The sequence below is a fragment of the Dromaius novaehollandiae genome, chromosome Z, assembly GCF_036370855.1.
Source record: "Dromaius novaehollandiae isolate bDroNov1 chromosome Z, bDroNov1.hap1, whole genome shotgun sequence".
Lineage (NCBI taxonomy): Eukaryota > Metazoa > Chordata > Aves > Casuariiformes > Dromaiidae > Dromaius > Dromaius novaehollandiae.
The window spans coordinates 73125025-73364910 of record NC_088132.1 but is presented as its reverse complement, the minus strand read 5'-3'; the positions used below and the strand labels follow the sequence as shown (position 1 = coordinate 73364910).

Genomic DNA, 239886 nt, shown 5'->3' with positions numbered 1-239886 from the left:
GAGGGAGGACAGTGCTGTGGTAACCACACCGGCTTGGGACTCACCTCTGAAACCAGCTGCTGACATGCAGATTTCCTGCCTGCTCCTCGTCCTTTTGCTGACTTTGCACTTCAGTTCCCCTGTAGGTACAAAGAAACCCAGGACGTTTCCTTTACATGACCTTTAGTGGTATCATTACCACAATGCCCACAAGCAGCTTTCACAGCCCAGAGCCCCTCTTTCCACTTGCTGCAATGCACATCAAACACCTTCACTTCAGGGCAAGAGCCAGCCAGCAGAGCAGCCGTGAAGCGGGGGAGACCCAGCCAGTAGCCACTAGTACAGTAGCCACTGGTCTCTGCACATCAGCATCTGTGAGGGGTCCTTCAATGACAGTGCAGGGGATGTTTAAGGGAGGGTTTGAAAGCCTCCAGATATTACTGGAGGGCATCTTGCACTGGTGTAGTGTGCATGGGAGCAAGCACAGACTTCCAGCTGAGGGCAGGATGGGGCAAGAGCCCAGTTTGCAGGGAGGAGAGGGCCCATGGGGAGCGACCGTGATTCCTGCACTCAGGAGTGGGGATGTTTGGCTGACAGCAAGCTGTAGCTTTCATCTCACAGCTCAGTCCGGGAGTCATTTGCTTCAGCTGCACATGGCCAGTATCCCAGTCCGCCCCTTTGGGAGCAAGCAGGGTGGTGGTGGTGCACAGTGCTGGTGGTTCAGGGATGTCCAAGGCAACAGGCTCTCCTGGGAACAGGCTGGCTGGCTGACAGGGACACAGGCAGGGTTTCTGATGACAGCTTCAGGGAGAGCATGGAGCAGCCCTAACACTGTGGAGGAAAGAGGTGGTGAGACCTTCTGGGATTTTGCAAATTGCCCTTTCTCCCAGGTGTGGCCTAAGACGAGCCCATCGACAAGACCTCCACTTTAAAAAAGGGATGCAGACCCCTCTGTACCACAGATACACTTTGGGAGATGGGGATCCCAACCAACATGAAGAGGCAGGCTGTAGCACTACTGGTGTTAGTCTTCAAGTAGCCAGATGGCTGGTTTGTAACGCCAGACAGAGGCAAGGTGTCGACGTGTGACTCTTCCACATGTACCAGAAGTTCAGGGAGGAAGATGGGGAATGGAGCATCATGCAGGACTCGGCTGGGCATGTTCTCACCAGAAAACTATCCACTGATGGCAGCCACAATGTACTTCATTTCAATGGCTCTGGGCAAGCAGCAAAGATTGAAAAGTCCAGTGCAGCCTTGTTGATCTTCAGAAAGAGGAAATGCATGAAAAGAGGAAATTTGGATTAAAAAAAAGCCAAAAGAAGCGACAAGGTCATATGGTGTCCAGCAAATCTGCAAAGATTTAAGGCAGCCTTTCAGGGCTCCTACTGCAGCCTGGTATCAAATGGCAAAGGGGAGCCTGCAGGGCTGACTGTCAGGACCAAAGATTAGTAGAAGTAGAAGGGTCCCCTTCAAAGAGCTGAAGCCATGTCCAGATGAGGGGAAAAAATATATATATATATATATATATATATATATATATATATATATATATCAAGCTGGATGTAAAAGCTTAGTAAGACAAAAAAAAGTAAGGAAAAAAGAGAGAGGGAAGAACAGCCTGCAAAAGCAGCAAGCAGTCCTTTGTGCAAACACTTCAAGAGCTGCAAATCTGCCAGAGTGTCTATAGGGCAAATATATTTTCAGGGCACGAAAGAATTTAGAGAAGACAACTCCATAGTGAAAAGCTAAGCGAGTCCTTGTTTTCATCTCACTACAGGAGAGCTCTGGGTGGCTCCAGCAGTGGAGCCTTCTTTCTCAGTGGCTCATCAGCAGACATGACGCAAAGACGTCCAGAGAAAAGATCTCCAAACAGCCGGACAGCATGAGTGGGATCACTCTGCCCTCGGCAGAGAGTTACCCTGGTCCCTGCCAAAGAGTGCCAGGCTGAGAGCGCTGAGCTCAAAGTGAGGGCTGGAGGTGCTTTCTGCTGCCCCTGCACTCTACCACGTGCTGCTTCCAGTGCCAGGCTCTGGAGGGGTCACAGTGGTGCCCACTAGACTTAAACCCCATGAACCTGTGCTCATGCAGTGCCTGTCCCCACAGTGGAGGAGTAACAGCCCACGGAGTGACAACAGCTCTGTGAAATGTGGCTCAAATGCCAATGCACTGGCTAGGGAGGCGGTGAGTCAGCTGTGCTGGAGGGGCGGCCACAGGCTGCAGCGAACGAAGCCGTGCTGCAAGGCTTATGGCAAAACGGGGCGCGTGCATGGCAGCATGCCTGGACCCTGGCACCACAGGAGCACTGCAGTGCATGGTGCACAGAGGTGCTGTTTGCTGCCCACTGACCTGGCTGAGCTCCATGTGCTCCCAGTGCAAATACTGGAGCAGGCCCTAGGTCATGTCTCTGGGGCAGCAGGACATGGCTCCTAAGGGGGAGAGAGAAGGGTGGCCCCTGCCAGCGGGGCCTCTGAGACAGTCTCTCTCAAGCTTGCTGGGCTCCTGGAGCTGCTTGCCATCTTATTTTTGGAAAAGCTGCTGGAGAGCCCTAACCAGCTCTGCCCAACTCCAGCTGTCCCGCTCCGGGGCCCGCATTGCACAGCTGCTTTTCACGGTGTTGGGGGGTGGCTGCTCTCCCCTCTTCCTGGGAAGCCCCAGCTGCTCCTCTCTGCAGGTCCTTGCACTGCAGCATGCCCCAAATTCATTTTAGGGCATGCCTGGGCCCATGGTGCTGTCTTGCAACACCTCCTGTCCTTGTGCAGAGCCTGGGTTATGGTCAAGACTGGATTTTCTGATGTGGTGCAAGGGGAAGTGTGAAGAGAAAGAGTGAGTGAGTGCACCGGGCTTCCTGACAGCTGCTTGAGCCACACTTCCGTTATGGCATTTGAGGTTTCAGATGGGGTAATGAAGGGCTTTTGGGGATGTCATACTGTTAGCACAGGTCTGACCTGACAATCATTGCACTAGGAGTGGTGCACAGAGACACTGGGGCTGTAGTTTTTCAGCCTTGTTTGATTTATGGAATTCCTCTAGCCATTTTTCAAAGACCCCCAAATGGGGAAGCTCTTCTTACTGATGTGGTTTGCTTTCGTAGCACCTTCTTGCCCCCCACCCCCCCACCCCAATGCTGAAAATCCCAGGCATAGACTTAAGCACTGGCAGACAGGGAGAGGCAGCATTTGAGCCCCCGTGTGTGCTGGAGGCAGAGGAGCAGATGCTTTCCCCACAGAAACCTGACACCTGAGGCAGAGCAGGGCAGAGGGATGCTGTGCTGCAAGGGGGTCCGGGCTGCACCCTGGGGTCCCCAGGCACTTTTGCCAGAGCAAATACATGCTCAGGTAAGGGAAATCCTGCGTGGGTTAGCTCTGTGTCTGAGCAAAGGAAATAGAAAGGCAGTTCTCTGCCGTGGGTAGCAGCTCTACTGCAGGAAGAGATGAAACACTGATGGAGAGGAAAGGAGGCTGAGGTTGCATTTCTGAGTATGTGAGGGCAGGAAAGAGGTGTCCAGGCAGACTCCAGCTCCGTCCCTGAGAGGTGCTTGGCTTCTGGAGCCCCCGCCCCTAGCAGCATTAATGGGGAAATGCCAAAACTAGACTTCTACAAAGTTTTGCTCAGGGTCAGATTTTTGGGACTGCTGGGGAGAGAGTATTTTTGGAGGGGGCCTCCCTGCTGTGGTGCACCCTGCCTAGGCCAGCAAGGCAGGGAACGCATCCTGTTGCAGGGCTTGTGGACCAAGTGAAGGCTGTGTATCAGCACAAAGCCGAGTCCAGCTCAAGGCTTGGGAGTCCCAGAGACTCCTGGAGAGCACAGAAAAGAAGTCATCTGTCACAAGGGGCTGCTGGCCCTTTTGGGAAGGTGCAGACAGGATTTCAGGAATTGGTTTCTCCCTGGTTGTGTGCTTCAGCTGGGGCATGGACTGAGCACCTCCAGCAAGAGCTGCTGGGCAGGCTGGAGCACAAATTCAGCAACTGCTGCTCTAGGCCATCTCTGATGGTCAGGTTTGCTGCTGTGGCCAGTTCCACCAGTCTCCAGCCGCAGGTACAGCCTCACTGGCAGCCCCTTTCCACCTCACTGCCAGCGCCTCTCTGGGCTGTGCCTGCTGCTGCCTTCCCAGCTCTTCTCGCCTGTTCCCCCTCCAAGGACGTCCCTGTGGCACAACCAGCCAGAGCACTTGTGCTCCCAGGCCCCAGAACAGTTTGTTCCTGAGCATCTGCCCTCAGCCCAATCTCAAGCACCCAGCCATTTCTGCCAAAACCTCAGCCTAAAATGTGCACTTCGGGGTAAATAAGACCTCCCGTGCACTTTAGGTGCCCTTGCTTCACAATCCCTCCTAAATTCTTAGGCAGTAACAAAGAGAATGGTTGTCCTGACAGCCTGATGTGGTCTCTGCATGACTTTTCCACATGAGTGTGGAAGTTGCATGTTCCTGAAAAAAACCCAGGTCTGGAGAACTATGAATTAGCAATGTTCACATGTCCTTCTCGGACTTCTGAGATCTGCGCAGAGAGCAATCATGCCAGGTGTTGTGGCTAGCGACTGCTCCTGTCAGAAAGGCTGAAAACTAGGTGGTTCTCAGGAGATGTGAGCTCAAAGAGCCGTGAGATTGCAAAAGGGGTGTGAAGCTGCCTGTTGCCCCGGTGCACAAAAGAGAAGAATGAAAGCAGCACTGACACTGGTGGAGGTTCCCTCTCCAATGAGGAAGCCTCTTGCACCACATGCAATTTCTGTGTGGCTGCTTCCTTTCCGTGCTTGCACCTCTTGCAATTGGACGGGTGAACTAAGAGGCAGCGAGCGGGCCTGAGACCTGAATTGTGCCCTGGAACTTTATGCTAACATGGCCTTGAGATGGGCCTTTCTCCTCGTTTTTGCACCTCTGCTGGCTGCGTGGAGACAGGAAGACCCTGATCCTAAAGTCCTAGAAGAAGCCAAGGAAATAGGTAGGACTTGACTTGTTCTTTGCTTTTGTGTCTGCAAGAAGAGGTTTTACTGCTCCTCTTTCTGTTAGTTTGCAATGAGTCTTTACTCCATTTGGCTCAGAGCAGCTGTGCTGGAGAAGGATGGACGTGACGACTACATCAATCCCAAGACAGTCGGGCATCAGTTGGGTAGCTGTGTAGCCAGGGTGAAGCTGTGTTTGGGGGGTGAAGCACAGCGAGCCTCGGGGTCCTGGGAAAGCCTCCGAGAGTGCGGGGGCCATAATGTTCCTTTGGGGAGTGGATAGTGTCCCTAGAAGCAGGAGTGCTTGGCTTTCCCAGGGCCATCAGAGCAATGTCCCCATTGCAGGGGTGATGGGTGATAGTCCTCAGCAAAGACCTCCGGAGCTGTGAGCTGAGCCTCTGTGTTGGCGGGGAAGTCTGCTCTCCCCAGAGATCCTGGGAGGTAGGATCAGCAGTTCAGTGGGATTGCTCTTTAAAGGGCTTCTGCAGACCCAGGAGGGCCAGGGGCACTTCCCAGGGCTCTGCCCACCCTTCCTATGGAGACTGCATCCTGTCCCCTGTGCTGTGCCCCAGGGCTGCCAGTGTCTGTAGTGCACCCTGCACCAGCAGCTGGTGTGCCAGAGGAGTGAGTCACTGTCTCTGCAGGGAAACCTGTGAGCAGTGACTTGCCATGACAATGAGCACATGAGTCATGTTACCCATTGCTGGTGGCTGGAGGGATGCTGCCCTCCCAGTAACGGGCAGCCCTCAGCTTCCCCTGATCAGCTCAGAGCAGATGGAGACCTGGGGTAGGGACAGACATGCACAGTGAACGTAGAGCACGTGCCTCCCCAGCCTCAGGCAGAGGTGCTTTGCAGCACGGCTTGCTTTCTAAGAGTGGATTATGGTTGTTTTGCTATTTCTAGCATCTGTCAGCAAAACTGAGTAAGGAGGCTGACATTTGCATCTAAGCAGAGTCACTTAATGTGTCTCTGCAGGGTCAAACATTGTATGACCTACCAGGAGGCTGGTGAATCAGTCCAGCTTGGCATGGTGTGAGAGTTGGGTTCGGCTCCAGGGGCTGTGATCCTGTGTTGCTCTGCATCTGTCTGAAGCTGAGTCTTTCTCTAAAATAATCTTGCTTAGGCTAGGTGACAAAAATCATTAAATTGGCAACTGCTCACATTGTCCTGACCTGCTGTGGGGATGTCTCTGGACTGACTCAAGTTAAAAAAAGGAGCTGACTAAAGACCCTGGCTGTCACAGAGACCTGGGAACAGGATGGGGATCTTTGCGTGACAATTTGAATTTGGGCCTGGCGAAGCAACAGCAGTGTCTGTGCTGCGTGACACGGACCGTGAGAGCCTATTCCCGGGGGGAGGCGTCCCTGTGGTTGCAGTGACTGTGAGCACAGCACTCCATCACTCAAAAACCGAGGGCTAGCCCGCAATGGAGGATATCCTCCTGCCCGCGGTGGCTTCCCCTCACCCGGATCCCGTGCAGGACCAGCATGTGCATTGCACGGCTCTGCAACCCACAAGCACGGCGCATGTGGGCACGCTAAGGCCAGGACCTGGCTGCACCGCGCGCGCAGAGACGCAGCGGGGAGCCGGCAGCCTCTCAGTGTGCTCTGCACGATGCTGTTGCCTGGCTGTCCCAGGAGGGGCCTGGGGCCACCTGCAGCAGAGATGGTGCTGCTGAGTTTGCACCTCAGTGTCCAAGAAAAGAGGAACCGAAACGAAAACATGTGGCAGCCGCACCCAGTGGTGCAGGCAGCCCTGCCTGTGTCCTCAGCATGTGGGCTTATCCCATCCCAGGGACCGGGCTCAGGGGCCTCATCTCGCTGATGCCAGGACATCAGGGATGGCCAGGAGGGGATCAGGGTCCCATAAACCTCCCACATCCCTGGGGCAGCAGAGGCCTCCATGGGGCAGTGCGGCAGGGTCAGGCAAGGGAGATGGGGGGCACAGGGCAGGACACAGCCTAAGGCCCCCTTTCCAGGTGTCCCTGAGCATCTCCTATGACCCTGCCAGATGGGAGGGATGCTTGGGCGGGGGGAGGGGGGGGGCATCCCTGTATGGATGAGCTTCTCCTGCTGCATGATGCTGCCCCGCAGCAGGGCTCCTACATGCCGAGTGCACCCATCCCCCACGTCACCCCATCCCCTTGCTCTGAGCATTGGCAGTGCCAGTTCCCGAAAAGCGGCAGGCATCACGATAGTTTCAAGGATGAGGATGAGGGGACCAGGGATTTGCGGCAGTACCGTGGGCTGTGGGGGCCCTGGACTCTCTGAGGAAGTGAGGCTGGGTGGCACAACAGCGTGCCAGGGCATGCGCAATGCCAGCGCTGCAAGGAGCGGGCAGGAAAGAGGCGAGCAGCTGCAGCAGAGGATGTGGTTGGCGTGCGGTGTGCAGTGCGAGCCGGGGCAGCGCCTCCCTGTTCGCACTGTCACCCCAGCAGCTGTGCCACGATGGGCGCTTTGAACAAGGCACATTGTTCTATTGTCCCCTATTGTCTTGCTGCATTGTTCTCACCGGGTTTTTCCTCCCCTGGGTTATCCCACCTGTACAAGAGCCTCATCCCTTTACAGACCAGTGAGACTTGGAGGGAAGTGGGAAAGCTTCTGGGGGGTTTTCTCTGCAGAGGAAGGGTCTGTCATCCAGGCTGCCCTAGCACCTTTCTCATCAGCCTTGCTTAACATTTTGCAGTGATTTATTAGCAGCTAGCAAGGAGTCCTAACTAGGATCATGGATGCAATGACTGGCGGGTCAGTGGGTGTTAGTTAAAATAAGGTCACACTCACACTGGAAGATTTTGTGTTACACCCTGGCTGTGAACTGTGTGCTCCACCATGCTTTTGCTGTCTGTAACCAGAGTACAGATTCAGGAAACGATTATTTCACCACCTATTTTTAAGACTGTCAAATGTCCTTTTGTGTGGCAGCGCAGCAAAGGTTGAAGTGCTGCTGCTTCCCCTGCTCTTCTGCAATGCCTAGTTCAATACTCTGCCTCATCACCTCCTCTCCTTGGTGCCTTTTACATGTAGAGCAGCCCTGAGGTCTAGCACACTGCCGATTGCTCTTGAAGACTCATGCAGTGGCTTTGGCTGCCAGCGGTGAGCATGGCGATGCTTTAAGCACCAATGTGTGTGTTCTCAGTTGCTTACAATACCTCTCTCCGCTAGTGAAAACAGTGGTGGCTTTCTTGGCTCGTGCCAATAAACATGGGGTATTAAATGCAGGGTAGACGCCAGTGCCAGCAATACGCTTTGCTTTCACATATATTAGCTGGTGAACAGCTGGACTGCCGTAGAAACAGGGTTTACCTTCACCTGCTGCTCCTTGAATTTCACAGTGCCATTTATTCTCCATGTACTGGATAACACTGTGTAAGAACATGTATCTTCTCCTGGCAAGCAAAGGTCCGACCCCAGGAATCTGACCCGAATAACCAGAATAGCTATTTCTTCTTTCTTCTGATCCTCTCCAACATCCTGTTCTAGGGCACGTTAGGGCTTTGCTTTGCCTGCCAGACTCACTCACTAACGCCTTTGCAGCAAGACATTCTGGATGTTTTCTGTGAAATACTTAGTGTATTCATGGGTATTAAACAATAATAATAAGGCCTATATTCATTTAATAATATCAAATGAAGAAAAATGTAACAGTTATCTTTGACTATATGAGGCAAATGCATTAACCTTTTATTACCACTCCAAGGAGTCTAGCATTTTCCGGTCTGCAATGAGCACATATCACACGTTATGAGAGGTGTGTGTTTTGTCACATCTACACCATATTTTCCATGCTGAAATTTCACTTGTCTCAGCCTCTTTCCTCTACTTGGGGGCGGAGGGGCCTGTGGGTGGTTGTTTGTGTACTACGGTGCAGGTGTTTAAAAAGAAAAAAAGCATTGGGTGACTGTTTCTTTGCTCCCTGGGATGATGTTAGTCCCTACAATGCTAGAAGCTCTGCTGAGTGTTTCTTTCCTCTTCCTCTCTGAGCACCATCCCTTCCGCAGCAGTGCCCAGTCTGCTGGGCGAAGGCAACACGTGTCTGTCCTCTTTGCACAACTGGTGAAACCGGGGCAGATCTGATATGCTCTGACTCACTTACCCCCATGCAACTTCCCATGGCCGATGGCACTGCAAAAGCACACAAACACCCGCCCTGGGACAGAGTGAAGGTTCCTCTGCTCCAAGGATCTCGTTGCCCTCGGCAAGTGCTACCGAGTGGCTGGGGAAGGAGTGCAAGAAAGAGGACGATTATAGCTGAGTCCCCCGCAACCTGTGCATCCCCACCGCCTCCAGCAGTCATGGATTGACTCAGACCAGTGAGTCTCAAGTAATAATTACATTCCTTGGCTTGAGCTTACTGGAGAAGGGAGGTTGAGCTGGGTTATGCTTGCAGATATTCTTGAGGCAAAAGCAGGCACAGATTGAGGGTGTCTTCTCTTCCCCCTTCCATGAGGAAGCAAAGACTTCCAGGCTTTGCCCTCAGATGGTCATCAGAAATGACAGCGGAAAGGGATCTGAGCAGCTACAGATGTCTTAATGCAGACAGCATCGATGCTGTGACACCCTGGACGCCTTCAGCTGCTCGGCAGCACCAGGGTCCTGTGGAAGGCAAGTCCTGGAGGTGCTCTGCAGGCACGGATGCTGCTAGCAGGGTGCTCTGCCTGTGGGAGGTAAATGGGCATTGGCAGCCTCCCAGGCTGTCTCGCTTGTGTACACTGTCCCTTTCCAAGGCAAGAGAGCTTTTTTTTTTAATATCTGTCCCTCTGTCAGATAGCATTAATTCCCCAACTAGTTTCTGAGGCTGGTGCATTCCTCCATAGCAGTGCTTTTCAGGCTCTAGCTCCTCCAAGGACTGGGATTAGCTGTGGCCTCTGCCTGTCTCTTCTGATCTCTCTGCACCCAGCCCTCAGACCGCCGTTGCGTGGCTCTGCCCCACATGGTATCTGCCCAGCCTGGGTCTGGTCGCTGTGTCGACCAGTGCCTGTCCCATGTGTGAGCACAGCAGGGCCACATCCTTCAGGCCGATGTGTGCAGAGGGGCTGGCATGGAGGGAAAATGAGCTTAATGCCCACCCACACAACTCAGGGGACCCGGCAAGGGAAGGGCGAGTTGCAGAGGATGGATCCAAGGAGAAACAAGAGGACTTGCCTACGGGACTGCTCGCCAGTGTAGCCTGTGGGCCCAAAATGTGAGATGTGGCTGCTGACCACGAGCTGTAGCTCGTGGCTACACTCTGTCATTACAGAGCCACATTTCAGCTGTGCACCTCTGCCGTGTGCCACACTGGAAACTGCATTTGGTTGCAGCAGCATCCCGCCACCCTCAGAAACCACCCCACCTAGCAGACACCAATGGGAGGTCTAAACCAACCCGGGGTGAAACTGTACCTCTGCCAGGTCCTTCCCATGTGAACAAGGGCAAGGGAAAAGATGCTGATGTCTCTGGTAAAAGGTTAAGGATGTTAAAGGCCCAGGGTTAAGAGAAGTGATTCACTGGAGTCCAGGCAAAGGGAGCCAGGCTAGTCAAAAATGTGTGACTCCTTATGCCAGCCCAGCCCAAGGGGTCCCTTCGAACTCCTCCCCAAGCCAAGGAGACTTACACAGCAACTATTTACTCTTATTTAACTGAATTGCCCCATAACTAAGGGCTGAATCAATCCATTGCCTTTTTGGCTTATCAGCACTAAGCAGCATAATGTTGACTACAACTATTTTTGGCCTGCGGAAGCTTTGCCTTTTAATAAAAAGGAATCACAAACTTCAAACAAAGCATACTTCTCCTTTGTGCTATAATAAATCTGCACTGTTACACCCCTGAAATAACAATTGCAAGAAGCAGCCTTTTAAAAAGTAGTTTAAAATGTAGCACCACATTAAGGGCACTAAATCTTTTGTTGCAAAGGCTTGGGGAGGCAAGGCAGAGCTCTGACATGCAGTTGCAAACATCCCCCCCCCCTCCCCAGCTGGCAGGGCATTGATGTTGGTAGGAAGACCAGATATCTCTCAAAACCTGCTCTTTGTCAGCAGGTTTCATGTGAAGGAGAATTTCCCTTTCCCTCCTCATTTCCTGCCCAGCAGGTTGCCATGTCCTGTGCTGCTGGCAGTTTTCATGTCACTGAGGACGCTGTAAAAGCTCCTGGCATCTGTGGCAGCCCTTACAAAAAAAACCAAAAAACAAAAAACAAAAAAAAAACAAAGAAAAGGGATCCTTTTGAGCTAAAGATCAGGGCTGGGGGCAGCCCAGGAGACACCAGCTGTGCTGTGAGCTCTTGTGCCCACCTGGGCTCCAGCGGCTCAATAGAAGATGTTTCCACTGGCAGTGTTTCATTTCCTCAAATTGCCGGTTGCCTGAGGCCAGTTGCTGTGGATCTCTTTTCAAGCAAGGATTGTTCATGTTTATGCAGTGACACAAAGCTGAAAGGATCCCTGTGACTGCACAAATGTCATGCAGAAGCGATCCCAGCCACTGAAATGCAAAATGAAACTTTGGAAATACCTTTGCAGATAGTTTTCATCTGGCTGAAAGCACTGTTGCTTGATTTACCAATATGTTGGGATTTCATCCCATTTATTTGTCAGGGTTTTTATCCTGGCTGAGGTGATGCAGCTGTTGTGGTCTGCTGGCCTGCTGCACGAGGAGTGCAGAGCAATCATGGTTTCATGGTGAGTCCTAATGCTATTCACGTGTGTTACAAGGCAGTGCAAACTCTCTCTCTGTGCCTGGCAGGACCCCAGTAACTCTGGAAAACCTTTGCCTAGTTACAACCAGATTTGCTGGACAAAGAGTGCTCTTAGGTGATTTTCTTATTTTCACATGAAAATTGATATCTGGTCAGTGGAGAGAGATTCTAATTAGTGTCATGAAGAGATAGCACCATTTCTGCATAGAAACTAATGGAAAATGAGTATGGAAGCTTACTTCCATCAGCTGCATAATCCATATGCTGCAGAATGCAGCTAAACATGCAGATAGTTAAATATCATTTCAAACTGAGGTTTGTAATGGAAAGTTACCAGTAGTTTTTCCCCATCTGCTAACAGCTTTAAGGATTCTATAATTTCTGTCTTGAATACATGAAAATTTTGAGACATCTCCATAATATAACCATTTTGATAATCTGCACTTGAAAGAATCTTTAAATGTCTCCATTTAAGAGAAGTTACTTTGTTTCTTGGGTTGAGAATTGCCTACTAAAATTTCTAAAAGGCTTATGGAAATAGGCATGATGGAGAGACTTTTTCTATGACTGAAAACTGTGACTCACTTTTCTTTCATTATGCTCTTAAAAACAATGATACCATCTTAAAAGTGAGCAGCCTATGTTGAAATGTGATATAATGCGATAACAAGTAAATTACAACAAATTTATAGTCATGCATGAAATTTTTATCTAAAAACTACAAGCAGAAAAATCTGGGGAGAGATTTAATTTAATGCTGTACATTTTGTCTGCATCACCTGACTCCATATGCTGATTTCAGTGAATGGAATTAAATAAATTCAGTCCAGTCACTTAGTAAGATCACAGGGGTGCTGCTGAGTCCAAATGTGAGGCCAGGTATGAGTTGCTTATATGAGGAATAGTGTGCACTGAGTGATTTACTAAGTGGTCTGTGCCTGGGTGCAAAATTGTTTGAAGTTTTATTCTCACATTCCAGTTTTTTTGATTGCCTAGAACCTGTGGGTTTTCTTATGTCCACTCCTATCCTGCATGCATCGAAGAAGAGAATTTTTCTTGGTGTAAACAGACATACAGACTCACTAAATACAGATTCTGCTGTACTTCAGCTTCTTGATTCACTCTAATTTCAATTGCACACCTGGGCCCAATTAACTCCTCAGAACCTGAATTGCTGCTTCAGTCACATGTGAAATGTTCACAGGACAAAGCAGTGAACGACTCCCATCTGTGCAGCACAGGCCACTGAGGGAAGTGGAAGCAATAAGTATCAGCGCGATGGGCACCCGAAGAGCTGCTGTGTATTAATATCAGAATAGCAGCGTGCAAGCTGTTATGCCAGATGGCAGATCCTATGCAGGGGTGGGGAGTGGAAAGCTAAGCTACTTGCCTGGTGTAACCAGCATAACTGAGGAGAGGGCAAAGGAGGGGTTACGGCAGCTCCTTAATTCAGCCTTGAAGGGGAGACATCCTACCGGAGTGTGGGGAGACGTCTGGCCTCATGTGCTACCTGCATACACGTGTGTCCTGGGCTGACCTTGCATCCTGCCTCTGAAAAGCTGTTCCTGTTGGATGCTGTCACCTCTGATAGCAAGAAAGGGACACGGGGCCAGGATGTGCACCTGAGACGGAGACTCCATAAGGAGCTGCAGGAGGCACCCCTGCCCGCTGGTGCTGCGTCACCAGTCCGTGTGGCGGTTCCCGAAGGGGCAGTGTCTGTATCTCGCCCTGGGCACCTCCTTGTGCCTGCTCTACACTCGTAGGGCAGGTCCAGTTGCAGGCAGGTACAAGTGTGCCGTCTCAGCCTGTTCTTCTCTCCCCACATAGCGACATGCAAAATGGATAGCTTGCCTTGGGCAGTGAGCTTTTCTCCCAACAAGGAGGAGTTCCAGGTGAATGAAACAGTGTTAATGACCTGCCATGGGGACTCCGAAGATGAAGATGAGCAATTAACTGCCACCTGCATGGAGGTGGAAGACAACAGGGCAGACTGGGATATCTCCTGCCTCAGTGAGTATGCTGGGTGTGTGGTAGTCCTCATGTCCCAGGCCCTGGGGAGTAGCACCAGAACCTGTAGCCCCTATGGAGTCCTTTCAGGCAGCCCACATGTGCAGATGTTGCCCTTCCCAAGCAGGGGATGGCAGGGGAGGTGGGCAGGTGATACCCAGTCCTGGGAACCCATGGGTGGTTTGGGCAAAGGACAGAGAGGAGAAAATCTCCAACATGACCTGCAGAGCAAAAGCAAAAGGGCACCTTGAGTGTTTTTTTTCTTTTCAGGAAAGAAGTGTGCTTATGGGCATGCGTAGGTAGTGCTAGGAGCTGCGCAGCAGCGTGACATGAATGCTGGTGTGTGGTGGCAACTGGGGTTGGTGCCTTCCCACAGCCCCACCTCTGGGGCAGATCCACCAGGCTGCTGGATCCCATGGATGGCACCCCTCGGCAGAGGCGCGGGACAGTGCAGGGTGGGCAGGCGCGCCTGCAGGAACCGTCCTGTGCTGCCCCTGCCATGACTGGGGTAAAAGCACTGGGGGTCAGTCCAGGGGCCTGATCCTGGTAGGAGCTCATCCCTGCAACCCCTCTGAAGTGAGGGGCCTGGCACCCCTCTGGATGAGCTCCCATCACCCCACAGATGCTGCCAGAGCCTGGTGAACCCCAGGCCTCTCCCTCATTTCCTTTGCACACAGGAAGTTGCAAAGCCCCCTCCAGCTGGGACCCCAAGCTGCAGTTTACCCCCAACAAGACCAGCTATGCCTTGAATGACTTGGTGCAGCTGAGTTGTGCTGGGGGCTACCAGCCATCAGTCCCTGTGGTCAGATGCATTTCCAACAGGAGCCAGAGCTCGTGGAACGAGACCGCCACCTGCGAGGGTAAGCACAGCCCCACGTCACCGTGTCCCAGGGTGCTGGGCTGGCACCAGACCTTCTGTGCTGGCTGTCCCAGAAAACTCCTTCCACCTCCCATATACTACCTTCTTGTGCTGCAGCTCAGCCCCCTGCTCAGCCAGGCCGGTCCCCTGTTACGTCTGCTCGTTTCCCTGAGTATGGGGATGGACCGATCTTGTGTTTGGGGGCGGCTGTCCTGACAGACCTGCCAGCTTTCCTGACCTCCTTTGCCTCCCGTGGGAACCCCCGACCAGGCCCAGAGTAAGAAGACGTCTGCTCTCCTGAGGGCTGGGCTGTGTGCTCTGCTATGTGCCCTCCTTGCAGCCTTTGGGCTCTCAGACAACCCTCTTTCCTGGTCGCTGCAGCCAAGGCTGCCACTGAGGATTATCACATCCCCAGCCAGCTCTTTCTGCATCATGAATAGCATGTTCCAGAAGGCCTCTGCCCTGGCTGGCCCATGCAGTGGCTGTGCTAAGAGGTTATCCCCAAGTCCCTGCAGAAATCTCCGGGATTGTTGCCCCCCCACGGTGTTGCGCTCCCAGCAGATCTTGGGCAGGTTGAAGCCTTCCATGTCTGCTTATCTGGAGACTTCCTCAAGTTGCTCTAAGCAAGGCTTTGTCCATGTGTTCACCTAAGGAGGTGGTGGGGACACACTCCCACCATGATGACACGCTTACTGGCCTCTCCCTGGTCATGGCCCACAGGCATCAACCAGTCTGTCAGCTGTTGCCCATTTCATAGGAGCTGTAGACCCACAGCAAGCCCCTTCCTGGCCCACTGGCTCCCACCTCTTCTCTATGCAGCGAGATGCCAGCAGCCCCAGGGAGACCCAAGGCTCCACTTTGCCCTGGAGCAGAGACTTTATGGGCTGAATGAAGAGCTGCCACTGAGCTGTCCTCCCTTCCCCACACTGAGCATCCCCCAGGCCCAATAAAGGGGCTGATGCTTTCTCTCTTGCAGGAAAGTGCCCCAAACCCCGGTGGGGCCTACGCCTCTGGTTTTCTCCAAAGAAAAGCCATTATGAACTGAACGAAGAAGTGACGCTGACCTGCCCTGGAGACCTGGAGCCATCCTTCACCCGGGTCAAATGTACAAGGGAATTTGTGCGACTGAGTGCTGGAAAGCCAATATATAAAGATGCTTGGTGGGGGAGGAACAGCACAGGCGGCTGGATCCACACTGGGAGGACCGTGGTGTGTACCAGTAAGTGATGCAGCAGCAGCAGCTCTTCCAAGTCCCCTCTCAGCCTTGACCCATGGTGGCCAGTCATGATGCTGCCTGGCTGAGTTCCAGGCATGCCACAGTCCCCCCTTGCTGCTGTGTTTCCTGTGCATGCTGGTGGAAGAGGCCGCCAGGGTACAGGAGATGACTTCCCCACAGGCGGGCAAGCTGGCATCACCCGTGGTCGTTCCTGGGGAGGCCAAGCGTGGGCCCCCGCAGATGTAGCACCAGGGCTTGGGGCAAGATTGGAGGCTCTCACTGAGGTGCTGGCTGAGGTGCCCTGTTCCCCAGTGCACCTCCTGGTGCCACCCTGGAAGGTGCAGGTCTGCCTGCTCCCGTGTTGCCTGCCTGCCCGTGTAGCAGAGGGATGACTCCTGGGGCAGGAGAGCGATGGCCTCCCTCAGGCGCTGGTGGGTGTGGAGCTGCCCTGGCACGGCAGAGCTCGACCACGTGTGGGGACGGCTGTGCGTGGCAGTCCAGAGCACAGGGGAGGTGGGATGGGGAGCCACCCCACATGTTACATGAGCCCGTGGCTCCCCGGGCCTGCTCCCTGCATCTTGGGGCAGGCAGGGCAAGGGCAGGAGGATGCACAGAGGCTGACCCCACCTTGGTGCAAGGAGTGCGAAAGACAACAGGGCTCTTCAGCTGGGCAAGGCTGTGGAGGGGGTGTGCTAGAGCCTGGGATGGGTTGGGCTGCTGCTTCATGGTCTTCTTCCTAGCAAGGTACTAAGGAGTGGGGAAGGTGGCAGGACCAAAGGAGTCAAAGGAGGTGTGTCCTTACACGGTGCAAATGGCCCCAGAAAACTCTTTGGTGTGGGATGCAGAGAGGGTAAGGCGTGTCCATGGCTGTGAGTGCAGAGCAGGGAAGCAGGTTGCTCTTTGAGTGCAGAAGGTGAGGCTGGATGCACGTGTCGGCTTCCCTTCTCCCTTTAGGGGCTGGAATCCGTTGCTGACACTCCCGTCATCTACCGTGCTGCACCTGGTCAGCTCCCCACTCTGACTGCCATTTGCCCGCTTCTCCCTTCTGTTGCTCCTGCAGAAAGATGCCAAAGGCCCCAGTGGGTCTTGAGTTGCTTTCTCACTGTGGCATTGAGGGAGCAGGAATGTGGAGGAGCAGAGACCTCTCCCATCACACCAGGAGCCTCCTCCCGCAGGAAGTGATTGTGCCAGGAAACTCCCTGCTGCAGGATGTGGTAGAGGGCTAAGAGTGTCCACGGACACAAGGGCAGAGCAGAGAAGTGGTCAGTCCCACTTCACGTGCACGAGGAGAGCCATTTCCCACCAGGCTGGGCTGAGTGGTCATGTCGGGACCAAGGGGTGTGTCACTTTCCCCTCTCCTTTTGGGAGCTGGACTCCATCACCGGTGACTCCTGACACCCCCATCATCTCCCCACTACCCTGACCAGCCCACATCCTCTTTTGCCTCTGCCAGAAATGTGCCAAAGGCCCCGGTGGGATCAAAGACTCCAGCTGGCACCAGACCACACAACCTACAAAAAGAATGAAGAAGTCATGCTGAGCTGCCCTGAGGGTCTCCATCCATCCTTCTCCCAAGTCAAATGTGCAAGTGAAGTCCAGTCTATCAGTCATGGGAAACCTGTATACAGAGAAGTTTGGATGGGGAGCAATGGCACAGGTGGCTGGATCCGCATTCGATCTAACGTGGAGTGCGTTGGTAAGGGAGGCTTCAGGAGCATTCCTGACTGCCCTGCTCTGCCCTCCCTGAACAGGAAAATGCAGGCTGTGTGTGCACACAAAATTTCAGGCTCTCTTCCAGGCCACGGTATCAGTAGGTGTTGCTGAAGGCAGTCCTGATGGAGCCCTTAAGCCTACCCTGTCCTCGTCCAGTGTTCCCAGGCACACCTCAGAGTGGAAAGTGGCAGGTGCCAGCATTTGTCCCTGAAGGTCCTGTCATGAAGGGGCTTATGCTGCCTGGCCCACAACAGGCCAGGGCAGGGTTCTGGGCATGCAGGACTCCAGCCTTCAGCTTTTGTGTGTGCAGGAGGCTTGTGGTGATGGTGTGTAGGTGACATGGGGCTCCTTGAGGGCTTTTGGCCCTGACAGCCCAAGAGTATTTGCTGGAGGGAGAGAGGATAAAGCATTGGGCATGGAACAAGTGTGTGTGGTGCAGGCTGTGGGCTGCACTGAATCACAACTGTGGTGGGCTCTGCTGCCTATGTCCCATGCAGCTGTGATAGTGCCGCAACCTGCCCCCCACTTACTGGTCGTGGGCCCTGCTCCATGCTGGGCTCAGGTTCAGTGCCATGTAGTCACAGCTTGGGGCACGGATATCCCTGCCAAGGGAGGGTAGGGTGAACTTGTGCTGTTTGAGAATCCCAGTTAGATGTCCCCAAAGTTTTGGTGACAATTAGTCCTCTGCTGCTGCCCAACTTGCTGAGTGCCCTCTGACTGGGCCAAAGCGAGAGGGCTCAGGGCCAGTTCCCTGCTAGCAGCTCTGAGCAAGGGGAGCATGGGAATGTGGGCTGGAGAGGAAGGGGATGATGCTCCTCTGACAGTCTGTGATCCATGAGCAGGGGCCATGGGGTGAATCTCCATGCCTGGCCCAAGTTTTGAGGCTGTCCTGTCTTGTCCCTTTGACTCTGTCTTGGCCTGTCCTGTAGCACATGCCCAGACTAGGCAGTGAGAGCTTTGAGGCCCCTGAACCAAATGCCGGTTGGACAGTGCCCTCCCTGGTGCCCAGAGTCCCTGGAGCTCCCTACTCTTCCTGGCTTTTCCCAGGAGGCCTAGGGGAAGCAGTGTGGGGTCTTTCTTCCCCTCATCCCCTCCCTAGAAATGCTGTGGGGAGAGCTCCTCATACTGTGTCTTAGAGCTCCATCCCTCCTCATACTGTGCCAGGGCACAGGATACCCCCCTTCTCTTGGGTCTTGTTAACAGCATGGAAAGGCTAGTTCTCCAACAGCCAAATATGCTTGGCTGTGGAACTGCTTGGACCCACAAACACTGAGTAGGGACAGGTGCTTTCAGCAATGTGCACATGCCCGTTAAGCCATGCCTGGCTTCTTAGCATACCGTGATCCCAAACTGCTCCTGCTCCCCAACTCAGAGACATGAAGGGACTGCATGTCAGTCAGCCTCATGCTTCCTCTTCCTCCCTGCTGGGTGGGCAGCAGGGCTCTCTGACTGCAGCATCCTTGCAGAGGCAGGAGGGGAAGGGAAGGAAATGATGCGCTTGCAATGTTTCCTTCACAGAACTTCTCCAGGTTGTCCCTGGTACCTCGGAGGTTTCTGCCACCAGCATCAAACTGAACTGGACCTGCAGGTTCCCTGACACCTGCCAGCACATGCGGGCCATGTGCCGTCTGGCTGAGCCTTCCTCCCCTCCCTGTGAGGCCAAGGAGGTCACGGGAGAGGAGATGCTACAGGGCCAGAAGGGAACATTCACCTGCCCCCCTCTGCAGCCCTTCACTGTCTACAGCGTCACCATCTCCTTGCCCCCCAGCACAGTCCTGTTCACGTGGCAATTCCAGACAGAGGAAACAGGTATGTGTCCATGGGCAAGTGCAGCAAGGCCAGGCCAGTCCTGGGCTGTGCCGCAGGTGGGGGAGGCTGGTAAATGCACCTTTCCCTCTGCAGCTCAACCCAGGCATCTACTCCCTGTGGTGATGGTCCTGAGATTGGGGCCTGCAGGGATTTGGGGCAGGGGCTGTGCAGGGCCCTAGAGCAGAGCACATGCCCTCCTCACCCTCCCCAATGCAACAGCTGCAGCAGTATGTCTGCCCTTTTGGGGTGCAAAGCCTGCTTGGGGGGTCAGGTGGCAGACCGTCTCCTGGGCCAGGAGCTGCCTGCACCCTGCTCTGGCCTCAGCCCCATTGCCCGGCCCAGTGCATGACTCTGTCCTCCTGTGCTTCTAGTGCCGGACAAACCAGAGAATCTGTCACTGGATCCCAGCACCGGGTTGCTCAGGTGGAAGGCGCTGCCCTCCTGCAAAGGGCAGATCCTTGGATACCAGGTACCAGAGTAGCCCGGATTCACAGGGCTACTCCCTCAGCTTGCCAGGGGCATCCCTGCTGGGGCTGCTCTGGGCATGCAGGCGGGGAGAGCAGGAAAGGTAAAGCTGTGACGAGCCACAGTTCCCCCACCTCCGGTCCTGTGGAGGTGAATTTCATGCTCTAACAAGTGTGAGCGTTTTCTGCTCACAGTCTGTGTTCCTCCTGCTCCGGTGCTGTCTGGAGAAGTGCTGAGTGCTCCCTGTCCCGTGGGCTTCCTCTCGGCTGTGCGGAGCCCGCTGTTTGGATGGCTTTGCACACCGGTGTGCAGTACTTCATGACATGTTCATTGGCTTACAGGAAGCCACAGGGGCAGCCAGCTCATAGCCACCTGGAGATAAGAGATGTTTCCTGCCTTACCGGCATTTCTTGGAAATCTTTGTCCCGTTCTGAGAGTAAAGGACTGCTCTGAGCGACTCCTCCTCCTCCTGGTTGCTGCTCTGCTGCTGTACCTCTGGTGCAGCAGATTCCTCTCAGCTGAGGAGTGCTCCTCTGAAATGCCCCGTTTCTCTGGGAGAGGTCCGTAGTTCCTTTGACTTGCCCTCCGTGTGTGGCAAGAAGTGCCTCGTCTTTGTGACAAGTCAGGGCTCTTGGCACAGTGTAGTCCTGCTTCCTAGTATTTGGTGCCTGAGACTCTTACCAGCATGCTGTATGGCCTCTCTGAGGACAGACCAGTCCGTAGGGTGAAAGGGGGCCTCAACATGCTGCTGCTTCTACTGCTGTGAGCTCTTTCCTGAAGGAGCCACGGGAGTGGGGCCATGGCTGCATTGCAAAGACCAGGCCACAGGAGCTTTGGGAGTCCGTGCCAGCTGGCTTTCTGCTCCCAGACACCGGGGCTTGTGACAAGAACCGTTTCTGTGGCTTTGAATCAACACTCTCTTGGGCAAAAAGAGGAAAGGAAAGGAAAGGAAAAAGAAAAGTAAATAGAAAGTCAGGGCTGAGCTTCTGGGGGGGAGTGTCACCACATTACCCATGGTGTTGCAGTTATGCACCAGCGACCTGGCCTGGGGCTCGTTAAATGCATATACATCTCTCTCAATGAACCACCTCCATGTTGCCATGCTCCCACAAGCCTGATGCTTCCAGCATGGGGCCCAGACAACCTATGGGGGGCCCAAACAACCCTACGTGGGGCCCTTCTCAGGGTCACTGCACCCCGCGAGCTTTCCCTGCCTTTGCAGGGGATGCGGTGCCCTGGTGCGCCAGGGGCAGGGGCCCCACGAGCATGAGCATGTTGCTGCCGGGCTGCCTTGCCCCCAAGCAAGAGCTCAGCACTGCTCCCCTCCAGCTCTCTGTCCTCCTCCAGCTGAGCATCACGGCCAGGAGTGCGCACGAGGCCGGCTTCCTGGAGATTGAGCGGCTGAGGGTGAACAGCTCTGTCACCGAGTACACGCTGCCGGACCACCGACCCGGGCGCACGTACGTGGTGACGGTGCAGGGCCTCACGGCTGCCGGTGCCGGGGCTGTGTCACGCCAGGAATTTCTCAGCAGCGGCTTGGGTAAGGGGTCCACACGGGGTGCCTCTGCGGTGGCCGTGGAGTGTGGCAGGCTGCCATGCAGAGGGGCGGTGGGGCCTGCCTCTCCCTGCTGAGCCCCAGGCTGCACCAGCAGCTCTGCCAGGGCAGATGCAGGGGCAGTCAGGCCCCAGCGCCGCCCCCGTCCCGCAGAATGGCTGCGTGGCCTCAGCTGCACCAGCCGGGGCAGCTCTGCAGCCTGCGCTGCCCGTGGGCTGCTGCCTGCCCCGCGCAGGGCCCCTCTGTGCTCTGCTGCCTGCTGAGCCTTGGCCCTCCGGTTCCTCTTCAGAGACCTCCGCCCCTCTCAACGTCAGCTCCTGCGGCGCTCGTGACATCTCCCCATCCCAAGGGACGGTCGTGCTTCCCCTGCGCCCCATCACCCAGCCCCACGGGGCAGTGAGGTGAGTGCAGCCTCTGGGGAGCTCAGCTGCTCTCTGTCCCGGGGAGCCTTTGCCCAGGGGCAGCACTTCCCCGCAGCTCCCTCCACTCTGCTCTCCCGCTGCCTGTGTCCCCAGCCCCTCTGACAGCCCTGCCTTGCAGGGAGCACCAGCTCATTGTCGCTGTGACCCAGGACACCGCTACGGTGGCAGGCGTGTGCTCAGGGGAGCTGCAGCCCTTCGACGCCAGCCTGCAGCACCGTGCCTACGTGGCCGCGGTGCTCAACCTCACGGCCCCCACCGACTTTGTGCTGGGTGACGGGACTCGCCAGCACGGTTACTACAATGCTCCCCTCCAGCCGGACGGGAACTACACGGTCCTTCTCCGCCTCGTTCACCGCCAGCAGCAGGTAGCCTCTCGCAGGGTTCAGGGTAGGGCAGACCTTCTTCCTCCTCCCCATCCCCAGCAGAGCAGAGAGTGGGGGCTGCTCCTGCCCCATGCACTGAAAGCTGGGGCACCTTGGCAGCCTGGTCCTGCTGGGGAGCTTCATCCACAGCTGGGACGTTTTGTGGCCATGGGATGGAGGTCTTTGCTCCTGGGAGCGGGCAGCTGGGCAGCAGTGGCCTGAGCTCTCCCTCCTGTCTTCCCCAACAGGCAGAGAAGTTCACCTGTGTTTGCTACAGCTTCTCTGGTAAGTGGGCTCCTCTCCTCCAGGCCAGGCTCAGCCCTACACCCTGTGCCCAAGGCACCCTCCCGCATCCTGCCTTTTCCCAGGCTGGCCACTTCCCTTGGAGAAGGTTTGGCCTAGCCCAAGGGCAGTGGGGTCTTGGTGTGGAGGGCAGAGGAAACCTTTTATTTCTCTTACACATGCATGCTACCATAACCAGCTTTCACTTCCATGATCTTGCAAATGCCTATGATCTTGAGACTCTGGTGGATGGGCCTAGGGCAATCTTTGGCTGCTTGCACAGATGTTTGCTGGCCTCCCTCCAGGCCTCTGTTTCCATGGTATTTACTGCTTATTTCCATCACGATGTCAGAGCTGGGTGGTCTTTAGGACTGGCTGGGCACCCCTGGTCTTGTCCTGGTGCTGAGACCCGTGCTGTGGGTGATATTGAAGCATGGGGTGCACTGCTAGGAAAAAAATCCCCCTTCTCCTAATTGCCTCTCAGGCCCACTGACTCTTGCTCACCTTCACCTGCCCCAGCACCATGCTGGGACACTGCTAGGACAAGGAGGCTTCTGGCTGGCCAGGAGTATGCCCAGCTCATCTCTGACAGCTCTTCCAGATGCTGAAAGCAGCATGCCTTCCCTGGGAAAGGATCCTGAAGAGGGTTGGGTGGAGCAGCTGACACACATCATTGGTCTGGCAATGCAGGGTGGCCTGGAGGGGGTGGCACGGCTGGCAGCCTTGGGTATTGTGCATCTATGCCATCATCTCATATTGCATATTAGTCTTACTGCTCACTGGTACATGTGCAGCCCCACTAACACAAACACATCACCAGGCTTTAGCTATGCCTGGGGACAGTCAGAGAGACAGTGCTCATGCTGAAGAGTATTGTGCCAGGCAAGCATCTACTCTTCCTGCTCTGGCTTAGCTGTTCTCCAGCACAAAGCCTGTGGTGGGAGGTGAGAAAAGCTGCTTTCCTCCCACTCCCCCAGTGGGATGTCCCACTGTCTGGTTCGGGCTGTGCAGAAACCTGAGTCTGAGCTGTGCTGGTTGCAGGGCAGGAGCCGATTCCTCAGCTAGGCAGGATGGTGGTGGTTATGGCAGTAGCACTGGTCGTGGCACTCCTGGCACTGGGGATTTTGCTGCTCTTCCTACTCTTCAGGTCAGTATGTGCCTCACCTCTCCTGCTCTTTGTGCTGCCATGGGACATCCAGCTCCCTGCACTGCCAGGCAATGTGCAAAGTGGACTGTGAGACGAAGCAAAGTGGGAGGCAGGGCTGTTGCATGGACAATGCCCTCTCCTCTGTGTCTCTCACTTCTGCTGGTCTGACTTGCTGTTTTGCAGGAGGAAGCGCAACAGTTCAAAAACCTATGAGAGCAACAGCACTATCCCCCTGAGAAGATGTCGAGGAGGTGCAGTATGAGCAGAGACCCTGATAGCCCTGTCTGGACAGGCTCTCTGTTAAAAGCACAGGCAGGGGGGTTCTGAGGTCCTTATGGGAGCAAGGCAGGGAGAGCTGGCTGGCATGGGGAAGGGGCACCTCCTAGGGGAGAGGGACCTGTGTGTGGATGGCTTTGGTAGAGTCCTGCCCGCCACAATGCCAGTCCAGTCCCAACCTCAAACGTCCCCCTCCCAAGGCCAGGCATCAGGTACACGCTAAATTGCTGGCCTTATGATCCCCATAGGTGTGAACAAGATGAATACACGGATCCCGGTGGAGGAACTGCTGGAGGCTCTGAAAAGGTTCAAGAGGGAAGAAGTAGAGGCAGAGCAGACAGAAGATGAATCAGTCATCGACAGACACGGTGCTGGGCGTCTGGGAGAGTATCAGGTCTGGTTTAGCTTTGCTTGACCGTTTGGCTGCATTGTCCATCCAGACTCAACCTCTCCTTGGATGTGTGATACAGTCGGCCTTGGCCAGCCCCAGAACACGTGCTAATCCAGAGTGGGCTCATTTTCTTCCCCTTCAGAAACTGGTCTCCACTTTGTTGCATCCCTGCGATGCCGGGAAGGAACTATGTAATCAGGGCAAGAACCGCTACAAGAGCATCGTCCCATGTAAGCAGAGCCTCCCAGGACATTGCCACAGGGATTTGGAGGGGGGCTAGGCAATACAGGCACTGGGTGGGTGTAAGTGCCCCTCTAGCTATTCAACAACACTGAGCTCCTCCTCTCATTTCAGTGACCCTGCAGTCACTGAAACCCACAGGGTTTTCCCCAAATGATCGTGTTGGCCCTACGATTCTATAAGCAGCTGGAGAATCCTCTTCTGCTCCTTAAGTCTCCCTGCAAACTTAATTATGCATGCACTTGTATATCTGTTCCTGCTGTCAGACATTGCTGAACGCTGCTGTGTCCCATCCAGAGGTGGCTACTGTGGGAAAGTGGAGGGGGTGATCCAATTTCAATCAGAGCTTAAAGCTGTTCTGCGCCCCACTTGCTGTGGATATTGGCCTTTGCATTAACAGTCTCCCCATGCATTGCATTTCCTCCTGTGCTCTGTCACCTTTCATTTCATTAACTATTCTTTCAAATGTGTCCTGAGGCCTGGAGTACTGCTGAGGAGGGAGCAGCAGTCCTAGGGTTTCCTAAATCACATCCCTCTCCTTGAATAGTCACTTCTGCTGCTGCCCCGGAGGGGGAGTCCACCAGCTCCTGTCTCCCTTCTCTTTCAGATGATCACTGCCGTGTGGTGCTGCAGTCCTCTGACACTGGCAATGACTACATCAATGCCAGCTACGTGGAGGTAGGTAGGGAGGAACTGCTGCCCTGCAGGGGCAGGAGACATACCTGCTATCTTACTGCACTGGGCGGGGACAGTCCTTCTCACATTGGTGGCCTGAGGACTGGCACTTGCTCTGGGTCCTGGGTGGTGTCCTATCCACCACCATTGCTGCCCTCAGGTGTTGGCAGATCCTGGGCTGTCACTCTCCCTGCATCCTCCCTGAGCTGTCTGGAGTACTCTGCACTGTTTTGTGTGCAGTTCTCATCCTTAACAAAAAGGGACCACGCTCACAGCGAGGGGACAGGAATGGAGATGTCATCCTTGGATACTGGCTGTCCACGCTAACCAAGAGTAGCGTTGTTGGACATGCCGTGCCCAGCGCTCTTGGCTCTCCTGTCTGTGGGCAGGGATTGTTTATTTCACTCTTTGTTCAATGTTTATTGCGTGTGATCAGAGCTCTTTGAACTTCCTTCCTGCAGAGCTACCGGAGTCCACGCTTCTTCATTGCAGCTCAAGGTGGGTGCTTACAGTCCTGGGAATTGCCCAGCACTGGCACATGGCACCGCAAGTGTGTGGGAGAAGCCTGTCCCGGCTCTGAACCCTTTGGGGTGTGCAGAATTGGGACAGCAGCAGAGGAACTGTTAATAGCTCAGTTTGGGGACCTGTATCTCCCGGGTCTCTGTCTCAGCTCGTGGCCACTGCTGCTGAGCATGGAAGGACTCAGTGGCACTTCAGCAGTGGCCGGACTACAGAAGAAGGCTGTGATCTGGTCTCTGGACTGCCCAAGCTAAGGACCTGGTTGGAGCATGTCGCAGCTCCTCCCACCTGTGAAGCTGCCCTGTCTCCTCTGGAGACTGGTGTGACAGCTCTGGCCTTCGTATGGGGCAACCTGCAAATGCCTGACACTCCTGCACTGTCAGTGCACCTGGAGACCTGGTGCCTCTGACGGCACAGAACCAGGATGGATTAGTCTGCTCTGGGCAGCATGCAGTGAGGTGTCTCAAAGGCTCCATGCAAGCTGCTGAGATGTTCCTCAGGAAATAAGACCCTAAATGTGGGAGCAGCTCATGGTCACCTTAGGGGTCTGGCTGAGAAAGGCTGCATGTTGCACTGCTGCAATACTCTGCCCAGCCCTCTGGCCGCTGGACCCCAATAGGCCACCAGGAAGCCCCTGCAGCAGCAGTCAGTCCCCAGCATACCCTGGGCTCACCTGCCCTCTCTCTTCCCTGTCCCCCTCTCTAATACGGGTGCTGGAGCCAAGGTACCCAGCAATCCCTGCTAGGTGCTGCTGTCCCCAGGCTGTGCAGTGTTTCTGCCTGGGCAGAGGAAAAGCCAGGACTGCTCTGTAGCCTGGGAACATCTGCCCTACCCTGGGCATTTGCACCCAAAGTCTGTGCTAGTGGCTGGGAGCAGCTACACTTCCACGGCCCGGACAGGGACACGGTGCTCTCCTCTTCCTCCCCAAGGCCCCTTGCCTGGAACGGTGGTGGATTTCTGGCAGATGATCTGGCAGGAGAAGACTTCAGTCATTGTGATGCTGACAGGCTTAGTGGAGCAGAACAAGGTAGAGAAACCATTTCAGTCTCCTCTCACCCTGGGACTTGCCAGGGTCCAGGCTTTCTTGCCTGCTTTGCTTTGCTTTGATGCAGGCATCAATAAGAGCAGAGAGAGCAGCTCCACACCAGACCCCTTCCCTGCTCCAGAGCCGCCTGTTCCCCGTGGGAGCTCACCACCCTTGGCCTGGTATAGGGGATGGACCCTTGAGAGCATGAGAGAGGGAAAGGGCCTGCCATCAAAGCACATGTGCCCAGGGAGCAGGCTGCTGCCCCAGGAAGCACGTAGCAGCACCCTGGATGTGTGCAGCATCAGAAAAGTCTCCAATGCTGGGGGAACATGTCAGCCCTGGTCAAGACCTGAGGTTGTACCTTAGCTATGGATCAGTTAGTGCACTATCTGTTGCCTGCACAAGCAGAGCAGTGGTACAGAGGATGCAGTGTACAGCTGCTGGCTTGCAGCACTCCCCTAATGAGTTTGCTAGTGCTTAGGGGTCTTAATTCTCTTGACAGACCAAGTGTGAGCAGTACTGGCCAGAACAGGAGCAGGTCTATGGGGACTTCACAGTTACTGTCAACAACACAAGGACCACCACAGGCCTTGTGACACGCATATTCCGCCTGCAGAAGGTAAGACTGGCATATAGCTATTGGGGATGCAGTGTGTTTCTGGGGGTTCAGCAGCTGGTAGGAGCTGTTGGCTGGGAGACCCTGTAATCAGCCTTGCCAGGTCTCCAGCACAGACAGGTCAGCAACTGCTCCAAGTTAACTGTTCTCAGTGTGGGGAAGCAGAGAATAAAGTGAATTCTGTGGCTGTGTGCTTGGTGAATTTGCTCAGAGTCCTCATCTTTGTTGTGCCCACTGCTGTCTGAGCTATGGTGGATCAGTCAGTGTGCTGGGGGTGCTGGTGCATCCCTGCCATGGCTTTCTCCACTGCTCCTTACATATTGGCCTGCAATTATTTGCACAGCTTTCTGGGATGGTTCCTGCTCTCAGCCATGTCCCCCCCTTCTCCCTCTTTGCAGACAGGCTGTGCTCTCCCAAGACTGGTGGAGCAGTTTCACTACCTGCTGTGGCCAGACCATGGGGTCCCCAGAAACCCTACCCAGCTCCTGTGCTTAGTGGAGAAGGTGAACAAGAGGGTGTCAGAAGACCCTACCGGCCCCGTGCTGGTGCACTGCAGGTACTAGGCCGGGAGCACTCGGGTGCTGGGACAAGAGTGGCCAGGGCAGTGCTGATTCCCCTTTTCTGTGTTCTCAGTGCGGGGGTTGGGCGGACGGGTACTTTCATCGCCCTGGACTTCCTCCTGAAGATGGCAAAGGCCGAGGGCAAGGTGGATGTGTTCCAGTGTGTGCAGAGGCTGCGGGAGCAGCGAGTCAGCATGGTGCAGACCAAGGTGCGGAGTTACTTGCTCCCTGCATGCTGCAGGCTGCGGATGGCAGCTTCTAGTTCCCACCCTTTCCGGGGATGTGGCCACGCAAAGACTCACAGGCTTTGTGGTACATGGTCTGGCCACAGAGACTGGGGCTGTCAGATGGCTGAAGCTGCAGGCTCTTATTTTCAAAGTGGTGTCCAAATCTAGGCAGCATCCATGCTCTCTTAAGACGCTCTGAAGTGGCAGCAGCCTTTGTATGCGCCAGTCATCCTGATATGGAAGGGCTGTGTTGAAGGCAAGGCGGGTGTGTGAGAGTCCACATGTCCTTCAGGCTTGCAGGAAATCTGCCCTCGTGGCATCCTCTGGGCAGCAGTGTCCTGGCTGAGGGACTTTCTTCCCATGGCCTGCTCAGTGCTAGGACCCCATGAAGGGCATCTATAGAGTGCGCAGAGTTTCTCGGCCCCTTGAAGAGGAGGAGCTGTTCACTGTTTTTCTGAGTTTCCTTCCTCAGAGCAGGGGTCTGGACTGAGAGAGAACATTGAACCACAGGAAGATGGCCTTGTCTGGGTCATTTTATTTGCTGGCTGGCCCTCAGCAACACCTGAGAGGCTTTTGGCCTCAGGGACCCACAGCAAGGGGGGGTGAAAGGCCATGTACATGGAGTTCTCTCCAGTCAGATGGCTGGTGGCCCAGATTCCCAGAGCATCCTCTGTTGTGACCCTGGGTACAAACAGGTGGAGCTGGGCTGGGCTGTGCAGCTGACCCATGTCCCCATGCAGGAGCAGTACGTCTTCTTGTACGAGGTGTTGCTCGAAGGCCTGCTCTGCGGCAGTACTGGGGTCCCACTGGAGAGCGTCGTCAGCCATGTCAGCTCCCTACGAGAAGCTGAGACCCAGAGGCAGAACAACGTCCTTGAGAAGGAGTTCAAGGTACCACAGGATCTCATTCTGGGGCAAGCTGTAGGGATCACAGATGTTATTTTGGCTGGCTGTAAGGCAAGTCTGAGCTTCATTAGGGGGGATCACACCATTGGGCTCTCCTGCCACAGCTTGCTGACTGCTGGGCAGAGCCTCTCCCTCTGTGTGTCTTGGTGCCCGGAGGTGGGGTCAGTGAGCTGCCAGGCTCATGTCTTTGAGGCTGTGCCACGGGTGTCTGCATATGCAGCTCCCTATGTTCTTGCTTCCTTTATTGCAAAGGGTCTGGTGCTGACATGGCTGGTCTCTGGTATCTCCACACACCTTGCTGCTCCCCTTAGCAGTGGGAGGGAGATGGGGGGAGTGTTTCTTTGGGGACACAGAAGGGGCGAGGGGGGACTGCTGAATGGCTCAGCTGAATCATCCCTTCAGGCCCTGCAGAAGTTTTCTGAGTTGTTCCAGCTTCTGCCATGCAGAGAAGCGGAGAAACCCAGCAACCAGCCCAAGAACCGCAAGCCAGGGATCCTGCCAGGTATTGCTGGCATGGCTGGGCTGTCCTTGCCCCATGATCCAGCAACTGAGAGCAATATGGGGGAGGGAGAGGGGGTGATGCTGCCCTCAGCCCTGCTGCTTGCCTCCCCAGCACCACACTGCTACCAGGCTCTGCCCAGGGGGCCAAGTGCCACTTTCTGGTTGACAACACTCAGCATTAGACTAGACCAGTCTGTCCGTATGAGCAAGGCTCCATCCAGGCCTCCCTGCTTTCTTCTGTGCCTGCCGGACTGGTGGGTTCACGGGCTGCCCCTGGGATAAACACATCCCTGGGTCAATTCTGCTCAAAAGAGCAATGCTGCTGTTTCTTAGTGCCTCCATCCATGTGGGCTCAGGACATCCCATGCAGGCACCCTGAGCGCTCCTGGCTCATGCCTGCTCACCCAGCCCATGCTGCAGGGAGTCATGCTGCCCCCCACCACCACCACTACCACTTGCAAGGAAAGCCCCAGGGTCTCAGTGCAGGGAGAGGATGGCTTACCTGCTTACCCTTTCTCTCTCTGTCCCTTGCCTCCACAGCGGATTCCTGCCGGCCCATCCTCATGTCCTCACTGAACACAGATGGCTCACCAGGTTATATCAATGCAGTGTTTGCTGATGTAAGGCTCCAGCCTCAGCAGGGGTTTGGCGCTGCTGGGAGCAGCAAAGGTTTGCAGGGCCCCACAGGCACCACCCTTTGAGGCAGGGCTAGGCTGTGGCTCCAGCTCCCTGGTCTGAAGTGTCCCAGCACTGGGGCTTCCTCTCAGTGACTGTTTCCCAGTGCCTGGGCCCTGCTGCCAGGAGATGGCCTCAGTGATCAGCCTAAACCCTGCCTGTGCTGGCTCCCTCCTGGCACACACTTCAGCAGGCTGCTGTACAGCCTCCGGCCTTTGCCTGCTGTGAAAAGGGCCCAGGTGTGATGAGCTGAGAGGCCAGAGCAATGCAAACCTGCTCTGAGCAGGGCTGCGCTGGCCTGCATGTCCCTGGGCTCTGTTCCTGGGACTGCAGAGCTGCCTAGTTTGGCATTCACAGGTACCTATTGCTCAGGTACCTGGCTAATGTGGTTACTACAAGGACTGGGGATACTGGTAATAACCCCAGGTCCCGGTGGGATGGATCCATGGGGACTGACTGTTTCCCTCAGCTCCATGAGGACCCACAGGAGGAAGCAGGCTGCTGCCCTCCCCATCTCCTAGCGTCATGCCACGCACCTGCAGACTTGCCCCTCAGGGACCCAGCATCTGCCATTCCCAGTGCTCAGCATCAACTGGGGGAGGGGAGTATATGTGGAAATTTCCCAGCAGGAAATCCCTGTCCCTTGCACTCCTGGGGAGGGCCAGTGTTACCCCTGCCCACATGCACAGCGGCTAGGAACCACTGCTACAGGTATCCACCCCTGCAGTAAAGCTGTCCTTATGCAGGGCTGGAAACAGCAGCCCAGCTGGGAGGAGGCAGGGACCTTTTCCTGTGATTAGAGGGGCTCTAAGGGGATGGATTATGTGACCTCCCTCCCCGGTGTGTTTTGCAGACATACACTGAGGAAGACAGACTCATCATCACCCAGCTGCCATTTCTGGCCACGCTGGTGGATTTCTGGGCTCTGATCTGGGATTACACCTGCACATCGGTGGTTGTGCTAAACCAACTCCAGGAGCTGGACCAGGTCAGCAGCCCACAAGCCTCCCTTCCCTCCCCAGGCTCACCATGGGACCAGGCAGTGTGCTTTCTGCCCTGAGCCCACTGCAGCTCTTCTCATGAGGCACTACAGTGATGGGGTCTCCCCACTGTCATGACGTGGGCTATAGCAAGGGAAGAAGGGGCATCCCTCAGGTTTTGCTTACGCCTGCCCAGGTGTCCTGTCTGTGGGGGGGGGTGTTATTTTTTTTCTGACTGCTGCACTGTGGCTTGGTTTGTCCCAAGTGCACGGCCAGCAGAACAGCCTTGTGCTCCCCATGATTTGTGGGTGAAGGGCTGGGCTGAGTGTACTCATGAGAGCACTGCTGAGCTTTGCTATGCATGCAGGTTGGGGCACTGTGTGGTAACGTGTGTGTCACCCCCCTCAGACATACGTGGAGTTCTGGCCCACCCAGGGGGAAGCTATTTATGGCTGTTTCCATGTCCAGCTGATCTCAGAGGAGCCCGGAGCTGGCTTCACAGTCTGGACACTCGCTCTGACCAACAAGCAGCAGGTGGGCTCTTTGTACAGGGATGGTGAAGTGAGACCAGCTTTTGCAAGAGCTGGGAGTACTGGCAGGGCTCCAGCATCAGCAGGTTTTGCTCTGGGATTGAGGTCACAACTCTCAAAGGCAGAGGTGACAAGGGTCAGGGAGACCTGAGGAGGTCCTTGGAGGACACTGAATGGTGTAGGGCCTTTCACCCTGGGGGAGAGATTAGTCCAGAGAGACTCCTGCTGCAGGTGGAGATACAAGGCAGACCACTGGTATGTTTGTGTTGCCCTTTCTAACTCTGACAGTGGCCATGGAGAAAGTCTGTGCATCTTGGTGGTGGCTCTTGGATGGGAAGAGTTATTACAGGTAGTTGGGCCCTGAACTGACATCAATCTGAGCTGCACCTGATAGCTCTTATCTCAGGCTCTGCCCATCTGTGGATCTCAGAGCACTGAATGGAGACGGACAAAGTCACTCTTTGGGACTGGGCCATCCCATTGTGGAGCTGCTCCCTTGTCCTAGTGTGCACAGCGGAGCCAAGACCAGCACACACTGTCCCTCCCTTCCCTCCATGAAGTCGGTGGATTTCTTCTAGGCTCAGCTCACTGTCTTCCTTCCCTGCTAGCCAAAGAAATCTGCACTGAAAGTCCAGTTCTGTCAGCTGGAGGACTGGCCCATGCAGCAGCGCCTTCCCTCGTGCCCTGCCACCATCATCAGCCTGCTGGGGAAGGTGGAGACACACCAGCGACAGAGCCAAGATGCACACATACTCGTCACTTGCTGGTGAGTGAGGTCTCTAGCAGGGGCAGTTAGGCACAGTCCAGGCTGCATCATCAAATTTGGATCACAGTTCCAGTCTCAGTCCAGGGGAAAAGTGGACTTGTGGACATAGGTTCAGCTGTGTTCATGGGAGGAAGGCTTCCCCTTGGAGGCTGGCTTCATGCAGGATCTGTATATGAAACCATGCTGAGAGCCCCAGGCCTGTGTGGCTAGCAGGACACCCCCCTCCAAGGCTCAGTACTACCAGGTGATCCCAGGCCAAGTGATTCTCCAGTGGCATTTCTCTGCAGGGACGGTGCCAGTCGGAGTGGGATCTTCTGTGCTGCCGGTTTCCTCTGTGAGCAGATCCAAAGTGAGGGGCTGGTGGATGTGTCCCAGGCTGTGAGGATGTTGAAGAGACGGCGGAGACAGCTGGTTAAGGATGTGGTAGGTACTGACTCTAAACCCAGCTGGGGATGGCAACACCAGAGCAGGGGCCATAGGTTCTGGGGTAGCTGCCAGGACTGTTCAGGCTGTGTGTTCAGATCCTTCTGGGGAAGATGAGACCTCTGGAAACCTTACTTTTTCCTTGCTGGAACATACCCAGCCCCCTCAGCGGCAGGCTCTGCAGGACCAGGTGGATGCTGGAGCATCCCACAGGCTGAGCTGCCCCTTGCTGGTCTATAGGCCCTGTTCAGCTGAGGGCTGAACCGGTTGGTGCTTACGTGCCTGCACAGCACCTACCTCCCAGCTAGGTGCTAGAAGTCATGCTGCATGGGTGTGAGCAGCAGACACTTTGTGCTGTGTATGCTGGTTTTCCTCCTGAGACCAGCGAGCTGCAGCCCCTGAACTCACTGGAGCATACACCGGTGATTTCTCAGTGGGGGAAGGGGGGGGGGGGCTGCAAATGGGAGGTGAGTAAGCTGTACCTGTGCGAGACTCGCTCAGAAAGCTGTCAGCAGCCAGGCTTGCCTTCCATGACAAAGGTTCTTGCACCGTGTACTCATGTGTGTCCTGTCCACAGGAGCAATATCAGCTCTGCTATGAACTAGCCCTCATTTACTTGAATTCATTTGAAACCTATGGAAACTTCAAGTAGAAGCCAGCACCTCTGGCCAGGACTTCCAGCTCTCTTGACAGATCTCTGCCAGTGACCTTGGAAACCAGAGGAGATGAGATGTGTGTACACAGCCTCAAGATGCTTTACTGCTCTATCCTCTGCAGCTGGACAGGACACTCTGGACTGTCTCCAAATTGTGTTGTCACTGACAAGACTTTGAAGCAGGAACCCTGCCCTTTGCCCAGAGTTGGGCAGGAACTTACCTGGCATCTCAGCCTGAGTGTGCAGGCCACAGAGGAGGTATCAAGACTTAACCTGTTCATGCCCAGGATGGAGAGAACAAGCTGCCTTCTCTGGGCTCCCATGTCCCCTCAGGCAGCTGCGTAGGAAAAGAGGTAGCTCCATCAACACAGGACTGTTTCACCAGGGGATCATCAAACTTCTATCAGATCCACAAGGCTCAGGAGCCTAGTCTCACTGTCCTGCCCTGGGAGAAGCACAAAGCCCAAGGTCGAGATGAGCTAGGAAAAGCCACAGTGCTGTAGGACTATCCTGGTCCAAAACCTCTTCCTCAAGAGCTGTCTTGTTGACATTGATTGTCCTAGGTGCTATAGCTTTGTCATCTCTGGGGAGGCTCCCTCAACAGCCTATCTGTCTCCACCGCAGCAGTCCGAGGTTGCAGCATCTAAACTTGAGTACCCTTGATGCTATATGTGCAGTTTACCTCCCAGGAGGGGCTGCTGCACCTTGGAGACTGGCTCGGCCAGAACTGCTCAAAGGGGAAGGGGCCTCAGAGCCAGAGCTGAACCCCGACTCTATTCTGTGTCTTACCAGTAAAGGCTCTGTGCTGGCCATGGTGGTGTCAAGCTCTGACTTTTGCTGTTCTTCCAGAGATGATCAGGTGGTGGTGGGGGGGGGGGGAACAGCAGAGGAGCAAAGAGCATGCAGGTCCCCCAACTCTGCTCACAGCACAGGCATGGGCCACAGTCTTGCCCAGGGTGTGCACAGGAGAGCACCGCCTTTCCTGATTCCTATCATGTACCCCATACAAACACATGCGAGAGCTACTTAGCACAGCTGTGGGGGATCAGGCATGCTGCCAGACTCAGGTCCAGGCCAGGACCTGGCTCCTGGCCTCCCTTCCCCAAGATGCAGTTAGCTCAGCTTCCCACGGAAGATGTTACCCCCATAAGGGCAATGAAAGGACCAGACAGGAGCTGTAGCAGGGCAAGAGGGCAGCCCCCTCCAAACCACAAGCCTTTATTGGTTTTCTGGACACAGCAGGCAGAATGATGAGGGCCAAATTTGAGCAGAGCCAGGGGTGTGGCTGGATATCAGCATATGGAGCAGGGAGAGGGGTTGGGAGCCCAGCTGGAGGCAGCAGCACAAGCCAAACTTCAGCCTGAGCCCATACAATTCAATGGCTAGGAAGCCTTGTTTCCAGTTCCTGCTTCCAGGAAAGCAAAAAAGAAAGCAAAGTCTCAAAAAAAGGAACTATAAGAAGTCTCATCAAAGTACGCCAGGCATCACAACATCAGTAAGTGAAGGACGGGGCAAGGTAGAGGGTTCAGGGAACAGAAAGCTCACAGCCTTTCCTTGGCCTCCTGTTTTCCTCTTGCTCTGCTGAACCAGATGAAGGCTCCCAGGCTGATCACAGTCATAGGAGCGCCTGGGGAGCCGGCTGCCATCAGCATCAAGCCAGAGATGTCCTGCTCTTCTTCTCCACTCCCTCACTGCTCTGCCTGTCTCCTGCCATCCTGGGCAGAGATGGGGTGTTGGCTCCCAGGGCAGAGGCTGCCGGGGGCTCTTGGCAGCGCAGGGAAGTCCTGCCAGCACAGCTGCCTGCACAGGTGAGTGTCTGAGACAAGCTGGAGTGCTGGGCAGTGCATGGTCCCAATCCTTTCACCCAGCTGTGCCCACCCACAGGTCCCTAGGGGTATCCACAGTGTCCCAGACATGCACATGTAAGAGCAGCCAGTCCCTGGGGCCTGTCCCTCCTGCAATCCCTCCCATCAAAGCTTTTCCCATAACAGGGGAGGGTAAGCCCTCTTCGGGCCCTGCCAACAGCCCTAGGTCCCTCCAAAGAGCAAGAGACAAGTCTCCGCTTTGGGTGCTTCTCTTTGCTTGTCCCTGCTGCTGTGCCAGGCTGGGGAGACATGCTTGGAGCCTCGCTTGGCTGCAGCCTAGGGCCCAGCGCAGAGAGTCATCTTGACTGTCCAGGGGACCAGTTTGCTGGAGCAAATGTGGGGCATGTCATCCCAGGATGGGAGAGGATGAGCAGATGTTTCTGCCAAGGGTCAGGCCCTCCTGGAGGAGACCTGCTGCCCACCTCAGCCCTGCAGACATCTCTGTGATGGTGGCCCCAGGAAGATGCATTTTTCCTACCTTTTTAATTGTTCTCCTTGCGTTGGCTGATCAAGGCCTTCTTTTTCCTGGGAAGACAAAGGGCAATTCTGAGAGGGGCAAGGCTGACATGGCCCAGGGCCCTGCCAACTCCAGCAGCAGAGGGATGGAGGGCTTCGCACCCCTCTGCTCTTGGCCTCCCACGAGCTGGCAGAAGAGTCGCTCACCAGCACCTCGAGGGATGGCAGCAGTGGCAGGAAGAGCCACAGGGAACGGGGTCTCTCAGTGCCTCTGGCCCCTGCCCCAGCCCCAAGGAAGACACTCATGAGCCCCAGGCAGCAGCCCTACAGACAAGCCAGGGTAGGACTAGCTGGTTGCATCCATGCCACCCAGAGGGTGGAAGCAGCAGAGGAGAGGACCCTCTCCAGCCCCAGCTGCCCCCCAGCACACAAAGGCCTGCAGCAGAGCAGTGATCCAGGCCCCCAGCCACTCACCTGGACAGCACAAACCACAGGATCCCTGCAAACAGGAAGGCCAACACCAAGAGCACAAGAACCACTGTGACCGCAGTCCAGGGCCATGGGGCCGGGGCTTGCCCTGCAAATAACAGAGCCGGGAGTGGGTGTCACAGCCTGGGGCATGGGTCCCTGAGGGCCCCCACCCTTGGCACTGGGTGTGAGCACGTGTGTGCACACGTGTCTGGGCTCTGCCACCCTGGCTGCTGCAAGGGATAGGCAGCAAGGCCCAGTCATGCCCTGCCTTGCAGAGAGCTAGCAAACAATTCAGCTCTGCATCTCTTTCCACCTTTTCTGCTGGCACTGCCCCATCTCCGGCTCTTTGCTCCAGGTCTTTGAAAGGGCAGGAAGGCACAACCCCCAGTCAACAAGGCCACCGGATCCAAGGGGCTTACCCCATGAAGGGACTATGATCTTGCCATGAAGACCCTCAGCTGGGCACTTTCCTAGGACCCTTCCCCACACACAACTCTGTGGACCAGGAATTTTCTGAGATGGAGGAATACCCACATGTAAGAGAAATAAAAGGTTTCCTCTGCCCTCCACACCAAGACCCCACTGCCCTTGGGCTAGGCCAAACCTTCTCCAAGGGAAGTGGCCAGCCTGGGAAAAGGCAGGATGCGGGAGGGTGCCTTGGGCACAGGGTGTAGGGCTGAGCCTGGCCTGGAGGAGAGGAGCCCACTTACCAGAGAAGCTGTAGCAAACACAGGTGAACTTCTCTGCCTGTTGGGGAAGACAGGAGGGAGAGCTCAGGCCACTGCTGCCCAGCTGCCCACTCCCAGGAGCAAAGACCTCCATCCCATGGCCACAAAACGTCCCAGCTGTGCATGAAGCTCCCAAGCAGGACCAGGCTGCCAAGGTGCCCCAGCTTTCAGTGCATGGGGCAGGAGCAGCCCCCACTCTCTGCTCTGCTGGGGATGGGGAGGAGGAAGAAGGTCTGCCCTACCCTGAACCCTGCGAGAGGCTACCTGCTGCTGGCGGTGAACGAGGCGGAGAAGGACCGTGTAGTTCCCGTCCGGCTGGAGGGGAGCGTTGTAGTAACCGTGCTGGCGAGTCCCGTCACCCAGCACAAAGTCGGTGGGGGCCGTGAGGTTGAGCACCGCGGCCACGTAGGCACGGTGCTGCAGGCTGGCGTCGAAGGGCTGCAGCTCCCCTGAGCACACGCCTGCCACCGTAGCGGTGTCCTGGGTCACAGCGACAATGAGCTGGTGCTCCCTGCAAGGCAGGGCTGTCAGAGGGGCTGGGGACACGGGCAGCGGGAGAGCAGAGTGGAGGGAGCTGCGGGGAAGTGCTGCCCCTGGGCAAAGGCTCCCCGGGACAGAGAGCAGCTGAGCTCCCCAGAGGCTGCACTCACCTCACTGCCCCGTGGGGCTGGGTGATGGGGCGCAGGGGAAGCACGACCGTCCCTTGGGATGGGGAGATGTCACGAGCGCCGCAGGAGCTGACGTTGAGAGGGGCGGAGGTCTCTGAAGAGGAACCGGAGGGCCAAGGCTCAGCAGGCAGCAGAGCACAGAGGGGCCCTGCGCGGGGCAGGCAGCAGCCCACGGGCAGCGCAGGCTGCAGAGCTGCCCCGGCTGGTGCAGCTGAGGCCACGCAGCCATTCTGCGGGACGGGGGCGGCGCTGGGGCCTGACTGCCCCTGCATCTGCCCTGGCAGAGCTGCTGGTGCAGCCTGGGGCTCAGCAGGGAGAGGCAGGCCCCACCGCCCCTCTGCATGGCAGCCTGCCACGCTCCACGGCCACCACAGAGGCACCCCGTGTGGACCCCTTACCCAAGCCGCTGCTGAGAAATTCCTGGCGTGACACAGCCCCGGCACCGGCAGCCGTGAGGCCCTGCACCGTCACCACGTACGTGCGCCCGGGTCGGTGGTCCGGCAGCGTGTACTCGGTGACAGAGCTGTTCACCCTCAGCCGCTCAATCTCCAGGAAGCCGGCCTCGTGCGCACTCCTGGCCGTGATGCTCAGCTGGAGGAGGACAGAGAGCTGGAGGGGAGCAGTGCTGAGCTCTTGCTTGGGGGCAAGGCAGCCCGGCAGCAACATGCTCATGCTCGTGGGGCCCCTGCCCCTGGCGCACCAGGGCACCGCATCCCCTGCAAAGGCAGGGAAAGCTCGCGGGGTGCAGTGACCCTGAGAAGGGCCCCACGTAGGGTTGTTTGGGCCCCCCATAGGTTGTCTGGGCCCCATGCTGGAAGCATCAGGCTTGTGGGAGCATGGCAACATGGAGGTGGTTCATTGAGAGAGATGTATATGCATTTAACGAGCCCCAGGCCAGGTCGCTGGTGCATAACTGCAACACCATGGGTAATGTGGTGACACTCCCCCCCAGAAGCTCAGCCCTGACTTTCTATTTACTTTTCTTTTTCCTTTCCTTTCCTTTCCTCTTTTTGCCCAAGAGAGTGTTGATTCAAAGCCACAGAAACGGTTCTTGTCACAAGCCCCGGTGTCTGGGAGCAGAAAGCCAGCTGGCACGGACTCCCAAAGCTCCTGTGGCCTGGTCTTTGCAATGCAGCCATGGCCCCACTCCCGTGGCTCCTTCAGGAAAGAGCTCACAGCAGTAGAAGCAGCAGCATGTTGAGGCCCCCTTTCACCCTACGGACTGGTCTGTCCTCAGAGAGGCCATACAGCATGCTGGTAAGAGTCTCAGGCACCAAATACTAGGAAGCAGGACTACACTGTGCCAAGAGCCCTGACTTGTCACAAAGACGAGGCACTTCTTGCCACACACGGAGGGCAAGTCAAAGGAACTACGGACCTCTCCCAGAGAAACGGGGCATTTCAGAGGAGCACTCCTCAGCTGAGAGGAATCTGCTGCACCAGAGGTACAGCAGCAGAGCAGCAACCAGGAGGAGGAGGAGTCGCTCAGAGCAGTCCTTTACTCTCAGAACAGGACAAAGATTTCCAAGAAATGCCGGTAAGGCAGGAAACATCTCTTATCTCCAGGTGGCTATGAGCTGGCTGCCCCTGTGGCTTCCTGTAAGCCAATGAACGTGTCATGAAGTACTGCACACTGGTGTGCAAAGCCATCCAAACAGCGGGCTCCGCACAGCCGAGAGGAAGCCCACGGGACAGGGAGCACTCAGCACTTCTCCAGACAGCACCGGAGCAGGAGGAACACAGACTGTGAGCAGAAAACGCTCACACTTGTTAGAGCATGAAATTCACCTCCACAGGACCGGAGGTGGGGGAACTGTGGCTCGTCACAGCTTTACCTTTCCTGCTCTCCCCGCCTGCATGCCCAGAGCAGCCCCAGCAGGGATGCCCCTGGCAAGCTGAGGGAGTAGCCCTGTGAATCCGGGCTACTCTGGTACCTGGTATCCAAGGATCTGCCCTTTGCAGGAGGGCAGCGCCTTCCACCTGAGCAACCCGGTGCTGGGATCCAGTGACAGATTCTCTGGTTTGTCCGGCACTAGAAGCACAGGAGGACAGAGTCATGCACTGGGCCGGGCAATGGGGCTGAGGCCAGAGCAGGGTGCAGGCAGCTCCTGGCCCAGGAGACGGTCTGCCACCTGACCCCCCAAGCAGGCTTTGCACCCCAAAAGGGCAGACATACTGCTGCAGCTGTTGCATTGGGGAGGGTGAGGAGGGCATGTGCTCTGCTCTAGGGCCCTGCACAGCCCCTGCCCCAAATTCCTGCAGGCCCCAATCTCAGGACCATCACCACAGGGAGTAGATGCCTGGGTTGAGCTGCAGAGGGAAAGGTGCATTTACCAGCCTCCCCCACCTGCGGCACAGCCCAGGACTGGCCTGGCCTTGCTGCACTTGCCCATGGACACATACCTGTTTCCTCTGTCTGGAATTGCCACGTGAACAGGACCGTGCTGGGGGGCAAGGAGATGGTGACGCTGTAGACAGTGAAGGGCTGCAGAGGGGGGCAGGTGAATGTTCCCTTCTGGCCCTGTAGCATCTCCTCTCCCGTGACCTCCTTGGCCTCACAGGGAGGGGAGGAAGGCCCAGCCAGACGGCACATGGCCCGCATGTGCTGGCAGGCGTCAGGGAACCTGCAGGTCCAGTTCAGTTTGATGCTGGTGGCAGAAACCTCCGAGGTACCAGGGACAACCTGGAGAAGTTCTGTGAAGGAAACATTGCAAGCGCATCATTTCCTTCCCTTCCCCTCCTGCCTCTGCAAGGATGCTGCAGTCAGAGAGCCCTGCTGCCCACCCAGCAGGGAGGAAGAGGAAGCATGAGGCTGACTGACATGCAGTCCCTTCATGTCTCTGAGTTGGGGAGCAGGAGCAGTTTGGGATCACGGTATGCTAAGAAGCCAGGCATGGCTTAACGGGCATGTGCACATTGCTGAAAGCACCTGTCCCTACTCAGTGTTTGTGGGTCCAAGCAGTTCCACAGCCAAGCATATTTGGCTGTTGGAGAACTAGCCTTTCCATGCTGTTAACAAGACCCAAGAGAAGGGGGGTATCCTGTGCCCTGGCACAGTATGAGGAGGGATGGAGCTCTAAGACACAGTATGAGGAGCTCTCCCCACAGCATTTCTAGGGAGGGGATGAGGGGAAGAAAGACCCCACACTGCTTCCCCTAGGCCTCCTGGGAAAAGCCAGGAAGAGTAGGGAGCTCCAGGGACTCTGGGCACCAGGGAGGGCACTGTCCAACCGGCATTTGGTTCAGGGGCCTCAAAGCTCTCACTGCCTAGTCTGGGCATGTGCTACAGGACAGGCCAAGACAGAGTCAAAGGGACAAGACAGGACAGCCTCAAAACTTGGGCCAGGCATGGAGATTCACCCCATGGCCCCTGCTCATGGATCACAGACTGTCAGAGGAGCATCATCCCCTTCCTCTCCAGCCCACATTCCCACGCTCCCCTTGCTCAGAGCTGCTAGCAGGGAACTGGCCCTGAGCCCTCTCGCTTTGGCCCAGTCAGAGGGCACTCAGCAAGTTGGGCAGCAGCAGAGGACTAATTGTCACCAAAACTTTGGGGACATCTAACTGGGATTCTCAAACAGCACAAGTTCACCCTACCCTCCCTTGGCAGGGATATCCGTGCCCCAAGCTGTGACTACATGGCACTGAACCTGAGCCCAGCATGGAGCAGGGCCCACGACCAGTAAGTGGGGGGCAGGTTGCGGCACTATCACAACTGCATGGGACATAGGCAGCAGAGCCCACCACAGTTGTGATTCAGTGCAGCCCACAGCCTGCACCACACACACTTGTTCCATGCCCAATGCTTTATCCTCTCTCCCTCCAGCAAATACTCTTGGGCTGTCAGGGCCAAAAGCCCTCAAGGAGCCCCATGTCACCTACACACCATCACCACAAGCCTCCTGCACACACAAAAGCTGAAGGCTGGAGTCCTGCATGCCCAGAACCCTGCCCTGGCCTGTTGTGGGCCAGGCAGCATAAGCCCCTTCATGACAGGACCTTCAGGGACAAATGCTGGCACCTGCCACTTTCCACTCTGAGGTGTGCCTGGGAACACTGGACGAGGACAGGGTAGGCTTAAGGGCTCCATCAGGACTGCCTTCAGCAACACCTACTGATACCGTGGCCTGGAAGAGAGCCTGAAATTTTGTGTGCACACACAGCCTGCATTTTCCTGTTCAGGGAGGGCAGAGCAGGGCAGTCAGGAATGCTCCTGAAGCCTCCCTTACCAACGCACTCCACGTTAGATCGAATGCGGATCCAGCCACCTGTGCCATTGCTCCCCATCCAAACTTCTCTGTATACAGGTTTCCCATGACTGATAGACTGGACTTCACTTGCACATTTGACTTGGGAGAAGGATGGATGGAGACCCTCAGGGCAGCTCAGCATGACTTCTTCATTCTTTTTGTAGGTTGGGTGGTCTGGTGCCAGCTGGAGTCTTTGATCCCACCGGGGCCTTTGGCACATTTCTGGCAGAGGCAAAAGGGGGTGCATGTTAGTCAGGGTTGCAGGATGACCAGGTGGGGCAGGGGAGATGACGGGGGTGTCAGGAGTCACCAGTGATGGAGTCCAGCCCCCAAAAGGGAGAGGGGAAGGTGACACACCCCTTGGTCAGGACAAGACACCTCAGCCAGCCCAGGACTGACCACTCATCCATGGACTTCTCTGCTCTGCCCTTGTGTCCGTGGACACTCTTAGCCCTCCACCATGTCCCGCAGCAAAGAGATTCCTGAAAGAATCACCCCTGCAAGAGCAGACCCCCTCTTTCCCCTCATTTTGACCTGCCACCCACACAGTGCAGGCTGCTGTCCCCCAGCCCCCAGGTCAGCCTGCCCCTCACACTCCCAGTGCACGGCACTCCTGCTGGGCTGCACCTCTCTCCAGCCATGGCTCTTCCTCCCTCCCAGAGGCGTGGGAGATGCCCCCTCTCCCCCCACCCCCATGCCTGGTCACTCGCTTCCACAGCAGTAACACAACTCTTCTGCTGTCCCTGTGCTGGCTGACTCTGTCCCTCTGCTTCTCCCTTCCTGCCCAAGCCCCCATGCACGTGGGACATGGGGCCTTCTCCGTTCAGGTCCTCTGCTTTACCCCAGCCCCAGCCCCTGCCCCTTTCCCCTGCCACAAGCCCTGCCCCTTGTCCCCTGTCCTCCTCCTGGCTCCATCCATCCTTGCTCCACTCTCCTTCCTCGTGGGCTGAGGAGGGCACAGGTAGAAAGCAGGCCCATAGCCTGTCCCAGCAGTGTGCTGAGTGCTGCAAGGTCGGGTTTTGTCGTAAGGATTCCTGCAGGCAGTACCTTACAGGTACGAACCTGCAAAGGGAGCACTTCCCATGCCAGCCTCCACAAGGGTCTATGCAAGTTCTTAGAGTGCCTATAATACGAATTTTCCTATCCTAATGGGACATTGAATGTATCTGACAAGTTTCATTTCATCTCCTGAACAGCCACAGAGGTATAATCTTGGCTGTGAAGCCAAAGCTGATTAAGAGAAGGTTTTTCTTTCAAACAACCCTGGTTACAGAAGACAAGTGATGCCCAGCTGAGTGCTGCAAATAGCAGACATGCCCTACCAACACGTCACTGCCTGTGCACTTCCTCTGGTCTAGAGGCACACAGTCCCACCCCGTGCACATCTAGCTCAGCAAAGTGACAGGCAGTTCCTTTTTGCTCTCCTCTCAGCAGGGACAGTGTCCCGGGGGCATATCTGCCATCTGCCAAGGCTTAAGGTTGGGTCTGTCCCAGTATCCTTCTAGTCTGTGCATAGCAATGAGCACAGTTGTTACCTTCTCTGGGATGGATTTTCAGCACAGGGTGTGACTAGTCCCTGACTGTCCAGCCTCATCCCATCTTTCTCACACTACCTGCAACACATTCACATGGCACCCTAGCTCCTGTCCCCATGGGTCTTCCAGAAAGAGCAGGCATCCCAGATGACACAGGAGCTCAGGCATCCAACTGGACTCCATCTCACAGGTCTCAAGGTCTTTGCTGAGCACCAGCAACCAGGTGTCCTGTAATGGGGACATTGCTCTGATGGCCCCACACTCAGGCTTCACCTACCCACTATGAAAAGAGAGCCTGACACCTCCTGCTCCCAGAGGCACTGCCCCTTCCCAGAGGAATGCTGCAGCCCCGTGCTCTTGGAGGTTTTCCCAGCACACCAAGGCTTGTGGCCCTCCATCCCCAAATGCAGCTTCATGTCACCACAGTCTGGCTGAGGTGTTGGTGTCTTGGGCCCTGGTATGGACACCAGCTCTAGTCCTCTCAGATACAGCTACTGCATGCTGAACCTGGTAAAGATGCACAGCAAACGTACAGGAAGGGGAGCAGCCAAACCTCCTGCTGCAGAGTGAGAAGCTCTTACCTGTTTCCTGGGGTACTCCTTCGGCTTTAGGACTAGACTCTTCCTCTCCCTGTGCAGCCCTCAGAGGTGCAAGGACCAGAAGAAAGGCCAGAGCCAGCCCTCGCAAGACCATGTTAGCATAAAGTCCCAGGGCAGGACTGAAATCTCAGCACCACTCGCTGCCTTTCAGCTCATGCGTCTGTAACTGAATGCAAGAGAGTACAAGCACAGGAAGGAAGGAACCATGCGGGGAAATCGCATGTGTTGCAAGAGTCTTCCTCTTTGGAGAGGGAACCTCCCACTGGTGTCAGAGCTGCTGTCTCTTGTTGTTCGTGTGCCATGGGGCATCTAGGCGCAGGCTGTCACCAGGAGGACCCCTGTCACTAAGATCCCAGGGCTGCTCCCCAAACACGCCTTGTAACTAGAGTGCACTCAAGAAACACTGCCCTCATTTCTCACACTGTATCTGCATGCTTCCTAAAGCCGCTTCTTGCAGTCATGGGCTTTTAGAGCTCTAACGAATTACTGCACTTTTCCCCTCAATGATAACAGCAGTTTAAGGTCCTCTGAGAGGGTATGAAAAGAGCTGTGAAGAGTCAGTGACAGGAAGACAAATGAACTGCAAAGACGAGCTCAAGGCAGGAAATGGTCCTTGGCCCTTCTGAAAAACACATTCAAACCACACCAAGCCACTTTACAGAATCACAGATAGGTTGAGGTTGGAAGGGACCTTTAGAGATCATCTAATCCAAGCCCTCTGCTCAGACAGGGTCACCTGGAGCAGGTTGTCCAGGACCCTGTCCAGACAGCTTTTTAATATCGCCAAGGTTGGAGATTGCATAACCTCTCTGGGCAACCCATTCCAGTGACCAATCAGCCTCACAGGAAAGAAGTTTTTCCTTATGTTCAGATGGAACTGCCTGTGTTTCAGTTTGTGCTTGTTGCCTCCTGACGTGCCACTGGCCACTACTGGAAAGAGTCTGGCCCCATCCTCTTTACACCCTCCCTTCAGATACTTATACACATTGATAAAATCCCTTCCTAAGTCTTCTCTTGTCCAGGCTGAACAGTCTCAGCTCCCTCAGCCTTTCCTCACATGAGAGATGCTCCAGCACCTTAATCCCCTTAGTAGCCCTTCACTGGACTCGCTCCAGTAGCTCCATGTCTCTCTTGTACTGCAGAACCCAGAAGTGGACACGGTACTCCAGACATGGCCTCACCAGAGTCGATCACATCCCTTGATCTGCTGGCAATGCTGTTCCTAATGCAACCCATGATACCATTGGCCTTCTTGGCCACCAGGGCACATTGCTGGCTCATGGTCAACTTGCTGTCCACCAGGATCCCCCCTCTCTGCAAAGCTGCTTTCCAGTAGGTCAGCCCCCAATCTGTACTGGTGCATGGGGTTATTCCTCCCGGGGTGCAGGACTCGGCACTTCACTTTATTGAACTTCATGAGGTTCCTCTCTGCCCATCTCCCCAGCCTGTCAAGGTCCCTCTGAATGGCAGCACAGCCCTCTGGTGTCTCAGCCACTCCTCCCAGTTTTGTATCATCAGCAGACTTGCTCAGGGTGCACTCTGTCCCTTCATCCATGTCACTGATGAATAAGTTGAATAATGTTGGACCCAGTATTGATCCCTGGGGGACACCGCTAGCTGCAGGCCTCCAACTAGACTTTCTGCCACTGATCACAACCCTCTGAGCTCTGCCATTCAGTCAGTTCTCTGTCCACGTCACTGTCCACTCATCTAGCCTATACTTCATCAGCCTTACCTATGACAATGTCTGAGAGAGTGCAACGTGTGAAGTCAGGATAGAGAACATCCACTGCTCTCCCTTCATGTACCCAGCTAGTCATTCCACCATAGAAGGCTATCAGATTTGTTAACCTGAGGTCCAGCAGAGCATCTCTCCTTGTTGCCTCCCCTGTCACCTGTATCTGGAAGTTGTCATCAATGCTCTCCAGGAACCTCCTGGATTGCCTGTGCCCTGCTCTGTTGCCCCTCCAGAAGATATTGGCATGGTTAAAGTCTCCCAGGAGGACCAGGGCCTGCAAACATGAGGTCACTTCCAGCTCTCTGCAGAAGCCCTCGTCTACTTCTTCTTCCTAATCAGGTGGCCGCAGCACACACCCGCGACAGTATCACCCATGCTAGTCTGTCCCTTAATCCTGACCCATAAGCTCTCTGTCAGCCCATCACCCACCCCCACGCACAGCTCCATCCACTCCAGCTGTTCTCTCATGTAAAGGGCAACTCCTCCTTGCCTTCCTGGCCTGCGCTTCCTACAGAGCCTGAAACCATCCATTGCAGCATTCCAGTCCTGAGAGCTATCCCACCATGCCTCCGTGACCTCAGTGAGATCATAGCCCTGCAACTGCACAGAGATCTCTAATTCCTCCTGTTTATTCTCCATGCTACATGCATTTGTGCTCTTTCTTTCCCACAGCTCCATCCCCTGCTGCCTCCTTCCCCTTGGCCTGGGAACACTCTTCTCTGGCCCCAGATGAACTCATCATCCAACCTTCTAGTGCCTGCTAGGCACCTGAAGTAACCCTCACAGCTACCAAACCACCCCCCTCTCCCCTTCCCCTTGCTTCTTGAGAGCCACTACTTTTCTCTGCCACCAACACCTCCCACGGCCTCATGTGGCAGACAAGATCTTTGGACGTGGTAGGGATTTCTCTGGGTGCTCCCAGGTTTGGGCCAGAACCCCAGTGCTGCCTCGCTCGTGCTGCTCAAGTGTCCCACCCTTGAATACCAGAGTCACCATGCTCTGCTCATTGCCACTTTCCAGCTCACTCACTGTCGCTTGGTCTCACACTTCCATGAGTCCCAGCTCCTAGTGCTCTTGCAGCTCTAAGCAACATACACTCTGCCCTGGCCCCAGCTGGCTGTTCTTCACAGGCTGCCAGAGATGAGCCATATCCACTGCAAAAACCACAAACACAAGGCACTAATCAGGAAAGCTATACAGCTACAGACATTCCCACCTCTACTCTGTCCAGATGAGGCTGAGGCAGGGTCTCCCTGGTGGCTCATGAGCCCCCTTCCTTCTCCCCTGACAGGGCCAGATGCCCAGGGAATGATCTGCCTCCCCACAGATGGTCCTTGGGCTAACTTTGAGGAAGAGCTGCCGGGCTTTGAGGTTGGCTCTGAAACCCGCAACATGTTGCAAGCTGTAGGTTGTGCTCTTTCTTGTGCAAAATTATTACGTGAAGATGCTGTGCTGAAATCTCCAGGGCTTCCTGACTGCAGCGTGCCGAAGTCACCTTGCTGCCTGCCAATCCTTTACCAATCAGGGATGTCCCTATTGCTGCAAGTCTTCTCTTTTAAATGCCAGTGTCCCCAAACCCTCGCAGCAGAAAGACTGAATCTTCCCCACAAAACTGCTTTTTTCTTCCCTTTGCTATGCTTTATTCTCAGACCCCTGCAACTAGAGAACATTTCAGAACAAAAAAGAGTCACTTACCTGTAGAGATTGCAGTTACTGTGGAAGGTAAAGGACAGCGGTAGAATTTAACAGGAGAAGAATAACCAGTGAGAGACCACACACACGTCTGTGTAATTGCATGCAAGAGGTGCATGCACAGAAATCAAACAGCCATGGGATCTGGCTCTGGAAGCAGGAACCTCCATTTGCCTCAGAGCTGCCTCCTTCCCTCCTTGGAGGGCATGGAGGCATCACGTGCAAGGTCCCAGGCTTTTGAGATCGCCTGGGTCGCCTGTTCCAGCCCAGCCTGATCCGCAGCTGGCTCAGGCTGCTGTCACTTAATCCTGCTCAGAGGAATCCCAGACCTTTCTCAAACCTCCCCTGGTCAGTTGTCTGCCAGTGGCAGGCTGTTCCTGAGCCTCCCTGCTCTCCTCTTTGGAAACATTTTCCTACCACCCCCAGAAAAGTTATTCCAACCCGACTGTCCTCTGTTCTCAACGCAGGTCAGCCTCGCATGTGCAGAGAGGCCATGTCCATCAGCTCCCAAAACTGTGACCCCAGAATCGATTTGACAGTGCAGTGCAGAAGCAGCTGCAGACAGCATCTGGTACAGGACTGGTGCACGAGGGCACCAAAATCCTGGGGGATACACTGATATTTGCTAACACAAAAGTTGAGTCATACGGATCAAACGCGAAAGAAAGCAGCAGAACAGGAGTGAAAGGAGTAGCCTTCAGAGATTGCTACGGAGCACTGTTTGAGGGGTTTCAGACAGACAACCAGCCAGCCAGAAGACAAAACAAATTGCAGCCATACAGAGAAGGTGAAGAACAGGACGGGAGCCACAAAATACCCAGAAAAAGAAAACAGAGGCAGTAAAAGGTCAGATATTAGTCTAAAAGCTCACCAAGAGAGAGATGATACTGATGCACCTGCACACACCACCGGGGAAGGGCGCAGGGAGAGGGAAGAGGGAGATCAGACTTGGGGCAGCAGAGGAGCTAAGAAAAGCCAGGTCCCCCAGCTCTGCCCACAGCACAGGCACAGGCCACCGACCTGCCCAGGATGTGTGTGGGGAAGCACTATCCATCCCCGATTCCCACCACATACCCCATACAAACACACGTGAGAGCTGCTTAGCAGAGCTGTAGGGGATCAGGCATGCTGCCAGACTCAGGTCCAGGCCGGGGGGTCATGGCTGCCCTGCTTCTGGCCTCCCCTCCCCAAGAAGCAATTAGCTCAGCTTCCCACAGGAGATGTGACCCACTGAGGGGCCCAGGCAGGAGCTGTAGTAGGGCAGGCAGCCCCCTCCAAACCACAAGCCTTTATTGATTGTAAGGACACAGCAGGCAGAGCCACAAGGGCAGCACAGTGAGGCCAAACTCAAGCAAAGCTGTGGGTTTGGCTGGACAGCAGCATATGGGGCAGGGAGAGGGGCTGGGAGCCCTGCCCAGCTGGAGGCAGCAGCATAAGCCAACCCTCAGTTTTCCCATTATCCCAACCCTGTTCATTCCCCCCTCATCAATCACCAGCAGCCACGCTGGGCTCAGCTTCTTCCTTCCCTCTCTGCCCCACATCCATCCAGAGCAGCTCCACTGAAGCAGGCAGGTTACAGCAACAAGAACCCATGGGAAGCAGCTGCTTTGGTCCCAAAGGCCAGTTGTGGGCACAAGGGTCGGGGTTAGATGGCTTAATCACAGCAGTGAAGGATTTTTAGCACATGTCTGTGCTGATACAAGCAGTTCGTCCCAGGCCTTGGGCTGTTCTTGCTCTGCGAGAGAGCATGCTGGAGCTTGGTAAGAGCTCTAAAGAAGCCACTCTGTGCCCTGAAAGAAACAGCTCAGGCCTCTCCTGGATGAGGCTCCCAGTGATGATCGCAGTCACTGGAGGGCATGGGGAGATGGCTGCTGTCAGCACCGAGCTCATCTTTTCTGATCTTTCACTGCTCTTCCTGTCTTCTGTGGTCCAGGGCAGAGACGGGAGTGACAGTTCTTCAGCCTGGCCACCTTTACCTGTGGAGACCAACAGCACCAGGGCAGAGGCTGCCAGGTGCCCTTGGCACACGACAGCAGCCAGTCCCTGGGGCCTGTCCCTCCTGCAATCCCTCCCAGCAGAGCTTTCCCTACCACATGGGTGGGTGAGCCCCCCGCACCCTGCCCACAGCCTTGGGTCCCCCCAAAGGGCAAGAGGCAAGTCTCCCCTTTGGGCACTCCTCTTTGCTTGTCCCCGCCACTGTGCAGGGCTGTGGAGACGTGCCTGGAGCCTCGCTCAGCTCCCAGCAGGCACAGTCATCTTGACTGTCCAGGGGACCAGAGAGATGGAGCAAACATGGGGCATGTCAAGGCAGGATCCCTCTCCACCTTCTCCTGGAGGTGTGTGGGGACACAGGCAGGGCACTCTGGGTCCTACCTGCAACATCATCTGCCAGAGGATGGCCCTTGATCACACAGTAAGAGTCCAAGTTTTCACAGGACTGGAGCTCTGTTGGAGGGGACATAAACAGCTTGAGGGATGGGAGGAGAAGGAACAGGGCAGACCCAGGCAGGGAGCAGCCCTGGCAGCTGACACAGCTCCTGGCACAGGCACCTGCAGGGCAGCAGGGCTGCGCAGAGGCACTGCTTCCCCAGGACAGGACAAACATGGCCAGGAGCTCTCCCTGGCACTACTGAGGAACCCAGCAAGGAGATGGTGGAAGAGGCCTCCTGGACAGGAGTTCTTTGCTGGGAGGGGAAAGTCACTGAGCAGATATGTGGCATGCTGCTCTGGTAGGTCAGCCAGTACCAGCTGGGCTCCTTGCAGCTACCCTGGGGTGGGAGAGGATGGGCGGATGTTTCTGCCAAGGGTCAGGCCCTCCTGGAGGAGACCTGCTGCCCACCTCAGCCCTGCAGACATCTCTGTGATGGTGGCCCCAGGCTCCTACCTGTGTAATGCTCCTCCTCAGCTTTGTTCGGCAAGGCCTTCTTTTTCCTGGGAAGACAAAGGGCAATTCTGAGAGGGGCAAGGCTGACATGGCCCAGGGCCCTGCCGACTCCAGCAGCAGAGGGATGGAGGGCTTCGCACCCCTCTGCTCTTGGCCTCCCACGAGCTGGCAGAAGAGTGGCCCACCAGCACCTCGAGGGATGGCAGCAGTGGCAGGAAGAGCCACAGGGAACGGGGTCTCTCAGTGCCTCTGGCCCCTGCCCCAGCCCCAAGGAAGACACTCATGAGCCCCAGGCAGCAGCCCTACAGACAAGCCAGGGTAGGACTAGCTGGTTGCATCCATGCCACCCAGAGGGTGGAAGCAGCAGAGGAGAGGACCCTCTCCAGCCCCAGCTGCCCCCCAGCACACAAAGGCCTGCGACAGAGCAGTGATCCAGGCCCCCAGCCACTCACCTGGACAGCACAAACCACAGGATCCCTGCAGACAGGAAGACCAACACTGAGAGCGCAGCAACCACTGTGACCGCAGTCCAGGGCCATGGGGCCGGGGCTTGCCCTGCAACTAACACAGAGCCAGGAGCAGGTGTCACAGCCTGGGGCATGGGTCCATGAAGGCCCTCACCCTTGGCATTAGGTGTGAGCACGTGTGTGCACACGTGTCTGGGCTCTGCCATCCTGGCTGCTGCAAGGGACAGGCAGTGAGGCAGAGCCATGCCCTGCCTTCAGGTCTTCTAGGCAAGGCAGAGCAAAGGAGCCTCCAGAGCAGGAGGACTTGACCCGCCTCCCATAGAAGAGCGCAGGGGCTGGAAGCCCTTTCAACCCAGGATCCAGCCAGGGCACACAGCCCTTCTGGCTCAGCAGCCTTAGCACCGTCTAGCCCCAAGCCACCAGCATACGTTGATGCAGGGACTAGTGTTTTCTATGGTGGGATTGTGTTATTCAGGGGCCATAAGGTAAGAAACACCATTCATTCCTGTGGGAGCTACATGCTGGACCTAGGAAAAAGCCTTGTAGGCATGACTTCCCAGCTCTGAGGCTGTAGCTCCCGGCTCATATGAAAGGATGCTAAACTGTCCCTTCTGTCTGTCTGCTGTGGCCTGGGATTCCCAGACACTTCCCATATGCTCTCAGTTGTTGCCTGGATTAGGTGGAGGAGTTGGGCCAGCTCTGCTGTCACAAACAGGAGATGATGCAATGCACTGGCTCTGGGGGCCAGGATATGCTTTCAATGGAAGCAGGACTGTAGCCCTTGGTTGAGTAGGGCCCTTGTGTACCCACACTCTTTCTCTCCATATTGTTGGGCACAGAGTTAGCTTGTAGAGAGCTATGGAAGATGCTCCAGCCTCAGCATTCGCACTGTGGCCACTTGAGGGAGACCCAGTGCAGAGAGACGGTTACCTGAGATGTACGTTAGGAATTCCAGGGTTGATGCATCTCCAGCACCAGCTGCTGTCAGGCCCTGGATTGTCACCACGTATTTGCTGCCAGGTCTCTGACGAGGTGGCATGTATTGAGTGACAGATGCATTCACTATCAGCTGCTTGAATTCAAGGAAACTGCCATCATGTGCTCTCCTGGCGGTGATGTTCAGCTAGAGGAAGGACAGAGAGCTGGTGGGGAGCAGCACTGACCTCTCACTCCGGGGAAGGGCAGCTCTGTGGAGCAGGGTTGCTACTGCTGGTCAGCGACAAGAGGGAACCTGTCCCCATCGCAAGAGGGCAGAGTGGGGAACATCATCAGCACAAGGGATTGTGCTGCCTCTGTCTGTGTTGGCAGCTCTCCAAGGGCACCTGAAGGGGCACAGATCTGCAGAGAGTTCCTGGCACCAGCTCCTCTGCATGGAGCTGTTGGGCAGTCATCTGCAGGTGGCGAGATTCCCTGAGAGCACCCTACTCTCCCATCAGGGTCCAAAATCTTCCCAATCTACAGTTGAAAACTGATGTATGTGCTTCTGCTGCTGTGGGAGAGCTGAGAAAGAACAAAGCATCCAAGAGAGTCTTTCCTGCATGAAGCAAGAGCAGGGAGAATGTGAGGCATTGGCCTGCAGTACTGGGGGTGGGGGTGAGTGGGCTTTACACTATATGGAGCCAGAAAGGACGAAGGCTGCAGGAGCAGCCTCCTGCCCCAGAGAGCCAGGGCTTGACATTGCAGAATGGCCAGCAGGATAGAGCTGAGCAGATCCAACGGATGTGGGCTTACACTGCTCCCCAGTGTGTTTGTCCAAGGTAGCCCAGGTGGGACATACCTGGTAACGTGAGGGAGTTCCCCCTTGAGTATGAAGTACCCTCATACCTGGTATCCAAGGACCTCCCCTTTGCAGGAGGGCAGAGCGTTCCACATGAGGAACCCCGTGCTGGGATCCAGAGACAATTTCCCCAGTTTGTCCGGCACTGGAAACACAGGAGGACAGAGTCACGCACTGGACCGGGCAATGTGTCTGAGGTCAGAGCAGGATGCAGGCAGCTCCTGGCCCAGGGGACAGGCTGCAAACTGACCCCCCAAGTAGGCTTTACAACCCCAAGAGGGTACTGTGGCATCAGGAACAGCAGTGGTGTGGTGGAGAGGATGACAGTGAGGAGGGCATGTGCTCTGTTCTAGGGCCATGCACAGCTCCTGCCCCAAATCTCCACAGGCTCTGAGTGCCTCTCATCCAAGGACCATCACTGCAGAGGGCAGATGCTCGGGCTGAGCTGCAGAGGGAAGAGCATGTTTACACTACATTTACACAGGCACATACCTGTTTCCTCTGTCTTGACCAGCCGTGTGTACAGGACCGTGCTGGGGGGCAAGGAGATGGTGACACTGTAGACAGTGAAGGGCTGCAGAGGGGGGCAGGTAAATGTTCCCTTCTGGCCCTGTAGCATCTCCTCTCCCGTGACCTCCTTGGCCTCACAGGGAGGGGAGGAAGGCCAGGCCAAACGGCACATGGCCCGCATGTGCTGGCAGGCGTCAGGGAACCTGCAGGTCCAGTTCAGTTTGATGCTGGTGGCAGAAACCTCCAGAGTCCCAGGGACAACCTGGAGAAGTTCTGTGAAGGAAACATTGCAAGCACATCATTTCCTTCCCTTCCCCTCCTGCCTCTGCAAGGATGCTGCAGTCAGAGAGCCCTGCTGCCCACCCAGCAGGGAGGAAGAGGAAGCATGAGGCTGACTGACATGCAGTCCCTTCATGTCTCTGAGTTGGGGAGCAGGAGCAGTTTGGGATCACGGTGTGCTAAGAAGCCAGGCATGACTTTCTGGCTGATTCCTGCTGCTTGAGGGGCCTGTCCCCACTCATTCAAACTTCAGGTTCAAAGCCATTGCATGATCTGACAGGACATGGCTATGAGGAGATACAGCTGCTGATGTAGACATGGGGCCCACCACTGCCCAGGCTTTGCCACAGCCTACCAAATCACGGCTCTAGCCTCAGCTGGAGCTCCCACCATGGCTTTTGCTTTCCTTTCTATCATGTTCCCTCTGGAGCTGTGAGCTAGCGACAGTCAACCTGTTGATGCCTCTTCCAATGCTGCTGTTGGCACCACCCTACCATCATTTCTTGGCTCCAGCTCTCAGGGGTGGAGGGCAGAGGAAATCAAAGGCCAGCATGTCCCAGCTGGGCACCGTCACAGCTCACAAGCAGCAACAAAGGGAGCCCTTCTCACCTCACACCTGTGGAGCTGGGAGGTTGGAGTGATCCTTCAGAGGCAGGGTAGAGCACAAGGGGCCACACTTCCTCCTGGGCTTGTGGGCACTGCTCCTACAGCTGCCGAACCTCCGGGCACTGGCCCCTGGGAAAAATTATGGCCTTCCCATGCTGACTCTCACCTGGACACGCTGCCAGGCTCTGCCCCAGCACAGCACCATCCTGCAGGCAGGCTTTACGCTGGTGAGGTGAGTGAAAGCCCAGGCACCAGAGCAAGTGGGAGCTGGGTGGGGCACTGGCTCCTGCTGCCAGCACAGGCACTCTGCTGGAACAGCTCCGGTTCTCCCTGCAGCGAATGCCCAGGCATGGGCTACTCCCTGGGCACAGGGCCCTACTGCTGTAGGCCACAGACCACGCTGCTCTCCCTGCCCGGGAAGGACAAGAGTGCGAGAGTAACCGAAGGAGCTGCTCCCTCACTTACCCACACAGGTCATATTCCCCTCAATACGGTGCAGGTTGCCTGTGCCATTCCTCATGTGCCAGGCAGGAGGAACTGGGTATTCCCAGCTTGGATTTAGCTTGACACAAGTGATCTCCATGGGGGGAGGCCCGTGCCCCTCAGGGCAGCTCATCACCACCACTTCGTTGTGCTGGTAGAACAACTTGTTTGGAGAGAACAGGAGCCTGGGGTCCCACTGGGGCTTCTGGCATTCCTCTGCACCGACAAGATGTGTAGGCATTAGCAGGGCAGAAGGCTGGCCTAGCCGGGAATGCCAAGGGAAGGAGGGGGCGACACCCTTCCCTGGCACAGTATGAGGAGGGAGAGGGAGGGAGCTCTGGACACAATGTGGGGGAGGAGCCCTCCCACACCAGATCCCCAGGCAGGAGCTGAGGCAGAGAAGGGGCCTGCACTGCTCCCCTCTGGCCTCCCAGGAAAGGCCAGAGGGAGCTGGCAGCATGTGGGTCTCTGGGCACCAGGGAGGGAACCGTGCAATGCACAAAGCTTGCCCAGAGAAGCTCAGAGAGGGAGGAAGGGGGCACGAGTTGAGCACAGGGCTGCAGAGGAGGCACCTCCTGATGACCCACTTACCGATGCACACCACGGGCCCGTGAATGCGGATCCAGCCACCAGTGCCAGTTCTCCCCCACCACACATCTCGGTTAATGGATTCAGGATAACTCATGGACTGGACAGTCTCTGAACATTTGACTTGGGAGAAGGATGGATGGAGACCCTCAGGGCAGCTCAGCATGACTTCTTCATTCTTTTTGTAGGTTGCCTGGTTTGGTGCCAGCTGGAGTCTTCGATCCCACCAGGGTCTTTGGCATGTTTCTGGCAGAGGCAAAAGAGGATGTGGGCTGGTCAGGGTAGTGGGGAGATGATGGGGGTATCAGGAGTCACCGGTGATGGAGTCCAGCTCCCAAAAGGAGAGGGGAAAGTGACACACCCCTTGGTCCCGACATGACCACTCAGCCCAGCCTGGTGGGAAATGGCTCTCCTCGTGCACGTGAAGTGGGACTGACCACTTCTCTGCTCTGCCCTTGTGTCCGTGGACACTCTTAGCCCTCTACCACATCCTGCAGCAGGGAGTTTCCTGGCACAATCACTTCCTGCGGGAGGAGGCTCCTGGTGTGATGGGAGAGGTCTCTGCTCCTCCACATTCCTGCTCCCTCAATGCCACAGTGAGAAAGCAACTCAAGACCCACTGGGGCCTTTGGCATCTTTCTGCAGGAGCAACAGAAGGGAGAAGCGGGCAAATGGCAGTCAGAGTGGGGAGCTGACCAGGTGCAGCACGGTAGATGACGGGAGTGTCAGCAACGGATTCCAGCCCCTAAAGGGAGAAGGGAAGCCGACACGTGCATCCAGCCTCACCTTCTGCACTCAAAGAGCAACTGATCCCTGCTTCCCTGCTCTGCACTCACAGCCATGGACACGCCTTACCCTCTCTGCATCCCACACCAAAGAGTTTTCTGGGGCCATTTGCACCGTGTAAGGACACACCTCCTTTGACTCCTTTGGTCCTGCCACCTTCCCCACTCCTTAGTACCTTGCTAGGAAGAAGACCCTGAAGCAGCAGCCCAACCCGCCCCAGGCTCTAGCACACCCCCTCCACAGCCTTGCCCAGCTGAAGAGCCCTGTTGTCTTTCGCACTCCTTGCACAGAGGCTGACCCCACCTTGGTGCATCCTCCTGCCCTTGCCCTGCCTGCCCCAAGATGCAGGGAGCAGGCCCGGGGAGCCACGGGCTCATGTAACATGTGGGGTGGCTCCCCATCCCACCTCCCCTGTGCTCTGGACTGCCACGCACAGCCGTCCCCACACGTGGTCGAGCTCTGCCGTGCCAGGGCAGCTCCACACCCACCAGCGCCTGAGGGAGGCCATCGCTCTCCTGCCCCAGGAGTCATCCCTCTGCTACACGGGCAGGCAGGCAACACGGGAGCAGGCAGACCTGCACCTTCCGGGGTGGCACCAGGAGGTGCACTGGGGAACAGGGCACCTCAGCCAGCACCTCAGTGAGAGCCTCCAATCTTGCCCCAAGCCCTGGTGCTACATCTGCGGGGGCCCACGCTTGGCCTCCCCAGGAACGACCACGGGTGATGCCAGCTTGCCCGCCTGTGGGGAAGTCATCTCCTGTACCCTGGCGGCCTCTTCCACCAGCATGCACAGGAAACACAGCAGCAAGGGGGGACTGTGGCATGCCTGGAACTCAGCCAGGCAGCATCATGACTGGCCACCATGGGTCAAGGCTGAGAGGGGACTTGGAAGAGCTGCTGCTGCTGCATCACTTACTGGTACACACCACGGTCCTCCCAGTGTGGATCCAGCCGCCTGTGCTGTTCCTCCCCCACCAAGCATCTTTATATATTGGCTTTCCAGCACTCAGTCGCACAAATTCCCTTGTACATTTGACCTGGGTGAAGGATGGCTCCAGGTCTCCAGGGCAGGTCAGCATCACTTCTTCATTCAGTTCATAATGGCTTTTCTTTGGAGAAAACCAGAGGCGTTCATCCCACTGGGGTTTGGGGCACTTTCCTGCAAGAGAGAAAGCATCAGCCCCTTTATTGGGCCTGGGGGATGCTCAGTGTGGGGAAGGGAGGACAGCTCAGTGGCAGCTCTTCATTCAGCCCATAAAATCTCTGCTCCAGGGCAAAGTGGAGCCTTGGGTCTCCCTGGGGCTGCTGGCATCTCGCTGCATAGAGAAGAGGTGGGAGCCAGTGGGCCAGGAAGGGGCTTGCTGTGGGTCTACAGCTCCTATGAAATGGGCAACAGCTGACAGACTGGTTGATGCCTGTGGGCCATGACCAGGGAGAGGCCAGTAAGCGTGTCATCATGGTGGGAGTGTGTCCCCACCACCTCCTTAGGTGAACACATGGACAAAGCCTTGCTTAGAGCAACTTGAGGAAGTCTCCAGATAAGCAGACATGGAAGGCTTCAACCTGCCCAAGATCTGCTGGGAGAGCAACACTGTGGGGGGGCAGCAATCCCAGAGATTTCTGCAGGGACTTGGGGATAACCTCTTAGCACAGCCACTGCATGGGCCAGCCAGGGCAGAGGCCTTCTGGAACATGCTATTCATGATGCAGAAAGAGCTGGCTGGGGATGTGATAATCCTCAGTGGCAGCCTTGGCTGCAGCGACCAGGAAAGAGGGTTGTCTGAGAGCCCAAAGGCTGCAAGGAGGGCACATAGCAGAGCACACAGCCCAGCCCTCAGGAGAGCAGACGTCTTCTTACTCTGGGCCTGGTCGGGGGTTCCCACGGGAGGCAAAGGAGGTCAGGAAAGCTGGCAGGTCTGTCAGGACAGCCGCCCCCAAACACAAGATCGGTCCATCCCCATACTCAGGGAAACGAGCAGACGTAACAGGGGACCGGCTTGGCTGAGCAGGGGGCTGAGCTGCAGCACAAGAAGGTAGTATATGGGAGGTGGAAGGAGTTTTCTGGGACAGCCAGCACAGAGGGTCTGGTGCCAGCCCAGCACCCTGGGACACGGTGACGTGGGGCTGTGCTTACCCTCGCAGGTGGCGGTCTCGTTCCACGAGCTCTGGCTCCTGTTGGAAATGCATCTGACCACAGGGACTGATGGCTGGTAGCCCCCAGCACAACTCAGCTGCACCAAGTCATTCAAGGCATAGCTGGTCTTGTTGGGGGTAAACTGCAGCTTGGGGTCCCAGCTGGAGGGGGCTTTGCAACTTCCTGTGTGCAAAGGAAATGAGGGAGAGGCCTGGGGTTCACCAGGCTCTGGCAGCATCTGTGGGGTGATGGGAGCTCATCCAGAGGGGTGCCAGGCCCCTCACTTCAGAGGGGTTGCAGGGATGAGCTCCTACCAGGATCAGGCCCCTGGACTGACCCCCAGTGCTTTTACCCCAGTCATGGCAGGGGCAGCACAGGACGGTTCCTGCAGGCGCGCCTGCCCACCCTGCACTGTCACATGCCTCTGCGTGGACACTTCTTCCCCCTCAACCGGATGACTCCTAGCACCCTCAGACCACAGACTTCACTGTGACAGCCAAAAGCCTTGACAGACGATCAGCCCTTGACTCAGTGTGTGTTTAGTTAGATATCTCCAGTATGAACATTTCCTCTCTCCCATGATTAAAGGGGAGGGGAGGCAGGGAGCCTTCCCTACAGTAGAGGGTGGGCTACCTCCCCACGGCCAACCATTTGACCAGGGATATCAGCCACCATGGAGTAAGTCCCTCTGCAAGCAAAACGAAACACACTTCAAGAAGCAGACTTTCACACATGGTGAGGACTCATTTCCTGTTGCTAATTGTCAGGAAAGAGGTTGAGAAGGCTGCCTGTCCCTGTGATAAAGTATGATATGAAAGGCTCTGCAGAAACACCCTTAGACACAAGGAGGACAGGGTTTGCAGTGAGAGCACAGCCTGGCTCAGTCATGAGGCTGATGATGACCTGAAATACAATAGTACACAGTAAAAAATAGTCTGAGCTACAAAGGAAGTAGAAAACAACAGGAGGAGCCTGTAGGGAAGCAGCTGGGAAGGCCAAGGGACAAGAGGGGACAAAGTAAGCGAGAGCAACGGGAGCATGAAATTGTCTTATGTAGAGCTCACTGAGGAGAGGAAGGTCAGCAACACTAGGCCATAGGCACTGTCAGCAAGTAACGTCACCAAAGCAGAGCTTTTCATGCTTTTGTTGTTTAGATCTGGTCCAGAAAACGCATGTGGATCATTTGGCTTTTCATAGCTATCATGAAACAGCAAGAACACAGGATTTGCAGAGAAAGTGGGAAATGCATACATCTATGGTAGACATGTGGAAGGTGGATTAATTCCCTGATGATACTTGAAGAGCACAAACTGCAGCAAAAGCCCTTTTGTAGGCTTGGCCTGGCACCAGGGCTTTCCTCTTCATGTAAATGAAGGCAAGCTCTGCCTTTGCCTAGAGCTCTCCTAGGCTACCCATAATCCACAAACTCTTCTGGCCCCCTTCTGTGCTGCAGGCGCCAGCTGCACAGTACAGAGGGCAACAGGGAGAACCACAATTCGGTGCTCCACACCTCCTCTACTGCTGCAGAGCCAAGAAACCTCCCCCAGTGATTCAGAGCCAATGCCACTACCAAACACATCACAGTCTCCTCCATTCCCCAGGCATCAGAAGGAGAGAGCTGTGAGTACTGAAAGGGCTCATGAGGGATGAGATGTGGGGAATGGGAGCAAGTGGCAGGAATTGCTGGTGAGACCTGGAAAATCAACTTCACACTGCCCTTTTTACAGATAGCTGTGAGCTGCCTGTTCCCAGAAGGGCAGCATCCCTCCAGCCACTAGAGATGGCTAACATGACTCATGTGCCATAGGATGACTTTCCAAGCCACTTCTGCTCACATTTCCCCCTAGAGACAATGACTCACCCCCTTGGCACCCCAGCTGCTGGTGCTGAGAGAAACTGTTACTTCTCTGCCACTTGAGGACCTCGAAAGGTACTGGCTGGCCCAGGGCACAGCACAGGGGAAAGCACACAGTCTCCATTGGAAGAATGAGGCAGAGCCCTGGGATGTGCCCCTGACCCTCCCAGCACTGGTGGGGAGCAGAATAAGACTATTAAAGAACAATCCCACCAAACCATAGTTCCCACCACTGGAACTAGGCATCCCCACTGACATAGTGGCTCAGCTTACAGCTCCTGAGGTCTTTGCTGAGGACTAGCACCCATCACCCCTGTAATGGGGACTTTGCTCCAATGGCCCCAGGAAGGCCACACACTCCTACTCCTGGGAAAACCAGCCGCTCCTCAGAGGCATATTATGGCCCCAACACTCTCAGAGGCTTTCCCAGTACCCTAAGGCTTGCTGCCCTCCACCTGCAAACACAGCTTCACCCCACTACTATCTGACTGATGCCCAACTGTCTTGGGACTTACGTGGGCACCAGTTTCAGCCCTCCCCAGCACAGCTGCTGTGGGCCAAATAGTGTAAAGTTGCATAGCAGACTTGTAGGGAGGGAAGCAGCAAAACCTTCTCTTGCAGAGAGAGGAGAAACCATCTCTTACCTACTTCCTTAGCTGCTCCCTGAGTTTTTCGACCAGGATCCTTCTGTCCCTGTGCAGGCAGCAGAGGTGCAAGGACCAGGAGAAAGGCCAGAGCCAGCCCTCGCAGGGCCATGCTAGTATGCAGCCCCAGGGTAGGACTGAGGTCTCCGTCCCACTCGCTGCCCCTCAGGAAAGGTATCTGGGTAACCGAGTACAACCAAGGTGCAGACACAGAAATGAAACAGCCTTGTAGGGAAACTGCATGTGGTGGAAGAAGCTTCCTCTTTGGTCAGAAAGCCTCCCATTGGCATCAAAGCAACTTTCTTTCCTTGCCTGTGTGCATAGAGGCATCGTGTTCAAAGTACAGGGCTTGTTTGATCTCCCTGGTCACCCAGTCCAGCCTTTTCCCAAGCTATCTCAGGCAGCCATCATATAATCCTGGTCCCACAAAAATCTCCAAAACCTTCTCAAACCTACTACACTCATCTCTCCCTAGAAATCAAGTTGTGGATGTCAAGGGCCAGGGGAGGGGGGATCCTCTTTCACCTGCCTGTGACCCACCCTCAGGGAATATATCACATCTGTGAATGAGCCCCCCAGATATCCCATAAGACCTTGCTGTGGTAAGGAGGGAAATTGCTGCTAGCCATTCAGCATACACAGTGAAATTACATGGGAAGCATAACTTGAAATTCAACAGTGGAAAGAGTTCTTATACACTGCTTCATGCCTGATGCAAAGCCGGTCATCCCATCTGTATTAGTGTCTCACGAGAATTAGCATCTCACAGCACAACTGCTCAGGCTCATGGACCTCACACAGGCCATTTACAGAACGTAATAGTTTCTAGCCAAGGTCCCCAGTTTCTTCACTGAAATGACATGGCTGAAACCAGCCAATGCCCCTGTATCACACTCTACTCCCCCATTCCTCCCAGTTCCTCTCAATACTTTATGTAAAGACATTCAACAGACAGCAATACCTTCTGACTTGTGTTTGACCTAGACTTCACTGCTTCTTGGTAGAGCTGGTAACAAGACACTGCAGGTGAAAATGTATGCACTTTTTTTTTTTTTAGCTAAGTCAGCTGATCTTATACTGTATCACCTGTGCCCCCAAATCTCCCTACTTGTTACCTTAAACCACCACAGCTGCAGGAATCCTCCTGTTGAGCCCCACCTGCAGCAAATCTGACCTTTCCTGTCTCCTTCCAGGCCTGAAAAAGCTCTTGAATGAGCCAGATGTGGTTTGTTTGCCCTCTCCTCCAAACCTTCCCTGCCATCCAGCTGTGATGGTGCTCTCCATCATCCAGCTGGGGCTTCAGCGCTGGTCCTTTCCAAGGAACCACCATCCTCAGCACCACAGGACATCTTGGTGCATCTGCCCACACTGCCTCAGCACAGCAGAGACCTTGAGGGGTTTCTGGAAGCTGGGTCTTTCCTATTATCCGCTCAGAAACATCAGTACATCAAGTCCAGCCTTCTCCCATACAGTGTTTGTGAGATGAATGGGGTAAAGCCTCCTAGCAAACTTGCAGAGAGAGGAGCAGCAAAACAAAATCAGGCCCTCTCTGTTTTGTTGGATGGTCCCTGGCCTTTGAGATTGTGCATGCAGCCAGAAGAGGTGCAAGGACCAGGAGTATGGCCACAGTGAGAACTTACTGGGTAACGGCATCATAAAATCCCAGAGTAAAATGTAGACCCACTCACTGCTTCTTTTTGCTGCAAGAAAGAAGCAAAATCAGTGAAGGAAAATGACCAAACTTAGGAAATGCATTTGATGCAAGAGGCTTCCTCTTGCAGTTGAGATCCATATTCCTTTTCTTTTTCCCTGTCCTTAAATGCATTGGGGCCTAGAAATCTGTGTTTGGCCTCCTCCTTCACAGAAATTTACCATTTTTAAAGATTCATTCTCTTAGCATATAACATGCACTAGCACAGTGCTGAGGATGTACTGAAAGCCACACTGCTCATTCATATGCCTAGCTCCTTCACAGTCTACTGTTAGAGCTGCTAGTTAATTGATGGTGACTTATTTCAATGGGATCCACGTAGCAGAGTTCAAATAGGATGAGGTTTCCAAGGGCTGCCAGGTCACAGAGCAACTCAAGAATCCAAACTCTGCAGGGCATGATTTAGGGGAGCTGATGAGCTCTAGTTCCATGAGACCACTTGCTGGGCTTCCAAGAGCATGTCAGGTGAGGGCTGTGGTCACTCCACATATGCTGCTTTAGTCCTTGCAGCAAGACTGACTCCCATAAAGTCATCCCAAAACAATGTTTCAGATACCTTCTAATATGGATTTCCTGCTACACATACAGAGGATATGTACATTTTTGCTAGCCACCCACATACTTTCCTCTCAAAAGGGTTGATGTTGATTTGATCATCATAAACATAATTGGAGGGCTGTTTCCTGAAGGTCCAATTCGATCACCAGTGAACTAATGGGACTCAGACCTTTGGATGGAAGACAGAATAAGAAGACAAACCTACCTGCAATATAGCATCAATTCTACTCTTGATAGGGAAGGATTTTCAGGCCTGAAAACCATTCCCAAACCCACAAGGAAAGGAGAAGTAGCTGTGGCTTTTGAGGACTTTGGACTTTGTGGAGAGTGCTTCTTACATGTCCACCACGTTCCCCTACAGAAAACTTGATTACTGTATCCTTCCTCACAAATATCAGACATATTTGGGGCCCATCCTCTACCCTGCCCTGAAGGGAGCCCAGCATGAGACTTGTCTGGAGATCATCAAGCACCTCTACGGGGGTGGGGATGAGTCAAGCCAGGACAGGACAGGTGGCTGGCCCATGGGTTGAGGCTGGTATCAGCAGGGCCCATGGCTGGGCAGGGGCAGGCTTGCGGCAATGCTCGAGACCGGTACCATTACAGCGTCACTGGGGCAGGGACCGATGGCTCTTCTGGCAGGGCACCAGCTTGAAAATACCTGCAGGATCTCAGACAGAGCTCAGCTCTGAGCCCTGCCATGAGGCCTTCCTCACCCCAAATCAGCACACGATACCCAGCCTTTGGCCATGCTGTCTCATTGGGCCCTTTAGCTGCCTCATCCTCTGAGATCTAGCCCTGCCCCAGGGTCTGCAATGGTCCTGCCTCCCGCAATGCCTGTCAGCCCTGTGCCTTACCCCAAGCAGCGGTCCTACATTGTCATGCTCCTCTAGCCAGGCAGTGCTTGCAGAGAGCCCAGTTCAGCCCCACGGGCTGCTACACTGTGCCACCCTGTGCTCCGGAAAGCCAAAGCAGGGGAGCAGTCACGGTTTCTTTCAGGTGTCCAGAGCTGTGAACTTAGGAGCCTTCCAGGCCCTTCCCAGATGATAAAACCCAGGCATCCTGGTCCCTCCAGCAGGTCTCCCCCGGAGCTGGGGGAAGAACCCCAAATCTATAGGCAGAAGGAGGTTAAGTGGAGCCCCAATAAGTTTGGGGTGCAGAGGGATCCCTCCAGAGTGACAGCTTGGTCATGATGGGCTATCGCAGTCTGTCCTGGGCCCAGAAAACAATCTAGGAGGTCTGCAGGAAGCTGTGCTGGCCTGGGAGAGGGACAGCACTAGGGCATCTTTGTTGTCACCCAGCCAGCAGAGCAGCCCGGGCAGGGACTCCCTCTTGTGGCACTAGCTGCTCGTGGCTGTCATCTCTGGCTTGCTGGCAAGGTGGCTTACAAAGCCACCAGCTCTGTCCTTGTCCTGGGCTCTCACAGATCAGATGGGTGGGCTGAGAGCGGAGGTGTGACAGGGGGACACCTAGCAGGGTGCATGGGTCCCAGTAGGGTTCTCCTGGGTGCAGAGCAGACATGCGGCAGGCCCCAGGGACTGGGTAACCACCCTGCCTTCCCCTCTGCTCTGCCTTGGGCTGCTACAAGCTCCTTCCAGAGGAGGGAGCAGGACCTGCTGTCTGTCCTATGTCATGAGCATCTCCCCACCTTCCTGAGTCCATATATGCTTGCCTCCCCCCACCATGTCCCTCTCCCCAGGTGCATGGACCCAATGCAAGCAAGCAACTCTGCCTTGGCACTGCAGCCTTGGCACATTGTCCTTTGCAGTGCCAGCCAGCCCACAGCCCCCAACCCGCGTGGCTCATGCCAGTCTGGCCTTGTGCTGCAGCCTACTTCTCCCCTGAATACAATCTCACTCCCCTGTGTGACCCTTCGATCTCATGCTGCAACACCCTCCCATCTGCTGACCACCCAGAAAAATATTTTTAGCACACAAAATTGAACATAAGCAGTTTGCAGCTGCAAGCAGGGTGGAGTAAGCCCGGAGGAACGTGGAATGCTGCGTTTGGTCTGGTTTGATAAAGGTGTGTTCAGAAATGGGTTTTCCAGCTCTGACCTCTGAGCAATTCCACATCTGATCCAGCTGTTCCTGTCCCCAGAGCCATCTTCTGCACATTCCATCCTGGTTCTCAGACAGGGAGCCTCGCTAAGCCCAGGAGGCAGGAACTGAGAGATTTGAAGCAATGTCTCAGAACAGACTAGCTCATCGTGACCTCTCCCTGCACAGCCTCACAGTCCTGGACAGGACATGCTAGCTTGGCTCCTCTGCCTGACAGCAGGGCTGGGACAACCGCTCATGGTGCTGGCGAGGGTCTCCCCCCAGGAACACACTAGAGGACAACGGCCTCTGTCTTTGGATGAGGCTGCCCAGGCTCTTGGGATGAGCAGAGTGAGGCTCACAGACTACCCTCTGCCAAAGGCTAGATCTGCTCCAGACTCCTGCCCTAGAGGCTGCCCTTTCCACCCACACATTTCACACCACAGCACCCTGTCTGCCCTGTGGCAGGGGTGGCATGTTGTGGCTGCAGTCTTTCTCACTGCCTGAGTGGAGCAGCTCGCTGTCTCCTAAGCAAATCCTTCACCGTGCACCTCCTTCACTGCGCTGGCCTCTATATTACTTCCCCCCAAATGCTCCACCCAACCCTATAGGCTGGCCCCAAACATCACAGCTCTTTTTCATAGGCTCTCACTAACAGCTGATGGAGTGCATGGGTTTGGTGGAGTCCTGAGTCTCTTCATACGTGGGTCTTAAATAAAGGTCTTGGTATTTCCCCTTTTCTCTTCTCAGCTTCTACAGCTTCCAGAGGAAAGCAAGTCCTGAGAAACCGCCTATGCCACCCAGGGTAACTGGGAACAGAGAAGTGCCCAAAATATCCTGAGTCCGGAAGGAACCAGACTGAACAGGGAAGAAAAAGCCAAGCAGCTGTTTCCCCAGTGAACTGGAGCCAGTGGCCTAGAGAGGGAATGTGGCACAGCTAGTGGTGCAAAGCTGTTCCTCTGAGGGCTGCACATCCCCATCATCTCTGTCTGGCATCACAGTGATAAGGCCTTGGAGGTGGTGGTCACTTCACATTGCCCCCAGTGGGACCCAGAGCTGGCAGAGCTCCTGCTTGACCCGTCCTGGGAAGGCTCTCAGCATCCTGGCCATGGAGCTGCCATCAGCAAAGCACTGGGCCTCATCAAAGCCAAGGTCTGGGTGGTAACACAGACATTAATTACCTTCACCTTCAGGAATGCTCCCAGGCCTCCTGGTGCATCCCACAGCCCCAAAGGCCCTGCACTTCGTCATACGGGATGGCATTTGAGGGCATGAGGGCAGGCAGCAGCTGCCTGGTTTGCAAGATTGTTTGACAGGGGACAGCCAGGACTTGCTTCCTACAGCAAAGGCCAAAGGCACTGCTTGCAGAGATTTCCCGTGGGGGATTGGTCCTCTGCTTACCCCTTTTCCTCAACGCATGGCTCTGCAGAACATGCTGGGAGCACACTGGTTTCCCCCAACCTTCAGGATGTTCGAACTCTTGGCATAGGTTTGTCTTAGTGAGACCTTAGTCCCCACAAAGGCTGAGCAGGTGGAGGAAAAGGAGAGGGGAGGACATCACATCCTGGGTGAGATAATGTGAGTGGTGAGGATGGCATGGTGCCCAGAGCACAGGGAGCAGCTGGCCTTTGTTGTACAAATACATGCATAAAATCATTTCCATTTCCAGCCCAGATTCAAGCCAAGGGGAAGGTCCTGAGCAGATCTAGGGCAGGGCCATGGCTGATCTGGGAGCAAAAGAAAGGTCCCATCTCATGCAACAGCTCCCACAGAGGATCTATCCCCTTTGGTCCAATTCCCACTCTGCCAGCAGAAATCCTGCAGAGCCCAGGGCCTGATTTGTCTGCCATGAGACGAGCTGGCTGGAGAGGCAGGTTCCCAAGTGGGAGGTGGTGGGGAGGGAGGGTGGATGCTGCTTTGCCCGGAGTCATGGGGGAAAGTTAAGTCTCCAACTGGGATAGGAGGAGGATGTCAGGGCTTCCCCAGGGAGCTTGGTGAGGTGGTGCCTGTGCTGGCTTTTCTTCATGAGAGCCCAGGCTACAGGGTATCCACATGGATGCTCCTGAATGTCCCATAAACAAGGACTCCAGATGTGTCATGGTGTGGCTTGCATCTCAGGTGCTGGACTGGTGGTGACACTCTTGGCTCACCCTCAGCCTGCAGCACTGGGTCTATTCCTGGCTGCAACTACCCGAGGAGACAAGTTTGTCCAGAGCTGGCGCAATCCAGGCACTGCACAACGAGGGCGCAGCAGGGTGGGGTGGCCAGCCACCTGTGACACAGGTGGACAGAAACTAGGCCACGGCAATCGCAGTCATTAATATGTTACAATAGCATATATAGGTGCTGCCTGAGAACAGCGCTCCAGTGTGCAGGGTGCTGCACAAGCCCAGCAAGACCTAGACCCTGCCTCATTCATCGCAGCTCCATGTTTTGCTGAGGCCTGCAGAGACCCCAATTTTAGGTGGCACTGCCTCCAGTTGCTCTGGTTGAAGTATCACTTGCTTCTGCTGCTGGCCTGGGATCCTTGACCTCACCTCACATGTGCCCCAGTAACACAGCAGAGGCGGAGCCACTTTCCCTCCTGATTTTTCACCCATTGTGGGGTAGAGGGCTGCTGCATGTGGAGAGCCCTTTTTCCTTGCCCTGTTGTGTTGTAGTGGTGGCCCCAGAAACACACCGCTTTTCCTTTCCCTCACACCATGTCTCTTCGTGGCAGACCCTGGCACACCTTCCCAGGTCTGTGCTGGACCCATCCATGTACTCAAGGGTGTGGGAAGTTTTTTCAGCCCAGGTCTTCTGAAGTGTGCTGATTCACCTCCGTGGAGTTTGGGGTGCCTTGTCTCATGGGAGAGGGCAGGAGATGAGAAATGCTGCCAGCGCTGCACATGGAGCTTGATGAGATTTTCAGCAGCCAAGAGAAGCAATAAAGAGCTGTGACTGAATTGGCTGCAAGCAGCGGCACAACAGAGGCTTCCACGCTGAACGCAATGCAGCCACCTTCCCTCCTGACGCTGGGCTGTGCTCCAGCCTGTGCTGCCCCAGCCTGCCCTTCCTGGCCAGGGATCTGGACAGGTCATGGAGAAAAGGGAAGGGGGTAGAAAGTGCCCCCCAGTCACAGGGTTGTCCTGGTCTTGCTGGTGCAGAGCTGATGCTCTGCTTTCTGGCCTCTCCAACACCCCATGCACATGGACAGAGCACCTTGCCCACTTGGCCCTGGCTCTGGCAACCTATAGGAGAAAGGCTCCTGTGACCGCACAAATCCCAGCACCCTCACCCTGCTCCTCTGCACCCCAGCATGCAGCTGGGGAGAAGCTGAATGGGAAGGCGGCAGTCGCATGAGGCCAAGCACGTGGCTGAACTCTCCTCTCTCCCCAAAGATGGCAGTGTCCATGCTTCCTATGGGGACTTATCCTGGCCCATGACTTTCCCTAAAAAGAGCCCTGTCCTATTTGGCACAGTCCAAAACTATGCCAGAGAGTATGCTGGCAGCTAAACGGTGTAGCTGTTGACAGGACCGTGCTCAGGCCTGTGCCTGGTTAGGTGAGTTACTCAGAGAGGTGTAGCCTGAGTGACTGCTGGCTTGGTAGTGGGGGAGCCTCTTGCAGCACCTAGCCCTTGCTCAGGCATCTGGGAAAATAAGCAGGGCTGCATGGACTCATGTCTCTCATTCATGTAGCTGTGGCCAGGATGGGGTGCACCCTTCCTGACCAGTCTTTGCTCAGAGCCCGCAGGCAAAGTTTCCCAGCCTGATGCATTGCTTTCTTCCAGGGAGGTGTCCTTTTCTCCGATCTAGGATGAGTAAGGAAGCCAGATCAAGGCTGAGGATGTTGGCTGTTAATGTAGGGTCTCTGGGGTGGGCTGTGCATGCTGGTTTGTTACTGTAGGGTCCCTGGCAGTCACTGTGCTGAGCTATGAACACTCTCACTGGCCTTTCCCTGTACATCACTGTGAGGCTTTGGAGTTCCTCCCTGAAGGAATGGCAAGTCATGCAGATCAAAGCACAGCGATGAACCACAGGTGAAAGCTGTTTCTCAACACCATTGGCCAAGTCCTGCTGAGCACACAAGGCCTCGCTGCCTGCCCTGCTCTCCTGCAGCTGGCAGTGTGTGGGTCACAGGGCTGCTCCCCAGCTCACCAAAGCCTGCCCTGTGCAGGCCTCTGATGTGGTCCTCTTCTGCTCACCGCCGCAGCCAGACCAGCTTCTTGGCATCTCTGTTCCTGGCTTACGTCTGGCAGAACCACAAGCAATTCAGGGATGCTGCACTGTGGCTGGGGAGTATTACTAATAGGCTGGAAAGGGGAAGCGAATGGAGCAAGACTGGCACAGCCTCCCAGGATGAGTGTGGAGCTGCTGAGAGCCCGGCTGCCCAGGTCCAGGTCAGGAGGGCAAGGAAGAGCTCTGTTACCAGCTGGGCAGCCTTGGAGGAGGATGGGAGCATGGCACATACTGGGAGATAAACAAGACAAGCTGGATCAGGACCAGGGTGGGAGATGCTGCAGACTACAGAATTAAAGATTTCCCCTACCTGGTTGGCATGAGGCCATGTTTCTGGCCTGGGCAGCTGGTGACCAGTGACGCTCTGCACAGCGCTGGTTCACTGCAAGTACTTAGACGTGCTCACATGGCTGTGTGCTGTGTCACCATGGTCACAGATGGTGCAGGCATGACCAGGGCTGCCTAACCCTTTTTTTTCAGTGTTTTTTCAATGTTTTCAGTGTTTTCAAATGCACAGCCCCCAGGGCTTCCAGCAGGCACCTGCTCAGCTGGGCTCAAGCATCGGCTGCTCATTTCTCAGCCGTCTCATTGTGCTTCCTGGCAGGGGCACTGGGGCATGTCTGGGGACAGGCAAAGCAGGGAGCCGAAATCACTAACCACTTGCAAGACATGGGGGTAGGATGCAGGTGTTGCCTCTGCAGATGTCAGTGTGCCGGCACCCAAGTGTGAGAAGCATCAACAGCAGATAATAGGAGTCAGCGAGCAAACGCTGCCTTGCCGGGTATTGGGCCGACTTTGCTCATAGAAAATGAGTGACAAAACAAATATTTGCAGCCCTCCCACTGTGGATGGTCCCCCATTGGCCTTGCAGCTGGAGTGCTAGGGAGGGAACAGAGAGGCAGCAGCGTGCCTGCACAGCAGGGACCATACCAACCCCTGCTCGCAGCTGCATGTGGGCTGCTGCAGCTTGCAGCCCTGGTGCAGGGTGCAGAGCATGCACCTCCCTGCACTTGCTGAAGTAGGCAGCGCAGGTCATGCTGGGAAATGTAGTCCTGCTGCTTCACCTGCACTGTGTGCTGTTGGGCAGAGCCGGGCTGCACCTGAACCACTGAGGTTGGGACCTTCTCTCACCTACTCCGGGATGCTTGCACTGCCCAGACCTTCTAACAGGTTGCAACAGACCCTACTGTGCCCTCCTTTCCCATTTCCCACACAGCCCTTTCCCAACAATATGGGACAAGAGAGGGAGATGTTTGTCTGTCCCTCTCATAAGCAGGGGGCTGGGGAACATGCAGGACAGGGGCAGGTCCTGAGATCTTCTGGGTGGGGTCCTCCTTTGACAGCCTCATCTCTTTTGCCACATTGCCACACACACAATTGCACCAGCCGTTGATTTTCTTGTGTTTGCTGAGGAAGAGCCTCAGGTACGGCTGGGCTCCCTGCACATGAATGCAGAGGAGCGGGCGGTTCCAGATCTGGGTCCTGTACACCAGGTGCGGAATGCTTTTGGCTCAGGCTGGGTTGTCACTGGTCTGGCCCCAAGGACCCAGTGCAGCAGGTGCTGGTGTGGAGTAGAGATGGGGTGCAGTGAGCACCAGGCTCTTTGCATGGACCCCCCCACACCCCGCACCCCTTGCTGCCCGGCACGCAGCCTTGCCACACCACAGCAATGGAGTGCCCTGCTCTTGACAAGACATCCCTGCATCTCTCCGAGCACTGATCTCCCTGGGCTGTTTAACGCTCTTGCCCCTGCTGCCCCACAACAGCCTCACAGCTGGGTGATGCACCAGCCCCGCCATGCATGCAGGCAGAACGGAGGTGTTGTTTGTTCAGCACGGAGCCTCCTCCTCACGAGAGGGGGATGGTGCGAAGCCCAGACAGAGAAGGGCAAAGAGGACACAGCTCCCCTCCTCTCCCCCTGTGGCTCCACAGGAGCAAAGCACAGCCAGGGAGACCTGCTTCCTCCTTTCCCTCTCCAGGGCTCGAGGAGCTCAGTTCGTGGTTTGCTGCAGGCTCAGCCTTGCTTTGCACCCAGCTGCTCAGACCATACCTGCCTGCACCATGGGAGGGCTTTGTGGCAGTGGGGACCTTCAGCCATGTCTCAGCCCAACACTGCTGTGTCAGGCAGGAACAGAATAACAGAGGCAGAAATAGCACAGTAGAGTTACTGGTGCTGATGAGGGAAGGGACTGTAAATCCTGCAGCAGCAATTTCCACAGTCGGGGTTGTCTCCAGGGCTTTAATTTATCCGTTACAGCTTAATTGGATGTAAACCCAGTCACTTGTAAGCAGCAGGAGCCCTAAACAGGCAGTGCCTCTGAGCTCCTCTCTGCAAGATGCCTCTGCGAGAGGACTCTGTATCTCTGCTGAGTTGCCTTGTCCCTTGCAGGGCCACTGCTCATGTGCAATCGAGGGAGAAGGAGAAGGTGCATGCAAAGACCATGGTGCCAAGCCTTCTAGGGCAGCGTTGTCCTGCCTGGGTGGACAGATGGGAGTGCTTATCCCCGGACTGTGGCAATGTTTGCTTGCATCCCTGCCCCTGTGTTGCCTTGGCCCTGACTGAGCTGCCTTTGCTCCTCTGTACTGCTCCTTACGCCACAGAGGAGCTGGAGGTCACCAGGCTCTGGGTACAGCCGGATGCTCAGGCCTCTCCAGCACCAGGGCTGAGCCAGGGCAGGAAGGGAAGGAGCTGGCTGCCTTTAGAGCAGATGCAGCTGGCTCTTGTGCTGGAAGGGCAGAGCTTGCAGCACACCATACCTCCCCCGTCCCCTCACGCAAAGACTGGTCTCTTCTCTCTGTGCCCTTCCTGTGCAGCCATAGCACAAGACCTGTAAAGCTGCTCCTGTCATTCTGTACGACTGTTGTCAGCAGGACAGGTGTGTGAAGCCCAGCAAGCCCAGGAACACAGCTTGTTGCACAGCCTGGTTAGGCAGTAGCAGCCTCCCCCACTCCCTTGGCACATGCCATCAATCACCCTTGCAGGCAGAGGCATCAGGCTGGAGCTGTAGGAGGAAAGGGATGGTGCAGACCCTGCGAGATAAGGGCTGGCAGAGCTCTGCCCCAGCTCCATCTCCCCACGCCCAGGAAACTTGCCCTGCACAGACACACTGCCTTCTACAGAGCTGGAATAAGGGGAACACCATGCATTCCTGGCGGGGCGGAGGCAGCTCTCAGCTCCCCTGCTCTAACCTGCCTGGGGCGAGGAGAGGCCAGGGCTCCTAGCTCCTGGTTCCTGGTGCCTATGCTGTGTTTTGTGGTACCTGGGAGCTGAGCTCTGCCCAAAAATGCCATGCTAGGAGACATTCCCTGTGCCAGAAAGGCATTTCCACCTCCACCGGGCAGGATTAACCCTCATCCCCTGCAGTCACCCTGCTGGAGGTTGGAGCAAGGCCCCTATCTGTGGTCACCTTGGGGACATGGCCATGGGGCTTCCTGTAAATGCCCAGAGGCTGCAGACCAGCCTGGAAAGCAGCTAGAGCCAGGCAGGGTGTGGGGAGACAGCTGTGCTGTGGTCAGGGAAACAGCTGGAGCAAAACAGCTGTGGGGAGCCGCGGAAGGGCAGCGTGTGAGGGTTGCTGCAGTGCTTGGGCAGGCAGCTGGGGCAGGGCTGTACCGGCACAGGCAGGTGGATGCCAAGGAGAGCAGCAGAGAGATGCGTGGGACGGAGCAAGGGTGGATCCAGCTGCAGGGAGTCCCTGTGCAGGAAGGGCAGGACAGATCAGCTGGGGAGCAGGGAAAAGGCCTGGGGTAGAACAAGAAGCAGAGGGAAGACGGGGAGATGTGAGAGAGCAGAGGAAAGGAAGAAATGAGAGGCAAAAGAAGCACTGGACAAGGTAGACCCCACTGTGTGTTGGTATACCCTGAGGCACCCTTAGCACCAGCTGCAGTTTCCCAGCTCCTGTCTCCTTTCAGTGCTGCCTGTCTCCCACCTAGGACTCAAGCCTGATGCCCACTGGATCTGAACTGCCCCAAAGAGCCACCTGTCCCTGGATGCCAGAGGTCCTGCAGTGGAGGAGACGGGGGGAGGCCAGAGTAGCTGATGGTGGGTACAAGCAGAGCTGTGGACAGCTGGGTTGTGGGGAACACGCCACCACGAAAAGGCTGCGCTTCCCTTCTGCTCTGGGCACCTGCTGGTGAGGGTGGGCTGGGGTAAGGGAGGGCAGACCCTTCGGGGGCACCCTCCACACAGGGGTGGGTGTGCGGGGAGAAGCACTCCCGCATACACGGGGTCAGTCCCGGTGACGAGCGTGCGGCCATACCAGAGCCTGCATCAACGGGGCCCTCCCGCGCAGGGGCCGGTGCGTGTGCAGCGGGACCCCCGCGGCCCGCCGGAGTGGGGGCTCGGCGGGGCCGGCGGGGGGGCGTGTGCCGGGCGGCGGCGCCGGCGGCGGTGCCCAAGGAGTTAAGGGCTGTCCCCGCCCCGGCTCCGCCCCGGCGGTGCCTGCGCTCGGGGCGGCGGAGGCGCAGCGCCGGGCCGCGGCGGGGGTCGGGGCGCCGCCGCCCGGGCATGAGCGCCGTGCGCCCCGCTGCGCCGCCGGTCCCGCGCCGCCGCTAGCGGCGCCGAGCCGAGCCGAGCCGAGCCGAACCGGGGCGGCGGCTGCTGCTGCTGCTGCTGCGGCCGGGCCGCGCCGCGCCGCGGGGGCTGCCCGGGCCGCGCCGCGCCGCCGGGCGATGTGAATGGCGCTGGGGGTGCGCGGCGGGGCCGACATGGAGTGGGAGAAGCTGGCGCGGCGGCCCGGGCTGGCGCTGCGCGGGGAGCGGCCCGAGGAGGGCGAGGGGGAGGCGGCGGGGCCGTGGCCGGGCTGCGGGCGGCTGCGGCCCTCCTCCTACCGGGCGCTGCGCAGCGCCGTCTCCACCCTGGCGCGCATCGACGACTTCTACTGCGAGAAGATCGGCGCCGGCTTCTTCTCCGAGGTCTTCAAGGTGTGCGCGGGGGGCGCGGGGTCTTCTCCGTGCTCCCGGGGCCTCCCGCCGCCCTGCCTCTCTCGGGGCGGCCGGGGTCGGGGTGGCGACCCGCTCGCGGGACTGGGCGCCGGGAGGGCGGCTGCCCCGCCGCCGAGGGTGAGGGTTTGGGCAGCCCTGGGGGCCCCTCGCGAGCCTCCTCCTCCTCCCCGCCTCATCCGTGGCAAGGCCTTGGTGGGACCCAGACGAGGGGTCTGCCCCCCATGCCGCTGGCCACCCTTGGGTGGGAGGGGAGCTCCGCTACGTGGGGAGGCCCACGCCGTGCCGGTTGCACCTTGCTGGCAGGTGGGGGGCTGCTCTTGCCTGTGCATGGGGGCAAGGTGGTGCCTGGGCAGGGGTGCGGGGCTGAAGCTGCTTGGCAGGAACTTAGGGGCTGGGAGAGCGGGTCGCCCTGGGATGCTGGGGAGCTCTGTCCCTGCTGATGTTGTTGTTCCTCCCTCCCTCCCTCCGTGCAGGGGGAGGGGAGCACCAGGGCTGTTTACAGCCAGGGAAGGCAGCGCACCGGGAAGCGCTGCAGCTGGGGTCGCAGCGGGGCTGCCTGGGGGTCCCAGGCATGTGGGGGGCAGCAGGCAGGCTTGGCCAGGGGACCTCTGTCTTGAGCCCGTAACTCGCGGCCTGCTAGGCCCAGCACGGGGCTGGGCTGTGCCCGTGATAAGAGATGCCGGCAGTGTTTGCTGCGAGTCCAAGGTGATTTCCAGTGTTGCCAGTCCTGGGGCTGGGCCTGCTCCAGCCTGTGCTGAGCAGAGATGAGCGGGGCGCCCCGCTGGAGCCGGCTGAAGGTGACCGGGCCTGGGAGAACAGTTTGATGCTGTAGTGCAGCGCAGGAGCTGGGTCAGGTCAGGCTACCCACAGTTGCCCCCCCCAGCTGTGGCCCTAGAGCTGCCTTTGTCCCCTGCAGGAGCTCTCTGTGGCTCGGGGGGGGGGGGGGGGTGCAAGCTGCTGGAGCAGGGACACTTGTGGCCTGCACCCCGATTCGGGGTGCGTGGGTGCTGGTGTGGAGCTTAGGGTCCCCAGCGTGGGGCAATAGTGTTGCAGAGGTGCGGGGTGATGGTACCTTGCCAGCCCACGTGCTGCTGGTGAGGCGTGAGGGGAGCTGGGTGGCAGACGCGGGGCTGTGCTGTGCTCCGCTGCCACAGCTGCCTCTCCCTCTCAAAGAGGAGGTGTGTGCACATGTTGTTTTTGTCTGTAGGGTCGCTCAAGGTGCCACAAGCCCTCGGGCAAGTATTACCTCTAAGCCATGCTTCTTGTGGCTTCACCCCCCTCAAAGAGCGTCTTTGGGCTGCACAGGGCTCCCCTGCGGTCTCCAAGATCCTGGCAGCGCTGTGCTGTGCCCCTGAGCAGGGCCACGCTCCCAGCTTGGCTCCCACGTGCAGGGTGCTGGCCAGATAGCTGTGCCCCAGCACGGCTGCCCGGCAGGCTCAGCCCTGGGGAGCCAGTAAATCCCAAGATACAGTTCCTTCCAGCCACGGGAGACCTGCAAGGGGCTGTGGCAAACGTGCAGAGAGGTCCAGGCTGTGGCAGATGTGCAGAGGGGTCCCTTTTCCTTGTGATCCCTCTGGTTCCTTCGGCCTGTGGCCTTTCCGTTGGCCAGGTTCCTGCTATTGATCTCGGGCTTGGAGCGTGCGGCTGGTGTGTTAGCGTCTTGGAGCAGAGGGAGGCATTTAATAATGTCAGGCGTGGATATAGCTCTTTAATAATGGATGCTGCCGTGTCTCTGCCAGGCCACGGTCTCTCTCGGCCTCACTGTTTCTGCTTCTCCAGGTCTTGCAGGAGCTCACAAAATGATCTTTCTCCCCCTAAGTTGTTCTTATCCTTGCAGGGCCATATGTTCGTAGGATTTGGGGGAGCTGTGGAGGTTGAGGTGGGAGCTGGTTCAGGCAGCAGGAGCCGAAGTGCGTGTGCAGGGAAGGAGGCAGTGGCAGGAGGGGGCCAGATGGGGCTTCGTGCGCGTGCAGTGTGCAGTGAGCTGAGTCCAAGATCTCAGCAGGATTGCGAGGCAGGCCTGAGATCTGCGCTGGGGTTCGGCTGTGTGACACATCCCTGAGGAGGATACAGGTTATAGCAAGGAAGGTACAGCTTTGCAGGGCAGGGCAGGACCCCGCTTCCTCCCATCTCCCTTGCTTCTGTCGTGTTTTCCAGGGCTGTGGGTACTTGCAGCTCCCTCCTTGCGGCTTCTGGGTCCTGCCTCGTTCCAGCTTTGCAGTACCCCCCGATCCCACGAAAAGCCTGGGCACCATGCCAGTCCCGTCCTCCACTCATGGCTCCCCAGCTGGGCCTGGGCTGCCTCTGTGCACTGCCAGCATCTGTGAGCTGTTCGCGAGTGGCTGTGGGAGACTGGGAAGGGACCCGGGCACCTGTGGCCCTTTTGAGGTAGCTCATCCCTGTTTCGAGCAGGGCCAGGTATGGAGCTGAGCCTGGGCCAGGCAGGCTAATGGGGTTATTGTCATGGGGGTCTGACTGCGTTCCCAGACCAGAAGCCAGAAGGACCCGTTAGCTTACTGTGTGTGAGCCCCGGATACCCCAAACTCACCCCTGGGTTGAGCCTTAGCTTGTTCCAGCTAAGTGCAGCTCTTGGGCTGTCCGGAGCTGCCGGCGACAGAGGCTGCCCTTTTCCCAGGGGGCTGGTCCCTGACTAATGCCCTGCTCAGTCATGGTGCTGGGCCTGTTACTCCCTGGAACAGCCGGTTTCCCTTGCCTTTCTCGGCACCATTTAAGAGGTGCCAGGCCCACCGGTTTTCTCGAGTACACGGACATTGCAGCGAGCCGCCTCTGTCTCTTTGCTAGACTGAGCATATTGAGCCTGGTGGGTTTCTGCCAGACATTTTCTCTAGCCGTTAAACTATTGTTGCGTCTTTCCCAAATCTCTCTCCAACTTTTCCATGTCCAGTCTAAAGTAGGCACTAGGGCTACAGGTCGTATCCTGGCTTCGTTCTCTAGGGGCTGTATCCAGAGGTCTCTGCTCCATCCAGCTGTTTGCCCCTCATGCCTCAGCGTCGCACAGCGGCCCCCCCCATCCTGCAGAGACGCCACTTCCCAGGGCTCAGCCCTTTGGTGTGCTCAGCTGAGTGAGCACCCCAAACCCGCCGTGCCGGGGGCGTTTGGCTGCAACTAAAGCCTTCCCACGTGGACAGACCTCGAGCGATCGCTGCAGCCCTGCTGTCGCCTGCCCCGTCTCTGTTCCCTTCTCCACCAACCTTTGAGATTTCGTATTTACTCCCAAATTGGCAGCGCAACTAATGACACAGCTCCCTTGGTCTTATCTAGTGCCCTTCATAAATGGACCTTGCCTTGTTTTACGAAGGAGGGTGGAGCGGCGTGACACAGACAGCACGGATGGGGAAACTAAGGCAGGCAAGGAGGAAGCGAATTTGCCACAGTCAGCCAGCCACAGCAAAGCCGGGAGCAGCCCCAGCCTCGCTGTCTCCAGCCAGGAGCCCTGGAAACGCTTTGTGCTGACTAGCCCGGGCCTTGCACCCACGGGAAGTTTTCCTGCTCTGTCACGGGGCACTTGGGGAGCGCACGTGCCGTGCCAGTGCAGTCAGGGCTGGCGGCGCCCGGGCCGCCTGCACGATGGCCGCACTGCCCCGCACGTGGTCTCCCCATGCTGCGGCTCCCGAGAGCACCGGAGGGGAAAGCTGCCATGTGAAAACATTCTTTGAGTTAGGCGTTTCATGTCCTGCCTGGGTGCTGGCAGACCTTGCGCAGCGCAGCCGGCTCCTTTCGCTTCCCCAGGGGCAAGGTGTGAAAGCGGGAACTGGGGGCTGGCTGCGCCGCGGGGCCCCGGGGAGCCCTGAGTCTAGACGGGCGCGCAGGCTGCGGGGAGGGACCGCCGTCTGCTCAAGCTGATTAGCATGCCCTTTAAATAAGACTCTAATTTCCACTGTTAAAAGAGTGCAGCTCCCTTGTGCCCGGGCTGGGGCTGCAGCCAGCCCCGTCCCATCCCCCAGCTGTGCGGGCGGGCGGCGTGCTGGCAGCAGATGGGACGGGGAGCGCGCCCATTGCCTTACCCTGCGTCGTGGCGCCGAGGCACCCGGCGGAGGGGTGTCGCAGAGAGCATCATGCGAACAGTGAGAGGGCTGGAGAGGGCTTGCCTGGCCCTTGCGTGGGGGCAGGCGGCCGGCCCGGCGCTGCCCGGCTGAGCTCAGCTCTAGGGAATGCGCTGGGATGCCTGGGCGCTGTGCCAGCGCGTGGAGAGGCGAGGGGGGACGTGTATGGCCCGGGGAATCACCGCTGCCCGCTCCCTGCCCCTGCTTGGGCTTCGTGAGGGGAGGAGGAAACCCCCTTACGGCCGGCCTGGATGCAGGCATCCAGCTGCCCCGCGCACCTGCAGCATGTCTGGAGCTGAGCCTGGCCAGGGCAGGGTGTCAGCCCATCCTCCCGGCCACGGGACCCTGTTGCAGCTGCTCTCAGCAGGATGTGGCGGTGGTTGGTCCGCGGGGCAAGGAGGGCTGGCGTCCGGCTTTCCTTGCCGGACCCCTTGCTGTCTCCCTCTGGGGGGGGCTCCACACATCCCCCCGGGTGTTAGGGTGGCGTTGCTGGGGGTCCCCCAGACTCCCCCTTGGCTCTACCCCATGGAGGAGTGCGCTGGGGAGACCTGCAGCCCTGCTGCTGGAGAGACGGGGTCCCGGGGGGGCTTCACCAGACCTCCCTTCCCCCCAGCAGCTCTCCCACGTCATTCCCTTCCTCCGGGATTAAAGGCATTAGACACTCTGTGGCTGCACTCGGCCTCTGACCCAGCCAATTGCAAGGGAAGGAGGCTTATTAGCAAGGAATTAGGCCATGGGTGCAACCCCGGGCACGTGGGGCCGAGGCAGCACCCGGCGGGGGCTGCTGCCTGGCACAGGGATGCTGCTCCTGGCCCGGACACGGCCAGTCGCAGGGCGGGCAGCTGCTGAGTGCCAAGCGTGGCCCGCACCGGCAGGCATGCCCGTCGTGGGCGCACGGCTCGCGGGCCCCCGGCGCTGAGTCTGCCGCCGAGCCGGGCGCTGGCGCCTGGCAGCTCCCAGTGCCAGCCAAACCGCCTGATCCGGTCCTGCCAGCCCCGCTCGGCGTGGGAAGGCGGCGTTGCCATCAGGCGGGCCGGGTCGGGAGCACTGGGCCCGCACCCGGCGCCAGGGAGTCGGCCAGGCTGGGGGACCCTCGGCTCCTATCGGCCACGGGCTGGGGGGATGGCAGCAGCCGGGTGCTCCCAGGCAGGTCCTGGCGCTCTGCGGGGTGCTGGCGCTCCGCGCAGCCTCTCCAGCTGCCCCTCTCCATCAGCTGGGCCCGATGCTTTGCCCAGCGCTCTGGCGAGGCGGGCCCCCTCCTCAAAGCACGTGCAGTCCCTGGGACCGGGCTGGGAGCCTCGTTTTTGGGACGTGGCATCCGGCAGCCCTGCACGCCGGGTGGGGCGGAGGGAAAGCTGCCACCACGGTGGGGATGGGGACGGGGTGGCCGTCGGGCACGCGGCTCCCAGCTGGGCTGAGCCATGTTAATGCAAAGTCTTGCTTGTGAGCACAGCTGCCCAGCTGCCCTGCCTGCATGTGTGGGGAGCCCCAGGGACGTGGGGACGGCGGGAGCCGGCTGGCACAGAGTGGGCGGGTGCCCCGCCTGGGAGGTGCCCCACTGCCCGCCAGCCCAGCGTGCCCTCCGCTGTACCGGCTGATCTGCTCAGGGTCTGATACCACCTCAGCAGGGGATGGACGTGGGGCAGGATGCCCTCGGAGCCATCCCCTGGAGCTCCCGACTGCTCTTCGGGGTGCTACCGGATGGGGGGACCTGTCTTCCCTCCCCTGCCCCACATGTGGTGGGGACAGACGGTGGCAGGCGTTGGTGGGACCCCATCCTCACGTGCCCCAGGCCCATCCTCATCTCTGCCCCTCCACATGGCCCATGCCCTCCAGGAGGGGTCCTGGCAGGCCGGCTGGGGCTGGCTGGGGAGGTGACGCAGGTGTAACCTGAGTGCGGTGCCCGCGGGCAGGCAGCTGCTGAATTATTCAGGGCCTTGCAGCAGACTTGATGAGCTGGTGGTGGCAGAGCAGGCTTGGGCTGGGCCATCGCCTCTGACATTGACCCTGCCTGGGGCTGGTTGGCCTTGGTGCATGGTTGGCCTTGGTGCACCAGGACGTGATGAGGGATCTTTATAAAGGCCTCATTCCCCCCCAGACCATTTGGTTAGGGGGGGTTGGGCTGCTGCCCATCCCCCAGGTTTTGGGTGCTGCATGGGTCCCCATCTCAGTTTGTGCCCCAGGGCAAATGTTCCCAAACCAACGCCTGCCTGGGCCACTGAGGACCCACAGCAACAACCTCCCTCTGCACGTGATGGGGACAGGGGGTAGGGGACAGGCATGTCCCATTCTGGGCACACTCGTCACCGCCATGCCTCCCCCTGCAGTGGGCATGTGGGGAGCCCCTGCCTCCCCCAGCCGATGTGCAGCCGCTCCGGGGTGGCCTGCAGCAATCCCGTGCTGAGCTGCGGGCAGGACAGGGGCATGGGGAGCCCTGTCCTGAGAACAGACCCACTTGGGGCTAGTCCTGCTGGCCGTGGGGTCTCAGCCACGGCGATGGGCGGAGGAAGGGGCCCAGGAGCTCTGCTCCCCAACCCTGCCTCCAGCTGGCCGCTCCGACCCATGGCCTCTAGCCAGCCCCCTGTGTTTTGTCCAGGCAGGCGATCCCTGGGTAGGGGTATGTGGGGCGGGCCAGGGGCTGGCACCGGCACAGCAGCTTCCAACAGCATCGACTAAAAAGGGCAAGAGCAGGGAGCTGACGGCAGCGCCGAGGAATGCCTGCGTCTCCGTGCGCGGCTCGGTGTGTGCTGGGGGGCCGCTGGGACCGGCCAGGGTGCTCCCCGCCGGCAGCTGCTCCAAGGGAGCTCCCATCCCTCCCCGATTGCCCGCTCCAGACAAGACCCCCGGTGCCGGCTCAGCCCCCCGGCCCGGTGCCGGGGATCCCGTCCTTTGCTCCGTGTGCACCGGGGGCTCCGGGCGGACGGGGCGGGTGTCCATGCTTGGCCACGTTCCCAGCTGCTGTTCCTGGCGGGGGCCAGCCCCCCAGCTCACATGACAGCGTCAGGCTGGGGCAAGCTAAATATACAGCTTTGCCCAAGCACTGTGCCCCGCGGGGCTGGGTTTGGGGCTGGGGTCGCGTGCTGGGGTGACATCGGCTGTCGCCAGGGCCCGTTTGGGCCCGCTGTGCCTCCTCCGTCCTCGTCCCCATGCTGGTGGGATCTGGCTGGGCTCATGGTGCTGGTCCGGAAAAGCCAGCTGGTTTCCTCCTCCGCAGTGCACCCCAATCCTGCACCCAGCCTGTCCTTGCAGCAGGGTCAGCATCACGGCTTGCAGGAGCTGCCGTTGCCTCTCCAGCAGCGCTGGGCAGTGCAGCCTAGTGGGGACAAGCCAGGTGGCCCTGGGAGGGTGGCATTGTGTGTTATCTTTGGGGTCTTTGAGGGTGTTGCTGTGCTTTGAGTTGCCCCTGTTCCTGGGAGGTCCCACACGCTGGGCAAGCAAGGTGCTGGGCTCCAGCCCCCATGGCTGGAGATGGATCTGGGGCCTTCAGGATGGGCACTGGGTGCCCATGCCCCGGCCATGGGGCTGGCAGAGGGGCAGCATGCAGTGGCTGTGGTGATCCACGGGGCTCAGCTTCCCCCTCTGCCTCCCTCCCAGGTGCGGCACCGCCAGTCGGGGCAGATCATGGTGCTGAAGATGAACAAGCTGACCAGCAACCGGGGCAACATGCTGCGAGAGGTGCAGCTGATGAACCGTCTCTCACACCCCAACATCCTTAGGTAGGATTTATTCCTGGGCTCCCGTCATCTGTGCCCCTGAGGCCTTGCTGCTGCCCCTTTTCTGGGGCATGATCTGGCCAGCACGTGGGCAGAGGATGCCCCTTTCCTAAGACGTGTCCTCAGCTCTTGCCTAGAGGAGTTAGAGCTGCTGCTGGGGCTGGGCTATCCCATGGGGATGGTCGCTGCAGTGTCCACCCTCAGGGCCCTCTCTGTCTCCCAGGTTCATGGGGGTCTGTGTGCACCAGGGACAGCTGCACGCGCTGACGGAGGTGAGAGCACGACAACGGCCGTGAGTCTGGGGCTTTCCCGCGGGCAGGGCCAGGCTGGCCTGGGAAGGGGCTGGGGATCGCTGTGGGGGCATTTTCTTCCCCTATGGCACATATCTGCTGCGGGGCTGTGCCGTGGGTAGTCGCTGGATGCTGTGTGCAGGGGGAGGAAGGCAGGTAATTAGAGACGTGGGGATCCAGCTTTATTAGGAGGGGATGCAGCAGCATGATGGCCTGGTTCTTCTCATCAGTACATCAATGGTGGGAACCTGGAGCAGCTGCTGGACAGCCCTGTGCCCCTCTCCTGGTCCATGCGTGTCAAACTGGCCCTCGACATTGCCCGTGGCCTGCGCTACCTGCACTCCAAGGGCATCTTCCACCGCGACCTCACCTCCAAGGTACAGAGCATCCCACTGCCCTCGTTTTCCAGCTCCCATCCTGACACTCACCTGCCCAGGCACAGCCAGCCGGCAGGAACCCTGCCCCAGGTGGGTGCCCACGTGCCGGGGAACAAGGGGCTGCGCTGTGCTGCTGGCGAGCGCTCTCCTGGAGGGAGCAATGCGGCCCCAGGGCACTGGGCAGCAGTGTCCGGTGAGGTGGGGGTGGCTGTGGGGCAGCCATGGGACAGTGTAACGGGGCTCCGCCTCTGCCCCCAGAACTGCCTGGTGCGCTGTGAGGCGAACGGCTACACGGCCGTGGTGGGCGACTTTGGCTTGGCGGAGAAGATTCCCACCTACAGGTGCGTGGGGAGCGTCCTCCTGTCCCATCCCTGTCCTCAGAGCAGGGGGCCTCCAGCCAGCTTGGAGCAGGAGTGGGGGCTCCCAGGGGAGGGATGGATGATTGGGATGCAGCTAGAAAGGGAGGGATGGAGGGAGGTGTGGATCGTCCCCAATGGCAGGGACACGCGAAGTGGATGGACATGTTTGGGGGCTAGCGAGGAGGGGAAGGAGAAGAGAATGGCATGGGTGCTCCCAGTGGTAGGGAGACATGGGTTTGTGGGGTGGATGGGGGTGCATGGAGGAGAAGGGTTGGCCCAGAAAGGGAGAGGGAGATGGGGATTTGGGCCGTTCCAGTTGGAGGGCGGGACGTGGGACCAGGGCAGGGGGCTGTGGGTGGCGCATAACATCGCTGCTGTGCCCCACAGCGAGGGCAGTGAGAAGGAGCCACTGGCCGTCGTGGGCTCCCCGTACTGGATGGCGCCTGAGGTGCTGCGAGGGGAGATCTACAATGAGAAGGTGATGCCCTGAGGCTGCCACGTGCGGTGCTTTATCCAGGCTTGTGCTGCGGCGGGCGATTTGCTGGGCAGGTTCCTGGTGGACCTGTGAGTGCCCACGGGCTGGGACAGCTGGAGATGTGAAGGGGCACGAAAGGCACCAAGGGAATTGGGCTCTCTGCTCTCCGCAGCCCACAGCTCAGGGGTGCTGCAAAGCAGGGACCACCCGTGCTGCTCCCTGGGGTGGAGGGGAGCTGTGCGTTCAGCAGGAGGGTGGCCACATCCTCTCAAGGCTGCAAGACCCACCCTGTGGCTCTCTGCTCTCTGCAGGCCGACGTGTTCGCTTACGGCATCATCCTGTGCGAGACCATCGCTCGCGTCCCCGCTGACCCTGACTACTTGCCCCGCACTGAGGTGACTCACTGGGATGGGGCAGGAGGGCAGCATGCACGGCACTGGGGCTGGGGCTGGTTCGCTGAACAAGGGGGACCAGCACCCTGTGCTGAGCAGAGGCACGTTGCCCTGCATCTTGGGGTGAAGGTGCCATGTTCATAACATCTCCTAGCAGATGGTGCTGCTGCCTGGGGCGAGAAGCTGTCTAATAGCCTGCAGTAGGCACGCTCAGAGCCCAAAGTTGTCTGAGGTGGGTTAGGGGGGTGCTTGCATTCAGGCAGAGAGCAGGAGGGGTCTGTGTCCTGGCATCCTCCCACTTCCCTTGGGGTGCTGGGACTTTGTGCCACGGTGCTGCCAGGTCCTTGCTGCCCTTGGTGGCACACAGTCCATGCAGCGTGGGGTGGGCCAGGCAGTGCTGGGTCCCCCAGGGCAGTGCGGTACACCCGTTGGACCCAGCCTCACGATTCCTCGTTTCCCCGGCACAGGACTTCGGTCTGGACGTCACCACTTTCCGCAACATGGTGGGAATCGACTGCCCGGCGGCCTTCCTCCAGCTCGCTTTCCACTGCTGCAGTGTGAGCCTCTGCCGCGGGCTAGCCCGGGCTGGTGGGGGGAAGCTCCCCGCTCCCAGCGGGGGATCCCTCCTGCCCCTTTCCCGCTGCCTGGGCAGCCTGGCACCCCGCACTCTGCCTGGGATGTGCCGATGGGCAGTGCCATGGCTGCGGAGAGAGGCCGGGAGCTGCCTTTGCTGAGCGTGGGCAGCCTTGCACATCCCCCGGGGTGGAGGGGTTGGGGAGATGATGGGGGGCTGAGAGGGGCAGTCGGGGAGCTGACCAGGGACCCCTCCTGCTCTCAGATGGAGCCGACGTCCCGGCCCTCGTTCCTGGAGATCACGCAGTGCCTGGAGGGCATCCTGCAGCACCAGCTGGTGGCCGAGGGCCATAGGGCCGCTCTCTTCATCGACGGGGAGAGCTTGCCCGCTCCGGGGACGGCGTCCGCACTGAACGGTACATGGGTGCCCCTGGCCCAGCGCGCGGCCCTGGCTGTGGGACACCCCCAGGAGAGGCCGTGGATGGGTGCAAAGAGCAGGGACTGTCACGTCCTCCCCCGGCATCCGAGCTGGCCGGCTGTGCCCCGGGGAAGGAGATGAGTTGTGCAGCGTGGAGCCCTATTTCTCACCCTGCTGAGGCACAAATGGGTAGAGCCCAGGCCGTGGGGGCTGGTGGAGAAGGGTGGTGTTGCCCAGGAGTAGGGTGGCTGTGCAGGGTGGGTGCCCCCCTAGCTCATAGGGTGCCCCAAATCCCGGCCACGTAGCGGGAGCTGCTAGCAAGGAGCCAACCCCGCTGAAGCCCTGGGGCATCAGTGACCCGCTGCTGTGCCTCTGCCCAGGGGTAGCCGGGAGGGCATCAGGCCGCGCCGAGCAGTCACCGCTGCGTGAGTTGGGGACACAGCACCTGCAGCCGGACCAGCGCCTGTCCCGCAGCCAGTCCGACATGTTCCCCCCCAAATCGCCCGCCTTGCTGCGGCCGCCCGAGCCCTATGGTGGGGCCAGGACCAAGGAGACGCCGCCGCGCGTCAACCCCTTCTCCCAGCGCGAGGACCTGAAGGGTGGGAAGATCAAGCTCTTCGACACGCCAAGCAAGTCCGTCATCTCGCTCACCTTCGAGCTGCCACCCCCGGCCTCGCTGCAGCTCAGCACCCCCGTGACGCCTGAGCCCGCCGTGGAGGTGCAGTGTGACTTCTCGGCCCCCACCGCAGCCCCGCGCAAGTGCCACTCGCTGCCCGCCTCCCCGGAGCTGCCGCGCCGCGGTGGCTTGGCGCTGGGCATGGGGCCCCCGCGCAATGCCCCCGCTGAGCCCCGGCCTCGCAGCCCCCTACCCGCGCCAGCCCGCACCAGGGGGCCGGAGGTGGTGGGGCGAGCCTCCCCGCCGGGCCCCGCTGCGGAGGAGCGGATGGACTGCGGCCCCGACAGCCCTGAGCCCCCCACGCTGCCCAACAGCAACTTCATCAGCACGGCGGCCTCAGGCGCCCAGCCCTGGCCGCCAGAGCCGCGGCCCCCCAACGGGCTCCTCTTCAACAACAACCACGTGGTGGTGAGCAAGCCGCTCGCCTGGGGTGCCGGGCTGGAGCACGGCTTCTCCGAGCTGAGCATCCCCTGCGCGGCGGCGCTGGAGCGGACGGAGCGCACGGCCATGCTGCCCGGGCACAGCCCCAGTGCCGTGCTGGAGCAGGATGAGGTGCTGGCCTGCCCCGGCTGCTGCCTGGGGCCCTTCAGCTTCAGCTTCGCCTCCGTCTGCCACCGGCCCACCCCCAGCCCACCACGCTACCAGAACCTCAACTGCGAGGCCAAGAGCCTCCTCTACCACCAGAAACCCCCGGCGCCAACCCTGGCGGAGCCCAGCCTCAAGCTGCCAGAAGCACAATCCTAGTGCTGGGGACACACGGGGCTGGGGATGCATCCGGGCGCCCCTTGGACCCCGCCTTGACCTCAGCGTGGGGCCGCTCCGGGAGCCCTGAGGGTCCTCACGGCCTGTCGTGGCTCGCTTACCTGGAGCCCAGCCGCTGCTGGTGGCCGTGACGTCTGGGTGCCGCTGCTGCCCCGGCGGGTGCTGCGGTGGCGACGCCAACGGGCACTGCTGAGGAGCTCGAGCTCGCGTCCTGGCAGGGTTCATCCTCTGGAGCCTGCGGGGAGCCGCTGGGGAGGGCAGAAGCTCCCCCCTGCCCTGCCTGTGCCCGGCCCCGGGGGTCCCCGCTGGGGGTCCCGGGGCTGCACCGGGGCGTTGCTGGGGCTGAAGTGCAATAACACCGCCATTTCGGGCACGCGCCAGCGCCGCCCCGGGCGGCAGGGCTGGTTCCCCCGCAGTGCCACTGTCCCCACTTGAGCCACGGGTGCGGGAGCCCCATGCCCAGGGCTTGCCCCCTCCGCAGGCTCTTGCAGGGGGTTGTGCAGTGGCCCCGCTCCGGCGCTGCCCCCCGCCCGGAGCAACATCCTCCTGTAACATGCTGCTCTCCTCCCCGTGGCCTCTTGGGTCTGCATGCCCAGCCAGGGGGCTGAGCAGGGCCCGGTGGGGTACAGAGTGGTTGGTGTGTGTATGTGCGTGTGTTGGGGGGCCCCGTCGGGCTGGGGGGGGGGGGGGGCGTCCCGGCTGCCGCTCCACCAGTGTGGAGAGCATGCCTGGTCTCGGATGTGGGGGGGAGGCGGCGTGGCGAGCGGTGGGGCAGGGGAGAGGGGCGATGCCCGTCGGGGCAGTGCATGGGGAAGATGTGCAGGGCTGGGGTTTCTCGGTGCCGTATAGCGCCCCGCGCCAGCACGCTTCCCGCGGCCCACGGGGTCGAGAGCAGGGCGGTGGCAGGGAGGCCAGGGTGCTGTCCTGCCCCGGCGCCGTGCCTGGGAGGTGACACCGCTGTGCTCCCGAGCTGGGGCGTCCCCAGGGCCAGCCAGCGCCTCCCGGCCAGCCGTGGAGCAGCCTGGGGAGAAGGAGCCTGTGTGCAGCACGGCCGAGCTGCCCAGCCCCTAGCAAGGGTGGGAGCCGGCTTTCCTCCCTCCCACACAATGCACTGGTGAATGCAAAACTCTTGTGTTTTTTATTATTATTATTATTATTAATAATTGCTAGTAATATATACCCAGCTTATTTAAAGTGTTCAATAAAACTGAATGTCCTAGCGCCCTGGGCTGCTGCTTCTGTCTCTCAGATGCACTTGGAGCAGGGAAGGAAGCCTAGCCCCAGAGGCTGGCATTAGCCTGCCCATGCTTTCTGGGGCTGCAGCTGGACCTCTTGATCCAGCTGTGTCCCTCAGGGACCACCACTCACACCTGGCTCAGCCCCAGGTTTTAGGTGCCCCCAGAGTGGCCATCTTGATTGAAACCATTTCAGTGAAATTCCCGTTTATTATTCAGGATTGTTACATTCATGCCCTTGAGTTCTTGTTCTTGGTGGCACACAAAAGAGCAAACAAAATCGAAGCTGTGTCTCTTTATTGCTGCCAAGTGAGTTCAGCCAGCAGACGAGACAGAGGAATGACATGTGTCACCTCCGAAAAGCCGGCCTTTAACACCCTTTTGCTCTTCAAGCAAACTAATTTATATACTAATTGATCATCTATATATGGTACACACAACCCCATAATAAGCTGAGAGCGTCTTCGCCTGGTTGAACATGACTTCCTTTGCACTCGCCTCACTGCTGTGTTACATTGCAGTGCTATCTTGCTTCATCTTAACATGTGCACGTGTGCCGCAATTATTTAAGGGCCTGATGACTTGTCTCAGAAAGCATCTGACCACTGCAAGTGCTCGAGTTGCTTTTGCTTTGCAACTCTTTGTCACAACGTATAATCCTAAAATCAGTGCTCTGCTCCCTAACCAGCAAGAAAACTCAATTCGCAAGTGCAGGCGACAGTCCATTCACACCCAGGTTCCTCCTCGGCCTCCAAGGTAGAGCTAAGGTGTTTTTTCCAGTACGTTGCCTGAAAGTGGAGGCTGAGCTGCTCCCGAGCTGGGTCCGATGGGACCCGGGCTGCCCTGCAGGGCTGTGAGGGACTGGTGGGGGTGGCAAACCTAAAAGTCTGTGCCACGGGGAGGGGATCCGCGGTGGGGCAGGCTGTGGGGCTGCACCGTCTCCTGCTCCTGCTTCCCTGCCTCAGCACCGCAGCTCGTGCCTGTAGCAGAGCCCACTGGGCTGGTGCCTCGTGCAGCTGCTCTCCACACTCCTGGCACTGAGCGTCAGCCTCGCGGCTCGCTCCCCTGCAGCCAGGCCTGTGTTCCCCGCCTCGCTCCAGCAGCACGGCAATGCTGCAGGGCAGCGTGTCCTGCAGCCCGGGCAGGGCTGGATGCACCAGCCGTCACGCTGGAAAAGGCCATGGGAAGCCCCAGTGAAGAGGATGAGACCTCCTGGCCCCCAACTCCTTTCCCTGCACACTGTGCCCCCCATGCAGGTGTGGGGCTGGGCTGCAGAGCCTTCACCGCTCTGGTGAACCGTGTCGGCCGGTGGGGGGGACGGTGACTTCCCCTGCAAATCAGCACCCCTGCGGGCTTGGGATGAGCGAGTGCAGGGTGCAGGGGGGGGCTCGAGAGAGGCTTGCGGGGGTGACACTGCCAGCGTTGGCAGGCAGTGCCAGCTGCATGGCTTCGGCGGCAGGAGGCTCCCAAGCCCGGTCTGCAGGCTGGAGCCGTCAGAGGGCTGCGGCAGAGAGCAACGGGGCGACCTCCCAGCCCCTGTCACTCTGGTGCCCCTGATCAGAAGCACAAGCGGGGCCAGCAGGGAGGGACCCAGGCGTCCGGGCAGCCCCTGTGGACTGTGAAGTTGGGGGGGGGGGGTTGCTCATGCCAGCAAGGGCAGGCTGGATGGGGCAGGCTCTGGTGACGCGTCCGGGCGGCACGCAGGGGTGCAGCAGTGCTGAAGCAGAGCAGGCGCTTGGCATGGGCGCTGCAAGGGAAGGTAAAGGGTGATGAGAGCCCCACGGCGACTTGCTACCCCAGCACTCCCCTCCCACAGGGGTGCAGGGATGCCTCCTGGGGAAGGCAGCATGCTCAGGGGTTTCCCCTACTTTGCCCCTTTCCTGCCCCACAGCTGAGTGTCACTTAAGTCTCCCCATCCCCAGCTCCCACAAGGCAGGGACTCCCAGTGCAGTGGAGGGCTGGAGCAGGCTTCGTCCAGCCCTGGGGATGCGTCTGCATCCCTCTGCCCTTCCTGCCCGCTCCTTGGACCAGCCCAGCCTGGCTCAGCTCCTCACTTCCCTCCTCGCGCACCCCAGGGCCCAGCACACCCTGCTTCCCCAGGGCTGCCCGCGGCTCGGCGGAGCCAGGCGCAGGCGAGGGCTCACACACTCACTGCAGCGGTGGCGGGGCCGGCGGCTGTCCTCAGAAGAACGGGACGCTCGGGCCTGGCGCCTTCTCGCAGATCCAGAGGTGCAAGTCGTCTGCACTGGCGCACTGGGTGGGTTTGATGTTCCCATGGCTTATTATCGCGCAGGTCCCATTAGGCTTCCACTGCCAGGGCCTGGCGAGGAAATGGCGTGTCAGGGAGATGTTGCAGCCCGTCCCGCCAGGCCCTGCTGAGCGCTGCAGGCAGCCGAGACCGACAGCGGGGTCCCCCTCGCACGCTTGTTCGGGGAGACTTTCAATGATGCAGCCAAAGGGGGGGATCCCCCAGTCCCCCCTCACTAACCTCACAGGCCGAAATTTCAGCCAGTGCAACCCTGCCCTCTCTTGGGGTGCCGGGCTGAGAAATCCCTCTGCCGGGAGATCTGCATTGCTTGTGACTCCCCATTGGATTTCAGCTGCCTACCCTTGTTGCTGGGGAACATTTCCGCTCTGGAGACCACAGTCATCCTTGAGGAGGCTTGGACCACCCGAGACGCTGCCTTGCTGGCGGGTGCTGCGGCGCTGCCCTGCCCAGCACCATGCTGGTGCTGCCGGAGACATGGCAGGGGCCGGGCACCCAGCACCCGGCGAGACAGACCTGTTCCACCCCACTGCCTTCAGACACCGCAAGAGGAAGCAGTGGCGAGAAGGGGAGGTCACGCACGTGGCGGGGAGGAGCCCTGGCCTCTCCGCGGGCGGGAAGACCTGATTTCCCCTCGAGGAGGAGACAAATGTGGTGCTCAAGTGCTTTGTCTAGACCCCAAATAAAACCTGCGGTTTCTTTTGTCCCCTATCGCTGGCTCCTGCTCGCGCAGGCCCTGCACGTGCCCTCTGAGGCTTTGCATGGCCTCTGAGCTCCTCAGCGTACAGCTGCTCCCACCTCCTCTCAGTCCCACCTTGTTTTATGCCCTAGCAGCTGTGCCAGGGGCAGGGACTGGATATTGGTGGGATTTTAAATCCCCTTAAAGCCTTGCTGGAAGAGAGGGGCTTTATCGTAGGGGGTGTTACCCTGTCTGCTCCTCTCCAGCAAGAGGATGCACAGAAATCAGCCTCTGGGTACCTTTCATAAAGAGAGCCATCGATCCAGACCCAGGCACTGGTCCCACCCTCGTCGTCCGGATCTTCTTCCTCCAGCCACCCGTACTCGTACCAGGGGAAGCTGCTCTGGTACAGCCCAATCCAGTACGGCGTGTCCGAGTTCTTCAGGAAGTTCTGGAAAAGGAAAAAGGGGCCTTACGTGGCCTTCCCTGACCCCAAGTAGCTCCCTCCTCCCCCAGTATCAGGGAAGGACAAGTCTCCAGAGGCCGCAGGGGTACACGTGTGCCTGGCCCAGAGCAGAGGGATCGTGTATCCAGTCTGAGGAGGAGTGCAGTGAGTCCCTGCAGCGAGCATTTCTCCCGTGCCAGTGGCCAGCCCAGTGTAGGAAAGAGCGTGAGACTCACCCAGTCGCTCCATTGGCTGCTAACACAGACCTGCCACCCCAGCTAAGGCATCTCCTGAGGGGTGCAATCTCCCCACGCAGCCCTTTGGGGCTGGGGCTCCTTGTGGCAGGACATCCGAGCAGCCCAGGTGCCCTGCTCCGGCCTGTGCATTGCCAGAGGTGGGGGGGCAGAGCCCATCTTCCCTGCATCCAGCACTGGCCACACGCTGCCACGCTGTGTCCAGGGATCAGCCCTGCACCCTCCGAGCCCACTGCAGGACTCATCCCCCTGGCACAGTGCTGAAGTGCCCAGGCGCCCCCCAGGCATGACACCCCCAGCCCCTGCCCTTGACTCCCTCTGCACAGTACCGGCACGGTCCAGCGAGTCCAGGATTTGGTGATCAGGAGCTGAGAAATTTTCTTACTGCACTCATCTCTGCTGTCCTCCCAGGTCTTCTTCTCCGCCGAGATGAAGAGGCACTTGCCTCTGTACAGCACCCAGCCCGAGGGGCAGCAATCTGGGGGCACGGGCAGTGCTCAGGGATGCTCCCAGCCTTGCCCGGGAATTTCCCCCAGCATTTCCCCAGCAGACATCACAGGCTGAGCAGCTTCTGCCTCTGGTCCAGGCATAGTATCACCCTTGGGCCACCCCATCTCCATCCTGTGCCAAAAAGCCAGTGCCCCTGCCAAGGGCTGCCTGTCCCCTGTGGCACCCCGTCCCTGCTCCACCATGGCCTTACCGATATTTGAGCAGGAGCGCAGGCTGCTCACGGTGGTCTCACTGGCATTGAGCTTCCCCTGCACGTCCTGCAGCTCCCTCTCCATCTTTCGCAGGGCCCCCATGACACTCTCCAACTCGGCGTCCAAGCTCCCCACCTCCTTCTGGCTGCTGTTGCCCTCCAGCCACGCGCGCTGCAGCTCCGCTTTGGCCTGCGCCAGCTCCAGCCGCGTCTGCTGCAGGCTCTGCTCCTGCAGGCTCACCTGCTGCGAGAGGCGGCCGTGCTCGGCCGCGTGCGCGCGGGAGGTGTCCTGCAGCTTGCGGGTGACCTGCCAGTCTGGGGACAGGCGGGGGGAGCCATGGGACAGGGGTCGGCATGGTGTGGGCAGGGTGTCCGGTCAGAGGGTGGGCAGGGGAAAGCAGGACAAGATGGGATGGAGCAGGAGAAGATAGCTCAGGGGAGGACCAGGGCAGGGAGGATGCAGCAGTGCAAGGCTGGGCAAGGTGGGGATGGAGAAAGGCAAGGCTGGAAGACAGACAAGGCAGAGCAAGGCAAGACAGGGTTTGGCATGAGAGGGAAAGGAATGAGCAAAAAGGAGGAAGGTGGGGAAGATGTGCAATGGGAGGCAAGGGAGGTACCTATGAGGGACGGGAGATACAGGCCAGCTTGGGGCAGACTGCGCACTAGCACTAGCCCTGAGCAGCATGAATGGGGGACTGTCTGCCCCAGCTATCCACCCATGGGACCCATCCCCTGTAAAGCTCCCTCCCTCTCTCCACGCTGCCCAGCCACCCTGCATCGCCAGGCAGTGCCCAGAGCAGCCACTACTCACAGCAACCCCCCAGGGCAATGGCAGTGGCCAGAAGCAGCAGGCAGGCTGCCAGCAGCCCCACAGGGATGGACCACAGCCGGTGCCAGGGCCCTGCAAGACAAAACCAGATGCCATTGACACCTGCTGCCTCCTCCGCTGACCCCACAGAAAGCCACAAGCCTGGAAACCCCATGCAGCCACCAGCCCTCCTGCCCCAGAGCCAGTGCAGGCAGCAGGGCAGCAGAGTGGCAGCGTGAAGGCACACATGAAAGGTGTGGGCACTTCCTCTCTTCAAGGACAGGGGCAAGAGCTCCCTGATACACCCCCGTTACCCATGCCTGGGCCTCTCCGGGGTGCCCCAGGCTCCGGGTGGGCACTCACCTGGGCTGGGCTGGGACCCCTGCCTGTCCTGCCCCGCTGGTGCCTGCCCTGGCTCCACGTTCTCGTAGGGGCTCTCTGCCTCATCCATGCCAAGGGCTGTTGGAGGAAGGCAGGGGAGAGCGGGTGAGTCCGCAAGGCCTGGGCCCAGGGTGGGAAGCACTGGGACTCCCAGGGGCTCTCACCTGCCTCCAGTGCCTGGCAGGGCGTGCTGCGTCCCACGGGCACCTTGGCAAACCTCAGGTCAGCGTAAACCACACTCTGGGCCATGAGGACAGGAGCTGGCTGTGCCCTGGGCCCCGCTGGCTCCAACCTTGCTTTGCTGGGTCTTGCTCCCCTGCAGTTGCACCGTCTCTCTGGGGTGTAAAGAGAAGTGAGGCTGGTTTCTGCAGAAGGAGAAGTTTGCTCAGAGCTGCACCAGATGGGACCAGTGAGGCACAGCCATGGTTATCAATGCCCTCCCATTGGCCCCAGCACCACCAGCTCGTCCCCTCCCACAGCCCCAAAAGTGGTCACAGTCCCCTGGGCCCATGGCAGGGTTGCAGTCACGCAACCCAGAGTCGGGGAGCTGTCTCTGTAGTATCCTCACTGGCAGACTGGGAAGATCTGGCCAAGAGGAGGGGACAACAAGGTGGGTGGAAACATAGTTGGTCAGGAGGACTGCAGGGATTGTTGTCAGTGGCACCCAATCCATCTGGTGACAAGTCACTGGTGACATCCCTCTGGAGTTGATCCCAAGGCCAATACTCCTTAAACCTTCATTGGTGCCCTGGATGCAGGATGGGGAAGGCCCTCAGCAAGCTGATGGGTGACACCAAGCTGGGGGAATGGTGGGTATGCTGAAGGGCAGGGCTGCCATTCAATGGGGCCTGGAGAAATGGGGTGACGGGAATCTGTTCAACCAAGGGAAAGGCTGAGTCCTGCATCTGGGAATGAGATAACACCAGGACAGGCTGGGGCTGACGGACTGGCAAGGAAGCAGCTGTAGGGGTGGCAGGAACCCCTGGAGATCCTCTGGTCCAATCCCCCTGCTCAAGCGGGGTCACCCAGAGCAAGTTGCCCAAGACCTTGTCCGAACGGCTCTTGAATATCTCCAGGGATGGAGACACCACAACATCTCTGGGCAACCTGTTCCAGTGTTTAATCACCCTCACAGTAAAGATGTGTTTTCTTATCTTCAGGTAGAATTTCCTGTATTTCAGTGTTGCAATGTTTTCCCACAATGGCAGTGCTCAAATCCTGGAGCAAGGCCCAGAGAGGGGGCCATCTCCATCCTTCGTGTGACCAGCCCCAGAGCAACACACTCCTGCATTGCAGTTGACCCTGCTCTACCCCTGACCAAGGTATTTGGGCTCTCCTTGCCCCATTGGGCCCTGCAGCTCTGCCCAGGGCTCAATGCCCTGGCCTCAGGCCATGCCCTGCTGTTGTCCCAGGGGACTGTGACCAGTTTTGGGGATGTGGGAGGAGATAAGCTGGTGGTGCTGGGGCCAATGGGAGGGTGCTGATGCCCATGGCTGTGCCTCACTGGTCCCATGTGGCGCAGCTCTGAGCAAACTTCTGCTTCTACAGAAACCAGCCTCACTTCTCCTTTACACCCCAGAGAAACAGTGCGGCAACAGCAGAGCACAGAGCAGTAGGGACAGACAAGGTGGGAGCCAGTGGGGCCCAGAGCACAGCCATCTGCATGGCCCAAAGTGAGGTTTATGTTGACCTGAGGTTTGCCAAGGTGCCCGCGGGATGCAGCACGCCCTGCCAAGCGCTGGAGGCAGGTGAGATTCCCCGGGAGCCCCAAAGCTGCCGCCCCAGGCTCGGGCCCCACAGACTCACCCACTCTACCCCGCCTGACCACAGCCCTGTGCGAGGACGAGGCGGAGAGCCCCTACGAGAACGTGGAGCCAGCGCAGGCACCCGTGGGTCAGGACAGGCAGGGGTCCCAGCCCAGCCCAGGTGAGTGCCCACCCGGGGCCCAGGACACCCTGCAGAGACCCAGCATGGGGTGAGGGGGGTGATGGGTGCTCCTGCTCCCACCCCGCAGGGATGAAGGGCAGGAGGCTGGGAGGCTGGTGGTGGAGAGGGCCGTGGGAACTGTGCTTGGCGGTGGCAGCACGTGGAGCTGGGGTCCCAGCACGCCAGGTCATGCTTCTCGGCAGCGGTGCGGTTGGGGCTGCACCAGCTGGGCCAGCGGGACGGCAGGGCTCAGGCAGCAGCACGTCGTGTTCACGGATGGGAGCACTTCCCACTGCGTCAGCACATGCTTTTGACCCCACAACCCTGGGGAGCCGAGGCACCGAGGCCCACATCCCATCTGGTCCCCACGTGGGCTCCCACCGTGTCCCCACAGCTCCCCAGCAGCTGCCAGCCCTGGCTCCAGGCAGCAGGGCTGGGGGCCGCGTGGGGTTTCCAGGCTCACGGCTCTCTGCGGGGACGCCGGAGGTGGCAGCGGGGCCGGCAGGGGTGGCTGATCCGGCGGCCGGTCATGTGTTGCAGGGCGCTGGCGCCGGCTGCGGTCCGTCCCCGTGGGGCTGCTGGCAGCCTGCCTGCTGCTGCTGGCCGTTGCCATCGCCCTGGGGCTGTGCTGTGAGTAGGGGCTGCTCCGGGCACTGCCAGGACCAAGGGGCGGCTGGGCAGCGTGGGGCAGGGGGCAGCGGGGCACGGGGCGGCGGGTGAGTGGCAGGAAGGAGGGATGGAGAGCAGGGCCATGAGCCGGGGGGAAGGAGCCGTGTGGCTGGGGCACGCGCTCTGTGGTCGCGGGCAGCTCAGGGCAGTGCCCGGGGGACTCCCCTCTGCCGTGCCCACACTGTCCCCCGCGTGGGGCCGGTGCCATCATGTCCTGCCCGGACGTCCCGGCCCCGTCCCACGTCTCCCCCCACCTGTCCCCAGACTGGCAGGTCACCCGCAAGCTGCAGGACACCTCCCGCGCGCACGCGGCCGAGCACGGCCGCCTCTCGCAGCAGGTGAGCCTGCAGGAGCAGAGCCTGCAGCAGACACGGCTGGAGCTGGCGCAGGCCAAAGCGGAGCTGCAGCGCGCGTGGCTGGAGGGCAACAGCAGCGGGCAGGAGCTGGAGCGCTGCAACACGGAGCTGGAGCATGTCCTGGGGACCCTGAGGTGGACGGAGAGGGAGCTGCAGGATGTGCAGGGGAAGCTCAGTGCCAGTGAGAGCACCGTGAGCAGCCTGCGCGCCTGTGTGAATACAGGTAGGGCTGTGGTGGGCCAGGACGGGGAGCGGCATCTTTTGAGGAGATGCTGGGGACGTTCCCGGGCCAGGCTGGGAGCTCCCAGGCCCCCGTGGCCAGGAGCGCCCCTGAGTGCTGCCCGTGCCCCCAGACTGCTGCCCCTCGGGCTGGATGCTGTACAAGGGCAAGTGCCTCTTCATCTCGGTGGAGAAGAAGACCTGGTGGGACAGCAAAAGAGACTGTGAAAGTAAAACCTCTCTGCTCCTGGTGCAGGACCCCTGGGAGTCGTGGACACTGCCGGTATGGAGAGAGGGGGGCTGTGGCTGCCCCGGTGGGTGGTGGCGGATGCCGGGGCTTTGCAGAGCCCTGGGGGGTGGGAGGCAGTGGCAGGCGCTGGGTGGGCGCAGGCCCCCAGGGCTGCGAGAGGCTGCTGGGGCAGCCCCACTGCCTGCTGCCATGAGCTCTGGCTCCCCATCCTGGCTGGTGGCAGGGCAGGAGCAGGGCTTGGCCCTGCTGCTCCTGGGCTGCCGCTAGGCAATGGGGCAGGTGGTCAGCAGCTTCTCTCCCCTCAGGATTTTGTGGCAGCGCCAGGTGCCCAGTACTGGGTTGGTGTGAAAATTCATCGTTTCAGGAAGCAATCAGTGTGGCTGAATGAAATGTACTTTGACATGTAAGTGTAGCAGTACCATCCACGGGAGCTATGTCCAGTTCACCAGACCCAGAGGGGTTGGTGGAAAGGTCCCTGTTGGGTCTCTAGTTCCTCCTCCCATTCATAAGTGGACTATCACCAGCACTAGACTAGGGAGAACCTTGAAAACCTCCATGGCAAGAAGTGTCCCCATCAACCATGCCCATGAACCATCCCCATCGACCCCACTCCTGCCTCACTCTAGGATGCTCCCTGAGCTGTACTGGGGAAGGAGCACCCTTGGCTCTCCTTTCCCAAGCAAATGGACACACATGGGAAAGGGCACAGGGAGCAGAGGGCAGGCCTGAACTGGGAGGCATGGGAGCTGGGCACCCTGAGCTGAGTACCCCTGGGAGCAGTGAGCCAGCCTAGCAGAGACTCAAGAGGAGCTGCAAGTGGGTCTGCCCCTCTGGACTGGCTCTCCACCACGAAGGGTTTAATGGCAGAGAGTAGTGCCTGCGGAAGGGGGCAGCCAGGCACACTTGGCCTCCAGGTGTCACAGTCCCAGCACGCAGCACGGTGCCCCTCATGCACAGCACGGAGAGAGATGCTGGCGGTGGAATGGGAGGAACATGACTCTTCCTCAGACTGGTCCCAGTATCATGTGCCCCGGACTGCCCCAGCAGCACTGAGGCCTGTGGGAATAGGCAGCCGCAGCAGTGACACTGTCCCTGCTCTTCTGAAATGTGCCCTCCCTTCCAGAAATCCGAAAAGGTTAGATTGTGGACTATCAAGCGCTGGGAAAATAGAGCGTTCAAAATGCTCAGAGAAACTCCCGTGGATCTGCGAGCAGGCCCCAGAGATGAGCAGCGCATCCGACACCCTGTTTCCTCTCCTGGCCAAGGGGTGATTGCAACTCCCCAGCCCCTCATTGCAGGACCTGGGAACAGGATCTCTGGCTGCACTGAGGAGACACCCTCACCCGTGCTGCAATGCAAGCATCCATGCTGCACCTTGCCTCAACCATGCTGCAAAGCTCTGAGGAGACAGTTTGGGAAAGTCTGTATTTTAAAGCAACACTTTTGGAAAACAATTGGCATTTCCCTCTCTCACACTCATGCCAGCACTTATACCCCCTAACACCTGCCCTCCAGCGCCCAGACGTGTGTGCCCACGTGCCCTGGCCAGCACGGCTCACAGCACCCAGGGGCAGGGGACACCAGTAGTGAGCCCTGCTCATGTTTGCTGCATTTGTCTGAGACTGTCGACTGTGTGCTGGTTGAGATGTGCCTTTTGCACCTTTTTAGAGTTGAGGATGATGGTGCCATTTGTGTCCCCAACCTGTCCCCCTCTGGGAGTGCTCTGGACTGCCTGGGTGCCCCTCGCCTCCTGTGCTGGCTGTCAGCAGTTCCTGTCCTGTCCTTTCTCCTCCCACTGTCACCTCCCCATGGCTGCAGCCTGTCCCTTGGTTGAGCCCTGTCCTTGACTGGTGACATGTCACTGGTGACATCTTGTCACTGGTGTCGACCTTCTGGGGTCAAGCCCAGGGCCAGTACTCCTTAAAGTCTTCGTCAGTGCCCTGGATGCAGGATGGGGAAGGCCCTCAGCAAGTTCATGAGTGACACCAAGTTGGGGGAGTGGTGGGTATGCTGGAGGGCAGGGCTGCCATTCAGCAGGGCCTGGAGAAATGAGGTGGCAGGAACCTGCTGACGTTCATCCAAGGGAAAGGCTGAGTCCTGCATCTGGGAATGAGACACCCGCTCCACCAGGATGGGCTGGGGCCAATGGACTGGCAAGGAAGCAGCTGTGCCACAAGGGACCTGGGGGACCTGGGGACAAGAGGCTGGATAGGACCCAGCAGTGTATCCTTGCAGTGACGATGCCCAGTGGTATCACAGTCTGTGCTGGCCAGAGTGCAGGCAGTGGGACCAGGCAAGGGACTGAGCCCCTCTGCTGGTGCTGGAGAGACAATGTCTGGGCTCCCCCAGGCAAGGTAGACTCGCCCAGACAGGAGTGAGTCATGGATTCAAGGATACCTGAAATTGGAGGGGGATCTTGGAGGTCATCTATTCCAACCTCCCAGCCTTGCAGCACCATGGCCCTGCCCCATCAGCGTCCTTCCACACTGCCTCTCCTCTCCCAGAAACTGCGGGTGTTCAGTTTGCTAGGTGATCCCCACCTTGGCATCCCTCTCTGAAAAGCGCCTTTCTCTGCAAACACTGTGGGAAACAGGGAGCACTGCACCTCCCTTTCGCCCCATGCTCTCAGGGTCCCCCAGTGCTCTCCCACCTGACCAGGAGAAGTAGAGGGTTGCTGCTCCCCCTTTCTTCTGCCCCAGCCCTGCTTTCATGCGCCAGGACCCTGGGCACACACAGCCAACCCAGCACCACCATCCTCGGTCAGGACTGGCCCTGAACTCCCTCACCCCACCAGGGCCAGGCCTGGGACAGGGCCCCCTCATCTGCCCCACTGTGGTCTCAGAGATCCCCAGTCCCACCCTGGTCTTAGGGATCTTTCCCCCATGGTCCCAGGGTTCCCCCATCTACCCCATCTTTCCCATGATCTCAGGCTTCCCCGTCATACCACTTCTGCCTATGGTCTCAAGGCTCTGAAATGCACCCCCACTTCCCCCCATGGTCTCAGGGCTCTGCACTGCACTCCCATTTCCCCCGTGATCTCAGGGCTCTGCACTGCACCCCATTTCCCCCATGATCTCAAGGCTCTGCACTGCATCCCCACCTCCCCTGTGGTCTCAGGGCTCCCACTGCACCTCCCTTTTGCCCCATGCTCTCGGGGTCCCCCAGTGCTCTCCCACCTGACCAGGAGAAGCAGAGGGTTGCTGCTCCCCCTTTCTTCTGCCCCAGTCCTGCTTTCATGCGCCATGACCCCGGGCACACACAGCCAACCCAGCACCACCATCCTCGCATCTCAAAAGCCCCCTGCTCCATCCCTGTGCTCATGGCTGGGCCCCGAGCACCTCTTAAGCTGCCACATAGCTCCAGTCTGCATCTCTGGACTGGGGGCTGCCTTTGGACCACAGCCAGGGCTGGGCCCCGCTGACTCTGCCGTGCAACCACATCAGCCCTGTCGGGCTGTGCACCCAGCCTTGGGCTGTTCCCAGGCCACAGCGGAGACAGCAATGCTGTGAGGAGCTCAGGCAAGGCTGTCAGGCAAAGCTTCCCAAGGTGGGAAAGTGGGGAGCGGTGGAGATGGCACAAGAAAAAACAGTGCCACGTGCTTATGGCACTGCTACCTGCACCTTCTTCAAGCACACTGACTGGGAGAGCAAGGCCCAGCCTCTACCAAGGGACAGGCTGCAGCCATGGGGAGGTGACAGTGGGAGGAGAAAGGACAGGACAGGAACTGCTGACAGCCAGCACAGGAGGCGAGGGGCACCCAGGCAGTCCAGAGCACTCCCAGAGGGGGACAGGTTGGGGACACAAATGGCACCATCATCCTCAACTCTAAAAAGGTGCAAAAGGCACATCTCAACCAGCACACAGTCGACAGTCTCAGACAAATGCAGCAAACATGAGCAGGGCTCACTACTGGTGTCCCCTGCCCCTGGGTGTTGTGAGCCGTGCTGGCCAGGGCACGTGGGCACACACGTCTGGGCGCTGGAGGGCAGGTGTTAGGGGGTATAAGTGCTGGCATGAGTGTGAGAGAGGGAAATGCCAATTGTTTTCCAAAAGTCTTGCTTTAAAATACAGACTTTTTCCCAAACTGTCTCCTCAGAGCTTTGCAACATGGTTGAGGCAAGGTGCAGCATGGATGCTTGCATTGCAGCACGGGTGAGGGTGTCTCCTCAGTGCAGCCAGAGATCCTGTTCCCAGGTCCTGCAATGAGGGGCTGGGGAGTTGCAATCACCCCTTGGCCAGGAGAGGAAACAGGGTGTCGGATGCGCTGCTCATCTCTGGGGCCTGCTCGCAGATCCACGGGAGTTTCTCTGAGCAGAAGTAACTCTGTATTTTCCCGGAGTGTGCTTTTCCACAGACAAAGTAATAGGGCATCCTAGAAGGGAAGGGGCATATCAAAGGTGCAGGGACAGTGTCCCATGCTCCCACCCTGCTCCCAGCCTTGCTGTGCTGCCCATGCAGCTGAAGCCCGAGGCCACCGCAGCCTGGACGGAAAGTCCAATGTAGTGCCAATGCCCAAGCGTTGGCCCCATTGCCAGAAGCAGCGACTGGCACTTCTTCCTCATGGTGGAGGAAGGTAGAAGAGCTCTAGGGCAGGTCCAAGCAGCCAGGACTGCTATGCTTACGTTTTAGATGTCTTCTTGTCCACCCACACAAATGGCCTTTTCCACTCTGGATATATCGCGCCTACCCAGTACTGGGCACCTGGCGCTGCCACAAAATCCTGAGGGGAGAGAAGCTGCTGACCACCTGCCCCATTGCCCAGCAGCAGCCTGGGCGCCCGGGAGCAGCAGGGCCAAGCCCTACTCTTGCCCTGCCACCAGCCAGGATGGGGAGCCAGAGCTCATGGCAGCAGGCAGTGGGGCTGCCCCAGCAGCCTCTCGCAGCCCTGGGGGCCTGCGCCCACCCAGCGCCTGCCACTGCCTCCCACCCCCCAGGGCTCTGCAAAGCCCCGGCATTCGCCACCACCCACCGGGGCAGCCACAGCCCCCCTCTCTCCATACCGGCAGTGTCCACGACTCCCAGGGGTCCTGCACCAGGAGCAGAGAGGTTTTACTTTCACAGTCGCTTTTGCTGTCCCACCAGGTCTTCTTCTCCACCGAGATGAAGAGGCACTTGCCCTTGTACAGCATCCAGCCCGAGGGGCAGCAGTCTGGGGGCACGGGCAGCACTCAGGGGCGCTCCTGGCCACGGGGGCCTGGGAGCTCCCAGCCTGGCCCGGGAACGTCCCCAGCATCTCCCCAAAAGATGCCGCTCCCCGTCCTGGCCCACCACAGCCCTACCTGTATTCACACAGGCGCGCAGGCTGCTCACGGTGCTCTCACTGGCACTGAGCTTCCCCTGCACATCCTGCAGCTCCCTCTCCGTCCACCTCAGGGTCCCCAGGACATGCTCCAGCTCCGTGTTGCAGCGCTCCAGCTCCTGCCCGCTGCTGTTGCCCTCCAGCCACGCGCGCTGCAGCTCCGCTTTGGCCTGCGCCAGCTCCAGCCGTGTCTGCTGCAGGCTCTGCTCCTGCAGGCTCACCTGCTGCGAGAGGCGGCCGTGCTCGGCCGCGTGCGCGCGGGAGGTGTCCTGCAGCTTGCGGGTGACCTGCCAGTCTGGGGACAGGTGGGGGGAGACGTGGGACGGGGCCGGGACGTCCGGGCAGGACATGATGGCACCGGCCCCACGCGGGGGACAGTGTGGGCACGGCAGAGGGGAGTCCCCCGGGCACTGCCCTGAGCTGCCCGCGACCACAGAGCGCGTGCCCCAGCCACACGGCTCCTTCCCCCCGGCTCATGGCCCTGCTCTCCATCCCTCCTTCCTGCCACTCACCCGCCGCCCCGTGCCCCGCTGCCCCCTGCCCCACGCTGCCCAGCCGCCCCTTGGTCCTGGCAGTGCCCGGAGCAGCCCCTACTCACAGCACAGCCCCAGGGCGATGGCAACGGCCAGCAGCAGCAGGCAGGCTGCCAGCAGCCCCACGGGGACGGACCGCAGCCGGCGCCAGCGCCCTGCAACACATGACCGGCCGCCGGATCAGCCACCCCTGCCGGCCCCGCTGCCACCTCCGGCGTCCCCGCAGAGAGCCGTGAGCCTGGAAACCCCACGCGGCCCCCAGCCCTGCTGCCTGGAGCCAGGGCTGGCAGCTGCTGGGGAGCTGTGGGGACACGGTGGGAGCCCACGTGGGGACCAGATGGGATGTGGGCCTCGGTGCCTCGGCTCCCCAGGGTTGTGGGGCCAAAAGCATGTGCTGACGCAGTGGGACGTGCTCCCATCCGTGAACACGACGTGCTGCTGCCTGAGCCCTGCCGTCCCGCTGGCCCAGCTGGTGCAGCCCCAACCGCACCGCTGCCGAGAAGCATGACCTGGCGTGCTGGGACCCCAGCTCCACGTGCTGCCACCGCCAAGCACAGTTCCCACGGCCCTCTCCACCACCAGCCTCCCAGCCTCCTGCCCTTCATCCCTGCGGGGTGGGAGCAGGAGCACCCATCACCCCCCTCACCCCATGCTGGGTCTCTGCAGGGTGTCCTGGGCCCCGGGTGGGCACTCACCTGGGCTGGGCTGGGACCCCTGCCTGTCCTGACCCACGGGTGCCTGCGCTGGCTCCACGTTCTCGTAGGGGCTCTCCGCCTCGTCCTCGCACAGGGCTGTGGTCAGGCGGGGTAGAGTGGGTGAGTCTGTGGGGCCCGAGCCTGGGGCGGCAGCTTTGGGGCTCCCGGGGAATCTCACCTGCCTCCAGCGCTTGGCAGGGCGTGCTGCGTCCCGCGGGCACCTTGGCAAACCTCAGGTCAGCGTAAACCACACTCTGGGCCATGTGGACAGCTGGCTGTGTCCCGAGCAGCTCCATATCAGGGACTTTCTACTTCTCTGCTCTGCTGAGATCTGGTGGCAGATTTGTGGCTGCGACAATTGGGGTGGAGCAACTTCTTGCTTTGCAGGAAAGCAGAAGTGCTCATGTTATCTGCGAAATATAGATTACTTTGGGGCAGCTGTTGCTGTAGGAGGAGCTAACTGTCCTCCATCCTACAGGGTCCCAGCCCTACAGTGCAGTGAAGAAGGATGGTCATCTGCTTTCCCAGTCCATGAGGACACCCCAGCCCCAGTGCTTACTGGCCACAGTGGATCCATTCTGTACAGTGTCACGAGCCTGCAGGCAAGAGCAGGCCTCAGGGACAGCACAGGGCACTATACATCCTATCACAGCAGGATGTATCAGCTGGCAATCTCCTGGAGTGTCTGCAGCCCCACACTGCAGAGCTAGGTGACAATAGTAATAAGGAAGGAAATGGCACTACAAAACCCCTCAAAGCTGGTAGAACCCTGTGACAGTAGTGAGAAAAGTGAGAAACAGGAATACAGCAAGGAAACGATGAGACACGATCAAGTGAAAGATCCTTAGGCTTGTGATTGGTTTAAGCTACTGTCACTGGGGAAGAACAGTGAGCAGACTATAGAAGATCAACACCAGCTTGTGCGAGGCTGGACCGTGCTCTGGGTCCCGACCACAGGATCACCACCAGGTGTGAAGGGACACCTGCAGCACTATTCCTCTGTGACAGATAGGGCATCAAGGATTGAATTTCCTAAGACAGCAACTTGACTGCAAACCCGAAGCACACGTAGTATAATACGTAGTATAGTATTTAGTGCCTGGCTATAGAGAATTAGGCTGAGATTAACCTATGAGTGAGTAAAAAGTACAAGTTGCTTGTGGTCGTGCTGCACCTTGAGTCCGTGCTTTTTTATAGTCCCCCACAAGTTAGTGACCATTGGAAAGAATCCTTGGCCACAAGACCACCGTGCAGCAGCCGTTCTTGGAGGGAGCAGAGCAGTGGGGTCTCTGGCTCATCACATCTTGGGTGACACAAAGGGGGCACCCACAAAGGGACTGACCAGCAGGTTTGGTGAGAAGCAGTGCAGGGTTTGATCTATGGGGCCAGAGGGGGCTGAAGAGAGGACGACTCGGCAGTGTTCATGTGAGCACGCGTGAGCAGGAGTGCGAGGCAAAGGCGGTGCGTGGGGTGGCTCTGCAGGAAAGGCAGCTGTCCCCAACTGGCCTGGGCCCTGCGTCCTCCCTCCACCCATGCACCTGCCTGCTGCAGGAACCAGGCTTCCTCTGCTCTTCACCGTCCCTGTCCTACTGCCCACCAGGGCAAGAGCCAGGCTGTGATCCTCCGCATACGGCAGGAGGAGCACCAAGGGATGGCCGTGCAAGAGCTGCATGCTGCTGGCACGACTCAGGTGGCCAATATCAAACCAATGATAGCCCCTGGCACTGAGCAGGGCTTTTAGGCTCTCACACAGCACTGTGGCAGACAGATGAGTTATCTTTTGCCTTAAACATTTCTCAGTACATAAGATGTAAGCCTTGCTGTGCACGTTGCAGACTTTGAAGGAAACCATAACCCTGCGCAAACCATCTGTTCCCAGTGGAAACAAGACTGAGCTGCTGCGACCCCAAAATGGTCTCTCTGCAGCCACCTGGAGCCTGCGCTGAAGCAGACCACGATCGGGCAGAGACTTTGCGACTTGGACTGTAAATTCTTGCCATTTAGCGCAACTCCTATAAAACTTGCTTAGCATGAGCAGCTAAATTTGCTGAAGCCTTAGGCTGTACACCTAGTTCAGTGAGAAAGGGCCCCGGAGCTGGTGTAGGCTGGAAGGATAAGGGAGTTACAAGCAGTTTGCGTTCCTGTGCCTCACACTCCGACAGGGAGGATGTCAAGGCTTTGAAATAAGGCCTGCTTGGGTGCCAGGACCCTGGGAAACAAAGCTCCCTCTCACTGCTGCGACAGTGTTAATTACGGGGGTCTGGACTATCTCCCCTCGTCAGGACCTTGGGACATAACACCTCTTTTCACTGCTGCGGCAGTGTTAATTGCTGGAATTACCACCTCCTCATCAGGACCTTGAGAGACAACGGTAGGACCCAAGGAACAAAGACACATCTGTCAGCAGAAACTGCAACAATAAAGATAAACAGCCTGCCTAGGGACAGCGATGAGACCCAACCAGGAGCAGGAGACCCCAGATCTGAATATTACTATTGGTCCGAACTACTGCGTGAGGGGTGGAGAGAAAGTTATAATTGCCCAGGGATTTCTTTGTTCGGGGTCCCTCTTAGGAGGCACCCAGCTCGAGCTGTCATTACCGCATGCACATCATTACAACTTATTTATTTAATTTGCCTTGATTTGGCTCCGAACTTTTCCAAGACATCCAGGGTGAAGAGGACCAACGGGATGCCACTGGATCCACGGGTGGTGATATTTCTTTCTCTCCCTCCCCCTTCTTGATGAATGTTTATAAGATCCGTTCAAAACGTGCAGCACGGGACTCATTTATCTAGTTGAAGTAATCGCCATTAAGTTATCGTTCCTAGCCACGTGCCTTGTCTTTTGCGTCAATAAATCATAAAACTGGTTGGCTGGTGTTGTTTCACCTTAATTCAGTCCAAGAGCATCACGAACTTGGTCGTTGGTCCCAAGGGGAGGGAGGTCGTCCTAAACGACTCCTTTCGGGTCGCGACAAGCACCCAGTCCTGCAGTGAAGTGAGTGCATTCACTGCCACCTCCACAGACTGTGCAGGCACCAGGACACAAGCTGCAGCGCAGCCCAAACCCTCTGCTGGGACTGGGGAGGCAAAGGACCTGCAGAGAGGCACCTCTTGGCTGCTTTCCCTGGTGACATATCAACCCCCAGCAGCAGGTGCCATGGCTCTGCGATGACAGCACCTCCCCGCCGCCCTGATGCCCTCCCTCAAAGACAGCTACAGCATCCACATGCCAGAGTTTATTGCCACAGTGCACAGATCTGGGCTGTGGGGGAAGAAGAGCTCTGCTTTAGGAGACTGCGATCCGGGATGCCAGCGGATGGGAGGTCGAGTCAGACAGGGTGCGACAGCAGCGGCGGTGTCCCTGCACTGGCAGGGTGGCCAAGGTGGAGGTCCCTGCAGGACCTGGGCCCGGGTCACCAGGGCCTCGCGCAGGTGTAGGTGGTGTTCCCCCAGAGGAAGGTGGGGGGTGTGGAGTGGACCCACTGCAGGGTGGCAGCGGTCTTCTCACAGATCCAGCTGTGGGCTTCCCCACACAGGCCTCCAGACAGCCCTGAGCCAGACACCCTCCCGCAGGCCAGGAAAGAGCTGGTGAAACGCTGGATTGGGAAGAGCCTGCGTGGAGAGAGTGGGGTGAGATGGGGTGGGGCGAGACATGGTGGGGCGAGATGGGATGGGGCGAGACGGGATGGAGCGAGACGGGATGGAGCGAGACGGGGTGGGGACGAGACAGGATGGGAGGAGATGGGTTTGGGTGAGACAGGATGGGGCAAGATGGGATGGGACAAGAGAGATTGGGGGTGAGAGGGGTGGGGGCGAGACAGATTGGGGTGAGATGGGATGGGGTGAGATGGGATAGGGCAGGCTGATCAGCTCCTCCTCTGCCAAGGGAATGGAGACTGCGCAGAGATGCCATGGGGGCAAAGCCAACCCTCACCATGGAGCAGTGCCCCTCTGCCATCGTTCCCCAGTCAGGGTACCCATCCCCATCTGTTCTCAACCTGTCCCTGCCCATCCTGCATGCAGCACCCTGGGCCCCTACTGACAGGGCTCAGCACCAGCTGCACCTAGGAGAGCCCCCAGGGCCTCATGCTGGAAATCTGCTCTTGGGGGATGCCCCAGCCTCTCATCCAGAACTTGCTTGTCCCCAAGGTGTGAATACTGGATGGGATGGGACGTTCAGCAGCCCTGGCTGGGGGGCAAGCTGAAAGCCTCACCCCTTCAGCGCGGTGCCATCCAGCCACTTCCAGTCAGCCCGGGAGCTGTCGCGCTTCAGCCCCACGTGGAACACATCCATGTCGGACATGCGTGCCAGGAACGCCTGGCACACGAGGAGACAAGCGTGAGCTCCCCGAAGGGCCAACAGGCCAGCGCAGGCACATGCACATCACACGCAGACAGTCTGACGGACAGACATGACCACGTACCCCCCACACCAGCAGGAGTTCACACAACTGCATGCCTGCACCTGTGAACAAACGCATGTGCCCTCTTGGAGGGGCGGTCATGCTGCACACGGGAACGCGCAGCAGCCGGGCAGGAGGGCTGGAGCAGCATGGAGCTGGGCACAGCTCTCTTTCATGAGTGAGCACGGCTGGGGGCAGGCTGCATGGCAGAGCCTGCTGCTGTAGGGCTCATGTGTGCCAGGCCAGGAGAAATGAGAGGTCGGCGCATCGGAGGACACCCTGCCTGACCCTTCAGACACAGCTCCAGCTGCGTGATATGCAATGAGAGCTATACAGTGTGGGCAGAGCATCACCAGCTCTCCGGCTGAACGCTGGGCTGTGGTCTTGGCACATAGGCCAGAGCAGTGGAGATTGGACACCATCGCTGCAGTAAAGCCAAGCCGAGGCATTGCTTGGCCCTTGCTGTCCTGCCTTCCCAAGAAGGTGAGGACAACTAGGCAGAATGCACAATTTGGTAGAGGTGGTCGTCAGCACAGCCTGATGCCCATGGGCAGGTTAGACAAGCCAGGCTGGGTGTGCACTCACCAGGGTGGCGTTGGCTCGGATGGTGACCAGCTGTGCCTCTCTGGAGCAGCAGTCCTCTTTGCTTTGCTCCCAGGTCTTTTTGGCAGAAGAGAAGTAGTAGCAGTGCCCTGCGTCCCAGAGCCAGCCGGCTGGGCAGAACTGGCATCGCCCTGCACACCAGAAAAGCATCCTGCCTACAGCTCCAGAAGCAGCAGGGATGGAGGAGCTGCCAGGAGCTCCCACCAGCTCCCAGGCTGGGCTCAGTGCTACTGCAGCAGGGTGCAAAAAGGGCAGCCAGGGAGCCACAGCACTGGGTTGTACAACCAACCTAGCACTCTCCTGCAACTGCCCCGTGGAGAGGACCCCTACACTTGTGTCTTCCTCCTGAGGCCCAGGTCCTATATCCCATCTCCAGCCCCATGGGACTCTGGCGGGAGCCCCAGGGGAGGTGGGTCGGTTATATGAAGAGGCTGGCACAAGGGAGGTGGGTAAGGGAAAGGAGGTCCAGGTTCAGTGGAACGATACAAGGATCCCCTACATTTGCAAAGTGCTGGGAACACAACCAGGATTTCAGTTTTACTGGAGGCCAGTCTAAAGAGAGCATCTGACGCCGTCTGGCTCACAGACACTCATAGCAGCAATAACCCTGCAGCTTGCCCAGTGCTGGTGCTGGGTTGAGGCAAGGCTGAGCTGCCCTGGGGTTCTCTCTCCCAAACAGGTCCCGGCAATGCAGCACATTCAGCAACACCGGGGCAGCTCTGCAGGCCATGAGCCAGAAGCCAAGCAGCAAGGATGGAGTGAGCCTGGGATGGGGCATTGTCTGGAGGGAGCCATCTCTTCAGCAGGGAGTAGGGTCACATCCTGCCCCTTGTAAGGGCTTGCCAGATCCTCTCCAAACCTTGCCCAGAAGCCCACCACGCTCTCCTACCTTGCACAGTCCCTTGCCCATAGCTGACGGTCTCCTCTGTGCTCCAGGGATCATGGATGCAGCCTGCCAGTTGCCCTAAAACTACAGACCAAGAGCACAGGACTGTCCCTGCCAGCCAGCCTGCAGGCTGCAGTCCTGGGCTTTTGCTCCCAGCAGCACCCAGTGCACACTCCCATGACTGGGAACCCCACAAGAGCCATGGCCAGCCTGCAGTGGAAAGCTCCCCCGCTTTAAGCCAGACAAGCTGGCTGATGCCCTTGTAGCTTTTTCAGTGCTTCTGAGCCCATCACATGACAGAGTTTTGTGGAAAGTGCTTCTTTCTCTCAGTTTCAGTCTCGCTGCTCTCGGTCCTGTCTTCATCTCATTGCCAGGTGATGGAGCGGGATGCCCCAGGGCCCTTCCTGAGCCCACGCTTTCCTCCCTCCCTGCCTTTCACTCGTCCCTGCTGCAGGTGCTCCAGACAGGCAGGCCTGGGACCTGCTCCTCGCCTTACCAATTTTGCTTCTTGCCCCTGAGCCCAGAAGCATGCAACACCCTCAGCTCCTAACAGGAAGGCCCAGCTCCCCACACAGTACCCAGAGGGGCAGGTTCAGGCTCTGCTTGCGCCTGGAGTGGGGTCAGGGCAGCTGCCCCCTCGGCAGCCCAGCAGCTCTGTCCCTGTCTGGCACACATACAGCACAGATTGCCCTGTGCCAAGGCCGACCCCAAGCCCTCAGCGCCGGCTGCGGTGAGCCCTAGCACCACGTGAGCAGCTGGCGTGGCACTGGCGGTGCCTGGACGTAAGCAGGTACTCACAGTGGATGCTCAAGCCAATGAGGACAATTTGTGCCAGCACAAGCAGTAGGCAAAGGAGAGCCAGGCTGAGGGCTGCACAGCGCCAGGGCAGCTGCTTCGTCTGCTGAGGAGCTGAGAGAGAGAGATAAGCTGGGTCCTGAGGGCTCTGCGGGAGAGCAGCAGGGACCCCTCAGGCCAGGGAAGGTCTGTGCACCCTGGGCAGCTCTCAGGAGGGCATCTGGGGAGCCTCCAGCTACACAGACATCGGTCTCCTCCAGATGACGTCCCCCAGGAAAACTGCGGCAGTGGCGTGGGCTGGAGGGAAAGCCCAGTTGCAGCACCCAAACCCTGCTAGAAGGTGTCCCTCTGCAGATGGCACTTGGCATGGGGGAGCAGGAGTGCCTGTGCCACGCATCTGGTGTGCGGTGAGTGTCCCCTGCCCTTGACCCCCTCCTGCCCATCGCCCCCAGAGCACACAGTCTGCCAGGTGGCTGGAGAGAAGCTGTTTGGCAGGAGGGGATATTTGGAAAGGGTGAGTGGGGTGGGAGTGCTGCTGGGGGAAAATGACCCTGCAGAGAAGAGCAAGCTGCAGGAGGGCAAGGGGAAGCAGTGGGGAGATATGCGGGTGCTACGAGGGCGAGCGGGGCAGGGGGTCACCAGCATGCCATTACCTGGCGTGGGGGGGAAGCGCAGATCAGCGTAGGTGACCCTGTCTTCCATTCCTCGGTCTCTCGCCGTGCACTCCATCAGCGAAGCAGCAACCCCCTCCCTGCCCCCTTCGGCAGCTGGGTGTTACACGAAATGGAAAGTGTCACTTCCTGGCAGCGTCCCCAGAGACACCGGCCAGGCCACAGCCCTCAGGGAGCTGCCAGCTCCCCTGCGAGGGGGAGCCCCGGGCAAGGCCAGCACCCAGGAGATCCCAGCACGAGGGAACCCAGCAGTCCTGCTTGCGCAGCCCACACCACCCTGCTGCTGCGGCATGCTGGGCATCGCACATCATCCCATCACCAGCCCGTTCCCAGGTTCATGGGGCAGGAGACAGCGTGGCTCTGCTCCTCCCCGCCCGGTTGCTGGCCCACGGCAGGTCGGAGGCCTTGGGGTGCCATGTCCTGGCTCTTCGTGTGCTCAGCAGATCTGCCGCGGGAACGGGGGGATCTGCACTACCCAGAGGAGCAGGGCATGGGCCCTGTCCTCGTCCCCAAACTCTGCGTGCTCAGGGGCAGCAAAGCGGCAGTGAGGCGCTTGCTCAAATGTGGTTTCTGCTGCCTTTTTTGCATTGGGCTGCAGCTGTGTGAGCCCTGGAAAGCCCGCGGCTGCCTGTTCCTTCCCTTCCCCGAAGGGCCTGCGGGCTGCTCCGCGCTCACCCCCCTGCACCCCGCTTGTGCCTGCAGGGACTGGGGGGGGGGGGGCCCGAGACCCCAACCCCCCCCCCGGGGGCGGGCTCTGCCCCGGGGCTCCGCGCCCGGGGCCGAGGGGCGGGAGCCGGCAGCCGGCGCGGGGCAGGGGGCTGCCGCGGCCGGGACTACGTTTCCCAGCGGCTCCTTCCCGGCGCTGCGAGTCGCACATGCTCGGTGCGGCGCCCGGCGCGGTGCGGTGCGGTGCGGTGCAGCGCGGCGCGGCGCGGCGCGGCTCGGGGCGCTCCCGGCGCGGCTCCCGCTGCAGCTCCCGGCGCGGCGCGGCGCGGCGCGGCGGCTCCCGGCGCCGCTCCCGGTGCGCCCCGGGCAGCGCACGCCGCGGCCGCGGGGCTGCGCCCGGCCCGGCCCTGCCGCGCCGCCCGCCCGCGGCCGAGCTGCCGCCGGCGGCCGCCCGCGCCGCGCCGCGCTGCCGTGCCCGCCGGGGCGCCGGCGGCCCCATGCCCCGAGGGCGCGCCTGGACGCAGGCGGAGATCCGCTGCCTGCTGGCGCTGGTGGGCGGCTGCGGCGAGGTGGCCCTGCTCATGGCCTCCACGTCGCGGCCCAACGAGGCGCTGTGGCGGGACATCTCCCGGGGGCTGGCGGCGGCCGGCTACAGCCGCAGCGTGACCCAGTGCCGCTCCAAGTGGAAGGCGCTCAAGCAGGCCTTCTACTCGGAGCGGGAGACGCGCCGGCAGGCCGGCCGCCACTCACCACGCGTGCCCCCGCACTACCGCGCCATGAAGACCATCTGGAAGGCGGCCGGGCGGCCCGTTTTCGGCGAGAGGCGGCTGCCAGGTGGGTCACAGCCCTCCGAACGGGGCGGCGAGCCTTCGGGGGCGGAAGGAGAGCACGCGGCTGGGCTCGTGGGGCCGCTCGGCACGGGCTCTGCACCCCCAGTCCTCGCCTTGCCAGTGTGCCGGGCTGGAGTAGAGCTGCTGCTCACTAAGAGCTTGCTCCGCACTGCCGGCTCGGTGCCCGTTCCTGCTCCTTGCCTGATCCCCTTCTCTCTTCCTAGACCGGGTGAAGTTGCCTCCCAGGAAGCGTGGGCCACCCCTCGAGGACTGCTCTCCATCCTCACCCGAGCTGCAAGGTACCCATGGGCTAGGGTGGCTGAAGTGGGGTCTGTCCTGGCTGTGGCGCGATGTTTACATTTCAGAGGGGCTAACGTGATTTTGGGGGCCTGGAGGGGAGGGTGCAGACAGCTATGCCCCTCCCTGGGTTGTTCCTCTTTGCCTCTTGTTGACCGCCGGCTTGCAGTGCTGCGCTGGGCAGCAACTTGTTGTGCTCCCTGGTTCGGGCCCGGGACCTGTCCCTGTGGCGCTTTGTCCGGGGCAGTCTGGCTCTTGTACCCCAGGGTGGCTGGGACCCCTCATCTTTGCTCCTGAAGGTCTTTTCTTCCTGTGGCACCTCCCTTGCTGTCTCTTCTGCAGAGCATGTCACCTGTGCAGATGCCCTGGGCACACCGCTGTCCCCGCCGCCGCAGTGCGCGAAGGACGAGCCTGCGAGCCGTAAGTACTGGTCTGCCCTGCCGCGCCGGGCTGCATGGCCACGACTCCAGCCCAAGCCCGCTCTGGCATGATGGGAACGTGACAAGCTTAAGGAGTGAGGGGCCATTCTCCCAGGAGGGACCAGCTACAGCGTGGTCCCTAGGCAGGGATGCTCCTGGACACAGAACGGGGATGTTGGGACTTCTCCCTCCAGAGGCTTTGACTCCAAACCAGCCCCAGGGTGTGAAGGGATGGGGAAGAGTGGGATGGGGAAGGAGGGGTCTGCAGCTCTGACCCAGCCTCGGGCACAGGGAAAATTGCTGGCTGATCGGGGGCAGGTGATGGGGCTCAAGGTCTCTAGGGGACAGCAGCCCTGATCCAGTCCAGGGGGCTCTTCTGGCTGTGCAGCAATGCAGGCATGTGACTCCTCTTCACTTTAGCAGGTCCTGGCTCCCTCCCCCTCCTCAGCAACACCATAAAACTTAGTTTGGAGAGAGTATGAGGGCCAGAGCGCAGAGTGCATGTGCCCCGGAGCTCCCCTGCCCTGCAGCATACCCAGGCACAGATCCTGCGCCTCCCTCGCTGCCCACACACCCAGACGAGTGCTTGGGAGGTTTGCCACCAACGTGATCCAGGGTACATCCCTGGGTCTGATCTGTCTAGGCAGGTGAAAGAAGCGGATGCCGTTCCCCCGAGCCTGCTTGCTAGCTGGCAAGGATTAGGCCTCCAGGGCAGAAACTGGTTAAACATCTCCCTGCAAGCACGAGCAAACAAGATCAGAAGGGTTATATCTCCGGTTGGCCCTGATCCCAGGGCACGGCACCACAGGAGTCTTTGGGAAAGCCCTGGCTGCTTCACGTCCCTCTGCCTCCCCCCTCGCTAACGCCAGGGAGTGAACCCCGGCGTCATGGCCAGCTTCCGTACTGGATAATTACATTCTGTCTCCATAAATTCCCCCTGCAGTTTCAAGTGGATGTGGGATTCTCCTTCACTCCTGTCCTAATCTGTTGTGTAGCGTTGCTGTGCGCTGCTAAACAGCTGCTGCCTTCCACCCCAGAGGTGGCTGCATTGCAGTGGTGGGTGAGTGACTCCTGCTTTTGTATCTAGCTTGTAAAACGCTTTGAGGGCCGTCAGGGCGCTGTGGAGCTGTGGCTAGGGCATGTCGGGCTGCGGGGCTGGCCGTGGCAGGCGAGGCAGACCCTGGGCTGGCTGGGCTCCCTCACAGCTCCCGTCAGACCGCACATCTCTCCCCTCTGCTCTCTCCCAGCAGCTCGTCTGGACCAAGTAGCTGGAGTGTCCCCCACTCCCTCTCCCGTACCACGTAAGGCTTTTTTTGCCCTGCTTGGCCCAGTAAGCTCCCTCAGCCCCGTGAGCAGAGGGCTGTGATGCCTGCGGTTCTGATACGGTTCTCGTTGCAGACGCTGGCCACCCGTTCGCTCCCCTTCCCCTCCTCGGTGAGTACCGCGCCTGCACCGTGCTCGCGCGCCCGGGATGGGAGATGGTCGTGCCCGCTCATATGCTGCGTTTGCCCTCGTTGCAGACTTCCACGCCACCTTCCCGCCCCTGAAGCAGGAAATCGCTGAACAAAAGGCTGGTAAGAGTCCGCAGTGGCTTCTCGCACAGTGCCGCAGGCTCGGCTTGCGGCTCGCGGGGGGATTCGGACGAGGCCCCCTGCCCGGGGGGCAGCTCTGTGCTCCCTGCCCATGGGGACGCACCTCCCGGAGGCAACGCTGGCGCTGCAGCGGGGAGGCCAGCACAGGCACAGGGTGCGGGCGGCTCTGCGACCCTTGTGCTCTCTCCATGCCAAACTGCCTTGGCAGGTTCCCCCGGCGAAACGTCCCTGGTGATGGGAGCAGGAAGCCAAGCGCTGCTGGTGGCTGCCAGGGACTCGGGCTCCCCTGGCAGGGCTGCTGCGAGTGAGCAGACAGCGGCAGGTGAAGAGGCGTCAGGCGTGAGCCTGCAAGGTGCGTCCTCGTCCCCTGCGTCCAGACAGCCACACTGTGTGCGGGGCAAAGCCTGGCGCCTTGTCGCCTCGGTGGCCGGCTCAGGGCTCGCTCCCGCTGACCCTGCGCCCCGTCTCGCTGCAGGCGCCGGCGTCGCAGGCTTGCTCCAGAGCGTGCAGCAGCTCCTGGTGCAGATCCTGCAGACGTCGCAGCAGCAGCAGGTGCTGCTGGAGAGCCTGGCCAGTGACACCGTCTCCCACCTCCACGTCATCTCCGACAACCTGGTGCAGGTGGGCGAGACGCTGCACGAACTGCTACTGCAGGCGCACGCCCACGCCGGCACCCTCCCCAGCCCGCTCGACCGCTACATCGGCCGCACGCCCCTTTTTGAGGGCGGCCCCCGGCCCCCGCTGCTCCCTGGGGTGCCCTGCTCCCCTGGCGCTCCCCAAGCCTCCCCCTGCCACAAAGAGGAGCCTCTGGGGTCCCCTGCCACCAGCTTCACCCCCCCGTGAGCACTGCTGTCCCCTGGGTGCCCGCGGTGGCCGCCCACATCCCCGGGGGGACGGCCGCCCTACGCAGTCGTTGTGCCGGTCTTTATAGCAGAGTCCCTGGATATTTGGGGCATTTGTAAAAGAGACAGATTTTAATAAAATTAAAAATAGCTTTTGTAACAGCAGCAACACTCACACAACTCTTCCCCCCCCCCGCCAGGGGGACATTCCCCTTCTCACTTTTGAGATGAGCAGAAGGGGAACTTGGCTATTTACAGCCTCCGAGAAACTCCTAGGCTGCAAACCACAGGGCAGATGTGCCTCCTCTGACCTTGCTCGCGCTCACCCACTGCCTTCCAGCTCGGCCAGGGGCCGCAGGGCTCCCTGCATCGAGGATGGGTCGTGCGGCTGTTGTGGCGTGTGGAGGCGGTAGCGGGCAGGCACAGGGCTGTGCATCACCCAAGGGAGGGGAAAGCGCTGGCAAGGAGTCAAGACCTTGGGCCACCCTGGCCTCCGTGGGTCCACATGGGGCTGGGTGGTCTGGGGAGGACTGAGGACCCTGCCCCAGAGAAGTGCCAGCCCACGGCGGGGGGTGATGCTCTGTGCTGTCCTGCGGCGCGTAGCCCTGCAGCATCCTTGGCCAGACCCATAGCCCTCTGGGGCTGTGGGAGTACTGCGCAGATGGGGACAGACCCACAACAGGGCCCATCTAGGGTCTGCCCCCTTTCTGCCGCATCCCACACTCCGGCCGCTTGCCCCGATCGAGCTGGGGGAGGAGAGGGACTGTCTGGGGAAAACTGGACGTGTGGAAGCCCTTAAGGGACTGGTGGGGCACTGCACCCATCTTGGCAGGGACGGGCTGTCCAGGTGCACGCTGCGCCCTGGCAGGGTGGGTGATGCTGTGCGCGCCTTGCAAGGCTGATGAGGTTGTGCCTGCTGTGGCCGCACGTGGCCCCAGGGCCCACCAGGACCCATGGCCAGCCCCTGGGTGATGCACCCAACAACGATCCTCCACGTGGCACCATCATGGCCGGACTCGGGCACCAGCAGGTCACTTCCACCGGCTGACCTCGAGGCTGTCGCGGCAGGCGCTGTGGGCCTGCAGCATGCTCCTCCAGGCCGCCTCCTGCTCCCGCGGGCTCAGGTGGTGGATCACCATCAGGTACCGGTAGTTGCAGACGCGCCACCGCACATTGTGCTTGGCAAAGCGGGCGCTGGCTTTCGCCCGCACTCCTGCCTCCTCCGCCAAGATGCCCACGTAGGCGTCTTCAACGGGGATGGGGCGGACACGCCGCGCCGCCTCCAGGATCTTCTCAGCCACGTCCAGGGAGAGGACGTAGCCGATGCCGCTGGCGTAGGGCGGGTACTCATCCGGGTGGTAGTCCTGCCGCGACACATACCACTTGCTGGAGGGCTCGCGGATGACCTGCCGCTTCTCCTGGGAGAACAGGGAGCCCACGTAGAGGCCGGTCCTCACCGTGTTGACCTCAGCCAGGAAGGCGGGCAGGCGATCCGTGTTCACGAAGCAGTCGTCGTCCGTCTTGAGGATGTAGCGGGGCCGGCACTTTTTGGACGCCCACTTCAAACCGTGCATGACCTTCAGGGTGAGGTTGCGGTACGTGTCCTTGTAGTTCCCCACCAGGATGTCCCCAAACTCCTGCTGTTCCCTCTGGACACCCCGGGCCACCTCTGCCTCAGCCGCCTGCCCCACCAGGAACACCGTCTGCCACCGGTTGGGGGGCTGTCCCTCCTGGGCAGCCCAGGTCCTCCTGATGACGTGCCGGGCCTCCACGTTGCCCGGTGCGGATGTCACCAGGATGAGCAGCACTTGCCCCCAGTCGCAGCGTGGGCTGGCGTGGGATCCTGCAAACAGCGAGGCGAAGTCGACACCCTGCACAGCTCCGAGACCGGGCCGCGCCAGCAGCTGCCCCCGCGGTGCCAGGCGGAAGCGTCCAGCCACTGGCCACTTCTTCTGCACGTCCCTGGCGAGGAGCAGCAGGCACCAGAGGAGGAGCAAGAGGAGGAGGCTGGCGCAGAGCAGCCTCTTCCAGCACCACCAGCGCATCTGGGCCATGAAGGGAGGCCAAGGGCATGGTCAACCGGGCCGGGGCTGAGGGAAGGGGCCACACACACCTGCCCTGTCCCAGCTCCCCGGTGCCAAGGACGGCCCTGAGCTACTGCAGCGACGCTGGAGCCCGGCTGCTCACAGGGTGGCAGGTGGAGGCGCGCCAGGTGAAACAGGGTGCCCAGCAGGGCCAGGAAAACCCGTTACCTAGCACAGTGCCACATCTCCTTCCACACCAGCTGCGCTCCCTGAGATGGAGAGAAGGGTCAGACGTCAGAGCAGGTGTCTGCTGGTCCCACGATGCAATCAGGCAGGGAAACGGGGCGTGTGATCCCCAGCCCCCGAGGCTGCAAGGGCTCTGCGCGCTCGCAGGAGCCGCGTAAATCCTGGCAGGGGAAATCAAGGCACGGAGCAGGGCCTGCACTCCCACGGCGGCAGACAAACCCTCCTCTGTGCTTCCCCCAGCAGTGCTTAGAAAGCAGCTGGCCGCTGGCCAAGGGCTCTGGCCCCGAGCCTCGGTGCTTGGGGGCCCATCGTGTGCAAAGAGCGTCGGGTTTAGCCGCCCTCGCAGGGCGATGGTTCAGCGTGAGCAAAGGCCAGCGGAGGGAGGAAGGTGGGATTCCTCTGGAAACAGCCCCGAGCCGTAAGCCGAGGGGAGGCTGCAGCGCTGCGAGCTCCCCTGCTGCACCACCGTGCTCCCCGCTCCGCCACGATGCCCATGGTAGGCGGGCTGCGAGCCGGGGGTGCCCAGCGCTCACGCCGCGCCTGGCAGCAGGGTGCTGAGCCTTCATTTCTGCTACCGGAGGGGCCCCACGTGGCTCCAGGCTGTCGCTGGGATGTGCTGGACACCAGCCTCTGGGGGAGGGCCCTGGCAGCACTGCCTTGCGTTGGAAGAGGTCCCCAGTGCCAAGCTGGCCCCAGGCAGCTGCAGAGGCATCCCAAGGCTGCAGCCTCCCTCCTCCAGCCCTGGGGCACCCAGTCCCCCGGCACAGAGGACCCCGGGCTCTGGCAGGCTCAGGGGGTCACTGGGGCAGCTGAGCAGGCTCTTCCCCTGCATGGAGAGGGGGCAGCTCCCCGGCAGGAGGAGTCTCAGCTGCCTCAGTCCTGGGGCAGCATATCTCCAGCGGGGACCCTGCAGGGTCCCCAGAGATCCTGCCCAGGGCACAGGCCGAGGACCCCTGTCAGCACCCCGCAGGTAGCGGCAGCACCACAGCTGCCCCAGCGGCTCCAGGACTGCTCAGCGCAGCCCGAGGGCAGCACACACCAGTGGGCCAGACCAGTCCACATACCCCATGCAAGGGGCATAAGCCAGCAGGACTGCACTGGGGCTGTGCCTCTGGGGCTGCCCCCTCGCTTGGGCACAGGGAGTGGGGTGCGGGGGTGGTCGCAGGGAGGGGGAAGCAGAGGGAAGGGAATGAGAGGAGGTGCAGTGCCGAGCGTGCAAGGAGCAGAGGGGCACGGCTGGTGCAGGCGGAAGGAAGCGGCAGGGAGGGGGAGAGGAGAGCAGTGGGAGCCGGGTGCAAGGGGCAGAGGCAGTGAGGAGGAGCGTGGGGAGGGGGCGCCATGGAGGGAGGGTCAGAGGGGGCTGGGTGCCGTGCGGAGGGGTGAGTGGGGGCTGGCAGTGGGGGCTGCATGCGAGTGAGCCGACAGTGGAGGTGAGCAGTTTGGGGGGTGCAATGGGGGGGTCAAGCGCAGCGGGAGGGTGCATCGGGTTTGGGGTGCAGCAGGAGGCTGGGTGCAGAGGAGGGTGCAGCGGGGCGCAGGGGTGGCAGCGGGGTTGGAGATTGGGGGTGCAGCGGGCAGACAGCGAGCTGCAGCGCTGCCCCCGCCCGGGCCGGAGTGACAGCTCGGCAGCCAATGGGAGGGATGCGGGGGAGGGGCGAGGAGGAGGCGTGGCCAGAGCGAGGTCGGCCCCGCGGGAGGGGGCGTGGCTGCTGGACGCTCTCACCCAATGGGAGGGAGCAAAGCGGAGGCGGTGCGGCGCAACCAATCAGACAGCGGGGCGGTGGGAGGGCAGGGTGCTCCCGGTGACGTCAGGGGAGGGGGATGCCCCGGGGCGCAGCGCTCCCCCCAGCGCGGGAGGCCGGTACCGGGCACCGGGCAGAGCTGCCCGGCCCTGCAGCCCCCGGGGCCGTGCGGGGACAGAGCCCCCTCCCCACTGCTGCCCTGCAGCCCCCCTGCCCTGGCTTGTGCACAGAGGGGCAGCGGGTGCCGGGCTGGGCTCCTGCCCCTTTTCTCTGCTGCTGCTGCCAGCACCTGCGTGCAGGCGCCCCATGAGCATCCCACCCGCGGAGTGCTCTCAGCTCACAGCCCGGAGGAGCAGCTGCAAGGGGAAGCGGGGCCCGCGCCGAGGCGTAACCGCGGAGGAGTGCTGCTCGGGGGGGACTCGAGATAGCCGCGGGAGTGTGTGCTCCTGGGGGGTCACCCTGAAACCACCCCTGTGCCTGCCAAAGTCCCCCAGGCTCTAGCAGCCGGCAGTTAGTCTAGGCTGGCATTGACCATCAGGAGAGCAATGCACTAGCCTAGAGGGAAGCCAGATTCATTTTAGGGCACAAGGAGGCCTTCTCCAGGCTGGAAATGGAGGCGAAAGCCCCAGCAAACCTCAGCAGGATTTCAGTGCTGCCGTCTAGTGGTTTAGGGACCACTCCTGATCCACGGCCATGCACTGAAGATGGTGTACAGCTCTTTTCCCTTGATTCTGGGCAATACGTGCGATAAGGGAGCCAAGGCACGGCAAGTGCCCTCTCCATGGCCTTCCTGCACCAAAACAGCTGCATGACCCCCCGTGAGGCCGGTGCAGTCCCCTGGGGGGAGGACGCCTCAGAGAGGATTTCTCCCCAGCTTTATCCTGCTGTGAAACAGGTCAAATCTGTACCACTTCCCAGTCGTCTCCTTCCCGCACAGCCCATCCCAGCCCAGGGTCAGGGTGAAACCCTGTGTTTAGTGGCAAGAGAAGCTGAAATGATAAAATGTTCTTACCTGCCAGCATAGGAAGCAGGAAGCCTTCTTGCTCTGCCCCCTGCCTCCAGCAGCTGCAGGCGTGCCGTGCCCTAGAGATGGTGCCGGGTGCCTGCAGGAGCGTGGTCCCAGCCCCAGACAGAAGCAGCACCAGTGGCGTGACCCAAGCAACAGCCCGGAGAGATGCTTTGGGCTGCGTGCTTTGGCTGCTCGCTTCTGCCGCTCAGTCCTGCAGCTTCCCCACTGCACCAGCAGTTCCCCTTTCCCTTCCGGCCTCGAAGAGTGCCCCACATCCCTGGGCATGCAGATGAAGCGCACGCGTACCCCTGGCTGTAGCTCAGCCCTGGCAGTACAGGTGAGCGAACCCCCGTCCATGCCCCGGCATTGCTTCACCGCCCTTCACCCCCCCCCCCCCGCCCCCCCCAGGACAGCTACGTTGAAAGCTCTGGGTGCTGCTATTAGGAGCCTGTCACACTTCTCCCAGTGCTAGTGGTTGATATTTGCACCGTGGTGCTTTCTCCCAGGCCTTCATAAGCATGTGTCCCTCTGGTCTTCTGTCAGAAGTGCTTTTGCAGAGTTTCTTAACTCTTTATAGCTGGGCTTGAAAGCAAAGCCGTGCCGAGCCCCAGCTCGGAAGGGAGTATTTGGCTTAGTGTTAGTGCACTGCAGAACAGCACTCAGCAGCTCCACATCCAGCCATCCAGGTTGAACGAAGCCACACGGTGCATACAGATGTATAACTAGCTAACATAGCAAGCAGTGTGGGAGAGGGGATCTCCGTACAAGGAGAGAAAGTTGCTTTGAACTGTATCAAGAAGTTTATTTTGATGTCAAAAAAAGTGCCCCCTAATTCACTTTTTAATCAAACAGTTCCTCCCTTTGAAGCAGATCCTCTTTGCGCTGTGGCTGACAGGCGTTCATAGAAGGCTCCGCAGAGACACAAACCTTCCCCTTGCCAGTCTCAGTAATTCTTCTCTTGCAATTGGTCTCAACAGTCCAGACCACAGCAGACAGGATGAGACGAGGAGATAAAATTCAGGGGTGGATTTCATTAGGGCCATAGAGCAGGCATGGCAAAAACCAGGCAGAGCAAAGAGATGCGAGATAGCAGGGATCCACAGTCAGAGGGACCAGCGGGGCCATGGTGCGGCTCAAGAGATTTGCAAGCTCGGTTCATCTTGAATGACTTTCTCTTCTTCTAAAAGAGAGACCGTACTTGTGGCTGGAGACTGCTTTATCTCAGAGGAGAGGAAACAGATCAGTCCGTCTGCCTCTCATGCACAGCCACGAGCTCTGGGGCTGAGCTCTGCAACCAGCATTTCCCCGGGGACTGAGAGATGCTCCCAGGCTGCCACTGGCTCCTTGGCACAAACCCGGCTTGTTCTCTGGGCCTCTCGCTTCGAGCTGCCCTGGTACGGCACAGCACAGAGGTCGCACACAGGTCCAGGCTCCAGCTCCCCCAAATCCTCCCCAGCGCGATGCCTCCTCGTGCAGCAGCGCTCGGCACAGAGCGACCGAGCTGCCTTTGAACCATGGGGCCCAGGGCATGGTCCGGGGTGGTTTTTTTGAAACAAGCCCTGTGCTTGGGCACACCTGGGATTTTCTGATTGAGTTTCGTTTGAACACCAGGCACAGGCCGACTCTTGGTGTCCGGTGTCTCTCTGGCTCTGGGAGCAGCCCAGACACATGCTCCTGGGGGTCCTCGTGAGGGGCTGGGGGTGCCCCAGCCCTCCCCGGATACGGAGGAAGCCTCCAGCTCGGATTATTCATCTTTCCCAGAGGAGACAGCTTCATTAGTTAATTAGTACAACTGTTCTCCTGGGCTTGTCTGGGATTTGCCTGTGTGCTGGCAGGAGTTTTGCTGATTCTAGGCGGGCCCTGGAGCAAAGCACCAGGAGAGGACCTGGCTCCGGTTATAAATTTTTGTGCCCAGGACACAGCCGTCTCCCTGGCTGAGCTCCGGAGCAGCCTCTGCACCTTTCCCCCGCACGGGTGACAGCACAGTCCCTTTTTTGACAGAGCCCAGGTCTCATCATACCCTTTCAGCTTGTAATGTCGCTGCCCCCGCATCTCCTAAGGCCTTTCCTGCTGAGGCAGCTGCGCTTATTATGTAACAGTGGCGATTTGCAGCGATTAGCCAAGATGCTGCTTGCTGCGAATTTGAGACAAGGGAGCAGCTTTCCAGAGCTGGCCAGTGTATGGTCCAGTATGTTTCTGCTAAATCGGAAATCTCTAGATTGCATTTGCTTGGAGTCGATGTAATTTTAGCCAAAATGGTCTTCCTAGAAATCTAGAGCCCTGGTTTTGAGTGCTTGGAGGCGGTGAAATGTCCTTATATAAAGTAAGAATAAACTGCAATATTCCCTTTGGTGTAGGCACCACTTACATTCAAAAAGAAAGATTCAACGTGATTTCTTTAATACAGCTTCCACTGAGAGCAGTGTTCATACATAACTTATTGCCTCGCACTTGGTTTTCTCAAGGGAAATTTTAGAGGTGATATTTGAGTGGGGAAATGTTTTTTATGAGAAAACTTTAATCTGCAATCCATAAAGGGAACTGTGGCTTTGAATCCCATGGAAAATGTTCTCAGCCTCCACTAACATGGTTTTATCTTCCTCTGCAGGCTTGCTTCTTAAGATAAATTTATCCAGGATCGCATTTTGTGTAACAGTTTGATTTTTGTTGGTGTGAGGTTGATTTCTCATGGGAGTAACTGCCTTAATTTCCTACCACTTGACAACGAGCGCAGCTGCACTTTGTGCTTGTAGACTTTGTTCTCGCAACCACAACCCGCACGAGCTCCTCTGCCAGCTCTCCAGCAGGGAAGTGCTGAGGCTGCCCCTTAGCCCTGGCGGCCCCCTCGGTCAACGTACAGGCCGTGGCCATCCTGGCTGTGACCACACCATCCCCCCCCCTACAATCTGGGGCATCCCTGGAGCCCCCCAGCCCCATTGGGGTGCGACCGTCAGTGTCCTACTGGGTGAAATCTGGCCCCTTCTGTGCTGGCTTTGCTGCTGCAATTTTACGCTGTTGCCAAGACCTTCCTCAAAGTCTTTTTTGGTTTGCTTTGCTGTGGTTTCACATGTAGCTCGCTGGAGTTCATCCTCTTTCCCTTGTTCTTCATTTTGACACAGCATCCCCTCCTTGAGGAATGCCCTTTCACGTCTAATCGCCTGCTCCACTCTGCTCTTTGGCCACGCTGGCTGGGTGCTGACCATGGAAATCTTGTTAAAGGATGTGTTCATTTACTGGAAGTCTCCAGCATGCTGTTCTGCGCAGTTCTCATGCTGTCCGCAAGCAGTCTGCCCTCCTGGCTAGTCTGTTAATTTCTTTTAGCAAGCTCCCTGATTTTTATGCAGTTCCCTTGATGAAGCTAAGCACGACTCGAGTGGCTTTTCCGCTCGGCAGAGCAGCTCTTCAACAGCCCTCGTCCAAATTGCCGGGGATAAAGTCCCAAGTTCTGCTCCCGCTGCGGGTTCCCCAATCAGCTGCTCCAAGAAGTGCGATTACCAAATGCTGAAAATCACAGTGCTTTGCACCTCAATGACATTTGCCCAGTCTGCCAGGGGACAGCAAGACCTCCCCATTGCCGTAGCTTCCCTCTGCCCAGCCGCTCAGGTCCCCCCAGCAGGTGATCACAGCAGCTTCTGTTAGTCACCGGGGCCATGATGCAGCCCCCCTGCTCCTGTTTCAGGGCCGGCGGCTGCCTTTGCAGCACTCCAGTCCCTGTGGACATGGATAATCTGGATGACCCATCCTGCTCAGCTCTGTCCCAGTTGCACCACACACGGATCCTGGCATGGTGCTGCCCAATGTGTGGGAACCAGGAGAGACACCCCACGGTGGCAGCAATGTAGGAACATGTGCTGAGGCTGGGCTTGCTGCATCTTTAGCTGTCCCCCACCCCTGTGCCTGGAGCTGCCTGGCTCTCGGCAAGGTCCTGTTTGCCCTGGCTCTGCACTCACTCCAGGGTGCTTGAGGGGCACAGCTGTACCCTCACGTGCTGACCCCTCACATCATGCCTGTGCCACATCTCCCCTGCACCCACCGACTGCTGCTGCACTACCTCACCTCCCCAGCTCCACTCCGGTCTGCTTCTGCACCTGATTTGCTGCCTTTTCCATTCCCATGCCCAGCTCACCTCCTCATTCCCCAGCCAAGCCCCCATGCCAGTATGCCCTTGCCCAGCATCCTGCACACTGGGGCTGAAGCTTTGAGGTGTCCCTGAAATGGGACATGGGCTGGGGATGGCGGTGGGAGGGTGAGATGTGGGACTAGGTAGTGGGGGAGAAGGAGGGGTGGGAAAGCAGGGTCTGGTTGGTTGCACTGGGGGAAACTGGGACTCTCTGCAAGCTCAGAGCTGCTCCCCCAGGACTGGTGGCAGTGGGGTCACTGTCTGTGCGGCTGAGGGATGGCCAGGGGCAGAGCAGGGCAGGCAGCTCCCAAGCCTGTGGTCTACGTGGCAGTGCCAAACGTAGGTGATGGATGGGTCCGAGCAGGCAGGGAGGTCGGGGCTTGCTACTGTGATGAGAAAATCATCGAGTGGCTGCAGGGTGTGCTGGGCAAATTGCAAAAGAATAGAGCAGCCAGGCCATTCTCCGAGCCTTTTATCATTCTCCGAGCGAGCCGAGACAGCCGTGCCTGGGCAGGGAGCAAGCTCCAGCTGCCCACCGAAACTTAGGTTGACTAGATGGCCCAAGGCAGTGGAAAGACCTGGACTTGCTGGGATCCCAGCAACGGAGCGAATACTAGGGGAGGTGAGGACCTTCTGGGGCAGCAGTGGGATCTCTGCTGCCCCGTGCTCCTTGCCAGAGGGGTCTGTGAGGAACTGGAAAGCAAACACTGAGGCAGGGGCAGAGAGGGGTGGCACATCCCAGCCTACAGGCCTGCCCCTGCGCCTGTGCAGAGGTAACCGTGCTCCTCAGGGTCCCGCCAGCGCAGTGCCCGGGCAGGGACACCCAGCCCCCAGGTAACCAAGTCTCCGGCAGCACCAATGGCCATGCTGTTACCACAGCCCTCGGGGTTAGCAAGGGGCACAGCACCCTCCAGCACCTGGAGGGACCCAAAACGCTGTCTCCCAAAGCTGTCTGGCTGCCAGGAGAGAGGCAGTAGCTCTGGGGAACACCACGTACCCCAGGTATGTCCTGAGAGAGGGGATGAGGGGACTTCTCACAGGTCCTGATGTCTCCCTGCTCCTTCCACAAGGCCTGAAGCACTTCTGTGTACCAGGGATGTCTCAGCAGGGTCCTTTTCAGGTGCTGCACGAGTCCTGGGTACTCCAGGGCAGGGATACCTCTTGCTGCTTCCAACCCTGTGCAGGACTGCCTTGCACTCGAGGATGCCTTGGAAGATCTGATTTGGGGATCAGCACCCAGCAGGACCTGGGGACAGGGCTTCCCTGCTCCCTACAGTCACACTGAGCCACTTCTTGCCCTGTAGCTCCATCACTGCTTCCTACTGGCTTAGATGTCACCTGGGACCTCTTGCCAGCCTCTGCCAGCTGCTGTCCCCATGGGCACCTGTGGGCAGGGCAAGGAGGAGGGACAGGTCCTGCCTCTGTGCACACAGCCTGCTGCAGGGCTCAATAATTCAGGCCAGGCACATTAAAGTTGCATGGTGTGCAATTGCCGTCTGCAACGACAGACTGCGTCAGTCCCACTGTCTGGCAATCCTGGCCCAGCAGACAGGGACAGGCAGCGGTGGCAGGGCCCAGGGGAGGCCCTGCAGAGAGGGCAGGATGGGGGCAATCAGCCAGAGCATCCCTGCAGCGGAGCAGGCTATTTGGAGGCAGGGCGGTGAGGGCGAGAAGGGGTTTTGGGGGAAGCCTAGACCCTGCCTGCAGCACACCTGAGGGAGCGTTGCCATGGGTGGTGCCTCCATGCCCTGCTCTTGCCTGGGCTCCCATTGCAGCCAGACGCTGAGGTCCTTCCTGGCCAGCTCTCTCCCCACCTCCCTGCAGCCCCTGGCCCCTATGGGTCTCAGACCCTCCATCCCTTGCCAGTGAGGGAAGAGGCAAAGCTCCTCAATGGTGAACTTTGGGGACTGGCTGTTTTGGGGAGCAGGTTGCCATGGGGACGTCAGATGTACCTGGTTGTTATAGGGACACCGTTGCCATGGTTACAAGGTTGCTATGCCTGGGAGAGGCAGGGATGGAGTATCAGGAAAGCTGTTTGCTGTGGCGGGGGGGGGTAGGAGTCACGGGGACCCAACTGGCTGAGAGCCCAGCCTTTGCCCGGAGTCACCTGGGAGAGCACCCTCGCAGAGACAAGATGCTGCGGCAGGGCTGGAGACCAGGGGAGATGTGCTGATGAGGCTCACGCATTCCTCTGGGATGGATGAGCCATTGCTCCTGGGCAAGGCAGAGGGGAGCCGTGGAAGAGGGCTACAGACTGCCTCAAGGAGGAAGACAGGGCCCTGGGGCGCATTCCTACCAGGGCTAGGTAGGAGACATGGTGCCATGTACCCTAGGCTGGGCTTCCTGCGGAAGAGGGTGCTCTGGCCTTCTACCCTCGCCCTCGGGACATGCACTGAATATGGTGACGTGCCCGATGTCAGGGGCCATGCTGCAAGGCCAGTTTGGGCACATCCTGCTCCTGAAACCCTGCAAAGCGTGTCCCTGCAGGGTTGCTGCCTGCAAGATGTCTCTGGTTCTGCAAAGCTGTGTTTGTGCCCCGCTGGGTCCAGCAGGGAAGTGGGAATGGGTGATTCCTGGCTTCCAGTGGGGCAGCACTGTGCTGCCCGGGGAAGGGGACAGGCTGCTGCAGGGGCCAGGGTCCTGGGCTGGGCTCGCACAGAGCACTTGGATCTTCCCCGTGCTCCCTGGACAAGCTCCCTCCCTCGGAGCCCGCTCAGCCGCTAAGCCCATCCTTGAGATGAAAAATGGAATTGCAGGTTTAATTAAAACGAGAGCAAGCACCAAGCCGCCTTAGCAGCCTGGAGAAGCAAGCCAAGCAAAGCCTGTGCATGGCTCCTTGAAGCTCCACCGGGCTCCTCCGCCAGAGCCCAGCTCCCCAGTGGGATGCCTGATGCAGGGAAGCCCACATGTGCTGAGAGCCCCAGCGTGGTGCCTGGAGGACCTGGGAGAGCTGACCCTGCTGTTGTTCAGGGTACTCTGCTCCCTACGGCTCTGTGCCAGGCCCTAGGAGCTGTCCTGACCCCCAGACTGTGCAGCATGTGTCCCTATCTGTGCCCAAACCACTCTCTTTCAGCTCCTAAGAGCAGCCCAGTGCTGGGCACTTGCAGCATGTTTGGACCTCGGGAGGTGCTGTGTGCTCCCAGCAGAGCATCCTCTAGCCTGGTACTTCACGTGATCATGAGATAACTCATGGACATCGTGTCCCAGATTGGCTGCCCGGCTGCTGGAACAGCAGCAGGGCATGCTTATGCCACCCCACACCTGCCGTGGGGCAGGCCTTGGGCTTCACAGCTGGCTGCAATGGGAAAACGCTACCACAGCCACGCTTCTTGCCTGATGCTCTCTAGGCTCTGCTATTGTAGGGTCTGCACTAACATGCCAGCCGAGGTTTTGTGCTTCACAGCCAGAGTGGTGGGCTGCGGGGGGTGGAAGGGGTAAGGCTGCTGTGTGGAGCACTGACCTCGCCACAAAAACAGGGTGCTTGAGTGCGGGACCACGAGCTGGGCTGGTGAGCCAGGCTGGGGTGGCCAGGCCCCATGCTTGGAGTGCACCGCACTTGAGTGTGTTGTTCACGTAGAAGCTGTTTTGAAAGCTGAGTTCCTCATCCTCTGGGGGCTGCTACTGCCAAGGAGATGCAATTGGACTTGGTGAAGTGAGCAATGTTTTTAATTAAAAATTAATCCTTAATCGGTGGCCTGGCTGGACCAGACACCGCATTTTGCATGGCAGAGGAAGGGCTGGAGGGTGATCTCACTGTGAGGGGGAGGCGGTGGGTGCAGACAACCTGTCTGTCCCCAGGCTCCCTGTGCGCAGTGACAAGAGGCAAGAACAGACCCTGCTGCTGTCCTGGCCGTGCAGAGCTGCCCAGCAAAACTCCGTGTCGGGGCTCATTCCCCATAGCCACCTCACACCAGGCAGTTGCTGCTTCAAACTGAAGCTGCCCAAACTGCAGGGCTTCGTGGTGCTGGGGAGCCTGGGCCCGACCTGCTCGAGCCATGTGTGGGGATGCCCCGAGTAAAGGCTTGAGCCTGCTGTAGCTGCTGCGGGCACAGAGCTGTGGGCTCCCAAGCCCTGGGCACGGGCTGAAGGGCAGGATCGCAGCTGGTGGCCACAGAGAAGGGACACAGGCAGGGACACCCCCTTGCAAGCCTGGGGGTGGGCAGTACAAGCCAGACCCCTGTCATCAGAGAGCCGGGCAGAGGACAAGGCACAGTAGGGACCGAGGGAAGGAGGTGCCAGCCTGAGACAGATGCTTGCAGGAGGCTGTGGTCCTCACCAGGTCAGCCCCCGTGCTGTTCCAGCCGTCCCCATACTCGCTGTCCCCACCACCTGCCCCCCAGTTCCCTGAGCCAGCTCCGGTCTGGCCAGCTGGGGCCCAGCTCCTAAGCAGCAGGTTTAATTAGATTGCAATCCTATTACGGAGCTGCCTGCCCGCCTGCGGTTGCTAATCCTGTTAGGCATCCGGTAAATCTCCTTGCTCTGGGCTCTGTCCCTGGAGGGGCGGGGAGGGGGCAGCTGGCAGGTGGCCCTGCTGAGTCAGGAGGGGAGCGCCAGGGCGCAGAGCCTTGCTGGGGGGGCACAGGAACAGGACTGGCCCCAGAAGGTCCCTGTGCGGTTGGGAAGAGCCCAGGGGTTTGCAGTGATCCCGGAGGGAACCAGGCTGGTGGGGAGTCTGTGTGTTTGTGTGCAGGGGCCCTTCCCGGCTGGGGTAGGGGGTAGACCTGCCCTCTGCAGCACGCGTGCTCCCTCATGGGCTGGTGCCCCCGGTGCTGGGCCCTGCAGAGTACGGGCCTCTTGGGCACATCCGTCTCTGCAGTGCTTTCTGCCTCCCCAGCCATGCTGCCTGGCCCCAAGCACTGGCCCCATTCCTGCCTTCAGGGCCTGTGTGCGGGCCAGGGTGCAGCAGCACAAATAGGAGACCTGCATTTGCAGCTGCTTGGCCCTGCTGGTGCTGGCCATGGCCCTGCACCAGGTGATGTCCGGGACCTCTGCACAGCCCCTGGTGCCCAGGCACATGAGGCCAGTGGTGGTGAGCGAGCGGAGGCGCAGGAGCAGGGTGGAGATGCCCCATCCGTGAGCCACATGCAGAGCCCAGGTGTTCACCAACGTGTCATGGTCTTCACCAGCTCTGGCCAGTGCTGTGCTCATGGGCCTGACCACGAGGGGGGCAAGGAGCAGGGGCTGAGATGGGGTTGCCGCTAACTGACAGGGGTCCACTCTTGTACCTAGGGGCTTGGTGACCATGGGGAGGAGGGAGAGACAGTGAGCTAGGAGGCCAGAGCACCTGGTCACCCATGTCTTGCCAGCCACCTTGCTCAGTGCCGAAGCCTTGTCGGACAATACCTTGCGCCAGGCCTTAGCCCCAGACCAGGAGAACAGGTGCTCTTCCACCCAGCTCTGCAGGATGCACATCCAGACCTGCAGAGCCCCCGGACTGCACAGATGAGAACAGCCAGTGGTACGGCCCACCACCTCTCAGAAAGGCTCCTTCAGCTCCAGGCTCCCGGCACTGGCAAGGAGCACTGTGCTGCATGACATGATGGTGCCTCTAGGACTGGCTGCTGTCCTGGGTCCGCCCTGGGGCACTGAGCCTGGGGGCAGAGGGCCGATGGTGGGGCTGATGTGGCCAAAGGCAGCATCATGGCCCTGGCTCTGTCTCTGGCAGTCATTAAGGAGGTGTTTCTAGCACAGCTACGGCCAGAGGCACGGGGGAGGCCGTTGATACGGCTCCGTGCACCCCAGGTTGCCAGTCCAGGGGGACCTCGGGTCTGGCAGGCAAGGAAGGAAGGTGGGGGCCCTGCCTGCCAGCCCAGAGATGCTGGTAGCACCACAGGGCCAAGATGCATGGGCAACAGCCGTACCAGCTGCCGGCCGGCCAGGCTGGGAGCTGTGCTGGGCCCCTGCACCCTTGCGCCCTGGCAAGGCGCCAAACCAGAGCCAAAGCCCACGTCCGCTCTCCACCGCCACGGGCATCTCGGTGCCTTCCTGGCAGAAGGCCACTATGGCATGGCTGTGCCACGTCCCTGGGCTGCGAGGGCCACCCCGTAGCAGCGCAGAGGGATGATTCCCCAGTCTGGCCTGCGAACAACTGTCACTGCTGCAAGCCCCAGAGACACAGCCCAGAGAGCCCCAACCTGAGCCCTGGCGCCAAGGGACCAGAGCAGATCCCACAGCCCATGAATCACCTTCTTCTGTCCCTGCCAGGCCAGGTCCTCAGGGCCCACAGGGCTCTGCCAGCCTCAGCAGCCCAGAGAAGTGAGCATGGCCATGCAGGCACACGAGCCAGCCTGGCCTGGGCTGCTCCAGCAGTCTCCAGCCCCAGCTCAGCCTCAGGCCCCCCCACCCCAGACCTGCACCGGACTGAGCCGCAGCAACTCCCGGAAACAAGTTCAACCAGGCTGTAATTGCAATAACACGTTGGCACTGGCAGCTCTGCGCCCACCCGGGGGAGTCCTGGCGCTCCCAGAATGGGCACCGTGGCTGCGCCCGGCCGAGGTGCAGGTGGCACTCATCCTGCCTGGCGTCAGGAGCACCGGGCAAAGCCCATGTGGGAAGCAAGCAGCTGCCTGGCCCCACAGGGCTGCTGTCTGTGGCTCTGGCCAGAGGGGCCTGGCACTGCTCACCAGCCAGAGGAGTCCGGGGTGCCGGTGGCATCAGCTGGTGCAAATGCTGTTGATGGAGGCCACGGCAGGGTCGACCAGGCCCAGCTCCTCCTGTTCATTGACACAGAGCTGGTAGCCGCAGCCCTTGCGTCGGGGCAGCGGCCCCAGGCGCCGGCTGGGCTTGGAGCGGGGCGGCAGCAGGAAGCCCACGCTGCCGGCGATGAGCAGGTGCCAGATGCTGTGGATGTAGAAGTAGTTCTCCTCCGTCTCCACGAAGGTGTAGAGCAGCACGGCGGCGGCGGCGATGAGCGCCCCGGGGCACAGGTAGAAAGCCCAGCGCTTCCAGGTCGGCGGGTAGCAGTGGCGGCGCCGGATGGTGCGAGCCGTCTGCGGTGGGGGGAGAGCGGGGCCGTGAGCGCCGGGGAGCAGGGTGCACCGGCATGGCCCCTTCGCGACTGTGTGTGTCCCGTGGGGACGAGATGGGGAGGGTTGTTCCCCAGGGCAAGGATGAAGGCAGCCCAGGGCAGCGGAGGTGAGTGGGTGCACACGGAGCTGGCTGGTTGGGCAGCAATGGGGACGCAGAGGAACGGGGCAGGGGGCAGCCTGGCCCCGAGAGGGCACAGGGCTCCTTACCCAGGCGATGGCCATGATCCCTAAGGCGAAGAGGCTGGGCCCGAGGAGGTTCCAGAGCCCGTGGCGGTCCATCTGCAGAGCCATGGAGAGCAGCATGGCGCCCAGCAGGTACAGCACCTGCGACGGCAGCGGGGCGCCCATGAGGCTGGGCGTGCTGCCCAGCACCAGGGCCCCCCTCCCAGGTGCGCACAGCCGCCCTGCGCCCAGGCGGCCTGCTCCCCACACTCGCCTGCTTGACCACGGGCTGGAGCCGGGCCATGGCAATGACGGTGACCCAGACGGACATGAGGGAGCCCAGGAAGTCGCAGAACTGCAGCACGTCGTACTCCATGATGCAGAAGACCACGATGCCCGGCTGGTCACAGGCGTGGTAGAACTAGGTGGGGGGAAGAAGGGGTGAGAGCTGCCCTGTGTCACCCCAGCCCCTCACATGCCCCAGGGCTGCCCCCACCCCACACTCACGGTGGAGAAGAACATAGTGAAGATGTACACGGCGGCTTCCAGGAGGTAGTGGCTGCGAACGGCGATGGCCACGGGAGGCACGAACATGACGTTGCTGAGGCACAGCAGCAGCGTGGAGAGGAGCTGGAAGCCGTAGGAGAAGGCCTCAGCATTGTCTGTGCAACCCCAGCCATTCCAGCCTGTGGGCAGGGGAGAGTCACCGTCACCCTTGCAGCACCCCAGCAGGGCCCACAGACACTGGTGAGGGAGCAGAGAAGCCCCTTTCCAGCACCCTACAGAGGCCGTGTCTCTCCTGGGCCAGCAGCAATAGCAAGGACAGGAAGGGAGGACACCAGGGATGTCCTCTGGGTGCAGGGGGCACTGTGGGCACCCGGGCAGCTCTCACCTGCTTTGCACTCGCAGGCAGCGTACAGGTAATTGTTGGTGCGCAGCAGCTTGCACTGGCCGTAGATGCCGCAGTCATTGATGCAGGGCGAGAGGTAGGCGCGCAGGTACACCTCAGCCGTCACGTTGGTGCAGGGCTCGAACCTGCCGCACAGGAGCACAGGGTCAGCACTCAGCCCATCTGCACTTCAGGTGAAACAGCCTGCCCTGTGCACTTCAAACCCCTCAAGCAGCTCCCACCAAAGGCACCCGCAGCCCTGCAGCACTCAGCACAGCACCCAGGCTTTGCTGGCAGGGGGAGACACAGGGCTCAGTGGGTGCAGAAATGAGCTGGTTTGGTGCTTAATAGGGCACCTCGGAGCTGGTCCTCAAGGGTCTTTGCAATGTAATTGCCTGTGCCTGACGGGACAAGCAGATGGGAACATGGCTGCGGTTAGACCCACTTTGCCTTTAGCAACACACTCAGCTGGCTCCGATTTTGTCTGGATTTTGCTGTGCAAACACAATGCCCTGCAAAGCCTCTCTTTGACTGCATCAGGGAAGGACTGAGTGCAACTGGCAACCTGAAGTGAACTAGAAACATAGCGGAAGAGCTGGAGTGTGCTCACCACCCCCGCCACCACTCACCTCCCACGCACACAGCTCCATGCACGCACCCCCGCTGCCCCCACACGCACACCCAGCACATGTGCAGCCTCCCGCGAGCAGGAACACAGGCATGCGCGTGTCTCTGCAGCCCATGCCTAGCGCTGTCTGTATGCACGCATGAACCCAAACATGCACAAACACGTACATAGTGCTGTCTGCACACATACACACGGCACCATCTGCACACGTGCCTGTTGTTCATGTATGTGCTCACACAAATTTGCACACACATGCATGAAGAACACACACAGCCCCGTTTACGTGCACATACCCAAACATGCAGACAGAACCATCTACATGCATGATGCAAATACACACACAGCCCTGTCTACATGCACGCACCCGAACACGCACACTGCACCATCTGCATGGTGCGCAGCCTCACATGGACACTCGCATGCACAGACACATGCACACAAGAGCCTCTCTCCTCCCCAGGGCTCTCAGCCAGACACACAGGCCAGAAACAGAGCTGCAGACACTGGACCAGTCCCTGGAGATGCCGAGCAGAGCAGAGGTACAGCAGCCTGGCCAGGGCTCCCTCTCATCCCATCAGACATGCAGCCAGGCCCCGTCCTTGCAGCAACAGCCCAGTCCCCCCCCAGGCACAGGGATGGGTATGGATGGGTACAGTTGGGCACTGCCGCAGAGACAGGCAGGCACCAACAGATGCACAGTGCTCGCATGCTGACAGGCGCTTCCTAGCAGAGACACACAGGCTACAGCCGCGGGGCCCCACAGATGGTCAGGCCAGCGCTAGCTAGAGCTGTATATGCCCACGCAGACACTCGCATGCAGACACACCGCCCACAAAGCCATGTGCGCAGTGACGCACAGTCGCAGAGCCATGCAGGGGCCAGACACACACAGGCTGGCAGCGCACACAGACACATGCCGTGGTGGGGACATCCCCTCCGGGCACGCAGGGCTGGGGCAACCGGGGGCTCTTACCCATGTTCTGTGGCACAGAGCGAGCGCAGGCTCAGGTACCAGCTGCCCGTCTGGGGGTAGGGGATCCGCAGGCGGCTGAGGCTGGCCGTGGCATTGACGGAGAGCAGGAACCCCGCCAGGGACTCTGCAGCCGAGGAAAGATCTGGGTGAGGAGGGCAGGGGCAGCTCCATCCCCTTGGTAGAGCTCTGCCAGAGCAGGGTGCCCTGTGCCGGGGTGCTGTGTGGCTCTGCGGTGTCTCTGGCTCTGGGACCAGATGCTCCTGCAGTCTCTGCCTCCTCCCACCTGCTGCGCCCAGAGGCCAGGTGCCTCTCACCGAATGCATTGGGGTGTGAACCCCATGAGCCTGCAGCAGCACCAGCCCCACGCACACAGGGCAGGACAGGCATGCGCCACACTGCCCTCCTTACCCGTCGCACAGGTGACCGATGCGTTGTCACCAGACGTCAGTGGGACCTCATGGTTGAGACACCCAAACACTGTCACGTTCTCGCCGCACAGGGAGCTCTGCAGGCAGAGAAAAAAAACAGTCCTAAAATAGTGCTGGGGATGCCGCCTGCTCAGACAGTGCCTGGCTCATATCACACCACCTAGCAGCACCCCACACCACTGCCCATCACCCAAAACCACCCCAAATCCAGCTCATTATCCTGCCCTTGGAGCATCCCAGCCCCCATATCCATTACCCAAGCGTACCTCAAATCTTGTCCGTGGTCATTCCCCACCAGTACCTCAGCCCCCCTCCCATCACCCAAGAGCACCTCAAGTCCAGTCCACTGCCCTGTCACAGCCCCAGCAAGCCCCTATCTCTCATCCCATCCCCCACTGGCTGCCCTGCCTGGCTGGCCGCGCTCTAGGTGCAGCACGGCTGCCTCACCACGTTGAGCCGCAGCTCCAGGTTGAGCACCCCACCACTGTCCAGCACCGGTAGGAGGTTGATGACGAAGACAGCGGGGCGATCAGGCGGCACTGACACATTGGGCCCGAAGAAGATGTAGAAGTGGACGGAAAAGGTGTCCAGCTCATTGCGCAGCGTGGGGCGGACTGGCCAGCACCGTTCACTGGCAGGCAACGCGGTGGAGATGGCACTCAGGTGCTTCGTGCTGTTGGGGCCCATGGGTGGAGGGCTGTCCCCCAGTGCCAAGCCCCCCGCAGAGCCGAAGGAGTGGGGCATGTTCATGGAGGCACTGGGGGGCAGGAAGGGCGGCCGGGCCAGGCTGGGTCTGGAGCAGTCTGGGGGGCAGAACTGTCACCCCAGGCACCGCACAGCCCCTCCAGCCCCCTGCACCCTCCACCGCCTCCCTCTTCTCTTAGCTCCTGTCTCCTCTCCCGACCCCCTGCTTGCCTACATGTGTATCCCAGCACTGACACCTCTCTGCACCTCCTAGTGTCCCCATCCCTGCAGAGCGGGGAGGAACCCTGTGCCCAGCTGGGACCAGATCCTGTGGGCATCCCTTGCATCCCCACCAGTCCCCCAAGCAGGGTCAAGATAGTGCCCTTCTCCCACCTCACGCTGCACTCCCTTACCTGTGAGCTGCACAGTGACCTGGAAGGAGATGGTGCCTGGCACCCCAGGGTGCTTCTCCACCAGCACGTAGTACCAGTGCTGCCAGAAGGGCAGGTCCAGTGCCAGCTGGCAGGGTGTGTGCTCCCGGCAGTCCAGCGCCGTGGAGTTGTGCAGCGGAGGGGCCTTGGCCCGCACACGCAGCCAGAGCGGGCAGCCCTCGGCCCCACGGCACCGCAGCACCTCCACCAGCACGCGTGACGTGTAGCTGGGCACGAACACCCTGTGGGATGGCGGCGTCAGGCCCTACCTCTCCGTGTGGACCACCAGGGCTGGGGTAGCAAGCCTTGGCAGGGGAGGATCCAGAGGGATAGGGCATCCTAAGCTCACCTGTTAATGGGATGCACACACAACTCCCTCCCCACCCTGGGGACCCCCGCAAAGCTTCTCCCTCTTTAGGACACCTTCTTGCACTCACTTGTAGAGGCAGGAGCGGTTGTGGGGGGCCATGCTCTGCTCGGTGACGTACCCGGGGTACAGCACGGCAATGTTCACCAGGCGCTGTACGATGAGCTGTGGCTGGAAGAGATACTGGCACTCCTCGTAGAGCCCCTGCACCAGCAGGGCAGTCAGCATGGGGCAGGTGGGGCCATACCCCATGATCCCATACCGCAGCAAGGAGGTGGGGTGCAGTGCGCCCTGGTCCCTTCCCCTTGGAGGCACCCAGGATCCCCACTGGGAGAGATGGTAGTCCTCCTACCCCCCATAAGGCCCCACTTGGGGCACCTGACCCACCTGCTCCTGGGTGCCACTAGCCTAGAAGGACAGCCTGACCCAAGCAGGGTCCCACAGTGAGCCCCCATCCCCACCCCACATTCCCCCTCAGCCCTTCACCTTGACGGAGATCTTGCCCTCATCTTTGGGCAGGTGGGCAGCCAAGAACCAGTCCCCAGGCAGCGGGCTGGTGACATTGAACACCCCTGTCGTCCGGTTTGGCAGGGTCCAGGTGAGTGTCAGTGCAAAGGAGCCAGGGACAGCTGTGTCCCTGGGGAAGTGCGTGTGCAGTGGGTTAATGACAGAGGGAGCCCCTGAGCGGAAATACCTATGGGAGAGAGAGCAGTTAGCAGGGCCCAGGCTGGGCACTGTGGTGGGAGCAGCCCGCCTTACACGTGGTTCTGTCCTCCACACAATGGGCACACTATTAGCAAATTAAAAGAAACCATGGCAAAGCCTTCTGTAAGCTGGGAACTTGCTGGAGACTGTAAGCTTACTTAGATGTACGTTCAAGTAAAACTGCTCATGCATGAGATGCGCAAAAGAGTGGAGTCTGCAGTGGTCCTGGAAAGATGAACTAGGGGGAGTGTGCACATAAGTGTGAGTGTGCCTGTTTGAATGTGTGTATGTACATATGTGCAAACCTGCATGTGTGTGCATGTATGTGCGCACATGTGTATGTACATGGATGTGTGTGTGCATGCCTATGCATTTGTGTGCATGCGTATGTATGCCCATACGGGTGTGCATGTACGTGCATGAGGGTTCCTCTGCACTTGTGTGTGTGTGCATGCAGCTAAATGTGTGTATGTGTGACCATTCATGTGCAAGCAAGAAGCAGACAGGCTCCAGGGTAAATCTGGGCAGGGGGCAGGCAGGGGCAGGCAGTGAACAGGCAGAGAACAGACAGAGGAAGGCTGCTTACTCACACGGTGATGCTGCGGTCTGGGCATTGGTCCCCGAAGGTGCCACCCTGCTCCTTGAAGGTGATGAGGTTCCAGACGGCGATGACTGTGTCCTCAGGGATGTGGAAGTGGAAGAGCTCGATGCTGGCAAAGGAGCGGAAGGGGCTGAGCTTGCGTGGTGTGCGGGTGAAGTAGTCGGTCACGAAGAGCCCATCTGCAGAGGACACCCAAGGGGCTCTCAGCAGGGGTGGATGTGGCACCCCTCCAGACCTAGTCCAGCCCCATCAGGCTCTGAACATGGCCCAGACTCTGCAGCCTGGAGGCAGGAGAGGCTAGGGCCATGCCAGTTCAGTGTGTCCCCAGGGCTGATGTCAGCTGTGCCTAGCTGCGCCTCACAGCTCTGGCACAGTTTGCATCGTGGTTCAGTGTAGCGTCAAGCCAGTGCATGGAGCTGAACTGGGCAGTCGTCCTCAGGAGCTCTAGGGAGCCCTAGGCCCTGGCTGCACTGGGCTCTGCTCAGGCACATCCTACCTCTCTTTCAACTCGTCATTCTCCCCAGTGAGGACCTGTTCCCTATCCTTTACATGTGATAAAGGGCGATTCCTGATAGCGCCACCTCTGCTCCATCAGGTCAGCTCCCACTGACTGTGGGACACACAGACCTCCCCTTCCCTGCCTGCTAAGGGGTCTCAGCACAGAGCCCACCATAAACTGCACACAGAGTCCCATCCTAGAGCCAGAACAACAAGGAGAGATCACGGCATTTCCTGCACAGCCCCACACCTCTCCTGTGGTGTGTGGAGGAGGGATGGTGCACATATGTGTGCACATATGCACACGTGGGTGCTGTCTGCATGCATGGCAAGGTGAAGGTGTGTACACCCACATGCACGGGCATGCGTGGTTGTGCACAGCACCGTTGTGTGCAAGACACTGCCTGCAAGCCTACTGCACTCACTCATGCCACGTCTCCCTGCCCCACTGTCCAACAGCTTTGGGATTCCCAGGAGCCCCAGTAGCAGAGGGGCAGCCACTTTCTTGGCAGGTGGAGACAAGGGAGCCCGGATCTCCAGGCGGGATCTGTAAGTTTACCCTGCCATTGTACATGCACACAGTGCCAGCTTGGGAAGACCCATGCATTCCCCAGAGATGCACTGAGGAAGGGATGTATCTCCCACAACCTGCTGGCAAAGGGGAGGCCAGCAGAGGTGGGCTGGAAGGAGAGATATGCGCAGGAGGGCTGTTCTGATGGGGAGTGGGACAGCTGAAAAGGACGCGGTGTGCTTTGCACAGTGTTTGCCTGACTGGGAATGCGCACATGTGCTTGTGTGCACGTGTGTTTGTGCTGTGTGTGCGCAGCCCCAGCCGGCTGTACCCTGACATGCATCTGCTCCCTTGCCTGGAACAAAGGCAGCTCCCCCTCCCCTTCACTGCCAGACAACACAAGCCGGCTATGAAATACCAGTCTCAGTGCAAGGAGTACCTAATCCCAATTTGTCTCCACCATGCCCTCGGGTACTCCATAGCTCTCCTCCCCAGGGACTACGGATCCCCTGCCAGAGGGGCACCATAACCTGGCAGAGGACCCCAGTGAGAAGGTGTTGTTGAACGGGCCTCCAGGAGGTGGCACGGGGGGAGCACTCAGAGCCTCCTGGTCCCAGCACTGTTCCCCATCCCCACTCGCCCCGAGCGAGGCGAGAGGAGCAGTGTGCGGGGACAGGGGCAGGCTGGAGCCCCGCGGCCAGAGCAGAAGCGGGGGACCTGGAGGACGGAGCGGGATTTCCTATCCTTGGAGCGGGAGGAAGAGGAAAGCAAGCGCCCCTCTGCCCCGGGCCCCGGGAGCGCAGCCCCGGGCCGGGCCCGGCTGGGCGCCGGCGGTCAGCACCGCGGACAGCTCCGGCGGGCGCCGCCATCACCGCGGACAGCTCCGGCGGCCCACGGGGGCCGCCCCACGGCCCGGCCCCGCTCCCCGCCCCACGGCCCCCCGCGGCAGAGGGGCCCCACCGCCCCCGCTCCCTAGGGCTGCAGTCCCCTGGGCCCCCCGCGCCCCCCACCTGCACAGCACCTCCCCGGGCCCCATAACTAACCCAGCTCCCGCGCCCCACAGCACGCTCATTGCCTCACGTAGTCCCGCCGCTGTCCCCCCCACGCATTAGTCCCTGCCCGCTGCCTCGCTGCACGCACATCCCCCTCGCTGCACGCTCTCCATCCCCACTGCCCCACTGCATGCACACAGCCCTCTCGCCTGGGGTCCCACTGCACCTGGATCCTCCCTGGGGACCCACCACACGGGCACCCTTCCCCCGTGGGTGTCCCACTGCATGTGCACCCACCAGCACACACACCTCTGTGCCCCACTGCACACTTATCTCCGTGATCCACTGCTTGGACACCTCATGTCCCACGGCAAACACATCCCTGGGCCCCACTGCACACGCACCCCACACCCACAGCACATATATCTCCATGCCCCACTGCATACACCTCTCCATGTCCTATTGCACCCACACCTAACATCCCATCGCACGAGCACCCCGCATCCCACTGCACATGCACCTCTGTGCCCCATTGAAAGTGTACCCCAAGCCCCACTGCACACACGCCCCATGCCTCATCGCACAAACTCACCATGCCTCACTGCATGTTCATTCTGCCTCCCACAGCACGCAAACACTGTGCCCCACCGCACCTCCATTCATATCCATCCCGTGTCCCATTGCATGCACACACCATGCTCCATTGCACATGTATGTCATTCCCATTGCATGCACATGCCCATGCCCCACTACACAAGCACGCTGTGCCCCATTGCACGCACACTCCAAGTCCCACAGCATGCACACATCATACCCATTGCACATGTACATCATGCCCCATTGCACGAACACCTCACATGCTGTGTCTCATTGCATGTGTACCTCATAGCCATTGCACACGCATGTCTCTGCCCCGTTGCATGCATAACCCTGTGCCCCACTGCACATGCACCTCGTACCTGCTGCATGCGCACCCTGTGCCCCATTGCACGTGTACCTCATACCCATTGCACACACAGACACCGTGCCCCATTGCACGTATGCCTCGTACCCATTGCACACACACCTTATGCCCCACTGCACATGTACCTCATACCCATTGCACGCACACCCCGTGCCCCATTGCACGTGTACCTCATACCCGTTGCATGCACACCCCGCGCCCCACTGCACGTGTACCTCATACACGTTGCACACGCACCCCGTGCCCCATCGCACATGTGCCTCATACCGTTGCACACGCACCCCGTGCCCCACTGCCCGCGCACCCCGGGCACTCACCGGCGGGCGGTGCGAGGTGGAGGAGCGGCAGGAGGAGCAGGGGGAGGCGGAGGAGGGGGGCGAGGGGCCGCCGCTGCCCGCCGCCCCCGCCGCCCCGCCGGCCCATGCCGCCGCGCCGGGTGCCGTGGGGCGCGCGCCGCCAGCCGCCCCGCCGCGCACCGGCGCCCATGACGTCACCCGCCCCGCCCCCGCCCCCGCCCCCGCGCGCCCATTGGCCCCGCCGCGCGTCACTCGGCGCCGCCGGCAGCGCCCCCGCCTGCCCCTGCGCGCGCCTCCCCCGGGGCCCGGGCGCGGGGGGCGAGGGGCCGCGCGGGGGGGGCACCGCGTGGGGGACACGGAGCTGGGGGGCAAGGAGCCGCGGGGCTGGGGCGGGGGGGACAAAGGCTTGGGGCAGAGGGCCGTGGGGCTGGTGTGCAGGGGGATGTGGGGCTGGTGTGCAGGGGGATGTGGGGCTGGGGTGCAGGGGGGAAGGGCTGGGCTGCAGGGGGATGTGGGGCTGGGCTGCAGGGGGGCAAGGGCTGGGGGCAGGGGGGCCATGGGGCTGGAGTGCAAGGGGACAAAGGCTTGGGGCAGAGGGCCATGGGGCTGGGGTGTAGGGGGACGTGGGGCTGGGATACAGGGAGGCAAGGGCTTGGGGCTGGGGGGCCATGGGGCTGGGATGAAAGGGGACAAAGGCTTGGAGCAGAGGGCCGTGGGGCTGGGGTGCAGGGGGACGTGGGGCTGGGATACAGGGGGACAAAGGCTTGGGGCAGAAGGCTGTGGGGCTGGGGTGCAGGGGGACATGGGGCTGGGACACAGGGGGCAAGGGCTGGGGTGCAGGGAGATGTGGGGCTCAGGTACAAGCGACCAAAAGAGGTGAGATGTGGGGGACCTGGGGCTGGGGTGCAAGGGGATGTGGGTCTGGGATACACGGAGGCAAGAGCTGGGATACAGGGGGACATGGGAATGGTGTGCAGGGGCCATGGGTACTGGGATGCAAGGGGACACGGGACTGGGAGGCACTGGGATGTGGGGGAAACGGCAGTGGGGGTATGGGAGCTGGAGTGCAGGGAGAAAACAGGAGCTGGGCTGCAGGGGACATGTGGGGCTACAGTGCAGAGCAGACATGGCTCTTGCTGTGCAGAGGGGACAGGAGCCTTTAGCAGTGTGGGGCCTTGCATGCAGAGAGAATGGGGGGAGCTGGGGAGCTGGGGCGGAGACATAGAAGGGCTATAGGAAGGGGTGCCAAGGGGAGAGGGCATAAACAAGCTGTGCTATAGGGGCTGTGGTGCAGTGGAGAGGGCTGTGTCTGAGGGCTGGTTAAGCAGGTTAGGGGAAGGTGAGTTGGAGACAAGCTCCCTGGCCCATTTTGCCTGTGCTGTGCCTCTCCAAAAGTGTCCCAGTGCTACAGACCTACTAGGTCTGGACACCAGACTGTGCAATGATGCTGGGAGGGAAAAAGTCCCATGGTCCCGGGCACCGACTTGCTCTTTGCTCAGCACAATCCCTTCAGCAGGCTGAAAACTGGAGTGGGACTTGGCTGGGCAGCAGGAAGCCCTCAGGACTGGGGGGAAAGCTTGAGCTGGGGAGAGCAGAAGGTTGGAGGGCACTAAGGGGTTGGGGTCTGTCAGCAGTGCTGTGGGCCCTGTTGGTGCAGGGAAGGCATCCTGACCTTGGGGCATATTTCCCCCCAGCAGCCCACGCTCCAGCCACCCTTGTCCCATCTTTCTTGCAGGCAGAGCGCCCTGTGCCCTGCATGCCGAGCTCTCCAGGAAAGGGGAGTCTGGGTATGATGTGCACGGATGAGGGCAGCCCAACTGGAAGTGAGCTCATCACATTTCCCCAAACTGCCCTGACATCATTCGTTCTCCTTGGCCGCAGCTGAAGCACACGGGGTGACTCGTGGGCATGGTCCTGCGGGAGCACTGGGGCTGGGGATGAGCTCAGCCCCATCTGCAGCACAGACTGGTGCCTGGGGCCCTCCAAGCACTGCAGTGCTCAGAGCTGGGCCCTGCACTGCAGACCAGACCGTAGCCTCATTCGAGTCAGCCCTGCTGAGTCCATGGACCTCAAACGGTCTCAGGTCCCAATGCCCCCATGTACCTTTCCCCTCTGGCTCTGCTGCAAGGAGGAACATCAGCCGTGGTGATGTGGGCCCATCTCCACCAACCTGCCTCTCTCCAGAGGGCACTATACCCCCTCGGATGGCTGGAGTCCAAAGTCTAGACCCCATCTAGGCTGCTAAGTTGCAATTGGGAGAGGTTATCATTGGCAGAGGGCAAACCAGGCACCCAGGGTGCAGGGGCAGCATCCCCCGGGACAGCGAGTCCCTGAACTTGGTCAGTGCGGCCATGTTTGCCCTGTCCCACACTTGCCCAGGGCTTGTGCTGCTGTCCTCAAGGCAAAGACTATTCAGAGTTGAATCAGCCTCTCAGAGACGAAAATATCACTTGAATAAGTGATTTCACCTCAAGCTGGCACCTCACCAATGACACATTAGGGAAGAGCCAGGAGGAGGCAGAGGCCAGGCCAGGCTGAGAGGTGTCATAGCACAGATGTTTGGGCTGTCTGTGCCTCCTCCCAGAGCCATCTCCCACCTGCCTCCTCTCAAATGCAAGCTCTGCTGAGGCCCCTGGAGAGCTGCTCTGAGACCAGCGTGGCTGCAGGCAGTTTCCGCACAGAGCCTGGCTCTGGGGCAGGGATCTCCGCCTCGTGCAGGGTCTGCAGTGAGGCCCATGATCTGTCCAGCAGCAAAGTGGTCCATGTCTCTGTTAGAAGAGGACAGGAGAGTCCACCTAGGGCACAGATGGGCAGATGCTGTGATCCTCTTCAAGATACTCCCCAAAGGCGCTAGTCCTGGCTCCAGGGTCATATAAGAGCTCTGAGAGGCAAAAATCCGTCCCTGTGAGAGACATCTGTCAGCTCTGGGAACTCTGACAGGATGGCTGGACCAAGGGGGCCCTCAGGGTTAGCCTGCTTTGACATATGGGGAAGAAGAGGGACAAGAGACAGAGGCAGGAGGGACAACCCACGTGCCAAGCAGGCATGGGGTCACACGTGAAAGGCAGGGCACAGATAATTTGAGGACACCGGGCATCTCTGGACCTCATGGGTCTCTTTCACAGATGGCCAGATCTCAAGCCAGGAGAGATCCATCAGTGGGAACAGCCTTGTGCACAGCAGTGGCCAGGGCTTTCTGGCAAACTCAAGCCCAGAGGCTGCCAGGAGCCCAGGAGCTGCAAAAGCTGGCTGGAGACGCAGGGCTGAGGGAGGACCCGCTGGCCTGCCAGCGGCAGCTAGCACAGCCCCAGCCTGCCCTTGCAGAGGGCTGTCTGAGCCCTCCGGCTTCATGAACGGACAGGGACAAAGTGCATGGCAAAGTGTTACGTTCCTTCAGCTCCCGGCTCCTCAATTCCATGGAGCGGCAGCTCACATCACCTGTCTCTCTGCCCAGCACCGCTGCAGGATCTGCCCTTAGACCCAGGTTGGGATGCACAAGTCAGGAGTGATTTCTGTAGGGATGTCCCCCAGTGTTGGTGTCCTTGAGCCATGCACGGGGTATAGCCAGACAGGCAGGGGACACACCAGTCCCCGAGCCAGCAGGCAGGGCCAGGTGCTGAGGTCCCAGCCTGGTGAGGGGGACTCACGTGCACCATCGACCTGCCTGGGGCTGAGCTCTGCCGACCACCCTGTGCCCCCCATTCTGGGGGAGAGAGGGGATATGTGGTGGGAGCAGGGCCAGAGGGGGAGGCAAGAGCAGCGTGAGCAGAAGGAGGATGGGGCAGCAAGCAGGGAAGGGTCCCCCCACTGCCGGGAGCTGCCCCAAGGCCCCACATCCTCCAGCTATTCAGCTGCCCCACAGCCCCCAGGCACCCTCCTTCCATCCCAGCACAGTGGGGCCTTGTGTCACAAGTCACCACGGCCACCACGGTTCCCTGGCAACCCCGAGCATCCTGGCCAGGGTGGCTCTGGCCATGCAGCACAGGGGCCAGGTCAGCTATGGAGGCTGAGGCACCCCAGGCGGAGGGTCCCGCCGAGGGGCCCCTGGCCCCGGCTGACGAGGGCCAGGCAGAGCCCCCCCTGCCAGTTGGGCCCCCCACACAGCCAGCCCGGGCAGCATCTCCCACAGTGATTGAGGGTGCCCGGGGGGGGGCCCACTGGGAGGGCAAAGATCTGTGGGGCATGTACCCCCCTCTGGCTGTCCTGGAGGGCGAGGAGGTGGGAACGAGCTCCCAGCAGAGGCAGGTGAAGCCCAGGCAGCCCAGGGGCCAGAAGAAGGCGGCAGCTGCCGAGACAGGGGTGACAGGTACGTGGCTCTGCCCCCAGGCACCCCAGGCCAGCTCTGGGGTGGTCTGGAGATGAAGTCCCCCTCAGGGGAGCAGGACCCTGCGGTGGGAGGGTGGCAGCGCGGTAGCCCGGAGCCCCTCTCCCCTTCCTGCCGCTTGGGCAGAGCCCCCCCGTCCCAGCCCATCTCTCCCCTCAGCCACATCCCCTCCATCTGCCCGGTGGCCCTCTGGCATGGCAGCCCCTCTGCAGCTCCCCCCACATACGAGCAGACCCCATGGCCACAGGTCTGCCAGGTGGAAATGGGGGCAGACCCCATGGCCACAGGTCTGCCGGGTGGAAATGGGGGCCCCGCACTGCGGGAGGGCATGGGCCCGCTGCTCTCCCAGAGCCGACCCCAGGGAGCCGTCCCGGGCCGTGTCACAGCCACAGTGGCCCCACACATCCCTGCTCGCGCTCTCTTCGGCAGATGGCATGGCGCAGGCCGTGGTCCCGGCTGAGGAGGCCGAGCTCATGTCGGTGGCTAAGGCCACATGCTGCGACCAGTTTGGCAGGCAGGTCGAGGAGCTCTTCTACCTGGAGAAGGAGGCGGCCCTCAAGGCCCTGCGGACAGGCAAGCCAGTAGTGGGCACGGGGGAGGCACACGCTGTGGAGCAGCTGGGCTGCCCCATGGCCAGGCACCTCTCCCCAGCACGGGAGGCCATGGGGCACCGTGGGGAGAGCTGCTGGGCTCAGTGGTGCCCTTGGCCGCAGGCCTGTATGTGGGCTGGCGCTGCCCCGAATACCTGTGGGACTGCTTCCGCGTGGGCGACCGCTCCAAGTGCTTCTGCGGGCACCTGCTGAGTGAGCACCAGCCTTACGTAGGTGCGTGCGGGTGCCACCGCGGTGGGGCACCCCCCTCTCGCCGTGAGCACCCTGGGCTCCTTTCCCAGCTGGCCAGACCCCTCTGGGGCTGACGGGTATGTGCCGCACCACAGAGACGCAGGGAGCGGTGCCCTGCGCCGTGGAACGCTGTGAGTGCCAGAGCTTCACCTTCATCCCCTCGCGGGCCGAGGATGTGGGTGAGTTCTGGCTGCGGCGGCGGGTGCCTGCGGAGCTCTTCGCCTGGTGCGCCAGCTGCCGCTGCAAGCACAGCCACGAGAAGCACGTGCCCAGCGCCGGGCGCCCCTGCCGCGCCGCAGGTGAGGCCGCAGCCCCCGGGGGGGGCCGGATCCAGAGGGGCTGGCTATGACCACGTCCGCCTCCGCCCCCTCCCCAGGCTGCTGGTGCAAGAGCTTCGAGTCCACCTTCTCATGCGCGGTGTGCGACCGGCGCTGGGAGGAGCACGAGACTTTCTTCGAGACCACGGAGGCGCGGAAGCAGGGCGGCCGGCCCTACAGTACGCGGGGAGGAGGAGGAGGAGGAGCGGGGCTGCAGCCCCCCACACCATGCCCCCAGCTCTGCACCCTGCCTCCCACCCTGCCTCTCCTTGCCCCAGGAGAAAAATACCTGGTGTTTGCGGAGGTGCCTGAGATGAGGAACGCCGTGCTGGCAGGGAAGCCCAGCGATGATTCAGTGTACCAGGCCCTGCTGGCGGAGCTGCCCACCTGTCCAGCTCACGCACCGCTGCTGCCCTCCCCGGAGCCCCAGGGCCCCCTCGAGGAGGCACCCAGGGGCTCCGAGCCCCACGACACCCAGCAATAAAAGGATGCTGCAACACACGTGGGTCGCGCCAGCAGGATGGGCGAGTGGGGCGGCAAGGCTGCTGGGACCAGTCCCGACACGGGGATGCATCCTGGGGCCTCCATCCAGACCGGCGGGTCGCTGGTGGTGGGGACCTGTGGCTGGTGCTGCCCTGTCCCCCCACCTGCTCCACAGCCCTGCGGTGCCCGTCGCAGGCAGGACCTGGGATGCCCGGTGCCGCGTGGGTGCACTGAGTCCGGCTCGGCAGGCAACTTCTTCGCCCCAGGCCTGGAGTGTGTCACCCTCCTGCGTCCTGGCCCCTACTGCCCTGTGCCGGGGGACAGACGCCATCAGGACCGGCAGCCAGGCAGTGACGCATCAAGGGGGGATTGGGAGCAGTTCCTGGCCCGTCCGGGTCCCTGCAGCTCCCCCCGGTCCCAGCCCTGCCGCTCGTCCTGGTCCCGGTCCCAGTGCCAGTGCTGGTCCCAGCCTTGCAGCTCCCCCCGGTCCCGGTCCCGGTCCCAGCCCTGCAGCTCCCCTCGGTGCCGGTGCCAGTCCCAGCCCTGCTGCTCGCCCCGGTCTCGGTCTCGGTCCCGGTCCCAGCCCTGCCGCTCCCCGCGGTGCCAGTCCCGGTCCCGGTGCCAGTGCCGGTCCCAGCCCTGCAGCTCCCCCTGGTGCCGGTCCCGGTGCCAGCCCTGCTCCTCCCCCCGGTGCCGGTGCCGGTGCCGGTGCCAACCCTGCAGCTTCCCCCGGTCCAGGTCCCGGTCCTGGTCCCAGTCCCAGCCCTGCAGCTCCCCCCGATGCCGGTGCCGGTCCCAGCCCTGCTGCTCGCCCCGGTCCCGGTGACGGTCCCGGTGCCAGTCCCAACCCTGCCGCTTCCTTCGGTCCCGGTCCAGGTCCTGGTCCCAGTGCCAGTCCCAGCCCAGCCCTGCCGCTCCTCCCGGTGCCGGTGCCGGTGCCGGTGCCGGTCCCAGCCCTGCCGCTCGTCCCGCTCGCACTCCAGCAGCTCCCCGCGGTCCCTGCGGGGGCCGAGCGCCCTCCCGCCGGCCGCCAGGTGGCAGCAGCGCTCCGCGGCCGCGCCGCTCTGGCCGCCCCGCCCCCTCCCCGCCCCGCCCCGGCCGCTGATTGGTGCGCGGCGCCGGGACGGCGGCTCTACGGCGGCGGCACTTCCGGCGGGCGCGTGCGTCCGCGTGGGCAGCGCCCCGGCGTGGGGCCCAATCCGGCGCGGTCCCCTCCGCCCCCCCGAGCCCCTCCCCGGGGCCGCCATGGAGTTCCCGGCCGCGCTGTTCCCGTCCTTCTGCGGCGCCGGCCCCCCCGCGGAGGAGCGGGGCGCCGCTGCGGCGGCCGGCTGGGGCGAGCACGGGCAGGTGCTGGTGGGCGCCTGCCGCGGCCCGCACGCGGTGAGCCCGGGGCGGCGGGGGGGGCCGGAGCCCCGCGCCCAAATCCGGGGCGCCGGGGCGGGGGGGACCGTTCTGACCTGGGGTCCCTGCAGGCCGAGACGCCGTTCGTGGCCCGGCGCGGCGGAGCGGGCGAGAGCTGGGAGCCGGCCGGCGTCGCTGCTGCGCCCTTCCTGCCCCCCAACGCCGGTGAGGGCCCTGCGCGGCGGCGGCGGGGGGAAAGGGGCGCCCTGGGGCAAGGGGGCACCCTGCTCTGTCCCCCACCTCGAGGTTAGGGTTCCCGGCCCCGTCGGCCCTCGCATGCCAGTGCTGCTGTAGCAGCTCTCCCTTTTCCCCGCCCTGGCGGCGTTTGCTGGGGTGGGTGAGCTGCTCCCCGAGGTGCTGTCCCGTCTCTGCACCCCGTGCGGCTTCCCACAGATCAAGGCTTGCTGCCACCGTACTGCTCGGGTCTTGCCCTTTTCCTGCAGGCTGCTGGGTTCCCTCGCTCATGCCTCAGGACATCCTCTACCGTGGGGTCCTGCGCAGGAAGCTCCGCTCGGGCAAGTCTGGAGCTGCCCTCGACTTCACCAAGCAGGTAGGGCCTTGGGCGCTGTGTCTTGCTGAAGACAGGCCTGTTCTGGCACCCCAGATTGCTCTGGAGTTGTGCCCTGGGGCTGGGGGACGCGTCTGAGCACAGGTGAGCCTGGTCTCACCCCAGCGCATCCTAACCTTCGCTTTGGCCTTCCTGCGCAGTTGGGCCACTTCTTTGTGGATCACTCAGAAGATGCATTTGGCTCCCTGGGGCAACTGCTGCACAAGAACTTTTACCTGGGCAACGCCAAGCTGAGGGTCAGTGTCTTTCCGGGGGTGACAGCGCTGCCCCCGCCCCATCCCTTAGAGCTGCCAGCCCCAACCTCTGCCCCATCTCCTCCCCACAGAGGCAGGCCCGAGACACCACCATCCGGATGACACCCCTGGTTGAGGAGATCAACCGGCTGGAGGCCAGGCAGTGAGTGTCCCCTGCCCTGGGGGGCACTGGGGAGCTCCTGTTCTCTGCCCTGGCTCCCTCTGCCCCACGCTCCCTGCCCGGAGTGGGTGCTCACAGACCGCCTGGCCCTGCCCACCTGACGCTGGCTGTCTCCGCAGCGGCTGCCCCCAGCAGCACCTCACCTCCCGTGTCCGCTGGTTCTCCCACCTGTGCCGCGACTGGCTGTTCGAGGTGCCACTGGACCTGCTGGCGGACTGCGTGCATGACGAGCTGGTGCTGCAGTGGGCCAGCCTGCTCTTCGACGACAGCTCCACGGGGGGGGCGCTGGCCTGGCTGCCCCCCGAAGATGCGGGCGCACGCACGGGCCGCCTGGTGTACCCCAGAGGGCCAGCCATGAACCAGCTCTGTATCCTTCCCCCGGGGGTGCAGGGGGGTGTCCCCACGGTGGTTGTGTGCCGCACCGCCCTTAGCCGGCACCCCAGATTTCCAGGACGTGGTGCTGGGTGAGGTGCCCCGTGCCCGGGGCTCCCCGGCGCAGTTTGAGCTCAACGGACGCATCCGGCAGGTGGCTGCTGCCCAGGTGGACGGAGAAGGTGAGCGTGGTCCTGCAACTGGTCCCCGAGCCTCGACGGAGCATGGGGCACCCGGCATCCAGTCTTGGGCCGGGGAACCTCTAACCTGCTCTCTCCTGCCCTGCGTCAGGCTTTGTTGGTGTCCGCTCAGACTATCACTGTGGCGTTTGGAGGGTGCGGGGCAGGACGGGCGCTGCCCCTGCCCCGCTGCAGGTCATCCGCACCAGCGTGCCGGCCTCCTGCCTCACTGTCAGGTAGGCGCCGGGGGAGCAGCGTGTAGCGGGCGGGCTCAGCGCCTGCCTCTGTGTCCCTCCTCCCCGGGGCCGGGCGCTCCTGCCCCCGCGGTGAAGCCCTGCCCCTCTCTCGCAGCCCTCACCTCCCCGGGGAGCTGGCCGTCTGCACCCAGAGTGGAGCTGTCTACCTCTGGAGCGTCGAGACGGGGTGAGGCCAGGCGCGTGGGCCGGACGGGGCCAGCGCAGACTGCTGAGGGACAGCTCTGGCCCCCTGCTCCGCGCTCACCCCAGACCTGGCGGTAACGGCAGTGCCTTCTCCCCCAGGCTGCAGCAGCTCCGCCAGGACCCCCAGACCATGTTTTTCCGGGACCATTCACCCTGGCGCTGGAGCGACTTCACTGCCCACCCGCGGGTGCTGAGCTGTGCTGACCGCACCGGCCTGCAGTGCCTGGACACGCGGGTGAGCCTGGAGGGAGCAGGCAGGCGGTGTGTGGCCGTGTGGGCAGGCGGATGGCAGGAGAGGGCCTCCCACTCCTCTGTGCTCACAGCATCCTGCTCTGCTTTGCTCTTCCAGGCACCTGGGAGATGCCACTTCGATTTCTTCAAGGTGGGTGAGGAAGCTGGGTGCCAGCAGGGCGAGCGTGTGGTGCTGCCCCTGTACCTTGGCAGGGCCCACCCCTCCCAGCACCTTGTTGCCACCCAGGTGAGTCCAGGACACGGAGGTGGCAGCTCGGGGTGACCCCCATTGCTGTGAGCCCCGCTGAGCTGTGCCCCCTCCCAGTTCGCAGTGTACGTGATGGACGAGCGCTTGCCGCTGGTGCCCGTGCTGAAGTGGGCGCATATGATGCAGGACCCGCCGCTGTTTGCCCACGTGGTGCCGGGGGGCCCCGGCAGGAGCCATAAGCTGCTGCTTGGTGCGTCCCACACCCAGGAGCTGCTGCTGCTGCAGTACACGGGTGAGTGACAGGGCTGCGAGCAGTTCGGAGGTGCTGCGGGGTCAGGGCCTGGCAGAAAGCGGGGTGCCTGCCTCCCGTGCTGATGGGCACCGGGCTGGCTGCGGTGTGGGGAGCTGGGCTCACTGAGCACTGTCATTGCATCCTTCCGCAGGGGGCAGCAAGTCGGCCTGCCAGCTTGCCGGGCCTCCGCAGAAGCTGCACAGCATCTCCGGCTGCCTGCAGCACCTGCCCCAGCAGCTCCCACACCGGCACCAGCTGCTGCAGCAGCGCCTCGGTGCCCCGGCTGCCGGTGGGTGTCCCGCGCGTTGGGGGCATGCGCGTCCCGGGGGCAGGACATCATGCCAAGGCTGGCAGGCGATGCCTGGGCAGCCCCCGGGGGTGGTGGGGAGGGTACAGCCCTCGCAGGGCTCTGGCGGGCTGGAAAAGGCAAAAGCAAAATCCTGAGCGCCAGGGCAGGCTGGGGCTGTTCAGAAATGAACTGCCTGGGAGCAAGGCCAGCTGAAGTGCTGAGGGGCCAGGGGTTAGGGCAGCTGGGAGCAGTGGGGCTGGGCAGCCTGGTGAAGGGACAGTGAAGGGATCCCCTTGTTGCTGGCAGTGGCCTGACAGGGCTGGAGAGAGCCCGGGGCCAGGCTTTTCTTGGGGAAGGCCACAGAACGAGAGGCAGCAGCACAAGTGGCATGCAGGGAAATATCCATTAAATATTAGGAAATACATCTCCTGTGAGGGGCCCAAAGTGGGAACCTCCATCCGTGGAGACCTTCAGCCCTCTATGGGGCCAGGGCCTTAGCAATGTGCTGGAGGCTGGCCCCGCTCTGGGGGGCTTGGACCGAGCTGCTGCTGTCCTTTCCCACCTCGGTGACTGGTGGCCATCCCCTGTGTGTCCCCCCCAGGGCTGACAGCGGTGCTGCACGCGCAAGGACAGCGGGAGTCCCTGCTGGTTTTCCAGCTCTCGGAGGCTGGGGATGTCTTCTACCAAACCCTGAGGCACGAGGCAGCACAGCCCAGCACTGCCGACGGGGAGCACAAGGATGAGGCAGCCCCCAGCGCTTCCCCCGTGGTGGAGGCTCTGTGCGGGAGCGCTCCCAGCTCTCCACCTGGCTCTAATGGTGAGGAAGAGGAGGAGGAGACCTTCTTCTTGTCCAACCTGGAGGTGATTGTCAACGAGGAGGAGGAGGAGGAAGAGGAGGAGGCAGGCACCCCAGCAGCTCCAGAGGAAGCCCAGCGCCCGGAGGAGCCCTGTGCCCGCTGCTGTCCCTCGCCTGCTGTGCCCAGCCCCGCTGTGGCCCTGCGGTACCGCCGCTGGCTGAAGGCGCTTTTCAGGGACCAGCAGGAGCTGCCGCAGCAGGCAGCGGGCCGGGCACCCCCCACCATCAGCCAAAAGCGCCTCTTCACGAGGCAGGACCTGGGGCCGCCGGCCGGGCCTGGCACCGGCACCCTGCACGCGTGGGCCCGCCAGCAGCTGCGGCGCGCCATGCGGGAGCGGGGCCGTGTGCGACGTTGGCACCCGGCGCCCGCCCCACCGCCCCCGCCGCAGCCCGTGGATCCGGCGGCGTGGCCCGATGCCCTGAGCACCCGGCTCACAGCCGCCTGGGCCGGGGACTGGAGCCACTGGTGGGAGGAGCGGCTGGGCCTGAACATGGCGCAGAGGCAGCGGGCGCTACGGGAGCGCCGGCGGCGACAGAAGCGGGCACGGGGGCACCGCAGCCTCTCGGCCAGCTTCACCTCCTCCGTCACCTACCAGTCGGAGCTGTCGGAGCTCAGCGACGGGCCGCCAGGCCCAGGCCCCCCACTGTCTCCTGGGCACCCCGACGCGCTGCCCCAGGTGCTGGCGGAGGTCTGGGGGGGCTCCCCTCACCACCCCCCACCCTCAGCCGAGCCCCTGCTCTCCTCGCAGACGCTGCGCTCCCGGGGCATCCCCAAGGAGCGCCGCAAGACCCTGCGTGACTACCTGGCCGTGTGCGCAGACGGTGCCCCTGAGACGCCCCCCGAGCCCCCTGGCAGCCAACCCTGCAGCCAGGGGGGGCAGCTCTGCATCCCCTCCTCGCAAAGCCAGCTCTCGGGCTCACAGCCCCGCCGCAAGCGCCCCCGCATGGGCTTCTGAGCCCCTCCAATAAAGCGGTCGTGGGGCAGCGTGGCTGTGCAGTGTCCTTGGGGGGACCCATGTCCTGATGGGTGCCACCTTGGTGCTGGGACCTCTGTGGGAGCCCCCTCCTCCTGTGGAAGAAGCTGCCCGCCTGCCTCCTTTCTGCGTTAGGTGCCTGCAGCAGCTGCGAGGCACCCTGTGCCGCGCCTGTACTGCTCGGCGCTGCCCCACGGCGATCGCGCGTCACGCGTGGGGCGGTTGGAGGAGGGTGCGCGGGTACTTTAAGGCGCCCGAGGCAGGCCTGAAAGTGGCAGCCGCAGGAGCCAATGGGGATGGCGGGGCGGGCGCGGACCTGCGGCCATGGCGGCGCTGGCGCGGGGCCTGGTGCGCGCGGGACCACTACGAGCGTGGGGGGCGCGCGCGGGGCAGGTAGGCGCGGGTGGGGGAGCACGCTGGCCACCCGCGGCGCCTGCGTGGGCTCCCGCGGGGGGCGCGGGGGCCGTCGCCGTGGCCGTGCAGTCGCATAGCAGCGGGCCCGCGGGCTGCCCGTGCTGCCCCGCCGTGCACCTGGCACGCGTGTGTCCGCACCCCCCGCCCCGTGCACCCGCCCCACGCTGCCATCTGCACGGCCCCGTCACTCGTGGGCCAGGCCTTGGCCTGCCCGCGGCTGCCTGCAAGCCCTCACGGGCCTCTCCTTGCAACCCCGGGCATGCATTGCCCTGTGAGCCCTTGCATGCAGCCCTATGCATGCGGCCCCTCTGCAGCCCCACACATGCAGCTCCTTACATGCAGCCCCTGCGGCCCCTTTCACACCACCCCTTACATGCATCCTCCTGCAGCCTCTTGCATGCATCCCCTGTGACCCCTTACATGCATCCTCCTGCAGCCTCTTGCATGCAGCCCCTGTGACCTCCTGCATGCATCCCCCATGCCCCCTTGCGTGCATGCCCCCACCAGCTCTCCCACGCACGCCCGGGGCCGTGGGGTCCCTGCGCCTGGCAGGCCGCTGTAAGGCTCCCCCATGCCTCTGTGCCCTAGAGGTGGTACACGGTGCCCGGCGGGCAGGACGGGGAGGTGGGCAAGGCCCAGTGGGCAGCGGCAGCGGGCGAGGAGCAGCCCACCATCTTCAGCAAAATCATCGCCCGCAGCGTGCCCGCCACCGTGCTCTACGAGGATGACAAGGTACCGGGGGGGTGGCGGTGGGGTGGGGGGCTGCACCCGAGGGTGCCCGGCTCACCCTGCCACGCTCTCCCGGCAGTGCATGGCCTTTCGGGACGTGGCCCCGCAGGCGCCCGTCCACTTCCTGGTGATCCCCAAGCGGCCCATCGCCCGCATCAGCCGCGTGGGCCCCGAGGACACCGAGGTGAGCACGGCACCCACCGGGGGGTGGCCAGGGGGGCGATGGTGGGGCCAGCGCTGACCCTCTTGCTCCCAGCTCCTGGGGCACCTGCTGGTGGTGGCCAGCCGCACGGCACAGGCGGAGGGACTGGCCCGCGGCTACCGAGTGGGTGAGTCGGGCGCTGCCGGGTGCCCCGTTGCAGCCCATCCCCCACCCATCCCCATTAACCCCCCCCTAGACGGGGGGCCCTAACCTGCTCTTTCCTCTCCCGGCAGTCATCAACGACGGGGAGCACGGCGCCCAGTCCGTCTACCACCTGCACCTGCACGTGCTGGGCGGGCGGCAGCTGGCCTGGCCGCCGGGCTGAGCCTCCCCGAGCCCCCCAATAAAGCGTGACCGGCCTGGGCCAGTGCCGCCGTGCAAAACGCACACGTCTGCATCAATGTATATGTGCACCGACGTCAGGCGAGCACACACACGCGTGTGCTGCATGCAAAAGCACCCACGGGCGTGCAAAGGCGCCCGCGCGGCACCGGCGCCTGCGCTCTCCCTGCCCCGCGCCCCCCGCCCCGCCTGCCCGCTTGGCCGCGAGCTCGGGGCCGGCGCTATATTTAGCAGCGGGGCCGGGGCTGGCGCTGCGCGCGGCCCACCTGGCACCGCCACCGCCGCCGCTCGGGAGAGGGTGGTGCCGCCGCCAAGGCCGCCTGGGCCCCGGCCAGCCGCGCAGGGGACCGCAGCCCGCCGCGCATAATGTCGGGTTTGTTCGGCCCCGGCCCGCGCCTCGGCCCGCCGGCGCATGGGGCCGCTGCCGGGCTGCCCCGAGCAGCCGTGCAGAGCGGGGTCCCGGCGAGGGGGCTCCTTGCAAAGCCGGTGCCCCCCGGGCCCCCCGCCACAGGGCTGGGAGCAGCCCTGGGCCGGCACTGCGACACGGGTGCAACCGCAGTGGCATGCACAGCCCCCCGCCCGCCCCTCTCTGCCAGGCTCTGCTGAGCCCCCCCCCTCCTTGTGGGGTGCCCCACGGCACCAGACCCCCCCAGCAGCTGGGCAGGATGCAGAGGCCGATCTCGGTGCTTGCCAGTCCTCAGGGCTGGCGGGGCCGGGAGGGGAAACAGCTCCTTGCCCCCAAATCGGGTGCAAAAGTTGGTTGAAACGATGCCCAGGGTGCTGCAGCTGGGTCCCTGCAACTCCTGCCTGGCGACCGGCTTCCGCATCCCTGCGAGACCGGCGGGCACAATGTCCTGGGACCAGCCTGTCCTCACCCCCCCCCTTTTATTTTTGCATGGGGAGTCTGGGTGCAAATTGACTTTCGAAACCCCAGCTGGACATTGCTCCTTCCCTGCTCCGGTGATGGGAGTGTGCTGGCCAGGCTGCCACCGCTCGCAGGGCACGAGCGTCACCTTGAACCAGCCTGGGCTCGCACCCCTCCGGCTCGCTGCCCTCACCCGGGAGGGGGGCTGGGGGTGTCCGAGGCCGCGGTGGCCCACGCTGGCTCTTGGTGCGTCCAGTGAAATGCCCTTTAGCAGCATTTTGCTTTTCAGTCTTTTCTCCTGGCTGGCCCGGTCTTGTAACAAACTGCTGTTTGTGAGACGGGCTCTTCTGAATGTATATATATATATATAATAACTGTAATTGGATTACGCACCACGTCCCCGTTGTGCCCCTATCTCTGTAATTACTGGCTTGGATTGTAGTCACGAAGGGCCGGTGCCGGGAACTGCTCTTGCCTTAGCTCGAGCTGGGGCTGGGTTTGGGGCTACACCTGGATGTGGGCCAGAGCAGCACTGCCTGCACTGGGCGCCTTGGGAGCCACACGTGTTGTGCTTGGAGATCCCGAGGATAGGGTGGGGATCCCGAGGATGGGGCGCAGATCCCAAGGAAGAGGTAGAGCTCCTGAGGGTGGGGTGAAGATCCCGAGGATGGGGTGAAGATCCCAAGGATGGGATGGAGATCCTGAGGATGGAGTAGAGATCCTGAGGCCAGGGTGGAGCTCCTGAGGACGGGGTGAAAATCCCAAGGATGAGGGAGAGATCCTGAGGCCAGGGTGGAGCTCCTGAGGATGGGGTAAAGATCTTGAGGATGAGGGGGAGCTTCCAAGGATGGTGTGCAGATCTCGAGGATGAGGTGGAGCTCCTGAGGATGACGTGAAGATCCCGAGGATGGGGTGGAAATCTTGAGGATAGGGTGCAGATCCCAGACACAGGCAGGCCTCCCTGGGAGCTGGTGGGACTGAGCGGCGCCACGCACAGGAGGGCAGCAGTGGATGGGTGGCTACACAAATGGCCAAGGCACTGCAAGGGTTTTGTGGCAAAAATTCGGGAGGACTCGGGGCCCAGCACAAGGCCAGCAGTGCAGTGGGGCTGCAGAAGGGGCCCAGCCCAAGGTGCCCAGCGCACGGGAGCTGCAACAGCCTCTGCAGGCAGCCGCTCCAGGGCATCACCCCCGGGGCTCGGCGAGGGCGGCGACTGGAGATGAGCGGCGAGTGCTGCGCACAAGGCAGCTCTCAGTGCAGAGAGCTCCCGCAGCCGTGCCAAAAAAGGGCACGCGCTGTGCAAACACCGCCGGCGCACTGAGCCGCGCTGGCTGCTCCGGGGCGGGGAGGTCAGAAACACAACGCTCGCGCGTGCCCCGACTGCCCCGGAGGCGCAAAGCCTCTGTGGGGACCACGGTGCAGTGGCTCCAGCGGGAATTTGGGGCACGCGGTGCCACCCAGGCGCGCTCCCCCCGGCTCGCCGGGCCTCAGCACCGTGCCGGGCCCCGCGGACGGCGAACGCCGGCGCCCGAGGTCAGGCCAGGAGCGTCTGCAGGCGCCTTTCGTCCTTGGCCGCGTTGGTTTTGTCGGTCCCCAGCTGAGCCTGCCCCTCGCAGGCAGCCCCGGGGCTCCCGGCCCCACAGGGTGCAGCTTGGGGCTGGGGCCGTGGGACTGGCTGGGGAGCAGGGCTCGGCGCGTGAGGGGCGGAGGGTTGTTTTCGTTCCTTAGCCAGGGACTATCGCAAATGACGCAAGTTCCCAAAAGAGCCGGGCAGGGGGGGCGCGGGGGGATGTGTCAGCTGGCGCCGGGCGCCCCTGCCGGCTCCAGCAGCTCCAGCGGCAGCCAGAGCTGCTGCCCCACAGCCCTCCCGCCCCACAGGTGCTGCCCCACGGCCGTCCCACCGGGGTGCCGACCCCCAAGGCTGCCGCCCCACGGCTGTCCCGCCGGGGTGCTGATCCTCAGGTGCCACCCCATGGCCATCCTGCCCCCTGGACTGTTGCCCCACAGCAGTTTCGATGGGGTGCCAACCCCCAGGTGGCGCCCCACAGCTTGTCCTGCCAGAGCGCTGACCCCTGGGTGCCACCCCACGGCCATCCTATGGGGTGCTGAACCCCAGGTGCCGCCCCACGGCCATCCTATGGGGTGCTGATCCCCGGGTGCCACCCCATGGTCATCCCGCCCCCTGGACTTTTGCCCCACAGCCATCTCGATGGGGTGCTGATCCCCAGGTGCCGCCCCACGGCCATCCTATGGGATGCTGAACCCCAGGTGCTGCCCCACGGCTGTCATGCTGAGGCGCTAACCCCTAGGTGCCGCCCCATGGCCATCCCATGGGGTGCTGACCCCTGGACTGCCACCCAACAGCCGTCTCGATGAGGTGCCAACCTCCGGGTGCCACCCCATGGCCATCCCACCCCCTGGACTGTTGCCCCATGGCCATCCCACTGGGGTGCCGGCCCCCAGGGCTACCACCCCACGGCCGTCTCGATGGGGTGCTGACCCCTGGGTGCTGCCCCATGGCCCTCCCACCGGGGCACTGACCGAGGCCGAGGCAGGGCCGCCTTGCTGCTGTGGTGCCCAGGGTGCCCCCGGGGGCTCAGGCATGGGGGGCAGCCCGGGGCCAGCCCGGGATCGGCTGCTTTCGGGGGGCGATGCTTGGACCCCGTGCAGCCGGCAGGGCCCGGGGCGCCCAGCGGGGCCGCGGCTGAAGGCGCTGCTTGTTGTTATAAATATCCCGCGCGGCCTCGCCGGCCCTGCGGGCGCTGGCCGGGCCCCAGGGCTCCTCCCCGGCCCCGGCCCCTGCCGCCACCGGCTCCGAGCGCCCGGGCCCGGGGCCAGGCCCCACTCCCCACGGCCGGGGGGGCAGCGCGGCACCCGGCCTGGCCCCGCCCCTTCGCCCCTGCTGCCCCCTGGCCCCGCCCCTGTGTACCGTTCCTGCCCCTGGCCCCGCCCCCTGCCATGGCAGCCTAAGCGGGTGGGGACAGGGGGGACCCCCGCCCCCTCCCGCCGCGAGGCTCTCCGCCAATGGGAGGAGCTGCCGCGCTCGGACCCGCCAATGAGCTTGGAGAGTTGGGGGGGCGGGTCCGGGGCGGAGGATGTTTACCGTCTCCATGGAGATGGAGGCGGGGGGGGGGGGTTCTCTCCTCCTGCGCGGGAGCAGGAGCGGCGGGGTCCCGCTATGGAGCGGGGAGCGCGGCGGGGGCCCAAGACCCCCCGAGGGTGGGGCAGGGCCTGGGGGGGGGACCTTTGGGGTGCAGGGCCATGGAGGGGCACTTGGGGGGCAGGGCCCGGGGAGGCTTTAAGGGATGCAGGGCTTGGGGGGCGTTTGGGTGATGGGGCACGGGGGGGGGTTGGGGTGCAGGGCCGGGGGGGCACTTGGGGGGCAGGGCCCAGGGAGGCTTTAAGGGATGCAGGGCCTTAGGGGGGCATTTGGGGCCATTTGGGTGATGGGGCCCTGGGGGGGGGAATTTGGGGGGCAGGGCTATGGGGGGCACTTGGGGGGGCAGGACGAGAGGAGGCTTTAGGGGATGCAGGGCTTTGGGGGGCATTTGGGTAATGGGGCCCTGGGGGGGGATTTGGGGGGGCAGGGCCATGGGGGCAGGACCCAGGGAGGCTTTAAGGGATGCAGGGCATTTGGGGGGCGTTTGGGGGGGACAGGGCTTGGGGATGACCTTTGGGGAGCAGGGCCATGGGGGGGGGCAGTTGGGGGGCAGGGCCCAGGGAGGCTTTAAGGGATGCAGGGCCCTGGAGGGCGTTTGGGGGGGGCAGGGCTTGGGGATGACCTTTGGGGTGCAAGGCCATGGGGGGGTCAGTTGGGGGGCAGGACCCAGGGAGGCTTTAAGGGATGCAGGGCTTGGGGGGCATTTGGGTGATGGGGCCCTAGGGGGGGGAATTTGGGTTGCAGGGCCGGGGAGTGGCACTTGGGGGGCAGGGCCCGGGAGGCTTTAAGGGATGCAGGGCCTTGGGAGGTGCTTGGGGGGGCAGAGTCTGGGGGGGAGAATTTGGGGGGCAGGGCCATGGGGTCAATAGAGGACATGGGAGCCTGGGGGGCACCGGGCAGACACTGCGTGGGGCAGGGTGCTGTGCCTGGGGGGCCTCTGTGGGGCAGAGCCCAGCATGGGGAGGGCTCCGGGGCTTGGGGAGGTTGCGGGGAGGGGATGGTGGAGGGGAAGATCACCCCCGCAGCAGAGACCCGGCAGCCTCAAGAGAGGAAGCAGCCCCTTGCCCCCCACTGCGGAGGGACACCCGGGAGGCACCGGGGTGGGGGCACGGCGGTGACACCGCAGGGGGCCTGACCCAGGGACCGTGTCCTGTCCCCACGCGCAGGGTGGCCCTGACAGGCCAGGTACCTCCCCCACGCCACGGGGAGGGCATGGCCGGCGCCCCCGGCGGAGGGCCCGTGCCCCAGGCAGCCACGGAGAAACCATCGTGCCACGGGGAGCCACCCGGGACAACCAGTGAGGCCGAAGCCGCAGCGGTGCCCCCCGAAGAAGTCGGTGAGGGGCTCGGGGACAGCTCACCCCAGACACCCCCCGTGCCCGCGTGGATGCCCACAGAGCAGCCCGCACCCCGGGGCAGCTGCTTGATCCGCAACTGGCAGGAGGAGGTAATGCCCTGCCGCCGGCTCGGAGGCGCGAAGCGGTGAGAAACGGTCCGAGTCAGCGTGCTCACTGTGGGCCTTGCTGAGGCAGAGTGGCCCCCCCATGCCATCAGTCTGCACCAGGCCCGTCTGTCCAGTGCCGGCCCCCAGCCTTGCAGGCAGCACCCCCGGGCAAGCCCTCGCTCTTTAAATAGCTGTCCTTGCCGAGCAGTGGCTCCTGGGGCGACCTTGAGCTCTGCGGGATGGAGAGGGGATGAAATTCAATAGCACGAAATGCGCCGGCACACGCGCCAGGAGCAGCAGCGGTTCCTGCCCTAACCTGGGGGCTCGTTTCTGAAGAGAGAGCTGGGTGTTGCGGTCGACCGTGGAGCAGTGACAAGCTGGCAAAACAGGCTGCCGCAGTGACCCGCAGGGCTGGTGCTGGAAAAGCGAGCACAGCTCAGTGGCCCCAGTGAGGCAGCAGGGCCAAGGGGCACGACAAGGCAGAGGTGGAGCCTTCATCCCTTTGCCGAGCCCGGCTGCTGCATCTGGATGCACCAGGGAGCTCGGAGCGTTGTGCGAGCCAGAGGATGCTTATGGATCAAGAGCGGGTGGGCCAACAGTGGCCATCTAGGACAAAGTCAGACGGATAGAGTCGGCAGCACTCTCTAAATAGCGTCTCCGTCCTTGGCCCCGGCTGGAGCAGCTCTGCCCAGCCGTTCTTGACACAGTTGGCTGCGTGGAAAGCTGCAGGGCAGACGGTGCAGCCCTGCCCAGGTGCCCTTCCTGCTGAGCACTGGTGCCTCAACTGTTCCCTGCCAAATGTCCCCTGAAGGCTGAGCTGCTTCTCCCTCAGCACAGGCTGCACCCTCCGCTTCTCAGCCTGGCCACATGGGTGGGAGATGTCTTTACTCCCTTCTCTCTTTTACCCACAAAGACCCTTCCCACATGTAACCTCACTCTGCTTCGAACCCCAATCTCTTCAGTCCTTCCTGGGGTTGCGTTATTCCTGTTTTTGCGCTCTGCGTGCTTGTCCTTTGGCCAACATCTCTCTTAAGGTGCTGTGGCCAGACCTGGGCACAGTCACAGCTGAGACCTCCTCAGGACAGCTCTGCCCTGACGCTGTCTAGCTTCCACCTTATCCCTGCGCCTTCTCCTGCAGAGCTGAGAAAGCTGGCTCTTCTCACCCCCAGACTTCTGCAGCTGTAAAGGCAGCAGGTTTTTCACCCAGAGAGCAGTGATGGTCAGTAGTGTGGACGGGGTCCCCATGTGTAGAGGCGAATTCCCCTTAAGCTCAGTGTCGGCCCCGGGTAAGTGTCCCAGGCTGCGCAGAGGGCCTTGTCCCTCAGCATGTTTACCCAGTGTGTCAACAGCTGGCGTCCTTACGAGTCTCCTTGCCAGCTCTTCTCCAACTGCTCGCTGCGTCCTCGCTGCTGACCAGGGTCCACTTCACAGAGACCGTGGCTGCCTCAGGCCCACGTCTCCCCTAACCTGGCCTCTCTGCGGGAGCTGCTGCCAGAGCAGAGCTGGAAGAGCCCAGATTTGGTCTGAAGCGTGTGAGCGCCTGAGAGCCCAGCACACACGCAGCGCCCAAAAGCCCTGGGGGCATCTGCCGGGGGGGGAGCCCCTGTGGAGGGCACTGCTGGGCCCATGCCATGTGCAGCATGGAGTGGATCTGCGTGTCCCATACATGCTGGGCTGGTGGCACGAGCGCAGGCTGCCGGGCGCAGCATGCGCAGAGGGATGAGCACTTCCTGGGGGAGCCGGGCTCCCTCTGCGACTGTTTGCACGGGAGCTGGATGCGTCCCAGGGCAGTCGCCCAAAGGCCATGGGCACGTTGTCTGGCAGCCCGACAGCAGCAAGGGCCACGCGATGACCCCCTGTGACAGGGCCATGAGGATGCCCTCTTGCCGGCCAGCTGCCCTGGCAGAGGTGGGTTGGCAGGGGTTGGCTGCCAAGCTGCATTGAGGCTCGAGAGGCTGCTGGTTTGCTTGGACAGCCGGGACAACCGCGCGGGGCAGCTTTCCAGGCGAGCTGGGCACATGTTACCTTCCTCCTTCAGCTTTTCCTGGAGGGGGGTCTGAGTAGCCGTACGAGGCTGTCTGACCCTCGGCAGGCAGGGAGAGGCTCAGCCCTGCCCAGGCTGCAGGTGTCTCCTTTCAGCCTTCCTGGTGAGCAGGGCTTACGGGGAAGGACCTGCTCCCTTTTGCAGAACAAGCCTCAGCACCTGGGGCTGCTCCTCAGCATGGTGCTCTGGGATACCTTGTTTTAGGGACTTGCTCATCGTGCTGGTGGCGGGGATGAAGGCTTTGGCATTATGCTAGACCCAGCCAGATGGTGCACCTCAATGCCAGAGCCCTAGGGGAGACACACAGAGGCCCAAAAATGAGGGTACTGTCACCATGGCATGGTGGTGGGTGCGTGGCATAGGCACGACCCTGTGCTGTGGTAGTTGTGTGGATGGGCAATGCTTTGAGGAAACATGGGGTTGGCATGGCCTTGGGTATGTGGTGGTGCCCATGGCACAGGGGTCATCATGTTTGAGACATGGGGCAACTCAGGAGGGGAGCATTGCCTGTGGGGCCCTGGGCCCACCTCCGGCCTCTGCTCAGAGCCACACGGGACTGCCGAAAGCTTAAAAGCCTGGGGCAGGCACGGGGCAAAGGCTGCGATCGCCTCCTGCCCCCTCCCCACAGCACCCGCGGTCTGTTCCCAGCGAGCCACGAACGACCTGGACCGCGTGCTGAGGCCGGAGCTGGGCAGTGAGGGCTTCTTCTACCGGCACGGCCACCGCGAGCTGCTCGCCCACCAGCTCCTCTCCCAGCTGGCTGACAGCACCACCACGAAGGACGCCTACCGCCAGCCTTGGAGGACCGCGCTGCCGGCCCGAGGTGAGGCAGAGCCCCCGTGGGGGCAGCGAGCGTGGGGGGCCTCGGCTGCCCAGGGGCTGACGGTGCCTGCTCCCCCCGCAGGGCAGCGGGAAGCCATGCTGGAGTTCATGCTCTACCAGAAATACAGGCAAGCCTGCGCCCCCTCAGCCCCCCCCCACCCTCGGGCCCCGCCGGCGCCAGGCTCCAGCTGCCGGTGGGAGGCAGGTGCCCCGGTGCGGTGGCCCAGCGCGGTTGTCCTGGAGGCGCCCTGGCAGAGTCGGGACCTGGCTCAGCAGAGCTGTGCTCTGGGCCTGGGGTATTGCTGGCTGCCCTCCATCCCTGCGAGGGCAGCTGATTAGGGGGAGCCTAGCTGGGGTGAGGAAGCAAAGGGATGAGGAAGATGTGCCGCTCGCTCCTGAGATGGCAGGAGGTGAAGGGCTGGGGATGCTGCCCTGGCACCAGCTTCTCCTGAGCATCAGGTGGTCCCCTCTTCCCAGAGGCATTTAATTCACCCAGACTGCACCGGGCAACCTCCCTCTTCTCCTAGCCGGCCACTCTGGGCCTCAGACCCACAGCGGTACCCTGGAGGGGGGGCTCCGCGTGTCCGGGGGCATCGGAGCCGAGCGGCGCCAGGGTCTGTGCAGCTCGTGCCTCCGAGCACCCCAGAGCTCTCCCCGCAGGAAGGAGATGCTGGAGGAGATCTGTCCGCCACCTGGTCCCATGGAGTTGGTCTCCACCACGCACCGGGACTACTGCGCTGAGGGCTTCCAGCCCATGCCGCTTCCCGCCACCCAGGTACGGCTTGTGGCAGGGCAGCACCCTCCCAGCTCGGGGCAGCCCCCAGGCCACCCAGAGCTCATGACAGCTGTCCCGTCCAGTGCTGGGAACAGCTGGGGGACACTGGGAGCCCCCAAGGCTCCTGGGTCCCCTCGGTGCACCCAGCGGCAGCTGGGCGCCCCGCTCACGGCCACTGCTCCTCTTCCACCCGCAGCCCCACGACTGCTACACGGAGCAGCCCTGCACCTACTGGCTGGAGCAAGCCCACGGCGTGCCCGTAAGCCCCCCACCAGCCGGCTGGGCCCCGTGCCCTCCACGCGGCTCACGGGGTCCCTCCGTCCCCCTCCAGGGCGTCACCAGCATCTGCACCACAGACACCCCTTTCCGGAGGAACGCGGCCTTCTCCACCCCCGTCACGGAGCAGCGGGGCCAGCCCCTGCCCTGATGCCCAGCCTCTGGCCCAGTCAAGCAATAAAGAGCAGGAGGCAGCCGCTGTCCTTGCGCCGCCGGCAGATGAGGGCCCCGCTCCGTCCCCACTGGCCACCCCGGGCACCTTGCTCAGGGCATCCCATTTCCCACAGCTGCATCCGAGCAGGCAGCATGGGCCCCTGCAGCCCCGTGGCCAGGAGCACGGGTCCCGGCGTCCCTGGGACACGCGGCCCCTTCCGGCCCCGGCCGCAGGCCGCGGCGCTCTCCGGGTGCAGGTGGGTTGCAGGAAGCGGCAGCGGCACAGCCAGCGCATGAGCTCACGGGAAGGCGCCGCGGTCCCCGCGCCAAAGCAAACCCTGCGGCAGCAAGGCCTTCCCAGAACCGCCCTGAGCCCTCTCCAGCAGACGCAGCGCCGCGGCCCGGGGTGGCTCTCCGCAGGCCAGCCCCGCTGGGGGGGGGGGGGGGGGTCCGGCAGCCCCCACCTCGGCTCAGCCCGCGGTGGGGTCACCCCGACCCGCCGCGTTTTGCAGTTGGGGGGGGGGGGGTTGGCGCAAAGCACGGGCTGGAGGCAGAGGGGTTTGGGGAAATCTGTATTTTCAACAAAATAGTTTGCACGATCTGACCGCTATATTTACATCTGGTGGGAGGGGGTATTTACACGAGCCGGGGGGGCTATGTACAGTGGAGCGGGAGGAAGGCGAGAGGGTCTGCAGGGGGGGCGGCACTTAACGCAGCCGGCTGTGCTCCGGCTGAGGGGCTGGTCCTGGCAGGAGCCCCCTGTCCCCCCCGGGGAGGGGGGGCACATTCTGCCAGGGCCTCAGGACTGAAAAGAGAAGGCAAAATGCCCCACGGGGCGGCCAGGCCCCGGATAGCGGGCTCAGAGCCAGCTGAGCCGGGGGGAGCGGGCGCGGGGGGGTTGGGATCCCGGAGGGTGGGGGATAGGGAGCCGGGATGGGGCCGGTGCCTCCCCTGCCCCAGGGGGAGGTGGGCTTTGCTGGTGCCTGTGGGCGGGGGGGCCACCATGGTGCCCCGGGGACTTCGGTCAGGAGCCGCAGGGGCCGGGGGGGCCCCAGGCTGCGGCACAGGGAAGCGTGGGGCCAGAGGCATCCTGGCGTGGGGCTCTGCAGCGGCGGCACGGCTGGGCTCAGATGCCTTGGGGGTCTTTCCTCTCGCCCAGTAGCCAGTACGTCCGCATTTTCCCCTTGCCCTGGGGGCAGAGGGGAGCGTTCAGCACCGCGGCCATGCCAGCGCCGGCGCCAGACCCTCCCCAGCCCACGGCTCAGCTGCGGTGTGGGCCTCCCCCAACCCATGGGCTGGTGCCACTGCCGCCCTCGCAGATGCGACCCTGCTCCCAGTGCCATACCACACCGCCAGGCCATGGCGCCGGGCTGGGGTCCTGCGCCGGGCGCCCTGCCCACCACCCTGTCCTGGCCTCACCTTCATCTCCACATCCCCACGCAGCTCCAGCTCGAAGCAGCCAAACTCGTCCAGGACTTCCTTGGTGGTGGACGAGACATGGATCTTCAGGGCTGGGGCACACGGGGAAAAGAGGCGTCACTGGGGCTGGGGACTGGGCCACGAGCTGCAGCTATGACCCCAGAGATGCCGGCAGCCCGCGGCTGGCCCCAGGACTCACCCTGGCCGTTGGACTCCATGCGGGAGGCCGTGTTCACCGTGTCTCCAAAGAGGCAGTACCGGGGCATCTTCAGACCGACGACGCCAGCACAGACAGGGCCTGCAGGCACAGCAACGCGGTGAGCCGTGGCAGGGCGGCAGAGCATCTCCCCACTGCAGGCCCAGCTGGGTGCCTCTCCAGGGACACCGAGCGGGGCAGCTAGGTCACCCGGGGGGTGACAGCACCCCTGCGCCCTCCAGCGTCTCCCAGCTTGGGGCCCAGCAGGGCTCACCGGTGTGGATGCCGATACGCAGCCGGAGCTGGTCATTGGGCCGGTGCCGGATCTTGAAGGTTTTGACGGCCTCGAGCAGGGCCAGGGCCATGCGGACGATCTCGTGGGCGTGCAGCTTGCCGTTGCGCACCGGCAGCCCCGACACCACCATGTAGGCATCCCCGATGGTCTCCACCTGAGGCAAGGGGGTCAGCAGGAGTCATCCCTGCCTCGCCATGATCCCCCATGCCCTGCCCACAGCCCCTTTCCCATGTCCCCCCGACCCAGCGCCTCGCCACCCCCACCTTGTACACGTCGAAGTTGTCAATGATGGCATCAAAGCAGGTGTAGAGATCATTCAGCAGCGTCACCACCTGCAAGGAGCATGGTGACCATGGCGCTGCGAGTGGGCATGTCCCATCAAGCTGACCCCAGCACAGGCACAGGGCTGCCCAGGGTGGCCAAGCTCTCCCGCCGGCTGCGCACAGGGCCCTGCTCCCACCTGCATGGGGGTGCTCTCGGCCGAGAGGGCGGTGAAGCCCACGATGTCGCTGAAGTAGATGGTGACGCTGTCAAAAGCCTCGGCCCGCACCGTCTCCCCACGCTTCAGCTGCTCCGCCACGGAGCTGGGGAGGGAAGGGGGGACAGTGGGTGGCTTGGCGTGACTGCAGCGAGGATCGTTTGCTCCCTCCCCGAAGCCCGGCACCTTGGTCCTCCCTGCCATCACCACCCCTTTCCCCAGCTGGGGACCCCATGCTTGCCCGGCAGCGGGTGCAGGCTGCCACCCGTCCCCGGGGCGCCGCGTGCTCCCGTCTCGCCCGTCCTCACTGGGGCAGGATCTGATAGAGCAGGTTCTCGGCCTTGCGCTTCTCCTCCAGGTAGGCCTGCGTCCGCTCCTCCACCAGCTTCTCCAGGTTGTTGGCATACTGCTCCATGCGCGACAGCAGGTTGTCCAGGATGCTGGTGCTGCCCTCCCTGCGGGGACACCGGCAACTGGGAAATGGGGGGCCGCGACGCATCCCAATGGGGCGAGAGGCCCCCCAGTGCCCGCCCGGGGGGGCTGTCCTCCACGGGCCACCAGGCCCTGCTGTTGGCAAGGGCTAGGGCTGCTCCCAACCCCCTCCCCACCGGCACCCACTTGTTGAATCTGCGGATGAAGATCTTGATCTGGCTGAAGTCGGGGCGCTCGGCCGGCTCCTGCGCCCAGCAGCGCTCCATGAGCACCGCCAGCTCCTCGCTGTGCACCCCGATGTCGATGGAGGGGCGGAAGTACGGCTTCTGGCTGTTTCGCACCTTCTGCACGATCTCTGCCGGGGCGGGCGGACGCACGCAGCGTCAGGGCGCCGGGCGAGCGCACGGCCGCCCGTCCCTGTCCTTCCCCGCGCCCTCCCCTCACCTTTGGGGCTCAGGTCCATGCCCTCGATGTAGAAGGGGCCATTGCGCAGGGCGATCTCCTGCACGATGATGCCGAAGCTGTACACGTCGGCCTTCTGCATGCCCTGGGGGGGCAGCTGGCCCTTCTGCAGCAGCTCTGGTGCCGTCCACAGCTTCTCTGGCAGGACACGGCCACAGGGCGGTGAGGCAGGGCCACCCCGTCCCCCCCCCACGGGGACCAAGCCGGGCCACCCGTCCCCAGGCACTCACTGGCGTAGAGGGCGTGCGTGTCCTCGCTGTCGCAGGGCGAGCGGAAGCTGGCCAGCCCGTAGTCGGTGATCTTCAGCACGAAGCGGCTGTCCACCACGCAGTTGGAGGACTTGAGGCTGCCGTGGTGCCCGATGATGCTGTTGTGCAGGAAGGCCATGCCCTGTGCCCGACAGACAGACGGACGCTGCAAAGCTGGCGCCCCCGAGCAGAGCCCGGGTATGGCCCAGCACCCCGTCCCACAGCTCAGCACCCTCGCTCGGGTACCTTGACGATGTCGTTGATGAGCGAGTAGCGAAACATCCAGTCCAGGTTGATGCTCTCGTTCTCCAGGACATCCTGGGGGGAGCATGTTAGACGTGAGCAGGGCCCCGCTGGACAGCAGCACCGAGCACCCGGCCTCACAGGGAGCTGAGCCACGTGGCACTGACCCCGTCAAGTGCACTTGGTGGCACTGAAGCCGTCCTGTCCGCGGGCCTCTGCCCTGCTGCCACCCCCATTCACACGGCTGCTCCCCTGCCAGCAAGTCTTGCGGGGCTCAGAGACCACCGGCTGTTTACAGCCAGTCCTCAGTGCAACCAGGCCAGCAGGCATCAGGGCACAGCGTTGAGAAACCCCCCCAGAACCCGATGGACACGGGGCGGAGGCAGCCCGGGTGCCACCCCCAGCCCCCCGAGCCGCCCCCCTACCTGCAGGCTGCCCCGGGGGCAGTACTCGGTCACAATGCAGATGTTGGGGGGGTCGATGCACGCCCCGATGAACCGCGTTAGGTGGTTGAACTGGATGTCCCGCATCTGGAGCCAGAAGCAGAACCGAGACCATGCCGCGATCAGGTGGGGCACGCTGCTGCTCGGACCCTGCACCCACAGACCAGCCTGGCCCCACGTCCCCATGTCCTCCCCGCTGGCAGGACCAGCCCCCGTGCCCCCAAGCAGGGTCCCCCACCACGGCCCGGACCCCACACCTACGTGCTTCAGCTCGAAGAGCACCTGCCGCGTCAGCTCAATGCGCTTCTTGTTGACGTGTTTGATGGCCACCACATTGCCCTGGGGCGCAGGGGGCAAAGCAGAGGTCAGCGATGCGTGGGGTTGGCACGGACAACGCTGTAACAGGGGCCGCGGGGCAGGTGGCACACGGCCAAGGGGTTGCCAGCACGCAGGGGGGCGCTGTGCAGCCGGGGGGGGTTCAAGGCTCGGCACACGGTGAGGTGGGCGCTCTCGCTGCCAGCCGCACTGACCTTGAAATGGCCGGTGTTGGCGAAGATCTGGAACTTGCCGTGCGTGGTCATCAGGGAGCCGTAGCTGGAGCCGCGCTGGGGGGAAGGAGAGGGTTAGGGATGGGGATCGTGGGGCAGGGACGCCCTGGCGGCAGTGGGGCGCACAGGGGATGCTCCAGAGCAAGGTCTACAGGGAGGGTGAAGTCTACAGGAGGGGTGATCCTCTGCCAGGGACGTGGCTCTGGAGGGGACAGAGAGCCGTGCAGGGGCAGGATGAGGTGCGGTGCTCCGTGGGTTGCTGCTCTCACCAGGGACAGCGTGAGCCGGCTGCCCGCTCTCTTGTGGTACCGCTCGGCGCTGCCGAAGTGCAGCTCATCCCAGCGGATCCGCCACAGCATGCTGGCCAGCTCCTTCTCCAGCATCAGCTTCCTGCGGGGCACGGGGGCATCAGGCACCTGTGGTCCTGCCTGGGACACCCAGCAGGGCAGCACGGGTCCCCCACCCTGCCCAGCACCCCGGGCACCCAGCCTGCCCCCCACCGAGTTGAGGGGCACCCGGGGCCGAGGCAGAGGCTCCCCGGACCCCGACTGACCTGAAGATGAGGAAGCTGGAGATGCCGAACATGACGAAGGTGAGGCCAGCGCCCAAAGCCACGATGGCCAGCATGGAGAGGGGGGCTGCAGGGAGCAGGGGGTGTTAGCGCAGCCCAGCTTCCCCACCCCACAGAGCCCCCAGACCCCGTGGTGGGCACTGGGCAGGCCATCACCCATGGGAAACCACCCTGAGAGCCTGGGAGAGCCCAGCTGGTGGGACCCCGTGCACCGATGAAGGGTGCTGGGGACTGAGGGATGTGGGGAGGCCATGGAGCTGGTGCTTGGGGGCCAGCTGCCCCTGTACACCCACTTTTATCGCAGGAGGGGTCATCCACATCGAAGACACAGGGCGGGTTGTCCAGGGGGGGTGCCCCCTTCACCCAGCGGATGGGCCGGCCCAGCCAGTGGATCTGCTTCTCCGCACCCAAGTAGTGTCCCACCACCTGTGGGCAGAGAGAGCTGAGCCTGTGGATCCCACCAGCCCCGGGGCCCCCTGACCCACCCGCAGCGCTCTGAGCATCCCTTCCCCAGCCCCGGCTGCGAGCACGCTGCCCTGGCTCCGCAGGGCCGGCGCCAGCCCCCACCTCGTACTGCCCGCTCTCGGGATCGCCCATGGCCCACAGGTTGAAGTCCGTGTCCCGGTCGTTGTTGCTGTCCATGCTCACCAGCCCCGTCACTCCTGCAGGAGAAGCGAGACCCGGGTGGGACAGGGACCACATCCAGCTCACACCGTGTGTGCCAGCACCACTGTGTCCCAGCCAGGCCACCAGCCTCGGCTCCCACCCTGGCCCTGCTGTTACCCTGGAACTTGCGGTCCCGCATCTTCTGGATGATGCGGGTGACGTTCTTCTTGGAGCCGCCCTCCTGCAGCGTCTCATTCAGCACCATGGCGTACAGCAGCACCCCATCATAGAAACAGCCCGCCACCAGGTTCATCTGTCGGGGAGAGACCTTGGCATCCCCAGCGCCGCGACCCCGGGGCCACACGCACAGCCTCCAGAGGTGGCACCTCTGGCATTGCACGTGGCCCTGTCCCACTGCACTGGAGACATGTTGCAGCCCCACTCAGACCACTCCCCCGAGCCGGGGGGCCCGGCACGCAGACCCACGGGGCCCCACTTACCAGGGAGTAGTTGAGCTGCACCCCAAAATTCTCCTTGGCTCGCAGGATGAGCTGGGTTTGGAAGTGCTGGTACTCGGGGTTTTGGGGCTCGTGGTAGGTGATCACCAGCACCGTCTGCAATCAAGCACAGCACCGCGGCCGCTCATGCAGGTCCGGCGACGCTGCCCCAAACCTGTCCCCATCGTCACCGCGCAGGGGGGTGCAGCGCTGCTCACCTGGAAGGCCTCGCGCAGCCCCGAGTCCTGGCCCTGGCTCTGCTGCCAGGGCTTGAAGGCGTCGTGGGCAGAGTCACCCCGCAGGCTCTCCCCGAAGAGGTCCACGTAGAAGAAGACGTAGTCGCCATTGGTGAGGTTCTCGCGCTGCGCCCGCTGCATGATGCGCCGCAGCATCTCCAGCGGGCCACAGAGGTAAACCACTGCAGGAGAGATGGGGCGTCAGGGGCACGCTGGCACCCGCCCCGGCCGTAATATGGGCCCCGCACATCTCCGTGTGCGACAGCCTGGCGTAAATCACCCCACGCACAGTGCTCTGGCACCCCCCACCCTGCTCCTGCCCAAACAGACCCCGTGCACCCCCATTCAATGAGCTCCCCCAGGCCCGGCCGGGGGAAAATAGGTCCGGAAAGGCCGTGGGGCTGTGCCCCGGAGGCCGGCAGCCTCTGCCTGGAGGATGCTGGGGAATCCAGACTCGGGCAGGGACAAAAACATGTTTGGGTTTGCGGTCGTGCGGCAGGAATGTGCAGGTTCCCGGATTCCAGCACCTTCGGCGGCTGCGGCATTAATTGGAAACAGAGCATCTGCTGGTGCGACGCACGCAGCAAGGGGGTGCCCGGGCCCCGGCCCGCCGCCCCGGTGGCCCCCAGCCCCGCGCCGGGGCTTGGAACCCAGCACGGGTGCCACAGAGGGGCTGCCCGGGGCTGGCCGGGAGCGCCATGGCCCATGGGGCTGGCCGCGGCGCCGGCTGCGCCTGAGACCGTCTGAAACCCCCCCGAGCAGGGGCCCTCTTCGCCCTCGGAGGGCCAGAGCGGAGGATCCTGCCACCGCCTCCTCCCTCCCCCCGGAAAACCAGGGCCCCTGCTCCAGCCAGGCTGGCTGGGAAGCCGGGATTGAGCAACGTGGGAGGAGGAGGTGGCGGGCGCCGGAGGAATGTCACGCTCAGACGCTGGCCCCAGCTCGCAGCCCTCCCGCGCGGGGCCAGCGCCGTGCCAGGGCCCCGGCCGGACTGGGAGCCGAGGGAGGGACGGGCCGAGCGAGGGAGCCCTGCAGCCGGGGCCAGGGTCCCGGTGCCGGGAGAGCCCCCCTGCTGCAAGCAGGCCCGGCAGGCAGCAGGGTCTGCAGGCGCCCTCGGCTCTCGGTGCGGAAAAGCAACCCCCCGAGCCGCCCTGGGTACCGGAAACCCGCGGAGATGCCGGAGCTGCTCCCGGGCAGGCGGGAGAGGCACGACGCCGGGACGGAGGGGAACAGGGCGGCAAACATGCCGCACGGAGCTGACACAAGCACCCCGCTGCCGCCGCCGCTGAGCCCGGTGCCCTGGCGGCGATGCGCCCCTGCACCGCCGCAGGCAGCTCCTGCCCGTCCTCCGGGAGCCTCTGCCGCCTTCCCAAATGCTGCGCCTGGTGCCGAGAAATGCTGCTCCACCAGGACGGGCAGCGGCGATGCGGGGGCCACGCAGAGGCCGCAGGACCCCCATGGGGACGCGACTGTCCCCATCCCAGAGCCGGCGCCAGCCCGGGGCCGCTGCTGAAAAGCCGCCCGACGCTCCCGGCGGGAGGCACTGCGCGGGCTGGGGAGCAGCAACAGCTGGTGGCAGATGGTGGGACACGCGGCGCGGCGGCTCCGACGCCAGCAGCAAAACCCAGCCCGGTCAAAAGGCCGCCGAGAGCCGGTGGGGGACGGCGCCTCGACAGCTCCCCGGGGGGCAGCTTACGAGAGCCGGGCAGGAGGGCAGGGTCACTGCCGGCTCGCCGTGACGCAGGCGGCTGCCATCGCCAGCGGCCTCCCGCTTGGAGGCACAGCGATCCTCCCGCTCCCGCGGGTACCACCAAACCCGCTCTCCTGCTGGCGGCCCCCCCCCCCCCATTTCCCCAGGCAGGGGACCTGTGCGGCGCAGGCAGATGCTCTGGTAATTCCCTCAACCTCAGCTCTAATTATATCAGCACTCTTGTGAGCTGCAGGAGAGACGAGAGCCCCTGCACGTCGCTGGGGACCAGCGAGGGGGGCGATGGCAAGCACAAGGCGCCGGCACACAGGACAAGGCAGCTGCTCACCCCGCTCCTTCCCAACCATGGTGCTCTCACAACCCACCACGCTCACTTTTTGGAGCTGCAGATGCTGGGGACTGGGAGTGTCAGGGGCTGGCGAGGGGCACGGGGAAGCGGCTTTCCCTGGTGGAGGTTCCCCAAACTCATGCCCATCCCTAGGAGAAGGACACCGAAGCCAGAAGAAATGGTGTATGGCCTCACCATGGTCTCATCTGCGCCAGGACAGCCCCCAGGGCCACCAGGACGTCGGCACCACAGCCCCCGACACCCGCTCCTGTCTGCGTGCCCAGCCCCACATCCTGCCCCCCTGCCTGCCGTGGGAGGGATTGATCCACATCACACTGATTTATGGCACCAAGCCGGAAACGCCGATCAGAGCCGCTGATTTTGGCCTTTTCCCGTGCGTGGCTCTTTGCCCCCGTCCCACGCAATGCACGGGGAGCCGCCAACCCCACCGCTCGGCTCCTTCGACCTGTCACGGGGCAGCCAAACTCGCCGAGCGGGTGCCCCAAGAGCGGAGCACCAGCCCCGCTCACCCAGGGGCCCAGCACGGCCAGGTGCCCCCGACGCCGGCCGCTCAGCCCAACGCAGCCAGGAGCGCCATCGCCTCAACCAAATTTCCTACTGCCCGATCTGGCCCCCCTCACCCAGCCTTGATGTCCTTCTTAATGACACAGCATCTTAGGATCCATTAAGGAGCAACGCGAGCCGTTGTCTCCCCGATCGATAAACCCCGCTCATCAATAATGAAGCAGCATCAGGCCACCCTTGGTCTCCAGCTGCCTCCGTAATCCAGTCCATTTCCTCCTGCTCCCAATATAGCAGCTCTCCCGGGGCACTCGCAACGCGCCAAATTGATTTAGCCCTCCATCAGCAGCATGGGGCCGCCCCATGCCTCCTCCCAGGGGTGCAACCCAGCACCCTGCTCTACCAGGCCGGCACAACCCAAGGTGCCTGTGGGCCGGGGGTCCTCCCCGTGGTGCCCGCGGGGTGCTGGGGTACAGCGGCTCCTGCGCGCCTCGCTGCTCAACGCGGGGCGCCGGGGTGCAAACTGCCCTGGGGGGCGGCCCCAGTCCGGCCAGCATGGGCTGTGCCTGGGCTTGCTCAGGACCGAGCAGGATGGCTGGGGCCAGGCCATGCCGGGAGCGCGCTCGCAGCGTGCCCCAAGCGTCCCCAGCCCCACTCGCCCACCAGCCATGGCCCTGTGCAGCTGGCAGGGCCCCGCAGCGCCCACCCGGGGAGCTGCACGGGCCCCTGCTGCCGTGGAGCCCCTGCCAGCACCAGGTGCTCAGGGGCTGCCCTGGCCCCTGCTGCACTGCCCCCCGCCTCGTGGGAGCCCCACACCGCTCCCGCCATTTCCCCAGACCTCGCCATGCCCCACGTCGCTCCCGCTGTGCCTCACACAGCTCCCGCTGTGCCCATACTAATGTGCCCCTCGCTGTGCCCCACACAGCTCCCCCTGTGCCCCATATGGCTCCCCCTGGACTCTTGCTGTGCCCCACACAGGTCCCACTGCTTCCCCAACCCCTCACTGTGCCCCACACAGGTCCCAGTGCCCCCCAGCTCCTTGCTGTGCCCCACACAGGTCCCAGTGTCCCCAGCCCCTCGCTGTGCCCCACACAGGTCCCAGTGCCTCCCAGCTCCTTGCTGTGCCCCACACAGGTCCCCCTGTGCCACTGGCCTCTTCCTGTGGCCCACATGGCTCCCTCTGGACTCTTGCTGTGTCCCGCACAGGTCCCCGTGTCCCCACCCCTCGCTGTGCCCCACACAGGTTTCAGTGCCCCCCAGCTCCTCGCTGTGCCCACACAGGTCCCCCTGCGTCCCTGACCTCTTGCTGTGCCCCACACAGGTCCCCCTGTGCCCCCAGCCTCTCCCTGTGCCTTCTGCTGGGCTTTACTCCTTCCCCCCTCAAGCTCCATGAAGGGTCCCTGCACCCACCCCGCATTGTGCCTTGCCCCACGCACTGTCCCCTTGTGCCACCCTGCGTGCCCAGCCCTGGGCAGGGTCCCCCGCGCCCCCCCCTTGCACGCAGCCCCCACATGGTCCCCCTGCGCTCCCCCCTTGCATACAGCCCGTGCACCAACTCCCTGTGCCCCCCTTTGCGCAGCCCCCGCACCGGCCCCCTGCGCCCCCCGCGGCGACCGGCCCCCCCCACCCCGCGCCCCCAGCCCGGCTCCGCACCGCGCCCGTTGGCCTTGATGAAGTGGACGGCGGCGTCGGGGCCGCCCTCGTCGGGTGAGTAGATGTGGTAGCGCGGGGTGATGTTGCTGGCCTCCTGCAGCTCCTGGTAGACGCCCTCGATGGTGAAGTAGTAGGGCCGGTCGTCGGTGCGGCGGTCGGCGTAGAGCAGCGCAGCGCGGGCGCTCCAGTTGAAGTGGGCGTGCAGGTGGGCCACGAAGGCGCCCAGCTTGGGCGCCGAGGGCCCGGTGCGCACCGTCGTGCTGTACAGCTTGCGCTTCTGGCTGAAGCCCACGGCCACGGCGCCGGCGGTGATGAGCGGCAGCCGCCAGTGCGAGGCGAAGCGCCCCACGGCGGCGGCGGGGTACACGCAGCCCGGCCCGAAGAGCACGTCGGGGTCGTGGTAGAGCTTGAGGTCCACGGCCTTGAGCGGCGCCACGTACTCGGAGCAGGCGCCCTCCAGCTCCGAGCTCATGAACTCGACGCGCACCGAGAAGGGCCGCGGCAGCAGCGGCGGCTCGCCCCGCTCCAGCGCCTCCAGCGCCAGGCTCAGCGCCGGCCCCACGCGCGGCCAGGCCCACGCGTAGCTCACGTTGCGCTCGGGCAGCACCACGGCCACCGTGAGGTTGGCGCCCGCCCCGTCGGGGGCCGCCGCCCGCCTCCCGCCGCCGCCTCCCGCCGCCGCCAGCAGCGCCGCCAGCACCAGCGGCAGCCGCGGAGCCATGGGCCGCGCTGCTCCTGCGCCCCGGCCGCCGCCCGCGGCTCCTGCGCCGCGCCCGCCGCGCCCGCCCCGCCGCCGCCGGCGCCTCCCCCCGGGCGGGACCGCACCGGCCGCCGCCGCCGGGGGCAGCGCCCCCTGCCGCCGCCGCCGCCCCCGCCGCGCCGCCGCCCCGGCCCCGGCCCCGGCCCCGCGCCCGCCGTCGGGGCGGCCCCGCGCCCGCCGTGCGCTCGGGCGGCGGGGCCCCGCGCGGCGCCCGCGGGATGGGCCGGGGCCCTGGGGAGGGGGTGTCCCCGAGGGGGCGGGCTGGGGGGTGCTGGGGGCCCTGCGGAGGGGGTGTCCCCGAGGGGGCAAGCTGTGGGGTGCTGGGGGGCTCTGGGAAGCGGTGTCCCCACCGAGGGGTAGACCTGTGGGGTGCTGGGGGCCCTGGGAGGGGGTGTCCCCACCGAGGGGTAAAGCTGTGGGGTGCTGGGGGGGACCTGGGGAGGGGGTGCCCCCCCCGAGGGGTTCCCCAGGTAATGGAGTTGGGGGCTTGGGGGCCTTTAGATGGGGTGCTCTGGGGGGGATACTGAGCTGGGGGTGCTGGGGGCCCTGGGGCAGGAGCGCCCTGTGTGTGGGGCCCCAGGGGGGGTCCCCCAGGCTGTTGGGGGGGGGGCTGCGGAGGGAGTGCCCTCAGTGTGGGTGTCCCCCTGCGGGGGGGGCAAACTGTGGAGGGGGCTAGAGGACCCTGGGCGTCCCCCAGCTGTGGGGGGTGCCAGAGGGCAGAGGTGCCCCGGGGGTCCCCACTCACATCGCTGGGGGCAGGAGGTGACTCGACCCCCCCCCCATGGCTGGCCCTGCCTGGCTGGGCGGCGGAGGGCCGGGGGGCCGCCGGGGGGCTGCAGCGGGGCCGCGGCGGGGGCTGCGTGCCCGGCGGGCCGCACACCGCATTCCTCGCATTCCCGGCCGGCCCGCGGCCCCACGGCGCTCCCCGCCGGCCCCATGCCTCTGCCCCATGGCTTCAGCGTGAGCAGCCCCGGTGCGGGGGGCGAGCCGTGCCCCCCACGGCAGCCCCCGAGCTGCAGGGCCGGGCGTCTCCTGGGGGCCGCGTGGCCCCTGTGGGGCCGGGAGCGCCGTCCCCCCGGCAGCGCCGCTGCGCCCGTGCCGCGGTGGAGGTCGCGTCCCGCAGTGAAGGACACGTCCCGCGGTGAAGCCGCCTCCGTCCCCGGCCCGTCCCCCGGCCGCAGAACCGGAGCGCCGGGATCGAGTTGCCGCTATAAATCCCCGGGAGAGGTGGCCGCCCCGAGCCGGGCGAGCTGCCCGGCCGCAGGGCGACGCCGGCGCAGGAGCAGATGTAGTGCAAAGCGGGGGGAGTGCGCGTTTGGGGGAGAAGTTTGGGGCAGGGAGCTTCCCCACGGGGCGCCGGGCTGGGGAGAGGGACGCCGGTGGGGGCCCGGGGGTCCCGCTTGGCAAGCCCAGCTCAGGAAAAAGCCTTGTCCGACCTCTCCTGTCCCTGCGGCTGGTGCCGCCCTTGTCCAGGACCCAGCGATGCTCTGGCGGGCCGTGCCGCAGGCGGGTGCAGCGGTGCTGAGGCTGCGGGGAGCCCGGCGGGGCGCGCGGGGGGTCCCGCTGCCGGGGGGCTGTGCGGGGCCGTGCCAGGCTCGGCGGGGAGCGTTTGCGTGCGAATGCCAGCAGAGGGGGCCCGGTGACCGGTGCTGTACGCCGTACGCTGCACGCTGTACGCCGCCGCACGGGGATGCTGGCACGGCCGGGGCACCACGCGCCGCCGGGGCAGGAGAGGGCTGGGAAGGGGATGGGCGTCGTGTGCGGCCTGCCCAAATCTGCCGCGTGCTCTCCTTAGCCGCCCGGAGAGCAGGGCCACGCAGAGCAGAGGGGACACGGTGTCTGCACGGGGGGGGGCCACGTGCTGCCATCATCGGCTGCAGCGGGCCACAGTGCTACCGTCCCTGGGGCAGAGGGGAGGAAGGGACCGCAGACACAGAGAGATGGCTCTCATGGGTGCATGACCACACCAGAAGAAACAGCAGAGCAAGGGTTGGCCAATGCCAACCCTTCACCCTGAGGGAGCCCTGGATGGGTCTCCCTGCAGGAGAGGGTTTGTCTTCACCGCCCCGTCCCCTGAAACCTCCATCCCTCCTGTGAGCTACCAGCAGCGGCTGTCCCCATGTGCTGGATCTGCTCTGGGGCCCGGGGCTGCCACACATGGCCGTGGAGGTTCGCACGCCGTGCAGGAGCGTGGCTGGCACCGCAGGCACAGCCCTGCCTGCCTGCCGTAGGTGGGGGGTCATGCCCAGAAGCTTCCCGTCTTGTTTTCTGGGTTCCCAGAAGGCAAAAACAAGCCCCAGAGTCCCCAAAGCTGGTGACTGTTTAATTGGTAAAAAATGTTTCTGGAACGCAATGAGCGGAGGTAGCGGGCTGCCGGAGCGTGCCAGACACAGTCACCTCCGCACCGGCAGCGGGGCCGGAAACCTGTCAGCCCCGGAGGCGGCGGGGAGGAGCGCTGCAGGTGCCAGGAGCGGGGTGCCCTGGGCACTGCCGGCTCTCCAGGCCGTGCAGAGGGGCCACATGGGGCACAGGCACAGGAGGCACGTACCACACTGGGTCACCGGGAGGTCTAGCGCTCTGGCACAGCCCCAGAAAAGCATGTGGTGGCTCGGGCAGGCAGTGGGTCCCTTTTGCTGTAGGTGCTGCATGGGCTGGGGGTCATAAACGGGTTTGGTAGTGGGAGGCTTGGAGCGGGAAGGAGGCAGGAGCCACGCACAGGGCCTGGCGGGCTCTCCCCACCGTGGCACTGGAGGAGGAGAGCTCCTCAGGAGGACACCTTGCTCCAGAACATCTCCAGAAGGTCTTGTCCTCCAGAGTCTGAGGCCACGTGGCTGCTCTGCAGCCAGGGAAGAGCTTCTGGGAGCTCAGCAGCTCCCTGGTGTCGTCCATCCTTCCCTGGCTGCCGCCAGCACATTGGCACTGTACGGTGAGGAGACGGAGGTGAGCGCGGAGCCGTCCCAGGCGCCGAGGGGGCCCGGCCTGGCTGTCGGGCCAGGCCAGCATGTGCGGCTGCGCGGGCCGAGAGCAGCGAGCCTGCGGCATGAGATAATGCGCGGGGATGGCTTGGTGCACGCGGGGCGACCTCTGCATTTATGGGCTTCCTGTGCTCTTGTTGTCAGGGTAACCTGAAGGACTCCTTGTTTGTGTTTGGATTTTACGTGCCAACAACGGAAAAAATGGAGCAGAGGCAAATATTTTAAAGGGAAAAATGTGGGTAATGTGGCAGCTGTGTTGTTCCTCAGGTTCAGGGCAGGTTCAGGGCAGGGGCCTGTCCATGCAGCAAGGGCAGAGACCCAACATGCCCATCAGGCAACAGGTTCACTGGGACCCACCAGCCGCCAGCGCCTCTCCATGTCCCATCACCTGACAAGAGGAGCTACACGTGTTCATGGAGTCACCAAGGCACGGTGGCTGGAAGGGACAGCGGTGGCTCAATCTAAGCCCCGCAAAGCAGGGCCATCCTCCAGGAGGTTGCTCATTCATCCCAAATGCCGGGGCCGGCCACGGAGAGCGAGGTGCCGGGGCCAGGCAGGCGAAGGCCCGCTCATGCCCCAGCTCGCGGCCGTGCGCCGGGGCTGCTCTGCTGCGGGCTCCCGCTCTTCCCTCGGCCCTGGGCCTGCCAGGCGCGTGGCACTTTCTTGGATGGCGCAGCTCCTGCGTGGCCCAGGAATGATCTCCTGGGGTTATTTCTGACTCACAGGACAGGAAACATTTAGGGGTTTAAGCCGAGATGAATAATGTGCTCATTTCCTTGTGCCGACTACAAAGCACCTGCTCCAGGGGATTTATGGAGTGCCGCGCTCTCACCCTCACAGCACCGCTGCCCGCCCGGATGTTTTTATTTTCCCAGGATGGCTGGCGAGTGCCAAGGCCTGTTTTCCTAAACACCCCGCGCCCTCCCGTCACGTTTCCCCCGCAAGGAGGCTGAGCGGAGCCGCGGGCGGCCGCGCGTGCCCAGAGTCCTGTTGCCAGTGCACGCGGGGGTCTGTGACCTGTCTGGTCAGGACAGGTCAGGAAGACCTGGCGCTGCAAGCGCCCGGGGCAGCAGCGGCACAGGGAGGGCAGGCAGTGCCAAACCGCCAGCGGGGGCAAGGGGCTCGCTCTCTGCAGGCAGCTCTGGCAAGAGGCGTGCGAGGGGCGCGCAGCCAGGGCATCCCTGTAGGGCGCTGGCGTGTGGGGGGCAGCATAGGGCAGAGCTGCAGCCGCAATGGGAGGGCTGGAGAGTGCGAGAGTGTGAGGGAGTGTGCGAGGGAGTGCAGTGGCATGCGAGAGCGCAAGGGCATGTGAGAGTGCAAGGGCATGCAAGAGAGTGTGAAAGAGCAGTAGGGAATAGGAGAGAGCGCAAGAGAGCAAGAGTGTGAGTGCAAGGGAGTGTGAGAGTGCAAGGGCATGCACAGGAGTGCAAGAGAGTGTGCACTGGTGCAAAAGAGTGCAGGGAGTGTGAGAGAGTGAGGGAGTATGAGGGAGCATGAGGGAATGCGAGAGCATGCAAGGGAGGGCAAAGAAGCGCAAGGAAGCATGGAGGAGCACGAGGAAGCATTAGGAAGTGCAAGAGCCTGCAAGGGAACACACAAGGCGGGGGCACGTCCCGGCGCCGCTGGAAGGGCTCCCCCAAGGAAGCAGGGCACCCGCGGGGCTGCCCAAACCGTGGGCTCCAGCATGTCACGGCGGTGGGGCAGAGGCACCCAGGTGGGGGACACCAGGCAACGCCTGCCCCACGGCAGGCTGGAGGACCCGGAGACACAATTCCAACTGCTGCTTCAGGCCGCTGCCGGTCTCCAATCCTCTGGAGCAAAGCAGAGGGACCGACCTCCTCGCTCCCGTCCCGTCCCAGGGGCCCCAGGCTCCTGCCCTGGGGCAGAAGGCAAATCGGCACGTGGGAGACGAGGCTGGGGCTCGTCAGCCACAGAGGCACGCAAGCTGCTTGTGCAGCATGCAAGAGGTGCTGCTTCCCCTCGGGCTGCCAGACTGGAGAGTAAGGTGGCTTCAGGATTTTCCTCGTGTCCCATCTGCTTCGTCACCTTCCTAAAGCAACAGTCCCTGTTTCTTCTTAGCCAATGCCTTTTCCCAAGGCCACCGTGCTCCTCTTCCCTCTTGCTCTCCCAAACTCTTGCCACCCCCTTCTTGTGCTGGAGGGAGCAGCAGGACCCTGCTGACCCGGGCTGTGTCCCCGATTTGCACCGGCGCTTTGCTCCCCGCTTTGCAGCCGCCGTGAGCACAGCCGTGCTGAGCCACCACATGTTGCGAGTGGCGCGGGGAGGCGGACGTGGAGCCAGGCGCTGCCAGCCCCCCTCCATCCCGCCGCGTTTGCCCAGTGCTGGGGGTCCCAGTGCCCCACGGGCCTCGGACATCTCCCTCCTCTCCCGGTCGCGGGTGCCCTGGGGGAGCCAGAGAGCCACAGAGACCATCCGGCGAGCTGTGCCCCGACCCCTCTGCGTGGATTTTGCTCCGATGCCCTTTGTGCCCCCGGCAGACACTGCGGGACAAGCCCGGCTGAAGGCAGCACCGGCACCGTGTGAGGCAGGCCCAGCGCAGCCTGGCGATAAGTTGGGGGTTTTTTTGGCTGTTTAGAGAGAAAATAAGAGTGCTTGTGGGGAGCAGGAGCCAAGCTCCCCAGTGCCTAAAACAGCAATCGCAGCACTTCCTTGGATTTATGGTGTTTGCTTTCACAATGCCAGCCGGGATCCTGTTTGCTTCCTGCTCTGCAGCTGCAGCCTCAGCTGAAGGCTCTGGAGATTCAGGTTTTATAACACTCCTGGATCCTGCCGATGGCAACTTGTCCATCATCTTTATTACCCGCGTGCCTCCTGCGGGGCTGGGGCGGGCCCCCGTCACCCCGGCCGCCCGCCCGCTCGGGCACCGCAAGCACTCCCCGCACTGCCTGCACCCTTGCAAAGCTGCATCCCACGGCGCTGCCGGCTGGAGTCCCGTCTCCTGCCTCGGGGCGCCATCCGGGAGACACCGGAGGAGCCTCTGTGGGGAGAGAAACGTGGCAGCGGCGCGATGTCCGCAGCAGCCCCAGCACCCACAGGAGGGAGTGCGGGGTGCGGGCAGGACCTGCCCCCACAGGGATGCCCACGCGCTCCTACTCGGACCCCCTTCGCCAGCCCTGCCAGGGCGCAGTCAGACGCCTCCGGCTCCCCTCCATATCGGCATGCTTTCCCTTTCCTTGTCCTCCGTATTCATCCAGCTAAGCGCTTCGGCGGAATACCCATAGGCTGCCATCAAGATATTAACCTTAACCCTCTCTTTAGGAAACGGCAAAGGTTGAGCTACAGAAATCCCAGGAATGTTTTCCCGCGTCCCTGTCGGAGCAGAGGCAGTGGCCTTTCTTGGGGCCTCAGTCTAAACCCTCTGCAGATTTTTGGGGTCCTTCTGGAAGCCCGGGCAAATTATCTCCAAATTAAAAACACCACTTGTGGTCAGTATTTGCTCTACTCAGTGATGAAACGGTGGTGGATTGCTTCGTTGCGGTTGCTAGCGCACCGCACTCCTCTTTCCAAACACACCGTAGGAATATTCATTTACCGCCCCGATGATGAACGCTTTTACCCGCCTTGCACAACAACAGCTCGGTACAAAAGGGCGACTTTCATTCGTTACTGATACGCTTAATCAGTCCCGCTTGCAGCCCCATGGTCAATAGTTTATTCATGGCTACCATGAACTTCTCCACTTTATTATCAGCCTTTTCCAAGTGATGTTTTACTTGCTGCCATCTGCTTCACCATTTTTTCCCTTAGTTTAATGTTTGTGTTTGGGAATACATGCTTTTGCTTGCTTTCAGTGCAATGAAAGCAGCATTTTAACCAAAGCAGCCCTCTTTCAGGAGATCCCTATGCACACAGGGAAGCGGTTTTAGAGGCTCCCCTGACCAGAGAGCTCAGCAGCATCCAGCCCCGGGGACGTGCTGATTTCTGCGCTCCCAGTCTCAATACCCCATCCATGATGACATCCCGGACACAACGATATCCCAGCCATGGTGACATCCTGGCCCCAGCAATCCGGCCCCAGCGACCTCCCGCTCGCATGCAGCCCCTTTCCCGGGGCAGCCGGTGTCCAAGCCCTTGCCACGCATCGCGACCCCGCTCTGCTGGCTGGGACCTGCCGTGAAATCAGAAGGTGGCGAATCCAAAACGGATAAAAGGAAATATTTTTTCACTCCCTGCTTAATTAGCCTGCCACAGGAAAACATTCTGGCCAAAATTTAGCAGGATTCAAGGAGGGATTGGACATTTATGTGGATAACAAAAATATCCAGCTATAATAACAGATGCCAACACAAATTCTGGAAGGGATATTGAGCCTCACGCGTCAGGGTGTAAACCTATCCCAAACTTTTAGAAAGTGGGAAGCTTAATGTAGGGGCAGATGACCCACATATGCCGCTGCTACTGCAAATGCATCCTTCCCAGAGCTGGCCGAGCCATGGCTTGGACCATCCCCGGGGTCCTGTTTCCTGCTGCCGGCAGCCGCTTCTGAAGAGGGCTGCAAATTTCTCTTGGCAATTCAGCGCTGCTCTCCATCACGCTGCAGGGACGCGTGGCTGCGCAGCCCAGCCCTGCAGCTCCTTGCATCCTGGCCTCTTGCAACACTCCCGTCCTGCCTCTTTGGCCCCTATGGCTGCTGATTGAAGACCTTATCACTTTGCCGCAGAGGGGCCAGTCTGGGAAAGGGATTTCCTTTGGGGTCATGAAGGGACGGTGGCCATGCCACGTGCCCCTCCATGTCTCCCCAGGGCTGTGAGGTCTTCTCACGGCTTCCCAGCCAAGCCCCTTGTGTCCTTCTCTGGTCACTTGTCCAAACACACCTTCACCCCCTGGTTTCTTCTCCACCTCTTGCCTCCTGCATGTGTCGCCCCATTCCCGGCTTTTGCAGGGGTTGGTCTCCAGTCCCCGCCAGGGACGGCTCAGCTCTGGCTGCTCTCAGCTGCTGCTGCGTCCGCAGGCTGGGCTGCGCGGCCCTGCCCTCACGCTCGCATTGGCGGCTGCCCAGCCCTGAGGACTGTGTTGCCTCGTGAGGGCCTTCCTCACCTGCCGCATGCCACGGGCAATGCCGTACAGCCCCCTCTTGTCCGGAGGAACCAGTCGTCGCCCCTCAGCCTGTGCGGGGCTGCGAGCCTGGCTCGGTGGCACCCCGCAAGGCAGAAGCTGTGAAGGCATCACAGCAGCAGGGAAATGCAATGGCTCAGCTCCGAGGTCTGGAGAAGGGGTAAAACTGTGCCGTGGTGCTCCCTGCACCTCAAGCCAAGGCTGTGCCATTAGGTCCTGCGGTGGCTGCTGCTGAACGCCGCGCCACGGCCGCGAGCCCGAGGATGGCTGCGTGGCTCCGCAGCACGACAGCTCGGGCACCGCACTTCCCTCTGGCAGAAGGCAGGTTGGAGCACGAGTCCATGGCACTACCAGGGGACCTTTTTCTTGCTCTTGCACCAGGCCAATGCCCAGGCTACCTGGCTACGGCTGGGCTGGAGCACGCTGATGTGGTGCCTCTCCCGGCACGTTGCTCGGGTTCCTGCAAGATGAGATGCTCCCGAGATCTTGGCTGTTTTGACAGATCAGAGACAGCTCAGTGTGACCAAGAGGGGAGTCCAGCACTCTTCTTCTGGTGGCGTGCCAAGGGCTCCAGCGCTCTGCCGGTGTGCCTGTGACCCTGCCGAGGGCAACCCCGCTGGGGTGCCTTGGATCTCCCCTCACCACGAAGCCTTGCGCCCACAGGGGCTTCCAACTGGAGACATTTCTGGAGGGCATGAATCAGCTTTTCACAGCTTGTTAAAAATCTTGATCCTACCTCTTGTTTTCATGCCTTTCAAATCAGGAAATGAGTTTTACAACTTTTCCAGTGGGGCACAGCTGGTGGCCAGGGTCGTAAAGCTGAACTTTATAAATATCTCTTGTTGGGATCAGGGGAAGAGCATTAAAAAGGCAGAGAGAGAGAGAGAGAGAGAGAGAGAGAGAGAGAGAAAGAGAGGGGAAAGGAGCAAAGAAGAGAGAGAGAGGAAAGGCAATCTCAGCAGGACCGCAAAGAAGCCCAGCTCATCAACAGCCATGGCCATGAGAGTGCAGAAGATGGTGTGTGTCTGGGGCAGGCTCTGCCTGCTGCTCTCCCTCCTCCTCCAGCTGCCGGGCTCCCAGGCCAAATGCTACTTCCAGGCTAAAGGTAAGCGGCTTGGGGAGGTGAGCCGGGAACATGAGATGCTAAGATGAGGCCGTAGATTTCCCCATGGCTCTCGGGGCGGCGGGGGCCCTCCCTTGCACGCCTGCGATGTGCTAAGTGGGCTGTGCTGAGCTCAGGAGCATGATCGCAGGCCAGTGATGACTGGAAGGAGCAGTCTATAAACCGCAGAACAGCTCCCCAGGGCTCTGGCTGAGAAACAGCTTGTTGGGCCATGAAGAGCTCCTGGCAGGAGCCTGGCTGGGGCTGTGCATGCAGGACTAGCGGTGAAGGGAAGAGGGCTGCCCCTATTTCTTGTGCCACCTCCTTCCAGGGGTGCAGAGGTCCCGAATGGGCACGGGATGTGCCACCTCCAGGACAACAAGAGCCACCCGCCGTTGCCCCAAGTCTCAGGGGCCACAAGGGCAGTGGGGAGAACGGCAGGACACAGCCAGGGCGGATGGATGGGAACATCTCTCTTGGCAGCTACCCAGGCTTCCCATACCTGCAGGAGCCCAGGGAGCAGGGCTGCTGAGGCAGGGTGGAGACGACACCAAGTATCTTCTGCACCACCGGGCAGATGGGAGGTTGTGATGTTCCTCCTGTCCCCTCTTTGTGGCAGAGGGGTGCTGAGGAGGCTTCCACGCCCCCAGGCACTGACTCACGGGTGCTGATCACTGCCATTTCCTTTCCAGCTCCCTGTGAGTACGAGGGGAAGCAGTTCTCCCTCGGGGAGTCGTGGCTGAGCACCAACTGCCTGCTGTGCACCTGCCTGCACCCCATCGGCGTGGGCTGCTGCGAGACGTGAGTGAGCGGCTGCAGGGCGCTCGGGGCGGGCTGCCGCGCTCAGCACTGCCCTGCTGCGGCACTGCCTGCGGGGTGGCGCGGGGCTGGTGGCTGTGCATGTGGTGGAGCAACTGTCACAGCCCCAGGGGGTGGTGGTTGGAACAAGCGGGGTGCCAGGCCCTCAGGGAGAGGTGGGCGGGATCCCGCTCGGGTGCTAAGGGCAGCAGGATGATGGTGCTCCTTGAACAGGCAGGTGGAGAGCCAAGGACAGCCTGGGGCAGGGGCATCCCATCGCAGTGAGGAGGTGGGGTGAGTGGTCCCGCTGAGGGCTCTGGGGCCATGAGATATGACAGGAGCTGAGGCCCAGCCAGTGCCTTGCAGAAGCTGGCCTGGGGGACACCCCCGGCAGGCTGGGCTGGCAGCGGAGGGAGCCATCTGGCCGTACCAGCAGCCCGGTGGCAGATGTGGGGCCCCCAGCAATGCCCACCACTCCCGCAGCGATAGCTGACAGCACCGTGCCCTCTCCCGCAGCACCCAGCACCCCATCGACTTCCCTGACTGGTGTGAGGCCCACTACGACTCGCAGACCTGCCAGATCTCGGTGGTGCAGAAGGCCAACCCCAGCCTGCCCTGCGTGAAGAGCCTGGAGCACGAGTGGGGCTCGGCCGGCACCCCCGAGCCGCTGCACAACAAAGTGCTGGGCGCGGGGCTGAGCAGATAGAGGCCCGGCGGTGTCCCCACGCCCCCAGCATGAACCTCCGTAGTCCAGAGCGCACTTCCTGCATGTCCCAGACCTGCCCCATCCTGTAGAGACATCACTACAGCCACCTTTGAGGGAAACCACTATCCATACACTATTGTACTGAACTGACATTTACACCCTAGTGCTGCCATGGTACGGCTTTGCTTCTGCTTTCAGCTCCCAGAACCGAACCGGGCCCCTTCCCCATGAGACAGTGTGCCGAGGAGGCCCTGCACATGCGGGGGCTCCTCGCTTCCCATCCTCCACGGCCACATGCCTGGCCAGGGCACGCAAGTCCCCAACAGGGCTGCAAGGCCAAAGGCTCTCGCCAGACTGACCTGGACTTGCCAGCATGCCTGCACCACCCTCCGCTCTCCCCAGCAGAGCAGGAGGGGAAGGAGTTCCTCTTTTCTCAGTGTCTGCAAGGAGGAGGGCTTGTGTAGCCCTGGGCCAGGCTTTCTCTGGGAATGCAGATCCCAGGGGATCTCCTCCCAGGTGTGCAGGAAACTTACGGCGAAAGGGCCAAATGTGTCTATATCGTGGCAGGCAGTCTTGCAGTCCTGCATCCAGCTGAGAGCTGCCAACGGCTCCCTCCTCTGAGGCCCCCAGCCCTGGCAGGGCAACCACATGGGGCTGGGAGCTCGCTGGGGAGCACCCCGGCCCTTTGTGCAGGACCTGCGCACCCCGGCCAGCCCCTTCTCTGCCCTAGAGCGCAAGGGGCAAAACCCACCTCAAGAACCACTAACCCCTCCCGCAGCTCCCAAAGCAGGAGGAGGCCCCCGGCACTGCATGCCAGCCCCGGGCAACACTGCATGGAGCCAGCCCTGGGCAGGCAGCAGCACGCTGGGTGCGCCGGAGGAAACCACTAGATGTCCCCAGCCTCTCCTGTGCTGGCTGTCCCATTCCTAGCCGCAGGGAGCGGAGAGTGGGCCGGGGAGCCTGGGTGCCCTGCTAGCGTTCAGGGAGCTGAAGGGACCTGTGTGCGCCAGGGCGGAGCCGGCGGCCCCGGCAGCCGCCCCAGCTGGTGCCATGCCTGTGTTGTGCGGAGCCTTGTGTAGATGTTTCTGTTCTTGCAATAAACGTATTAAACAAACAGATCTCCAGCCAGTGACTGTTGCATGGGGCGGGCTGGGCCTACAGTGTCACACCTCCAGAGTGGAAGCGTTTCGTCTCCACCCAAGGGACCCTTGGTCTAACTCGCCTGCAGCTGGGGCTAGCGCCTGCCACGCTCCCACCTTCCAGAGAACAAGCGGCTCCTGCTTGTGCTGGGGCCCCAGAGGGCTCAGGACAGAGCTGAGCTCAGGCGAAGCTTTCCTGATGGTCCTTGCCACCACCAGCATCAGCCAGGAGTAGCACTAGGTGCACTGCAGAGCCTGCTTCACATCGCCCAATGGGCAGCCAGAGGCTGTTAGAGATGCACCCACTCCAACCCACAGCCCCACATGCAGCCGGGTACATGGCGACACTATGCATCCCACTCCCTTGCAGCAGAGCCAGGGCTGGGAATAAGGCTCTTCGGAAGATCGAGTTTGCACGTTCAGATGTTTATTAGATTTCCATGCAAAGAGGAAAACTCTTTGAAAGGTTTGGTGGAAACGCGGAGCTGGCTGTTGAGCAGGGAGACCTGAACTCAACCCTGGCTCCAGGAATGCACAGCATACATTTTTGCTCCTGCTCTGCAAGGATCCTGAGACCTGCAGGATGCCTTCGTGACCAAGAGGGAGCCCAGATCTCTGTACTTCTCAGTCTTGGATCAACACCATTATGCTGCCACCTCGCTCAACCTCAAACTGCCAAAGCACTCGGCTACATCCAGGATACCAGCACACACCAGCAGCGCAGGGTTGGCCTGCCAGGACCTGCTTTGTCTGTGCTAGGCTAACGGGGTGCTGGGCTGGGTGCACGAGACATCCCTTCCACGATGCAGGACACGCACACCAGGACAGTGCCTCCCACCCCACTCAAGTGGCCAGCATGCATCACCTGGAAATGAGACCTCTGCTTGTGGGGTCTCCGCTATAGGGACACAGCCTTCACACAAGGCTGCTATGAGGCTTCACCAGAGGAGCTCTACTCTCCTTTTCCTGGGCTGGACCCCTCTCTCTTGGAAGCCCCTCAAGGGGTAAAGGCACGTAGGGCCATTCCCTGGTAGGCAGATCTCCTTTCTTTTCCATGCTAGGACTCGCATGTTCACCCGGGCAAGAAAGGGAGCCGGTGTCTGGCTCCCAGCTGACAGGCTGCAGCACAAGGCACTACAGCAAGCAGAGCGCTCCTCTGCCCACAGGCAGGACAGACCTGCCCGGCGCCTGCCTGGGCGTTGCAGGTCAGGCCAGGGGAGGCACAGAGGTGCACACCCCACAGCACGCTGGCTATAGTCCTGCCCGCCATTCCCACTGGCCTGCAGCACTGCAGGCTCCTACCAGCTCTCCCCACTCTCAGATGGTGATGGAGTTGGTGCTGGAGAACTGAGACACGTAGGAGGCCAGGATGGGGTTGGTGGGAAGGACTTTGATGGGCAAGTCCCAGCTGAAAGTGTCCACTTCGATCTGCTCCACCCCCGTCCAGGTGACGGCCTCCGACTGGCTCCCACGAACCACGCAAGTCCCCGCCGATTCCCTGGAGGTCACAAACTCAAAGTGCAGCCTCCACTTCAGGGACACTGTGGGCAAGAGCGGGGTCAGCAGCCAACGCCACAAGGGACAGGGACAGCAACTGAGTCAGTGCTGGCTGCCCGGGCAAGGGCACAAGCAAATATGCCCACTCACACAGGCCCAGCTCCCTCCCACATGACACAGCCCTGCAGAGGGTTTGCCAACAGGGGCAGGGCGATGACAAGGCAGGGCTGCCTGTAACACAAGGGGACATCGCAGCCCTCCTGCAGAGAGAAGCAGGGGCAGCTCCCTTCCCCGGTGGCCACTAACCGATGTTGGTGGTGAATCCCGGGGTAGAGCTCAGCGGGATGGGCAGGCTGAAGCTGCTCTGGGCCGTGTGCAGGCAGGCCTCCTGATGGCGGGCGTGCGTGCTGTAGGAGACGGGCTGCCCCCGCCGCCGCTGGAACTCCTCCTGGATGCTCTCCTCCGTCTGCAGGCTCACAGAGTACTGCAGGGCAACAGGCAGAGTGCTCGCTTTCACACGCTCGCACAGCCATGGCTCAAAGCCCTGGGGCCTCCCATCCCCCAGATGAGCACCAATTTGGAGCCCTTCCCCACCTCACACCCCAAAAGGACCTCAGATGTGAGGCCTCACTAGAAACCCCAGAGAAGCTTAGTGCCATCCCAACCACAACCTCACTCTCCCACACCTGAAACCATGGCTCTGCCCCATCCTCTCCGCACAGTGAGCCCGGAGCCAGCACTGACCTGCAGACATGGGATGTCTCCTTCTGAGAAGTTAAATGTCCCAATGACATCCTCTCCGATCTTATACACTGTTTTAAAGATACAGAATGTCCCCACCTTCCCACGAGTGTTGCTGATGTTATACAGGTCTGTGGAGAAAGCAAAGCGGAGAGAGTTGCAGCATAACGACTGCTCCATACAGCAATCTGGAGTCATTTAAGAGCCCACCACACAGCAATCCACACCTGCTGCCTGGGAACGGAGGACAGGCCCCGGGAGGGGGCATTCCCTTTGAGGTGCCTGCAGCGAGCAAAAGCAAACCACACAGTGTGATATGTCAGGGAAGAGGCTCTGCCTGGCTGCAGTAGGAAGAATCTGAGATGGGCAAGGAGGAGGTTATGGGATGATCCGAGCAGGTCCTGATGGAGCTGTTCCACAGCACCAGCTGGAGCTTTGCTTAGCTAGCAAGAGATTTTTGCAGGAGGCACTGAGCTGGGAAGGGGGCTCTGCCAAGGGCAGGCACGCAGGCATTGCCTGGTTCATGCACAGGATAGGACAGCAGGATCAAGCAGGGAGAATGACCTACGCAAGCTGCGTCGGGAGGTGGCCACCATGAGCAGTTCTGTCGCCAGGTCCGCCAGGCGAGAGTCTTTCTTCAAGCCCTCCTCCTCCTCCAGGAAGGGGTTGGAGGGAGCAACGGCCTCATCCTGCGGGAACTGGTAATCCTTGAGCCCTGGGGAGAAGTTAAGAGTCAGTGGGGTAGGGCAGGGTGCGGATAGGCCCGTGTCTGAAGGGACGACAACGCTGTGGCCTTACCGTGCAGGACAAGGACACGGAAAGGTACACGCAGGAGCTTGATGGGGGAGTTCACACGCTGGCAGCCGATGGTTAGCTTGTACACGTACTTCACTGACTGTCCCCGAAAAGAAGGAGGGCCATCTATGGGCAGCGTCTCACTGTATGAATCTGCAACGAGCGCAGAAGGGATTGCTTTCCAAGGCCAAACAGAAGTTCCTGGAGCTGTTGCTCAGAGACTCCCTGCACTGATGATTAGGAAGAGCAGCAGGGCTGAGCTAGGAGAAGTGCAGGGTGCTTTCTGCCACCTCCTCTTTCCCACAGCAGGCCAAACACATCCCCTGCAAGAGTGCACTCTCGCTCACCTCACATCACATGTGCTGCCATTCAGACACTGCTTCCAGCATACACAACCGCATGCACCAATTCTGCCTCAAAAGAATGTGAAAGATGTAAAACCCAGGAACACAAGCACATGAGAACTGAACTTACTCATCACAAGTTCAACCTGAATTTGCGTTTGCATACTTCCTTTATGTGCTGCCTAACAACATTTTCAAGATGAAGTCACATGCTGTTTTCCTCAGGGCTTTGCCTCGTTCATGCACAAACAGTATTGAAGGGACAGAGATGTTGATCAATATTTCTTTTTATATTCACTTTACGCAACCCCCAAGCTCAAAAACAAAAATTAGTTTCCTGCTGGGCTTTTCTGTGAGGCTTACCAACAGTGGGTATAAATGACCAAGAAATAATTAACAACCCTCACGGTAATCTATGGATGATCCCCCTTTACAGACTGACAACTTACACCATAAAGACTCTGATTATGTGACCTCTGAGATACTGGGGTCTTGCTCTACACAGCATTCAGCCCTCTCAAAGCCCCTATCCACCACACAAATCTCAGTGCCTCTCAATACAGTGTGAGCACTTCTGCAGCTTTCCCAAACAGCACACTGTGTAATAAGAACGATGCAAACAGCATTCTGTGGAAAGTCTCCATCTACCTGGCTTGCCCACCATGATGCAGATCCCCCCTGCCAGAGGAAGGGTAGCATCCTGCTGTTAAATCACAGATCCTTCCCCAAATCTGGCACATCCTAAACTTTGAGGCTTAGATTAAAAGATAGGGTTACATTTTAAATATAACTTCCAGATTTAAAAAACAGGACTCAAAGGAAAAAACAACCCATAGTAGTGCCTAGAGCTCTGCTGCCAGGCGCTCGCACCTAAAAATGCAAGGCAGTCCTGCGGGAACAAGGCTAGGGTGCAGCTAAAGCTGAGACCTGTCAGGGTCTGAAAATATGACAGGGATGAAAACATGATATTTCAAAGGAAGGTTCAGGAGTGCTGCAGCAGACTGCTGTAATCCCCTACACCAGCTTTCATGGACTCATGCTTGGCTTAACAAAAGTGCCCAGGAACATCTTCAAGCCCAGTCAAGTTAACTTGAACGCAGACCAGACTTGAACAGACGCAGCGGGGAGGAGAACGGGAAATGCACAGCCGCTTGCTACCTGGCACAAGAATGCCGAGACTCAGGAAGACCCAGCTGCAACACCGGTCCCAGGAAGAAATGCATTCCTGGCACTCCAGGTGCCTTCCTTGATCCACCCTGCTGCACCCTCTGGCTGCGCTCCTGCCCTGGGTCTAGGCAGCCTTCACTTCCTCCTCTCTTTATGATGCATCGAATATTTAAAGGTATTACAAAATTGAAGAGGAGGCAAAAACAGCCACAGAAATTACTTCAGGGCTTGAGAAAACGTTTAATGGTGATAAGTTTAAAGAGCGTGGTCTGGGCAATGTGTCCAAGTGATGAGAGGTGAGTCGACTTCGAAATACAGGTACCAAAACAAGGGGAAAATATGGAAGAATAAGCTTGTAGGCAACTGAATATAAGGCCTTTTATCAAAAGACAGCCTCACACAACCTCAGCTATACATGCCAGCTCTGAGGATATTTTAATAACATAGTACTTCACTGAAGCAGAATTAAGATTTCTTAGTATTTTTTTGCCTTTCCGAACCGTGCAACAAAACTCAAAACTTCTGGAAAACAGGAAATGAAAAATTAAGATACACACCCACACAGCCTTAACTCTGCCTCCACGGAGCTGGCAAGAGCCCCCAGGAATGATCCGCAAGCATGCCAGCTGCAGGCTTGCACGAGGGGAGCCGAGCTGCATGCCGACAGGATCGGTGTGAGCAGCCTGGCAGAGCTGGGGCTGTGATATCAGGAGAAGGGGATGGGCCAGGCCCCTGTGGAGCCTGACTTCTGCTTGTAACCAAAGGAAGGAAGCAGGACTCCACACAGGGGTCACTTCATCGCTGCAGCTAGCTGCCCCGGAGAAGCAAGGTGCAATGGGAAAGGAGCAGTGGGTTTAGGTGCTAAAAAGCTCTGCCACCACACTGTGCCACACACAGTGGCATCGCACATGACACATCCAAGAGATATGTGCATTGCATAACCAAGGGGAAAAGCTGTAACATGCAGCAAAGGCATCTCAAAGCATAGCCGGCACAGTGTCTTTCCGGAGGGGCTGTTTCCAAACGCAAGGCAGACACAGGCTGCTCATGTTCAGTGTAACCAGAGGCAGAGTGAGCACACACAACACACTACATCACTCCGAGGGACACACTACCACTAGCTTAGCTGCAGGCTAAACAGCTTTTACCTGCAACAGGCAACGCACAAAGAAATCCCCTTACAGTCCACCCCAACCACCTGAGCCCTGGAGCCAGGAAAAATTGTTGACAAGAGGCTTTTCCAGAGACTTCCGAGCCTGTCTGAATCATTCCAGAAAAAGGGGCTCCCCCTGCTCCTGGAGAACAAATGCTCCAGCCCAACACTTGCCAGCAGCAAGGAGCACAAGGGAACCCAGGTGAGAGTCAGGGCATTTGAGATTGCTGCCTCCTCCTCCCTGGCACAGCCGCTTTCAGAAGGCACAGAGGCCGTTGGCTCTGGTGTGGCACGGCCAGCTCCCAGCACTGGCACGCTGCTGTAATTAGTAAGTGAATGACTAGATAACAGGATAACTGGATAATACGGGTTGCAGTTTAGGACACATACCCAGTAAACATTCCTGGATAGCACTGCACCACCCTGCTAACCATCTAGCTGAGCCAGGTTCGTTTAGCCCTGTCCGTTGTTTTGTCCAGTCAGGCTCCTCGAGGCCTACAATGGCAGCAGGTCACAGCTTCAAAACCAGCATGTTACAGCTCATGGCTCCTTGGTCTCGTCTGCAGCTCTGCTCTCACCTCCCCAGAGCTGAATGCTCCAGCAGAAGCCCTTCCACCACAGGCACTGCATCTCCGCTCCTTCACTTTGTGACTTGAGGAACCTCTATCACCCAGTCACAGCAGACACCCAGGACAACCTGAAGAGCCTGTCCATGTATAGCCCGTAATGCTCAGTGTCATGCCACTGCAGGACCATGGGCTGCTGAAATGCAAAGGAGGCCTGTCGTGAAATGACAGGCTCAGGCATAAGTCTGCCAACTGAGATAAAGCACACACTTGTATTTTCACAGCTGTCTATTCGGGCAGAAGCCCCTGACACAGGAAGTTGCGTGAAACTAGGAAAATCGGTTACTGCAAATTCTCTGTGAAAAGAATGAAAATTTATCTAAAAAGCAAATGGGAAAGTAGCAATGAAGGAGAAGCTGAAAGGGGGCCCAGTGGAAGAACATAGTTTGAGGGTTTTGAAGGGATGGAGAGCTCTGAGCCGCAGAAGATCGGAAGTGCTTGCTTTCATGGCAGAGAAGTCAGGAAAACCAGGCCAGACAAGACTGTGATTTGAAGGACAGCCATAACCTTCAGAGGAAGCATGGACCTTCAGAGGATGCCAACTACATTCCAAGAATATTCCAGTGCAGCCAAAGAAAAAAAGGCAGGGAAAAGCAGGTATGTGTTTCTGTTCTTTCAGCTGCAGCCAAAGGTATTTCAAGAGCGTTTCACGCCTTGCAGCTACACAATGGGCCTGTGGCAAAGGACATGGGCCGGGGCAGAACTGAGGGACACTTTGCAGTATGTAGCCCTGGTAAGCTGGAGAACAAACTCTCTGGACGACGCAGCAGGGAGCGGTTCCTTAGCGTTCACACTCCCACCAGGGGACCCGGCCTTCTGTGAGCAACAGGTCTCCCACTTGCAGCACTCAGGTCTGCAAAGCCAATTTGAGAGCGGAGCTCCCAAGAGGTGAACACTTTGAGCAGAGGAAGAGAAGACAGGACTCACAGGACTTTGACTCCCCAGGATCCAGTCGCAAGTCACAGAAGAGAATCTTTGGTGGAGTGGACAGGATACACTGACCCCGCTCTCCTGGAAGAGAAGAATAACCAAGTGAGTGCCGCACAGCCTCGAGACCCACACTGAGGGGGCACTCACCATGTCCAGCTGTGCCTTACCCTCACCAGAAGGAATGGGGAGGAGAAGGGGCCAACAAGGAAACATCTCATTCCCTGGTCAGATCACGAGACGTTCCCAGAACAGCTCAACTGACAGCCCTTGTGTTTTGCTCCAACCCTCGTGTTTTGCTCCAACTTAGCACTGCTTTGATGTCCGTGCTAAAGAGGCCCTGCAGCAGCCATGCGCCAGGGAATTACACAGGGAAAGCCACACAGACTTCCTTTTTGTGTCTACGTGCACTGCCCTCAGACACACATTACACTCTGCCTGATTCCTGTTCACTGTGCTCTCACTTTCCCCTACCCAGGAAAACGAGAGAAGCACTCACCTCTGTTGGGGACGAAGACTGTCTCGTTCTCTGCCTGCACATCGTGCTTGCTGCCATCCGAGGGGGGGAGCGCTACCCGGTTCTCGCTGGCGTGAAACTGACAGTGGATTTGGGCGCTGGCCCACGCCAGCATCTCGCTGAGAGCAAAGAAGAGCAACATTCGTGTCTACACTTTAATCTGGATTAAAGCAAGTATGAACTCAGAGAACTGCAGCTTTTCCTGCTTATCTCCATGTACAATGGCTCTTCTGGAAAGAAGGCGGCCTTGCTTCACTGTCACTGAAGCCACTCTCAAAGCCCCCCTCCAGACAGGCCTTCAGGGCAAACTTGAGCTGGGACATCAACCCAACGCCACTGCTACCTCAGCTGCCTGACAGCCACTGACGTCAGGCTTCACTCAAGGTTATGTGGGCTGAGCCTGAGGGCTCTTCCTTAGCAGCAACTTTTGCAGCCCCCACTAGCTTCAGAGCCACAGCACACTGGGCATGGCACAGACGCACAGTGAGGAAACGTCCCTTCCCCCACTTAGCCTGCTGTACGCAGAAGGCAAAAGACAGAAAGCAATATAGGTCATCAGCTACCCTGTCCACAGAGAGCTCCTGAGAGACAGCATGGCCTGTGCAGAGTCCCGCAGGGATCTTCCACCAAAATTGCTGAGGTGAAGTGTCCTGAGATCCAGCCCAAGGCCTTCTTCACTTGGCCACCCTTCTCATCACTGGCTGGCCAGCAGGGCACAGCTGGGACTGGCCACGGGTATGCACTAAAGCTCTAGCTGTCACATGTAGGCCATGCCTGGCAGAAGACTTTTAGCTATCACAAATGAGAAGTGACACAAAAAACAGTATTCTGAGTTGCCTCTGGTGATGGCGTGACAACCAGGGAAATGGATGGGCATAATCAAACCGGAAACGATGAAGACCTCCAACGTGGGATCAGCTGCCCCTTCACACAGCGCCTGACTGCCCCAAGCACAACACTCTCTGGGTCAGGCAGGCTAAATGCCCCCTCCCCACAGTATCGTCCATCCCAAAAACATCAGCTTCTGCTGGACTTGTCAGACTGGAGATGGACACTCTGGGCCAACCCCAGGAGTGCCACAGCTCTGCTTACTCCAGAGATACCTCTCCTGGCTGCTGCGCTCTTCCCACAGGTCTCTGGGAGGCAAAAATAAGGCCTCATCTCCTGCCCTGCTCTGAGGTTGGGCCATCTTTAGCGCAAACTCCTGGGGCACCTATAACTGTATCTGCAGCACCGGGTTATGGCTGAAGCCCCAATTCAGCTGGGATGGTGGGGAGACCACACTGAAAAACCGGCACAGAGCTGTGATGGGAGAGAACGAGCATGTACCTTGATTGCTCACAAAAGGCAAGGCTTATGGCAGGGAACGCTGTAATAGCCACATTTTTTTTCCTAGAAAGCAAATGCAGATTAAAACACATGAAGTACAAAATCAAGTATGGCTCACAGACAAAACACATGCACCACAGAGAGGTCTACGAAGCAGTACCCAACCAAAGCAGTGGGTACCTGTCACCAACAATGATCGTGGAGGCTGCAGAGCTGCTAGCACACAACCCCAGCCTGGCTCTGCGACAGGCGCTGAGCAGGACCTTCAGTCCGGGCCCCTGCTCAGGGCTCACCCACTCCAAGGGCGTAAGGCACGAGCACAAGCCCAGGGTCTGCACTCTGCTAGCTGTCAGGAACCACACTACAAAACTCTGCAGTCTCCCTGCCCGTGGTATTCATTATTTCACCTGATGAGGAAACACTGAAAGGAATTCACTGGAGGGTAAAGGGGAGGCAAGGGTGTCATTTTGCTGCCTTTCTGTTCAGTCACAAGAATTGATTCCCGATATGAAAAATAGTCTTGCATTTTGGATTTCACAATAGCCTTAGCTGTTCCACAGGGTATTTCCCATGGCATCATTCACATCTTTCAGTTTCCAACCCCCTTATCTATCTTTATTTTAATAGCTGTACTATTAATTTAGTCAGTGTCTGGTTCCTCTGGTGTTATCTAGCATCATGACCTCATTAGTCTGCTGCATTCATTTCAGCTGATCAATTATGTACTACTTGATCATTTGTATGTTCTCGCTGCTTTTGCCCAAACAACACACTAGATTCTCTACCCAGTTACTGCTAACCCTACAAGTTGTAATTCTGTACCTTCAAATGCACCAGTGTGGCTTTTTTGTAAGGTCTCCTAAAAGATTTTCATGAGACTTCTGCTATATGAAAACAGAGAAATGCGCTTGTTTAAGAGATGTGTTTACTAATTTTATATAACCTTAGCATGATTACAATACCTTCAAACACAGTATTCTTGTCTATTCAAACACAGTGAATCTTGTCTTCATTTATTTTCAATACTGCACAACAAAATGCCCCTGAATTGTTTTATTTTTTTAACCAGACACACAAACAAAATTTGCATTTGCCTTTCCGCTGGCAGACCTTGCTCTTCCAGCTGGCAGGATATGAAAGGCTCCTGCCTTAGCGCTGAGGACACTTCTCCCTTCTCCCGCTTTTCCTTACAACTCCTGTAGCCTGCAACAGCCCCAGTCATCACTCCACACAGCCTTTGTGCAGAACAGCTTTGCCTTGTTTTTTTGTGCCTCATACACTACAATCAAATTCTCTTTCTGCCATTTGCTTGCTACCCTATGCTTCAAATACACGCCTCTCAGTTCTTCTGCCTGTGCAGCAGCTTTCGCCAGCCCTGAAACCTATTCCTTGAGAAGTCTATCTGTTTACTGCAGTGACTGCGCTTTGATCTGGCCACTGCTTTTACACTATAGCTTCAGTTTCTAATCCACCCATCTATTAGGTGTTCCCGTTCATATGATTTCACCTGGTCAGTTTGGTCACCTCCTTTTTTATTGTAAAAATTTCCTTTTCCTTTCTATAGGCCACAACATTCCCGAAATTCACAAATGGAGCTTCCATTACTATGCTGCGAACCTCCAGAGCTGCTTCACCTTATATCTTTGCAGTCCTACATGTTTCAGAGGAATAGGAGCTGCAGTGACTTGGTCCCAGAACAGAGCGAGAGCTCCACTTTGTGCACAGTCAGGCCAGAGCTCACCATCCCCTCACACGCTATACTCCCAAAACTGGGAAAAACAACACTACCACTTTACAAGACAAAATTCTGGAAGCTAGATGCTCATGCCATAGTTGAGTTTGAAAGTTTAATTCATCAGGCAAGCGGAAACCCGAAGAAAAGATGGAAAGTCAAGGAAGTCAATTAAAGGGGTCCTACGGTGGTAACACAACAAAACACTGCTTTGCTGCTCTTGAGACTGGAAGCACTGACAGTGAGTCCACCGGATCAGACCAGAACAGACATGTCTGAAATTCGTACCGGCAACGAAAAAATGCTGAACCATTCAGAGCCGGAAATCGATACTTCCCAGGAAGGACCCAAGAGAAGAAAGCAATCTCCAACCCCTGCAGAATCAGAAAAGGCCACACACAGAGCAACACGAGGCACAGAGGCTTTGGGTGAGTTCTTCCTATGTTGAAACACTCCCTGTGAGTCAGTGGGGAAAGCTCCTCTCTGCTCACCTTTCCTCAATGCCTACTTCAGGCACAAGGATGATACAGAGAGAGACGGTGCTCAAAGGCTGGGCCACAGAGGACATCTCTGACTGCCTCCTCCCCTCTGCAGGCACTGCTTGTCCCTTTGATTGCCAACCCCGGAAGCAGGATCACCCTGACTTGCCTGTGCAGTGCCAGGCATAAAGAGTTCCTTCCAAAACTATAGGAAATAACGATGTTGCCTGGATGTTGCCCTGTAAGCCTGCCACTCTGGTGTAACCAGACACCCTGGTTTGATAGCCAGTTTGGCTTCATTTTCTGCCAGTGACTCAGCTGCTGAGGGCACACTTGAGGGGCAGTTAGGACCATCTCTCAGCATCTCAAACTGCATACTTTCCTCTAGTCTCTCTTGGGGGCAGAAAACCAGAACTGCCTCAGTTTCAGCCCCGACAGCAAACAGAGATGGGGCCAAGCACCATTTACATAATACCTTGGGGCAGAGAAGACACCAGGGAAGGCTAAGCTGGCACTGCTGCCCCACAGCCCAGCTGTGACTACTCCTGACTGCTCCGTGCTGGAGGGACCCGGACAGTGCCACTGCAGGGTTTTGTGTGCAGAAGGTGCCACGAGCGGCGGCTGCTGTACCTGCTGGCAGAGGTGGATGAGGCCGATAAGGGGTTGGTGAAAGTGATCACGCACTCCAGCATCTCCCCCGCCAGGAACACAGGCCCACGGCCCAGCTTGGCCAGCACCTCAATCATGGCTTGGACAGCTCTGCTGTGCACCTGCCAAAAAAAACCCGATGTGTATGGAGAGAGGGCTGGATGCTCTAACGGCAGGGGGCTGGTGGCAGCAGGGCTGTGCAAACGCACGCAGGGAAGCCAGGAACAGCCCCAGTCCCATGCGGGCGCGCAGACATGCATGGAGGTCAGTGACAGCCCCAGCCATCGGCATGCACGTGTTCAGGGGCCATAAGCATAAACACGGGTACCAGGGGGCGAGGGTCAGCCCCGGCCACAGGCACAGGTACCCGGGGGGGGGGGGGGGCGAGGGTCAGCCCAGGCCATATGCACACACACACACACGCACACACACACGCGCGCACACACACACACACACACACACACACAGAGGTCCGGGGGTGGGGGGGGGCGAGGGTCAGCCCAGGGCATACGCACATGCACAGGTACAGGGGGGGCCAGGGACAGCCCTGGTCACACACACACACACACACACACACACACACACACGGGGCGGGGGGGGGGGGGGGAGGACAGCCCTGCCCCTCCCCCCAGGGGGCAGGGACAGTCCCGACTGTAAACACACGATCGCGAACACACATGGGGGGGGGGGGGGCAGGGAGAGCCCCGGCCGCGGTACACAACCGCACGCACCCCACAACCCCCCCCTCCCGGGACGCCCCGGCCCCACTTACCGCCTCGCAACGGCCCCCACTCGCCGCCCCACACGCTCCGCGCCGCTCCGGGCCCGGCTTCCCCGCCGCCGCTCGGCGACTCTCGCGCCCCGCTCGGCACCGCTCGGGCTGCGCTCGGCAACGCTCGGGCTGAGCTCGGCAACGCTCGGCAACGCTCGGGCTGAGCTCGGCAACGCTCGGCACTGCTCGGGCTGAGCTCGGCAACGCTCGGCACTGCTCGGGCTGCGCTCGGCACCGCTCGGCACCGCTCGGGCTGCACTCGGCAACGCTCGGGCTGCGCTCGGGTTGCGCTCGGCAACACTCGGCAGAGCTCGGGCTGCGCTCGGCAGCGCTCGGGCTACGCTCGGCACCGCTCGGGCTGCGCTCGGCGACGCTCTCGCCGGCGCTCGGCGGCCCTCGGGAGGCCTCGGCCGGCTGCCGACGGGGTGGGGCGGGGCGGGGCGGGTCCCGGGGGCGGGGCGGGGCGCCGTGCCCGGCGGGCGCGGACGGGGCGGGGCGGGGCGGCGGGCGGTGAAGAGGGCGCGCGCGGGGCGCGGGGCGGCGGCCATGGCCGTGGCCATGGCGGACGCGGGGCCGCTGATGCGGCGCTACGAGGGGGCGGCGCAGGGCCGCGGCGTGGCGGCGGCCGGCTGGCGCATCTGCCTGGCGCACCGCTTCGAGGAGCGGCGGCAGCCCTACTGCGTCTCCGACCTGCATGTCACCCACCTCCTGCGGCACATCGGCCTCGGCATGCGGTACGGGGGGGCCGGGGCCGGGCGGGGGTGGCGGCCCCGGGGGGAGAGGCAGGGCGGCGGGGATCCCGGGGACAAGATATGGGGATGTGGAGTGGCCTGAGATGGCAGGACATGGTGGGATGGCCCCAGGGGACAAGGTATGGGGGTGTGGGGTGGCCTGAGGTGACAGGGCATGGTGCCCCAGGGGACAAGGTATGGGGGGTGTGGGGTGGCCTGAGGTGACAGGGCATGGTGCCCCAGGGGACAAGGTATGGGGGGTGTGGGGTGGCCTGAGGTGACAGGGCATGGTGCCCCAGGGGACAAGGTATGGGGGGTGTGGGGTGGCCTGAGGTGACAGGACATGGTGGGGTGGCCCCAAGGGACAAGGTATGGGGGGTGTGGGGTGGCCCCAGGGGACAAGGTATGGGGGGTATGGGGTGGCCTGAGGTGACAGGGCATGGTGGGGTGGCCCCAGGGGACACCATGTGCGTGTGGCCCCAGGTGCAGGGGACACAGTGCACATGGATGGCCCTGGCATCCTGGGGACATCTGTGGGGCAGACAGAGACATGGGGGGCAGCAGGGCGCCTCTGCCTGGCATGCAGCTCTGTGCTGGCCTGGGGGCTGCGGGTGAGCCACCCCCGGGAACGGGCTCTGTGTTGCTGTAAGGACCAACGCATGGAGCCGAGCGCGGAGCTGCTCTCCTGCCTCCATCTGCCTCGGCACTGTGCAGCCACGGCCCCTCCTGTGAGGACCAGGCTTTACCAAACCCCTGAGTGCTGGTGAACGATGGGAGCGTTGCTGGGGGTGGGAGCAGAAACCTGCAGGTACATGGAGGGTAGGACTGTGCTAGGAGAAGAGGTGGAAGCTGCAAAGAACAAGACTGCTGCCTGCGCCGTGTCCTGCCAGCACTCAGGCCTGCCCGCCTCCCTGGCGCGAGCACTGGGAGCACAGAGCTGGCGTCCCGGACCGCGCTCAGCAGGCTTGGGGCGAGCACGCAGCTCTCCCAAGCGCTCTGCAGCCTGGGCTCTCCCGAAAGCGGAGTGCCAGCACCGGAGGTATTGCCCAGTGCTGGCTGGTGGGCGCTTTGCTGTTGTGGTAGCTGTGGGGAACAGTCGCTGGGAGGGGACATGTCCCTCTTTCTTCCACCTTCAAGGTTTGCTGTTAGCGTCTGTCAGCGTTGTATCAGAGCCTCTTCCCTGGACAGCGTCGTGTATGTTATGTTGCATAAGGCAACGTTTTCTTGGCAGATTGCAGAGATAAGATGTTAGTTTAATTAAAGATGTTTTGCAATGCTGTGAACTATAGCTGATCTGGTATACAGGGGTTCTTCTGAAGCATGGCAGAGCCAGCTTTGAGCTCTCGCGTGCCATAAGTAACCAGGAAAAATGCATATGAAAAACAGTATTTTAACCTTGAAAAGCTGTGCTTGAAAAATTGTGTTATGCAATCACCAAAGCTGACATTGAAATGGATGGCAGTGTGATTTGTTTGCTTGTACTTGCTGTGTATTTATCACCTTTGGTTTTTGACCTTTTTGCTGCTCCTGCTCCCCTGCTGATGGGGGCGGGAAGCTGAGAGACAGACCTATGAATGGCTGCTGAAGGTTGCTGCCTGTAAAGGCTGATCATGCAAAACCTAATGGCAGGACAGGTAATGGACCGCTTTGGATTATAGAGCATGCTGGTTTCACCTGAGCAACGTGTGCTTTAACGTCCCTAATGCAAGCCTGAGTATCTGAGACCTGAGAGTGTGGGTCATGTGTGGTAGATAAGGGCTGTTAGAAAAGCAGCGACTGCAGGTCGATGGTGACCTGAGCTCAGCATGTGTTGCGCTGGCTCTGAAAGCGTGAAGTCCCTGGCTGTATGAGCAGGGAGGGGTTATCTCTTAAAGCACAAGCTTTAAGGAGATGGTGATTGGGTCCTATGTCCTGTTTTCACACGAGTTTCAAACAGAGTAGTAGCAGCAGCTTGTGTAGGTTCTAGGAAAAGGCTTTAAGTTTCAAAAGACTTTCTCTTCAGCAAGAAATGAAGGAAGAAGAAACTATTGGCTCTTGCTCTGCTCAGACTTTTGGGGTAGATTTAGATCTCAAAGTACCTGCAGAGGGCAAAGTTTTTTTGTAATGGGGCTCCTGTCCAATGAGCAAAGAAGAAGGTCCAGGTGGTGTTGATTAATGAGGGCAGTTGATGTGAGGATGTGAGGAAGTGTCCAGGACTCTGCTCTTGCTTTTGGCTCCCACCTGCATGCCTGTCTAATAGAGCTTTACCAGGAAACGGGCTGGGTGTGGGAGCATCGGGTTGGCTCACTGAGGTGTGCGTTACGCAGATGGCTGCAATGACTCTTCTGGCCTTTGAATGTGGGACCTGGACTATCTATCAAGAATGCTGTGTCAACAAGATCCTTTTCCTTGTGCCTTTGAAAATGTTGTGCCAATGGTGAAGGTATTTAAGCCACCACTCCAATTGTTCAGCAACTCCATACATGCTTGGGGACCAGGGCCTGTACAATGTTTTTGGGGTGTACTTTTGCCACAGAGGCAGCCAGCCAACTAAAACCCAGCAGCTGGTGCTGCAAGAGAAGCCTAGAGCTTGATCCTATGGCCCAATTCAGATTTGAATCTCTGAAGTCCTGCAGACTGGGATGACCTCTCCTGTTGTAGATGTCAAATGAACTGGGATTGCTCCCTGCTTGCTTAGGGCAGAGTGTGAATAGCAGCTCCTCTCTTGGGGGCACCTGTGGCAGGATGATGCTGTGCTCTCAAAAGCTGTTGTGCCTTGGAGCACCAGAAGTAGAAACCTCACCTGTTGCAGGCTCTTGAACCTCCAGGGACCGCTGAGATACCCTTGGGATTACAGCATGTTTTCGGCCAAGAAAGCCCAGGACCTTGGGTGGAGCAGTCACATCCTAGGCTGATTTGGGTTCACATGCCACTGTTGTGCTGAGCCTCTGGCTGATGGGTGTCCTCTGTTCCTCTCCCCACCTCTCCTCCTGCAGCCCAGACATGATTTTTGCAGCCCTGTGAGTTGCTGATAACTAGCAAGATTACGCAGGGAGTCAACCACGTTGCCTTTTCAGGCTGTGGGATGGGGGATGGGGTGGGAACTGAGGATGACTTTGCTGTTGAGATAATAAAATAGCTCAGGCAATGGCTGGACATATTGTGACTTTCTCCTGCTATATAATCGTGAAACTGCTTTTTCAATCCAGTGAACTCCCAGCATTACCTTCTGTATAAGGACCTGGGATACCCCTCTGGGCTGTGTTACAGCACCTCTATGTAGGCACCTTAGTTTGCGTATCCAGAAACCTGTTGGGGAAGCAGCTGGATAGGTTCTCTGGCGCTGGTTTAAAAGGCTACTTCCTTGAGAGAACGTGGTGCCAAAAACTCTCCTCGGCAATGTAAAGTCAGAGCTGTCTCAGCTATGAGAAGAGCTGTTGCAGCTGATGAAACTTCAGGATAGCAGCAGGCTGGTGGAGTAGCAGGTGCTGATTTAGGGCAGCCATACAGGCCAGGCTGGTTCTCTTGGTGAGCAGGGCTCCTTTGGGTGAAGTGTCCTTAAATAGTCAAATACGAAGTTAAATATGTAGGAATAGGAGGATGGGCTGCGATTGGATCACATAAGATTGCTTCCTGGAAAATGTGAACCTGAGAGGGATTTGGGGACCTTAGAAACTGGCAAATATAGGTGAAGGTACAGTGGCCACGTGACCAAAGAGGCAGATGAGTTTTTTTACTGCGTGAGAGCAGAGGGTTGTGGTGTTGATGACGTGTGTCCTGGTTTACCAAAATCAGCTCTTGTGCCTTTGTGAAGGGCATTGAAGGATGGAGAGAGCCCAGAGCAATTGAGAAGTACTTGCCTTAAATTCACTTCAGTGCCCATGTTCCTGTGGATGCTGTCACCTCGGTGCCACTGGTGACAGCAAAGGGGGGGATTCCAGGTGCACAGGGCCTTTTACCCCCAACTTCAAGGGGGAAATGCCGCAGAGGGGATTTGTGCCGACAGATTCCCCTTGCTGTATGGGACTGTGCTGAGCACCTGCAGGCCGCTGGCATGGCAGTGCGGGGCCCTGGCGTCCTGTTGGAGTGGGACAGGCAGCGCGCTCCTGGCCACAGTGCTTTCCTTGTGTTTGTGCCAGCCGTCCTACGCAAGCAGCCCTCTCTGGGTCTTCACCGTACACACCTGGAGGCAGCTCTTAGCTGAGGACAGTGCTTGCTACAGGCTGCTTGGGAACTGGGGCTGCTCTGGCAGCGCTGCCAGTTCAGTCTCTCCTCTCTGTTCCCTCAAGTTCAGCAGCTCCTTTTAATCTGGAAGCTATTTTACGCATGCTCATTTTATTTAGCTGGAAGATTTATCTTGGGGCAATTAGTTAGCCAGAGCTGGTCTCTTTTATGAGTGCTGACTTGGGAATCCAGCCCTGTTCCTGTTGCCTGGAGCGCTGCCGGCACACCCAGGTCTGGGTGCTCCCCGCAGTGTGCTCTGTTGCCTGGATGTCTCTTGATTCCCAGGCCTTTGGGTGAGAAGTTACCTGATGCGCAGTCCCTGGCTGTGTGGCGGGGGGTATGTGTGGGGGTGTATTTGTGTGTCTCACTTGTGTAATGTGCAAGCCGGGATGAACTGCCTGGATCCTGTAAGCAGCAGAAAGCAAGCACTGCCTGTCCCAGTGTACATGTCCCTGATACCAGCCACCCCCAGAGACATGGCACTCAGATGCAGCAGGACAGTGCGTCGCAACAGGAGCGTGGAGGTGGAAGAGCAAGGTTTGCCAACCCTAGGGGAGGATGTGGCTTCCTCTGGGCTTGTGCCTCAGCTCTGGGACTTTCTTTACCAGGGTGTGCAGTACCAGGTGCAGTGGTGCTGCTTGTGTTCATCCCCACTTCACGGGGGAATGGCTGGTAGTGCTTTGGGCTGGGAAAGCTTCCTGCCCCTGCACCAGTGGGGGAGCTGAGTGGGAAGCGTGGGCCTTGATCTCTACCCGGGTAATGAAGTGCTTGGTTTTCTCACCGTGCCCTTGCACTCAGGCTGTGGCTCGGAGTGAGTTTGAGAGTTGCTCTGCTGGGAGTGTTTCCTGACCCATATGCAGTGCAGCAAGATCTCAGGGGCAGGAGCTGTCACCCCATGTCCCTGGGGCCCAGAGGTTCCTGCAAGGCCTTTGTGTGTCTGTACAGGAGGGGTGGCTGGAACGTGTGCCAGCCACGCTCCAGAGCAGTGATGGAGAAGGGGCAGTGAGGCTGGCTCCTATGTCCTTTCATACCTCCTTTTCCTTGCAGATATTTCAGATGGTGGTACAAGAAAACCCGCCTAGAGAAGAAATACCCATTCATTGACCTTATAAGAGCAGTTCCTCTACGGCAGATCTATGGTGAGCCTCTGGTTTGGTCATTGGGTTGGTGTAGAGGGGATGCCAGCATTTGCCCTGGGTCCTGGAGTTGCTGCCAAGCGCTGGTGGTAAGGGGACCAGCTGGTGGTGCTGGGACCTCCCCAGGCCTGTGTGGTTGGGGTGAAATGGGAGAAGAGTGACAGGACGGGGGGCACCAGGCTGGAGGTGCAGGTTTTTCAGAGCTGATGTGAGGAGCAGGGCCTCCTGTAGGGCAGGCACTTGTGTGTTGGGAGCAATATGGGTGCTGCTGACTGGGAAAAGATGGGGGGGCAGTCAGGGTGCTAGGGATGACTTCTGGGGTGTGTGCAGTGCCACAGGGAAGAACAGGAGTGCTGATTTCTGTGTTTGCCAGGGTGCCCGCTGGGCGGGATCGGGGGAGGCACCATCACCCGCGGCTGGCGGGGCGAGTTCTGCCGCTGGCAGCTAAATCCTGGGCTTTACCATTACGAAACAGTCATCGCTGACCAGGTAGGTGCAACTGTCCTCCAGCCCCATCCCTTCCGTGCTTGGCAGTGCTTTTTAGTGTAAGCCAGGCAGGCTGAGCCTTGCAGTCGCCCCAGGGTAAAAGGCTGGTGCCATGAAGCAGCAGTGCTGACGCCAGGTTTGCAGATGAGCGGTGAGTTGTCCTGGACATAGGTGTTGCAGGGCTGCTCCCTGCTCTCTGTAGCTCTGCCTCCTAAATGGGTGCTTGGGGAACCAGGCGGTGTCATCCTGGCAGGACTTAGTGGCACATTGCCCCCAGAGCAAGAGTTCAGGGCATGTGAGGCCAGCCTGGACACCCCAGCTTGAGGACTGGGGCAGTAAGGGAGGAGCTACTTGAAGTGACAGCATGTAGTGGTTGGAGGCTGTGCCTCCGCAGCCCCAGCTGTGTCACACCTCCAAAGCCCTTGTGCCCCAGATGCCTGAGAGAGGAGCTGTTTCTAGGGCTGTAGCCAGCTGGCCTGTGTTGAGGAGAGTCTGCTGCGCATCCCCATGCTACACGTGGACCTAGGAAGGGGTCGGATGAGTGGGGATTTTGTTCTTTTGGGGGCATTTCTGAGACTTTACAAGATCTGAGCAGCCCACCTTTGAGTGCATTGGAGGTCTGGAGTCTTTGGGTGACCATGCCAGGCAGGAGGAGTCGCTCTCCTTAAAGGAAGGCCTTAAGAAAGGGCCTCATGCTGGGAGTATCTGCCAGTCATCCCTTCTGGAAGGTACAGCAGGTGTGGTTTGGGGGTGTGTGGCCCTCTAAGGTAGCCAGGGCTTGGTCTGTGCAGGGACTGAGAGCTGGATTGGGGGTGCGAGCTGTGCTGGAGCTGCCTGTGCTGTAGAGGCCTCTGCTCCTGGGCTCGTCTCATCACTTTGCCCTCCTCTCCTTCCCAGTTTACAGTTTGTCTGCGTCGCAAGGGGCAGACTGTTTACCAGCAGGTGCTGTCCGTGGAGAAACCCAGTACTCTGCAGGACTGGAACTGGGGCTACTGTGGCCACTATGCCTTCTACCACGCGCTGTACCCTCGTGCCTGGACAGTCTACGAGCTCCCAGGGCAAAATGTGGTGCTCACTTGCCGCCAGGTCTCTCCTGTCATCCCCCATGACTACCAGGTAAGGAGGTGGTGGCACCCTGCTTGCTGCAGCCTGCCTGAATGTTGGGTGCTGTGGGTGCTGTTGCTGCTCGCAAGCAGCATGTACAGTGTGGTGCTGGGATGAGGTCTGTCCTGCAGCAGAGCTGAAGGGTGACAGCCCAGACCCAGCCTTGCGAATGGGAGCCAGTGTTGCTGTGGCTGCTGGGTGCACTCTGGGTTCCCGAGAGCACTGTCACAGTCTGGGCAAGGTGCTATAAATTTTGAAGAGGACTGCCTGTTTTGGGGCTTGAATGCTCCATTGTGCCCTTTTCGGAGCTTGAACCAGCTTATTACCTGCTGGTTCCCTAATAAGGCAGCAGCATCTGCTGCTACAGCTTAATCCACAGTGCTGGTTATCCCTCCAGCAAATGAGTAAGGAGAAGAATAGTCTCATGGATGGTGTGACAAATGCAGCTGCGTGCAGCTGCTTTAAGGAAAGCAGGTCAGACTGCTCCCTGCAGCAGGGGATGCACTGGAGGAGCAAGTGTCCACACCAGGCTGTGGCTGCACAGCTATTACAAATCAGGTTGGCAGGGACTTGGCAGAGCTGCCTGAGTAGGAACAAAGGGTCAGCACAGCAGAGACAGTCCTGTCCTGTGGGATATGCTGTGTAAGATGTGTCCAGGATAGGCCTTGAGTAGTGGCTTGGCTCACAGATCTCATGTCTCCAGTTTGGGCAGCAAAGGCTCAGAGCTAGTGAATTTTAGACACCTGAGCATGCTGTGCCCACAAATGCTGCAGTAGATGAGCGAGTTCCATGCTCCTCCACTACTCCTAAAGTTAGCAGAGAGGACAAGGAAGTGCGGAGCTTGTTTGTCCCCAAATTGCTTGAGTGTGAGGGAAGCAAGGCCAGGCCAGGAGTGAATCAGGGATGGGTGGAGTGTCCCTGCTGAGGCTTATGGCTCTTTATGGCTGGTGGGTCCCATGTGCCATGGAGACAGATGTGGCTGAGATGTTGGCTTAATTCTGTAGGCTTTCATCCTTGTTTATTTTCTTTCCCAGCCTGGTCTTTTCTGTCCTAGTCTGTCCTAAGATCATGTCCCTAGTGCCAGCTGCTATCTGGGCCTGTAACGGTCAGACCACAGTAAGGCTTTGCCTGTCCCAAGGCTGATGGTGCTGGGAGTGTTTGTCCCTTCTTCCTGCTTGTGCTTTGCTCTGGCAGCTGTTCCTTTCCCTTTTGACCTATGCTTTGATGTTTTGTCCTGCTTGTTCCTGCACTTGTTTCTATGCTATTTCTATTCCCAACTCCTGTCCCTGCAGCGTGGCAGGCTGATATCTATGCCCTTGCTGCACAAAGGGTCAGGTGCTAGCATTTCAGGAATCCCTCAGCCTGTTCTTGTGGATCAGTTTATCAGCTGAGTGCTTACTCAAGGTGCTCCTGAGGGTGTTTTAGCTGGTTTCTGCATGCTCTTACCATGTGATGGTTATTTATTAGCTAGAGTTGCCCAACTACGGTCTCAGCTTAGTAATGCTCCCCAGGCAGAAGGAACTCCTGCAGAAACAAGGAAATTCCAGAGGCTGGCAGTAAGGGATGCCTCACTAATCCTACTGTGCATTCCCAGCCTTGGGCGAGGGCAGGAGGCTGTGCTGACATTCCTGACCCCGATGTTACCTCAAGAAGCAGGTAGGTCTGTAGCTGCTGGTGTTGGCCTGTTGAGCACTTGAGAGGCATTTGAGTGTTAGACACTGGTTTCCATCTGTCTCTGTATTGCCTGGTGTGGATTTGCTTGCTCAGGGTTTGTGACCTGAATTTTGTATTACCTGCCCCCACAATTCCTCTGCTCCAGTTTGGCAGCAGACTCCAGGTGTGGAGTGGAAAGACTGAGTCATTCCTTGTGCTCTTGCACCTGCCTCAGCCCAGGCAGTTTCTCCTGGCACTGGGGGAAGCAGTGCTTGGAGCAGTTCACCACAGAGTGCAAGCTCTGCATGGTGTTGTCTGTCTCTGCCAGGACTCCAGCCTGCCAGTGGCATTGCTCATCTGGGAGGTGGAGAATGAGAATGACGAGGATGTGGATGTCTCCATCATGTTCAGCCTGCAGAATGGCACGGGTACGAAGGAGGACAAGAGAGGGGGGCACTGGAACGAGCCCTTCACCTTTGAGAAGGAGGGCAAACAGGTTGCTGGCGTTCTGCTGCATCACTGCACTCCCGTGAATCCCTTCACCTTTGCTATCTCTGCCTGGGAGAAGGTAAAGGGCCAGCTGGTTGGCGGTGGTCTGCGGGCTCGCAGCATCCCTCACGGTGGGGAGGCAGGGGCAAGGCATATGTGTCCCACATGGCAGAGGTCTGGACTGTTGTGCCTGGGAATGACCCCATCTTGGTGCTTTCTGGCCCCATTTGGTGTGGCTCCCAGTGTGGGGAGAGCTGTGCAGCCCTGCTGAATATGGGGTCTATGGGCTGTTTCTGGGCAGCTAGTGAAGGATGGATGTGTGGTGTGCCTTGGGTCAGAGTTAGCACCACCCCTGGCGCTTACCTGACTGCCAGGGCAGGAGTAGCAGCGTGACTCCAAGTAGCCTCCAAACAGTGCCGTGTTTGGGGAGTGAGATTCCAGTACAGAAGCTGTGGGTGAAGCTTGCAGGACACTAGATGAGTAGATCTGGAGTTAGCACTGATGGGCAACATGCAGAGTGTGAATTCAGGGCTGCAGGATTGTGGGGTAATTCACTGTTCTCCCCACCTGCCCCACTGATGGGCAACATGCAGAGTGTGAATTCAGGGCTGCAGGATTGTGGGGTAATTCACTGTTCTCCCCACCTGCCCCACAAAAGGACCAGCTCCTAGTTTGGGCTGGGGGGGGGGGGGGGGTCTGATCTCTCATCCAGCGGAGACGGCCAGGGTGCTTGCATTACCTGCTCTTTGGAGGGAACCCTTACCTTGACACAGTCTTTTCATCCCCAGGCTGGCACCAGAGTTACCCACTTCACAGCATTCAGTCCCACAGGATCAGGTAAAGAGGTGTGGCAAGACCTCCTTCAGGATGGCAGGCTGGATTCCCCTGTGGGTGAGTCGTCCTTTCTTCCTGTGGTTGAGGCCAGGCCTGCACAGAAGTGTGCAGCAGGAGCAGGTGGCTGCCCTGATGGCAGGGCACAGAGCACCAGCCCTGGCGAGCAGAGCTGGGCTTCCCTTCCTCTGACTGCCTGGATGGGGTTGCAGGGAGTGTAACATCTGGAGGAAGCTCTTGCAGAACTGAATGGAGAGAATCTGTCCCTGCGCAAAGGTCCTTCCAGTCCCTTGTGTGGTGCAGGGTAAAGGCCTAAAGTGGGAGATGCTCTTGACAAGGCTGTGCAGGGCTGCCAGATACACAAAAGGACTGGCTTACCTGTAGTTGTCACTTGGCTCTTGGCGATGCTGTGACCTGTCCCCAAGTCCTATGGCACTTATGCTGCATGAGAAGGGATTTAATCTATATTTGAATTTCCTGTTTAGTTTCATTGTCATGCTGTCATCATTGTGGTTTCATGACTTGAGTGAAGGTTCTCCAAAAGCTGTTTGTACCTCTTCAGGGCTATTCTCCACTATGTACTCTGCCTATACTAGTATCTTAGTCTGACCAAGGTTGCACAGAGTTGAAGTTTTCTACTGATCTAGCTGTAGCGATGCCCAGTCACCTTCTCTAAATTTGTGTTGCCAGTGCTGCGAGTGATGCCAGTTTAGATTCGCCCTTCTAGTGGGCATTTAGCAGCTCTCAGGTTTTGGTGCTGACGTAATTTGCCGCCATCTTGTTACTACAGGGGTTTCCTGAAAGCCTCTGAAATTTTCTGGATAATTCTGCATTGTCCTCAGCTGTCTGCTCACTCCCTCTGCAGAGAGCCTTAAAATGGACTCTTGCAGCCCTTGTTGATAACTTGTTATTGCAATAAAAGCTTGACTGTTTGCCTAATGTCCCAGCCAGCATTTGACCAAGAATAATGCTGACAAACTCAATGACGCTGGCGCTGAGCCTCTGCAAAAACTTTCTGAAGCTTAAATTACGTAAGCATTTACATAAATATTTCTGGAGACATGTCTCCTACCTGCTTGTCTGCAGATGCACTCAGAGCTCTTGAGGCTATTGGGATGTGGTTTTCCTCTGTGTGCTAGGTATTATCATAGTCAGGATCTGTGCTCCTGTTAAAATTGTTGCCTAAATGAGTTTACCTGGCACACATGTCAGGGCCAGCATGTAGTTATCCTGTCCCCCAAGGGCTTTTCTTAAATACAGGCACAATTCAAGCATCTTTCAAATGGTTGGAGAGAGATCTGTCATTTATGAGTGATTGTGTCTGCACTGATAGCAGCACAGTTACTAAGTAATGAGGCACTCCATCCATTCCACTTGTGCCTGGTGATTTTCCTGCCTAATTTGCTCCTATGCTTCTGTTTGTTTATTTTTAACCCTTGTGCTTATGGCAGGTATTTTTTCCTGTTTGCAGAAAGCATTTTTTCATGTACAGTAATATTGTCACTGAAATGTCCTGCATGTTCTACCCAGTCATAAGGGGGCTGGGGCATGCCTGAATAGCCTTGTATCCCTCAGGACATCACCCCCAGGCCCTCCGGGCTTGGTAGGCTTTCATTGTCACATGTGAACATTTCCTGCTGGCAGGTAGAAGTACCCCAACAGAGAAGGGGGAGGCAGTTGCAGCAGCTGTGTGTGCCAGTTGTACGGTGCCTGCCCGAGGGCACAGGACGCTTGAGCTGGCTCTGGCATGGGACATGCCCTGGGTTCGTTTTGGCTCGAAGGAGAAGCTGCATCTCAGGTGGGTGGATTGTGTGCAGCCACAGCCAAACTCCTGGGCCTGCTCCAGGTAGAGCTTGGCTTGTGTGCCCAGAGTTCCCTTTTCCCCCTGCTTTCAGACTGTGGACTTGAATGCTACCCAAGGAGCCTTGCGCTGCCCACTGTTTGCAGCTGGCTGGCTCTGGTGTGGCCATGACCCTGCCAGCTCATGTAGAGGGGGAATATGCCCCTGCCCAGTGGGTGTGTAGGACCCTCTTTCCAAAACCCATGCTTTCCCTTTGGGCAGTCCTCAGCACTGCTCATTAACCTCTCAGCTGGCATGGAGACTTGGACCTTCTAGCTCTGTCCCTCTGGCATCCCAGTGCTGGCTTGTCTCTGCTGTTTTGGAAGCTCCACAGTCTTTTATAGCCTCGACATCCTTGCACCAGCAATCCTTTTAGTCTCATATTCCTCATGCTCCTGTTGCAGTCCATCTCCTTCAACCTTACTGGGGGAGGCCAAGTAGGGCATCTGGGCTAGATGGGCTTCCCAGATGTGCCTCTACTTGCCACCCTAGCAGGCTTTGTGGGCAAGTGTTGAGGATCCTGACAAACCTCTGTTCTGCAGGCGATACACACGCTATTTTAACAGCAAAGGCGATGTTGCTCCTGCCCTGTCACATTATGCGCTAACGCACTATGAGGAGTGGGAGAAGAAGATTGATGCATGGCAGAAGCCCGTCCTGGAGAACAGGTGGAATAGATGGGAACAGCACCCTGTGCAGAACAGCTTAGCACCCTTCTGGCAGGCAGCACTAGACTGACAATTTGGTCTGGATCTCTGGGAGTGAGCTGGCAAGTGGCAGCAAGGTGACCCCCTGCCAGGACAGTGGTCTCTGGCTCTGTGCAGCTCTGTCACATGCTGTGAGGGAGATGCAGCAGAGAATTGGTGTGTTTAGAGGGTGCTGCTCCCAGCTCTTGGAGAACAGGGTGATGCCTGCTGGCCTTGTGGGGCTGTTGGGGGTAGGAGCACTGTGTCTGCTCCTCTGTGGGGCAGGTTGCATGCTCTGGGGGCCTGGCCTCCCTCGTGGGGTCCCCTCCAGGCTGGAGCTCCAGGGAACAGAGGGGCTGTTAGTTGCCTGTGCTCAGGCTCACTGCCCTGGCTGTTGTGGCTGAGTTTCCCTTTTGCCTGCAGCCACCTGCCTGCCTGGTACAAGTCCGCCCTGTTCAATGAGCTGTACTTCCTAACGGACGGGGGGACCATCTGGGTGGAGCTGCCCCCGGACGGCTGCGCGGAGGACGTGCAGGGGCTGGCAGGGGCTGGCCTGTCCCAGCATCTCCCTGTCCTGCGGGAGTATGGAAGGTTTGCTTATTTGGAAGGTAACTTGCAGAGGAACGATGGATGGTCCCACCTCAACCCTCCCTGTTGCTGTTTTGCCTGCGGTGCAGCAGCTTTTCACATGCTGCTGGGTAAAGAGCAGGGAGCAATGCTGACTAGTTGTTCCTGGAAAACCCACTGTGGAGTTGAGCACGGTGCAGTGTGAAGCCTTCTCCAGACCCCTGGGTGACCTACACCTACATGGGGAATGTGAAATGTCTCCCCTCATGGGAATCCCTGCCTATGCCAGGGAAAGGGCTCAGCCTCTGGGGCTATGTGGGAGGGAGGATCTGTCCCTCCTTTCCCCTCCACTGCAGCAGGTCTCCCCTGCTTCACCAGCCCTCTGTGCTTACAGGCCAGGAGTACCGGATGTACAATACCTACGATGTCCACTTCTATGCCTCCTTTGCTCTCGTCATGCTGTGGCCCAAGCTGCAGATCAGCCTGCAATATGACATTGGTGAGTGATCCAGGAGACCTTGGCTTGACCCCTGCTGATGTCTTGACCTACAGGAGGGACAGAGGATTTGGGACTGCTTCTGCCATAGAAATAGGTGCTATGGAGCCAGCATCCCCTCCACTCTTGTGCCCTGAGACTTGTGAGCATCTGATGTCCTTTCCCATCTGTTGTTGCTCAACATCTCTCTGCTGAGCACTTTGATACCTTCTTGCTGCTTCCTTGCTATGCTGGAGCTCCAGAGCTGGCCCTACCTGGGCTGGGGAAGTTCTTGGTCTTAACAGCTCTCTTCCCATGTCCCTTGGCCAGGGGGAGAGGAAGTGTATAGCTGTTTGCAGACCCTGATGCTTTGGACAGGCCTGGAAGTTGCTCTGTGTTGGCCCAGCCAGCAATGATCCCAGAGGGGACAAAGCCAGAGCACAGCCCTTTGCTGGGCTGAGGGAAGGCCAAGCCTGCTGGGGCTCCTTTCCAGCCCTTGGTGCTGCCACCACCTCAGTTAAGGGGAGTGCACTTACAACAGTGTCATGTGAGGTCTTTGTGCCTGGCCCCTAGCAAGGGGCAAGGAGCACAGGGTCATGTGTCTCCTGTTGAGAGGAGACTGGAAGCAGCCTGATGTCCCCTCATCCCTTTGCAGGATGCTGCCTCTTACAACTGCAGCCCAAGTGGAGAGCCTGGTGTGCTGCAAACACAGTGGGGCGCTCGTGGCCTGTGCCTGTTGTTAAGGCTTGCTGCTGCAGTGTCTGCTGTTTTTTCTCATGGTTCTTGCTTTGTGCCCTCCCCAGCTGCCTCAGTGGTGAATGAGGATGTCCAGCCCCGGCAGTACTTGATGTCTGGTCGGACGGCCCAGGTGAAGCTGAAGAACGTGGTGCCCCACGACATTGGGGATCCAGGTGAGGGGCCAGGCCTGGCCTGTTGAGCCAGAGGGGGCATAGGGCTGCTCTCACAACTCTTTACGCTAGTTAACTCCCAAGCTGTGGGACAGCCCATGCTTGGGAAAGCTATGTGGCACATGGAGTTCCTTTTAGGAGCAGGAGGCTTGGTTGGCCCTTGCTATTCAGGGTGGTGATGGCAATGCAGATTATGCTGTAGGAAGCCTGTGCAAGGGAGACATGGTGAAGTTACAGCAGCAGGAGGAAGGCTGTTCTCAGGAAGGATGGCACAGGATGCAATATGTCTTTTTGGTGCCGCTTGATCGTAGCGCTCTTGGGACCTTGCACCTAGGCAAGTGGATGTTTGTTGCTCTGTCCTTGCATAGATGATGAACCATGGCAGCGTGTCAATGCCTATATGATACACGACACAGCCCACTGGAAGGACCTGAACCTGAAGTTTGTGCTGCAAGTGTACCGTGACTACCACCTAACACACAACTCCCAGTACTTGCGGGACATGTGGCCAGTCTGCCAGGTACTGGAGGGATGGTCCTGCCTCACAGCCTCTCACTGAAGCTGTGCGGAAGGAAGCAGCATCCTTCCTAGCTTCCACTGGGAGACATGTGACATCCAGGGAGCAGGAACAAATTGTGCCCGAGCAGAGCGTGAGGGGCAGTCATGGGAGAAAGCTGCAGAGGGTGCTTGACTGTCTCCTGCCTCCCACAGGCTGTGATGGAGTCAGAGCTGAAGTTTGACACAGATAATGATGGGCTCATCGAAAATGGTGGCTTTGCTGACCAGACATATGATGCGTGGATAGTAACAGGAGCCAGGTGAGCAAGAGAGACAAGAGGGCATTGAGAAGGTGACAGATGGCAAATTGGGGCAGGGGAGAACTCAGAACTGGGAAGGCAACCCCAATGTGTTGTAGGGGTCTGCACAACCCATGCTGCATCCAGCATTGCCAACCCTGCTTTCCTTCATTCTGGCAGTGCCTACTGTGGTGGGCTGTGGCTGGCAGCTGTCTGTATGATGTGCAAGATGGCAGATATGCTAGGCGATGGTGAGATCCTGCAGAAATACACTGCCATCCTGGAGAAGGGCAAGGAGGCGTTTGAGAGGCTGCTCTGGAACGGTGTGTATCCACCAGTGGGAAGCTGCACTCCCTTCAGCCTGCAGGGACCACCAGGCTGGCTGTGCACTGCTTGGTGTAGGGTACAGCCCTCCTCAGGGCACAGAGCCTTGCTGGGGAGCCTTGGGGTGCTGTGGCCTCAGCTGGAAGACAAAGGAAGGTGGGGAGATGTCAAGTCTCCAAATGGAGAGGAAGCAGCAGGTACCAGGGAGGGATGTTGTTCCCCACAAAGGGAGGCAGGGGAACAGTAAGGGTACAATGCCAAGGAGTGGCTTGGGAAAGGAAGGAGGGGAACACCTTGTGAAAAAGGTGCCATGTTCCTGCCTTGCTGGGAGGAGTAGGAGCAGCACGCACAAGGGATACAGCTATCAATTTACACTGTTTACTGTCTCTTCCAGGAAAATACTATAACTATGACAGCAGTGGGAGTGTCACTTCCAGCAGCATCATGTCAGACCAGTGTGCTGGGCAGTGGTTCCTTGGGGCTTGTGGCCTGGACCAAGAGGTAGGAGAAGGGGCAGCATGATCCAGAGCAGCTGGGCTGTGCTGAGCTGAGGCCTATGCTTGAAGAGCAGTAGGGCCAGCACATGGTGTGGGTTAGGCATTAGTCTGTTAGCTGCTGGTGCAGAGGACTCTGGCCTACTTCTATGCAGTGGCAGCACTCTGAAACAGAGCACTTCATGCAAATCAGTGCGGCTCATTAAACTGAAATACATTTGTGAATAGATTATGCAACAAGGGTGTGTAATCTGTCAAGTTGAACTCACTTCGAAGAAGTTCCTGCTGACACTTATTCTCAGCAAAATGTTATTTCTTTAAAAAGTGGAGAATATGTGTCCATGTTATTGACTGCCAGTTTAAAGTCCTGAATGAAAATCAGAGGAGACCAAAATCTATTTGGGGCCCTGAAGTCCATAGGCCTTCATTTGCAAGAGAAGGATTGACTAAAGACTAATCTGTCAGATGTTAGTATTATAACTCGCAGGACACAACAAGGTGGTAGAGAGCAATCAGGTGGATTATTAATGACCAATAAACAATTGACAGACTGCACTACTGGACAGCAAAACTCTCTGTAGTGGTGCAGGACAGGTGAAAGCTTTGTATCTGAAAGAAGGCAGAATGATGCCATCAGCTGCATGAGGGTGATGGATCACTTCATAGTCTGTTAGTATTTGAGGGGAGCTTGAAATAGCCTATCCTGGGAGCAGATTGTACTAAACATGTTGGGATTTAATGAGAACCACTGGCTTCTGCTTGTGCCTTCCTGTATTTATTCCAGTTTGGATTTCTCAAGCAGGGAGACTAGGACTGTGCCCAGAGCTGCAGATGACGTCTTGCTCAGGCCCTATGCAGTGATACCCAAACATCTCTTTATGGGGGAAATAGTAAACCTGGTGCAGTCAGAAGTTTCACTTGCCTCTTCCTTAGGCCTCGGACTTTGCTTAGGGTATCTTTCTTCTCATATAACTAGTGAGCTTTGAGCTTACTGAAGACTTTATACTGCTGAACTTCTCTATTACTACAGTCATCCAATTTTGTCCACATGATGTTTTGATTTCTGTATTGTTGGCACCGCTCCCATGTTTGTCATTTCATTAGCACACTCCTGCTGCGTGCCCAGGTCAGTAAGGAAATATGAAGAATGAAAAGTCTGACCCCAGTCCTGAAGGAATTTACCCTAGCCTTCTGCCAGAAAGTCAGCTTCACACAGCCCCTCCACTAGTTCCTCCTTCCTTAACAACACTTGTACTTATTCCCAGATACAGAGCCACACTGGAAAAAAAAAAATTGTTTCCAATGCTTGGTTTTAATGAAGATAAAAGGGACATGCCTTTTCTTGATGTGCATCTATAAAAGATATCTGGTTAGACTGCTCAGCCTGCCTTTGGCAAGCTTGTATTTCATTTCATCATGCCTTCCATTTCCTCTGGCTTTGACTGCAACAAACTTGCAAGGAAAGTCCCGCACATCACTGAGGTTGGGCTGGACTAATGAGCCAAGGATTACGTGACTCTTCCTTCTCTCTTACGAAGTGGCGTAACATTCTCTATGTTCCAGCTCCAAAACATCACTCCCGATTTGATCATGGTGAAAAGTCAGTGTTACAGCTTTTCAGTTATCTTAATATAAGATGACACTAAACAAGCCTCCTGTTGCAGTGTTGCTGAGTTGTGAGCTCTGCTTCTGACCCACAAGTAGTGATCTCTGCAATAATGTTTCTCAGTATTATTACTAATACAGAAAGTATTGAAATAACACTAACTTAGCAATGTGCAGAGAGTTTTTAATCTCGATGCAGTAGTACTCATTGCACAGCAGCTCCACGGCTTTTTATTTGGCTTGTAGGCTTCTTAGTGCTCGCTTTTTAACTCCTTTTGTAAGAGCTTACTCAGCATGATTATTTGCAGTTTGTTCTCCTAACTGATTTTTTTTTTTTTTTGGCTCTTCTGGGGAGAAAGATGTTTTCACTTCCTGAAACTTTCCTTGAAATGGCTACTTATCCAGAAAGCTACCCTCTCTTTCCCCATAAGTCTTATGTTCTTAACCTTTGCTTGGCATAAGTTTCAGATGTTTCAAAACCAGATGTTGAAAACGTCAGGCATCCTGTATGTCCCAGTCCGGGCTCTTCCATGTCACTTGCATCACCACCCAGTTACAAAATTTAGGAAATTAAAAACTTTTTGAAATTGATCAAAAACAAGCCCTGTTTTTATTTTTCCACTGAGCTGAAGCTGAATCTCCTGTGTCCAGTTACCACAGCTAGCTTTTTTGTAAGATTCCCAGGACTTGCTCAAATGAAGCCTGAGGTACCCAGGGTCCTGCTCAGTTCACTGCTTGCAGTGGCAAATTTTGCCCATCAGCAGTAAGGGAGGAACCTACCAATATCCATAACACTCACTCCCTAGCTGGGAACTGCATTCCTGTGTTATCACGCAGCCTTACCAACATCTTTCCTTTTGGCAAGAAGGTATCTTCAGCCCCACTGACCCCAGGGGGACTGCAGTTGTGCCTGTTTCAGCTACCTCTGCTCTAAGTGTCCTATCTCTTCTAGGCATTGCAATGCTTGTTTTAATTGTGGTAGATGATGGAAACAGACTGATAGGATGAAAGACCAGTACAGCAGTTTCATCAGTAGGAAATATGGGACCCCAGATACTCACTGCCCTGAGAAACATGCAGCTGTGACCAGAAACAAAGGCCAGGAATTCAAATAAGGTGGCAATTCTGAGTGGGGTTGGCCTGGTCCCCAGAGCAAACTCCTAAGAGAAGCAATGGGTTTGACCAGTGACTGAAGGTGAGAGGCTTTTTATGGAGTCATGATAGTTAGATGAGTTATTGGACTTCCTGCAAGGAAGATGGGATGAAATTGTCCTGTGCTCTGAAGAAGAGCAATAATGGTCTCTTCTAGCCTAAAATTTAACCCTGCCTGAGAGGTATGAGTAACCACTGAGGCAAAGCATGTGTGCACACTCATGCTCTCTCCCTTGCACTCTCTCCATGCAGGTCTTCCCCAAGAGTCATGTTGTCAGTGCGCTGAAGACCATCTTTGAGAACAACGTCATGGGCTTTGCCGGTGGCACCATGGGAGCCGTGAATGGCATGACGTCTGATGGGGTGCCAGACGCTTCCAGCGTACAGTCCAACGAGGTGTGGATCGGGGTAGTATATGCCTTGGCTGCCACCATGATCCAGGAGGTGAGCAGGAGATTCTGTGCCTTCAGGGCAGCAAGCAATGGCCCCAGGTCTGTGCCCTATCCTTGCACTCCATGCAGGTACTGATGGCCTTCTTTCTTTCCTCTGCTGCAGGGCCTGGTGCAGGAAGGTTTTCGCACAGCAGAGGGCTGCTACCAGACAGTTTGGGAGCAGTTGGGCATGGCCTTCCAGACACCAGAGGCCTACTGTGAGAAGAAGATCTTCCGCTCACTGGCCTACATGCGGCCCCTTAGCATCTGGAGCATGCAGCTGGCCCTAGAGAGGCACCAGCATCCACAGAACCCGCCTAGGCAAAATCCCTCAACCCTTGAGCCCTAGGGCCCAATAGTGTTGAGCAGATGAATGAATGCACCCTGGGGCTGGGGACCTCAGCTGGAGGGCGGTGACCCTGCCATGGTGCCCTTCCCTACCCCCCACCTCTTGATAATATTCATATTGCTGTTTTTCTTCCCCATCTCCTCACCCAACCCACAGGTCATGCTCTTCACCTTGAGGGGACCTCCAGACACAGATGCTGAGCATAAGGGGGTCCAGAGGCACAAGTTATGTCTCCTCATCCTCACCGGTGGAAGGAGAGGAGTGGGATAAGGGGGCATTGCTAAGGCTTGTGTCTCCCTTTCCCTATTGCTCAGGGCTCTGCCAGCCTGCAGTACAAGTAACTTTCCTCAACGTGAGCTGGTGCCATCCTCTAGGAGCAAGCAAGACCTTTCTCCTGCAGGCTTTGTCTGGGAGAAATCAGTGGGCCTGGTAAGGTAGGAGTTGGCCTGTAAGGCTAATAAGTGTGTGTGCATGAAGTGAGGACCTTGGACTGATGTGGGATATGGCTGCCTGCACCTGATCTGGCTGCTCATTGCTGCTGTACATAGACATGTGGATACTGTAGCTGTTTCTCTGCTTGGTAACTGCTGCAGCCACAAACTGGCTCTCCTGGACTGACCCCCCTGGCTCTGCCTGCAGCTGGAGTTGGCTCTGGGCCTGGTGCAGTGCTGGATAGGTCAGGGAGCTCCAGCCCAGCCCGGGAGCCCCCTCGGGGTGGGATCTGCCTCCCCAGCCCCTGTGCCACAGCTGTGCATGGAGCTGTGTGCTTCTCCCCACCACCAGGAGCCAGCACCTTCCCCAGGCAGGGAGCACGCAGGAGAGCTTGTAGCAAGTACAATCCACAGTGGGGCCTTCCTAGGTGGGGGGAGACCTGGCTCCCTGGCCTGTGACAATCTGAGCCCAGGTTCTGGCCCGAGTGGAACAGCACGTCTCTGGTCTGGTACTGTGGCACCCCTCCCTGCTTGCACAGCCATGCAGACTTGTGTGGGCAGTGGAGCAGATTTTAATTATGAATCATTTTAATTTAAGTTCTTAATAAATGATTATCTAGCTGTCCCTGGTGGTGTACTTCCTTTGTAGCAGGCTGAAGGGTGCATGAACCTATATTGTTGTCCCTTTTCCTTCAAAGCTTGTCCTAACCTTAGCTGGTTTGTGCAGAGGCCTATGTGAATGGTTTGTGATGTATGTCAGGACTTAACTACAGGCTTGTCATCATAGGGTTTTTGGCTGGCAGGTTTGCGAGAGGAGCAAAAAACACCTTCCATCCAGCTGCAATTGCATTGAGGTCCTAGAGAGCAGTCTGAGGCATGTCCCTTGTTCTCTACTCCAGTGTAGTTGCAAGTCTTGTGAAGGTAAAGACACTGGTATTAATAGCAAAAATGCCACTAGCATTTAGCTTGTCCCCTCCTCAGCCAGGCAGGGCTGTTCTCTGTGGCTGCTTGGGAGTCTGCAGTGTCCTGGAGGTAGCTCTTGATGGTGACTGGTTCCTAGTGCCACGGGCTTTGCTCCTGCACTCCTTAATTTTCCTATTTCTCTGCAAACAGTCTGCTGCAGTGCAGGGGAAGCAAGGAGGCTGTACCTATCTGGTTTCAGGTAGGTGGCCTCATTTGTTTAGCCTGTTATCTCTGGGACAGATGGTAACTTCTTAATTTTGTTACCAAGGGACAAAGTAGGTGTGGGATGGAGCCCTGCTCCTCCCCTTACCCCAGGGGCTGCTTTGGGTCTTGGTACCAGCTGAAGCAGGAGGCCGAACACAGGCCCTGTGCACTGTGGCATAACCACCTCGGGGAGTGCAAGCGCCAGCATTTACGCAAGCTTGTGTGAAATGCTGAAAGGCTTGGCTGTTCCCCATGGCTGCAGGGGGATGGGGAAGTCTGCTCAGGTTGGCTTACGGCTCCAAGGCAACGAGGCAGGGGCACTGCCTTGGCCCTGGTTGAAGAGGACCTTTGAGCTGCTGGCTGCATGCCCCGAGGGGTGAGGGAGCCTGCCCCCTGAAAAAGGCAAGGCAGCGACTCCCCTTATGCACATCCCTCCTTGGAAAAGGACTCGGGGCAGGTGGTAGTGAGTGATGCTTTTTCCCAAAAGAGAGAAGGGGCTGGGGGTAGAACAGCTGGTACTTGGCCCTTTTCTGTGCCCCTGGCCTGGCTGGCCTCCATCCTCTTCCTGTGCCTGCCACCTCCCTCTCCTTGTTTCTGCCTGGTTTAGTTGCTCCCTGCAAATTAGTCACGAGTGCTGCTTGTTTTTAGTGCTGTCCATTAATCTTTAAATGTCCTTTTCTTTGTGCCCATCTTATCTTCCCCTCGACAGGGCAGTGGGGAGAGCGTGAGACTTCCCAGCACCTGGCTGGCCTCCAGGTGGCTGGAGCTGCTGTGACCTGCAGGCTGCCTCTGCCAGGCTGTTGCCGTCAATCCCCAAAAACGGTGTGGTCTCTAGGCTGTCGATGGTTGACCTGGTCGTGTCCCCACCCGAGCCAGGCCAAGGCCATGCTGCTGGCTGGCGCACAGCATCTGCGCTAGGGCAGCTGCGGCCCTCAGCCCTGGTGAGAGGCTCCAAGCGCCTGCGGTGCAGCTTTGGTCCCCCCCGGGAGCTCCCGCAGAGGGTTGCCCTTGCACGCAGGGCATTGCCGGGCTGGCGCTGACCCAGCGCTGCCAGCGTGGCAATGAATGGCCTTTTCTTCCCCTCTGCTCCCTCAGAGAGAGTTCCTGCATCCGTGTAGGCTGAGAAATAATGTTATCGGGGCAGGTCTCGGCGGGCACGGCCCACTCCAACCAGCCCGTATTGTATTTTCTTGGCTTTGGGATTGCCTGTGCATGGCGGGAGGCCATGGCTTGGAGCCGAGTGTTATGCAGGGGTTGTGGGGAGCAGAGGGCTCTCACTGCTGCTGGGCATGGGGCTTGCAAAGCCCCTGCGCCCCCTGCGAAGCTGCAGCTGGCAGAGCGGGGCAGCGGCGCTCCCCTGGGGTCAAGGGTGTCACCTGGGCATCATGCTCCCTGTCCCCAGGGGGAACCTGGGCAGGTCTCTGCTGGCCCAGAGAGCTCCTGGTTGTGGTGGTCTCGGTGTGCTGTGCCAGGCTGCTCAGCCACAGGTCTGTGGGGACAGCCGGAGCCCAGCAGCGGGTGCTGGGACCCAGGCGGTGGTGGTGGGGAAGGCTCCCTGACCTCCCGTCCCTGCAGGAAGGGGACATGGAGATCCACCAGACCCAAGGAGGTGCTTGGTGGGGCTCGCTGGGCCGATGCCCTGGTGCCTGTAGGGGCGCTGGCCGGGTCTCAAGGGGCTTTGGCAGAGAGGGGAAGCTGGAAGACTAGGGCTCTTCCCGGCACAGTAAACTGCATTTCCCAGCCTGGAGTTGTGCAATCGCTGGGCACTACCAGGGAGGAGCCCATGTGAGCTGAGCTCAGTGTTTCCGCTGCCCTGGGAGGTGGAGATCCTACCCTCTCCCTTAGCTGTTTCCATTAACTACGCGCTAAAAATTAGTTTTCCTGGAATTTCCAGCCTTGTCCCAGCTGGTGGTGGTTTGCAATCCGCAACACTCCTGTGAGCTTCAAAACAACCTATGTGTACCTCCATGAGCTCTGCAGCGGAGGTGGGGGCGAAGAGGGCCGTCCAGCGACGGCACCCGCAGGACTGGTAACCAGCACAGCCTCCCTGGCCCTGTGCTAGCAGCCAGTGCAGCAGAGGCGCCTGCAGCTCCCACCGGGCAAAAGCAAGGCTGGAGGAGTGCGGCGGACCCCGGGTTTTCCTCTAACCTGATGCATCTGTTACCTAAGCTGAAACACCTCCCTCTCCAGGAGTTTCTGAAGGTGGCAGGAGTCTGAGTGACAGCCTTTTAGCTCCACTATTTCATCCCTCTTTTCTTTACGAGACACACAGTTTACTTTACATCAGTCACCAAAACACAGTTACATTCTGATCCAGCAGGCAAAGAACAAACACTGTTGTCAAAACCATCGCCTTTCCTTAACACCCTCTGTTTTACTGCAGAGACCCCCAGCATAGTTCCTTAACCCTTCGTGACAGCTTGCACAGAAAGTTTCTTTCAAAGGTTGGGATGCTCAGTCTCGTTACTCTATCACTGGATATTCCTACTGTTTTCTTTTTAGCTTATAGCACATGTCATGTAAAATCGTGCATTATAGGGTTAACTTTTGGAAGTGTGTATGGATGCTTCTATATATTGGGATGACGATTAGTCTTTATTTACAAGGCAAATAGTTGTCCTCTAACATTTATCTATACTACCTTTCTTCAAAGTTAAGCTGGGATGGAGTTAATTATGTTTGATTTTTCCTGATCCGTTTCTCAAATGCTCATATATACATGCTTATGCCCCAGGTCTTTCAGCTTTTAACTACTTCAGCCCCCAGTCGAAAGCTTCTCCCCTGGCGTTCCGCTCCCCCTTGCTCCATCCCCGCTCTGCGCGTGCTCATACATGTGCTGCAGAGACCGTCGCGGGGCTGAAGGGCTGGGAGCCACTCCTGTGGCTAACCTTGGGAGCATCACCTGGGCATGCAAGCGCTAAGGGCCTCCGCCGGTGGCTGCCTTGTTTTGTTTTTGCTTCCCCTTTGCGAGAGCTCCAGCCGAGACCGCTGGAGGAACGGGCTCCTCTGAAGGCTGCTCTGATCCTTGCACCCACAAGACGTGCCGCTAGGCTAAAGGTTTTTAAGCGTGCAACATAAAATGATTGCAGGCGGATACCATCGACGGTGTTTGTGCCATGCTGAAATACACCTACAGCTGCGAACGAGCCACGCGTTCGGTCGCAGCCCTGCGCCCGCTCGGGCAACCTCCGAGCTTCACCCAGGCCCCTCTGCGTGCTCACCGGCAGCCTCGACGGCTGCATTTGAGCCAGGGCAGCGCGCGGTGCCTCCCGGCAGCAAACCTGCTCGCGCGCGCGCCAGCCACCATGGCCAAAGTAAACAAGGCGGCTGCAGTGAGAAAACATACCTTGACGTAAATTCCTAAAACAGAGAAAGGCAAATATCCGCGTGGGAATTCCCCCTCGGCGCGAGCTTGCCGCCAGCAGTGGGGGCCACGCAGAGCAGAGCTCCTGCAGCCCAGAAGGGGCGGCGAGATGTGGCGGCTCTCGCAGAGGGGCCGGGAGCCAGAAAGCTGTTGAGAAATGTGCCACGGAGCCGAAGCCCCAGCGGGACGTTGGAGCAGAGTTGGCTGCCCCAAAGCAGAGAAAAGCACAGCATGAAGCTGCGGGGGACTTGGGGGGCTCTGGAGGAGCTTAATGCTTGGAGAAAAAGGAAGCGTTTAGGTAAGTGGGAGCAGAAATACAATGTTTTAAAAGCCCAGGTAGCGATGAGCAGTGCGAGGGAATGGGTTTTACTACCAGAGAGATGCTGGGGCTCGGGATTAGATTAAAAGGCACCTAAAAACCGAAAAGCACTTCTGAGCTATTATAAGAAGTTTGCTCTTTCCATTTTAAGAAAAATAATGTTTTCTGATAAACAGGTCTAAATGAGCCCTTGGCATGATGACGAGGGAATTAAACCTATTTTTAAGAGGCCACCTTGAAAACTGTTAAGGAATGGGTAAGAAAATCGAGTGTGAACCAAGTCACCTCAGCCTGTCTGGCTAGCAACCAGTACAACATAAGGTCAATTTTATAAATACCGAATTGAAGTTATTTAAAAATCCCTGTGTAAACATGGTTTGTTGTCGGCGTTAAAATCCGACGCGCAAGATATTTGGGGAATGTTTGTTTTTTTGCAAACAAAATAGCTCTCCACCAATAAAAGTCAGCTTGTCAGGAGCGTAACAAGCCCTGATTTCAAACCAGGGCAAGCGAAGAGACTGGGCGGTTTGTCGGCAGCTCGGCGGCCAACCGCAGGCACCGCTGCTCGCGTGGGGCCGACCGCGGGAATGTGGGCAGGAGGGGGGGAAATAGAGCCGAGCCCTGCAGGAAAGGGCCTCCTGGCCCATCAGCTGGGGCTGCTCGGGGCGTTAGGCACGTGAGAGGGCCAGAGGCCTCCTTTCCGCCCGGCCTTGGCGAGGAGCTGGCGCCAAGCCCTCAGAGAGGCCCGGCTGCCTGTTTGACGGGGTGGTGCCCGCTCGGCCTGTGGAAAAGCTCCCGGCTGGCGGGGACCCAAGCAGGGGCGTCTCCTCGCCTCCCGGCTGGCTGCAGAAAGCACCCCGCGGGGTGCTCATCCAGCCGAAAATATGCTCTCTGCCACAGGCGTTGCCCCGCCTGCAGAGCTGGGGCTGGGGAGCCCCCAGCTCTGCGGGAGCCGCAGGCACTGCGCGGCTGGAGCAACGAGGGACGCGAGGTCCCGTGCCATGCCAGGGCTGCCTCTTCCCCTGCCGGGCACTGGGCTGGGACGGGCATGTGCACGAGGTCCGGGCGGGCGGAGGGCAGCCGTGCGCCCCCCACGCGGCGGTGGCTGTACAGCCCAGAGGGGCTCGAGCCACCTCGTGAGCCAGCGGCACTGGGGAAACCATGGGAGGCAGAAAAGGCAGCCTGTGGTAGCCCCATCCCCCTGCCCGGGCGCTCAGCACCCTCCAGCGTGGCAGTCCCAGCACCCCGAGAGCGATGCCCACCTCCCCAGCGCGGCCCAAGAGCTCTGGCCCCGGCCCAACAGCCGCTCTTCTCTGGGAATCGGGGTCTAAGACTTTAAGCAGGCACCACTTTGGTCCGTAGTGGAGCCACCATGAGCCACACGGCAGAGCGAGAGCCTGCGCGCTGCCAGCGGTATGCCCTGCTCCCGGGTTGCTGGGCTGGCCCCTGCCCTGGGGGCACACGAGCAAGGAGCAGCTGGCTCCACACAAGCTGCTGGAAACATCTGCATGCAATCGCCCTGTCCTATCGCTAAGAACCACAGCTTTGGAAACACCCAGGTTATACAATGCCTGGGCAGAGCTGGCACCGGGAGCCCCTGCAGCAATAAAAAGGAGGGGGAGCCGGCACCCGGACAGAGCCCTGCGAGGAGCACGTCCTGGGCATCAGCCAGCACCTCCCAGCCGCAGAGACCATGCAGGTGGCTGCCGTCCTCCTGCTGCTCGCCCTGGCGCTGGTGACTCCCAGCTCCTCTGCTGAGCGGAAGGTAAAGGTGGCTGTGGACCGGACCGGCCCCAGGCACTGCTGGCTGTCCCCTAGGGCTGGGTGCCGGGCACCCCATGCTGATTCCTTCTTTGCAGTGTGTCCTGACAGGCTTTTGGATCAATGACCTGGGCTCCAATATGACCATCAATTCTGTGAATGAAGCAGGAGAGTTCTCCGGCACGTACCACACGGCCGTGACAATCGGCAATGGCGAAATCAAGATTTCGCCGCTGCAGGGATTCCAGCACCGTGAGAACAACAGCAACCAGCCCACCTTCGGTTTCACTGTCAACTGGAGTTTCTCAGGTGCTTTGCCCTTCCCCAGCCTCCCCGTGGTGTCCCTGGCGATCCCCTGCCCTTCCCTGTGATATCCCCAATGGCCCCCTGCCCTCCCTTGTGATGTCCTTGATGGTCTCCTGCCCTCCCTGCAATGGCCCCAACAGTGCCCTGTCCTCCCCTGCAATGTCCCCTGTCATCCCTTGCCCTCCCTTGCGATGTCCCCATCAGTGTTGTGCCCTCTGCTGCAATGTCCCTGGCGGTCCCTGCTCTCCCTTGTGGTGTCCCCGATGGTGTTGTGCCTTCTCCCATGATGTTCCCAACAGTTGAGTCCCTCCCCTGAGTTGTCCGCAACGGTCCGCTGTCCTCCCCGTGAAGTCCCCCGTGGTCCCCTGCCCTGCCCTGCCCTGCGATGGCCCCCGTGGTGCTCTGCCCTCCCCCGCGACATCCCTAAGCGCCGCGGCCGATGGGACCCGCGGGCAGGTCTCCTGAGCTCCCTCCTTGCTCCAAACGCCACCAAGATGCCCAGAGATAAGCGGCCGACCCCGGAGCCCCGCTGTGTGGAGGCGGCGCCGGGAGCGACCCGGGGGCGAACCCGCTGCCTCCCCGCTGCCTCCCCGCTGCCACCCGCCCGCAGCGGGCAGCGACGCCCGGGCGAGAGGCCGCGGAGGGGCGGCTTTCGGGGCACGGGCTTCGCCCCCGTCCCACGGGGCGGCTCACGCCTCCGTTCCGCACTCTCCCCCCGCTTCTGCAGACTCCGTCGCCGTCTTCGTGGGCCAGTGCTTCGTGGACAAGCACGGGGAGGAAATTTTGAAGACCGTGTGGCTCCTGCGAGAGCAGGTCGGCAGCCTCGGCGACGACTGGGAAGCCACCAGGTGAGCCCCGGGCGGAGCGGGTGGCGCGGCCGGGAGCCGGCGCAGGGCCCTCGGCGGCGGCCGCGTCTGCGGGCCCGCTGCCGCCGGGCGCCTCTGCCCTGACCGCGCTCCGCCCGCCCCGTCCCGCAGAGTCGGCGTCAACGTCTTCGTCCGCCGGGCGCCGCGCAGGGAGTGAGGAGCCGCGGGCGGTGCTGCCCCCCGCCGCCGGAGCCCCCTCCACCCCCCCCGCCCCCAATAAAGCTTTGCTGCAAACGGCCGCCCGCTCTCGTCGCTCCGCGCCGTCCCGGCCCCCGACGGCGCCACCCCCGGCCCGGCACCCGCCGAGCCGCCGCAGCCGCCCGCGGGCGCCGCCGTCTCTTCGCCCCCCCAACCCCCCCGCGGCCCCGCGGCGGGGGAGGGAGACGCCGTCTGGCAGCCGAGCCCCCGCCACAAAGGGCGCCGGAGCCGGAGCCCGGGGAAGCGCCGGGGGCTCCGTGTTGCCGAAGCCGAAACGCCTCCCTCTGCGGGGCTCCCTGAGGGCAGCGGGAGCCTGAGTGACAGCACGGGAAATGGCTGAAGAACAGCTGAGAAAAGCCGGTGGAAGACTGCGTCGCTTCAGACTCTCTGGCTAGCAAGAAACACGGCATAAGGAGAATTTTAGAACTACAGAATTAAAGCCATTTTTAAAAGCCCTGCGTTACCATGATTAGTTGTCAGCATTAAAATACAAAATTCCAAAACACCGGGGATATTTCTTTGTAAACCAAACAGCTTTCCTCCACTGAAAGCCAGCTTGGCAAGAGCATAGCACCATCCTAGGTGTGCCTAGGCGGAGCTCAGGTAGCTTGTGAAGCCTACCAAAAGTATCCCCCTGCTTCATGACTGACTAAGGGAGCTGCTGCGGCAGCAAGCCTGCTCTTGGTGGTCCCGTCTCCTTAGCCTGCAATAATGCCAAAGCAAAGGATTTCCAGGCCTTACCTTGCTCTTTGCAAAACCAGGAATTCCTTGGCTCCCCTTTCTTACAGCGAGCTTACTTTACCTCCCTCACGCTCACTCCTCCAGGCTCTCGTTAAAAAAAAAGGAAGCCTCGCTTGTCTGGTGAGCACCTGGGAGCTTACAGGCAGTCCTCACTCCAGTTCCCGATGCAGAAGTTTAAAAGGTCTCCTACCTTTGAGGTGGCCCCTGGCCTTTGAGGGCAGCAGCCTGTGGTCCTGCCACATGATGCCAGCTCCTGGAGGAGCCGTCAGGGCACCAGAGCTGTCCTAGAAAACTCTACTCGCAGCAATTTCCTTTCGGCTTCTAGACATCCTTTCGGGAGGTATAGCCGCTGTCCGTCATCGTCTCATTGGCTATACGTACAGGGAGGAGCTGAGAGAGAGGGGTTTTTTTCCACTAGCGACCGCTTCAACTACCACCCGGCTCCATCCAGTCTGGCCTCGCTGCTCCACGGGGTTCAAGGGTGCACACAAGGCTCACGAGTTCGCCCCTGCTTGCTCCCAAGATGGCAGCGACCGGCAAAACGGAGTCAGTCGCACTACTGTTGATACTCCTGTGCTTCCACATTGCCCCCTGGGAGGCTTCTCCAGCCTCGCTCTCCTCCATACTGCATGCTCGTGAGCTCAGGGATGTCTCCTTGCTCCTTCTGCAGCGTCTGCAACACTCGTCTGCGGATTCCCTTCATTTCGTGTTGGGATTGACCAGTGGGGAGCGTGGTATTTTTGCGTCACTTGATACATCCTGATGCACAGCCGTGACTAAACCTTCCAAGAACACGCCGAATTATAATGATCAGAGCTCCTCTAATCACTAATCTTAGAGACCTCTTCACCATTCACCAACCCATCCTCCTCGGTTAGACACCCGTCGCCTCCAGTCAAGTGGCTGCTCCGCTGTCAGCATGCGTCGTCCTTGTAGGCCTGCATGGATCTTGGCAAAGTCAGGCTCAACTCTCTGATCCCGCTCCACAGAAAAGCAACAGCTTTCATTCACTAAAGCACAAATTCCTCCTTGAGAAGCTAGCAGAAAGTCCAGGGCAATGCCAGGGCTCTGCCCCACCACCCCACTAAAAGATGGCATTTCCTGATGCAGTGCCTGCAAAGCGTCTAAGGCTGAGTTGTGCTGGGGTCGAAGTATTAATTTGGTCTTCTCAGGTTGTTCCACACCTAAGCAGGGTATGAAGCATTGAACAACTTGATGGAATCGGGTTAGTCTTTGAACCCAAGGGTCATTGACAGTTCGCTTCTGTCGCAGGGGATCATGGTCGTCTATTCTGAGGCACTTTAATTGCTAAAGCCCTGAACAGTGGGCACGAGGTAGCCAGTGGATGCTGCCGCATTAGTTGGACAGCCGTTGACGTACACGTGTTTTCCTGCATACGACTGGCTCCACACTGGTTGGGTACTCGGCCCTCTCCCGTCAGCCACCAGGTTCCGTTATCTACTGTGACTCTATACACGGGTTGGGGAGTTTGGCTTTTCGTTAGCAAGTCTTCCTCTGTCCTGGAACCGTTGGGATGTGACAGAGTCGCTGAGCCGTTGTCAAAGGTACGTAACCCAAACTGGCAATGGGATATATTCATCGTTCCCACAGAAAGGCCTAACATTCACAGCCTGACTCCGGGGGGGACACCAGACGGCGTTGTCATAGGGTGTTACTGAATGGCGATAGAACATGTCCTTGGGAACCGTGGCTGTCTGGGAGTTAGAGAAGCTGTGCGTGTCATGAAACTTCTGCCTCCAGCTGTTATTATCGGGGAATGCGAGGGCTGGCATCTCCCCAGGGGCGCCGAGAGGAGCATGAGCGCAGAACCAACCTTGTGACTGGTTTGTGCGCTCGGCCAGCCCTTGCATCCATCAGACCACCATGTTGTCATACCATCCTAGGTGTGCTGAGGTGGAGCTCAGGTAGATTGTGAAGCCTACCAAAAGTCGCCACCTCTTCACAACGGGCACCATTTAGACTTTACGCAGTGCAATAGCAGGGACCGCAGACACCGCCAAGACACACGCTCTTTCAAAGGGCATGCTACTCCGTGGCTCGCTCTTGCCTGCAACAATGTGAAGAGGACTCACAGGTTCTTTGAAGACCTGAGGTTATATCATGGGGTTTGAGAGGCTGAGGAACTGGAAGTCATATCTGGATTACAGTGGGGTTCCTGATCTGATTGCTCGTGCTCAGAAGAGAGGTTGGTGGGGCTGGGTTCTGCAGGTGCTGCTACTCTCTTGCAGTGGGACGCAGGTATCCAAGAGGGCAGTCCTTTGTAGCATACAGCAGGCTTGGGGATTAATAAGATCTGGTAAGATCCCTGCCGTCAGGGCTGGAGAGTGTTCTTTCTCTGGTGTCCTTGCACACATACCCGGTCACCGGGTTGTCAGGGGTGGCAGGGCTCAGCTGCGGGTTCTGGAAGAGTGTCATGCACCTCTGGGTGTATAAACCTAAAACTCTCACTTAGTTTGCTACAGTAATCGGACAGTTGATCGTCCTCTCACATCAGGTTTCCTGGTTCAGTTGGAGGTGTGGGTGGCTGCAGCGTAGGCCTTCCCGTAAGGATTTGATATGGTGAGAGTCCATGTTTTCCATTTGCCGTGTTTCAACTATGCATCAGTGGGATCGGGAGGGCCTCTGGCCACTTGAGGTTAGTTTCTGCACCCATTTTTGCAATGCAGGTCTTCACATCGGCATTCTTTCATTCCACAGGCCCCCTTGATTGCGGGTGATGCACACAGTGCAATTGCTGTTCAGTACTTAAAGCTTTGCACGCATCGCAAATGATCAGTGCTGTACAATGAGTGCCTCGGTCACTCTCAATTACCACAGGTGGTCCAAACTGGGGAACAAATTCTTTCAGCTGCTTTTTCGCTCTTCTGGTAGCGTCATCGCGTTTAGAAGGGCAAGCTTCCACCCAGCTGGAGAACGTGTCAATTATTAGCAGAACACATTCCGGAGTACAACATTTAGGCATTTGCATAAAATCAACTCGTTAGCTAACAAATGGTCCATGGGGCCTGGGCTGAGCTGAAGGGATGGTCTGTTTCCCACGTTGTGGGCTAAACCAACAGGACAAGTACTACACTATTCTTGTGAACCTGAGGGAAAGAATGGTGCAAGCCAATCTTGGGCCAGGCAAGCAAGGTAAGGCAGGAGAGACTCCGAGGCGCAACCAGGGAGCCGTCCAGGGAGCGCCCAAGAGTGTCAGTGAGCAAAGAACAGTGATGCCGCAACCAAATGTCCTTCTTGATTTGAGGGATGTTGTCCTGCAACTGCACAAGGTCTTACAGGCATGAGAAGGAGGTCTGATCTTTGGACAAGGAATAAATATAGCACTTGCAGACGGCGGACTGTGAAGGGCTGCATTTCTTGCAGACTGAGCTGCAAGAGCATTTCCAATGGCAACATCATCGCGGGAAGAGGCATGAGCTTGGCATTTCACAATAGCGACTGCTAAAGGGAGCTGTAAAGCACCTGAGAGAGTTGCAGAGTTGCTACGTATTGCTCATTACGAAGAGGAGTTCCTGCTGAGGTCAGAAGTCCCCCTTGTTTCCAAAGCTGTCTGGAGTCATGAGCAACTCCAAAGCCATTCCTAGGCACCAAATACATTGCAGCAGAGAGTCCTTTAGTGAGAATCCAGGCGCGAGTTCAAGCAGCCAGTTCAGCTACTTGTGCTCGTGTCCCACCGGGGAGAGCAAAGGCTTCTAGTACCTGATTTTGAGTACAGGCAGAAAATCCAGCTACTAAGGTACCACATGAATCTCGCAAGCAGTCCACAAATAGGACAAGGTCAGGATTCGTTAAAGGAACACCTTTAGGATGCAGCCAGGGAGAGGAAAATAAGTCACCTAACAGGTTACAGTCATGAGGTTCGCCATCAGATGCAGTAGGTAAAAGAGAAGCAGGATTAAGAGCTGAGCATCATTTCAGAGTGATAGCATCAGGAGATAAAAGTGCGCATTCATACTTTGTCAGTTGTGCGTTGGAAAAATATTGAGTTTTGCTTCGCAACAACAAGGCAGCAACTGAACGCAGGACTGAGACAGTAAGGGGGTGGCCAAGAACAACACCGTCAGCCTTGCTGACTGAGAGAGCTGCTGCAGCAGCCGAGAGTGGACAGGGGGCAAACCAGCCGTCACAAAGTCAGGCGTGGTGCAGGATCAAGCGTGGAACTGGAGCAGTTCGACAAGGTTGCGGCTCCATGCAGCTGGCCCAGACATTTCATTTGCTTAAATACTTGCAGGGTTTGAGAGAATAGCACCTATGTAAATATATGTCACATGCTGGAATCTCCTTGGGGGTTTCCTTCAACTCTCTAGTTCCCATTTTCAGTCATGTCGGAGACAAAGGAAAGTCAGAAGGGACCTGTGCCCCTGAATTGACGTCAGCCTGTGGTCTCTGCTGCCGAGCTGAGTATCCAGCCCGACAGTAAAAGCAGGGAATAAAGGGAAAAGAGACCAGACGCACAAGGGGTCCTCCTGGTTGTGATGTCTCGCCCGAGCCCACCATGTTGCCTGAGGTTGGAGTCTTTAACAAACAGACGCCAGGGAGGTTTCTGCTGGAGCCGGAGACAGGGCAGGGGAGGAGGTAACCAGCAGCTAAGGACCAAAGCCCCACCACATGTCCTTGCATTCAACTTATGCCAGTCCTGTTTTGTTTTGTTTTGTTTTGAATAAATATTACCAGGTGTGCACACCAAAGTTACCTGTGAGTTTTAAGCCTCTGGGATCCTTTCTCTTGAGCCTGCAATAATGCCAGGGCAAAGGATTTCCAGATGTTGCCCTACTCTTAGCGGTCCCTGCTCTTTAGCCTGCAATAATGCCGAGGTAGGAAGAGGAACTGGACGTCACGTTTGGATTACAACAGGATTCCTGACCTTGCTCGGAAGAGCCAGGAGGGAGGCTCTTCTCTGGGGCCAGGCTGATGAAGACGCAGGCTTGACCACAGGAGCGGGGGGGCTACACGGGGGTGCTGCTGTCTGACAGAAATCGCCTGGGCCAGGCTGGCATGCACAGCCATGCTGGGCTGGCTGGGGAAACCTTTGCAGGACGCCTGGTCCCAGATGGGGTTGCGGGAGGGTATCCAGCACCGAGGAGCGGGGTCAGGCTGCCTGCGCTGCTCCCATCTCCAGGCTGGGTTGGGGCTAACACTGCCTGGCACCCACACGGGGCGTCTGGGTAACAAGGGGTGCAGGGCCCTGCTGGTGGGTGTGTGGAGAGGACCAGGAGAAGGTGCCAGGGATGGCAGCAGGGTGGAAAACGGGCAGCAGGCAGGGTTTTAGGGGCCCAGCCCTTGGAAGGGGTTTTCCCTGGCTCAGGGGGTCAGTTTGGGGTGTCCTTCTGGGCCGGGTGTGTATCGCACACAGGCTGTGGTAGCCCCATCCCCCTGCCCGGGCACTAAGCACCCTCCAGCGTGGCAGTCCCAGCACCCCGAGAGCGATGCCCACCTCCCCGGCGCAGCCCAAGAGCTCTGGCCCCGGCCCAACAGCCGCTCTTCTCTGGGAATCGGGGTCTAAGACTTCAAGCAAGCACCAGTTTGGTCTGTAGTGGAGCCACCGTGAGCCACACAGCAGAGTGAGAGCCTGCACACAGCCAGCGGTATGCCCTGCTCCCAGGGGGCTGGGCTGGCCCCCGCCCCGGGGGCACACGAGCAAGGAGCAGCTGGCTCCACACAAGCTGCTGGAAACATCTGCATGCAATCACCCTGTCGTACCGCTAAGAACCGCAACTTTGGAAACACCCAGGTTATGCAATGCCTGGGCAGAGCTGGCACCGGGAGCCCCGGCAGCAATAAAAAGGAGGGGGAGCCGGCACCCGGACAGAGCCCTGCGAAGAGCACGTCCCGGGCATCAGCCAGCACCTCCCAGCCGCAGAGACCATGCAGGTGGCTGCCATCCTCCTGCTGCTCGCCCTGGCGCTGGCGACTCCCAGCTCCTCTGCTGAGCGGAAGGTAAAGGCGGCCGCGGGCCAGGCTGGCCCCAGGCACTGCTGGCTGTCCCCTAGGGCTGGGTGCCGGGCACCCCATGCTGATTCCTTCTTTGCAGTGTGTCCTGGCAGGACTTTGGATCAATGACCTGGGCTCCAATATGACCATCAATTCTGTGAATGAAGCAGGCGAGTTCTCCGGCACGTACCACACAGCCGTGACAGCTGGCAACAGTGAAATCAAGATTTCGCCGCTGCAGGGATCCCAGCACCGTGAGAACAACAGCAACCAGCCCACCTTCGGTTTCACTGTCAACTGGAGTTTCTCAGGTGCTTTGCCCTTCCCCAGCCTCCCCGTGGTGTCCCTGGCGATCCCCTGCCCTTCCCTGTGATATCCCCAATGGCCCCCTGCCCTCCCTTGTGATGTCCTTGACGGTCTCCTGCCCTCCCTGCGATGGCCCCAACAGTGCCCTGTCCTCCCCTGCAATGTCCCCTGTCATCCCTTGCCCTCCCTTGCGATGTCCCCATCAGTGTTGTGCCCTCTGCTGCAATGTCCCTGGCGGTCCCTGCTCTCCCTTGTGGTGTCCCCGATGGTGTTGTGCCTTCTCCCGTGATGTTCCCAACAGTTGAGTCCCTCCCCTGAGTTGTCCGCAACGGTCCGCTGTCCTCCCCGTGAAGTCCCCCGTGGTCCCCTGCCCTGCCCTGCGATGGCCCCCGTGGTGCCCTGCCCTCCCCCGCGACATCCCTAAGCCCCGCGGCCGATGGGACCCACGGGCAGGTTTCCTGAGCTCCCTCCTTGCTCCAAACACCACCAAGATGCCCAGAGATAAGCGGCCGACCCCGGAGCCCCGCTGTGTGGAGGCGGCGCCGGGAGCGACCCAGGGGCGAACCCGCTGCCTCCCCGCTGCCTCCCCGCTGCCACCCGCCCGCAGCGGGCAGTGACGCCCGGGCGAGAGGCCGCGGGGGGGCGGCTTTCGGGGCACGGGCTTCACCCACGTCCCACGGGGCGGCTCACGCCTCCGTTCCGCACTCTCCCCCCCGCTTCTGCAGACTCCATCGCCGTCTTCGTGGGCCAGTGCTTCGTGGACAAGGACGGGAGGGAAATTTTGAAGACCATGTGGCTCCTGCGAGAGCAGGTCGGCAGCCTCGGCGACGACTGGAAAGCCACCAGGTGAGCCCCGGGCGGAGCGGGCGGCGCGGCCGGGAGCCGGCACAGGGCCCTCGGCGGCGGCCGCGTCTGCGGGCCCGCTGCCGCCGGGCGCCTCTGCCCTGACCGCGCTCCGCCCGCTCCGTCCCGCAGAGTCGGCATCAACGTCTTCGTCCGCCGGGCGCCGCGCAGGGAGTGAGGAGCCGCGGGCGGTGCTGCCCCCCGCCGCCGAAGCCCCCTCCACCCCCCCCGCCCCCAATAAAGCTTTTCTGCAAACGGCCGCCCGCTCTCGTCGCTCCGCGCCGTCCCGGCCCCCGACGGCGCCACCCCCGGCCCGGCACCCGCCGAGCCGCCGCAGCCGCCCGCGGGCGCCGCCGTCGCTTCGCCCCCCCAACCCCCCCGCGGCCCCGCGGCGGGGGAGGGAGACGCCGTCTGGCAGCCGAGCCCCCGCTATAAAGGGCGCCGGAGCCGGAGCCCGGGGAAGCGCCGGGGGCTCCGTGTTGCCGAAGCCGAAACGCCTCCCTCTGCGGGGCTCCCTGAGGGCAGCGGGAGCCCGAGTGACAGCACGGGAAATGGCTGAAGAACAGCTGAGAAAAGCCGGTGGAAGACTGCGTCGCTTCAGACTCTCTGGCTAGCAACAAACACGGCATAAGGAGAATTTTAGAACTACAGAATTAAAGCCATTTTTAAAAGCCCTGCGTTACCATGATTAGTTGTCAGCATTAAAATACAAAATTCCAAAACACCGGGGATATTTCTTTGTAAACCAAACAGCTTTCCTCCACTGAAAGCCAGCTTGGCAAGAGCGTAGCACCATCCTAGGTGTGCCTAGGCAGAGCTCAGGTAGCTTGTGAAGCCTACCAAAAGTATCCCCCCACTTCATGGCTGACTAAGGGAGCTGCTGCGGCAGCAAGCCTGCTCTTGGTGGTCCCGTCTCCTTAGCCTGCAATAATGCCAAAGCAAAGGATTTCCAGGCCTTACCTTGCTCTTTGCAAAACCAGGAATTCCTTGGCTCCCCTTTCTTACAGCGAGCTTACTTTACCTCCCTCACGCTCACTCCTCCAGGCTCTCGTTAAAAAAAAGGAAGCCTCGCTTGTCTGGCGATCATCCAGGAGCTTACAGGCAGTCCTCACTCCGATTCCCGATGCAGAAGTTTAAAAGGTCTCCTACCTTTGAGGTGGTCCCTGGCCTTTGAGGGCAGCAGCCTGTGGTCCTGCCACATGATGCCAGCTCCTGGAGGAGCCGTCAGGGCACCAGAGCTGTCCTAGAAAACTCTACTCGCAGCAATTTCCTTTCGGCTTCTAGACATCCTTTCGGGAGGTATAGCCGCTGTCCGTCATCGTCTCATTGGCTATACGTACAGGGAGGAGCTGAGAGAGTGGGGTTTTTTTCCACTAGTAATCGCTTCAACTACCACCCGGCTCCATCCAGTCTGGCCTCGCTGCTCCACGGGGTTCAAGGGTGCACACAAGGCTCACGAGTTCGCCCCTGCTCGCTCCCAAGATGGCAGCGACCAGCAAAACGGAGTCAGTCGCACTACTGTTGATGCTCTTGTGCTTCCACGTTGCCCCCTGGGAGGCTTCTCCAGCCTCGCTCTCCTCCATACTGCATGCTCGTGAGCTCAGGGATGTCTCCTTGCTCCTTCTGCAGTGTCTGCAACACTCGTCTGCGGATTCCCTTCATCTCGTGTTGGGATTGACCAGTGGGGAGCGTGGTATTTTTGCGTCACTTGATACATCCTGATGCACAGCCGTGACTAAACCTTCCAAGAACACGCCGAATTATAATGATCAGAGCTCCTCTAATCACTAATCTTAGAGACCTCTTCACCATTCACCAACCCATCCTCCTCGGTTAGACACCCGTCGCCTCCAGTCAAGTGGCTGCTCCGCTGTCAGCATGCGTCGTCCTTGTAGGCCTGCATGGATCTTGGCAAAGTCAGGCTCAACTCTCTGATCCCGCTCCACAGAAAAGCAACAGCTTTCATTCACTAAAGCACAAATTCCTCCTTGAGAAGCTAGCAGAAAGTCCAGGGCAATGCCAGGGCTCTGCCCCACCATCCCACTAAAAGATGGCATTTCCTGATGCAGTGCCTGCAAAGTGTCTAAGGCTGAGTTGTCTATTTGTTGTGTTGGGGTCAAAGTATTAATTTGGCCTTCTCAGGTTGTTCCACACCTAAGCAGGGTATGAAGCATTGAACAACTTGATGGAATCGGGTTAGTCTTTGAACCCAAGGGTTATTGACAGTCTGCTTCTGTCGCAGGGGATCATGGTCGTCTATTCTGAGGCACTTCTCTAACTCCCAGACAGCCACGGTTCCCAAGGACATGTTCTATCGCCATTCAGTAACACCCTATGACAACGCCGTCTGGTGTCCCCCCCGGAATCAGGCTGTGAATGTTAGGCCTTTCTGTGGGGACGATGAATATATCCCATTGCCAGTTTGGGTTACGTACCTTTGACAACGGCTCAGCGACTCTGTCACATCCCAACGGTTCCAGGACAGAGGAAGACTTGCTAACGAAAAGCCAAACTCCCCAACCCGTGTATAGAGTCACAGTAGATAACGGAACCTGGTGGCTGACGGGAGAGGGCCGAGTACCCAACCAGTGTGGGGCCAATCATATGCAGGAAAACACGTGTACGTCAATGGCTGTCCAACTAATGCAGCAGCATCCACTGGCTACCTCGTGCCCACTGCCTCAGGTTAGTTTCTGCACCCATTTTTGCAATGCAGGTTACCGTGTTGTACTCCGGAATGTGTTCTGCTAATAATTGACACGTTCTCCGGCTGGGTGGAAGCTTGCCCTTCTAAACGCGATGATGCTACCAGAAGAGCGAAAAAGCAGCTGAAAGAATTTGTTCCCCGGTTTGGACCACCTTTGGTAATTGAGAGTGACCGAGGCACTCACTGTACAGCACTGATCATTTGCGATGCGTGCAAAGCTTTAAGCACTGAACAGCAATTGCACTGTGTGCATCACCCGCAATCAAGGGGGCCTGTGGAATGAAAGAATGCCGATGTGAAGACCTGCATTGCAAAAATGGGTGCAGAAACTAACCTCAAGTGGCCAGAGGCCCTCCCGATCCCACTGATGCATAGTTGAAACACGGCAAATGGAAAACATGGACTCTCACCATATCAAATCCTTACGGGTAGGCCTACGCTGCAGCCACCCACACCTCCAACTGAACCAGGAAACCTGACGTGAGAGGACGATCAACTGTCCGATTACTGTAGCAAACTAAGTGAGAGTTTTAGGTTTATACACCCAGAGGTGCATGACGCTCTTCCAGAACCCGCAGCTGAGCCCTGCCACCCCTGACAACCCGGTGACCGGGTATGTGTGCAAGGACACCAGAGAAAGAACGCTCTCCAGCCCTGACGGCAGGGATCTTACCAGATCTTATTAATCCCCAAGCCTGCTGTATGCTACAAAGGACTGCCCTCTTGGATACCTGCATCCCACTGCAAGAGAGTAGCAGCACCTGCAGAACCCAGCCCCACCAACCTCTCTTCTGAGCACGAGCAATCAGAACAGGAACCCCACTTTAATGCAGATATGACTTCCAGTTCCTCAGCCTCTCAAACCCCATGATATAACCTCAGGTCTTGAAAGAACCTGTGAGACTCCGAGGCACAACCAGGCAGCCGTCCAGGGAGCACCCAAATGTCCACTGTTCAGGGCTTTAGCAATTAAAGTGCCTCAGGATAGACGACCATGATCCTCTGCGAACTGTCAATAACCCTTGGGTTCAAAGACTAACCCGATTCCATCAAGTTGTTCAATGCTTCATACCCTGCTTAGGTG

At 59.9% G+C, this 239886-nt stretch overlaps 21 protein-coding genes across 26 annotated transcripts; 12 read left to right on the top strand and 9 right to left on the bottom strand.

The window, feature by feature from the left end:
• Positions 1 to 4655: 4655 nt before the first annotated feature.
• LOC135324810 (receptor-type tyrosine-protein phosphatase kappa-like) lies at positions 4656 to 34203 on the top strand. Its single transcript, XM_064501753.1, has 29 exons — positions 4656 to 4916; positions 13418 to 13600; positions 14275 to 14457; positions 15433 to 15675; positions 17126 to 17368; positions 18904 to 19194; positions 19566 to 19663; positions 21007 to 21199; positions 21504 to 21615; positions 21755 to 22001; positions 22247 to 22283; positions 23322 to 23427; positions 23611 to 23678; positions 23952 to 24097; positions 24237 to 24324; positions 24942 to 25012; positions 25471 to 25507; positions 26458 to 26555; positions 27058 to 27174; positions 27570 to 27727; positions 27805 to 27940; positions 28699 to 28848; positions 29266 to 29365; positions 29905 to 29984; positions 30893 to 31027; positions 31428 to 31553; positions 32158 to 32315; positions 32603 to 32738; positions 33316 to 34203. Exons 1-29 carry the CDS (start codon positions 4814 to 4816, stop codon positions 33388 to 33390), a joined length of 3918 nt encoding a protein of 1305 aa, XP_064357823.1. The 5' UTR covers positions 4656 to 4813; the 3' UTR covers positions 33391 to 34203.
• A 370-nt stretch (positions 34204 to 34573) lies between these two features.
• Positions 34574 to 44151, bottom strand: LOC112996593 (uncharacterized). The gene is made up of 11 exons (XM_064501824.1): positions 43948 to 44151; positions 41811 to 42053; positions 39985 to 40275; positions 39516 to 39613; positions 37980 to 38172; positions 37564 to 37675; positions 37178 to 37424; positions 36896 to 36932; positions 36189 to 36291; positions 35737 to 35783; positions 34574 to 35108 (listed from the first exon to the last, which is right to left on the bottom strand). The coding sequence occupies exons 1-10, from the start codon at positions 44057 to 44059 to the stop codon at positions 35741 to 35743; spliced, it is 1479 nt and encodes a 492-aa protein (XP_064357894.1). The 5' UTR covers positions 44060 to 44151; the 3' UTR covers positions 34574 to 35108; positions 35737 to 35740.
• Positions 44152 to 51602: 7451 nt separating this feature from the next.
• On the bottom strand, positions 51603 to 60520 carry LOC135325089 (uncharacterized). The gene is made up of 5 exons (XM_064502566.1): positions 60409 to 60520; positions 54993 to 55235; positions 53016 to 53306; positions 52571 to 52668; positions 51603 to 51869 (listed from the first exon to the last, which is right to left on the bottom strand). The coding sequence occupies exons 1-5, from the start codon at positions 60518 to 60520 to the stop codon at positions 51603 to 51605; spliced, it is 1011 nt and encodes a 336-aa protein (XP_064358636.1).
• Positions 60521 to 73346: 12826 nt separating this feature from the next.
• On the top strand, positions 73347 to 87200 carry LOC135324751 (dual specificity testis-specific protein kinase 1-like). Its single transcript, XM_064501626.1, has 10 exons — positions 73347 to 73858; positions 81538 to 81659; positions 81880 to 81928; positions 82177 to 82323; positions 82582 to 82664; positions 83070 to 83160; positions 83469 to 83552; positions 84017 to 84106; positions 84388 to 84538; positions 84921 to 87200. Exons 1-10 carry the CDS (start codon positions 73613 to 73615, stop codon positions 85958 to 85960), a joined length of 2103 nt encoding a protein of 700 aa, XP_064357696.1. The 5' UTR covers positions 73347 to 73612; the 3' UTR covers positions 85961 to 87200.
• A 1669-nt stretch (positions 87201 to 88869) lies between these two features.
• On the bottom strand, positions 88870 to 92995 carry LOC135324891 (B-cell differentiation antigen CD72-like). Its single transcript, XM_064501942.1, has 8 exons — positions 92911 to 92995; positions 92729 to 92824; positions 92369 to 92458; positions 91558 to 91872; positions 91187 to 91335; positions 90458 to 90609; positions 89366 to 89533; positions 88870 to 88960 (listed from the first exon to the last, which is right to left on the bottom strand). Exons 1-7 carry the CDS (start codon positions 92993 to 92995, stop codon positions 89395 to 89397), a joined length of 1026 nt encoding a protein of 341 aa, XP_064358012.1. The 3' UTR covers positions 88870 to 88960; positions 89366 to 89394.
• A 1414-nt stretch (positions 92996 to 94409) lies between these two features.
• Positions 94410 to 97577, top strand: LOC135325088 (B-cell differentiation antigen CD72-like). Its single transcript, XM_064502565.1, has 7 exons — positions 94410 to 94494; positions 94577 to 94672; positions 95213 to 95302; positions 95606 to 95920; positions 96051 to 96199; positions 96472 to 96569; positions 97290 to 97577. The coding sequence occupies exons 1-7, from the start codon at positions 94410 to 94412 to the stop codon at positions 97435 to 97437; spliced, it is 981 nt and encodes a 326-aa protein (XP_064358635.1). The 3' UTR covers positions 97438 to 97577.
• Positions 97578 to 100132: 2555 nt separating this feature from the next.
• LOC112993609 (B-cell differentiation antigen CD72-like) lies at positions 100133 to 103005 on the bottom strand. The gene is made up of 7 exons (XM_064501622.1): positions 102872 to 103005; positions 102694 to 102789; positions 102064 to 102153; positions 101446 to 101760; positions 101167 to 101315; positions 100789 to 100886; positions 100133 to 100538 (listed from the first exon to the last, which is right to left on the bottom strand). Exons 1-7 carry the CDS (start codon positions 102987 to 102989, stop codon positions 100391 to 100393), a joined length of 1014 nt encoding a protein of 337 aa, XP_064357692.1. The 5' UTR covers positions 102990 to 103005; the 3' UTR covers positions 100133 to 100390.
• A 2916-nt stretch (positions 103006 to 105921) lies between these two features.
• Positions 105922 to 110114, bottom strand: LOC135325087 (killer cell lectin-like receptor subfamily G member 1). The gene is made up of 6 exons (XM_064502564.1): positions 110039 to 110114; positions 109389 to 109499; positions 108594 to 108674; positions 107687 to 107835; positions 106913 to 107016; positions 105922 to 106310 (listed from the first exon to the last, which is right to left on the bottom strand). The coding sequence occupies exons 1-6, from the start codon at positions 110112 to 110114 to the stop codon at positions 106112 to 106114; spliced, it is 720 nt and encodes a 239-aa protein (XP_064358634.1). The 3' UTR covers positions 105922 to 106111.
• A 1036-nt stretch (positions 110115 to 111150) lies between these two features.
• Positions 111151 to 114867, top strand: LOC112993608 (uncharacterized). The gene is made up of 8 exons (XM_026117393.2): positions 111151 to 111556; positions 111777 to 111851; positions 112192 to 112269; positions 113516 to 113569; positions 113667 to 113702; positions 113789 to 113842; positions 114069 to 114212; positions 114336 to 114867. The coding sequence occupies exons 1-8, from the start codon at positions 111220 to 111222 to the stop codon at positions 114701 to 114703; spliced, it is 1146 nt and encodes a 381-aa protein (XP_025973178.2). The 5' UTR covers positions 111151 to 111219; the 3' UTR covers positions 114704 to 114867.
• Positions 114868 to 115391: 524 nt separating this feature from the next.
• LOC135324806 (beta-1,3-galactosyltransferase 5-like) lies at positions 115392 to 117522 on the bottom strand. Its single transcript, XM_064501742.1, has one exon. The coding sequence runs from the start codon at positions 116754 to 116756 to the stop codon at positions 115734 to 115736; it is 1023 nt and encodes a 340-aa protein (XP_064357812.1). The 5' UTR covers positions 116757 to 117522; the 3' UTR covers positions 115392 to 115733.
• A 12705-nt stretch (positions 117523 to 130227) lies between these two features.
• TMEM8B (transmembrane protein 8B) lies at positions 130228 to 140168 on the bottom strand. Of its 2 annotated transcripts, none has more exons than XM_064501889.1 (13): positions 140022 to 140168; positions 136729 to 136918; positions 135920 to 136127; positions 135504 to 135637; positions 135049 to 135308; positions 134399 to 134754; positions 133932 to 134028; positions 133524 to 133647; positions 131926 to 132068; positions 131541 to 131719; positions 131308 to 131454; positions 131079 to 131195; positions 130228 to 130832 (listed from the first exon to the last, which is right to left on the bottom strand). In XM_064501889.1, the coding sequence occupies exons 1-13, from the start codon at positions 140125 to 140127 to the stop codon at positions 130497 to 130499; spliced, it is 2397 nt and encodes a 798-aa protein (XP_064357959.1). In that variant the 5' UTR covers positions 140128 to 140168; the 3' UTR covers positions 130228 to 130496. The 2 variants fall into 2 exon arrangements, with proteins under 2 accessions (XP_064357959.1, XP_064357960.1); XM_064501890.1 differs by having other exon boundaries at positions 136729 to 136848; positions 140022 to 140110.
• A 4014-nt stretch (positions 140169 to 144182) lies between these two features.
• On the top strand, positions 144183 to 145967 carry FAM221B (family with sequence similarity 221 member B). Its single transcript, XM_026117391.2, has 6 exons — positions 144183 to 144306; positions 144754 to 144897; positions 145038 to 145144; positions 145264 to 145465; positions 145543 to 145662; positions 145762 to 145967. The coding sequence occupies exons 1-6, from the start codon at positions 144183 to 144185 to the stop codon at positions 145965 to 145967; spliced, it is 903 nt and encodes a 300-aa protein (XP_025973176.2).
• Positions 145968 to 147074: 1107 nt separating this feature from the next.
• Positions 147075 to 152205, top strand: LOC112993618 (TATA box-binding protein-associated factor, RNA polymerase I, subunit C). Of its 2 annotated transcripts, XM_064501401.1 has the most exons (14): positions 147075 to 147346; positions 147439 to 147532; positions 147811 to 147917; positions 148076 to 148171; positions 148261 to 148331; positions 148469 to 148716; positions 148793 to 148903; positions 149013 to 149136; positions 149252 to 149323; positions 149440 to 149575; positions 149690 to 149818; positions 149897 to 150071; positions 150223 to 150360; positions 150962 to 152205. In XM_064501401.1, the coding sequence occupies exons 1-14, from the start codon at positions 147212 to 147214 to the stop codon at positions 152170 to 152172; spliced, it is 2847 nt and encodes a 948-aa protein (XP_064357471.1). In that variant the 5' UTR covers positions 147075 to 147211; the 3' UTR covers positions 152173 to 152205. The 2 variants fall into 2 exon arrangements, with proteins under 2 accessions (XP_064357471.1, XP_064357472.1); XM_064501402.1 differs by lacking the exon at positions 148076 to 148171.
• Positions 152206 to 152468: 263 nt separating this feature from the next.
• HINT2 (histidine triad nucleotide binding protein 2) lies at positions 152469 to 153922 on the top strand. Of its 2 annotated transcripts, none has more exons than XM_064501403.1 (5): positions 152469 to 152583; positions 153193 to 153336; positions 153413 to 153517; positions 153590 to 153662; positions 153769 to 153922. In XM_064501403.1, the coding sequence occupies exons 1-5, from the start codon at positions 152515 to 152517 to the stop codon at positions 153858 to 153860; spliced, it is 483 nt and encodes a 160-aa protein (XP_064357473.1). In that variant the 5' UTR covers positions 152469 to 152514; the 3' UTR covers positions 153861 to 153922. The 2 variants fall into 2 exon arrangements, with proteins under 2 accessions (XP_064357473.1, XP_064357474.1); XM_064501404.1 differs by having other exon boundaries at positions 152478 to 152538.
• A 3963-nt stretch (positions 153923 to 157885) lies between these two features.
• SPAG8 (sperm associated antigen 8) lies at positions 157886 to 163456 on the top strand. Of its 2 annotated transcripts, XM_064502196.1 has the most exons (7): positions 157886 to 157961; positions 159069 to 159348; positions 162038 to 162212; positions 162294 to 162339; positions 162872 to 162986; positions 163183 to 163245; positions 163318 to 163456. In XM_064502196.1, exons 1-7 carry the CDS (start codon positions 157921 to 157923, stop codon positions 163411 to 163413), a joined length of 816 nt encoding a protein of 271 aa, XP_064358266.1. In that variant the 5' UTR covers positions 157886 to 157920; the 3' UTR covers positions 163414 to 163456. The 2 variants fall into 2 exon arrangements, with proteins under 2 accessions (XP_064358266.1, XP_064358265.1); XM_064502195.1 differs by having other exon boundaries at positions 163183 to 163456.
• Positions 163457 to 163971: 515 nt separating this feature from the next.
• On the bottom strand, positions 163972 to 175111 carry NPR2 (natriuretic peptide receptor 2). 2 transcript variants are annotated; one of them, XM_064501431.1, is made up of 22 exons: positions 174298 to 175111; positions 170072 to 170271; positions 169857 to 169970; positions 169534 to 169669; positions 169318 to 169412; positions 169044 to 169176; positions 168733 to 168817; positions 168449 to 168569; positions 168162 to 168236; positions 167893 to 167970; positions 167614 to 167718; positions 167192 to 167263; positions 166928 to 167087; positions 166680 to 166835; positions 166422 to 166590; positions 166112 to 166258; positions 165786 to 165909; positions 165589 to 165657; positions 165305 to 165479; positions 165034 to 165132; positions 164835 to 164926; positions 163972 to 164604 (listed from the first exon to the last, which is right to left on the bottom strand). In XM_064501431.1, the coding sequence occupies exons 1-22, from the start codon at positions 175016 to 175018 to the stop codon at positions 164542 to 164544; spliced, it is 3189 nt and encodes a 1062-aa protein (XP_064357501.1). In that variant the 5' UTR covers positions 175019 to 175111; the 3' UTR covers positions 163972 to 164541. The 2 variants fall into 2 exon arrangements, with proteins under 2 accessions (XP_064357501.1, XP_064357502.1); XM_064501432.1 differs by lacking the exon at positions 174298 to 175111 and adding an exon at positions 170420 to 170508.
• An 8960-nt stretch (positions 175112 to 184071) lies between these two features.
• MSMP (microseminoprotein, prostate associated) lies at positions 184072 to 185860 on the top strand. The gene is made up of 3 exons (XM_026117403.2): positions 184072 to 184213; positions 184903 to 185011; positions 185525 to 185860. Exons 1-3 carry the CDS (start codon positions 184102 to 184104, stop codon positions 185712 to 185714), a joined length of 411 nt encoding a protein of 136 aa, XP_025973188.1. The 5' UTR covers positions 184072 to 184101; the 3' UTR covers positions 185715 to 185860.
• A 1403-nt stretch (positions 185861 to 187263) lies between these two features.
• RGP1 (RGP1 homolog, RAB6A GEF complex partner 1) lies at positions 187264 to 199681 on the bottom strand. The gene is made up of 9 exons (XM_064501207.1): positions 199581 to 199681; positions 198791 to 198930; positions 194603 to 194739; positions 194104 to 194187; positions 189890 to 190039; positions 189660 to 189806; positions 189095 to 189222; positions 188657 to 188834; positions 187264 to 188394 (listed from the first exon to the last, which is right to left on the bottom strand). Exons 2-9 carry the CDS (start codon positions 198904 to 198906, stop codon positions 188171 to 188173), a joined length of 1164 nt encoding a protein of 387 aa, XP_064357277.1. The 5' UTR covers positions 198907 to 198930; positions 199581 to 199681; the 3' UTR covers positions 187264 to 188170.
• A 369-nt stretch (positions 199682 to 200050) lies between these two features.
• Positions 200051 to 220897, top strand: GBA2 (glucosylceramidase beta 2). Its single transcript, XM_026117390.2, has 17 exons — positions 200051 to 200314; positions 205562 to 205653; positions 206024 to 206139; positions 207034 to 207252; positions 209222 to 209461; positions 210171 to 210273; positions 211858 to 212011; positions 212596 to 212721; positions 213163 to 213347; positions 213701 to 213805; positions 214585 to 214692; positions 215058 to 215209; positions 215401 to 215507; positions 215667 to 215809; positions 216205 to 216311; positions 219314 to 219505; positions 219617 to 220897. The coding sequence occupies exons 1-17, from the start codon at positions 200127 to 200129 to the stop codon at positions 219839 to 219841; spliced, it is 2562 nt and encodes an 853-aa protein (XP_025973175.2). The 5' UTR covers positions 200051 to 200126; the 3' UTR covers positions 219842 to 220897.
• Positions 220898 to 221028: 131 nt separating this feature from the next.
• LOC135325086 (avidin-like) lies at positions 221029 to 228212 on the top strand. Its single transcript, XM_064502563.1, has 4 exons — positions 221029 to 226887; positions 226982 to 227192; positions 227917 to 228037; positions 228167 to 228212. Exons 1-4 carry the CDS (start codon positions 226816 to 226818, stop codon positions 228210 to 228212), a joined length of 450 nt encoding a protein of 149 aa, XP_064358633.1. The 5' UTR covers positions 221029 to 226815.
• Positions 228213 to 234835: 6623 nt separating this feature from the next.
• LOC112993604 (avidin-like) lies at positions 234836 to 236768 on the top strand. Its single transcript, XM_064501383.1, has 4 exons — positions 234836 to 234952; positions 235047 to 235257; positions 235978 to 236098; positions 236228 to 236768. The coding sequence occupies exons 1-4, from the start codon at positions 234881 to 234883 to the stop codon at positions 236271 to 236273; spliced, it is 450 nt and encodes a 149-aa protein (XP_064357453.1). The 5' UTR covers positions 234836 to 234880; the 3' UTR covers positions 236274 to 236768.
• Positions 236769 to 239886: the final 3118 nt, after the last annotated feature.

What these genes read in the sequence shown, in the direction of transcription:
- LOC112993604 (XM_064501383.1), top strand. Translation starts at nt 234,881, where the DNA reads ATGCAGGTGGCTGCCATCCTCCTGCTGCTCGCCCTGGCGCTGGCGACT. An exon ending in GCTCCTCTGCTGAGCGGAAG is followed by an intron (nt 234,953 to 235,046) that starts GTAAAGGCGGCC and finishes CCTTCTTTGCAG; the next exon opens with TGTGTCCTGGCAGGACTTTG. An exon ending in TGTCAACTGGAGTTTCTCAG is followed by an intron (nt 235,258 to 235,977) that starts GTGCTTTGCCCT and finishes CCGCTTCTGCAG; the next exon opens with ACTCCATCGCCGTCTTCGTG.
- LOC135325089 (XM_064502566.1), bottom strand. Translation starts at nt 60,520, where the DNA reads ATGGCCCTGCGAGGGCTGGCTCTGGCCTTTCTCCTGGTCCTTGCACCT. An exon ending in CGGGCCCGTGGTGTGCATCG is followed by an intron (nt 53,307 to 54,992) that starts GTAAGTGGGTCA and finishes TTTCCTTCACAG; the next exon opens with AACTTCTCCAGGTTGTCCCT. An exon ending in GGGAGGTCCTTGGATACCAG is followed by an intron (nt 51,870 to 52,570) that starts GTATGAGGGTAC and finishes TCCTTCCTCTAG; the next exon opens with CTGAACATCACCGCCAGGAG.
- TMEM8B (XM_064501889.1), bottom strand. Translation starts at nt 140,127, where the DNA reads ATGGGCCGGCGGGGCGGCGGGGGCGGCGGGCAGCGGCGGCCCCTCGCC. An exon ending in CCACCTCGCACCGCCCGCCG is followed by an intron (nt 136,919 to 140,021) that starts GTGAGTGCCCGG and finishes TGTCCTCTGCAG; the next exon opens with ATGGGCTCTTCGTGACCGAC. An exon ending in TGGAGCTGCGGCTCAACGTG is followed by an intron (nt 134,029 to 134,398) that starts GTGAGGCAGCCG and finishes CTCTGCCTGCAG; the next exon opens with AGCTCCCTGTGCGGCGAGAA.
- LOC112993609 (XM_064501622.1), bottom strand. Translation starts at nt 102,989, where the DNA reads ATGGAGCTGCTCGGGACACAGCCAGCTGTCCACATGGCCCAGAGTGTG. An exon ending in CTGCCAAGCGCTGGAGGCAG is followed by an intron (nt 102,790 to 102,871) that starts GTGAGATTCCCC and finishes GCCTGACCACAG; the next exon opens with CCCTGTGCGAGGACGAGGCG. An exon ending in GGGAGTCGTGGACACTGCCG is followed by an intron (nt 100,887 to 101,166) that starts GTATGGAGAGAG and finishes CTCTCCCCTCAG; the next exon opens with GATTTTGTGGCAGCGCCAGG.
- MSMP (XM_026117403.2), top strand. Translation starts at nt 184,102, where the DNA reads ATGGCCATGAGAGTGCAGAAGATGGTGTGTGTCTGGGGCAGGCTCTGC. An exon ending in ATGCTACTTCCAGGCTAAAG is followed by an intron (nt 184,214 to 184,902) that starts GTAAGCGGCTTG and finishes TTTCCTTTCCAG; the next exon opens with CTCCCTGTGAGTACGAGGGG. An exon ending in GGCGTGGGCTGCTGCGAGAC is followed by an intron (nt 185,012 to 185,524) that starts GTGAGTGAGCGG and finishes CCTCTCCCGCAG; the next exon opens with CACCCAGCACCCCATCGACT.
- NPR2 (XM_064501431.1), bottom strand. Translation starts at nt 175,018, where the DNA reads ATGGCTCCGCGGCTGCCGCTGGTGCTGGCGGCGCTGCTGGCGGCGGCG. An exon ending in TGACCCCTCCTGCGATAAAA is followed by an intron (nt 168,818 to 169,043) that starts GTGGGTGTACAG and finishes TGCTCCCTGCAG; the next exon opens with CCCCCCTCTCCATGCTGGCC. An exon ending in CACGCACGCCCTCTACGCCA is followed by an intron (nt 166,836 to 166,927) that starts GTGAGTGCCTGG and finishes GTGTCCTGCCAG; the next exon opens with AGAAGCTGTGGACGGCACCA.
- LOC112996593 (XM_064501824.1), bottom strand. Translation starts at nt 44,059, where the DNA reads ATGGTCTTGCGAGGGCTGGCTCTGGCCTTTCTTCTGGTCCTTGCACCT. An exon ending in GGCAGATCCTTGGATACCAG is followed by an intron (nt 38,173 to 39,515) that starts GTACCAGAGTAG and finishes GTCCTCCTCCAG; the next exon opens with CTGAGCATCACGGCCAGGAG. An exon ending in CTGTGGTTTGTGCTGTCCAG is followed by an intron (nt 35,784 to 36,188) that starts GTGAGTGGCTGG and finishes TTGTCTTCCCAG; the next exon opens with GAAAAAGAAGGCCTTGATCA.
- RGP1 (XM_064501207.1), bottom strand. Translation starts at nt 198,906, where the DNA reads ATGATTGAGGTGCTGGCCAAGCTGGGCCGTGGGCCTGTGTTCCTGGCG. An exon ending in AGTCTTCGTCCCCAACAGAG is followed by an intron (nt 194,188 to 194,602) that starts GTGAGTGCTTCT and finishes CTTCTCTTCCAG; the next exon opens with GAGAGCGGGGTCAGTGTATC. An exon ending in TCCTGGGGAGTCAAAGTCCT is followed by an intron (nt 190,040 to 194,103) that starts GTGAGTCCTGTC and finishes CGCTCGTTGCAG; the next exon opens with ATTCATACAGTGAGACGCTG.
- HINT2 (XM_064501403.1), top strand. Translation starts at nt 152,515, where the DNA reads ATGGCGGCGCTGGCGCGGGGCCTGGTGCGCGCGGGACCACTACGAGCG. An exon ending in GGGGGGCGCGCGCGGGGCAG is followed by an intron (nt 152,584 to 153,192) that starts GTAGGCGCGGGT and finishes TCTGTGCCCTAG; the next exon opens with AGGTGGTACACGGTGCCCGG. An exon ending in TGCTCTACGAGGATGACAAG is followed by an intron (nt 153,337 to 153,412) that starts GTACCGGGGGGG and finishes CTCTCCCGGCAG; the next exon opens with TGCATGGCCTTTCGGGACGT.
- LOC135324891 (XM_064501942.1), bottom strand. Translation starts at nt 92,995, where the DNA reads ATGGCCCAGAGTGTGGTTTACGCTGACCTGAGGTTTGCCAAGGTGCCC. An exon ending in GGGGTCCCAGCCCAGCCCAG is followed by an intron (nt 92,459 to 92,728) that starts GTGAGTGCCCAC and finishes TTTGTCTTGCAG; the next exon opens with GGCCCTGGCACCGGCTGTGG. An exon ending in CATTGCCCTGGGGGGTTGCT is followed by an intron (nt 91,873 to 92,368) that starts GTGAGTAGTGGC and finishes GCCTGTCCCCAG; the next exon opens with ACTGGCAGGTCACCCGCAAG.
- LOC112993608 (XM_026117393.2), top strand. Translation starts at nt 111,220, where the DNA reads ATGCCCCGAGGGCGCGCCTGGACGCAGGCGGAGATCCGCTGCCTGCTG. An exon ending in GAAGGACGAGCCTGCGAGCC is followed by an intron (nt 112,270 to 113,515) that starts GTAAGTACTGGT and finishes GCTCTCTCCCAG; the next exon opens with CAGCTCGTCTGGACCAAGTA. An exon ending in AATCGCTGAACAAAAGGCTG is followed by an intron (nt 113,843 to 114,068) that starts GTAAGAGTCCGC and finishes CTGCCTTGGCAG; the next exon opens with GTTCCCCCGGCGAAACGTCC.
- SPAG8 (XM_064502195.1), top strand. Translation starts at nt 157,921, where the DNA reads ATGGAGCGGGGAGCGCGGCGGGGGCCCAAGACCCCCCGAGG. An exon ending in GGGCCCAAGACCCCCCGAGG is followed by an intron (nt 157,962 to 159,068) that starts GTGGGGCAGGGC and finishes CCCCACGCGCAG; the next exon opens with GGTGGCCCTGACAGGCCAGG. An exon ending in TGCCGCTTCCCGCCACCCAG is followed by an intron (nt 162,987 to 163,182) that starts GTACGGCTTGTG and finishes TTCCACCCGCAG; the next exon opens with CCCCACGACTGCTACACGGA.
- LOC135324751 (XM_064501626.1), top strand. Translation starts at nt 73,613, where the DNA reads ATGGCGCTGGGGGTGCGCGGCGGGGCCGACATGGAGTGGGAGAAGCTG. An exon ending in GAGAAGATTCCCACCTACAG is followed by an intron (nt 82,665 to 83,069) that starts GTGCGTGGGGAG and finishes TGTGCCCCACAG; the next exon opens with CGAGGGCAGTGAGAAGGAGC. An exon ending in ACTACTTGCCCCGCACTGAG is followed by an intron (nt 83,553 to 84,016) that starts GTGACTCACTGG and finishes TCCCCGGCACAG; the next exon opens with GACTTCGGTCTGGACGTCAC.
- LOC112993618 (XM_064501401.1), top strand. Translation starts at nt 147,212, where the DNA reads ATGGAGTTCCCGGCCGCGCTGTTCCCGTCCTTCTGCGGCGCCGGCCCC. An exon ending in TGCCCAGGTGGACGGAGAAG is followed by an intron (nt 148,904 to 149,012) that starts GTGAGCGTGGTC and finishes GCCCTGCGTCAG; the next exon opens with GCTTTGTTGGTGTCCGCTCA. An exon ending in CTCTGGAGCGTCGAGACGGG is followed by an intron (nt 149,324 to 149,439) that starts GTGAGGCCAGGC and finishes CTTCTCCCCCAG; the next exon opens with GCTGCAGCAGCTCCGCCAGG.
- GBA2 (XM_026117390.2), top strand. Translation starts at nt 200,127, where the DNA reads ATGGCCGTGGCCATGGCGGACGCGGGGCCGCTGATGCGGCGCTACGAG. An exon ending in AAGGAGAAGCTGCATCTCAG is followed by an intron (nt 212,012 to 212,595) that starts GTGGGTGGATTG and finishes TCTGTTCTGCAG; the next exon opens with GCGATACACACGCTATTTTA. An exon ending in CAGCCTGCAATATGACATTG is followed by an intron (nt 213,806 to 214,584) that starts GTGAGTGATCCA and finishes TGCCCTCCCCAG; the next exon opens with CTGCCTCAGTGGTGAATGAG.
- LOC135324806 (XM_064501742.1), bottom strand. Translation starts at nt 116,756, where the DNA reads ATGGCCCAGATGCGCTGGTGGTGCTGGAAGAGGCTGCTCTGCGCCAGC.
- FAM221B (XM_026117391.2), top strand. Translation starts at nt 144,183, where the DNA reads ATGTACCCCCCTCTGGCTGTCCTGGAGGGCGAGGAGGTGGGAACGAGC. An exon ending in TGCCGAGACAGGGGTGACAG is followed by an intron (nt 144,307 to 144,753) that starts GTACGTGGCTCT and finishes TCTCTTCGGCAG; the next exon opens with ATGGCATGGCGCAGGCCGTG. An exon ending in CCTCAAGGCCCTGCGGACAG is followed by an intron (nt 144,898 to 145,037) that starts GCAAGCCAGTAG and finishes CCTTGGCCGCAG; the next exon opens with GCCTGTATGTGGGCTGGCGC.
- LOC135325086 (XM_064502563.1), top strand. Translation starts at nt 226,816, where the DNA reads ATGCAGGTGGCTGCCGTCCTCCTGCTGCTCGCCCTGGCGCTGGTGACT. An exon ending in GCTCCTCTGCTGAGCGGAAG is followed by an intron (nt 226,888 to 226,981) that starts GTAAAGGTGGCT and finishes CCTTCTTTGCAG; the next exon opens with TGTGTCCTGACAGGCTTTTG. An exon ending in GACGACTGGGAAGCCACCAG is followed by an intron (nt 228,038 to 228,166) that starts GTGAGCCCCGGG and finishes CCCGTCCCGCAG; the next exon opens with AGTCGGCGTCAACGTCTTCG.
- LOC135325087 (XM_064502564.1), bottom strand. Translation starts at nt 110,114, where the DNA reads ATGGAGTGCACGGCGAGAGACCGAGGAATGGAAGACAGGGTCACCTAC. An exon ending in GCGCTTCCCCCCCACGCCAG is followed by an intron (nt 109,500 to 110,038) that starts GTAATGGCATGC and finishes TCTCTCTCTCAG; the next exon opens with CTCCTCAGCAGACGAAGCAG. An exon ending in TGGGCAAGGGACTGTGCAAG is followed by an intron (nt 107,836 to 108,593) that starts GTAGGAGAGCGT and finishes TCTGGTGTGCAG; the next exon opens with GGCGATGCCAGTTCTGCCCA.
- LOC135324810 (XM_064501753.1), top strand. Translation starts at nt 4,814, where the DNA reads ATGGCCTTGAGATGGGCCTTTCTCCTCGTTTTTGCACCTCTGCTGGCT. An exon ending in ATCTAACGTGGAGTGCGTTG is followed by an intron (nt 17,369 to 18,903) that starts GTAAGGGAGGCT and finishes TTTCCTTCACAG; the next exon opens with AACTTCTCCAGGTTGTCCCT. An exon ending in ATTTCTCAGCAGCGGCTTGG is followed by an intron (nt 21,200 to 21,503) that starts GTAAGGGGTCCA and finishes GTTCCTCTTCAG; the next exon opens with AGACCTCCGCCCCTCTCAAC.
- LOC135325088 (XM_064502565.1), top strand. Translation starts at nt 94,410, where the DNA reads ATGGCCCAAAGTGAGGTTTATGTTGACCTGAGGTTTGCCAAGGTGCCC. An exon ending in GGGGTCCCAGCCCAGCCCAG is followed by an intron (nt 94,673 to 95,212) that starts GTGAGTGCCCAC and finishes CATGTGTTGCAG; the next exon opens with GGCGCTGGCGCCGGCTGCGG. An exon ending in GGGAGTCGTGGACACTGCCG is followed by an intron (nt 96,200 to 96,471) that starts GTATGGAGAGAG and finishes CTCTCCCCTCAG; the next exon opens with GATTTTGTGGCAGCGCCAGG.